Consider the following 288,358-nt stretch of genomic DNA (forward strand, 5'->3'; position numbering starts at 1 on the left):
AAATCACTCTCAGAGTTATTGGCATTAAGCCAAGTTTCACCTAATCTAGATGGTTTTTCTTGTTGGTTTTTCTTGTCTATGTGTAGTTGGTTTTTCTTGTCTATGTGTAAAACCTTACTTTTATCTACATTGAATTTCATTGGGATAGATAGAACCCAGTATTCAAATTTGTCAAGGTCTTTTTGGAACTTGAGCTTGACTTCTAGGGTGCTGGCTATTCCTGCCAGAAGGTGTTGTCTACAATTTGTTGAGCTCCCCTTCGATTCCATTGTCTAGATTATTTATGAAAATATTTTACTGGCCCTAAATTGAAATCTTGAGGTATCCCACTGCTTAGTAGTGGGATACCTTGATTGAGGTAGTTTGATTGAGGACTACATGTCTATCTTACTTTTACTAGCTTACCAAGAAGTAGGTTGTGGTCTACTTTATCAAATGCTTTGATAAAGTAGATAAATCTAAGTATGTCTTACTGAATTCTAAGTATACTATGTCCACAGGTTTTCTTTGATCTACTCATTTGGTCAGTTTGTTAAAGAATGAAATAAGATTTTTTTGGCACATCCTCATCTGTTTTTGATGAGGCCATGGCTTCTGGTTAGTACCTTGTTTGCTTCTAAGTCATAGATTTGTTGCTTGATTATCTTTTCTAACATCTTCCCATGTATTGATGTCAAGCTGATTGGTCTGTAATTTTCTTGATCTGTTATTTTTTATTTTTTGAAGTTGGGGACCACATCAGCTCTTTTCCAGTCCTTGGTAGTTTTATAGTGATCCACGAACTTTGAAAGATATGTTTCAATTGTTCTACAATCACATCTCCCAATTCCTTCAGAACTCTGGGATGTAGTCCGTCAGGACCTGGTGATTTGAATCCATCTAGAGCTGACAGCTTTTCTTTTACCTTAATTTTATGTATTTTATTTTACATTCCTAGCCTGTCATTTATATTTCCATTTTTGATAAGTCAAGTAGTGTTTCCTTTTTGTGTGAAGACAGATGCAAAGTATAAATTAAGCAGTTCTGCTTTCTCTCTACTGCCCATTACTTCTTTGCCATCTTCTAAGACAAATTCCATTATCTCATTGAATTTAATGTGCATGTGTTATTAGGTTTATAATGACCATTTACTATTGGTAGTACTTAATTTGAACTTTAAAATAGTCTAGAGAAATTGTAAGAATTAGTATATAAATATTTTGATGTTTTATTATGCTGGTCTATAGCTGAAATAGGGACGCGGTGGCTCAGTGGGTTAGGATGCTGAGCTTGTCGATCAGAAGGTCGGCAGTTTGGCAGGTTGAATCCCGAGTGCCGCATAACAGAGTGAGCACCTGTTACTCATCCCAGCTTCTGCCAACCTAGCAGTTCGAAAGCACATAAAAATGCAAGTAGAAAAATAGGGACCACTACGGTGGGAAGGTAACAGCGTTCCGTGCGCCTTGGGCATCTAGTCATGCCGGCCACATGACCACAGACACGTCCTTGGACAAGCACTGGCTCTTCGGCTTTGAAATGGAGATGAGCACTGGCCCCTAGAGTTGGAAACGATTAGCACGCATGTGCGGGGGAACCTTTACCTTTACCTTTATAGCTGAAATATATATGTAGATATGCATGTGCATAAGCTTATATGCAACAGGGCTCAAATTAAGAATGGAAGAGAACTTTCCTTCCTTTCCAACTCTCCACTGATTTCTGCCAAATCCCACCTTCAAAAATATCATCCAAAATTAAGAGGTTTGGACATAGCAAGAGCAGATTCAAATCCACTCATGATCCCAGTCCATCATTCTCATAATGTGTATCACATCTCTTTTTCCAAGTTTCAGTTTTCAAGAAGGTAGCAGTAAATTTGCAGGGGTTATGCCTCCAATTCAGTTGTGAAAAACAAGGGAATTTATGTTTCAATTTAATTTAAACAAAGTTCCAGTCTCTGGGGATGTCTTTCCATTGAGATAAAAAAGAGGCTTGCTAGCTCAGGCTGCCCAAAGACACATGACCTCACAATGTCTTAGAATTGCTCTGCCTTGGAAATGTGCTTGTAGTGTCACTATCAATCAGCTGGCTCACAAGACACAGATGCAGACTCATTTAGAAAGGCAAAACAAGATGGTTGTATCATCATCTGTCACTAGAATGGCTCTGATGCTTGTCATGCTGCAGCAGGTCATCCTTTGAAGAGAGGGATTGTTCTGTTCTTGGAGCCCCTCCCTCTTTTCTTTTCTTTCTGGTTTCTCGGGGCATTTATAGTGTGTCTTATAAATTATTGCAGTTGTGGCTTCTCTTCTGCACTCCTAATGTTCACTTCTATTACCTGAATTGACATAAATCCCCAGACTCTGGACTCAGGACTTAGGAATATAGAGGTATCCACCTCATAAGGTAATCAATACACCCCAGAGATAAGCTACACATCTAAAAGTGGCAACCGTGTATCAGTTTACTCTCACTTCAAGAACTCCACAGGGATGGCTGCAGTAGGTGTCTTTCTTCCAATTTCTTCAATCTAGGAAGAGAAGCAATGAATCCCATTTCTGGACCAGAGTTCAAAAGGTTACAAATTACACTGATAAATTACTATCCATCTTACTGTTTCACATGCATGTTTCTGGGTATGTTGTGTGCCTACAACTCTAAATTTTGATGGGAAAAATCTCTTACTATAACAAATCAGATAAAAACATCTCTTTATCCTTCCCCAGAAAAAGAACATGTAAAGGTTGACATGTACAACAAAGCAGCCTGTTTATTAGCCACATCATCTAGTATTTATTTTGCAGGACAGCAATGACAGTTTATAAAACGTACCATTAAAATCAGTGGAAAGAGATTAGACATTATAAGCTGTGTAGTGCCTGGGTGCAAAAAAGAATTGAGAATACACACGAACGCACACATAGTACCTGTTGGCACTTCCTTAGAATATCAGCATTTTTTCATCTGCAGGCTCACATGGTTGCCTTCTGCAGTTGCACCATGGTCTGGAGGTAGGGGATGCATTTGGTTTAAGTTAGAGTTGGGCTGTCAGGCTCTTTAATGGGAAATAACTTTATGTATGATTGACTTGTGAGGCTGGTGTGTGGTGCAATTAGCTCACATGGTGTAACAAGATGGTGGGTTTGTTGTCACTGTGAGTTATGGGGGGGCACGAAGGGAGGCTCAGCCAATCTCAATGTATAAATGTTGTACTTTGACAATAAAGGTTCATTCATTCATTCATTCATTCATTTAGAGTTGCTATGTACATAGCTACTCACGTTTCCAAATCTTTCCTCCAGAGCAAGGTGTTGAGGAACCCTAAAATGTTTGTTTCTAGTTGTGAAAGTGGTGTGGTCTTCCTGATTCACTTCCAAAAGGTGTTTCAAGGGTGCAGTGTGGAAATTATCTGTTTGCAACTCTTTAAGCAATTCCATCTTTTTCCAGAGCCACCTTTTCCCATGTGTGGGAGGCTATGCAATTCTGGGAAAAGGTGCAGCTGCTTTAAAGCACTGCTGGCAGGATAAGCTAAGCTTCAGCCTTTCACCCAGAAATGTTGCTGGTTCAATGGTCATTCAAAAATTATCTTCTTTCCTAGTGGCATTGTCTATTTTAAGTTTTTATCAACTTTACTGCAGCCCATACTTTGCTTTAAGCTTTGTCAAAATAATTGGGGAGAGACATTTGAGAGTAATTGCCATCACTGACAGCAAAAGAAAGTATTACTCCATTAGCCAATGTTAGTACAGATTTTTTTAAAAAATATATCTTATCATTTGCAAGAGTGGGTAATTGATATCAGTCTGTTAAAGAATGTTGGATACAAGTGACCAAAGCATTCTACAAAGAATTCAGTTGTGTTAATTATAGCCTTAGCCAACAGATTCTGTATGGTTAATTGCAATCCAGGTGAAATCTTGGAGGTGCAGAAGAAAAAGTAGCTTTCCTTTCTACTCAGTGTTCCCCTCCAGGTATCCAGCTCAACATCTGAGCAGAGCAGCTGTTGATATCAAACATGGTTTTCTCTAAGTCATTTTGTATGTGGATTGCAGGATTATACTCACACATAATTCCTCTGTATTTTGAACTCTGTGCAATGCTGTATAATGAGCTGTACAATAAGCTGTACTGGAACCGATCAAAGTACCATTTAATAACAACATTCTATTTTCATACTCAGTACCCACTCATGAGAAATTAACCAATTAATGGGTGTAATATTATCTCTTCACTCCTGTTCTTAATACCAGTTGCTGGGCATATGAGTATCTGCATCCTTGTTGTGCTTGTGGACTTCTCACAGGAACAAGAAATGTCTGCCTCTGATCAAAGCATGCTGGTCTTTCATCTGAAATTATGGGAAGATAGCGAGGAAGGATGAGACAATTTCTACTTTGGTGCAAATGTTACTCCTCAACTGCAGTTAACAATAAATCTATTCTCTACTGCTCATATCTATGGTTGGGTATTTGTTATGTAATGTGTGTGTGTGTGTGTGTGTGAGAGAGAGAGAGAGAGAGAGAGAGAGAGAGAGAGAGAGAGAGAGAGAGAGAGAGAGAGAGAGAGAGAGAGAGAGAGAGAGAGAGAGAGAGAGATTGGAAATTTATAGATTTTTTCCTCTTTCACAGTTTATTAAACAAATCACAGTATCTATAGTGTTAATTAATTGATAAATACCATTTGGGAAATAACACTGTGAATACTGATGAAACTGGATTAAAACTGTCAGGAGACAAACCTCCCACTTGAGGACTCTGACTAAAATTAGAAGAAGTTGTTTCTATAGTGTGTGTAGATAAAATAATGCTGTTTAAAAAAAAGAAACCCAACTCTCTGATGTAACTCATAAGGGAACCATAAGTCATGATAGTTAAATTAATTTATCTTTACAATGGTTTTGTGTTCTCAAAGAGAAAATAAATTTTGAAAATCCAGATAACCTGAAGGCAATTGCATTTCATGTTTTTCTTCTTGGGTGGTTGAGGTGGGCAGTAGTGCATGGCAACCCAAAGGGCTAATTAAAGTATTCTAGGCAACTCTTCATTGTCAACCTTTTTAAACATACTAAGTTAACCATTTAATTTTTAGGACTAATAAGCATGAAGTGCAGTGACATTTCTAATTGTTACTCTGATATTCAAGACTTGCTGAGCTGTTCTGGTATAGTAATGATTTACTGAAAAGCTTACAGCTAAGCAAATGGTGTTGCTGAAATAAGGATTTCTTCACCCAATCAAAAAATATTAACAAGATAACCCATCCAGAAGTTACCTTATGCAAATTTAGCACTGGGTAAGATCTCAACAGGGAGAATTATTTATTAAAATTGCCATAAATAAAGCGACTGCCACATCAGAGGAGAAGGTGACAGCCTATGCTTTTTGACTGTAGATGATTGACAGAGTGCCCTTTAAAAAAAATCATTCTGAATGCTTTTGCAGAAAGGGAGAGGCTGGTCACAGTGCTTACGTACAAACATAATTAATACCTCCCAAACACATCATATATACACACACACATACACACACCAGCATGTGAGACATAATGAGTATGGGCAGAACAAAATCAAGGGTGATTGTGAGAATGATTTCCACTTCCTTGTTTTAATTGATGGTGTTTGTGCGTGTGTTTTTAATATGTGTGTGATTGTTTTAAACTGTAGCCTACCCCATTCATTTCAAAGGAACATAAAATTTCTAAGTAAATGAAAAAGAAGCATGATGAATTATTTTCTGTGAGATGGGCAGCCATATAAATTTGATTAATAAATAAGTAAATAAATATAACAAGACAGACTTTTGCCTCTTACAGGCCAGGGAAACTAGATACGGCAAGAACTTGACAAGCTGATGAACCTCAATGGTTCTAGAGGAATATGTGAAGGACACTTAAAATTCAGTATCACTTTATGTTCATGCATTTCTGGCAAAATAGCAAGTTATTACAATGAAAGAAGGTATCTGTCATCAGAAATCATGAGTTCAAATTCTCTTTCAGCTATTTGTTTATGACTTGGCTGTAGTCTAACAGTACATAGTTATTGTGGATTTCCTTGGTATTTTGTTCTATTAAATAATAAATCTTTGAAATACAGTATATAGCCTAATTTTACCTTGATTTACCAAGTTCTAAAACAGCACTTCATTTTCAAATGGACTTCAGACTGTATTCTTAATCAAAAGTTTGGGAATAAAAAGCTTTAGAGATTAGAAGCTACTTTTCTAGTTTAGGTATTTCTGTGTAAAAATCAAACATAATCTTCAAATCTCATTGTAGTAGCCAGGTTTAGCTTAACATTTAGTATTTTTTTCCTATTTTTCCTCCCATTATCTGTTCATGCTGTTACTCAAATCCATATATACATACATAGACATACTTACATTTTAAACACTTGTAATTAGCCACATTTCACTCCCCCACCCCTTTTCTTAGCAAAAAACAAAACAAAACAAAAGAAAACACCTTCCTACATACTTCCTGTTTTCCTACTTCTCTAAATGGCTTTTGTGCAAATGAAGGTAAAAAGACAAATTATTCTGAAGGCAGAGTTTCTCTGTCAGCAATTTGTGCAGTGAATCCTGCTTACCACTGCTTGTGATTAATGTTAAATGCAGACATGGCATCATAAAAATAAAATAAAAGAGGAAGTAATTACCAGAAGCCGTCTTTGGGGATTTAAATAGTATATTTGTATCTTCGTACATTTAACTGGCAGGGCTGGACGTTTTATCATATTTACTTCGTACCCTTAGAACAATGTCATAGTAAATCTTCCCTGTGTAGGAAGGAGTGAGTATGGTAGCATGAACTAATGCAAGCAATTTATCATCACAAATAAGGAATAATTTCTTCTTAGTAAGTGCATAAATCAAATGATTTTCAAAACGCACCAAAAACTTGGTAGAACTTATGATCTGGATCACCTGACATCAGCCCTAAACGACCTTGTGTTAACAAAATCTGGGGTAAATTATAGTTGGAGGGAAGCATGAAACACCTGTTTTGTTTCTATGATTGCCTGTCAGTATTTAACTTTACTTTTAAATAACAGAACCTAAAATCTAAAAAATATAAAAGAAGCTTTATGTGGAAGCTGAAATCTAAAAAAACATAAAAAGAATTTTATGCCATATCTTTCCTTCACTGCTGATTTAAGACTGAAGATACAAATGGCTTCAGTTCTAACATCTCTTCTCTCTGTTTTCTTCTGTCTATTAATCACTCTGCTTCTTAATGAGACAAAACCAGTGCTGTAACAGACAAGGCATCACAGTAACAGACAAGGCATCACAGATTCCAAGAGTCTAATTGTGATACTTATCATTCCAGGCAGTGGCCAAAAAAGAATGGATACAATACTGCATATGCACAGGATATCAAATCTAGAAATTTAGGCTAAGCATAAGACCAGAATAACAATATTATTTTCATTAGTTGAAAATTATAAGTTATAAATGATCATTAGCAAGATTATTTGTTGTATTCTTCAAAGTAGCTTCATGTGTCATGTATATTTACAATTTCATTTCAAAACCTGTTTTCTAGACAGCCAGCTAGCTAGTGGTTAAGGCAGCAGACTGGAAACTAGGAGTCTGTGAGTTCTAGTCCTGATTTCTAGTCTACTTCTGACTATTGGGCAGCTGTTTTCTCTCTCAACATAATTTGTTGAGAGATGGATTGAACATCCTTCTCTCAAGGAGAGGGATATGATACTACCTATGTCCTATGTATCAATTGTCTCAGCAGTTCTATAAAAGTTCCGCACACATTTGCACCAATGGCAGGATTCAAATACGTGAACAATCAGTTCTTTTGTGGATGCTGCTTCCAGAAGTCCATTCTGGGCCTGGGCAACAAACAATTAGCTACCGGTTCTGCTGAAGTGGTGCGAACTGACTGAATCCCGCCACTGATTTGCACTCTGATTCAGGTAACTCTGAGAATACAGATAAATCTCCAAGTGGGCTCATTGACTGTCAGAGTGCTAATGATATGCTAATTGCAAAGAATATAAATCCTTCCATTCCCCACCATTCAGTCAGAACTGAAGAAGCTTCTTGGATGAGCAATGTTTTCAAAAAAGAAAAAGAAAGAAAATGCATTTTTATTTTGGAAAAGTGCCTTTGAGACAGAGTGTGGGGAAGTTTCTTCCCCATCCCTTCTGGAAAAACAAGAGAAGGTATTGGGATAGTTCCATAATTCAGTTTGATTGTTGTGAAGTAATCATGGCTCCCAAACAAAGAAGTCCAAGTGCAATCTTTTCAAGTAATAATTTCTCTTTAGAGAAGCCTTTTGCTGTTAACAATTAGAATAATTAGAACAGGAGGATATTTGGATAAACAGTTTTGAGTACGAATGAGTGTATAGGAATAGTGATGGCTTGGGTGAACATATGCAATTATCTCTCTTCAATTATTAGTCTAGCTTAATGTTATCATATATCTCTCATTAAAAGTAAATGGCTCCTCTGAATGTTTGTTTTCCCCCTAGTCTGGAAAGTGAGGAAAGGACCTATTAATGAGCATGAATGGAAAAGAGTCTGAAGTCATCAGCATATATGATTTCCTTTTTAAGCCACTCATGTTTCGCCATAAAATAAGCAATGTTAGCTAGAGTTAAACATGGATTCTGAATTTAAATATTATGATGAAACCCAGTAGAAGCCAAAGTTCAAAAGCTGTCTTTGAACCATGATTTCAATCTGTGATAGCTTGTCCTCATAAAACAGTTGGTAATCTCAGTTAAGTTTCAACATAAAAGACCTAGAACTAGATTACTATTTAGCAAGTAATGTTGTGGTTTTATTATATTTGCTTTTTATTTATGTTCTCTAAAAGGTTTTATCTGTATTTTGGAGATTCTTTTCCAATTGTTCCCTATTTTAGGAATAATTGTATTAGAGGAAGGTGACATAACTCTTCAACATTTACGTCTGTACTGAATATCAAACTTTGGTAATATTACTATGAAGACTAAAGCATTTTTCTACATCAATAATGCTTATTTTGAAATTAGTACATATTTGTTAATCAAAGTAGAAAAAGATCTTTTAGCTTGCCAGCTATTTAATTTTTTAAATGGATGCCAGAATAATTTAAGATTATTAAGCTCAGAACATGTTAAACATTTTGTGTTATAAAACAGTTAATGTCTGAAAAACATTCTGGAAGGAAATTCCATACCATCTGCTAGAAAATGACTCATTTATTTCTATATATTTTCTTGTCCTCTTTTCTATATAAGTAGAATGGGTTTCCTATAAATATATTGATGGATGTATGATCAAATTACCGTATCCCTTTATGAAACCAGTACTTCATTCCATACTAGAATGAAAAATTCATGGAAGAAAAAAATCAAATCCCAATTACTCTATTCCAAACTTATTGCAAATGATATTTAAAAATGCAACTATAACTTTGCCAGTACAATTTAAATTACTGTATAGGTATTAATATGAAATAAGGAAACATAGAGGTTTATATCCTTTATATATATTTAGCAAGACAATTGGATTTCATTTATATTGTCTCATTAAAAAACATTAATCTCATTTTGTTATATTAAATTAGAAACAAATTAATATAAGTAAAATCAGAAGTTTATAATGGAAGTCATTTAATCTAAATTTAGTATATGCTATAGATGTAATTGGAATTATTTAATTGGTGCTGTTAGCATTTTTCAAACAATCTAAATAGTATGAGAACAGTTGTTCCCAAGGTCCAGTGCCACCAGATTAGATGCAGTATCATAATAAATCTGGAATTAGTGCAGAAGGAACATATGCTATTCCCTAAACTTGGTGCTGAAAATATATATGCAGCTAAGTAGGAATCAACTTTCTCTTTCATTGAAAGTCCTATTTGCAATATCTAAGTTGAGAGGTGATTTGATGGAAGTCCCTATGCCCTTTCAACAATCCAGATACCTGACTGGATGTGGAAAAGACAGAAATTAAAATATCACAAAAGTATGCATCACCAAACAATGAACTGATCTTGTTAAAAGTGTTTCATTCATTAATGACATGTTTAGTGCAGTATTTTTGTGAAAAGACATATGAAAGAAGATAAAAAATAGACAATCCATTAAACCATTTTGGGCTTTAGTACCCTAGCCTTATTATAAAATATTCCACACTTTTTTAAAAAAAATATTAGCATTCTGGAAGTGTAAATAGGAGTTTTAAATTAAGTATCAAGCATGAACCTTTTCTGACATTATGTGAAGATAGCTATGTTATTATGAGCATAATGAAATCTACTGCATACAAGAATACATAGTATCATGCTGAGAAACCAATGATCTGGTTCTCATTTTGCAGGCAAACAGAATCTCATCAGAACTATAAATTTCATGAGTCTGTTTCCAAATTTAAAACCCTTAAGAAAATGGCTTTTATGGTTCAATGGTTTTAAAAGCTTGCTCATACTTGGCTTTATAACAAGGAATTTAATTGTTCTGAAACAACAGAATCATGTTTGTATTCATTTTGCTTCTTTTTGCCACATATTTCATCATAGAGTCCACTATGAACTCACCATGGAGAACAGGCAATTTTCATCTAAGACAACATAACAGAGTAATTTAGATGGATAGAACTTTACCATAATTGTTTTCTTTAAGTCAGTGTTTCTCAACCTTTGCAGCTTTATGATGTGTAAACGTCAAGTCCCAGAATTCCCCAGCCAGCATGTTGGTCGGGGGGAAAGGTGGAAGTTGAAGGCTTAAAGTTGCCAAAGTTGATAAAGCACTGCTTTAAGTCACACAATCTTTCTAGGTTGCTTTCTAATCAACCTTCACTTTTTCATAGTGTGAAACCTATTTAGTTTTGTGTCAGTGATTGTTAACTTTCTGAGTCTGATGCAGAAGCAAGCTAAAGCAGTAAGAATACAGGATTTTGGGAAGGACCCAGAATAAAGACATAAATCAGAAGAAATGATTCAGGATTAACCTTTTATGTTGGGTAAACTATTTTCCAAGTCAATTAATGAAAAATCACAAATTTGTCAATAAAATATATTGAGGCTACTCTTCTATTTCATTGATTAAAAAAAACCTAAACCAACATCAAACCATGAAATCTATGTTGATTTTAATATCCAGAATCAAAAGACAGATCAAACACTTTGCCTCGTAAAACATACTGAATTAATACTCATCAATGTTAAATTAATAAAAAATACAGTAGAATGATCAATTGACAGTTGAGGAAGACATCTACTGTCACATAAAAAAAATCAGCAGAGATCAGTGCAAGAAAAGACAAATTAAAGTATAAACTGAGCCAATTCCAAAGCAGAATGTAAGGTATGTCATGGAATTTCAGAAAGCATAACAAGATTATTCCTTTGTGGAGAGATTTATATAGATGGTTTCAGGCTTTCACCTTCTGGTGTGAGTATAACTTACTCTGGATGAAGGCTTTCCTTGCAATCTTGCATTTTAGGATTTCAGTCCTTTGTCTACTTGGTAATGCCATTGTTTGGAGATCATTTCAAGAAATCTGAGTTGGTATTGAGCTTGTAGCTTTCCTGTTTGCCATGCTGGGTCCAAATCCATGCCAATCACTGCCTTTCAAGGCCTGTTCTGAATAGAATAGAGCTGGAAGGCACCTTGGAGGTCTTCTAGTCCAGCCCCCCATTCAAGCAGGAGAATTTATACCATCTCAAACAAGTGACTGTCTAGCTTCTTCTTTAAAATCTCCAGTGATGGAGCACCCACAATTTCTGGAGGCAAGCTGTTCCATTGGTTAAAATTGTCCTCATTGTCAGGAAGTTTCTCCTTAATTCTAGGTTGCTTCTTTCTTTGATCAGTTTCCAACCATTGCTTCTTGTCCTGCCCTCTGGTGCTTTGGTGAATAACGTGACCCCCTATTCTTTTTGGCAGCCCCTCAAATATTGGAATACTGTTATATCTCCCCTATTTCTTCTTTTCTTTAGACTAGCCAGATCAAAGTTCTGCAGCCGATCTTCGTATGTTTTAGTCTTCAGGCCTTTGATCATCTTAAGTTGGTCTTCTCTGAATTTTTTTTCAAACTCTTAACATCTTTTTTGTGATATGGTAACAAAAATTGGCTGCAGTATTCCAGCTGTGGTCTTACTAGGGTTTTATAAAGTGGTACTAATACTTTGTGTGATCTTGATTCTATTCCTCTGTTTATACAACCCAAGATTGTATTAACTTTTTGGCTGTTGCTGCACACTGCTGGCTCATAGTCAAGTGATTGTTTACTAGGACTCCAAGGTCCTTCTCACAGTTACTGTTTTTAAACCAGGTCTTGCGCAATCTGTACTTGTACCTTTGATTTTTCCTGCCTAAATGTAAAACTTTGCTTTTCTCCACATTGAAACTCATTTTGTTGAATAGGGCCCATTGTTCAAGTTGTCAAGGTCTTTTTGGATCCTCAGTTTGTCTTCTGGGGTGTTGGCTACTCCTGCCAGTTTGGTGTCATTTGCAAATTTGATGAGTTCACCTTCAATTCCCTCATCTAAGTCATTGATGAAGATATTGAGGAGTAGTGGGCCTAGGGTGGAGCCTTGTGGTACCCCACTGCTTACCTCTCTCCATGTAGATGTAGTGTCATTGAGGACTACTTATTGAATACGATTTGCCAGCCAGTTACAGATCCATCTGGTGATGATATTGTCTATTCCACCTTTTTCTGGCTTACCAAGGAGTAGGCTGTGGTCTACTTTATCAACTTGTTTCCTAACTTTTCTAACTTCTTGCTATTTTCTGAGAATAAAGGATACCACAATCAGCTGCCTTTGAAATTTGTTCAGAATGCCACTGACTGCTAATTCCAGATAGAATTCCAAGAGATTGATTTTGACATTTAAAGGTGTAAAGTCAGAGCAACAGTTTCTTCCATATAACTTTGCCTGATTATTAAAATCAAACTTAACAGTAATATCCCTATATTAAAAGGCAAGCAAGCAGGCAATGATCAGAAAATAACCTTTCAATGGGAAGTTATTTCTTTGGTGTGCCCTCCTATGATTAATAAGATTTGCATTTGATTGTTTCACCCATAATTCAAATTAAAGACATCATTTTGTCAAGTTTTTTATGCTTTCCTTCTACTGAGTAGCAGCTCTAACATTATCAGTTTGGGGTGTATTATTTGTACTGTTTATTTGTTATATATTCCTAAACAAAGAGTAATATATTGATTCTAAAAATTAAAAAAGTTCATCCTTGCCAAAACTTTTAACTGAATTGTTATTGTTTTAATAGCATTACCCAGTGTTGTAACCAATTCAACTGCTGTTAACTATGGTATTTTTTTAGTAATATTATTTCTTCAATACGTCTCTATAATTTGACATTTTTAAAATGAAAGGCAGACAGTTATAAACATATTTTAGGAGGAAAAGAAGTTTTAATAGTTCTGAGAAGTGATTGGTAATAAACTTCAAGGAGATTCATGTTCTGTATATTTTGGGAAGCATATTCATATATGTAGTTCATCTAATGATTATCTCTATGTGTAATGTAAAGATACTAGAAGGATGAAAGCTGTATAAAACTGAGAATTACTAAAGCAACTCCCTTTGCAAAAAGGATATTAAGTGGTCAGTGGAATGGTGTGAGTCACATGAAGAAAGTTCCAGTTTACTTTCTGGCATGTTCAGTTGATGGGAAGAAAGAAAAAAAATAATTTGATCTTTATAGGAATTGGATTTTTATTATCAAACCTATACCTAAAATGCAATTGCATGCCAAAAATGCACTTCATAACACAAAACAGAAGCAAAACAGAATACACACACACAAAGAAGCATATTACAGGAAAATAGACACTAAATGTAATTACTGGGAGGAACATGCAAGAAAAATATATGAAAATTAATGCAAATTTATAAATATATCAGTAAACAGGCCAAAACATATGGCAAAACTGAAAGATAAATATTTGCCCATTCTTTTCTATTTCAGATTAAGATGCAACTATTCATTTATTTTAAACGTCTTTACATATTAAGAAACTCAAGTTAGGATATATAGTGCTATTCCTATTTTATCCTTACAACAACCACCCTAAGAAGCAGACTGGGCTGAGAATGAATAACTGGCTCAAAGTCACCTGGTGAACTTCCTTGCTTGAAGGTGGATTAGATATCAGATCTCTCTATACATAAGGTGAGAAAGAACATGTAAGGTATTTCTGGATTTCTTTGCAACCCATTCATAACAGCACCAATTTGGGTCATGCCAGAAAAAAAGATGATATAGAACGGAGAGTGACCAGCATTTTAAGCCACTAGCCCAATGTTTGTTCCGCGAGAAATTTTTTCCCCCCTTGCAGGCCGAAATCACGACTAGTATTTTTTGACCTTGACAGTTATTTTGCCTGTATATCTCCCATGATCCGACATTTGGATTTGTTTCATTCCATTTTGGCTTCAGTGAGTTATCCTGCTGAGGGACATTGGTATTCCAAACCCTCTTATGTAACATTTCTTTTCTTGAGCTGGAGAGAATAAAAACATGTTTGATAAGAGGGGTAATCAAAAGATAGGAGGGTGTACATTTTGCACACATCTCATCTTTCCATCCCCTAACTCAATTTTCAATAGTAGTTATGTATATATGGATGGCAGCTTGTAAAGTAAGAGGCTAGTTTAGGGGTCAAAAGGATCATCAATATGGTGTTGAATGACAGGACAAAGGGAATGTGTGTCTTCAGGGCTAATTCTGGTCTCTCAATTTAATGCTAACAGCTTGGAGCCTGAAATCTTTCTTAACTATTTCCCTTAAGATTAGAGTTAAGTTACAACCTTTCATAGGGTCTTGTGGCAACAGTTATAAAAGTACCACTTTCCTAAAAAAGATAGGGATGATACAGTGTTCTCCTGTACTGGTGTTCTACGTACAATATGTACATGCCTTGTAATTGCTAAAGGAAAGAACGATTGTCACTCCACAGCTCTATTTGTATTAGTTCCAAATAATGGAAAAGTGGAGATAATAATAGATTTATCTCACAGCAAAAGTACAAATATGACATTGAATAAATATTCAGTGGAAAGGTTAGGACACACATATCTGTGAAATCACTCTAGGCACAAAGATTTTTTTTTTTTTAATGTGCAACCATGACTGAGAAAAATCAAACTTCTGGATTTCTCACAAATCCTAACTGACTCTTGCTGTGCTCCAAGTGCAGCCGGGTGCAAAGAGAATTATTGGCAAAGGCAAATGGAATAGCCACAGAACCTCCATGAATAAAGGCAATAAACTATAAAGGTCACCTCACAATGAGAAGATGCTTAATCATTATTACATATTTTTTTAAAGAAAATATTATAGCTTAACCAATTTAAACATAAAATTAGCTTTCATTAGATCTCACTGTACTGGACAATTTTTGTCCAGTTTCCCACCTTCCCTTTCGAGGGTCCTGAATGTTATGGATTATCAAGACTCTTTCAGGTTTCAGACCTGGTTATGGGATGCAAATGGCACTGATTGTACTTGTTGATGATCTCTGGTGAGAACAGGATGGAAGTAATGTATCCATCCTTGCTCTCTTTGACCTCTTGGCAGCTTTTGACCATGGCATCCTTTTGGGCTGGCTGTGGAATTTGGGACTGGGCAGTGCAGTGTTGTACTGGTTCAGTTCCTTTCTCTGCGGCTGGTTCCAATCAGTTTTGGTAGGGAGCAAGAAGTCCAGCCCACAGTCGCTACTTTGTGGAGTGTCAAAGGGCTTAGTGTTCTCTCCTTTATAACATCTACATGAAACTGCTGGGTGACATCACCCAACTCTATGGACTGAGATACCATCAATATGCTGATGATACTCAGCTTTACATCTCCACCCGTTGACCCAAGTAATGCTGTGGCTGCCCTTCGGAGGCTGTGGGGTTCTGGATGGGGGACAAGAGGCTTCAGGTAAACCTTGGTAAGTGGGAGTGCTGTGGGTATGGAGGATCTGGAAGCTTATCATCTTTAGTTCTGGATGGAGTGGTATTACCCCAGACAGACTTGGTGTGGAACTTGGGAGGTTCTTCTAGACTCACGTCTGCTTGAACATCAGGTGGAAGTCATGGCTAGAAGAGCTTTCACACCACTTCATGTGGTGCATCAATTGCGCCCTTATCTGCACTCAGTCACTCACACTCTGGTCATCTCCCACTTGTATTATTGTAATACACCTGAAGAGTATTCAGAAGCTACAATTAGCCCAGAATGCAGCAGCATAGACACCAGCAGCCCCTAGGATGGCACATGAAACATCATTGTTATCTGGTTGCTGATTTGCTTCCAGGTACAATTCAAGGTGCTGGTAATTACCTTTAAAACCATTTATGGCATGGGTTTGTGACACCTGCAGAACCATCTTTCCTCAATGCGATTATCTTGCTTCACTTGTACAGGCAGGAGCATATTGTGGATCCCAGCAGCGAAGGAATTTTGGTGGTGGGATAGAAGACAAAAGCCTTTTAAGCCTTTTATGACTCCTGCCCTTTGGATATCTTATCTCAGGAAGTAAGATCTGCCTTTCTCTTTTTGGCCTTCAGGAAAAGCTTTGAAACATAGCTATGCTGCCTGGCATGGGGTTTTGAAGGAAAAGCAGTTGGCTGGAGATAGTTGGTACACTAACAGAGAAGGCACTCCACTTCTCCACTCCTAATCCTTATTTTTGGCTTGTTTTAATTTTTGCAATTTTAATTCCTTTTTATATTTATAATAGTTGAATGTTTGTTTTATCTTAACTATGAGATGGGTAGCAAATAAATTTGATAAACAAAAATTTTAAAAAATTGATCCAACAATTTAAAATTTCTTTTCATCGAATTGAAAAATTAACATCTAAAAGTCAAACGAAGCCTCCAAGTGTTTTGCAAATTTTTTAGTTCAGTAATAATAATTCTGGATTAAAAGATACATTTTCTATCCAGAAGTGAAAACAGATGCTAGGTAAAATATGACCTGAAAGGAACAGAGGGGAAATGTAACATGAACATCCACAATGAAAATTCAATTCAAGCTGAGAAAATAATTTAGATTTACACATTACCTTTACCTTTCAGTAGTTTGAGTTATGCTTTATTAAGCAAATATAAAGCTATAAACTATCATTTAACAAACAACAGCTGAATTTTTATTTTGAGCTAACCCAACATGGTTTGTTAAATACATGAATTACTCAGATGGGATGCAACTTTACAAAGAATTCTATTTTATTTTTAAAATAATGTGAAATGTTTACAATTCTTTAATTCAGAAAAAGTCATATATAGTTACCTAATTATTAAAATTTGTAACTACCAAAATTAATCACTAACTACATAGAAATGCTGTGGGATAATGGGTACATTCTGAATGCTACTGAGTCTTTCACCATTTACCTTAAATAACACAATGAAGAATTTCAATAAATTTGTATCTCAAAAAATGACAAAGATTATACTGCACATAATTCTAATGCTTTTATATTGTGTGTGTGTGTATGAGAGAGAGAAATAAAAAAATCATGATTTCTTAATCATAAATATTATTAAGAGTCATTTAAACAATTCTTCAGAGTAAGATACATTTTAATTTCCAATGTCTTTTATTGGGAATGTTCTATAATTTTTACAACGAGACACATTAATCACTTTTATACTACTTAACACATTTAAAAGAGGAATTACATTTAATTTTTTGAAAACATGTTTCAAAGAGGAATGATATTTCTATTTTTTGGAATTTTTCTGTTCCATGTTTATCTCTTGAGAGGGATGTTTTCCTTCAGGTTCATTTTCATCCTCCTGTAAAACAAAATATTGAAATATTTTATGTGATTTTAAGACAAGTGAGCATGTCTCCTAGTCCTTGTGCATGCAGTATACTATCACTGAATAACTATATATTTTTCATCTTTATAATCCCAAAGCTACCTGCAATAATAAAATTTCCTTAAAATAATACATCAATAAAAAAGATAAAACCAAGATAAAAAAACATACATTAATTATGAAAAAAACACACAAAAATCCTGCTAAAATATCTTAAAGGAGTGAAGATAACATAGTTTAGTACACCTAAACTATTTTTCCCTTCATGAAAAATGTAACTGTCATTGCCAAGAAACTTACAAGATGTTACTATCCAGGGTAAATTCTAATGCTCTGAATGAGTTAACAATTTATCAGGGCCTGCAAAAGAACACCATTCAATTCTAAGAAGTTCACTACTCGAACAGCATGAAAAATATTCTAAGTTGCAAGCACTAAGTGTTTTTAAGAAAATCAGATATATGCTGGAGAGGAGTCACGTGAATTCCTGGTTAATTTGTTTATGGATTATTTCAGTTCCTTATTACAGAGAGTAGTTTGATAAGTTTTCGCCACCTTGTTCCAAACAATGTGATGCCTACTGTTTGCGTACATCAAAAGAAGTGAATTCATCACCTGAAATCTACAGGAGCAGGAGGAGATTGTAATGGCATCATCAACTTGAGTGTCTATTGATCATAATACATGTACTAATTCTTATTCAATTTCTGTTCAATAGTAGCTCTAAATTCAGGAACACCAAGTTGCATTCTTTTTAGAATTAACATTTTATGCAAGAACAATGAATATTTAAAGTATAATTTCTGTAAGTTTCTTTTAACTCTATCCACCCATGCTTAAGATGTGTGCCACACTTGAAAGCCACTAAACTTCTCTTTTCTGTCATTCTGATTCAAGAAATATATGAAGACTATAACATCGGTCTAAATTATAGTGTACAAATCAAACACACAGACATACAAGAAGAGCAAATCTAACAGAAAAGCTTCAGGCCTCCTCAGATAGGGTAGAAACAGGAGTATAGAAAACTTTGAAGTGAGAGTATAAATGGGAGAAATAGCTAATAGCTTCTACATGTGGATTCCTGTAATGTTATATTTTGTTTTTCAAAGATGAAGAAACCTAACAAGGAAATTCTTTAGTAATCAATTCAGCCCTACTATTTTTCCAAGTATCAGGCAGTGTCTAGGTGTCAAACAACTGGTTCTTTGAAGATCCAGGACAATGATCACATCAGTACATAAGGTGATCTCAAACTTTATTAATAACTTCAGCAAGAGATGTAAACAGAAACATATAGGCCTAATATTCCAAGCAAAATGCTCTCACTTGAGCTGTTGGGAGCCCCTGTGGCAACAGCAAAGAAATGTCAAAGGTCAGGACTTGGACAGGACTGAGTGCTCAATCCTATCCTGAAGCTCAAAGGCTTCTAGGGTTTTCAGTAAAATATAATGGCAAACTTTCTGCCCCTGCTGCCATTGTAATTAAACTAAAGGACTTGACCTTGACTAGATGATGCATAATTATGGGATAGGAATGATGGTTCTGAGAATTTTACTAATAAACTGAAGAAACCTGATGATTTTTAGCAGGGCTTTTCAACCGGTGGTATGGGTACCACCTGTGGTACATTGGCCCCTGGCAGGTGGTACGCGACTATCCTATAAAAGTGGTAGCGGGGGAATTAGTTGAATCGGTGGCAGCACTGAAGAAGCCTGAGCGAGAGACGGCTGGAGCTGCAGGGCTGTCAGGGCTCAGTGGAAGCACCAGGTCATTGCTTCTTCATGGCTGTCAGGGCTCAGTGGAAGTGCCAGGATCATTGCTTCTTCGTGGCTGTCAAGGCTCAGTGGAAGTGCCAGGATCAGCTCCAGCTGGAGCTCGGCGCTGATCCTGGTGCTTCTGCTGAGCCAGAAGAAGCGATGATCAGCTGGAATGTTGCAGCACTGATTCATATTTACGATGATCACAGTGTCCCAGGGTCATGTGAAGTGACCAAAACCTGCCGCAACCAACCACCCAGCAGACGGGGGGAATAAAAACCAAACACCCCCCCGCTGCCAATCCTCAACATAAATGCTCACAACAATGAAAACGTCGGACAGGAGGAAGAGCGCCGCCAGGCAGGCAGGTAGGTGTCTTGCTCGGCTGTGGCTTGGGGGCCACTTTTTTCAGTACCTCTTTAACTTTGAACAGTCACTAAGCGAACTGTTGTAAGTTGAGGACTACCTGTACTTTATCACTTTTTTCCTTTTTTTTTTGTCATCAAGTTTTCGACACCTTGCTAGGCGACTGGTGGTACTCGGATGTTGCCATATCCTAAAAGTGGCACAATGGGTGAAAAGGTTGAAAAGATTTTTAGAACCGTGTGAAGATTTATACCTCTCCTTTTCAAGCAAGAGTGAGAAAGCTGGTTACACATAACTCAGAATGAACCCTAAAGTGAAACCAAAAATATCACTAAATATTATTGTGGTTAAATTTAGCTGATCATTTGGCTGCTAATTAAAAAAGATGTCATATTTCTGGATAGTTTGAATCATAATGAAAAATAAAGTATTATGTAGATACAGTACATAATTACATCTGACATTGTTCCATTATATATCTTGATTCACCAAGAAATGTTGAAAAGAGGATGAGGCACCTTCCAAGGATCCTAAAATCAGTCACACTATTCAATGTATCAGTAAAGGCTTTGTCTGCTGTTGATCTGAAGGTTGCTTGATTCATTTGGATGTAACTCAGCTTTTCATATTTAATCTTAGCAGCCATATTAACCACATATTTTTGGAATAGATGTCCTCCTCTTAGAAGATTATTAAGCTCATTCTCATGGTTCCTTATTCAATATGCATAACACATAGCCATTATTTTCTTGTTGTCATACTAGCCATCATCTCCAAGATGAAAGCTGTCATAGCAGCAATGGGATTTTATTTGCAAACTATCTCCTCATCTATCAACAATGTGCTGTGATCCCAATTTAATTTCAATGTTGTTTAGTTTAAGAATGATTGCCAATTTGTGCATTAAATCTCTCATGTTCAAATGCTAATTTCTGGTCAGGATCAATGATGGTGGAAGCCTCTGGCATGTCTCAAATTTGTTCTTTTGCAAGTCAAAGGGACACAATGTACAGCGTCTTCAATAATTCAACAATCTCATTCCATCATTATGGAATATACCAATTTTCAATTCTACTCTGTTTTGAGTATCATTGAATACATTGAAATAAATCTGTCTTGCTGGCTGGAGCTTGGCATTAAATGACCAATGTTATGATGGATTTGCCCTTGAGTAATCTCAGAAGGATTCCATCCGTTCTTCATTGGAAGAAGTTCTTTGGCACCAAAAGAGGCAGTTGTATAGTCTGATGTTCTTCCTGAACTTGTTTGCAATAGGTTCATCATTGTTGTATAAATTAAGAAGTTCATAAGGTAGAGGTTTAAAATGGCCTATCATGATCTTTCCCTTCATACAGCAGAAATTGGTGGTTTCTTCAGGAAATAAGAATGCATGACAGTGAAGGCAGACTTTGGCCCTGGCACCAACATCATGCAAGCCATGCATTTTACTTTGTTCTTTCTCTATTGAGGTTTTGTTGTTGAAGGTGGGTATTGTTGTTGAAAGTGGGTATTGTTGTGTTCAGGAACTCTTTCAGTAGTTATTGGTGATATATATTCATTCTTTCTTTTCCTCCATTTTTTTTCTTGTCTCTTCATTCCTTATTTTTCTTGTGATTTTGGAGGTGTGCAGTCATTTCATCCTGTTCTTCATCTCTCCTCCCTGCTACATCTCGAGGACATTTGATGCCATCTCTTGACTGTAGTGTCCTGTCTTTTTCCATACAGCATAATTATGCTGAGAATTTGATTTGATTTTAATTTCTATTTACCACAATGTTGTATATTGTTGCTCTTACCTCAGAACAATTTAGAATTCCTCCCAATTTCTCTATTGAGTTGTAGGAAGCGGTTAGAGGTCATTTAGAAATAGATCTCAACATCCTTAGGATGAGGGTAAGACCAGTGTACCTGATGTCTGGCAGCTGAACTTTCAGAGGAGGAAGCAGTTGAAAAGTGAAATAGGATGGGCAAGGACAAATATATAGTGGTTAATGTAGCTCACTTGATAACTTTCAGTCCTACCTACTTCATGGGGTTGTTATGAAGAAATATAAGGGGATGAAGTAGTGTATGTATGAGTTCTTAAAAAGATGGGATTTAGATACATGTGCATGTTTGTGTGCCAGAGACAGGTTACATAAAACAATAAAAATATCCAAGTCTTTATTTATGTATCTTAAAGTTGTTGCTTCTTAAAAGTCACATGATGATCCAATTCCTTGCTACTGGGTGGGGGAGGGAATGAGGGATTTTGAGACTGGCTGGGAAATTGTTATGGAATGTTGAAAATGAAGGCGATATGATCACAGCAGCACTGAAGCAGTCACAAGTTCCCCACATTTTACTGTCTTGGCAGTCACGAATCCTGGATTTTGGCCATATTCTGTAACTTAACCCATCTGAGGTACCTTGGTTCAAAAACTATTGCCCCATGATGCAATATTTTGCCCAGTGAAAGATCATAACAATGAGAGTTTTAGTAATATACATATTATAGGTAATAATCAACTCGTGTATTGGACTGAAATTCCTACTGGCAACCAAGCCAGCCCTTTGTAGACTGAACGGCAATAATTCAAACAAACATTTATATTGCCAGTACTTACTGAGCTAAGAAAAATGGCATAATAGCAAAACTGGACAAATCCTTCTTGGATATGATCTCCAACTGCTGATCTAGCAGGAACTATAAATCCAATAGGACCCCAAAATTATGCACCAGCTTTTTCAGGGGTAAAAGCACACCATTTACCACTAAAAGCAGAGCTAGTTGGGATTCAGAAGATTTTGGTCCTGTTGGGATTCATCTTACAATTGTTCCATCCCTTCTTGTCAGTCAGACAAAATAGAACAAATTTGGAAACTGACTCTACAGGAGGACTAGAACTATACCATATTTGAGATTAATTACAGAAAATAATTCTTGCAAGTCTGCTTGTTTTACCTTCCCTCTCTGTTATCAGGGATGCCCCAGGCTCACTAGCTTTTTAATGTTACCTCCTTTCTCTGGTTAATGGATGCTTCTCTCCTTGTTATCTATGACAGCTCCTGAATATTCCCTTCAACTCATTGCCATGGCTTTCTGACACTTCCTTCACAATTTCCAGGCACTTCCACAGCAATTCCTTTAAGCTCCACAGATTTTAAAGCTGAGTATCTTCGGTCATCGATATTTTATTCTGAACTGGGTCTCTGCCAGTTGTTGCATACAGATATTAAACAAGACAGGGGAAAGATTCAAGTCTTGGGACACTCCATTTGTCCTCTTCTTTCTTACCAATGTGAATGGGGATTGAATATTCAGAACAATGCAAAACTACTGCAGCACCAGGACTTTAATCTGCAACAAATGATCTAAAAATGGTTGATGGTACTGAATATTGCTAACACATCAAACAGTACAAGGAAAGGTGTCTTCCCCATCTAAAAACTGCTGGAAGCCCATCACAAGAACCTTTTTCCCCCCTGGTCTCAGGACCAGACATGAACCCAGACAGGAAGGGATAATTTGCTTCATCTAAAGTTATTTGTAATTGTTGTCACATTACCTTCTTAACAAATTTCCTCAGAAAGGTGAATTGTTTACAGTAACTGGATCAAGTAATGAGCTCTTTGAGAAGGTGAACTGTTGCTTTTTTCAGAGCTGAAAACATCACTCCCTATCTCAAAGACGCATTTACTAGTACTTTTAATAGCCTCATTCCCTCCCGTCCCTGGCAGCTCAAATCACTCAGGAGAGGTAGGAAATATGCTACAAGTGGCAGAGCAAATCTCATAGATAACCCTACGCTATCTTCAGAATAAACAGGTTCTAAAAATCTCAAGTAACATCACAAAATCCCAAGATGCCCACCATCACAAAAGCTTCTGCCTAGCCAAACACCAAGGAAATATAAATGGTTTTCTCTTCAAACTTTCAAGTTTTAAAGGTCACAGTGACCCAAGGGAAGCTCTTCTGACCTACCATACCTACAAGACAAAGGATAATCATTAAGAAGACTGTTGGATAGCTTTCCAGAAAGAGATGACACTTTACCACTCTAACTAACCAAGGGCCAAAAAGAGCTAATTCATATTTGTTCTTTATTTTTCATAACTGAAAAATTTAGAATTTCAGTTTATTCATTTTCATCCAGAATGAAATCATTATGGGAAAAGTATTGAAAAACTATATCAAATAAAAAAGAAGTATTGCTAACATGTACTCCATGACACCTAAGGTTTCATGTGGATTTTAGGAAGAACAAGCAACAAGCTAAATCTTCTGCAACTCACAGATAAAATTGTCGTAGTGTTAAAACAGTAATGTTTAATTGTCGTAGTGTTAAACAGTAACATCTGCCCTTGGAATCTTCATGAATTATCAGAGCAATATTGTGTCACCTAATATCCATAAAGTTGATCCAAAAGAAAATCATAAGTATACAGCAAAAAATAATTTTAACTATCCCTTTGTTCTGGTGAAGATTATTCATCAAGTAGTCAAGATGCTCACATTCAAATAAGCTGGATAACCAGAATAAAATGGATTTTTAAAAATCCAGTAGATTTTTTGGTAATCTAAGATTATTTATTATTACTAATATTATTACCAAGGGAGAATCAGGATGAAGATAAAAATAGAACAATAGGCACTTTAAATGTAGATGTACTTTTTTTAACAAAGAAGTATTAAAATATAAAATCTAATTACCACTCATTCATTCAAGCTGCTACTAGTTGAGGTAGGCAGAACAACCAATATCTACAATATATTTATAATTTTCCATTTAATGAAAATGAAAATGCTAACATTTAAAATAAGCATGCCGCCCTACCAGATAAATAATAAAATGCAATAATGAAATTATAATCAAGTCATTTCATTTGGCTTTGAAAAAATTGAGATGAACCTGGTAAAATATTAAATGAAGATATAATATTAGATATATTTCCAGATACTGGCCAAATACCATTATGTATAAAATTTACTTTTCAATAGCATCTGCCAATGATAAAGAACTGTGTCATTTTTTTTGAAAATCAGTTATGTTTTCTTCGCCAATGATAAAAGACAATAAATTTAACTTCAAAGACACTTATGTGCTACAGCATCGTATTTTCGTCCCATCTAGTAAGGTTTCATGACAGGTCTGCCAATTTTCCAATTACTTCTACCTCCATATGTTATCTGAAGATCAGTCAGGTCTAAAATAGGAAACATGAGCATGTCAGGCAATGGCATACTTACAATATTCTAGGAGTTAAGATCATAATTCATACCAAGCTTCTCTGGAACATTCAAATAAATGAAATGACATCACAATGCCAACATTCATAGCACCTTGTATTCAATGCTAAATGTTGACCTCCAAAGAATTAATTGTGGAATTAATCCATATAATTCTCTCAGGCCAACTGCAGGGTAAAGAGAACTTGACTGGATAATTGTGAACTTTGTTCCATAGTTTTTAAATACCATTTCAGGCAATGAAAATGTAACTAAATCTGAAATGTTTATGATAGAACATTATGGATTACGTAGTAAATCTAAGTAATAATCTAACCACACAATTAAAACTGATGCTAGAAAAAGCATTGCAAAATAATGTACTTGAAAATAATAATAAAAAAATAAAGGATTCAATATTTTTCAAACAAATGCCAGAAACTAACAAAGTTCCATACCCAGTAAATTTTAATTCATTGCTTGTTAATTTGAATAAAATAATATATACATCTCTCCTGTATCTCTCCTGTATATGTGTGATATGCATACAAATAACTACATAACATACAGCTTAAGAGTTTTATGAAGTTCTAGATAACTTTTCAATGGCACTTTTAGAAACATTTGTTCTTTTGTATATATATTTAATAATATTTAATGCTCATCTAAAGCATTAACAATGTTTGAACTTTCAGCTAAGTGGGCTATTTAAGCTAATTATAAAAGAATGACAATGAACAGACTGAAGTTCAGACATATTTAATATATTTGCATTAATTTATTTTAATATGTCTAATCTATTTGCTTTATATTACATTCAGTAAAACTCCCTAAACTAAAGGAATCTACATGAACAAGATTTAATGTGTAGGATCTGTTCACTTATAGTATTACATTTACTGACAAACTAATCATGCAATGTAAGTCGTATTTATGAATGTTTAGTTAAAACTGTAAGTGGGAAATCTTTCAGGAGAAGCATTAATTCAGATGACCCTGATTTTAAGTGAATGTCATTTTCTTGTAAAGATTTGAAATGAGAGATAGTTGTTCTCTGATATCCATAATCCTAATTTTAAGGCTATTGGACATTACTACTATGGAAAGTATTTTTTCTATTATTATCTGCTAATTTTGTATTTCTATATTTGAAAGCATGGTTAGGTTAAGTCAAGTATATTTTCTGGAAAAAAAGTGCTAAGTGATCCTAGTCATGTTTTTCTGGATGCATACTAACAGAGATTCAATTTAAAAGGCATCAGAGTCTTGAGGACTTTTTTTTAAAGTAAAGATTTAAAAACAATATATGTTTTTATTTTCAAAAAGCAGACTGCTTTAACAAGAAGACAGAGATTCTAGATGCTTGTTCTATATGATATGTAAGGAACTGCTATAGTTGCTCCAATGTATTCTTCTATCAAAAGAGTTTTATATGATTTGACTAAATGGTAAATTAAAATATCTTTACTTAAAGAAATGTTTGAGGAACTTCCAATGTGATTTAAAAACAGCATGTTTTGTTAAAATGGGTCATATATATAATGTGCTTTGCCAGGAAAGTCATAGAATATGTGAGATCAACAAATAATATATTAAATATTGTTGAGTACAGTAAATCATCCATTTATTAGACCTCAGTTTAATAAATTCCACATAAAAAAGTTATCTGAATTTTGTAGTCTGTTGTGTCTGAAACAATGTGAATCAAAATTGATTTCTGACAGTTTCTACTATAATACTATGACTAGAATGTTATTTGTATCAATTTATACTTTATTTGTATTATGATGTGATAGTATAAACCGTACAATTTATATCACTTTAATAATTATATTATTAAGGAAAAGACAAACACATGCTAATAATGTATTTGGCAGTAATGGTCACATTTTCAACAGAATGTTAAATCAAGTTTTTACTATAAAACTACAGGCTTTAATATAATACTACAGGTAATATTTGAAACATTTAAAATAAGCACCTTCTCTGAAAAGACTAGTAACTTTATCACCAACTTTGGAAAAGAAATTTTTCTTTTTCCTACAAAATAATAGGGGGGAAAAATCCAAAGTCCATCATGAATGTAAAGCACATTATATTTATGGATTGCATCTCTATTCTATCTAAAGTTGAATCAAGAATAGCCTGTACCATAGAACTGGTATAAAACATATAGTATTTATTGGAATTTCAAACAATTTTGCCCAGATTTACTTTCTCAGCAGTTCTAATTTACTTTCTCTAAGTTATGGAATAACACTAATTTATTTACTGTTCACTACATTGGATTTCTATTTCTATATTTGGAAATAGAATGCATATAGAGATAACTTGTTATTGTTTAATTTTTTCTTTGTCTATGCATAAGAGTGCTGTTCTCACTTTTTTACATTACAATGTGCTTTCCTATTGTTTGAGCAAACATGCTTTTCTAATGTGATTAGCTGGATTAATAGGCAAAGAGATCCTGGTAGACTGGATGGGAAAAATCATTTTTATGGTTTCCAGATTTTATCTGTAAACTTTCTGAATAAAATGCAGACACTACCTGGCTGCATTAATTTAAAAGTATACAAAGTATACAAGTCTTTTGAGAACATGAGCAAATTTCAGGCAAACTGTGAGTTTAAAGAACATAAATATTATTATAGAAATGATGGTTTGTAAGTCCTTTTGAAAGAGAAAATAAATTATCCTACATAATATTCTTAAAATTTTTAAAGAGGAAGAGGCACCTTTCAACCATGTTTTCTGGAGAAAGGAAATATATAAATACATACAGGAAATCCTCAACAACTACAACTGAGCCCAAAATTTTCACTGCTAAGCAAGACAATTGTTTAGTGAGTTTCACCTCTTTTCATGACCTTTCTTGACACAATTGTTAAAGTAATCACTGCACTTGTTAAGTTAGTAACATGGTTGTTAAGTGACTCTGGCTTCCCCATTGGTTTGGCTTGTCAGAAGATCACAAAAGAGGATCAAATAATCCCTGCAACTGTCATAAATATGAACCAGTTGCCAAGCATCCAAATTTTGATCCTGTGACCATGGGGGATGCTGCAACAGCCATAAGTGTGAAAATAATCATGTCACTTTTTTCAGTGCCGTTGTAACTCCAAAAAATCACTATGGGAGCAGTAAGTCAAGGACTACCTAGAGCAACCCCTATAAGAGAGACCGTACTTTGGCACAAAATACATGGGGAGGGGGCTACATCTTGGTTGTACTTCTGTATGGAAAAAAATATCATTTGGCTGCATGCAGAAATGAGCTTTCTTCAAGGTGATGTCTTGGGAAAAGGATGTGAGATGAAGTGGGGGGACAGGAATAGAAAGAAAGGAATATTTATTGATACCTTTATTCATGACATGGACGGGCCCAGCCTGACTAGGAACATTCCGCTCTCCACCTAACAAGTCAAAGTGGAGCAGGGAATAGGAGTTATTTCTTTTATTATGGCATACACATCCACTAATTGTTATTGAGGAACACTTGCAAAACCATCAGGGTTTAAAGTTGCCACATGTGGAGGGTCCACTCTTTTTCTGTGCACATCAAATATTGTGCGACTGCGCTTGTTACGTCTGACCCAAAGACCCGGCCTCTTGATCAAAATCCAGATACTTGGCAATTGATTCATATTTATGACGGTTGAAATATCCAGGGGATTATGTGATCCTTCTGACAAACAAAGTCATGGGGAAGCCAGATTTACTTAAAAACCATGTCACTAATTTCATAACTGCAGTGATTCATTTATCAACTGTGGCAAGAAAGGTCTATAAGGTGGGGCAAAATTCACTGAACAAATCTCTCGCTTAGCCAACAGGAATCTTGGGCTTCAGGGTCACTCCCAACCTCACTAGGTTTCTCTGAATGCTAACTAGTAACTATTGGACAATGATTTGTCTGATATGGTATAAGGTCTCCTGCTTGAGCAGGATGGTTGGACTAGAAGACCTCCCAGATCCCTTCCAACTTTGTTATTCTGTTAAAACTACACTTATTTCTGTAGTACATAAAACTTAATCAAGATTTCTTTCTTTTAAACTTGGATTTATTTATTTATTTAGAATAAACACACATATACACACAAATACAAAACAGATGAACATACATAATTACTTTTTAATGAAATAGGGAAATGTGGGTTATCCGAAAATTAAGTTTTCTTTTATATATTATAGGCTATTCTAGAATATTCTATCGCAATTAGGTAAAACTTAAAAACAGGACATGGATATGAATAAATGAAAATATATTGAAAATTCTTCTAATTGATTCTGTCACAATTAGAAATGTATTAATTTGATTAATTTGATTATGTTATAACTAAGGGAATCAGAGAGGAAATTTTTATGAGCTATTTACAAATAATTTGTTATTTGCTATTGTTTACTTTTGATTACCCAACCACTGTATTGCTTCATAAATACCTGACTGTAAAAATTAAAAAATAATAAAACTTGTACAAAAAAATACATAAAGGCTTGGATAGGTTTGTAAAATACACACAGATAACACACACACACAAACACACACATGGTTTCTATATTACTATACTTGCAAAGGATTCAGACCTAAAATCCATAAAAACAACCATTAATATGTCATTAAAACAAAAATACCAAATACCAAATGCTGAACTTCAAACATTTAAAAATACTTTGTCAACACAGTACTAATGGAAATACATATTTTAATATAAAAGAAAACATATTAAAAAAAGGAATAGAGCCTGTAGGAGAAAGAACATGCTATTTCTGAAGTAATTAAACATATTCTCTGTAATCATCTAAGTACTCAAAGCAGAACCAATATGAAACTAATTCTTTGAAGATATATAGAATTAAAAAAATAACTATGGCCAACCATGTTCATGAATTTAAAAATGTTCCACAAATGTGATGAAAACCCCTTGATTATAGAATTAAAATATATCACATTACATCTTCTTCAGACAGAAAAATCTGTAGAATTTTGCACACACATTTTTTAAAATAAACCTATAAAAATAATGCAAAATGAAATGGAATGCTTCTAAAGTAAAATTGCTTGAATCCCTGTGCTGACAAAACCTGAAAAGAGCAATAAGAAGAACAAAAAAGTAAAAGTAAAAAGGAAGATCAACCTGAATCAAACAGATATAAACATTCTCTTTCAACTTTGCATTTTATAGAAGACAAATTCCATTCTTTATAAGAGGTGACAAGATGTAGTTTTGAAGAACGAAATGTCAGGTAATTATCTCTCCAGGAACTAAAAGAGAATTCTATATATAGATCATACATCATCAATCAATTCATAATGCTAGTAAGAACCCAATTGTAAAAAATATGTGTAATAAAGCATACCTATAATTTGCCTTTTTTGTGTAAATCAGCATAAGACATATGTCACAGACTGTCCTAGCTCAAGAATAATAAATGTTGTTACTATCTAGGTAAGCAGTAAAAGTAAAACCAAGTAATTTTAGTTACATAGATATGGGTAGAGATATACAGTATGTATCAAGCATTGACAGGAAAATAAGGTTGGATAACTGGAAGGAAACAACCAAATGCTTTCAGAACCTTTGCATCAAACTCAGTAACAAGAAATCACATGGCATGTAGTTATGTAAGCCAGTAAGTCAATTGTTCCCAAATGTCTGAAAAGACCACCTCTTCATCTATACACTGGCCCTTATATTTCTGATAAATTGAATTGCAGTTCATAAAAGGTTATGTCTTTTAATAAAATTGGTTGGTCAGAAAAGGTGATACCAGATTCCTGATTTTTTTTGACATTGGCCTTTTTAATGAGATATGTAATTTTTCCTACTTTTTTCTTTTATCAAGTGCATCAATATATTCTGATAGAACTCAATAATTGATTTTATAAGCATGTAAAGTTGAAATGAAAGGCAATTAAATATAGTGGACATATATCGTGTCAGACTCGCAATGTCATGTGACATGTTGCGACACATGGCGACTTTTTCCCCATTGCCAGCAATGGTGGTCGGTGCAGTTTTGCGTGATGCATCCAGCCTGCGGGCTGGCAGTTTGACACCCCTGTTTAATTCCACTAGTTAAAAGTAAAGCTTCTTCCACAAGAAGTTTTCTGTACTACATAAGAGGTATGAATTCATAGCCTTACAGGCTATTATATATTTTTTAAAAATTTAAAAAACTCAAGAATAGGTCTCCAGGATTTAAAAAAGCAAAAACAAAATTCTAATAATTAAAATAAAGTCATTATATAAAATAAGCAATATTGTGGAGGATAATAGCATGGCTGCTGCCTTTAAAAGTACATGGCAATATGGTTCCTGTCATGCTGCAACTAGACATCAGGGAACAATCAGGCTCCAAGGATCATTTAATAAAGAAGTCCCAAATGTAATTTAAGAGAGCCACAGCATAGCAGAAAATCTGGGAGGGATATTTCTATTGTTTGTCATCAGTCATGTCAGAAGCAATACCCAGTTGGTACCTGTCATAGTTCTTTCTTCAGCAAGCATTTCTCACATTGAAATAAAACAAAATAATAAAATAAAATAATGCATGAATTCAAATGCTGGTTGCTGGCCGAGTTACAATGGGATTACATTCTTCAAATGGTCACACAGAAAACATTCTTTATAGATTTAGAAAATGTGCTGTCCTTGCAATAACAATAACAACACAATAACAAAGAAACACCTTGAGGAAGAGCTGCAGGCAATGTAAAGGGAGATATGAAATATTAAATTAAAAAAAACCAGGTATCAATGTTTGGGTGCATAGGAGGAATAAAAACCAAAAATGTTGAAATATTTTAAAATATGTTTCTAATTTTAAATGAAAAATGTAAAAATGCAAGATTAAATACAAAAATTGTGTGGCGGTGGTGGGCGGGGGAATTGGACTTCTTCCAGAAACTGTTTTATTAAAAACATCAGACATATAGGATTTAAAAAATCAGATTGCCTTCACTTTAATAACTCTAAAACAAAAGAAATGGATGCTGAAAAGCATCCCATCATCAACTGCTATTGTTTATTGTTGCACAAATTACATTTAACACCAATACTGCTGAATTTTGCAAATGTATTTCTATATGAAACCACAGATATGATGGCCAACTCTTACTGAAGAACAAAGGAATTTATTTTCCAGAAAAGGAAGATTTTCTAACTCTTGCTTTTTTGTCCTTCCGTTTTCCTGATGGAGGATTTTCTACCTGCTTAACATAAGATGCCAAGCTTGAAGGAAAAATGCATTTAAAGGGCAACAGCCTCTGAGTTAAATTAGTCCCACCAGTTAAATCAGCATGGAATGTACACTGAGCTTTCTAGTGCATAAGGGTTTTTTCCCTGTCTCCCTTGTTTGGAATGCATTATGGACTAACCCTATAATGAAGCCCAGAATGAGGATGCAGAAAGGACTAAAACGCTTCTTTAGTATTGGATATTACAAGCAAATATCAATTTCCTATGATACATGGCAGGCTCCTGTCACTGCATCTATTTAGTGATAAAGCAGCTGTTTGTTTCCCAAGGAAAGGAGACCCTTGCAACATGGATCATTTTCATAGTGACAGACTTGACAAGTTTGACATTTGCTTCATGAAATATTCTGAACCAGCCATCAAGAGAATGCACCCTCTGGGGCCACGGAAAAACTGACAATTTTACCTTTTAACATGCATCTGTTATTTCTCACTGTCAAAAAAACCCAACCAATTTCTTAATGACAATTCTCTTTTCATGTCTGACAATTTTTAAAGTCGAAACTAGGAGTGAAATAACCTTTTAATGTCACTAACTACTGACCTTAATTAATGGATTACGGCCACAGAGCCCCATTTTGTTCAAGAAGAAAAGTGCCAGCCTGAAATTGCAAAAGGAAGCATTGCAATTATGCAATGCAGCCATGTTGCTCTAGATGGCAATGCAGGACTTCATTAGGATTTCAGCAATGTTAAAAACATCAAAAAATCTTTTAGGGTTTATAAACACCTGCATGTTTATCTCAAAACAAACTCCTTTAATTTGTATTGATACGATAACTTCAAGGATTAAAAAAAAACAGGTATGCGAGTTACTGCATATTTCATTTACTCGTTCTAATTCTGATCAAACAGATATGTGTACCACTGCAGATTCTTCACAGCCAGTTTTCATTTATGTTCACTACAGTGTTAGGAGTTTATGCCAGATTCCCAAGTCTCCCATCTGCTTCTCTCTTCTGATTAGGAAACAGACTTTCCACAGAGTAGCCCTTCTGGCTGACCGCCACAAGAGTTGTGACTTTCAGCTGGTCAGCAGGTCTGCCTTAGGACCACAGCCATTTTTTTTTACTAAGGAAATGCAACTGACTTTTTTGGGTAGGGATTTGAGGGGAAATGCTCACTTCTGCAGGTATTAGATAGGAAAACTTGGAAAGATGTAATGGCAGTAGCTGAATAGTTTCTAAAAGTCCTTTCTAGCTGAATCCTTATTCAGTGTATTGAAGAGGAAGAAGCTGCATCCAGTTACAATTTATCAGTTTTGATGAAGACAAAATCCATGTAATCTGAGTTATATCCATATAGAACAATGAATTGTCAATGTCTAGAGTGGCTTAGAAGTCCATTAAAGTGTACTAATAGAAAACACATTGTCCTCTTTGTATATGCAAATATTTTAGAGACACAAAATGTTGCTGTAAAATACATTCTCAACCCTATGCATTTTAATGTATTTTTCTTGGAATATATAAAAATGTTAAAAATACTGTGTGTGATGCTGTCCCACAATAGCTATGATAGAAATATTCCTAATCACTTCTTTGCCAAGTGGGCCCATCAGGTGAAATATTTTTTGTGTTCCATTATTGTCATTGTCATTTAAATTTATTTATTTTTTTGCTATTTGAAAGTGATTGAGGCTGAATAACAAGAGGAAATCTTGTAATAATAAAATAAAAATGTATAAAATGTCCTGAATGGTTGCTAAGACATCTTAGGATAATTATTTCATTTTTCATGAAAGTAATTCACTGGATATGCAAATATTAGAGGGAAATCTATATAATCTGCAATAAGTGATCTGTATATTCTCTCTTTTATTATAGGCATAATCATTTCCATTTAGGATATGACTGTTGGTTTTCTGGCCAGTATTCTGGCAAGAAATCTTGTCCATTCAGTATAATAAAATGGAGTAGATAGTGACAAACAGGTAATCCTCAACTTACAATAGTTCATTTAGTGACTGTTCAAAGTTACAACAGCACTAAAAAAAGTGACATGACCGTTTTCAGAGTTATGACCTTTGTAGCATCCCTATGATCAAGTGATCAAAATTCAGATGTTTGGCAAGTGATTCGTATTTATGACCATTGCTGTGTCCCAAGGTCATGTGGTCGCCTTTTGTGACCTTCTGACAAGCAAAGTCAATGGGGAAACCAGACTCACTTAACAATCAGGTTACTAACTTATCAATTACAGTGATTCACTTAAGAACTGAGGTTAGGTAGTTCATAAAATGGGGCAAAACTCACTTAACAAATGTCTCACTCAAAAGAAATTTTGGGACCAACTGTGGTCATACTGTAAGTCAAAGACTATTTGTTTTTCAAAAGTATGCAGAAACATTGAGGTACAATTTTACTAGAGAACTACATTTGCTGTTTGTTACTCCTAGGTTAACCTGGAGTAACTTTGAATTAACCTTCAAACTTTGAAGATAAAATGATCACAAATCTTCACGTAATGTAGGAGCATGAAATTGGAGAGGGGGACGCAAGTGGCATGGTAGATGAATATCTTGTTCTCCATATTAATTACAGTGAATTAATATTTTTGATACTTTGTTATTGCTCCTAGTTATGATTTCCCACTTTGGAGCATGCATCACCATTCATTCATTCATTCATTCATTCATTCATTCATTCATTCAGCCATCCATCCATCCATCCATCATCTATGGCATAAGTGGGGGACACAAAAATAACCCAACAATTACTGTTTGTTTGTTTTTGCATTCCCTCCCTTGTGGAGCTGGAAGCTAAATCAGACTATGATTATCACCTCAATTTTTTTCTCAGAAAGATTTCCATCAGCCTAGCTTAGAAAGCTCCAATTTTTAGTTTTACACATACCCCATTTAATTGCTTTGAATGATAGATTTATATAACTATCTACATCTCTTTCTCTCTATCTTTATATGCCTGATGTATCACATTTTGATACTTGATGTGACCATTTACTAAGGTGTTGTCAGATTTGTACACTTTCAGCATCTATTAAAAACAACATTCAACAGCACTGTAATGAATCAGCAATTGCAAATGACAAAAAAATGCAAAGAGAATTCATCTCAGCTATTAAAAATCTTGTCTATATTGAAAAAAGGGTAAAATATGCAAAATGAATGCTTCTACCCTAAATTAATTAAAATGTTAATGTTTTACCTTTCCACCATAATCTTCAAATGGTGAATTTATTTTATAGCAATAAATGTTCAGATCATTAAGTAAAATTCAAAATCTGACTTACTTACTACATTTAGTAAGCTCCACCCATTTTATTCTGTCTTTTTAAATTCTGTTTTTCCAATGCACTGAATAAGTAATAGAGGAACACAATTCAATTTCCTGGAATTGCATATTTGGAATTTTTATTTCATTTACTATAAAAAGAAATTAATATACAGTTCTATGCTGAATTCCCACTTTGGAGGGCAATGATTGCTACTGAAATGAACTTACCATAAATGCTTCATTAAATTCACAGTAAAAAGAAATGAAAGGGGGGGCTGGTGATGCCAGCAAGAAACCTCATATATAATGAGATAAAGGTTAAAGCTGTACAATAAATTTATAACAACTAGGGGATTCTTAGCAGGTCCATGAATCTGGAAGCATACAAAGGAATTCAAAGACTGAATACTAATACTGAGACTCAGAATCAAGTATACACGTGGATTCAAATATGTTTTTTTATTAAAAAAAGATACCCACACATATACACAACTAAAATTATTTAAAAATCTACCAATTCAAAGGGCAGTCTAAGAAGAATATCTCAACTGTTAAAGAAACACTAATACTGAAATATCCTGAAGATACCCAAGCCTCCACTCAACCATAACCTTGCATTAAGAAATACTCATTAAAGGCTGAAGGAACCTGACATCTTGCTCATGCTTGGTTATCACAATTGGCTATCTGCCTATTGCTCACTGCCCCTATGCAACACTACAAACCAGTATGATTTTAAGGATGTTTACACTGAAATAAGTAAGCACTCCTTTGTTCAAGGAGTAAGGATTACCCTTTAAATTGAGATTAAATTTGGAGATCTCAGTAAAAAGTACATTTAACAAAGTAATCCTAATCAATCTGACAGCAAACTGAGAAGGCTAATCTTAATGCATCAAAATAATGATTCTCTTGAATTTATTTATATGTATTTATTTATCAAATCTATGTTACCAAACCTTTAGGCTAGCTCTCAAAAATGTATAGTTGCAAGAGTTGTTTGATAGTGAGAGGGACAGCATATAAGTTAACTAAATAGATAGATAAAAAATAAACATTAATAAGATAATGAAATTCCAATATACACAAATAAAATTACCAACATACAATAACTAATGCATTTAAATGTTAGTTATTGGGTCCACACAGCAATATGGAGGTGGTTTTTGAATTGCATTAACATGAAATGATTTTTTGTTGCTTTATTCTACTTCTTAAACTATCTAAGTATCCTGGGATGTCCCATTCATTCACTCAAGTTAATCAAAATCAGTCAAAATAAACTGGATTACTGCAATGCTCTCTACATGGGGCTGCCCTTGAAGTGTGCCCGGAGGCTTCAACGGGTGCAAAATGCGGCCGCGCGGGTGCTTATGGGAGTATCTCGATACTCCCATGTTACACCACTCCTGCACGAGCTGCATTGGCTTCCGGTTGCCCTCCAGGTGTGATTCAAGGTGCTGATAATCACCTTTAAAGCCCTACATGGCTTAGGCCCAGGGTACTTGTGAGACCACCTGCTGCCAATGTCAACCTCCCATTGCCCGGTTCGCTCCCACAGAGTCGGCCTCCTCAGGGTGCCATTGGCCAGGCAATGCCAGCTGGCGACTCCCAGCGGGTGAGCCTTCTCTGTGGGCGCACCAACCCTCTGGAATGAACTGCCCCCGGAGCTGCGGATGGCCCCTGACCTTCGGTCCTTCTGCCGTGACCTAAAGACCTGGTTATTCCAACAAGCGGGCCTGGACTCATCATAGTTTTTAAATTTGGTTTTTTATTGGTTTAAATTGTTCTTATTTCTTATATTGTTTAATCCTCTTTTAATTTTTGTATTTATATCTTTTAACTTTTTATTGTTGTGAGCCACCCTGAGTCCTCAGGGAGAAGGGCGGCATATAAATTTAATAAACCTTAAACCTTAAATGTCCAGCTCCTGCTGATGGACCAGGTGCAACCTTCCTTGGGCAAAGAGATCTGATTATAATAGTCATGCCCTTGTCACCATCTGTTTAAACTACTGCAATGTGCCTTTCATGGGGGTTGCCTTTAAGGACCACCTGGAAGCTTCAGGTGACTATGAGGCAAAAATGACATCTTCTTTATGAATATTGGCTTCCTATTAGGTTCTGAGTACACTTTAAGGATTTAAGGTTTAGGAATTAAGCTATATGAGTTAGTGTAATGTAGTGGTTAAGGCATGATGCTAGAAACCAGGAGAGGGTGAGTTCTAGTTTGCCTTAGGCACAAAGCCAATTGGGTGACATTGGTCTAATCATTCTCTTAGCTCTAGGAAGCAAGTAATAATAAACCACTTTTGAAATCTTACCAAGAAAACTTCAGTAAATTGTCTAGACTGTTGTCAAAAGCTAATACTGACTTGAACACTAAAAAAAAACACACTATTCTATAGAGCTGTTTACACCACCAGGTTATCACAGACCACATCCACCTATTGAATTGATACAACTACTTGGTTCATCCTGGGAGTAGCACTAATTGTCTCCCTTTTTTGGAAACACAGTATCAAAAATGCAGAGATACTTTTTCTATACCCTCCCCCTCCAATGAGGTCAGACTCCTAGAATCAATGGAGATTCCTTTATCTCTGACATTGTCTGCCTTCTAGAAAAAGCTAAAGATAGAGATTTTTCACATATATCTTGTTTTGATTTTGTCTCATCATTTTTAATTTTATTTTTTTACCTGCTAGCTGCCAAAGTTTCTGATTAAGGTAGGATAAAAATTTGATAAATAAAGGAATAGAACAGGACAGGAGATAATTTTCAATAATCCTTTTCCCCCTGTGGCTCAATTGCCTTCATTTTAAATCTGTTTAAGATTACTGATAATTAGTGTGTGAAAATATAAGTTTTCCCCATTTTTTATGCTTTTAATGAATCATGTGGATTTGCAGCTATATTGAAGTTAGAAACTTTAATTGCAATGATTTTTTTTATAAATTGTACATTTCTCAATTAAAAAAAATATCTTATGATATGTATTATATATTTTAAACAATATCAACCAAAAACCTCCCTTGGTATTTTCCCTCTTTTTACTGACCTCTGAATGGGGATCTTGTCTGAGACTTCTTTTCTGCAGGATTCACTGAATTTCAGGCTGATCTTTATACTTATTTTTATTTTTTATTTTAATTCCATTTATATCCTGCCCTTCTCCGAAGACTCAGGGCGGCTTACAAGCTTAGCAGTAGCCTTCATTCTATGTATATGCCTGCTTATTAGGGCTTTCACACACACCCCACGCGGCATTATTACAAAGTCAGCTTAATTGCCCCCAACAATCTGGGTCCTCATTTTACCTACCTTGGAAGGATGGAAGGCTGAGTCAACCTTGAGCCTGGTGGGATGTGAACCTGCACTAATTGCAGGCAGCTGGTGTTACTTAAGGAGGCATTAGCCCACTGCTCCATATGTAAGAAAAAGAAGCAATCACTATGCGTTGAGATTTTTCTTTAAATGTTATATTATCAAAGTCAGAGTTTTACTTTGTCTTATCTTCACAAAAGGAAACCCCTTTTGTGTAAAATGTGAGTTTTCCAATCATGCTGAACGCATGCCTTTTTAAAAAGGTGATTTCAAATTATATGATTAATAAACTTAAGATTTATGCTTGACACAATGATCCTGTAATATAAAAAGTAATCTATACTTTAATTTAATCAGGTAGTTTTATTTTATCTTCTGCCCTGCCTCAGCATCAAAGCCTTTCAGAAAACCTTACAATAGAAATATCAAGAACAATATCTACTTCCCAAGGGTCTCTATAGAAGTAAGACTTGCAAATAGTTTAACACTGGTATTGGTTTCTTATACAAAAAGCAAGCATACACAACACTCTGTAAACTAAGCACAAATGTGCCTACTTCTCAAATGAATGAAAGGCACTAAAAGTAAGAGACAAACAGCATGTAACCTTAAGAACTGCTTGAGGTCATGCCCCTGAAAACTGACAATAGCTGAGTTTATAAACAAGGCACTGAATTTATGGAATTCCCTTGCAAGACTGCTTATCAGAAGAAAAACAGCTGGTTGTGGAAATTCTGCACTATTTTGAGGCAGTATAATTCTCAACACCAGAGAATTTACAGTATTCTGTGTATGCTATTGTATATTTTCCGAAAAGCCAATCTCTGCCCTATGTTTGATTGAGTTGGAAGACAAAGCTTTTGTTGAAATGTTCCAACCCAAAAGGATATACAGGTTTAGTCCAGACCTGCCGGCAACCCAGTCAATGAGTACTACCAAGTACAGCTACTTTAATTGATTGATGCTTTGAATAGTTTAGGGTACATATAGGTAGCTAAAGAAAAGAAACTTAACCAGGTTATTTATTATAAGAGAGAGATTTCATTAACTAAAGTCTAAATAATATTTCAGAAGAGAATGCTATTTTCCTATAATTAAATTTGGATGTAGTATAAGAGTATTAAAGCCTAGCATTAATATTTATATTATTCCCAAGTTCCAGTAATGAAATATATCTCAATATTGCAAGTATTTTAAATGTGTGTCTAATAGAAAAGCATAACTGCGAAGGGCAGCTGTGCAAAGCATTCAAAAAGGGCTTTTTTGCCAAATATGTAAGTGCAATTTAAATATCTCTCTTCAAAACATGTAAAATGCATAAAGATACTGTAACATCACCATCAGATCAATTGAGGTGTCCCAGAAGAATACAGGATCTTAAGGACTCCTTTCTCAAAAGTGGTGATTAGAGGTAAAACACAATTCCTGAGGGATCAAATTCTTTAGTTCAAGTCAGGACAAAGCCTTTTTCCACATTAATTCTTCTACTTAATTTAGAGAGCAGATAGGATTAAAGTAGAAAAAGCACTTCTGTCAGAAAGTCAGGCACGAATCCTTTTACACTTATAAAGATTAAAACCAACTCCTTGACATTTATTTGTTTACTGAAATGCATATGCTACTCAACTCAAATTGATGGTTTACAATTATTTTTTAAAAAATCAAACTTCAGCACAATAATTATGTAGCCCCAAAGCTGCTGCTTAATCAGCATATAATCTTTTTTTAAAAAAAATCAATCAGACAACAAATGCCCAATTAAGTAATCTGAAATTTGCCACTTTTTGAAAAATCAACAAGTAGTATCCTAGATATACAAAGATTCACTACTCAGATCCAAGTCTTCTGATCCTCAGATGTGGTTTATTATTGATCAGCAGCATCTCTACTTTATTTGTTTACAATTTCATGTTGTTTACTATCATCTTTCACATTACTGAATTTATGTAGTGCTCTAAATATCAATTATTTCCCTAGAACCATGATTGCTGTTTTCCATATCCACTTAAGAATCTTGCCACTCCATTTGGTTCTTTTGTACTATATACCTTGTTATTAGAAATATTACTTCATAATTTATCTTATCCATATAGTAGACTTTTATGTCTAAATGTACATTTATTTTTACTCATACTTTTATAGATAAATCTTTTGTATCTCACTTGCATGTAAACATGCCAAAAAGAATTTTAAGAAATCAGAAGAGAGCACTTTATTGCAAATGACTAAAATTGAATAGAAAGAAAAAGGAAATGGAAACAGATGCAATCAATATATATATATATATATATATATATATATATATATATATATATATATATATATGAAACACATTGCTCATTTGCTAATGTTATTTTACTGTAGAAGTGTTTACTGGTTTGCTTGGATGCAGCCAGCTTTTCTCACATACCTATATAATCTATCCAATATTACAAGCAAGCAAAATAGTCTTGCTTCATCTACTGTGAACTGCTGTGAAATATCGAAGTAACAAAAAGGTGTCAATTTGACACTAACAAAAAAACGACTCATATATTTTGTTTGAAGTTCATAATTTCTCTATGTAGATTTTGATGGATTTTAGTGTTCTTTATATAAATATATGTAGTGCAACTAAAATAAGAGACAGTTCATGCTTGAAAGCCTAAAGCGTGTGTAATTTTTAAGCACTTCAAGTCATGGTGATAGCAAATATGGATAGGTCAGGATTGTTATGTAACAATTAATGGAAGGGTCATAAGGACAGATGTTATTTTGCAGCTTGAACTACAAATAGTCAAAGTTTTAGAATAAGCTGGATTGAAAAGTATATGAGCCCTGGTGGTACAGTGGTTAGAATACAGTATTGCAGGATAATTCTGATGACTGCCGACTGCCAGCAGTTTGGCAGTTTGAGTCTCACTAGCTCAAGGTTGACTCAGCTTTCCATCTTTCTGAGGTCAGTAAAATGAGGAACCAGATTGTTGGGGGCAATATGCTGACTCTATAAGCTGCTTAGAGAGGAATGTAAAGCATTGTGAAGCAGTATATAAATCTAAATGTTAATGCTATGCTATAAAATCGCATAAGGGCCTACAAAAATATATAACCAAAGATGCACCATCAGTTCAATACCTAACTTTTTTCTCCAGCAATCAACTAAACACCTTTACAAACTGGACCTATCTGCATATCAACCCAATAATCTCAAACCAGCAACACGCAACAATGACAAGAAAATGAGATAGAGGAAGTAACCAACACAGAGATAAGACAGCATCCACATTCACAAGCAAAAAATTAACTACCAATCAACGGGAGAACAAAGGAAATAAACCTCTGCTAACCAATAAACTTCACTTCTCTAATATTGCACTGATTGTAGTACCTAGTGGGGTAATGAAATATCTGCACGCGGAATACCAAAAGAATGCCATCAATGCAAATATATATTGTTTATGTGAGAACATTTTTCCCTATGGTGTGCTTTTTCCTCACATAAAAGCCAGACTATTAAAGTAATTATTTGTAAATGAGCATGATAGTTGTTATTAAACATGCTGAGTTTCTTAGCTGGAAAGCTGACAGCCCAGGTTCAAGACCTGAGCACTGCACAAGTCCCATTCCTGTCCCAGCTCCTGCCCACCTAGCAGTTCGAAAGCATGCAAATACAAGTAGATTAATAGCTACCCCTTTGATGGGAAGGTAATAGTGTTCCATAAGCCTTTGGCATATAGCCATGTTGATCATACAGCCATGAAAAATGTCTTTGGACAATGCTGGCTCCCTTAACCAAGAAACAGAAATGAGCATTGCACCCTAGAATTGGACACGACTGGAGAGAAATCTTTACTTTTTACCTTTACATGGACTGAACCTCTTCAATATTCCTCAAATGTGTACTTGCTTACTCTGCTGTAAGCCCTTCTTTGCAATGAATGTAAGTACGAACATTCATTCTCTTCTGGCTTATTGTGCCAGTGTCAGGGTGAGCATTCTAAAGCAGAGTGGGGTAGGAAAAGGAGCTGTAAAGATTTGCTCTTTTACCTTGTTCCCTCATGAATTGAGTTCCAGAACCCTTCCCCAATGTTTAGGCTCACCTGCCTGTTTTGGATCGTATTCTTATGACGGTGTAAAGCAAAGTAAAATTATAAGTACCGTTGCAATCATGTGATTCTTCACTTAGCAAATGTACCACTTATCAACCAAGTTCTGATGGTCCCAATTACGATCATTAAACCATGAAAGCCAGCTTGGTGCCTTTGGGCCAGTCGTGCTCTCTTGGCCAACTCATTTCACAGGATTGTTGTTGTGTGGAAAAATAGGAGGAGGAAAACCTGGAAAAAATGCACTTATAAGTGGTACCTGGCTCAATAGTAGTCATTGTGAGAGGAATCTTGGAGTCCTAGTGGACAATCACATAAATATATAAGCCAGCAGTGTGCTGCAGCTGCCAAAAAAGCCAATGCAATCCTAGGCTGCATTAATAGAAGGATAAAATCAAGATCACGTGAAGTGTTAATAATAATATTGCCTTGGTAAGATCACACTTGAAATACTGCATCCAGTTTTGGTCCCCACAATATTAAAAATATGTTTAGCTAAAACATATAAAGAATAGTTGTAGGAATTGGCAATGTCTAGTTTAATGAAAAGGACTGAAGAGACATGACAGCAATGTTCCAATATCTAATGGGTATCATAAAAAGAGAGAGTCAGCATATTCTCCAAAGCACCGGAAGACAGGATAAGAAGCAATGAATGGAAATTAATCAAGGAGAGGAGCAACCTAAAACTAAGGAGAAAATTCCTGACAGAACAATTAATCAGTCAAACAATTTGCCTCCAGAAGGTGTGGGTGTTCCAGCAATGGAGGTTTTTAAGAGATTGGACAACCGTTTGTCTAAAATAGTATAGAGCAGACATGTCAAACTTGCGACGTCATGTGACATCGCGTAACTTATCGGAGCTTTTTCTCCATTGCCGGCAATGGAGTGGGCATGGCTTCCATGTGACGCATGCAGCCCGTGGGCCGGCAGTTTGACACCCCTGGTATAGTCTCCTGCTTGAGCAGGGGGTTGGACTAGAAGACCTCCAAGGTTTCTTCCAAATCTGTTATTATGTTATCTCTTATGCTAGAGTCAGTATTTATAATATTGGATTAGAAGACAGAGCTACTATGACCAATAGCACAGTTGGGGCTAGACTGTAATACTGATACATTTCATTTAAAAAACCAACAATGTATAAAAGATAAACCAAGGTCTAACAAAGCTCACGTGCAGTAAGAAAGAAGTTATCATATGTACACAGCATGGTTAAGAAAAGGAATCTGTACGTCATCTGTTGTAGTTACTTATTTAAATTCAGATTCTAGCTGTATTTGCTACATTATTGTATCCATGCACATGGAAATCCCAAGACAAATCTATTTTAACTTTCATTTATCCTTTCCTTTAAAACTATACAGAAATACTTTGCTGCTAAAAAAAAGTCATACAGCAATGATTGGGTTAAACTTGTCAGAGACATTTTAATACTGAAGATTTCATTTAATTTATGGCAGATATATTTTCCAAGGAGGAAAATGCTGATGGTATCTTGGTTATAAGCTTGCCACCAAAATGATTTAGATAGTTTTTTCTCCTTTTCCATGCAGTATCAGAATAAAGCAGTTCTTCGCAAGCAATGAATTATAACTGACACTTTAAATCTATTTTGTCTGTATCTTCTACTTCAGAAAAATGGGAAAACATAAATTATGTGTGTGTGTGTAATACACACACACACACATATATACATACAGACAGACAGACATATACACACTTTAATAAAGACTTCGATAAAAATGATTTATTGCAGGATAATGAATAACTCTTATCTAAGCCATTTTCTGAATAATAAAGGGAATGGAATATTTGCCAGTTTTTAATTGAGAATATAAAGGTTATTAAACAACAAAATGACAATAATTTTATAATATAAAGTAATATTCCAGTAAAATAAAAGAAATCAAGATCTTGAAAATGCACATAAAATACTGCCTGAGTTCACTGTAAGTTAAAATGGATGTCTTCCTACTGATACTTTCTCTATTTATACCTGAATGGAAAAAGTGGCAAACTATGAAATGAAAATAGGAATCGTGATTATTCTGCTCCATGTTACTTATTTGTGTGCCCAATTACTGGCATATTCTTTTTATAATAAGCTAAAGCAGAAACCTTATTTTATTGGTTTTGAATCTGTTTAATTGAAGATGAACATTCCAGAATTTTTGATTGCATCTTATTAAGTCAATGGCACTGCTGAATTCAGGTAACAGAAGTAGTCCCAGGAGTACATCAAACAATCTAACCCAATTAAACAATTGGGGTGGTATCCTTATGATGGTGTAAAGAATTCTGCTACAACTTTTACCTTATCATTCTTTACCAAAAATAGCTAAATACATTTCAACAAAACCCATGAGCAGGACACACTCTTCCTACCACTATTCTCCAAGAGGGACACACTTATCTTTCATGAAAGTTACACTTATCTAGCTTTCATTTTTCTTCTGAGGGTATGTCTAGTTTAATGAAGAGGAGGACAAGGGAGGACATGATAGCAGTGTTGCAATATCTCAGGGGATGCCACAAAGAAGAGGAAGTCAAGCTATTCTCCAAAGCGCCTGAAGGCAGAACAAGAAGCAACAGATGGAAACTAGTCAAGGAGAGAAGCAACCTAGAACTAAGGAGAAACTACCTGACAGTTAGAACAACCTGCCTCCAGCAGCGGTGAATGCTTCAACATTTGAAGTTTTTAAGAAGAGACTGGACAGCCAGGGGGTTGAACTAGATGACCTCCAAGGTCCCTTCCAACTTTATTATTGTTGTTATTGTTTCATACATTGATTGCAGAATGAGTAGAGTTTTGCCTTTTTTCTTCCTACAATTTTATTGGATAGCCTTGAATTCCAATGTTTCCAGAAAGAGCACGGGGAGAAGGGGACAACTCACAACTCTTCACTTTTTCATATTTAATTTTATCAAAATTTATTCCAGGTGTATTTTGGGGTTGAGTGTATATGGAATTTGAGAGCATATGAATAGTGGGCATGGTCAGTAACAAAGCATCCATCTCTCTGAAAGTGAACTAGCTTCCCAGAATGCTTTCTCTCATCCTAAATTGGCTGTATCTTAATATGAAATTCCTATTACAAAAGATTACAAGGTTGTCAATTATCTAGACATTTTTTTTTCTAATTTTGTAATATCATCAGAATAAATCATTCATTTTTAGTTTTTATTATTCTTAACTATTTTTAGTTGCCTTACAATAGATCAGACATGTCAAACACAAGGCCCGGGGCCCAGATCCGGCCCGCAAAGTGATTTCATGTGGCCTGCAAAGCCATCCTGGAAACAGTGAGGGAATGGCCCCCGCTGCCTTGGCCCTGGCCCAGGCCGACCGGGGGCCAATGTACAATTTTGTGGTGTCCATCTATGCTGAAATACATTCAGTCTTAGGTCCACAAGGCCATCTGGAAACAGTGAGGGACCAGCCCCTGCCGCATTGGCACTGCCCCCTGGGAGCACGCTGGGGAGGTATCACCCTTTGTGAGGAATGAAGAAATGCACCATCGCCTGGAAGTGGCCAGCACATGGCCCTGCCTACTTCAGGCAGGTTAGGGCCTGGTCAGTGTTGCACTTCTCTTCAGATTCATGCCACCTGGCTCAGCCTCTCGGCACTGTGTGGACAGCGCCCCACTGCCTGCCAAAATCAGGCAGGCTGGGGACTGGGCAGCATTGCGCAGGTAACATCGACTCTCATGCTGTTCATGGCATCCCCTCCCCAAGAGCCCACCAAGCCGGATATGTGAAGTAGGCGAGGGCCATGTGCTGGCCACTTTCAGGCGATGGTGCATTTCTTCATTCCTCATGAAGGATGACACTTCCCCAGCTCCGTTTCTTGCCTGTTTTTCTCCCTCCCTCATCTCAAAATATTTTCCCACCACTCTTGGAAGGAACTAAGGAAGGAAGGAAGGAAGGAAGGAAGGAAGGAAGGAAGGAGGGAGGGAGAGGGAAGGTCTGAGGGAAGTCCTGCCTTAGTCCTTCCCTGATGCCCTTTCACCATCACCTTGCCCCCTCCTCCTGGGCTATCATGGAGGGTCTCCCATCCTATTGCTAAGGAAGCTTTGGATACAAAGCCAGGTCTTTTCATATGGAGAGGGAGTGGGCTTCCCTCTTGACTTTGCCCTCATACCCATCATGAGCAACCTGGCTAAGGAGAGCAAGCACAGCAGCAGCAGCCTTGAGGAGGAGGTAAATGCAGCTGGGCACCCCCCTTGGGAAAGTGGGGCTGGGCTTAGTGCCGTGGGTCCTTGAGGGCTGGGCTGGGCATTTGACCTCCGTGCCACCATCCAGCCCCCCCCACCACCATGGCCTGAGAGGAACAGTGAGGCTCCTCCAGTGGACCATGCCTTGGCACTTGCCCCGGTCCTATCTCCTTCTGCAAGAGACCCTCAGATCTGTCCCACTCCTGCCCAGGCCCCCACAGGCACCCTTGACATGAATGATATAGAGCTGGCAATGCCCACCCAGTAGGCCACACCTACTCCAGCCACACCCACCCAATAGGCCATACCCACCCTGGCCACACCCACCCAGCCCCCCAAGGGCAACCACAATGCTGATGTGGCCCTCAATGAAATTGAGTTTGACACCCCTGCAATAGATGCTTACATAATTTAAATATAGCACACTATAAGATTCCATATTATTTCTGACCAATAAATGCTGATTTCTTTGCCTTTAATTTCATTGTAATAATAAATACATCAAATTCTGACAATTAATTGACTTAATTAAAAGCTAATAATTATGTTCTTTCATAGGTCAATATGTAGAGCTACTCAGATTAACAGCACAGCTTGTAAAGTTAATCTTCTGATATAATACAAATGACACTAAGTTGTGTATTAAATACCTTCCTTCTCAAAAAACAAAATAGAGGTCTAAGTGTACTTTAATGAAAAGTAAGGATTATGAAAAGGTTAAATAAAGGAAAATGTTTTGGACTGTGAAAATCCCAGGTCAAAGCAATTTATATTGAAACACACATCCATTTTAACATATATAATCATCAATTAACTTGCAGGACAATATTGTGCTCTTATAAACTGCTGTTAAATGGTTGTTAGAAAACAAACATGACTTGCTTTTAATAGTTTTTTTTTTTTAAAATAACAGCATTATGAATGGAACAGACGGAAAATTTACTTTGTGGAAGAAGAGATATCTGATTAATCTTCCTGAAAAAAGAATTGATAGCCAAACAACTTGTTCATCTAATCAGGGGTAGGCAACCTTGGCTCTTTTACCACTCATGGACTTCAACACCCAGCTGGCTCAGGAATTCTGGGAGTTGAAGTCCAAGAGTCATAAAAGAGCCAAGGTTGCCTACCCCTGCTCTAGGTAGTATAATAACATCTAGACAAGATTGTCTATTTAAATGAACACTGTGTTAACAACTGTATTCTTACTGCATATATTACTTTATGATCAATGCTTTTATGTTTTGTTAATTTGCTTTTAATGACATTAAAACATTTATGACACCGAATCAAACTCTTTGCTCAGTTACAGAAATCTGGTACTGTTTTTTCACCTGCCCTAGCTGCTGGGAAAATTTCTAATCTCACTCAGAGTGTACATTTTGTAATCTACAAAATTCGGGGTTCTATAGTCAGTGATATTAAAAAACTTTGATCTTCTCTATGATCAGTTTTTAGGAATTTAAAAACTGCTATCATATCTCCCTCTCCAACCTCTTTTCATAAAGTTGAAAAATATTTCCAGTTTCTTCAATCTCTCTTCATAAGAGTTAGTTTTTAATCACTTGCTCATGATTGCTGCTTTTTTTTGAACTGTTTTAATTTATCTGAACCTTTCTAAAAGTCTGATGCTAGAACTGGTTATAGTTACTTTCGGTGGAGAAGGGGGATCTGACCTATACAGAATAAATAAAAACTTACAAGCTTTTTTTTACTTTTATTTCTGTCTTAGAAGGTATTCTGTCTTACAAGGTATTTAAAAGCATTTTCTCTATCTTTTCATCCAAGTTATTAATACAATTTTGGCAAAGTACAAAACTGAACTTTCTGGCTTTTCAGTTAATACTTCATTCCAGTTTAATGAAGAGCAATTATCACTCTTTGGATGTGATGATAATATGTTCATTTAATTATTATCCTATCAAGTCTATATCTAATGACTGCTACTTATTTATCAGAAAATCATAGAGCAATCTGGAAAGTTATTTATTGATTGATCGTCAACTTAGAAGACCGGAGCCCAGAAAGAGACTGAGCAGTTTACACCAGAATAAATACCGTATTTTCCGGCGTATAAGACTACTTTTTAACCCATGAAAATCTTCTCAAAAGTCAGAGGTCATCTTATACGCCGGGTGCTGAAAATTTAGGGACAGGGCTGGCTGGAAAACCTGGAGCAGATCTCCCATTTAGTCTGTGCAGGGAAAGCGGGACCAATTGGAGAAGAAGCTGCAGTCTGTGATTTTTTACAGGCTGGGGTCTGGGCGTCTTTCCTTGAAGAAAGAGCAGCTGTAGTATATCCCAACTTGAAAGGCAGGTGGGGAAGGCAGCAGCCAGAGCAGTGGCTTAGCTCTAAGGACACATTTGACTCAGGAACTGGGCGGGCTGGCGGGAAAACCTGGAGCGAATCTCCCATTTGGTCTTTTTTTTTTAAATCCCATTTATATCCTGCCCTCCTCCGAAGACTCAGGGTGGCTTACAATTTAAAGCACAAATCAATGTGCTTAGCAATAGCCTTCATTCTGTGTATATGCCTGTTTATTAGGGCTTTCACACACACCCCAAGCGGCATTATTACAAAGTCAGCTTATTGCCCCCAACAATCTGGGTCCTCATTTTACCTACCTTGGAGGGATGGAAAGCTGAGTCAACCTTGAGCCTGGTGGGATGCAAACCTGCACTAATTGCAGGCAGCTGGTGTTACTTAAGGCTCTGCGCAGGGAAAGCTTTAGAGTGAATTAGGAAAAGTGAAAAAGTGAATTAGGAAAATAGGGAACGGTTGCTGGAATTGGGTATGTGTAGTTTAACGAAGAGAAGGGTGAGGGGTGACATGATAGCAGTGATCCAACATCTCAGGGGCTGCCACAAAGCAGAGGGAGCCAAGCTATTCTCCAAAGCACCTGAAAGCAGGACAAGAAGCAATGGATGGAAACTAGTCAAGGAGAGAAGCAACCTAGAACTAAGGAGAAACTTCCTGACAGTTAGAACAATTAACCAGTGGAACAACCTGCCTCCAGAAGTGGTGAATGCTCCAACACTGGGAGTTTTTAAGAAGAGACTGGACAGCCATTTGTCTGAAATGGTATAGGGTTTCCTGCCTTAGCAGGGGGTTGGACTAGATGACCTCCAAGGTCCCCTCCAACTTCTTCTTCTTCTTCTTCTTCTTCTTCTTCTTCTTCTTCTTATTATTATTATTATTATTATTATTATTATTATTATTATTATTATTATTATCCACTTGCACTGTTTTATGTTTTCATGTTTGATGACAAACAGCCTTATGTTTATAAGTGACAGTTTTCCTACTAAGCACCTGCATGTCATAAGCATTTGAATTAAAATTACCATATTAAAATCAAATCTGATGTTTTTTAATTTTTATTTGGTGTGCGTTGGAAGAGGGGTAGTCTTATACGGCGAGTATAGCCCAAACCCTATAATTTAACAGGAAATGTGGGGGCTTGCCTTATACGTCCAGTCGTCTTATATGCCGGAAAATACGGTAAATAACTCACTCATATTCCCTAACATGGCCAATTTAAGTTATACAAGAAGCCTGGGAGAATGGTCATGTTTTTCAGGGTAGGTGATAGCTGCATGATTCTTTGGAGGAATAATATCCCAGACTATAGTTATTACACCAGAGAAGGCACATTTCCTGTATTGCATTGTTTAACCAACTCTGCCAGTTCTTATTAGATGGGAAGCATTTGCTGAAGAAAAACTATTCCAATAACTTCCTAAGGATAACACAATGATAAAAGATATTATCAAGACTTGTTCTTGATAAATTCATGCTGATACTGTTTTTAAGGTACGTACAAAGTAATCTGTTTAGGATCTATTCTAGTGCCTTTTCTCCTTTTTGAAGATAGGGACATTTGACACTGTGAAGGGCTTCACCATTTTCCAAAATTATTAATGAATAATATATCAACCAGGCTACCAGCAAGTTTTTCAGTATATTGCATTGAAAATTAAAATTTATTCCAAATAAATAATTTCCAATCCCTTAGTATGTTCCTAAGAATTTCATATTGAAATTCTCTACCTTCAGCCTGATGTTCAGAGTTGCCTAGTGGAATCATCCCACCTTTTCAGAGATGATGGGGTAAGAAGTTGATAGCTTTTTTTTAACCACTTGGTGTTTCACTATTTAGCACTTATATTGATTCCTTTCTCTTCTTTTTACTGTGAAATGTATACTATTCTTCTCATCCTTCTCCAATTTCAACTCATTCTGAGCTTTAACATTTAACTTTAACATGCTTGAAAGCCTAAAGCATATGTAGTTTTTAAGCACATCAAGTCATGGTGATAGCAAATATGGGTAGGTCAGGATTGTTATGTTACAATTAATGGGATAGTCATAAGGACAGATGTTATTTTGCAGCTTGAACTACACATAGTCAAAGTTTTAGAATAAACTGGATTGAAAAGTATATGAGCCCTGGTGGTACAGTGGTTAGAATGAAGTATTGCAGGCTAATTCTGCTGACTGCCAACAGTTTGGCAGTTTGAATGTCACCAGCTCAAGGTTGACTCAGCTTTCCATCTTTCTGAGGTCAGTAAAATGGAGACCCAGATTATTGGGAGCAACATGCTGACTCTGTAAACTGCTTAGAAAAGACTGTAAAGTACTGTGAAGCGGTATATAAATCTAAATGCTAATGCTACGCTATATACTCGAACCTTTATGGTCCTATAAAAAAAGATATAACCAAAGATGCAACATTAGTTCAATACCTAACATTATATATGAATGAATTTAAAGAAATGTATGCTATTCTTATCCTTCTCCAATCTGACCTCATTCTGAGCTTTAACTTTTTGATACAGTGCTACCTATCAGTACTATTCTTTGGTGACACACACTTTTCCTCCACTCCATTCTTGTTCTTCCCAGTTAGCAATGAAGCTAAGTATTGCTAATTTTCCCCCTCTTTTGATATGCAATTTCGCTACTTAATGGACTTGCTTTTTTATATGATAGAATTCATACTAATAACCTACAACACACATTGGTTTGTGCTTAAATTGTAAGCCGCCCTGAGTCTTCGGAGAAGGGCGGGATATAAATGGAATTAAAATAAAATAAATAAATAAACACCTTCCCAAATTAATCAAAAATCATTATTTTGATAAAACAGTAAAGAGAATAGTAACAGGTGGGAGTTACAAGAAACAGCTGTACATACTAGTAGGCAATTGGATCTAATTCACTTTAGTAGCCTTTTATAAGCTAATCCTAGGTTTTATAGAAAATTATTTTTACTGTCTATCCTATTCTTCAGAAGGTGGATATTCAGTTATGTAAGGTAATATTATCAGTCAAATTGGATTGTCAAGCAGACTTCTCATCACAACTCTATCATCTATCTAGAAAAATATATTTAGATTTTCAAACCATCGGACTATATCCATAGCATAAGATAGGCATTAATATGAGTTTTCTATGGTTAAATAAGACAAAGTGACCTGTTTTGCTGTCAGGAATGGCACCATCTTATTTGAGAAATTTAAAAAAGATAACAAACAATAGCTTTCCTAAAAATCAATCAATTTTTATTCAGTCATTGACTAGCATATAAAACAAGGAAGTCACAATTATTTCAGATGAACAATAAAAAGTTCTAAAATATATAAAAAGTATTAGAAGAAATACTATGTCATACTGTGCATACTATAAAAACTATTTAGCTGTGGTCCAAAGAAGTAAAATTATATTGATCTGGTAATAGTTACCTAAAAGTTGAGATGATCAGGATATTTAGCAATGAATGGAGGTAATTCCTTTTGAGCATCAGCATAGAGGGGACAATATAAAATAATATACATTGCTTCAGTTATTTCTCCACTGTGAACATAGTCTGTTCAAATGGAATCCTTCAGGATCTCCCTTATGTAATTGTTGTTGAGAGTACATTGAATCTGGTGAAAAATATTGCCCCTCTAAATTTTAGAATTGTTATGTGACTATAATATCTGACTGGTTGGAGAAGAGATGCAGAATAACTTAAGAAGGTCTTTATATATTGAACTGGTAAATCTGCTTGGAGTTCTAAATCAATGGCCCACTGTTTGAGATCAGATCAGTGCATGTTCCCAGCTCATCATGGTAATGGCTAACCACAAAAAGCCATCAAGTTATAATTTGGCAAGTATTGTCCAACACCAGGAAGACTGAAACTGCATTTTTCCTCATCCAAATCCCTAGAGCACGAATGTCAAACTGCAAGCCAGCAGGCTGGATGAATCATGGCAAAACCGCACCCATTCCATTGCTTGTAATGGGAAAAAAAGTTGTGGCACGTAGTGACATGTCATCTCATGTTGGGAGTTTGACACCCCTGCCTAGAGCCTTGAGGCATCAAGAAAAAGACATCAACAGTATTGCTTACTTTAACAGGGGTAGAGTTATATAGCTGGGTATCATTAGCATATTTATCCCATGGTTACACATAACCTTGGTAACCTGCTTCATGTAGATATTAAACAGGAGCAGAGAAATTAACAAATCCTATGGCATTGCAGTGTAGGAACTTTTGCTCCCAACAATACTATCACTTCTATTAATCATGAAGAAAAGAGAAACTTCAGCAAAATACATTCATTCAGGATTCTCTGAAGCTTCTCTATAACCATCTTTTTAAAAACCTTCTCTAAAAATGGAAGGTTGGAAACTGGGCAAAAATTATCCAGGATAGTTGGGTGTAGCAATAGCTCCTTTGCATTTCAATAATTGATATACCATAATGAAGATGGAAGGTGCTGGGAAGTTTGCTCTTCTAGTGACTCAGGATATGAAGAAGAAAATAATTGTTTTGTGTCAATTTTTCTGTAAGTCGATGGAGAGGTAGCAGGTAACTTGGACTGCTACTCCATCTACTTATGCAATGTTGAAGCAAAAAATAAGGGAGAAAAGGGCTTGTGTCTAATTTCCAAATATTTCCTATGACTGTAACACTTGAAGAAAAGTTTTGTGATTCACAACTCACTTTTATTTCTTTGGATTACAATCTTCCAGGATCATTCCAAAAGAACCTTCTGATAAGGAACATTGCTCCAAGATAAAAACAGGTTTTTCCATTTTATGCATACCTTAACTTCAGGTATCTGACTTCATCTATTTTTTGGAAGGAGTCGGATAAATATTGGTTTAAACATAAATTTTCTTTCATATGGTAATGTATATCTAAAACTATTCAAGTTATGTTTTAGGAAAAGAAAATTAGAAGTAGGTATACAGAGTATCAAAATAATAAGGAATAGCTCAGCATATTTTGTATTTCATTTTGTAACTAATTAACCTCTGTGTTTAAACTTCCATTGTAGTTATGATAAGAATTCAAAACAACTGTTTCCTCTATAAGCTTTAGAACGGAACTTATTAATCTATAATTAAAATTTGAACTAATATATTAATCTTTGCCTAAGCTACTTTGCCTGTTGGAATGATCATTATCAAGTTATATTAGATACCCCTGCTAAGAATGTAAAGTAGTATGTGCTTTTAAGGTTTCACATTTCTTCTATATATGTATATATAATTACAATATTTCCTTTAAAAAATCCTTAAATGGGAGTAAGTTTTAAGATAATAGTTGGTCTACCAGTTATTTTGCAAACATAATGAATAACACACAATATACCTTCTACATTTCTATACATAATCTTTTTTGTTGCTTGGGGATCTCCAGGAACTGATGTTCATATCCTATCAGCATACATTTAAGGACATGCAAATCACTGAAAAATGAAATATTTTCCCATTCCTCATGGTATATCTGCTCCAATCACACATTGGGTTAATAATTCTGTTCTGAGCTGATGAAACAAAATCTCATCTGTGAAATAAACCTACACGACATTCAGCTTAAAGTCTTTATGAATACGTTTTTTTCTCTCTACAGGATATATCCTTCCAGCTTTTTTGGGGACAAAGCAATAATTCCTAGAAATAATTAGTCCTATTTTGTTGAGTCAATTGGCAACTGATCATATCTTGCAGCACTGCTCTGGCAATTAAAAAAAAGCTAAAAAATACAAATCAGCACAACGCCTATATGTTGGTTGGTTGAAATCAGTTCCTTGGAATGGATAGAAATGTGCAGTTAGTTCATCTTCTGGATTGTAGGCTCTGATCAGGCTTTCTGCATATATGCTTAACTATTTTAAACAATGTGAACTAAGCAATTCAATCTTTAATTTCTAAGTACCTTCAATCATTAAAAGTGCAAAATTGGGCATGGCTCAGCTCTATTGTTACAAGAAAGAAAAGGAAAAGGAAAAAGAAAAGGGAAAGGCAAGGGGAAATTTCAAGTCCCGAGGGTCATATTCAAGATTTACAAAAGCTTTTTAATAATATTCCAGTGGAAGAAAAAACAGCATTTTTATAAAAATGGGGTCAAAAGCAATGCAAATTTGGGATATGAACTACACAGATATAGATTGAACAGGAAAGGACTGGGACAATTTTGCCCTTCCCCTTTTCTTCCTCTCCCTTACTTCAAATGTTTATGCATGAAGATTCAACAAATCTATTTCTACTCTTCTGTAGCTTTAATAATTCTTTATATTTACTATAATTCTTTTAAAGATGGGTGGCTCTAGTATTCCATACAGATGCAAATGTTTAATTTAAACATTAAACACACACTGAAAAACTTGCTACTTGAGAAAATAAAGAAAATATCTTTCTGTAACAATACATTTGAATATATTATGTTAACTATCAGTTTTCATACATCATTCTCTACTCAGGATTCAGCTGAAAATTACACAAGCCATAAATTAGCTTTAAACAAGCTTTGAATCAGACAAGCTAGTTTTCAAATTAAAAAGCCGTCAGTATATTACAAGGTGCTGTCATTTTATTACTGCAATCAATTTTATGTGGCCTGAGGTATACGGAAAATGGATTCTCTCTTCATTTGCAAAGGTTTTATCTCCTGCACCAGGCTCTGAACTACTTGACTGCAGTAATGAATTTGAAACCCAAGTTACAAACAAAGACTTTTATAAACAGAAAAACCAAAGAAAGTGGTTAGTTTGTAGAACCACAAAATAGAAAAGCAGTTTCTTGGAAGAAAAGCTATGAGATTTTTTTTTTAAAAAAGTAGATGGAAAAAAAGCTTACTAATGTTTTAATTTTTTGTTGAATTTAATTTAAAATACTTCTTTAAATGCAGTACAATTTTATAATCTACTCTACTGCTTGTTGTTCTATACATCTGATGTGCCTCAAAAATTTCTTGTGCTATACATTATCACAAAGTCATCCTGATTGAATAGGGGGTTTGTCTCCTTTGATTTCTTTCTACATGGATTTTAAATGGTAAATGATAATTTAATCAAAATGGTTTCTAGGTTTGTAAAACTGATTAGGACATATGTAAATTACAATAACACATATGTTACATATTTATCAGAAAAATGACCAAGACATATTTTATGTTGTAGCATTAGAAGGTTAAGTGATCAAACATTCACTAACCATGCTAATACTGTCCTGTGTGTGTGAATCTTAACATGGTCAATCATTTTTTCATTCTGGTCACACATGCTACAAGAAAGTGCAAAAAGTGTCAGGTTCAATTTCCAGTATTTCCAATAGACTATTGAAGGAAAATATTAAACAGATGCTGCAAGATAATGTCCACTATACACTATATTGTTTATGGAAGCTTCCTATGGAGAATAAGTAAATATGAGTTGGCATGCAGCCATCCTAAATCATATTTAGTTTTGAAAATGCTCATTAGTCTTATGAAAGATTACAGAGTAATTTCTCATTCTCATTTTTTTTTAAAACCCAGAAAATATTTTCTTATTGACCTAAATTTACATATTTGAATAGTAAAAGTTCAATTGATTGTAAGCAATATTTCTAAAGACTGTCATATATTAGGTGAGATTCTGAAGCAAGATAAAACTAGGTGCCTTTGGGCCTTTCACTCTGTCACTCAGTCTACATAACTAGTTGTTTTTTGTGAGGAAAAAAGGAGAAGGAAGGAGTATTAGGTATGATTGCTGTCTTGAATTGCTTACAAAAACAATAAAGGTATTATAGATTTAAATAAATAATTAAGCACATCAAGTATTATGTTTTATAACATATTGAAATTGAATTATTCATACTTTGCTACCAACCATTTAGAATTTGAAGTACTTGTTTACTAAGAATTATTTCTTCATCCAGTCTCAGCTAAGAATTGCTTCATTATCCCATATGATTTCTAAAGTAGCTGTACAGAATGGTGGAATAATGTAAAATAATATTTTGTAAACTTTTATAACTGGCTACAAAAATTCATCTGGGGAGAAAACAGTACAAATTCTAAATCTCTTCATTCAGCAATATTCTTTAGTTGTCACACTTATTTGTATTTGTAATATTAAAAATAAAGATGTGTTGCAAATAAATGCTGTCCTTGTAAAAAGATCCTACAAAACATGTTGCATATACACGTGCTGAGACTTGTAAATAAGAAGTTTGCCCTATGGGATTGAAAAGTGTCAGGAATAAGACAAAACAGATGATGCTGTCTATTTGATTGAATGCAAATTAGCTGAGTGTTCCAAAATCATTTCTTGCAAGCTGCTAATACAGATGCAATTATTAATATAGTGGAAGCTAGATGCAAAGAATATTTTATTATGTCTAAGTCAGCAGCAGTATTAAAATGGATCTCTTTATTAAAAAAAGGAATGAACACTCCAGCTACCATTTTAGTAGCAAAATTAATCAGCAATCTTTTGCTGAGCTCACAGTAACTGAAAGGTCAAAACTATTGCTGGTATGAAAGCTGGAAAATTCTTCAGTCTTCATAAATTAAAGACCCTGAAAATTATGTAGAATATTACTTTACTAAATTCACTGGAAATTTTTTAAGATGGATTTCTCATGGGTGTGTGTTTGTGTTTGTGTGATTAGACAATTATTTCACATACTTTCACTTGTCATGGGTACTTTTATATTCCAAACACAAAACAGAAACTATGCTCTGATAATAGCCAGTTCTGTAAATCTTAGTACTATCAGTACTATGAATGTTTAAATGGTCCTAGCTAGTATACAATCTCCATTTCTGTTATATAATACTTTTGATAGAAATTGAATTAAAATTATTACAGAGAAGCAGCTAAACCTTTAAACTCTAATATACCTTCTTGTGGATCCTCTATCAAAATGTGTTGACAGCTTTTCTTCAGCATTATTATAGCAAGGCAAATATTCCTTCCAAAACATTTAGTTCTTCTTGCCTCTTTTTTTCTATTTTTTCCCCAAACATCCTATAATTTCTCAGGATACACACATTTGGTATTTTGGGATGGAATGGGGAGGAGACTATTTTAAGACTGATTTCCCCCCCCTCAAAAAAACCCTTTTAAAATAATTCTGCTATTCTGAGATTGTCACATAATTCATATCTTCCTCTATACAATGGAAATAATATCTGGATGAAAAATGGATATACTTGTATGTTATTTCTAAAAGATTTTGTCACAACTGCTTATTTTTAGATATCTTCTGCCGTTGGTTATCTGTTTAATGTATAAATAATGAATGTTCAACATTTACAGTCCAAAGTTAATTTAAATTATTGAAATTTGAACTTTTAGCCTAAACTACTTATTTAAAAACATACAGTTGAAGTTTAGCAAAATAATTATTCTATTATTTCATCTACAGTAGTGGCCAAAATTGTGGAAAACTTTTGGGAAAGTTTCCACCAATGTTTCTTCTAATTTCTTTATAACTGTAGCCTTGTTCACTTAATAATATTATTTTACATCGCTTTCTGGGCAACCAATCAACTCTTTGCACCATTACTTTAATTTTATTACATTTTACAAGCTTACTAAATGAAAGAGAAAAAAACCCCAACCAACTTGATAGCGATCACATAACACCCTGACAAATGTCCTCCTCTCAGCTTCAATACATGACATTAATAACTGAATCTTACTGTGATCTGATTGGCTCATTGCCAAAACAAGATGACACCTGATTGGCTCTCTAAACACTCATGCTCATTGGCTACAATAAGATGAAGGAAAACTACCTGATATCAACCTAAGCAAGTTGTGCTTCCTTTTTCTGGTTATTTGGCTATAGCTTTTCATAGAATACAGATAATTGAATAAACTTTGTTACATTACATTCTTGATTAAATTATCTTTCCATTGATATATAATTTTATAGTCATCAAAAATACGCTTTTCCCGAAAGGTTTCCACAATTTTGCCCACTACTGTATATATGTTTGTAAACTTTTCTTTGTTAAAGCACTTGTTAAGTTAATCTGAATCTTTATTTTAAAAATAGCTTTAAATTAGTAACATTTAAGAGATGTTACTATTACTAAATTAGTAGCATCATAATAGAGGAATACATCCATTCATTCAGCAAACATTCAAAGCTATAATGCTGCTGATTGAAGCGAGCCTGAAATTCTAGCTATTGTAGCACGTGCAGTCATGTAAACAAAATAAGGCACTTGTTGCAGTGTTCCATGGTGACATGTTTGCTATTTCCAAACTTCCATGAGAGTTTCTAACAAAGTCAATGGGGAGGTGGCAGGGAAAATCTTGAGTCACTTGGGTAAGTCTTCTCCTAGCCATTCTGTGCTTGCGTGCATGACATCTGCCCTTTTCTGTTTGCTCACACCCATGCTCGTATTGTGTTCTCTTCCCCCCCTTTGATTTCATTCACACAAACACACACACAAACACTGCATCCAATGTCATTCCCTTGTTCTTCTTGCTCATGCCTCATTCCACAGTGCCCTTTCTCCAATTTATGCATGCTCTGTGCTGGGCCTTCCAGAATCTCCCTCCCTGTGGCAAACTCCTTACCTGCTTCGTTTTAACTACAGATAGTTCTTGACTTACAACCACAGTTGAGCCCAACGTTTCTGTTAATCAAGATAGTTGTTAAGTGAATTTTGCCCCATTTATGACCTTTTGTTTTTGTGCCACCCTATGTGAATCCTTGTTATGCTCACAAGGACAAACCCCTCTTCCAAGAAACAGGCAGGAACCGCAAGAAAAAAACCAACTCCTTTTATTCTCACAATCCTGAGAATGTCTGTGGGCAAACAATGTCCAAAGCAAACAAACAGTCCACAGAAACTTGATCCTCAACATGAACAGTTGCCTTCGGCAACCCTCACCTCCCACACCTTCCCTTTTATAATTCAGCCAAGGCATGGCTTCCTAATGCCTTCTCCTTTGCCTTTGGAGCCACCCCAAGGATTCCGATTACTTTCTCAGTCCCGCCATCAGTTTACGGATGATGCGCTGATGATAGGCAGATTTTTACGTCTAGGGCTTTCATCAATCTGGAAAACCTACTGAACATGCGAATGGTGGTGCGGGCTGACGGCAAGCCACGAAATGCCATGGTTTGGTCAGCATGTCCACCACCACAAATACCATTGTGAAGCTAGAAGACGGGGGCAAGTCCATCAAGAAGTCCATGGACACTGCCCCCCAGGGTCTTTCGGGCGTCAGCAAGGGCTGAAGTAGACCTTGTAGGGCCCCCATTGTTGACATGGCCTGCCTACACTTTATACAAGACATGACGTAGACCTGGATGTTGTGTCATACTCGGGCCCACCAGAATGTATGGGAGACCAAACTCAGAGTCTTGAACAGGCCAAAATGCCCCACTGCCAGATTATCGTGACATTGGCTGAGAATGAGCCCTCTGAGTGGCCCTCCTGGAACGTAGAGCCGATCACAGTATGTCAGAAGTCCATCCATGATGGTCCAGGGGGAGTCTGGTACCAACTCCCCCTTCATTGAGCCACCCATGCATCATGCTGCTGTGCCTCCCAAATCTGAGCCCGTACATCTACTGGCTCCCAAACTGCAGAGCAAGACTCTATGGGGAGAACTGTTCTGGGCAGAAGCTTGTCTTCTGTACAGGAATATTATGGCTTCCTTGACAGAACATCTGCTCTTTGGTTGCGACTGCATGGTATGTAGGAGATGCGGAAATTAAACCTAGCGAAGAAGAGAGACCACCGAATCTGTTGTTGGTTCAATTTCTGGATGATCTGCAAGCTTTCCAGATTCTTGTGATCCGTCCGGACTTCAATTTGATGCCGAACCCCTTCCAAATGATGCCTCCAGGCCTCAAATGCTACTTTGATGGCCAGTAGCTCCTTCTCCCAGATGGTGTAGTTGTGCTCGGCTGGATTCAGTTTCCGTGAGTACTATGCACAAGGAAAGAGGGTCCTGCCAGGCGCATTAGCCTGGAGTAACACCGCTCCAATGGCAATGTCGGAGGTATATTGCTTCCATGACAAACGGCCGTTGTGGGTCAGGATGTTTCAAGATGGGTTCCTTCATGAAGGCTTCCTTTAAAACCTGGAAAGCCTGTTGCTCTGGGGTATCCCAATGAAACAGGGTCATTTTCTGCAGGAGCCGAGTGAGGGGCTCAGTCATGGAAGCAAAACCGGGAATGAAGATTCTATAGTAGTTGGCGAAACCAAGGAGTCACTGGACATCTTTAACACGTGGGGGTTGCCAACTACGCAGAGACTCAACCTTATTCAGTTCCATGGCGATGCCCTAAGGAGAAACGTGATGTCCTAGGAAATCAAAATGGTAATTTGATAGAATTGGCATTTCTCCAGTTTGGCATACAAACGATGAACTCGGAGTCATTGCAGGACCTGAGAGAGATGCTGATGGTGAAGCCCCTGAGCTTCGGATAGCCCAAAACCTCCAATCCTTTCGCCGCGGCCTCAAAACACTCCTGTTCCACCAGGCCGACCTAGACTGACAGGCATTTTATTTAATTTATATTTAGTATTTTTAATTTATCTCTTAAATTCTCTAATTTAATTTATTGCACAGATGTTCTCAATTTTATTTCTATCTTGATCTCTGTACTTATTATATGTTTTGCTGTTAGCCGCCCTGAGTCCTTCGGGAGATAGGGCGGGATATAAATCCCATCAATAAATAAATAAATAAATCTCCCATGAAGGGGAATAGATCAGAATGTCACTAAATAGATCCCAACAAACTGATCTAACATATCCTGGAATATGTTGTTCATGAAGTGTTGAAAAACGGCAGGTGCGTTGGTCAGCCCAAGCGGCATCACTGTATACTCAAACTGCCTGTAGTGGGTGCCAAGCGCTGTCTTCCATTCATCACCCGACCGAATCCTAATGAGATTGTAGGCTCCTTTCAAGTCCAATTTTGCCTCTCGGAGCTGTTCCAGAAGTTTGGGGATGAGGGGCAGTGGGTATCAATTACATACCGTTGTTGTTGTTAGATGCAAAGTCGTGTCTGACCCATTGCGACCTGATGGACAACATTTCTCCAGGCCTTCCTGTCCTCTACCATCTTCTGGAGTCCATTTAAGCTCATGCCTACTGCTTCAGTAACTCCAATCAGCCACCTCATTCTCTGTCGTCCCCTTCTTCTCTTGCCCTCAATCGTTCCCAGCATTAGGCTCTTCTCCAGTGAGTCCTTCCTTCTCATTAGGTGGCCAAAGTATTTGAGCTTTAGCTTCAGGATCTGGCCTTCTAAAGAGCAGTCAGGGTTGATCTCCTCTAGGACTGACCGGTTTGATTGCTTTGCAGTTAAAGGACTCGCAAGAGTCTTCTCCAGCACCATAGCTCAAAGGCCTTAATTCTTTGGCGCTCGGCCTTTCTTATGGTCCAACTTTCACTGCCATACATTGCAACTGGGAAGACCATAGCCTTGACTATACGCACTTTTGTTGACAGGGTGATGTCTCTGCTTTTTAGTGTGCTGTCTAGATTTGTCATGGCTTTCCTCCCGAGGAGCAAGTGTCTTTTAATTTCTTGGCTACAGTCCCCATCTGCAGTGATCTTGGAGCCCAGGCAAGTAAAATCTGTCACTACCTCCATTTCTTCCCCATCTATTTGTCAGGAATTGAGAGGGCCAGATGCCACAATCATGGTTTTCTTAATGTTAAGTTTTTGCACTCTCCTTCTTCACCCGCAACAAGAGGCTCTTTAGTTCTTCTTCACTTTCTGCCATTAGAGTGGTATCATCTGCATATCTTAGGTTGTTGATATTTCTTCCGGCAATCTTAATTTCAACTTTTGATTCATCTAGTCCTGCCTTTCTCATGATGTGCTCTGCATATAAGTTAAATAGGCAGGGCAACAGTATACAACCTTGCCAGAATCCTTTCCCAATTTTGAACCAGTCAGTGGTTCCATGTCCAGTTCTTACTGTTGCTTCTTGGCCCACATATAGGTTTCTCAAGAGACAAATAAGATCGTCTGGTACGCCCATCTCTTTAAGAACTTGCCACATTTTTTTAAAAAAAATTCCATTTATATCCTGCCCTTTTCCGAAGACTCAGGGCGGCTTACAAGCTTAGCAGTAGCCTTCATTCTATGTATATGCCTGATTATTAGGGCTTTCACACACACCCCCCCAAGCGGCATTATTACAAAGTCAGCTTAATTGCCCCCAACAATCTGGGTCCTCATTTGTTATGATCCACACAATCAAAGGCTTTAGCATAGTCAATGAAGCAGAAGTAGATGTTTTTCTGGAACTCTCTAGCTTTCTCCAGGGACGCGGTGGCTCAGTGGGTTAGGACGCTGAACTTGTTGATCGGAAGGTCGGCAGTTTGGCGGGTCGAATCCCGAGTGCCGCGTAGCAGAGTGAGCGCCTGTTACTTGTCCCAGCTTCTGCCAACCTAGCAGTTCGAAAGCACATAAAAATGCAAGTAGAAAAATAGGGACCACTATGGTGGGAAGGTAAAAGCGTTCCGTGTGCCTTTGGCATCTAGTCATGCCGGCCACATGACCACGGAGACGTCCTCGGACAAGCGCTGGCTCTTTGGCTTTGAAACGGAGATGAGCACCGCCCCCTAGAGTCGGAAACGACTAGCACGCATGTGCGGGGGAACCTTTACCTTTACCTTTACCTAGCTTTCTCCATGATCCAGCGTATGTTGGCAATTTGATCTCTAGTTCCTCTGCCTCTTCGAACTCCTGCCTGTACTTCTGGTAGTTCTCGATCCACATACTGCTGGAGTCTAGCTTGTAAGATTTTAAACATAACTTTACTAGCATGAGAAAAGAGTGCAATGGTGCGATAGTTTGAACATTCTTTGTTGCTCAGCTTTTCTAAGGCCCACTTCACTTCACATTCTAGGATGTCTGGCTCAAGGTCAGTGACCAACTCACTGTGATTATCAGGGACATTAAGCTCATTCTTGTATAGTTCTTCTGTGTAATTTTGCCACCTCTTCTTAATCTCTTTTGCCTCTGTTAGGTCCCTGCCATTTTGGTCCTTTATCATGCCCATTTTTGCATGAAACGTTCCCTTCATCTCTCCAATTTTCTTGAAAAGATCTCTTGTCCTCCCTATTATATTGTTTTCTTCTATTTCTTTGCACTGTTCATTTAAGAAGGCATTCTTATCTCTTCTAGCTATTCTCTGGAATTCTGCATTCAATTGGCCATATCTTTCTTTTTCTCCCTTGCCTTTCGCTTCCCTCCTTTCCTCAGCTATTTGAAAGCTTCATCAGACAGCCATTTTGCTTTCTTGCATTTCTTTTTCTTTGGAATGGTTTTAGTTGCTATTTCTTGTACAATGTTGCGAACCTCTGTCCGTAGTTCTTCAGGCACTCTATCAGATCTAATTCCTTAAATCTATTTGTCACCTCTACTGTATATTCAACAGGGATATGATTTAATTCATACCTGAGTGGCCTAGTGCTTTTCCCTACTTTCTTCAGTTTAAGCCTAAACTTTGCAATGAGAAGCTCATGGTCTGAGCCACAGTCAGCTCCTGGTCTTGTTTTTACTGACTGTATAGAGCTTCTCCATCTTTGGCTGCAGAGCACATAGTCAATCTGATTTCTGTGTTGACCGTCTGGTGATGTCCATGTGTAGAGCCGTCCGAATGGATCCCTCCACATCACAAAACAACATACCGTAATGGCATTCAATTTTTGATAGTCACAGCAAAGCCTCAATTTTTCAGACTTCTTTGTTACAAAAAGCATTGGTGCGGACACTGGGGAAGACAAGGGCTGAATAAAACCCCGAGCCAAATTTTTGTCTAGAAAGTGCCACAACACGGCCAACTCAGGATCCAACATGGAATACAAATGCCCCACTGGAAGAGACAGATCAGGAACAAAGTGGATGGGGCAGTCATATGGCCTATGCGGGGTCAATTGATTCGCCTCAGTCTCACTGAACACATCAGCATGTCGCCAGTTCGGAGGGCAGGGAGACCCCTGGGAGACTCACAGCTTGGCCAGCACAGACTTGGCGGGTGTGGTCCACATACTGTAAGCTTGGAAAGGTGACCAAGTTGTGAAACCAATAAATCTGCGGGTCATGCGTCCAGAGCCACGCCAAACCCAAGACCATGGGGAAATGCAGATCAGAGGTTATGTAAAACTGAATAGCCTCCTCATGCGAGCTGATGGTCATACCCAATGGTTGCATGGCATCCTTAATTGGCCCAGACAGGAGCACTCAGCCATCAATAGTCTCTACTAACAGAAGCAGTTCCATCAGGCATTGGGGAACAGCCCATTTGGCCATTAATACTGCATCCATAAAGTCTATATGTAGTGGCCCCAAAGCATGTACTGGAATCCCCTGTGGCTTCCCGGGGAGGATCAATTGTGTTGCCAGTATTAAATGCTGTGGAGGTCCACATGCAGCATCTGAAAGACGTTGCTCAGTGTTTGGGGAAGCCCAACCCAAAACGTCTTTTAGGTTGGGCTCTGGGCATTTTTGACAGATGAGGTTGCTTTTGCAGGGCAGGCTGATGCCCCTTGTTGCTTCTTGGGACAGAAGATAGCCAAATGCCCAGGGTCCCCACAACCCCCCCCGAATGTCTTTTCATTTCTGCTACCAATAGGTGAGGTCTGGCAGCACCTAACTCCACAGGCTCTTCCCATAGAACTGGAGTTTCACACATAACTGGGGCCACCCAGGGCTCTGGGGTGGCATGACTCCTATGCTGCTGCAGCCAAGCGTCGATCCGCAAACAGAAATGGATCAACCCATTGAGGTCTGGGGGAACATCGATAAGGGCCAGCTTGTCCAACAGCTCCTCCAAGCCATCCTGGAAAGCATCCTTGAGTGCAGCTTTGTTCCTGGCTGAATCCTGGCTAAGCAGCTGAATCTCACTGATATATCCGTGTAAAAGGCGTTGGCCTTGCCTCAGAGCTTTCAGGTGTCGGGTGGCGGTCTGCGTCTTAATGGGGTCTTCATTCATAAGATGCATATAGTCACAATCCCTCTCCCCCAAATTATCCAACAATGGACTAGGCTGGGCTAGCAGGAGTGTGCCGCAATGAGCTGCAGCACCAGAGAGGAGGCTGTTCATAAACCCCACTTTATCATGGTCAGTGGGGACGTCAGCTCCTCTCAGGCTGATAAAGAGCTGGCATTGGCCCCCAAAAGCTGGAAACATCTCTGGAGCGCCATCAAATTTGTCAGGCACTGCAACTGGACACTTTCTTCGGGGTTGTGGAGCGGCAGAAGCAGAGGCTTGAAGCTGAGCAACTTGAGCTGCCAACAAAGCCAGCTGCTGGAAGAGCTAAGCATTCTCTGCACGTAAGTGCTCCATGGTAATAGGGGGTAGAAGGCCGAAGGCAAACTGTTCTGTCCCAGCCTACGTGAGTCCTTGTTGTGGTCACAAGGAAAAACCCCTCTTCCAAGAAAAAACCAACCCCTTTTATTCTCAGACTTGAGTCAATGTCCAAGGTTAACAAACACAGTCCACAGAAATTCGATCCTCAACACGAATGGTTGCCTTCGGCAACTAGCACCTCCCACACCTTCCCTTTTATAATTCAGCCAAGGCGTGGCTTCCTAATGCCTTCTCCTTTGCCTTTGAAGCCGCCCCATTGCATTCCTCTGTCCTACTTTCTTCTCTTGCCTGCATTTTCGTGCATCCTGGATTTGTCCCAACTGTTCTTCATCATTGTCCAACTCAGGCTCCCAGCACAGTTGTGTCTCAGCCTGAGTGCGAGTAGAGGGCCAGGCTCCTCATTGACTGTAAGTCTTGAAGCTCCTCAGAGCCTTCCTCTGACTCTGATGTCACTCCAGGCCCCCCCTCCTCATCTGATTCCTCAGACTCAGCTGCTGGATCCACTGGCTGGTGAGGAATCACAACACCTTTCTTGACACATTTGTTAAGTAAATCACTGCAGTTGTTAAATTAGTAATACAATTGTTAAGTGAATCTGGTTTCCCATTGACTCTGCTCATCAGAAGGTTGCAAAATGTGATCACACGACCCCAGGACACTGCAAATGTCATAAAAACATGTCAGTTGCCAAACGTCTGAAGTTTGATAATGTGATCTTGGGGATGATGCAGCAACAGTCATAAATGTGAAAAACAATCAATGCAATGCCATTGTAACAATCACAAAATGAATGGCTGTAAGTCAAGGACTACCTGCATATCTGCTTTCTGTTTTACAACCTGTAGTTCTCGAAATTATGACCTAGACTGTTTGGAGTGCAGTCGCTATATGATGTGGTGATGTGCTTTATAACTACATTGGTTAGCAATAGCAATTCTTGTCTCAATTCCCATGATAATTTGAGGACTACCTTTTGTTTTATAGTTTTATAGTTCTTGTTGCATATAAAGTTTTCAAGGCAAAAGATTCAAAATACACAAAACTCCACATACACTCAGTGGAATTTGTAAACCTTTGAACCACAAAATCAATTTCATCTTTTATAAAAGATACATTTAGGAACAAGCTAAGATATATATAAATTGTTCCCAGATTTTAACAAAGCTCCCAGATTTTTCTACATTTAGAAAATATATTTTTAAACCAGCTACAAAGTCAAAAAATATTTCTATAACCTGGGAGAGTTAATTATAACAAGCTTAAAACTATACTTAATTGTAAACTATATGGAAAGAAATCATTTTTAGCAGCAAGAAAAGTAAAAATCAAGTAATTGGTTCTTTCTCTTTCTGCATATAAATACCTGATTGTTCAAATCAGACATCTACTTTTATTTTCTGTGGTTTTTATTCAGAAATGCAATGTCAAAATTACATTAATATTTGATTTTCCTCTTAAAAATAAAAAAAATGAACTTGTAAAAAAATTCTAAATAAATAAGAATTTCACTGCTATGCTCCAATAAACATTCTAATATACACTTTCAGGCTATTAGTCTTTTGCAACAATGTAAATATAATAAATTGACAAGTACAAGCTCTTCAGAGTATTGTTCTGACTGAATAAAAAAGGGTAATTTGATTTAAATAATTCAATGAGGCATTCAAATAAGAATAAAAATTATGATCTTCTTAGAAGTCATTCACATTCAGAAAATGAACTCTACAAATTTTCTTAGGCAGAAACTGCAAAAGCCATTGCACTGTTAGAAAAAATAACTAGAGTACTGAGTGAAGTAAGCAAGTGAATATGGCAGAGTTACATTTCAGAATATGATAAAAAAAACAAGGCCCAATTTCTATGTTTACCACTTAAATTCATGGAGACATGAGTATAAATGGACTATTAGACAGTCAGTTTTTTTCCACTGAGCAAAGGATACAAGTAATCTGTTTGGATTTTATATATATTTATTACACAGGAATTATGTTTTCATTAAATCCTTATTCAATCACAAAGTATTTTTTCTGCCATTATCATTCCACTTTTATCTTGTGTAAAATGATAATTTAAATATATATTTAAGTTTTCCAAAATTGGTAGCCAATTTTCTTTTACAATTATATGGTACAATTTTGTAATTATGCTGCATGGGCTCTTGGCACATGTAGCAGAACAGGATACAAATAAATAATTAGTACCATACCTAGTGTAACAGTAGAGGATTTTGTTGTTGTTGTTGATTTTGAAACATCTCCAGTTTTTGAAAAATTTGAACAAAAGTAGTAGTAGATCTGCATTAACTATAATACATTAACTGCATGATTAGGAAATATATATGGAATATTACTTTCCCATTCTGTAGCTTTGAAAATAAATTACGCTGTAATTTATGTCATAATTTTTTCTTCCTGCATAGCCTGCTATACAGTTAACTAAAACAGCAGGAAAATACAATAAAAACAAAATATTAATAAGGAAATGATATAGGCACAGGAATTAATTGTTAGGCATGCAGTAGCACACAGATAAGATTAAAAAGGTATTTTAAAAATTATATTAATACATACTATATTTTAGGCCATAAGTGATTATTGTTTGTTGCATACTTTCAAGGGCTACTGTCCATTTTCTCTCATATTTGACTACCAAAACCCCTAGATTTTAAATAATCATTAATGGTATATATATATATATATATATATATATATATATATATATATATATATATATATATATATATATATATATATATATATATATATACAGTATTGAAAAACAATAATCAAAACAAAACAAACTGGGACCCCAATTAGAGCTATCAGAGCTATCAGGCCAGGCCGGACTGCTGGAATAGGTAAGTCTTTAAGTCGCGCCGGAAGGTGCGGAGGTCGGGGGCCATCCGGATTTCAGTTGGTAAGCAGTTCCAGAGGGCTGGCGCACCCACTGAGAATGCCCTCCCCCTGGGGGCCACCAGCCGACATTCCTTGAGCGGTGGCACCCTGAGGAGGCCCTCTCTGTGGGAGCGCACAGGGCGGTGGGGTGTTGACATTGGCAGAAGGTGCTCCCGTAGGTAGTCCGGACCCATGCCATGTAGGGCTTTGTATGTCATTGTTAGCACCTTGAACTTCACTCGGAAGGCAACTGGAAGCCAGTGCAGCGCACGGAGGAGAGGTGTGATATGGGAGTATCGGGAGGCTCCCAAAAGTGTCCGTGCCGCTGCACTTTGCACCAGTTGAAGCATATATGTATATGTATATATATATATATATGTATATGTGTATATATATATATATATATATATATATATATATATATATATATATACACTGTATTTGTAAGCATTATATTTTGTAGCAATTATCAGTTCATGAGAAAGTTTCTGAACAGAAATAGCCATATCTATTTTTTTCAATAATGTTATTCTTAAAATTAATTTGTGTTAATAACCAAACTTTGCAATTACAGAATGTTAATAGAAAGAAATTGCACTACAATTTGTATGTAAACTTATTTATAATTCTATTTCTAGCATAAGGAATCTTGAACAAATCAGTTAGTCTAAAAAGGTGAATCCAAATGTACTTTTTAGCTATCAAACATAACATATAAAGGTGCTGTGACTAAGAGAACATTGGTTCGGCTTCCCTAACTATAGAAGATTATTGGCCATAATAATAGGATTATATGCAGATAAATCTTATGAACTAATCCAGGATAAGAATGTTTATGCCCTATTGAAATACTAACAATGAATATGTGGAACAGAAATATAGAAATAACTGGTACATTGGAAATTGTACAACCTAATATTGTATAATTGAGCGCTCCAATTGATAATTTGTGTACAAGACAAAAACTTTGGAAAAAGCAACTCATATGGGAGATGGTTTGAACTATGGTCTATCTTTTATTGCTAAATGAGAAAATAAGGTCATGTTAATTAGAAATGTACATAAAGTGCATTTTTAAAATATATTTTGAATATATACATGATATGACCATATTAGCAACCCTAGGACCGAAATTGTCATGAGGACTAGTGAGCTCTCTATTCAAATTCAAAGGGTTTACAGTAGGGTAAAGTGATAGTAGGCAACAGTGTGGATTCAGCAGCATTTAAGAAGATGCCATTTATTTGACATAATTGTCCTACTCTTCTACTGCAATTGTTAAAGTAGATAGAGAATTCAAATCCAAATCTCCACTCAGCCATAAACACTCTGAGCGATGTTGGTCTTAACACTATCTCTTTTCAGCTACTTAGTTCATAGAACTATGGTTATAATAATATTGGTGAGGAGGATTATATAACATTCCTGAAATTTCTCGGGGAAAAAGTAGGACATAATATTTGAAAATTAAGAGGCTTCCGGTGGCGTCACGGCGCCGAAGACAGCCTTCCCGGGCTGCCCGCGGCTCAGCTGTTTGTTTTTTCGCCCGTAACAGCGCCGAACAGCTGTTCGGGCGAAATTGAAGCCCCCTCCTCGGGAGAAGAGGAGGGGGTGAGGCCCCAGGTAGGGGTTGAGTTCTCCGAGGCCGCCTGAGCTCGGAGCTTGGGCGGCTGAAGGATTGAACTCCCCCGAAGCCTGGGTTGCTCCCAGCTGGTCGGCGTGTCTGCTCTGAACTTCTTGGAGCAGAGCCAGGCGTCTGTGAACCATCCCTGCCTGAAGAAAGGACTATGATTTAAAGGAGCAGGCAGAGCGATACAAGAGATAAAGGTGAAGAGGCTTATTTTATTATACTCTCTAACTACTTGAACTTTTTAAACTCTAAGTGAAAGTGCGTCATATTTGAGGATTAAAAGATGGCGGCGAAACCTCCCCCTAAAACTCTTCGGAGTGGTGGATCCTCGCCAGTGCAACAATCATCTTTACAGGCGTTGCACCCTTCTGAAGCGCTGACAGCGAAGGAGTTTCGAGATGCTGTGGATAAACTTTTGGACTCAATTAATCAATCAATGGCTGACAAATTTGCGCAGATGGAGGAGAAATTGGAGAAACTGGAGGAGAGAATGGAAGAGAGGATGGAACAGAAGCTTAGCGTGATGAAGGTAGACATTTTGTCTTCAGTGCATAAAGTGGCGGAATGTGTGGAAGAATTAGATGAAAAGATGGATGATTTGGCTCAAAGGAATGCTATATTAGAAGTTAAAGTAAGAGAGAATGAAAATGTAAGAGACAAACTGGAGAAGGACTTAAGTTTAGCCCAATTTTACCAGATGCAGTTTGCTGTCAGAATCAGAGGTTTAAAAGAGGATACTAAAGAAGATTTGAAGCAGCTGATCTCTGAGGCTTTTGAAGAAGTATTAAACCTGCCAGCATCTGATATAAGAGCAGCTATGGATAAAGTGTTTCGGGTGAATTCATGGATTGCCAGACAGAGGAAGTTGCCTAGAGATGTGGTGGTTTATTTTGCAAAAAGAGAGATCAGAGATCAAATTATACAAGCTGCCTATGATGTTAAAGTGGTGATTGCTGAACAAGAAGTTTTGGTTTTAAAAGAAATTCCTCCAAGGATTTTAAGGGGAAGGAAGGATTATACATTCCTCGTGCATGAGCTCAAGCAAAGAGATATAAGGTTCAGATGGGAGATTCCTCAGGGGCTGATGGTGATGCATGAAGGTAAAAGGTACCGGTTGATTACTGTGAAGCAAGCGCGTGATTTCTACAATAATGTCCTAAAAGCAACCCCATTAACGCTCCTGGAAGCTGGAAAAGGATCTGGAGAAGAAGAACAACAAGAGGAGGAAACAGAGGAAAGTGGTGTGGGAGGAGATCAAGTTACAACTTCTTTGGATGATCCTAGAGAGCAAAGAGTGACGCGTGCTGCTTTAAAACGAGCAAAGAAAATAATAGAACAAGATCAGCAAAAGACTTCAGTTTCTTCGCAACGTACATACAGTCAAGCTGTGGGAGGGGCACGGCCTAAAGAAGTTAGTCCTATCAAGGCTGTGGTCCAAGGGCTTCTGGATGATATGCATGGCAACTAAATTTTTAACTTGGAATGTTAATGGACTAAATTCACCGCAGAAGAGGAAGAAAGTTTTTCAATATTTAAAGCAATTTAAGATAGATGTTATATGCTTGCAAGAAACGCATATTAGAGTTTTGGATCAAAAGTATTTACTGAACTCGAGACTGGGTACGCATTTTGTTGCCTCTGCAGAGAATAAGAAAAATGGAGTAGTTGTTTATGTTAAAAGTGCCTTAACAGCAGACTTAATTGAAGCAGATAAGCATGGAAGATATGTTATGATTGAGCTGCTGTTAGAAGGTAAAAAGATGCTTCTAGTTGGACTATATGCACCTAACCAACAACAAGTTGATTTTTTTAGCTTACTTCATACAAAGCTTACCCAGTTGGATTATAAATCTTTTATTATTATGGGAGATTGGAATGGTGTTCTGGATGTACACTTGGATAAAGCTGGAGCTTTTAAGCGTATTCCAAGCCATGCCAGACTGCCTAAAACTTTTTTTGAATTGAAGGATGATCTCGAATTGCGAGATATATGGCGGGAGAGGCACCTGCAGGAGAAGGATTATACTTTTTATTCTGACAGACACCAATCTTTCTCAAGGATTGATTTTATTTTGTTGACTAATGATTTCTTTTTGAGAACTAAAAAAGTGAAGATATGTGCAAGAACTATTTCAGACCACAGTCCAGTTTGGTTGGAGATTGATAAGGAGAAAAGCGACAGGCGCTCGTGGCGCGTAAATGAGAACTTGTTTAGAGATCAGAGAAATGTGGAAGAATGTAAACAGCGGATGAAGGATTTTTTTGAGATTAATATGAATAAGGGTACCTCTATGGATATGGTTTGGGATGCTAGTAAGGCCTATATGAGAGGTGTGTTGATATATATGAATAATAGACGTAGACGTGTAGTGGAAACTAGAAGGAAAGAACTGGAGAATGAAATAAAGGAAAAAGAAAGGGCTTTGATTTTGAATCCAGGGGACGTGAAGATTAAAGAGGCTATTAGGTTGTTAAGAGGACAATTTGATAAATTAATGGCAGACCAAGTGGCAACCAATCTGCGGTTTGCTAGGCATAATACTTTTTGCAACGCTAATAAACCAGGCAGATGGTTAGCCTATAGACTGAGGAAGAAACAAAGGGCCTCTAATATAGACAAGATTGAATATAAAGGAAGGGTCGTGTTTCAACAGAATCTTATTAAGGATGCTTTTGTGGATTTTTACTCGAAATTATATACCAAAGAGGAAATTGAGGTAAAAGACATTGATAAATATTTGGAGAATGCTAATATTCCGGTCCTTACGCAAGCACAAAGAGAGGGGATTAATCAACTGATCACAGAAGAAGAAATCCTTACAGCAATTAAGGATTTGAAGGTTGATAAGGCGCCCGGTACAGATGGCTTGTCTGCGGCTTTTTATAAAAATTTACAATTTGAGATGATAAAACCGTTAAAGGAACTGTTCCAGACAATCCAGAGGGGGGGAAAGGTGCCACCGTCTTGGAGAACAGCTTTTATCTCATTGATTCCGAAGGAAGATCAGGATGCTACTCAAGTTAAAAATTATAGACCGATTTCGCTTTTAAATACAGATTATAAGATATTTGCTAAGGTTTTGGCTAATAGACTGATGAGGGTTCTGCAACAGGTGATTCATGGGGATCAAACGGGGTTTATTAGTGGTAGGCAAATGAAAAATAATGTTAGACATATAGTTGATGTGTTAGAGTATTTGGAAAGGCACAACCAGATCTCTGCAGCGCTAATCTTTTTAGATGCTGAAAAGGCTTTTGATCAATTGAATTGGCAATTTCTGTTGAGAATGTTAGATAAAATGGATTTTGGGGAAAATTTCTTACAGCCGATTAGGGCATTATATCAAAAGCAAACTGCCCGAATCATAGTTAACAATAGTCTGACGGCAGTATGTAATATTGAGAAGGGCACAAGGCAAGGATGTCCGTTATCGCCCTTGTTATTTGTATTAACTTTAGAGATATTATTGAACAAGATTCGGAATTCGGAAAAAATTAAGGGGATACAAGTTGGAGACCAGGACTATAGATTGAGAGCATTTGCAGATGATCTGGTTGTTACAGTGACCCAGCCAGAGAACTCTGTTGTGGACCTGATAGAGATAATAACACAATATGGGAAGGTTTCTGGATTTAAAGTAAACATACAGAAAACTAAAATTTTGGCTAGAAACATGACAGTTTCACAGAAGGCCTTCTTGGAAGGATTAACTGGATTTGAGATTGTTAAAAGGGTTAAATATTTGGGGGTAATTTTGTCGCCCTCGAATACAAAGCTATACAAAAATAATTATGAAAAATTGTGGGGGAAAATTCAAAAAGAATTGGAGAGTTGGCAAAAATTGCAATTGACTTTGTTGGGACGGATTGCAGCAGTGAAAATGAATGTCCTGCCCAAATTTTTATTTTTATTCCAAATGATACCGATTCTTAAGAAAGACTCTAATTTGGAGGAATGGCAGCGTGGTATCAATAAATTTGTGTGGGCAGGGAAAAAGCCACGAGTTAAACTTAAGATTATGCAGGATATTCGTGAGAGAGGTGGCCTTAAATTGCCTAATTTTAAATTATATTATGAAGCTGCTGCATTAGTAGGAATAAGTGATTGGATCAATTTGACGCAATCGAGGTTGTTAAATCTTGAGGGCCATGATTTGTTGTTTGGCTGGCATGCATATTTGTTGTATGATAAGAAGGTAGGTACTGTGTTTAGGACGCATATTTTAAGACAGGCATTGCTGAGAGTTTGGAAGAAGTATAGACATAAGCTAAGTTGTAAGATACCATTGTGGGCAATTCCAAAACACGCAATAGAAAATATACATGCTGGTTTCAAACACGATGAGACTACCTATAAGGAAATTTTAAGTTTGGAAAGGAATGTTTGGTGCTTGAAATCATATAGCTTCTTGCGAGAAGAGAAGGTTGTTCAAACATGGTTTCAATATACTCAGTTACGGGCCAGGTGGAAAGAAGACCAGAAAATTGGATTTGCAACGATTGATGAAAATCTGATAAAGCAAATTAGAAATCAGGGACCTGCACACATTAAACGGATATATCTTGCATTGATAGAGATTGATTCAGAAACAGAGCTTGTTAAGGACTGTATGATAAAATGGGCCCAAAATATCCAGGAAGTTATTACAATGGACATGTGGGAGAAGATTTGGGTGAGGAATGTGAAATTTACTCAAGCTCAAAATTTAAGAGAGAATTTTTATAAGATGTTTTATAGATGGCATCTAGATCCTAAAAAGCTTGCAAGTATGTACCCGAATTATCAGCCTAAGTGTTGGAGGTGCGGGGCTGAAGATGCAACATATTTTCACATATGGTGGACATGTAAAAAGGTTAAGGCCTTTTGGATTAAAATTTGGTGGAATATACAGAAGATCTTTAAAAGGAGGATAAAGTTTTGTCCGCAATTTTTTTTGTTGGGAATAATTGTTGATGCTACAGTGGTGGACTCCAAGTTGATGCTGAATTTAGTCACGGCAGCAAGACTTTTGATAGGACAATATTGGAAAAAAGAGGAGCTGCCGACTATAGAAGAATGGACTTTAAAGGTTTCCGACCTGGCAGAGATGGCGAAGATATCGGCTTATTTGAAAGATTACTCGCAAGAACGTTATATTTTGGAATGGAGAAAGTGGATTGAGTTTATCCAGAATAAGTATAGGGTTAAGAAGTTTTATTTAGCATTCGAATAAGTCTTCTTTCGAGTTTTTTCTTTTCTTTTCCTATTTTTTTTATATATATTTAATAATGTTAAGTTTTGTTTGTTCTTATATAAGTTAGAGAGTGATGGATTTTAGAATTTATGGTTGTTAGTATATGGTTGCTTATGATTGCTTTTATATATATATACCTTGTATTTAGCTCTGGGAAGTCCGGGGGGGGGGAGGGGGGTGGGGGGGAGGGAGGGGAGGGAAGAGGGAGGGGGGAAGGGGGGAGGGAAGGGGGGAGGGAAGAGGTAGGGGGGAGGTAGGGAGGGGAGGGTGGAGGGGGATGGGGGTTTTTAATGGAAAATTGTATTGTAAAACTTTTCAATAAAAAAAAAAAAAAAAAAAAAAAATATTTGAAAATTAATATGATACCTAATATAGTTCTAAGATGCTCAGTGCTTGGATTTGAAGACTTAGCATCAAAGCCATAACACCCGACATCAAACTGCTTGAGGCACATTTTATTTTAATTCCATTGCCTTGTGTTTGAAAGCTATATCTTCAGCACAGGAAGTAGCTTTCCATTATGCCAGTGGCTTAAAGAGACACATATGGAAAATTAATTAATTGTTATACACACCGAAATGCTTCTGATCTTCCTTTTAAAAATAAGAGCTGCTTTTCATGGGCCAGGAGATAGAAGTTATTTTGTAATATTAGTTTGTACAATTCCTAAAATCTACTTTTCAGACAAATGGTAAAACTGCTGTTGCTTGGGGAGGAACAAGAAAAGAATATACTGTCGGAATTATATTTTAAAGCAAATACAGTTATTCTTTGTTTCAAACCTTACATAATATTTCTGAACCTTTTTAATGCAAAACAAAGGCAGCACCTAACAAAATTATGAAGAATTATTCTAAAATTTATTTTAGTTTGTATTCACTATCTACCATTGATTGTTAATTACATTATATGGCTCTCAATTAAAAAAATGGAATGTCTGTTCATTTATTTTCATTACTATTCTAACTGGCAAATATGACTTTGCCATCTACACAGCAAATATTCTTGCATAGATGTGGAATGTGTTTCCAACACAGTGATACAAGTTTTGTAATGAATGTGCTCTTCAGCAGTTTGCCCACTCAAGCTATTCATGTTACAATTCTTAGGACTTCACTTTAGGACAAACTTGTCTGATGCAGATTTTGCTCAGTCTGTTATATTTAATTTTCTAAATGCAGTAGCTGATTAAATGTGATCAGAGCAAAGTGCAATAACAAGTCTACAATAGAAAGAAGAAATAATAAAAGTAATATGTCCAAGGCAATAGTTATTTGATACACTCAGGTAGATGGTCTATATAGCATGCAGAGTTTATACAATTTAGCATCTTTTTGGGAAGTCAAAAACATCATGGATATCCTGCAGAACTCATTATCAAAATGATTTTTCTGACTAGGAAGGGTTGGCAAATTCAGCTATAGTTCTTTGCTAAATATAGTTTATCATATAAAATCTTACATATTCTAACACGACAGCTTGACAATTCTCCAGTAAAAAGATGCACATCCAATTTGAAACTATAAAACTATGAGAATCACTGTGGTCCATTTTTCAAGACAGTGTTTAGTGCTATTGATATTAGATCCAAGACTCCAGGCTAGAAACCAGGAGTCTGTGAGTTTTAGTCTCATCTTAGGCATAAAAGCCAGTCGGGTGACCTTGGGCGAATAACTTTCTTTCAGTCAACCTACCACATAAGATTGTTGTGGGAAAATAAGAGGAGGAAAGATTATTAGTATGTTTGCCTCCTTGAGTTATGTATACAAATAATAAAGACAGGATATAAATAAATAAAATGTTATAATAGGTGTGCCTGTTTTTACTAGAATGTATGTCAACATAACTTTTTTTGAGGACAATACTTACAGTAAGTGACTAATAATGTGTCTGCATATTATGTTCCAAGCATCATCAATATAAATAACTTAGAAATTTGATAAAATCAGGCAGGAATTCACTAAGTTTGACTGGACATTTAATATTAAATATTTAAGTACCCCTTTTTCCCCAAATTGCTTCATCTCCAATCTTGCACTCTTAACCATTCCTCATAACTAAATATTCTGACTGGATAATTAGGAATTATAGTCCAAAGCATATAGAAGTATCAAGCTGCTATTTTTCAAAGGCATGGGTTTACATTTTTATTTATTTAAGAATATTTGCATGGCTGCCGACTCACTCTCAGTGATTCTGGGTAGCTTACAAAATAAGTTCTATATTAGTAGTTCAAGCTGCTATTAGTGTTTAATCTGCAAAGCAGAAATATTCTTAAATATTTTAAGAGCCATTCTGAAGAAAATGGAGTAGACTTGTTCTCTGTTGCTCCAAAGGGAAGTACAGAAATCAACTTGTAAGGAAAAAGAATTAATTTCTGAAAATTATAGAAGTAAGAACTGTGCAACTATAGGACAGATTTACTTGGAAGGAATGGACTTTCCTTACTTCTGCTAAGAAAGACTAAATATCATCTATAATAAACGTCTGAGTTATATCACAAATCATGTATTCAGTGAGTGGTAGATGCTCTCTAATGTCTTTTCAAATTCTTTAGTTATGTGGTTTATGTGTTTAAAAAGAAACCTTCCCCTCCAAATGCAAGAACTTGTACAGCAATGTTCTTTCAATATATATGGTATGGAGGAGCACAAAATTGACAAAGCATGATGAATGGTAAAACAATGCTGCCAAAACATTCACATGATCCTTGATGAAAGCAGCATCGTGAATTAGCCCAAAAGTAACATAAGCAGTTCAGATATGAAAACATGCACCCTCTGAATGAAGGGAATTATGTCCATTTGAAAAAGTTAGGGGCATTCTTCCAAGCATACTTGGGGATTTAAATCTGGTTCAATGATGGAACCTGACAAGTTAATGAGATCTAAGTGGTTTGTCAAAAGGGAGAAATTCAGCCATTGTTGGTACATACATACATTACTTTACCCATGAATCTCATTTCTTGAAAAGTTAAAGTACCTTTTTGAAGACTTACTCTATCTTAAAGCCAGAAGGGCTTTTGTCAACAAATCTAAGGATTTACTTAAATATAGCTAGCACAAACCAGTGTTCACTTTTGCCTTGAGTTAGCTCCTTTTTTCAGTTCTTTGCAAAAGAGGTTTCTTTTCTGGCAGAAATTATTGGCGAGCTTAATACAATCTAAAGTTTTGGCTTTACACTGCAATGGACATACAATTATTTTGTGGGTCTGTATTCCATAAAATATAAATGGAATTGTAATGCAAAATAATTAACAGTATTATCAATGTATATATGCCAACAATCACTGTTATTTAAATTAGAAAATAAATATCTAATTTTACATGTTTAACAATTACCTGATACTTGTTTTTCATTCCATCCACTTCACCCTATATTTAACACATAAGGTATTTTGCAGTTAGTAGAAATGAAAAGTACAGGGGAAGTTCCAGTTAAGCATTAGTTTCAAGGGACAGAGGCAAGCCCACACTTCACAGATGGCAGGCAAATCCAAGCTCTTAAAACTGAAAACTCCTTGACAAATATTAGGAACAAAATGAATGCATTGCCTTTATATTCTGTAGCAAGTACTCTTATTTACTAAAGACAGAGTATGCTGCTTTGGAAAACAATTTTGAAAGATGGAAAAGAAACCAAGGAGTATCTGCATATTAGTTTCAAACATACTCTCTTAACCTAAATTAAAATTAGATGTTACTGTAGTACTTGATTCTCCTGTATGGAAAAGGCAAATTGCTTTCAGTAAAGAATGTGAAGCATGATAAAGTCTAAAGAAATCTTTCTTCTTTCTCCTATTTTAATTAGCCTAAGTACCTTCTAAGAAACCCATTTTCATCTTTATGCAAGTAGTATATAACTTTGTTTTTGCTCGCAAAACTTTGTGCAAAGTATCACACATTTTTTTCACAAGTGATTATGAATTCATTACACTGTAACTAACATTGATTGCTCAAGTAATATTTACACAACATCCAGTGAAATCTGGAAATCTCTAGGAAAACAAATCACCTGTTCTAGATTATGCATTATGCAACACTAGATAAATAACTACTGAACACTGTTGTTTTAAGAAAAATGCTGAGCCAAATCAACTTATGTAGTTGGGTCCTGTCAATGGCTATAATATTTTTGACAGTAATTATACTGAGAGTCCTGGATTTATATGTGAAAATTTGCCCTATTGCTGTTTTAAAATGAAGATTCTATTCTAGCAGACTATATTCTTAAAAACTTTTTTCTATTTCAAAAAACATTGAAACACTGAAATTGTAATTTTATTATGCATCATCACACTAATATTAACTCTTAGTGACCAAATATACAGGACTCCTCCAAGATAATCTATCTCCAATCTGGCCCTTCAGGTCCTCAAATGGTGCACTCATCACCATGCAACTGAGTTATTCTAGATTAGTGAAATTAAAATGTGAAACAATTAAAGTTTATATTTCATTTTTTCAACCCCAGATTCTAGTGCCTTCTACAATAACCTGTTTGAATAACAGTCTTCAAAAGTACATATTCAAATAATATCTTTTTTAAAATTATTAAGAAAATCTTTCAGCAGAAGCAATGTTGGCTTTTTAATTCATATTATTGCCTTGTAACAGTGATGTTTATATATGTACTATTTCTAAAACATTTTCCATTTTTTAAAACTTTTCTTATAAAAAGGGAATATTTTAAAGAATGTGATGTTCCTTCAACAGCCACTTTTAGTGACAGAAAAGGCAAAAATCACTTGTGCCCCATATTAACAAATCTTCATTGACTTGCAAAATGGAATGGTGCTATTTTTTTAATAGCAGGCTATACATACAGCCTCAATCCTTTTCCATATTTTTCTCAAGCCATCGTATTTAAAATTAGACAAAGACATTAATAGTATGGTCCACCAGATACAAGTCAATCAATTAATCAATTTATTACACTCAAAGGCCAACACATAAATTAAGCATTCAAATAAAACAAAACTAAACAGAACCATCACAAGAGGACATAGCAATATATTACAATTAATGATGTATTCAATGGGTGACCAAGGTCTGCCTACTTTTACAGACAGTATATCAAAAACTAGCTAGCTTCAGAAAAGCTGAATCATACTGACCTGATAATAAAAACACATTGAGTATAGTCTAACACTGGATAAAACACGTAATAAAATTAATTATAAAAGATTATTTAAAAAGATCTAAAATGATTGTTTATGTTTCTGGCAAATCCCCAATGCTGCTGCACAGAATCTAGCCACCTGCGCCGTGATCATTGCCTGCTCATCCTTAAGCAGCCACTGGAAATAAATACTTTTCGAACGACCAGGACACCTATCAATTATGGGGAGGATGTTTTTTTCTGAATAGCTCTGTAGAAGGAACATCGAAGGAGCATGTGTCCAATGGTCTCCACCTCTCCTTAGCCACAGGAGCAGAGTCTTTCAGACAGTGGTGTCTTTTTATATTTGCTGTACAGGATGGCCGATGGAAACGCATGGCACCGTGCAAGCGAGAATGCTTTCCAGTGGTTTACTGACTCCACCTGACTAAGATACCTGGCAGGTATAACCACATATCTAGTAGAGTCTAGAGCCAGAAACAGCAGAAACCTTGCCTCTCAATGTCCTCTACACTTTGATGCAAGATTTGTTTTGCTTGGTCGTAGTTCAATTTGAGAATTGAGGCTGACGAGAAGCCTAGTTTGGCAAGGTTGGACTCGATTTGATCCATGAAGAGGAGCATTTATCTTGTAGAATTAATGGAGCAAGCCCTTACAGAAAGCAATTAAGCCTTAGCCAGATGTTTAAGGAAGTTATACAGATTCTTGCTTCAACTTTTATCAATCCTGTCTCCAGGCGCAGAAGTGCATTTGGGACACAGCGCGGCATCTGGAGAATTGTTCTGATAAATTTGGATTGAACTATTTCCAGTGGTGTAAAACATGAAGCTGAGGGGCCAAGCAAGGTCCCGTAGAGAAGCTGTGCTAGCGACTTGGCCAGAAAGAGCTTAATTGCAGCTGGAACATAGTGTCCTCCCTTTGTGTGGAAAAATTTATGAATGGCATTCATTGATCATTGGCCAGAGGCAGCCGTGTATCCTCCATGTGCTTTTTGTGAACCAGTGGCACGGATGACCACCCCTAGGTACTTAAATGTGGTTACCTGTTCTATTTTGTGGCTATTTAAATACCATGAGTACCATTTTGGCCTTTTTGCAAAAGCCATAACCTTTGTTTTCTCATAATTTATCTCCAGTTTATTGTATTTGCAATACTGGACAAGGACTCTCAAGGCTCTTTTAAGGCCAACTGGAGTCCCGGAGAGAATCACAGCGTCATCTGCATAGATCAGCAAAGCAATGCTTCAGTCACCTATTTTTTGGGGGTGGTAATTTGGATTATTTAACCATTTTACCATATTATTTATGCAAAGCAAGGGGGCCAAAATCCACCCGTTTAACCCCCTTTTGAGTTTCAATGGACTTCGAGAGAGACCCTTGCATATTACACCTCACCTGAGGGATGTTTTGGTATGAAAGGCACGTAAGAGATGAAGGAGTCTGTGATCAATTGAGCCAGCTTCCAGCTTCTCCCATAGCTTAGTCCTTGTAACCATGTCAAAAGCTGCCTTAAGATCTATAAAGGCAGCGTATAATGATACAGATCTATCTGATGCATATTTTTCAATCAAATGATGAAGAACTAAGCACTGATCTATGGCGCCTCTCCCGTCTCTAAACCTGGCTTGTTCTTCGGCAATCAGGTTCTCAAGATCCAGCCACTCCTTTAATTTATCTTGAAGGTGTTTGGCATAGAGTTTGATGATTATATTTAGCAGACTTATTGGTTTGTAGTTGGCAGAGTTGTCTCTCTTTCCCTTTTTATAAATTGGGACCACAATTGCCAAGCCCCAATCCTCTGGGACATGGCCGGTGGAGTCTATATAGGTGAATAGCACTGCCATGACGGGTATCCACCACTCCATATTATTCTTTAGTAATTTGGCCAAAATGAAGTCAGCTCCTGGAGCCTTCCCGATTCTGAGTTGGCCAATGAGGGATTTAATTTCAGACTCTGAAACTGGAGGCCACTCAGGTAAATCCTTCATTATAGACCTTGTACTCTTGCTGGAGGGGTCTTCATACATTCTCAGAAAATGAAGTTCCCAGGTTATAGAAGATATATAACAGTCTAACGGGGTGTAGATTCTTTCAGAGTGGCAAGCTATTAGACACCCAAAGAAGATCTCTTTTTCTTTGCTGCCACAATGAGCTGTTCCTAGGAAGACCTTGTGTCCTGTCTCTTCTTGAATGCAATCAATTGCTTGAATTATTTTTTAAGTATAAGTAACTGTTTAAGAATTGCTTTATTGCCATATCCAGTCTCGCTTTTGTACTCCTTGTATGCCAAGTTAAGCGCTTTCTTGGCTTCTACACAATCCTTATCAAACCATGGTTTGGAGGTGGTACAGGACCTCTTAACTGAGAAATTTCAGTCATGTGCTAATAATGGTTGTAGCTCATAAACTAAACTTTTATATAGTTCTAATAAATCTTGAGTTGGGTTGGCTGATATAAAGGCTGCACGGATTTTTTGAAAATTATCCTTTGTTAGGGCTCTCCTTACCTTCTGATCAAGTTGTTGCATCCATTTGACCCGACATCTTGTTAGGCCGGCTGTAGAGACTGCAGGGATAAAATGGTCCTTGGAGGGTATCTGCCTGATAAAGGGCTTCATGTATATACACAGAGAAAGATGATCACTTTGTAGGTAAGGCAGGACTTCAAAATTTTCTAGATAATGTACTAAGTCCATAGAAGTTAAGATGTAGCCAATGGTGCTAGTTTTGGACCCTGAAACCAGGATAGTCACCAGACCATGAGCCGTTAGATATGAAGAAGTTAAATTTATTTGCCAACTTTGCAAGACAGAGGCCAGCATAGTTAGGTCTACTGTCTTTAGAGAGTCGTATGAGGGGGGTGTTGATTTGCATAGGGACTTCCATGGTGGGTATTGATGTTGTTTCATGAATAATGTATAATGATCTGGTCACAATCTGGCATTAAAGTCTCCCCCTAGTAGGACCCTGGCATTTGAGTGTTCCATGAGTTGTTTATTAACGTAGTGTTCCAACTCCAGACATAAAGCAGTGGTTTCAGCTTTTCTTAGTGAAGGAGGGAGATAAACATTAATTATCAAAAGCAGGACTGAGTCCCACTTGAGGAGAAGGACCATAGCTGAATAGTTTAAAGGGGTAATAAGTGTGGACTCTGCTCTCAAGTTGGTAAAAATAAATATACTCAGCTCTCCTTTCAGTCTCCCTGGGCCCCTGCTTGGCCTTGCTTTCAGCTTATATGAATAATAGTCATTAAGCAGGAGATCATCAATAGTCCAAGTCTCTTGCACCAATATAATATCCTTACCTTTCAAAGGATCAGAGTGATTAAGGCCTCTGGAATGATACCACCCAGCTACATCCATGACATGATGTTTAAAGTATTTTTCTTGCACTGGCCTTCATATAGTCAGTTCAGGTTCTCCATAGGGGCACTTGTTGGAGGATAGTTATAATAATTGTTATTTAATGTATTAGATTGAGTAGTTATTGTCAATGCTCCTTTTAAATCATACAGTCTCTGTGTATAGTTAGCTTGCTCAGGTTCTGGCAATATAGTGTTAAAGTCTATCAACATTTCTTCTGGCACACCCTCAGCAGAATCAGTGACTGTGGGTAACTCTGGATCACTTCTCTGTGTTCTCAAGGTTGATTTAGTTGCCCGTGCTTCAAACTTATCAGTATGAGGTCTGTTGCTGCTAGGATTTAGGAGCAATAGTTCCCTCATAGAGAGACTGAACCAGGAGTGGGCGCAGATTCCCTGAGCGGAAGACACATACTGGAAATATTGAAAAACTGCTCAGGAAGTGCTAAAAAGCATTGAGGGAATTATGGACTGCTTGAAGGATAACAAAATCTGCATACATTGCCTTCTTGCTGGCAGCCACTCTACATGTAATAAATCAATCTGAGTATACTCGCAGTGGAGCAGCTGGCTCAGAGACTGCCTAACAGCTTTTCTATCACTCCAACGTCCTCTATTCCTTCTGTTGTTGTAGATTTGCAAGGTAACCTAGTTTGTCTGTAAACTGAGATTATAATGGTCACCTCTAGAACTATCTGATTGTTGTTTTCTTTGTGGATATTCTTTCCTCTCTCCTTTATAGAAGGGAGAGAGGGGCCTATCCTAGTTTCCATTTATGCATTAGCCATCCCATGTCTATCATTATGTGTTCTCCTGGGTCCTTCTGTAATGTTTGTTTGACTGCTGATAAACTGTGCAAAAGACTCTTTCAAGCAGTCAACCTTATTTGTGACAATTGATAAAAGTTCGTAGATTGAATTTACGGTTTGAGCTGTGAGCAAATATTGTCTGGAAAGGAGATCTGTTTCAATCTCCCTTGCTAAGTTTGTTACTATCCCATCCTGTGCAGGAAAAGTGGGTGCTGGATTCCAGGGAGGGGAGCTATTTTCTGTGAGAGAAACAGAAAGTTCTATATTCCATTCCATGAGTTGCATACAGATGAGTTACTTACTGCAGCAGGCTGTCTATTTGCAGCGAAATCTTCCATTTTTTGCTGCTTCAGTGGCTTGGAAGAACTCTGTGCTGCCGAGTGAACATGCTGTCTCTTTCTCCTTTTCCCCATTCTTGGTAACCCTGGCTTGTAGAGTTGTTAAAATGTAGGTAAAACAATGGTAGCCTCTCCAGTATATACCCTTTATAAAAAATCTTTGACTATTATAAAAACTCAACCAAGGGTTAAAACAGATTTAAAAATGGGTTAAAAATAGGTTAAAATGGGTAGGTTAAAATGCAGTGTTAAAAGGGGTTAAAAAGTTAAAATAAAAATAAAATAAAATAAAATAAAAGATCCATATACAAGTCAAGGCAAGCAACAAAAGAAGTCAGGAGATCCTCAGCAATGCGTACAACGGGCACAATATAGAATGATTAATCAATTTTCAAGGCTACTTAAAACTGAGAATAAGGATATTTGGGTGAAATAGCTGTTTTGTCCTCAATAGCTCAAAGGTCTCCTTATGCACTTTATTACACCTTTATGCTCAAATAGTGTTGTATGTCACCAACTTACTTTGCTGCAAGGGAAACAATTTTTTTAGCAAATTAAGTGAGTTACAATCTCTTAATGCAAAAAGAATAAAAGATTTATAATTTTTTACAGGTTACCTCATATTCCAAAACATTACATTCCATTTCTTATTCTTATAGTCAAAATGTGATTCCAAGACTGATTCCACAAAATTCTGATCACTGCTTCGAAGTAAATTTATGAAATGACACAAAGTTATTTAAAAAAAAAACTAGATTATAAAGTAACAAATAATTTTTATCAATGGATTTCTATCCAGTGGCTTATTTTTTTCTCAAAATGGTAGTCACTTTCATAGATCTCTCTATTAATAGTTAATTTTTAAGTAATACAGACTTTCTTTTTCAATATCATATCTTTTAAGAAGTGAGCAAGAAGTTGATTCAGTTAAAATGCAGCTTGTTTGTATAAGTTGTATAACATATTGTGAAAAAAAGAAAGTTGATTATTTTAACTGTATTTACTACATTTAAATACAATTTCAGTTAGTGCACCAGCCACGGCCCTTCCTGCATCAGAATTCCCTTTTGCTCAGTCACTCGGGTCCTGGAAGTGGTTGCTGGATTAAGTAGGTGATTCCACCTCCCCCTGTACTTCCTACTCTCCATTTGCTCATCTTTCATGTTATTTTACTTCCACTGTTTATTTTTGTTTTATTTGTTTATTGTTTTTTACATTTTTTTTTTTATCATTTTTTGTTTTATTGTTGTAAACTTCCCAGAGAGATGGGTGGCAAATAAGTTTAATAAATAAATAAACAATAAAACATGTTCCCTATCTGAACGAACACATTAATTTATCAAGATATAAACAATAAATGAATGTTTGCATTGTGAACACAGATTACACAAGGATTAGTACTAACACTATAGAATACAAGCACCTTTATGTTTTTATGAAAGAACTAATAGCATGAAGTTTCTGATATATATTATTACATACAGTGTATATAATGTTTATATAGCCATATTATTCTTCAAGTAATATAGTTATTATTTAATTTATTTTATAGTTTACATTAGGTTGATGGCTTTAATAGTAGGTGGAGGGTGGAGTCGGGGTGACTGAATGGAGCTCAGTTTACTGGCTGGATACCCTTCCTGATGCCTACATGGAATTTGCAGCAGGTATTTTTTCTTTGTGTCCTGATAGAGAAACATCTGCCATTGCCTATGATTGAAATCTCAACCTTCCAACTGGGAGGTGAGCATCTTCACCTCTAGGCCACCGCACTGCTCGCTAATATTCTCTTATAATTTGGAATGATCCTTTCTGACTCTAATATCACTGTTAGAAGAATACTATATGCAAAAACTAAAAACTGAAAAGAAAGCATTGCTATTTCACTGTTTGAAAATATACATGAAACTTCTGAGGGATATAGAAAATAAGATTTAATGGTGGAAAGAAAAAGTGGTGTTGACAAATTGGCTGTGCAATTCATTGTTATAAATAAAGAATATCAATCAGGACAGATTTACTTACTTTTCCATTTCCAATGGATTTCTCTCATGCATGGTCCAGCAGTATATCTGTGTTTGTATGAGCTATGTATATATAAGTTAATATTAAGGCACCAACTAAGAATTCCAATGTGCTAAAAGGTTCTGACTTTACTCTCTCATAGAGAAATGTGGAATAGAAAGGAGAAATCATGCACTAATTAAATTAGATGGGAAAACACAGCCATGAGATGGACTGCTACACATGATCCCATTCCACAGCTGTGTTTTATGCAGGTAATAAAACTGTTTGCAACTGATAAAGGTATTTTCTTGACTAAATGCAAAAACTGGCAAAACTTGGAAGCACTCATTAAATAATTAACACTTGCAGTGTACAAACATGCTAAAAGACTACATTTTATCACAAACAAGATTATCACAAACAAGAGGTAAGATTGCTATGTATCAAAGATCTGGTTTTTAAGTTAACATTGCTGGCAAGCAAACATTAATAAATTATTCCTATTCATGCTGCTTTCTCCAAGCAGTTTTAATTTGAAATATTGCCTAGAATACTGTAGCCATTTTTAGTTCACTCAGGAACCAGACTTCATTTAAATATTTTTCAATGTTCAGAATCCCTGTGTCTATCAAAGAATAGATTAAAAGAGTTATGAAGATGACTTTTGTGCAGTTGAAGCTATACCCCTTTTATGAACATAAAAAAGTGTTGAAGATTTAATTGTATAGCTACACAGGTACACCTTGATCTTTTTGATCTTCTGCAAATAGACCTGTTCCAAAACCAATGGATGGTTATAAAGATCCTATACTAAAAATATACATTTAACAAAAAAGAATTTGATTAATAACATTCACTGCATAACTTATTCTTCCATTTGAAAATAAAATTACAATCTTATTTTGCTTCATGGCTTACAATAGTCTATTTCAGAATTCATATAAATGATATGAAGACTAAATCATCTAATCTTTATAAGTAAATACATGTATCAAAAGAATTAAGTGCAGTTAGCAATAATGCACTGTATTTGCATATATTTTCAATTTCATTTTAAATGCATCTCTTAGACCAACATATACAGAATAAAGGCCTCTTATAGTAAATAATTTAGCAATATGGTATGATTCAAGAATTATTGCAGACATTCACCATTAAAATCTTCAAAAGTATAGAACATTCTTCAATTAAATAACTGAGAATACAACATAGACTTGAATAATTGTGGATATCATTCTATGCTTTGTAAAAAAACCAGCAGCATGAATTTTCTCTTTCAATGCTATTGTCATCACATCTGCATTCTTTAAGGTAAACAATGCCTTAAAGTTCTTTGAAGGACTGCATTTGTCGGAACCATGACAGCTATAGTAGGAACTGAATATGAGCTTTTCTGAAATATTTTTGCAAATCTTATCTGCATTTTTATAAGACTCATTAACTTACTTTAGATGAGGAAGAATCACATTCTTGACAAATCCACCCATAGCCAGTTTGCTTTGGAGATTTTTTCAAGGGAGGATCCAAACAACCAAAATGATAGCATAATCTGCATTCATCACATCTGCATTAGAAATGAAATGCTTATTTTATGCTCTAGAGAATCAACAGAAATAAATTATGAACTCTGAAGAAATCTTACAATATTAGTATATATATATATATATATATATATATATATATATATATATATATATATATATATATATTTGTTTGTTTTCTGAGGTTTTCGCGGGTGCCTGTATGTGGATCCTTGGTTTTTCGGGTTTTTCCCCGCGTAGAACTAAAGGTGTAGGCGCCTACACCTTTAGTTCTACACGGGGAAAAACCCGAAAAACCAAGGATCCATATATATATATATATATATATATATATATATATATATATATATATATATATATATATATATATATATATATATATATATATATATAATTTTATGGTGAAGATAAAGGTTCCCCCGCACAGGCGTGCTAGTTGTTTCCAACTCTAGGGGCCGGTGCTCATCTCCGTTTCAAAGCCGAAGAGCCAGTGCTTGTCCAAGGATGTCTCCATGGTCATGTGGCCGGCATGACTAGACACAAAAGGTGCATGGAACGCTGTTACCTTCCTACCATAGTGGTCCCTATTTTTCTACTTGCATTTTTACGTGCTTTCGAACTGCTAGATTGGCAGAAGCTGGGACGAGTAACAGGCGCTCACTCTTTTATGGTACTACTCCAAAAAAGTGGTGTTATGGAAACCTTTTGGGAAAGTGTACATTTGATGTTTGATAACACCACTTTTTTTGGAGTAGTACCATAAAATTATATATCAATGAAAAGATAATTTAATCAAGAATGTAATGCAATAATTTTTATGAAGGACTTGCTATTAGAATAGCAGTTATAAAGAAGAAAAGTGAAACATGTAGAAAAAAATGAGATATACAAAAATTATCACCATGTCAATTAATACTTAGTTGGATAACCTTTAGCGTGAATTACGGCCTTACAATGTCTTCCCATGGAGTGAACCAAGTCCTTTAGTTCTGCCGCTGTTATAATGTGAAACCAATATTGAATGATTGCTTCTATTAACTGGGTTTTATTGCTGGGTCGCTTCTGACTAACAAGTTTCTTTAGTCAGCTCCATAGATTTTCAATTGAGTTAAGGTCTTGACTATTCCCAAGCCATTCTAGCAGTCGAATATGATTATCTTGAAACCAGTTTTTGCACACAGCAGCAACATTACATGGAGCTGAATCCTGTTGAAATATACATGCTTCATTGTCTTGGAAAAGATCATGTGCGGAAGGCTTCAGTTTGAGCTCAAGTATTTCATTAATGTATTTTTGGCCATTTATATTCCCATTAATCACACAAATTCTGCCCACTCCTTTTGATGTCATACAATCCCAGATCATAACACTGACTGGATGTTTCATGGTACATGTAATGCAATCAGGATGCAAATCTTCTCCGATTCTTCTCCTTACGTATTTTATGCCATCACTACCAAACAGGGAGATCTTGGTTTCATCACTCCAAATAACACTGTCCCATTGTTCCTCTGTCTAGGTAACATGGGTTTTAGCCCAGTTTAGTCTTTTCGATCTTTGTTTGACAGATAAAAGTGGCTTTTTTCATGGAATTCTAGATTTTAGGCCAAATTCCTGCAGTCTGCACCGAACAGTCCTTGCACTCAACTTCACACTGCATTGGGTCATTTCATCTTGTATACACCCAAATGATTTTCTTCTGTCACGTAGGCACAGTCTCTTTTCTTCTATCATCACTTGCTATTGTGCACCTTTTCCTGCATTTATCAGTGTCGTTTTGTAGTGACTGAGTCTCTTTATACCTCTTCAAAAACATTGGTTAACTTTGCCACCTTTGGTTAAGTTTCCACCAATTTTTCTTCTAATTTGTTTATAACTTTAGCCTTGTTCATTTAATAATACTATTTTACATCACTTTCTGGGTGACCAGTCAACTGCACCATTACTTTAATTTTATTACGTTTTACAAGCTCACTAAATGAAAGAAAAAAAAATCCAACCAACTTGATAGCGATCACATAACACACTGACATATGTCCTCCTCTCAGCTTCAATACATGACATAAATAACTGAATCCTACTGTGATTTGATTGGCTCATTGCCAAAACAAGATGACATCTGATTGGCGCTCTAAACACTCATGTTCATTCGCTATAATAAGATGAAAGAAAGCTACCTGATATCAACCTGTGCTTCCTTTTTCTGGTTATTTGGCTATAACTTTTCATAGAATACAGATAATTGAACAAACTTTGTTACATTACATTCTTGATTAAATTACCTTTCCATTGATATATAATTTTATGGTACTACTCCAAAAAAGTGGTGTTATTAGCCATCAAACCTCAAATGTATTTTTCCCAAAAACGTTTCCACAATTTTGGCCACTACTGTAATTACATACTACTCTTCTGTATGTTAACAATATATCCAACCAATGATAGAGATTCATATGGACACTAGCACCTCTAGAACTCCTGATCTGATAGCTAACTTATCAGAGAATATTTATGTATTAGTATTACAATAACAATTTTTGCTAACATCTCAACTACATTGTAGAGTATTCTTTCTTTTGAAATTTGATGGAGAAACATAAGAATAAAAGTTATGGATTTATTTTACTATTTTTAAAATAATCTGTAGCCCTGATTGCTTTGTTGTGGGTGGCTGAAATTTTCCAATTTTCATGAACTCTGATTGGCCAGAAAAAGGAATAAATAAATAAATAACAATTTTACCACTACAAAGATGCTTAATCCTGAGCTGTCATCAAGGAAATCTTTGAAAGTTCCATACAGAAAATCATTTATACCACAAAGTGGGTAGGGACTAAAGATATAAATTATATAAAAGATATTAAGAAAGAACAAGAGACACAATTAGGTGTAGAAAATTAACAACCGATTGTGACAACTCCACAAATACTGGACAATGCAAATAACTTAACTGTAATTGGAATATAAATATGACACCAGCTTTTATTATGATGATAATTTGGATATAACTCTCTTCGCGCAGTTGAAACAAGTGTGCCAAATAAATTCACAATTTTTAAGAGGTCAGGTATGATATTTTTTCTACATGGATACCAACAAGGTTGAGAATCTTTTGAGAAAAAAAGATACGATAGACATAGCAGTGAAGATCTTATTCTACGAGGAAGTGCCCCATGATAATCTACAACTTTTAACAGAACAACTTTGGGACTCTTTTTCATGGATATCAACAATGCTGAGAATTTCTTGAAGAAAAGAAATTTGATAGACACTTCTGAGAAGAAAAAGACTTTATTCTATAAAGATAGGCTGGAGGGAGTGACTTAAATTTAATGATTTAATTAGGATGAATTTTTATTAGTTTGATATATGTATTGAAAGAAAGCTCTAAAGTAGTTTTGTATTTATAAAATGAGTTTATATATGCATGTTTCTGTCCTTTTATGTAATGTTGAATAACTCCCAAAGTTTGTAAAATATTATTGATCAAATTTGAAAATAAAAGAAGAAAATATTTTACTCCATGAAGATAAACTTGAGGGAAAGATTTAAAACAAATGGGCAAATTGGAGTTAAGTTAGGTATCATTGAATTTATTCTAATTAATTCATTTCATATATCAATATATATTATATATTGGTGTGAGATATATATATATATATATATATATATATATATATATATATATATATATATATATATATGAATGAAAGCTTTAATGTACTTTTGTGTTTGGCAATCTGGGTTTAAAATGGTTTTTTCCTTTATATATAATATTTGAGTAATTTTTTAAATTATTATTTTAAAATTATTTTAAAACTTTAAAACTAAGTGTTTTTTTCCATTTAGGGTTAAAAAATTGAAATGATATATTTCTTTTAATATAAATAATTCTTTTAAAATAAATTTTGAGAGTTTATAAAGATTAATGAGTAAATAGAAGCATATACTATTCCCCCCAACAAGGGGAAATAGACATAGTCAAATTGACTCTTTTATCCAAAGAAGAGAATATATTTAATTTTGTTTCTATTTGGAAATTGCTTCCGGATTTTGTCATTGCAATTAAAAAAATTGAAACTTTGATTTGATTTTTTTTGTTTTTTTGCTGATTAGATAGGTTTGTTGCTATAGAATGACTAGTATATACTGTTGTGTAAAAGTAAAAAGTTGAGGTTGTAATGTTATCTTCTACTGTGCTAAAGAGTCGGTGCCTTTTTCTTTCTTTACATCATATTTTCTTTTTTTCTTTTCCCCTCTTCCCTCCTAGTTTTCTATTACTTTTTAAAATTTCTCTTGGATAAACTACGTAATAAAAATACATTTTTTTTAAAAAAACATAATCAGCCTTGTTGTGCAGATAATATTATGAAGAATCAATGCACTGTTTAATTAGGTAGGTGGATTTATCTTAGAATATCAGAGGTTTTTGGCTACTTATAAAACTGTGATGCACTGTAATACTCCAGTTTTGACAGCTCTAGCCTCTGGCCCATCTGAGCCAAGATTTTCTTTTCCCAGCTAGAATTAGCACATCCAATTACTATTTTCTTTAGTAGTCCCTTTGATGAAAGAAGTTTCTGGGTTCTAAACTGAGAAGACTTATTCTTTATACTTTAGTGTGAAGTGGACTGCTTTTGAGAAGTATTTGAGGCTGAGTATGATTTCACTCCAAGCTTCACATAGACATACATGGAATGTGTAGTTTAATAAATTCTATTTCTGTTTCATAAATTTAAGTTAGGTATCATTGAATTTATTCTAATTAATTCATTTCATATATCAATATATATTATAATGTGGTGTCTGTAATTAATTTTAAACCTAGAAAAGAATGAAAGTAGGAAGGGAGAAACATACAATCTACTCTGCCCATTAGACAGCTTTATGTTCTGGGCAAGCATTTTTTAGATATTTCCTGATGACTAGTTTATAAGAACAGACAGAAGCTACTTTGCTTCACTGACCTACAAAACTTGTGCAAGACAGAAAGAAGTCTTCCACACAAAAAATAGGGAATCATGCAGATATAACTCCTTGAATTGTGTCATTCTCCAGGGATCATTCAGTATTGAAAGTTCAATTGAAAGTAATGCTCAACATTTCAAAACTCTACCAGAAAATATACTATTAAAGAAAGCACTCAATCTCAATCCTTACTACAGACTTATTTTATTATCCACTTGACAGAGTTCAAACACACCACAGGATAAAGATAATGTCTTTTGCGGGTGAGGGTTTGTTCTCCAAGCTTTGGGCTGGTTCCTGAACATTTTGTTACCAGGCTTAGGTAATATCTTCAGCATCTTCAGAAACCAACCAACAAGCTCTGAGAACAGATCTTCATCATCATCCTACACCCGAGATACAGATATTCGTCACTATTGCAAACTATGTCTTATGTCCTTAAAAAAGGGTGAACAAAGACTTACTGTACTGCAGTCAAGCACATTTGGAAGACTTACTCTACAGTATGTTAAAAAATGGCTGTGACAGAAATCATTTTGCTACCAAGTCTTTTTTTTTCCAAAAGAAAAAATATAGCTATAGTGGGGAAAGATTTTCAATCAAATGGGTTATTCAGATTGATATATCTTCAGAGGCAAAAACTGGTTTACTGCTGCTAATGGTTGTATTTATTTAACTGGTCACAAAGAGACAATAGGATTCTAAAAAATAATAATAAGTTTGCATAATTATAGATGGATGCTCATTAGAACCCCAAAGTATGACAAATCATATATAAGGTCATGAATAAAACAAGGTACAATAATACTCTTCCCAATTTCTCTCTGACATTTTTTAGAAGGTGAATATCTAATCATCAAGCACCCACAGCTTCTCAAATACAGCCCCTATTGTGTAAACTAAAATAGGAATGTGCTATTAGCTCTCAAAGAAAATCTGTATTTATAGTAGTATGAGATGATACTTACAGTTTTAAAAAGATATATTCTTCTATCATTTAATAATGCTATGTTTATGCATTTGCTTCCTTCTTATATATTTACAAGATTTTGGAAATATGCATACGTCTATATTTTACAAAACATGGGGGGGGGTTGCTCACTTTCTCATGCATAAATATTTACAGATACTTTTCTGCAGAGAGTTAATGATTAGGATAATATGTGTGTTGCTATAATTAGCCATGCTAGCATCACAAAGTGAAGTTACATCATTATTACAGAGTAATGTATATCAGAAAATGAAAGCCACTGTATACACTACAACTGGATAATACAAGTCTGGCATACAATGTGTCTGTGATATTTTTTAAAAAAGTGCTTATTTATCAAATTATGCTGTAGGCTTTAAGTATAAAAAGATGTGTGTTTAACTTAATTTAGTAAAATGACTGATTAACAGGTAAAAGATGATGCCTTTTAAAAATATGGTAAGAGGATTAAAAAAACCCTAAAGGACTGCTGGATAATAATTCAATGATTACAGAAATTATGAATTCTGTAGGCAGATTCAAAATGCCTAGCCAGTCATTCCCTCTCTAGGCCAAGTTATGTTTCTTTTTTTAAATAAGAAATAAGGAAAGCCAGCAAACAAAATGTCACCATTAAATCATTTGGCATCATTTTCTGTCAAAAATGTAATGGAAAAGGCACACATCATAGAAAAGGTTACTGCTCTTCCAGAACATCTTTTCACTTGGTTCAGGGCTCATTCCTTTCCACTACAATATAGACTCAACTTGCTCTCTGCAGGCTTAATGTGGCAGATGAAGGATGATGGCATTTCCAGCAGACCACAGTGTAGTGATTTTAGTGGTTATCTGAGTGAAACTGATGCTATGATTTAGAATAACTGCTCTGTTTATGTGCAGTGGTAAAAGTCACTTACTACACAGTCTTGCAACATCAATTCATTGCTTCTATTATATATTCCTTTAGCAGCTTTATTGCAGACAACTTTCAGTGGAAATTAAAGAAGTTGCCTACAATGCTTTCCAGCTCTGGAAGAAGAATTTTTTATAAATTTGGGACAAGAAATCAAAAATAAATGCTTCACAAGAATGATATTAATTTTGTTTTAGTTAAAATATTCATAATTGTGAACCACCATTATACCGTAGTAGAGTATTACAATTATAAAGGTAAAGTAAAGGTAAAGGTTCCCTCGCACATGCATGCTAGTCGTTTCCAACTCTAGGGGCTGGTGCTCATCTCCGTTTCAAAGCCGAAGAGCCAGCGCTTGTCTGAGGACGTCTCCATGGTCATGTGGCCAGCATGACTAGACGCCAAAGGCATACAGAATGCTGTTACCTTCCCACTGTAGTGGTCCCTATTTTTCTACTTGCATTTTTACTTTTTTTTGAACTGCTAGGTTGGCAGAAGCTGGGACTAGTAACTGGCGCTCACTCTGCTACGTGGCACTCGGGATTCGACACGCCAAACTGCCGACCTTCTGATCGACAAACTCAGCATCCTAGTATTTGGAAATTTCATTTTTAAAATTCAATTCTTATATGACTTGCACTAAGAATTCATTTTGTTTAATTTATATTTAAATTGAACATTGCATAAAACACCGTATTTCCCCTCTCTTTTAAATCATACAATCTAAGATTGACCACACCATTACTAAGGATAAAGTTAAATCTACCTCTTCATATTACCTATCCTATCAATTTTGAACTCTTACAATTTATTATTTATTTCATATTATGATATTTAAACTGTATGTGCTTTTAATGTATTGTATTTATGATGATAAGCAAAATAATTCACTCTTACATGATGACTTATTTATAATTATAATTTATAATTATAATTATAAAAGAGTACTATATAAATGGATAAAATTTCCAGATTCTATGAATACTCAAACATCTATCAATATAACCAATAGATTAAAAAATTTCCACGTTAACGTATTGACTTCATGCATATGAGATGGATGGCCTATAAATTTACTAAATAAACAAACACATAATAAATAAATGGACACCTACAATGAATAAAAATATATTCTACCTTTTGATATGCTTCAAATGTCATTCTCTCTTCCTCACATGAGGAATTAAAAAATTCTAAAATAATTTTTCAAGTTGAAGTATGCCAATATTATAATTTTGTTATTAGTTTACAGCAATTTTTATTTGCAAAAAGAAATTATATTCTGCATCATTTAATTTCTGAAATGTGGAGGTCACAAACTCAAAATAAAGTTTTTTAGATACAAATTCTACAGATGGAAATTCCTATTGTTTTTTTTTAAGTTAATATGCCTGGCAAAATAAAATTAATCAAGCAAAAAGAAGGGGAAAATAAGTGGCAGGGATGCCTCTCAGTGTTAATGTAATATTCCACATTTAATAATAATAATGAAAAAAGACTTCAAATACCAAAATGATTCATATGTATTTGCAGTAATTCTTACATGGCTATGAAAATAAATGATCTGTATTTTACAGAACAGTTATCTTAAACAAAACTATTCATTTAGAATATCTCTAACATTCTGATATTGTTCTGTACATTTTCACGTTTTTAATAAATAAATAAAAATTTCATAAAATTCTATGATGAGAATCTAAGAATCAGTTAACTATTTAAGTTGATGCAGTGGCTCTCTAGATATGTTTCTCAAACAATAACCTGTCTATTCTTGCTTTTCTACTTGGCAACAATTCATTTTTGAAAATGAGAAATCTTAGAAAAAAGTAGTTTCCATACTTGGCAGATTCCAGTATGATATGTACATATTTCTATATTTCTATAAAGGCAGAGCAATTCCTGATGAATGAGGAAGACATATTCCACTTCTCACACTTCCTTATACATTAGGCATATATTGCTGGGTATCTTCCCATATAAACAATATTTCTAGTAAATATATTGACCAACTATATAGTTGGTCAAAGGTCGGTTTTCAAAGTTATAAAAAACTGAAATAACATTATGGAAATAAACAAATGGAAATTTATCCATCATCAATTAAGGGAATCAGCCCCCTTCTGGTACATCCTAAAATGTTTAGGAAAAGAAATAGAAATATAAAGTCTCAATATGAAAATTAGTTCTCTTGCTAGAATTGTTTGTACTATTACTCTTTCTTCTTAATAAATCTTGCTAAATAGAATTTTGTGAATTCATGCATAAAAAGGTTACTTTCTTTTCAGGCAGCTGCCAAGGGACTACCAATCCTAATTGAAAAATAAATAAATTACAGAGCAGAAAGCATAATATAAGAGTTTGCACTGAATTTACAGCTGTTATCACACAATACTTTTTTTTTAAAAAAAAGGTATCAGCATTCAGATTATAAAAGTCATATCCAAATTTTTGGAAATAAACACTACCAGCAATTTTAATAGCACTGTTAATTTTTCAAATCAACTAGGGTAGTGAAAAGCCCTGCAACTGATCATATACACTATCTTAACTAAAGCCTTTCCCTGAAGCAGAAGATTACTTCATTCTATATTTCTAGTCACTTTTCAAAGATGGAGCTGAAGATGTTCTATGATCCTTTAAAAAAAACCAGCAGTATTTCTTTAACAGAAACAGTATCCTATTGATAAAAGAATTGAAAACAGTCTTGACTACTGGACAAAAGAAATAATACTTGGAATCATCTGCCAAAAATATTCCTATAATGCCATACAATAGATAAATGTGTTTACTTTAACTAGCAATTATGTTTAAAGGCCACTGTAAATTAAAATCTGTGAATGAAGTTGTTCACAGATAAAATAAAATCATGTATACATTTTAAATAACCTGGAATAAAGGTCTTATCTCAAATAAAAAGCCAAAAAGATAAGATAGATTTATATGTTGTACCAAAACTATCAATATAAAACAAGATGCAACATAAAACACTGGAAGGCAGTTTACACTGGCATGAACATTGAAGCTTTAACATCTAAAAAGTGTATACAAAAGCAGTAACACACTAAACACAATTTGCAGTTATTACCACCTTAAAGGTTTGTAAAAATGCTATTTTCTTGTAAACCATGCTAAGACTCTTGGAGACAGTGCACAAAACAAAAATGGAGTTTTCTAGAACCACACTGCTATTATCAAGGCAATTACAGTAAATTATCCCACAATAGAGCAGATAGATATACACAGAAAATCATACTTTCAAAGAAGGAAGGGGCAAAAGGACAGTCATATAGTAGCAGCTCCTACTATTAACATGTTATGTGATGTGCAAGGCATTAAAAAATAAAAAAAATAGCTGGACCTTGTGTTACTTTCTAAAGGCCTTAAGAAAATGAAATTAAGAATATATTTTGTTGTCCACAAATATTCAGGTATATGAGAAATTTTGCCTCTGAAATACAATGTTTCATTTTTCCTAGTTTGTCCCCTGAACCATCAATATTCAATATGAGCATGGTTCCAATTAAACATTCATTATATTGAGGCAAATGTGAGGTAAAATGTCATTCTGAATTATTTGAAATGCTGAATTATCATAAACATTATCGGAGAAGGGTGGGATATAAATGGAATTAAAAAAAAATTAAAAAAATGCCATTGGGCTTTATGTAGCTCATTGGAATTAATTTGTTCTTTATTCTCTTTTTCACACTTATTTGTTAGACACTAGTAGCTTTAGATTTTTTTATACATATTCCTTTGTTTACCAGTATCTAGAATATTCCTAAATGTTTTATTTTTTAAAAAAAAAACCTAATGGAATTAAGACTATTTATTTATATAATGATCTTACCCTAGGATTTTTAAAACGTTGCACTATCCAATGAAGTAAAAAAAAAATGGGTTTGATTTATTTCAGTTCTCAACTAAAGCCATGTCTTGAATCATTCCATTTTTGAAACTGACAATAAGTTACATAACTAAAGTTGGAATTAAGAAATATCAACTATAAATCATTAGTTGATCATCATATTTTTAATCTGAATCATGAAATCTATTTATAGATGAATGCAAATGGCTTTTACAATTCTGTAAAACTGGGGAAAAGGTAATTAGAGGAACAAGTTTTATTTTTTATTTACTTAATTTACTATATATCCTGTTTTTATTATTTTTTTTGTAAATTACTCATTGAACATACAGTATCTAACTCCTTCCTCTTCCGATTTTCCACACAACAATGAACCTATGAGATCAATTGGGCTGAGAACAGTCTCTGACTCAAAAGCACCCAGACACTTTTTCATGGCAGAAATAAGACTAGAACTCACAGACTCCTGTTTTCTAGTCTTGGAATAAAAATATTTCTGTTTGTGGACATCAGTATAACTTTTAGACAAGTGAAACTAACTTCATACATAAGTTTGTGACAGAAAATTAAAAAAAACAGATCCTATATCACACAGATGACTGGCTTTTTATCTTTTATGTTCTGTTAAAAGACATAGTAATTCACCCTGACAGAGAATTAATTCTACATCTGAAACTGACAGATAAACATAGAGATCCATTACATTTAAATCCACAGAGAAAACATGTGGCAAGTCAATTAGTGGATATAAGTGGATCAAATAATTGTTTCTGAGGTATGCATTCCCCTTAAGTCAGCTGGCCTTATTCAGTACTTTAAGAGTTCATTCATTACAAACTTGATGAGAAAGTGATGAAAGTGGAACTTTAATTTCCTTTGGAAAAGATTATAACATTAGTCCTACCTTACTAGATTTTCATTGTCTCCAGTTCCTTTACATGTAGCACATTCCGTTCTTAAGTCCTCAGATTTTGGCTTCTTTTGTACAATAGATTGTCTTTGTCTTCTTTCTCTTGGAATCCGTTCCTATTGGAAAGAGAAGCATCAAATCAAAACCAAGGAAAGGTTTTAGCATTAGCAACATTACTTCTTACTCTTGACATTTTCATCTAGTCAATAAAAATGAATAAAATTACAAGATTCCAACCTCAGGTTTTTCTTCTTCTGGAAGATAGCTTCGTTTTCGTCCTCTAGTTCTCTAAAAGTAAATAAAATTTAAAATTAATGCATTTGCAGCTGAAAAAATCCAAACCAAAGTTTTTATTTGAATGTATAACTTATTTTTGTAGGTTCTGTATTCAAATAAAGTCTTTGAAAAACAGTAACAGTAACAAAAGTGTTTAATGAAAACAAAAACATCCAATAGTACTGAAACTCTTGAGGATTCAGGTTACATCTAGAAAAGTAAACCAGAAAAAAAGCGAGGAAAGTTAAGATGCAGATAGCTATACAAAGTCTATGAAAAGGATTATTTGGCTCTAAAAGTTGACCGTATAGCAAGAGGACTTAGCTGAAAACTAGAAATGGGGAACAAAGAAAAGGAAAGATCACAGATGCCTAAAGCAAACTGATGCCAGAACACTGACATGTATAATGTCATATAAAACTAATTTTATATACTTGTGTCCTGGCCTCTGATACATGTATGTCATATATATAATGAGAAACTGACAAAGGAGAATGCTCGTAGTTCAGGGTTGAAATGAAGGGTCCTTGGTGGAGTTGGAAGCTTGGCACTCTTGACAAATCAGCCATCAATAGACACATAGATGTAAACAACATCTACATATTGTGCAAAAAAGACAATCAATAAATCAAAACGGGGGAGGGGGGGAAACCAAAACATCTCCTGACTAGCAATCAACACCCAGATGAGCAGATTAATACCAAGATTAACATCAGACCAACAATCAAGAAGTGATACCCCAATACCCCAATAAAAAAACTGCCAATAGTAAATAGTCCAACCAAAAAACACCAAGACCACTCCCACCAACATCGAACATAAACTGAGAACAAACCCTACGCCCCACTAGCACTGCTGATATTATTTAGTTTGAGTAATGAAACATCTTCAAGAGAAACATTTCTCAGTAAACACACCAAGGACCCTTCATAATGAGAAATGTTTATTTTTACCCCCCAATGTCTTCTGAAATGAAGCCCATGGGAAGAATACCACTGCCAGCTGAATTGGTTCTTCTGAAATATATAGAAGAAGCAACTTGTATCAAAGCAAAGACATTTCTGTGGAGATATCATTTTTTGTATCTCATTCTAATAATTTATGTTTAGATTATTTTGGTAAATAAGTAGATATTTTTTCTTTTATATAAGAAAATGAACTTAAAATTTTAATGAGGGTGATATTAATCAATTCTTCACACAAAGTTGAAACTAAAAGTCCTTGTTACTTTCCACTCTATTTAGTCCTTTCTTAAAAGCACTATAAATGTAAATAATAAGACAAATGCAGCTTACATGTTGAAAAAAGTACAAATAGGAAACACTGACTTATAACAGGCTTACTACAGGCTCACTGAATGTTGTCAATCAGGATAATAATTTACAAATCATGTAGGCCAAAGAATCTCTAACTTCTTTATCTCTGTATTTTAAACTGAGTTAATCAAACAGCGCACAACCCTTCTGGAGTATGGTTATTTGATTGTAATAGTCCAAGTGTGTTTGGGACATATGCTATGTCAAAATATTTGGATTTCTAATAGTAAACCTATTTAGACAATAATAAACCTACTTAGACATCATCAATTCTAGGATACCAACTTGCATATAGTGGCTGTATGGTGAATCCTCAAGAAACACATTTTATGTTTCAAAAACAAAGTAGTACAGATATTCTTCCTACTGATGTCAAACATTTTCCAGAATATTCCTTCTCTTCCGAACAATGGGCACAAAAACCATGTATTCAAAAATAAACACTATACTGCTGCAGTTTGCTGTAGAATGCACAGCATTTACTAGAATGCACAGCAGCCAACCAACAAGAGATATTACATCCCAGAAATTTCAACAGCCTGTGATCCCATAATTCTGCCTAAGTATGCTTTATACAAAAAAGTGCAACTACTGAAAAAGGCCAGTTGATGGCAATCTATATACATACATTCCAATCAAGCTCCAACTTCCATCAAAATGTAATATTTTTTAAAAAAGTACAGCTGATGAATTTAGCTTAATATACAGAGCTTTCAAACTAATATTACAACAATGATCCTCCTTCAAAACAATAATCACAAAATGATAATCACAACTTACTAAAGTGGTTCTATAGAGCTACTATCAGTTAACTGAACTGCATGTATATTTTCTCTACTGCACTACAATGTATTAGCAAGTGGATTTACCTTCTGTACTTATAAGAAGAAAAGAACATTAATTTAAAAAACATTACAGATGAATAACAATGTATGTATACACACAGACTATTTTTAAAGAAAGTACTTATTTCTTTGGATCTATATCAAAATAGTGTGTTGTTTTACATATAATTCACTTATGAAATTTTAAAATATTTGAAAAAAGAAATTATGAATTGCTCTTAGTTGAATATAATCCATAACTAACTAACTTTGAAGTACAAAGGGGAAAGTGGTTATTGACTTTACTCTTGAAAATTTGATTAGAGTTAAGTACAAAAAGAGACTATGAACTTGGGGAATTTCAATTGTTCAGTACAATAGGGCAATTAAATCAACCCATTTTGTCAAATTATAAACTGCTAAATTAATATGAGATGAAATGCCTGAACATGCTGGTGCCAATAGCTACTGGCGGACAGTCCTAAAGCTAAAGTACTAATGATATAACATCATTTACACACATATGGAAATATTGCAAATTTTTTGTTTGTTTCTATAAAACGAGCAGGCATGGAAAACAAATTGTAGATTTAAGCATTCCATTCTGAAAATTTGCAACACATTTCTGCAAAGGGCAATACCATCTGCTTCCATTGGCTAATATCATAGAGCAGATGGAATTATTTTCACACCAGAAGTGGCAACTCTTTCTGTACTGCCAGCTGATGGTACCATCTAATTAGGTACTTTACATTTACAACTCCAGGAAAAGAAACCAACTAAAACATAACAAAATGGCTTAGTGAACCACTAAGTTTGTAGATTAAGTAATGTCACATTCAGATCTTTTCTTTTTCAGATAAATGAGCAATCATGTTATATGATATTAATTGTAAAAAAATACTAAGTAAATATTTGTATTATAAAAAGCATGAATAAATATTATAATCCATTGCAATAAATCTATTGTTTATTCTATTTTAAAGGCAATACAACAACATTGGATATTTATCATGATAATTTAGGAATATTATCCTGTACAAAGGTTTTGTCATTTCAGTTACAAGTGTTTTTGATCAGACTGGCTTAGCTAACCTTTCTGGAACCTATTGCACATCATTATCCATTAGGGGTTTCTAGTGTTAATATGATCCAAATCATTAACCGTTGTTCAGTACATATTCCAAATCAGTTAAAACATATGAGCTATAAATGTGCTCTCAAGCAATAAAGTGCTTTCTATATAAAATTAATACAATCAAAGCAATCTATTTCCAAGCGCACTAGCTCTGAAAATGTAAGAGGGTAATATGAGAAAACTCAACAACATGCAGTCACCAACATGGCTACCTGAAACAATATAATTCCTTTAGTTTGAAGTTATATTTTTATTGATATTTTTAAAGAAATGCAAAAACAATGAATAATATATTTTGGTATAGCTTCAGGTTTTTTTTTAAATCCTGCAATCTTTTTATGTATGCTGATATGGTTAAGATATTGAATCTGGGCTGGGAAGACCTAGGACTCAAGGCATGTAAGCTTATTACATGACAGTGAACAATTACTCTAACTCGGTCCTATTAATTTCATAGGGATGGTGTCATAGGGAAAAAAATGAAGATAGGAATCTCTGAATACTACCTTCTGGGGAAAGGTGAGATACAAATCTAGCAAATTTATAAATAAAACATAAATACAGTATCAGTTTCTATAGTTATTTGTTTTACCTTTTATTCTTTTTTCATTTATATTTCTCTTTTATAATATATAAAAATAAGAAAGGCAGGAACAGATATTTCCATAGGAGGTACCTGTTGATTGTTCTATAATTCTCATTTTGGGGCTATTGCTGCATTTCAGGTAATGGTCTAGATTAATGGAAGAAGCAACAACATATTGGGATTTGCAAATTAAAGTTGAAATACTTTGGAAGAAAAAATAACTACAATGAGTATAGTATGATTCTTAGTGTTATACTAAAAGGGTTTGTCCCAAAATAATTTGAAGCTTTAATTTTATTGGATTGATTGGATTGACTCTGCAAAAAAACTATCTTGCTTAGAATTTCCTATGCACCACAATACTTCCTCTTTTTGAAATCCAAATCACTGAAAAATACCAAGACTACAGGCTGTGATTTCAATGGATGAAAGTGAAAGATAACTAAGCTAATAGTTCAGTAGTAAAACACATGCTTGTACAGCCAGTCCTCGATTTACTGCCACAACTCAGCCAAAATTTCTGTTGCAAAATTTGTTAAGTGAATTTTGCCCATTTTATGATCTTTCTTGCCACAGTTAAGTGAACACTGCACTTATTAAGTTTTAACGTGGTTGTTAAAGTGAATTTGGCTTCCCCATTGATTTTACTTGTCACATAACCTGTGGATGCTGCACCCTCATAAATATGAACCAAGCATCTCAATTTTGATCACATGATCATGGGATGCTGCAATGGTTGTGTGAAAAATGATAATAAGTCACTTTTTTAGTGCTGTTGTAATTTTGAATGGTCACTAAATAAACTGTTGTGAGGACTACCTGTATGCAGGTGATATTGGTTTCTATCGTCTTATTTGAAATAAAAGGTTCAGGTAGCAAGGAATAGAAAACTTTTGACAGTTATGTACTTTCTGACAGTTAAATCTGCTAGACAGATAAATTCTTTAAAATTGTTTATAGCTTCTTCTGCAGCATTGTTTTATCTCATTTTTTACCTTCTTGCACTTGAATTTCCTCCCCTCCCGCACTTCAAATTAGTATTGATTGATGAAAACTCCCCTAACCCTAACCCTATAAAATAAAATATATTTTATTCAGAGTTTATATTGTTACTTTTTAAGAATTATGATTTGATGCTTGATATATTATAAAATACCTAATGTGTATTATTTGAAATATAATATTAGGCTGACATTATACTTTCAACTTTGAATAATCTCTCTTCTTAATTTCATGAAGAAATAAAAAAAACGACTGAAAAAATGAATATTGTGGAATAACAGTCCCCAATAATCACTTCATAAAATCATTCTTTGAGTAGAAAAAAGAAAATTGCAAAGTCATGCCTACAACTTATCTGGAAAAGTACTGTATAATTTACTAAGAAATCTAGTAGAGTCAACCAATCCTTTCTTCTTTCCAGGTAAAGGTTTTACTCTCCTAACTAAATTATTTCAATAGACATGTTCAATTCCTTTGAGAGAGATGCTTTGTAAGAGATGTGACTCACAAAAAGTGCTTCAAAGTGCACAGAGAAACATGTATAGTCTCAGATTGCAAACTCTTTAAAAACTGTGCTTTATAAAGCAACTTTTTTTAAAAAAAACCCCTGAAAATATCTATAATCCAATTAAATATTAGGTCTGTGCATATTTTTAAAAATGATTTGAATAAATATTTTGGAATGCACAGGAATATGACCACACCAACTCATTTTATTAAAGCAGACATGTCTTTATTGTGACTTCTTTCTTTCTGTATTCATGCAGAAATCTGAAAAAAAGATAACTGCTTTAAAGAATATATTCCAAAGTACATGTAATACAAAGTACAGTACAAATTATTTTTGACACATACACATCAATAGCCAGTTAGGTATTTGTCTGTATAACACACATATATAATAGTTGTACCTATTTACTTTTAATTTATATCAGTGATTCAAATCTAAATGACTTATCTTGCTAAAAGACATTTGCCTGAATTTTTCACATTTACATTTTAGCCATAGAGCCATAGTTTCAGTACCTGGTACTTCTATATTTATTTTTAATTAAAGCCAAATGTAATTAATTCACACATCATAAAAACTTTAACCATCTGTAGATGGTATTTCATCTGCTACCACCCTTGGGAAGATATCCCAAGGATGTTTATACCCATTACGTCTTGTGGAACTGCATATTTATGCTATTCCCATTATAATTAAAATTAAGCTCCCAAAATAGCCATTTGATCACAAGTCATGAGAGAAATGAGTGACAGAATAAGAATTTGAACCTGTGGGTCCCTAATGTAGCATTTAAACTGTTACTCTATATTGCACAATAAACATGAGCTAAAGAGATCCATGGGTACACAAATATATATCTGAAACTCCCCATTTTAATTCAGCATGGATAGCTGCTACAATGTCATCTCAATATTTGAACTGGAGGTGGGGAAAACATTTCAAGATTAAAGCACTCTGACCCAGAAACATCACATTCTAACTTGGAATGGCTATTCAGAAGGTTCTTTCCATTTTATTGTCAGTTTAGAAACAGACCACTTCAGTTATCAAACAGGCACTAAAACTGCTGTTTTGTGGCAGGATTGAAAGAGGTAAGAACAGGATACTTCAAGATAGAAAAATTTCAGATTTGTACACATTCTTAAGAGAACTGACAAATGGCTCAGATTCTTTGAGGGAAATTTAATAATACTTTAGTTTTAAAAAACATATGGACAAGAGGAAGTAAGAATGCTGAGAAAAATTCAGAAAAAAGTTCCTATTGCTCTTTCCATTAGGAGAGATAATGGGAGGAAAAATACTTCGTAGAACTTCCTAATATAATATAATAAATATAAATATTTATTTATTTATTTATTTAATAATATTTCTATACCGCCCTTCTCCCGAAGGACTCAGGGCGGTGAACAGGGCAAGAATAAAAATAGAAATTACAAAAGTTAAAACTAGATTAAATAAATGCCCACATACTAACATACATCTTAAAACCAATAAAATAACAATAGCAACCCCCCCCCCCAATCCCCTCATCAGGCCAGGCCAGCTTGTTCAAAAAAGTATGTTTTAAGATTTTTTCTAAAAAAAATGACACATTTTAAATTTTGAAAATAAATTCAAATATATTGTCTCCTACATTACATTTCTAACACAACTTCATCAGCATGTAAATTAGTGTACACCCATTTTTGTAAAAAGTGTTTTAACTTTTTTTTTCTGAATCTGTGATTTTATCTGTCTTTGATGTATACTATAACTACAGATAAAATTTAATGGTTATACTTTTTCCTATTTTAAATAAACTTTAAATGAAATATAATATCTAATAAAACATACAAAACTAATATAGGCAGATTCTCCAGACATAAGCAATTATTGTTAAAAGATGTAAATAATTCAAAAACATTATTTAGTAATGAGCTAAATAAGTGATTCATTGCAGAGCAACTCTGTATGTCTAAATTATATATCATTTTGTTTAATATATTTTATGTTGTTAGCATGGGTCTCAAAAGAAAGGATTGGAAACGATAACTTGGACCTCAATATTTTGAGTAGGATCACTGAGTGTTTCAGTTTAGGTACTCATCCACAGTTTTCTCAAATATATGTAAGACATTATAAATGCAAAACCAAGAAGCAACCAGAAAATCTGTAGAATTTATCTTGGATTAGTTCTCCTACACTATATGTCCTGTCATGCTATTAATACAAAAGCATACATACAGACAACCCAGAAATCACACCTATGCTTTTAAATCTCTGCAGCAATATGCTGCATACCCTTTCTCTGCTTTCTCTGTGTTCTATCTGTAGTGACCTCTATATGGGAGTAAAAAAAGAATGCTCTATTTGAAATCACAGTAGAGAAAACAAATAATTTGTTTCTTATCTTTGAATTTTTATTTCCCTTTCCAATACTAGGTGGGAGAAAAGTTTCCTTTGCTACAGAAGTAAACATGAAGTGAAATATGTCTGTGAATGAGAGATGGATATATACATATGAGAAAGCCATAAAAGAGTTGTTTATTTGCCATTTTATGTGATCTGCAAATAATAAACCAGTCTGAAACCATGATTTCTTATTGATACCCTGATTGTAATTGTGCCTTAGTATATGCACAAATGTAAATCAGAGTTGTTTGATGATTTTAAGAGAGTTCTTGTGATTTTATATGTTATTTCAGACCTCTGATGAATCCACAAGAAACTAGATGGAATTACAAATTAAAGGAAAATAAACTATATAACTGGTTTTCGTTTGGTTTTGCCTTATTAACCCATGGTTAAAAGAAGCCAAGCATAAATAATATGTGAACGTAGCTAATTTTAATGTGTCTGTACATCTCATCCACAAGCATCATCACCTATTACATATTTTATACAATAGATGTATATCAAATAATGGAACACAATAATAAAGCTACACATAGACCATACAATCCATAGAATAAGTCTTTGTTTGCAAATTCTCCATACCTTTAGAACATATAGGTCTAGAAGATAAAAGGGATGCCAATGAAAGTTATATTTGGCTCGAATTGAAGCTAATATATTTGGTAGCACATGGCAGAATCAGTATTGTAATTCAGTAACCAGGAGTAATACACATAATATGATCTGTGTTATAATAATGTATGGACCCAAACAAGGTTTTTATATTTCACATTCTGGCAAGACACTTATTAACCAGATTGCAATAATTCTAGGCAAACTGCATTTGAATCAGATCTCTGTCCAATAACAGTTCTTGGGATAAAATGCATTATGAAACCTGGGCAACAGGAGCTAGGAAAAATAGAATACAAAGTGCTTATTTCTTGAACAATATTCCCTATTTTAAAACTGTAATACAGAATGTTACTATACATTAATGAAGGCAATATAAGATAGTATTATACAGAGAACATTTTCTATAAAAAAGCACTTAATCACCCACAGCAGGCCACAGACTATACAAAGAAAGTTAATCTTGTCAAGGCAGCAAACCTCAGAAATATCCCAGAATGAGGGATTTAAGTGACTTGAGTTTATTGTCTCACTCTGACAAGCAAATAATGCAAGACCTCATTAAAAATAGGTTACAGCATATAAAATGTGTTGCTATGATGCAAATTTACTGGATAAATATAAAATTCCTTCTATATTGGTTTTATATATTTATTAAATATATTTCATTTAAAGTTTATTTAAATTAAGAAAAAGTACAATCATTAAATGTTATTTATCTGCAGTTATAGTGTAGTATCAAGCAATTCAGCATCACAGAAAGACAACTATTTGCTCCCCAAATCACAAAGATCAAGAAAAATAAGTTCATATTAGTAAATAGGTGAGGAAGAATCATCTCATAAACACATCCACTATTCTGAAATGATTTCATTCACTAGCCAAGGTATATAACTGCTAACGATTCAACTATGTCAACTTAAAAAACATATATTCTGTCAGCAAGAGACTTAAAAACTTGTCACTATATTTGAATTACAGATATTCACGTGGTATAATTTGAATAAATGACATTTCAGAATGCACAATGAGAAAATTCATGTTCTATAGCAGACATGTCAAACACAAGGCCCGGGGGCCAGATCCGGCCCGCAAAGTGGTTTCATGCGGCCCGCGAAGCCATTCTGGAAACAGTGAGGGAACGGCCCCTACTGCCTTGGCCCTGGCCCAGAGACCCTCCTTCTGCCAGAGACCCTCAGATCTGTCCCACCCCTGCCCGGGCCCCCATAGGCACCCTTGATGCGAACAATGTAGAGCTGGCCACGCCCACCCAGCAGGCCATACGCACTCTGGCCACGCCCACCCAGTAGGCCATGCCCACCCTGGCCATACCTACCCAGCCCCCTGAGGGCAACCGCAATGCTGATGCGGCCCTCAATGAAATTGAGTTTGACACCCCTGTTCTATAGCACTGTCACAACAGAATCTATCTACTTAAAAGGGTAAAAAGTTACTCATTCAAACATAAAAAGATCATTTATTACTTACTGCATGAATTCATAGGGATTATTTTTGTTTAATGTTTTAAATTCCAATATGCTTATATGTTCAAAAAGGAAAAGTCTACACAAAACATAATAATATGAAATAAATGTAAGAAAAAAATAAAAATTTATTTTACTTTTCATGGTTAAACCAGCTTCTGATCCCAAAATGTTTCATATTTTACACTAAAACCTAGAAATAAGTTATTATTTTTAAGCATTTAAAATTTTTCATAGTGAGATACTTGGCACATAAGTTTTGCATTAAGACAGAAAGGCTTATATATGTGTATTCTGCCTCAGCTGTCATTTACCGTGTTTCTGATAGGAATCTTCTTTGGTTCCGGAGGTACATCCTGTGGAACAAATTTTACTGGCTCCTTAATCTGCCTCCTTGATCGCTTAGTTCCATCTGGTAAAGTTTCCATGGCAATGTCTGCTTCCATGTCACTGCTACCTGCTTGGTCGCATTCTGAACACTGCCTGGAAAGACAACATATATAGAAATTCAAACTGAATTCAGCAGCTTCCAAAGCAAAAACATACAGATTGGGGAAAAAAGTTTTTTTTTAAAAAAAGATTATGTTTAGAAAGCAAAAGAACACCACATACAGATGGAAAGGAAACTGGTATGTTTTTCACATGTACAGATTGTAGTGCATGTGGAAAAAAAACATGGGCCAAATGTTTTATCCTCGTCAGACTTTATTTGTTTAGAAGATATAGTATATGATCTCTTTTTTATTACTACAACTTCTTTACAAATAATATCTCCCACAATGAATTTGATCTCTTGGAGAAAGATGAGCCAAATCATCTTGGGGGTCTTTGGGATGTCAATTAATCACTTCAAATTAAAGATGGCAAGAATCCCAAATGTAAAACACACATTTTACAATAGGAGGAGAGGAAGTTTACTATAAATCTAGTCTCCTAAAAGAAAGCTGAGAAGTATCAATTAATAGAAAGTTAACGTAAACATTTCTTGTGTATTTACATAAAATTAATTATCTAGATGTCATTAGTTGGAAGATATTTCTTTATATTACAACCCTAGCTATAAAGCTAACAGTTTCTGACATTAAGATGGCTGTCCATACAAAAGTCTTTGTTTAGATGGAATCTCTATTTTAATGTACTATTTATTTTTTTAAAAAAATACAGAATCATAGGAGAAACTCTCCTAACTCCAATAGAATGCCTATATTTTTTTCCATATCAAGTGTTTTAAAAGCCCAAAGGAAAAACCTAAAGCAGAGACACAAATGCAACTAATATTCATCATTTTTGTAATAAGTAACTTCACATCAATTGTCTTATAAGACATAAGATAAAGTATTTTCAGGATTAAGTTCAATTTTTGGTGGCTTCATGAACATATTCATGCAGTTTTCTTGGCAGCAACACTAAAGTACTTTCCTATTTTCTTCTTTCAAGATGTTTTTCAATCTTCCAGTCTACCCTATCTCATTAGTGTTCCCAGCAGTATCCCACCCAAACACTAGACAAATTTAACTAAGTTTAGTTTCCGAACAGGTAAAGTAAGCCAGATTCTCAACATGGATTGATGGACTTCAATATCAAGACATGACTGGCAATGAATGCAGGCTGAAAAATTCTGTCATTTGAAATCCACATTTACAGGAGTTGCTGGCTATATCATTGCTATGCATAATCTCGATAGTTCTTTGAGCTGGAAAATTATTCTAGAAAAAATCCATTAGAAAACCAAAGTAAATGTTTTACAACAGATAATAGGCCTTCCACTATAAGTACTATTATTGTACACTTTAATACAATTCCAGCAATAAAAAATAAAATAAATCAGAATTTATGTATTTTTTTCTTGTTTCTCACAGCAATATGAACTTCTAGGAGTAAATGAAAGACATATGAAATAGAAACATTGTAAGCATCGTAAGTAGCAGAGATATTGTTTTATGGAACTTCACATTTCTAATGCAAACTTCAACAGAACTTTCTATACTATTTCTTATGATTTTGAAAAGAATTGACAAAGACACATTTAAAGATGAAACATGCAATCAATAAGTCTCAATTTCTCTGTTATAATCCCATCACACTGAATATACCTTAGTTAAATTAAAAGTGAAAGCCAAGCTTGTGATCACAAATGTAGCTGAAGCATGAAATTGTGGCAACTACGTAAGACTTTTGGAAATAAAAGCTTTCTATCCCTTTGACTTTTTACCACTGGGATGTTAGTTTATTTCTTCTTGATAGTATGGCTTTTAAAATAATCTTTCAGTATGACTAAAAGGCAGAATAAAATCAGTGAATTACTTTTCAATTTAATCTGGTCACTGAAAGTTAACTTCTCTATTCATTATGCCTGAAGCAAAACATTAAAAAAATTCTAAATGACATACAGTAATTCCCTATGTATTCATTCAATCCTACAATATTTTAGGAATAATTCAATATGGTATTGATCAGGTATATATTTATTTATTTATTAATAATTTTTATATCACTATCCATCTATCCCAATAATATAATATAGGTTGGAGTCTTAAAAATTCAATCACAGGGAAAAAAAAACAACCAGTGAAATTAATGGACTTAGTTTAAATGAGTATGATGTTCAAGTCTGTGGTTCTTATTTATAACCTCTGCATTGAAAGATGAATAACTTTAAAATAGAAGACATTTCTGGAACTTTATACAACCCTCTACCACATCATGTCATTCCAACCTATTTTCCAGGGTTTGTCTCCTAAGTATTTTTTGTTGCTATCTCCATCCACAAAATCCCCAAAGAAAGAAAATAAAGACAGAAATATATAATCATCTCTGGGACGTCTGATAACAATACCACATCAATGAGTGGCCTGCTGGAGTTTTCCATAATATCAGGAGACTGCAAAGCAGACTCACCCTTCAAACACTACCCTCTGCTAAAATACAGCAAGAAGGCTGATGCTGTTTTAAGCCAAAATTTCTTCAGGAAACAGACTAGCCTGAACATAAGAATAAAAGCCAGGTCAATAGGAATCAGTATCAAAATACCATTAAACGTATGTGGATTTAACACTGCTCTTTTTAAAAATTACAACTAAGGCCTCAAAATACCAGTTGGCTGGTTGAATACTAAGACTAAACACAGAGTTATCTTGTTTGCTTTGTTACTTTGAACTTTCTTATAGTTTTTCAGTGATAGGTAACAACACCACTAATGAAAGCAGTTGCTGAAAAATATGCATTATTAAATACTTAAAATAGAAGTTGTCATTGTCACCATTATAAAATAACTCTGTTCTCTGCTCAGCTCTCTGGTTTGAGAGCTGCATTTGGTATGCTAGTCTTCTTATTCTGAAATGTAAATAGATCTATTACCAAATAATTTATTATGACTATCTTTATACATTTAATATTTTCCCTCTATAGTAAAAGTCAGAAATAGAAACTTTTGATAGGGCAGTAGGGGCCAATCCTCATGTAACACATCTTTATCAATACTGAGATCATACATAATGTAGTATGTTTATAAAAAAGAGATGAGATATGAGATGATTTTTGTCTTCCTATACTTACATGAAAGTAAAGCAAAAAAAGTTATTTAAATTGTTTGTACTTGCTTCAATGAAGGAAAAAATCATTTCTTTATATATCTTTATTACTTTTATTTAGTCCACACTTTTTTATATTCTTCTAAGTTTGTAATGATTTTATCAATATTCTTAGTTTGTATCACTTTTTATTTTTGTATCTGTAAACTTCAATAAACCTTGCTATTTAAATAGTTATAAAAATTAACTTCTAGGAAAAGAAATCAGTGATTTGTTAGTTAGTTCGGCATAATTTTTTTTTTAAAAAAAAAAACCTTCCTAGACCACAATAAAGTTATAAAAGAAGGGACCTCTGTTTTGTAAAATTTCAAGCATCAGCACCGCTACGGGAATAAAAAGCATGTAAGAACATTTGAAAAACTCTTCAGTAAAATCTAAATTAAAAACTTTGCATGAAAAAACTTCAGACTCCTATATAGTAGGTTCATGATCTAATTTCTTAATCCCAAAGGAAATAGGAGGATATATTTATAATATTCTTACCAGTAACTGTTTTTAGTCTTCCTTGGCATCCTTGAAAGTGGAGGGTCCAGACATCCAAGGTGATAATGGAGTTTACAAGTATCACACAGCAAAAGGAGGTGCTGATCATGGTTCTTCTTGCAAATCCCACAACTTGGAAATGCAGGAAAAGGTTTCGTTTGAGAAAATGCAAATAGTTGGCTAAGCTGTCTCAAAGTTAATATGGGGTAGAATCCAGAGATCCTTATGCATAAGCAGAAGATCTTAAGCAAATAATTAAATATTCTTATTTACCAGGGCATTTTAAAGGTTACTTACTATTTTGAAATTCTTGAAATTTTAAAAATATAAGACTAATTTCAAATCCAAGCTAACTTTTTTGTTTTTAATTTTAGTCATATTGCCAGGAAATAAGTGAATCAATATAGATTCACTGAGATACATTTCTAATAAAATAAGTCAATGAGTGAGTACATGAATAAATACATAATTTAGGAGGACAACTATATTAATAGCTATTAGCCATAAAAATTAGCTATTTAGATATTTAGGAGTTAAATCGTTTTATTATAAAATGTGGAAAACAAGCCAGGAGCAGATGGTGACTACTTTCTGAAAATATCAAACTACTGATAGACCCCAGTTTGTGGAGAGGAAAATATAAAACAACACATGTATTATATTTCTAATACTTGTAAGTGTTAAACCTTTTCTTATACTGATAAGTATATATGTAAAATAAACTCTTGATGTAAAGCTTAACTCATAGTGGCTTTTACATCATTTTCTTAGTAACAATACAGAAATATTGCTTTCTTCCATTTCTCATCTTCACTTGGGCTTCCCTAAGGAGTGTCATTTAAATATTAATTAGGGAACCAGATAATAAAATAAATTATATATGTGTAACAATAAATATCTAATTTAATAATTTTTAATATATCTATGTAAAAGGGAGATTACATTTAAAGTGCACAGCTATTCTGTACAGTCTTTTCTATGGTAGTTTGTTCTGAAAATTTTAATAAAAATAGATTTGAATAATTCAGGTATGAAATACATTTTCTTTCAAAATGAAGTCTATCAGTAGTTTATAGCCAAGCTTTAACTATAAATAAAAAAACAAAAACAAACAGTCAAGTTATATAGCAAACTGTAGCATCTAGAAATGGAAAGCAATGGAAGAAAAAAATATATTCAGTTGACTGAAATTGAAATTTGTTAAAAGCAATATTGGCCATATTGGCCTGAGATGAATTATTAACCCAAGGCACTAATACTTGTAATTCTTTTATTTTATAAGTCCCTTAATCAACCAGGTTGTTAGCAAAGAAGTAAATGGGGAGAGAACAGAAAAGATTTTCTTTTTTCAACCTCTAATTTACGATTTTGCAATTATGCAGTTTGCTCTTCTAATGAGCACAAGAGAGTATTGCTGCTACTTGCCTATAAAGTACTGCTGGAAGGGTTGTAGTCTTATGAGTTCCACCTTCCTTTTTACTGGGCTTTCTCTCCTTGGGTGCTCGCAAAATTGCTGGTATATTTAGTTTCTGTGGGGTTTGAGGAAATATAGGAATATTGGTAAGACAAATACATAATGAACATATCCGTGTATTTCCCAGTCAGCAGTTGACCGGAAGAGATGTGTGGAAAACTGTCAAGTCACAAATGTGACTATGTCATATTTTCTGTCTCCAAATTTCTTCTTAGAATTGAAACTGTATTCACATATTTCTCAATGCAATAGAAAAAAGAAGCCAGAGACATTAAAGCTTTGCCTTTTAAACTTTTCCCCCCTTTAACGGAGAAAGCTTTAAAAGAAATAGGCAAGGACAAGCTGATTTAGAAGGTTAAAAGGAAAAAGAAAAAAGAAAAATCTACTACACTTCACAAAAGAATACTGAAACAGTTTATTTTCTTCAGCATCTCTGCTACAGTGGTGCTCCATAGGTTAATTAGAAAAATTATCTTATTGGACCAAACTCTCCACAAAGCAGCAGAGATTCTCTTCGGGTTTCTACTAATCTGCAGTATGCTAGCTTCACAGACAGCAACCATCTATCAAAGTCATTTCTAAGGGGCCCTAAGGGGCTGCATCTGTTCAACCAACTGGAAAAAGGTGTTATGCAAGCTATGCAAATGAAACTACTACTTTTTATTATAATTATTAAATAATTGCACTAGGAAACACATTTGCAAATTTTAATTTTTTTAAAGTGGCAAAATTTCTTATTAAGAAACTTACGCTTATGATAAAAGATTTCCAGTAAACCATATTAGAGTAAATATACCAGCCAGCTTAGCAAATCTATATAGGTGTACCCTGTTAAATCCTTAAGCTATTTATAATACTATTCCTGGCCAGTGGTATAATTTTTTTAAGACATCACTTTATTTTATAAAAAATAACATTAATAATGACCTATAGAATTAAAAAAACAAGACCTTTTCATGTTGAAAACATCACTATTCTATTTGTATCTACTTTCTTGAGAACTCTATATTAACTCATTCAATATTTTGTAATTTTATGAATGCTAAGATGAGAAGTACCAAACAGTAAACCACAGAAATTAGCGTTTGTAAATGGAGCCAATTAAATGTAGAAGTATAAATTCTACCATTTAGAAATTAAAAAGTGGAAATGAGAATAGATAGATAACTGGGGAAAAAGGTTCCTTGCATCTTTAAATGTAGCTAAATATATAATAAAATTAAATATTGAAACCATCTAGTTAAAAAATGTCTTATAACACAGTGAATTTAAAAATGATGGGGTGAGATAATAAGCTATTGCTACTATAAAAGCCACTTGTGCTTTAGAATACTGTTTCCTTAAAAAGAAAAGGAATCTTTATATATAATTTAAAAATATTATTTGTGTAGTATATTCACAAAAAGAAGCTCTAGAAAACAATCTACTCCAACAAAAACTGCTTGTCTGGAAGCTTCAATTGCTATGAGTCAAAAACAAAAACAAAAGACAGCGAGAGCGGTTAGATTAACTCATGCTTCAGGTTTAGCTTCATCACAAATGACAGGTCAATCAGTTATAGCAAATGAAAGAATTTTGCAAACAAGATAGCTAAAACAAAAACAAAATTAAAGTATAGGTTCCTAGTAAGTACCTTGTGGAGCCCGATATATATTTCAATCAGAAATCATTACCTCCAGGAGAAAGGCCAGGACTATATCAAATGTATCTTTCCACCCACCAAAAGTGGCAGTAAAAAAGAGAAAAGCATATTCTTATGTATCATGTGATCTAAAAAGCATAAAAAAGGGGGAAAAGAGTGGAGAGACCAACCTGTCCAATAATTCTTCCTAGGAGAGCCCACATTCCCTGCCCTTCATTTCGCAGCTTTGAATTCATATTTTGAAGGTCTTCTAAAGATTCACACAACTAAAAAATAAAGTTACATAAAAATGCAGAAAATATTTAGCATCTCTTCTCCAGGAGGAGGCATTCTTTACTTAAAATACCTTTTCTAACATAAATATTGAAATAATAAAATTGGTCTTTCATGTCAATGCTAGTGAAAGCAGTAAAGTTAATCAACCATTCATAACTCCAGAAAGAAAACACGGGCATCCATCTGCTTAGTAAAAAAAGAACATAAATAATTTTATCTGATAATAAAATTATAATGGCAGTAAAAAACATCACAACAGTTGCACTCTGTTATTTCCATTTGTAACAAAATGCCAAGTATTTCTATACTGGAAATGAAAACTTCAGTACAACGAATCTGTACACTTAATGTAAGAAAATATAAAATCATATTAAGTCTTCTAGGTTTAACTTAAAATAACATTTTGCTCTCCTGACTATTCCTTATTTTTAAACAATTCTAACAAAAGGGATGTATTCACACAGGCATGGGCAGGTTAAAAGCCAGAGTAAATAGTAATCTTATCTATAATGGCTAAATTTTATATTTGAACATCATCATCGTAATAATAACAATAACAATAATGTTGGAAGAGACCTTAGAGGTCATCTAGTCCAGTGTTTTTCAACCTTTTTTGGGCAAAGGCACACTTGTTTCATGAAAAAAAATCACGAGGCACTCCACCATTAGAAAATGTTAAAAAAATTAACTCTGTGCCTATATTGACTATAGGCCTAAGGTACAAAGATGCACCAGTTTCTTCCACATTCTGGAAACACAGACACAGAAAAATAATAATACAGTAAGTTTAAAAATCACAGACAGCAGCCCTTGGAATATAGCTAGCTGATCATTTTGTTAGATTTTACAAATTCCTTTGGGATTCCAACCCTGCATGAGGTAAATGGTATGTTTTGTAATTATTGCAGTAGAGCAGATAACAGTCTGCTCTACTAAATTTTGATTCAAAGATTTGAGAAAACCTTAATTATGAATGAAATGAATTGTTATTCCAAAGCCCAGTCCCAGATCCCTCAGATCAGTATTTCCCAATATCAAATGATACTTCCAAATCTTGCAAGCAAGAGCAGGATCCCCAATTCTGCACTTCCTTCTGCATGAAAAATGTTAGAGAAGACCCCTTTTGGTTTTGGGTTTGTTTTTTTTAAAAAACAGCCGCCTTTTTCAACTGTGAAAGCAAATGCAGCCAGCATCTTAAACCAAAATCTAAACATGGAGGACCTTTATCTCTCATCCAGAGAGGAGGTCTCTTTCAAGAAGCAGAAACTCCAAAACCAATCTCGATTTTACATAGTCAGAACATTATTTTCCTTCCTTTCTTTTCCACTATCTCCCCTTCCACGACCTTCGAATATGGAGAAAAAAATCAAATCCCTAACTCTTAATGATAGACGAGGCAAGGAATCCCCAGCCCAAATTTCCCCACCCCAGAGCGGAGACGGTCTTGCTCCTTAAACTCATCATTTCCCCCTCCAGCATCTTAGATATCGGAAAAATCGGACGGCCATTCTCCCAAATAGACCGGGGGAGGGGGGGAAAGCAGGTCTCCGAGGCTGCTTCTTCCGAAATGTGTCCTTGAATGATGGCCGTGAAGCCCCTCGTGGGCATCAGGCGTGGAGAAAGTGGACCCCGGGCCCACCAGAACGGGAATGGAGGCAGTTGGATCCAGGCGACTACGGCGCCAGCCGTTTCTAAAGGGGCCTGAGGGTGCCTTACCTAACGAGGAGGCAAACCGAGCGGCCAGCTCCAAAGGGGCCTCTGCCGTCTCCCGCCGCGGTTCGCTTTGCCGACGTCTCCTCTGCCCCTTCCCTCGCTCGGCCCCAACTTGGGGGGAGGGAAAGCGGGGAGGAGCTTTTGACATTTTTTAAAAAATCTTTCCCACGGCACACCAGGCAACATCTCGCAGCACACTAGTGTGCCGCGGAACAGTGGTTGAAAAACACTGATCTAGTCCAACCCCTTGCTCAGACAGGAAACTCTATACCATTTCAGACAAATGATTGTCCAGTCTCTTCTTAAAAACTTCCAGTGTTGAGCATTCACAGCTTCTGGAGGCAGGCTGTTCCACTGATTAATTGTTTTAACTGTCAGAAAATTTCCCCTTAGTTCTAGGTTGCTTCTCTCTTTGGTTAGTTTCCATCCATTGCTTCTGGTCTTGCCTTCAGGTGCTTTGGAGAATAGCTTGACCCCCTCTTCTTTGTGGCAACAGATATTGGAACACTGCTATCATGTCACCCCTTGTCCTTCTCTTCATTAAACTAGACATACCCAATTCCAGCAGCCGTTCCTTATATGTTTTAGCCTCCAGTCCCCTAATCATCTTTGTTGCTCTTCTCTGTACTTCTTCTAGAGTCTCAACATCTTTTGTACATCATGGTATATTTAAAAAATCTTAAATAATTACTTATTTAAATTTTATATTACATACCTTCAAGAATGCAGCAGAGACTTTGAGATTATAATGCAAATGTATGTCTTCTAAACTGCTGAGTCCCTACTGTTCCCTAGAAGCATGGGTAGCTGCCTGCTGCCAACAAAGAGTTTGACAGACAGCACTGTCTTGGTGGGTCCTGGACTCTACTGTAGTCTTGTAGTTACAAATAAGAAATAAAAATGCTGCATAAATTACCTTGTGTTCTTTGATAGTACCTTGTCCCAATGACTGATTTCAGTTTCAGTCATTGAAAATAATCAAAGTACAGGAATCCGAAAATGTTTTTCAATAAGTTACTGAGTTGTGAATGAAGACAACTGAAACATTTAGCTTAACTTCAGGTAGGTGTGTGTGTGTGCATGTGTGTGTGTCTGTGTGTGTGTATTCAATGATGAGTCAGAGTGTTGAGTTTAATTTCTTTTATGTTTTAAGAATTAATTAACTACTCATATAAATTTTACATGGCTTTAAGACTATTTCTTACCTTGTTGTATTCTATATGAAGTTTTTCTTGTTCATTCTCCAGCTTATCCTTAATTGTCTTCTGTTCTGCCATATTCTCCTGAATCTGGATCATGCGCATGTTCCTCTCTAAAATAAAAGTCAACACCTTACTTATGTATGAAATAAGAGATTGTAGTTAGACTCAAATAACTGAATCTCTCATTGTATCCTTAAATCAAAACAAAAGAATATAGCTATGCTAATATGCAGTTTTTATTTAGTATAAAGCATAAGACAATTCAATGACAACATAATTCTTTTATGAATATACCGAAGTATTTGAAACAAAATTCCAGTGAACTTGATCTGGCAGCAAAGCAGCGATAATATATATATTATATATTTCCCACGAGTAGAAATCTCTAAGTTATAAAAATACATGTAGCAATAAGCATACAGTTAAGAGAACAATTCAGAATAAGTAGCATAGTTGGAGAGTAAATAAACAAATGAAAAGAACCCAAAGAATTTCTAAATTGTAAAAATATTTTAAAGTATTTTTAAAATGCTTGTTCTATTTTCATGGAACTCCATCATTAAGCAATGCAGTCATACTGAAAAACCAATTACCGTATTTTTCGGACCATAAGATGCACTTTTCCCCTCCCAAAAGTGGGTGGAAAAACGAGGTGCGTCTTATGGTCCGAAGGTAAGCGAACACTTGTCTCCCGTTCAGTCAACGCAGTCCATCAGCTCCAGACATGATTGAATGAAGACGTGGAATTCTCCGCCCCGCCCCTGTGATTGGTCGTCAGGGGAGGAAATACGGACGTGCCTGCCATGCCTTCTGACTGCCTCCCCCTCCCTGCGCGCACACATTTTCTTTCTTTTACCTCGCTGCTAAAGAAAGTTTTTGCTAAACTAAACCTCATAGGCGACTTGCCCCAGCAAAGCCGTGAGGAGTTGTCCCTGCAGGTTTCTCTGCGAAGTTTATTGGAAGTGATTTCCCATTTGCAAGATAATACTGCTAATTATTTGAAATTGCTCTTAGAAAACCTATTCAGGGAAAAGAAACTACCGGTACCTTCCTTTCTTTCTTTCTTTCTCTCTCTCTCTTTCTTTCTTTCTTTCTTTTTCTTTCTTTCTTTCTTCTTCTTCCCTCCCTCCCTCCTTTCTTCCTTCCTTCTCCCTTCCTTCCTTCCTTCTCTCTCTCTTTCTTGCTCCCTCCATCCTCCCTTTCTTCCTTCCTTCCTTCTTCCTTTCTTCCTTTCTTATTTCTCTCTCTCCTTCCTCTTTCTTTCTTTCTTCTTTCTTTCTTTCTTTCTTTCTCTTTCTTTCTTTCTTTCTTTTTCTTTCTTTCTTTTTTTCTTTCTTTCTTTCTATCTCTCTCTTTCTTCCTTCCTCCCACCCTCCCTCCCTTCCTTCTCTCTCTCTCTCCCCTCCTTCCTTCCTAGTATACCGGTACTATTTGGTTCAGAATATTTTTTCTCATTTTCCTGCTCTAAAAACTGGGTGCGTCTTATGGTCAGGTGCGTCTTATGGTCCGCAAAATACGGTAATTGTGCCATTGGTGACACTAGTGGGTTAGTATGCTGAGCTTGTCTATCAGAAGGTCGGCAGTTTGGCGGGTCGAATCCCGAGTGCCGTGTAACAGAGTGAGCGCCTGTTACTCGTCCCAGATTCTGCCAACCTAGCAGTTCGAAAGCACATAAAAATGCAAGTAGAAAAATAGGGACCACTACAGTGGGAAGGTAGCAGCATTCTGTGCGCCTTTGGCATTTAGTCATGCCGGCCACATGACCACGGAGATGTCCTCGGACAAGCGCTGGCTCTTCGGCTTTGAAATGGAGATGAGCACCAGCCCCTAGAGTTGGAAACGACTAGCACGCATGTGCGGGGGAACCTTTACCTTTACTGCTAAGTGAAGATCATTTAGGTCATTAAGTAATGACTTCATATTATCATGACTTTTGACATCTTGTTGGATTCCCCATTGATTTTGCTTGCTGGAATCTGACAGGGAAGGTCACAAATTATGATCATGTGACCATGGGAAGCTGCAATGACTCTAAGTACAAGGACTAGTCACAACTACCATTCATTCAGTTCCATTTTAAGTTTCAATGATCAGTAAATGTGTAGTCCTTAAACAAAGGTCATCTGTATTTTGCAATCAATAAATCATCAATCAAATCTGATGATTGTAACTGTATTCTTTCTGACAAAAACTAATTTCTTCCCTTACAAAGAAAGGTCCTATTTCACCATTTTTCTAGTAGATACAAGAATCACATTATTTTTCCACCCTCAATTAACAAATTGAAATAGCACAAGGTCCTCTGTGTTTGTGTGTGTGTGTGTGTGTGTGTGTGTGTGTGTAAATTAGGGCTTTCACAAAGCTGTGTGGGCTGGTATGTCTGAATCAGCAGAAGCTTCCAGATACCTTTTAAGGATATCTCTATGTAAAGCACATTACAACAGTGAAGCAGGAGATTACCACAGAATGGATAAATGTGAAAAGTATATTACAATCCAGGAATGGGCACAACTTCATCTTACAGGGCTCAGTTTTAACCTGTTGCTCGTCAGCCAAACCTCAACAGTAACCAGGCATCAAGAAAGAGAACTCATAGCATTACTTAACTCACTATGGGCAAAGATGTACAACTGAGTATCATCAGCATACTCAGCAAACCAACGATCTTTCTCAGCGGTTTCATGTAGATGTCAAATAAAGAGTGGACAAGAAGCCAGGGGATGGATCTCTCACTTCCAATCAACACTGACTCAAAATGGCCTCAGAGGAAAGAAGTAAACCAGGACAATACAGTGACCTTCACTCTCAATCTCTGGAGTAGTTTTAGAAAGGTACTCAATGGTAGTCAATAGTCAATGGTATCAAAACCTTGTAGGGATAAACTATTCTATTCTTTATTGAAAAATAAACCTGAACATAGTATTTTCACTTCATTTTTAGTGGATACCATATGTTTAGAAATGTAAAATCATGGATCTGAACTGAAGCCCACTTTGAACCATGGCAGATTCATATTATGCAACTGTCTATCTAACAATGGAGGTAATAGTCTAGAGCAGGGTTTTTCAACAGGTGGTACGCATACCACTAGTGCAGGGGTCGGCAACCTGAAACAGCCACTCGGAATCGGTTCCATCACAAAAAAAACCCTGGGAGCTGCAAAAAATGTGTGTGCAGGCGTGCACGCATGCACAGAACAAGGGGTTTCACTGAAGAGTGAAGCCTAAGGCAAGACATGCACCTGCCCTGCCCCCTCTGCTCTCATTTACTCACGTTTTGTTTGCAAAAGCTTCTCTCCCGCTCTCTTATTCATTCACATTTTGCTCTAAAAAGCCTCTTTCACACTCTCATTCACTCACATGGAAGCGTGAAACCTTCACCAGTGGAAGCGGCGGCAAGAGAGATGCTAGATGTCCGCCGCATCTCCGTCAGCCTCTGCCTCCCCCGCAGAAACAAATTCCCATGCTGGCCCCTATGGCAGCAGCAGGCCCCAAGGGCTGGGCAATCACTCCGGCAGTGGTGGCGGCTGCTGTTGGGGCGGCCTAATGAGCTCGCCAAGAGACGCTGGAGGTGCTCCAGGCCCAGCGTGGTAGTCGCTGTGCTCACCATCTTTGGCAGCTGTGGCGGCAGGAGCAGCAGTTTGTCTGGGCAGCACCGCCTATTACTTGGAGGGATGGGAGCTGCCAGCGCATCGCCCACGCCCGCTTGCCGAGTACTGCCCCAACAGCCACTACCGCTGCCTTCCTATTGCTTCTGCCCGGCAGGCAGGCGGTGCTGGTCCTGCCGCCACAGCCACAAAGATGGCAAGCACCATCTTTTGGGTTTTCTAAGTTTTCTGGGTTTTCTGAGGCAAAGAAGGAGGAAATAAAGTGCGGACTGCTCACCACTGTGTTTTGGGCGCGGACACAGCGGGGCTTAAGTGGCGGAGAGAAAGGGTGAGTTGAGGCATACTGTTTCCATTGTTTAAGTTTGCTGCTCGGCTTCTCTCCAGCCCTCCAATTGTGCAGCTCTTCCCTCCTGCAAGCCTCGAGCTTGCCGGCCCTCTCTTTTTCCTGCAATTCCCTCATCATTATAAAAAATCATAAAAGGCATGCATGATTTTCCACCTGCTGCACCTTCCTGGGGCTGCCCTCCACCACTGTTTCTCCCAGTGTGGTGGGGAGGGAGTTGGGCGAGGCGGCAGCAGCGTGGTCAGAGAAGGGGAGCCCAAGGAAGGCGCAGCAGGTGGAAAAAGGGCCGGATGGCCCTGCTGTGAAAGAATGGAGTGGGGAGGGAGTCAGGCGAGACAGCAGCAGTGTTTTCGGAGGAGGGGAGCCTGAGGAAGGCGCAGCAGGTAGATAAAGGGCCCACTTGTCCTGTTTTCAGCGAAGCAGTCAGAAGATTCAGAATGCCAAACCCTTCGCCTGAAATTCCTTTCTGTTGGGGACCCTAAAGGGGCCAGAACCCACCCCAAAGAGGTGGAATGAAGGAAGAAAATCCCAGGAAAGTAAAAGAGATGGCGGTCTCCCTGAACGGTCCAGGAGAAGCCTTCCAGAAACCAACAGAAGAAAAAGCTAGCTAACTCCATTGTCTAGCCATAGCTGAAAACAATGGAAGTCACAAGCTCTATATTGATGATAACTTTATTGTCACTTTGAATGTACACCAATCGGCATACATCAAAATGAAATTTCGTTGCATACAGCTCTCAAAGGGTCACCACCTCCAATATATAATCCTTGTTCGGGGCCTGCTCAAATTTCACATTGTCCATTTTAGTCTCTAGGGAGTGAATGATGGCAAACAGGACAGATGGAAATGGGGCTCCATGTGGATTAGCCCTCAAATTCGCTTTTATTCTGACAACCTCGCCTTCTTTCCTTTTTCTGATCCTGACTCTTCCACCCTTTCCTTAAAGAGGCCTTGCTTCTTTTCACCCCTGGAGCACGCTGCTGCTGCCACCACCAATTCCTCCAAAAGCCTCTCTCTCTTCCTCTGGGCCTGCCAACAGCCTCATCCAGTTCCTTCGCTCCATAAGCTTCAGGTCCTCTCCTCCTCTGCCTCCTCTGGAAACAGCCCTGATTTGCAGTAGAATCCATCACTGGCCCAGCAGTCAGATCTTGGTGCTGGTAGAACAAACTCAAACAGTGCCAACGACTTTTAACGGTCTCACCAACAGTTCTAAAACAACTAGAAACTCACCATGCCAGCAAAGATTGTCGGTCGTATGTCGTATGTTACCTTAGTTCCACCATATTAAGCTGATTTTAAACAGTACGTTTGAAGCTGGGTAAGAATATTGATTTTCTCTATCCTACCTATTTTCCTGAAGAACAAAGTCCCAAAAGTAAGAGATCTCTGGGGGGGGGAAAGAGAAGGGGGTTTCTACTCCTTTTGGCTATTGGAAGCGGTGAAACTTACCCTTTAGAGAAAGAAAAAAAGACTAGAAACATCTGAAAAGTGAGCAAACGCTGACACCTACTGGTGGGTGAGGATTTTTGTCTCTGACCTTCAAAGTTCTTAATAAGTACAGCTGTGTAAATAAAGTGAGACTAACAAACCTGAAGCAATGAATACTTCACAACCATTTCAAAGGATAGTAATTTTAAAATACAACAACTTTGAGAGTATGAATCAACTTATCTCCAATTTAATTTAACTCCAAGAAATTTCTCAGGAAAATACAGCAGAGATGACTGAACATAATTCTGAGGATAGAGACTTAAAGATGGAACCGTATAAAATAAAAAATCATAATTTAATTTAAGTGGCAGATATTTTAATGCATCCAAGCAATTTTGAAGATAAGAAAAAGAATGAGAAAAAAATACTTTACAGAGAAACGAATGATGTAGCAAAATGCACTGATTAAGAAAGGCAATGGCCAGATCAAAAACATTAAATTGGAAACCAAGAAAATAGATGGGAATTATCAGAGAATACTTAAAAAGAAACATTTGTTTGAATATGGCTAAAAAAAATGGAAAATTTTTGGAATATACTACTTTTAGAGGGATGAATTTTTTAACTAATACAATGTTTTTTTCCCTTTCTGTAAAAGAAAAAAAACTGAAATGATTTAAACAAAGCAAACATTTTAGTTATTTAAATGTGATGATAAGAAAAACATAAAAATGTGTTTTGAAGTAGAGAAAGGATTAGATGATTAGATCTATTGAATGGAATGGTCAAAGTTTAAATAGATTAAATATATTTTCAGCTATGGTTAAAAAGAATAAGAAATTGAGGAAATAAATATATATTAAGTTAGGAGGGATACATATTTTAAGTAGTATGTTATTTTTTGTATTTCATTGCTTTTATCTTTTTTCCCCTCTTTCTTCTTTTTCTCCTCTTTTTCATCTCTCTCTCCTTTTCTCTTTCTACTTTTTAATCTATTGCTTAAGAAATATAAAAGTATGAGAGGGCTTATATGGAAAAAATAGAATTAAATGCACCAATGTAATTGTTTAATTGTTGAGAAAACTGTCACTAATAAGAATATTTAGAATTTGGGGGGAGAAATAAACTGAATTAAGCACAGTAACAGGATTTATGATAAGGCAACTAAAATGATTAACAGGAATATTGGAAAAACTATATACTTAATTGTTTATCAAAATAATGAGAATTGTTTTAATCTAATGTTTGCAAAAAGGATACTTTGGGGAAAGGGGAAATCAACTGAAATTAACATATGGAATATAGATTATAGAAATCAATTGTTAAAGTTTTATAAATGTTACCCAGACAACATACTGTTTACTAATTACTGAATGATTTATGTTCTGTTAAAAAAAACAATAAAATATATACAATAATAATAATAATAAACGCAGTGGCCAAGTTCAAATGTGAAAAAAAGGAAAAAGGACCCACTCACCTTTCCAGCAGTCCTCCAGTCTCTTCCTCTGCTGCCAAGCGCAGTCCGAAGAAGAAAGGAGGTTTGTGGGCAGTCCCACAAACCAAAGAATTTCAACCAGTCAATTCAAACTTCGCCACTTTTTTTTGTGAGAAGTTTGAATTGATTGGTTGAATTTTTTTAGTCCCACTTTTTTTTCCGGGACTGCACATGGTGGAAGAGGACTGGAAGCCGCAGGAGATGGCTGAAAGAGCCGCATGCGGCTCTGGAGCCACGGGTTGCTAAACCGTGCACTAGTGGTACATGAGCATCTGGTTGGTGGTACACGTAGGACTGGTTGAACAGCACTGTAAAAAGAAAAGTAAAAAAAAAGTAAAAAGCGTTTTTTACTAACCTGCTTTCAGCTGCATTTTGTTTCTCCATTCACTTCTCAGCCGCATGTTTGGTGAACAAAAAAAGTTCCATGAGACTTTCTAACTTCTCGCGAGATCTTGCGAGAAGTTAGAAAGTCTCATGGAGCTTTTTTTCTTTTTTACCAATAGTTCCAAAAACATGTGGCGAAGGCAGAGAAGTGGAGAAATGGAATGCAGCTGAAAGCAGGTTAGTAAAAAAACACTTCGGGGTGGTGAGGGCATCTGGGTGGGGGCTGGCATAAACTGGCTAGGCTTGTTCCATCCAGATGTCTTTTGCACTTGCCGAAAGAAGGGAGCCCCGCCTTTCCTCTTGAACGCTTGAGCAGGGTTTCTGCATGGTTTCCACTGCAGGGAGGTCCATGCCTGCAGCCATGAGGACGCCACTGGGATTCCCCTCCCCACAGCATGATGCTGGATCGTCCCGCGCCCTCTGCAGAGAGCACCTGGAAGTCTGCTGGCTCCCTGGCGGTTACCCCAGCCAGTGAGGAGAACGGGGGAAAGGTGGCAAGCCTGGAACCAGCTCTGACCACTCCGGAGGGCTCCCAGCATTCCGCTCGCCAGCGCCCTCCTGCTCTCTTCACCAGCTGGAGCTGCCACCAGGAGGCCAGTGGAATGCGGGAACCCTCCAGTGTGGTCAGGGCTGGTTCCAGGCTTGCCGCCTTTCCCTTGTTCTCCTCATCGGCAACCCCCTGTAGAACTCCTGTCAGTGACATGGCTGGACCGGCAGAGCTCACAGCCGAAAGGGCGCAAAGCGGAGGAGGTAAGTCCATGGGCAACCCCAGAACCAGACCAAAGGACAGGAGAGGGGGACACAGGCGCCACAGTTCCAATGACCGGCATGCCCCTTGGAGAAGCGCCTGCGACCTTTGCCTGATCTCGGCCTGACTTTTCTAACCGGCGGCCAGTGAAGGGCGGTGGGGCTTGGAGTGATCGGCTGGTCCAAAACCAGGCTTGGAAGAACGCTGCTCCTAGAGGCCAGGGGTGGCTGCACCAGGAAGCCACAGCCAAGTGGCAGAAAGCCACAAGGAGGTTGGGGAGGGGGCGGCACTCAGACGCAAAGGGAGAAGCAACAACAGCCAACAGCTCTGCTACTTCCTCCCTTCCTTCCTCAGTCCCCAACCCGCAAGGGATCGAAGGAGGAGCTGAATGCTCCGGGATTTCCACAGGAAATACTGAAGCTGGCCTCCTTTGGCTGCTGCTGTTACAGCAGCAGATGCCTGAAGGAGGAAGCCAAACAGAGCATTTCACTGCCGAGCAAGTCGTGGAGGTGCGCGAGTTTGGCGACACATGTGCCCGCCTCTAGAACTTCTCTCCTCCACTCGCCGCCCCTCGTCGTAGCTGCCTTGAGGTTGGGCCTCTGAAAAACCTTGGAGAGCCCGAAGAGAGGAGGGGAGGGAGGACAGGAAGGAGGCGGTGTTGCAACACCCAGCAGACCCTCAACTTGCTGGCTTCTCCCCATTACCTTGAATGTCATTGACTTCTATCTAGGGAAAGTCCTGCTGGTCCCATGCAGAGGGGACAAAGCGCGCCAAGTGAGACGCTTGGTCCCTCAAGCCGTAGAGTTTTTTGGGGGGGCTTCTGCTGGGTGGAGATGCTGGGAACTAAAATGTGAAGGGTGGCGGGTGGGCAGGGAGGGCAGGCACCACTCTCTCGTGGCCATGTAGCGGAGGCGCCGGGCCCTGTGGGCACCGCTCACCAACCAGGCAAGTGCAGGAAAGCGGAGCCGGGCAGCCTGCAGGCACCGCTCACCCTCAGCTAGCCGAGCCCGGAAGCCAGAGCACACCACCCCTGATGGGGCCTCGCAGTGGCGCAGTCTGGCCAGATGCCCTCAGGGGAGCCCTCCGGCTCTTTGCCCCAGAGTGCTCCTAGGAGCTGGGGAAAGCAGGGCTCTCCAGAGTGGGGAGATGCATCCTGTGCCCGAGTCCCATCATTTTTCCTCTGTCTCTCACACACACACACACGCCCCTTTTCCCAGCCAGGATAAAAAAGAGGAGCAGCCCTGAGTCTCTACCTGTCAGGTAGTAAAGGATCTGTCAGACAATTTTACCAGCTGTCCAAATGGGGAGGGAGGGAAAGGGAAAGTATGTGGATGCGGAAGGGAAGGAAAAGAAATAAACAGATGAAAAAGGGAAGGAAAGAAAAGGAAAGAGAAATGTGAGAGAAAGCAAGGAAGAAGAGTGAGAAGGGAAAAGAGAGAGAAAGGTGAAGAAAGAAGGAAAGGGTGAAAGGTGAGAGAAAGGAAGGAAGGAAGAAAAGGAAGGAAAGAAATAAGAAAGGAACAATGGGAGAGAGGGATGGAAGACACCCACCCCAGTCCCACCCCCCTCTACCAGAGACCCACAGATTTTCCCCCCACAGGCACCTTACAACCTGAGCCATTGACTTCGCTTGTCAAAAAGTTGCAAAAGGTGATCACATGACCCTGGGACACTGAACGTCATAAGTATGAATCAGTTGCCAAGCATCTGAATGTAAATCATATGACCCTGGGGATGCTGCAACAGTCATAAGTGTGAAAAATGGTCATGTCACTGTTTTCAATGCCGTTGTAACTTCAAACAGTCATTAAGCACATTGTTGTAAGTCGAGGACTACCTGTACTTTATCATTTTTTTCCTCTTTGTTTGGTCAAGTTCTTTACATCTTGCTAGGCAACTGGTGGTACTCGGATAGTGCCTTATCATAAAAGTGGTACAATGGGTGAAAAGGTTGAAAGGCTCTGGTCTAGAGTGATAAAAGCTGCTCTTGAGTGCTAAAATGACCATGCTGGGGAAGGTGGGGAGATATACATTGAAAGGTCTCAGTCCCTCTAATCACAAGAAATAAAATTCAATTCTTGCCCTCTATTTGAAGCATATTAGAAAGGGGAAAGGGAGGGAAAAGATAGTTCTTCCTTTAAAAATTTTTCTTGGTTGCTTCAGAGACATAGGAGTCATAGAGAAATCTAGTATTTTCTAGAGAAAAAACAAGACTAAGTGAACCGCAACAGAAGACATTGCTTATTAGTCCTCCCATTGCAATCTGCTTCACCCCTCTACCAAGAACTATTCAAAAATTGAATTTGAGTATTTCAGACTTACCAAGATAATAATTCACAAAATCAGCAGTCAATGCTGGCTGTTTATGCTTTCGTCTTCCATCCACACTGGAACTGGTATCTGAAGTGTCAACAGGAAAGATGTCTGTACTAATGCCCATTAATTCAGCTTTACGCATGAGCTTACGTATTGCTGAAGCACTGCTAGTGAGTGGCCGTGGCAGTTTTTCTCTTGGAACCCATGCCTGTGGTCTTGTGGTGCGTGCTAATTCTGCTTTAGCCCGATACTGCTGAAGTCTGGCATTAATTCGAGCCTATGTCACAAAATTAAACAGTGTAGCATACAAAATCAAGGGAAAGAAAGAAACTTCATCTCATTTTAAAAGCTTTACATTTATATTGTAGCAAAAACAAACTGCACTTAAGCTAAATGAACTATCAAGAGTCTATTATGGACTCCACTGTGTATACAGTGACCCTGAATTATTCAAGAGCATGCTATCCCATCATGCAATCCAGAAACTTAAGTCTGATAATAGCATCTATTTTCTTCATAATCTGTTTTTCTTCAAAAGCAATTTGGAATTTTCCAACTCATGGCACATAAGAAGAGTTCTGCTAGTCAATTTGATCCATAAAGGAAATTCACCAGCAGAATATGAAAGTATTGATTTTTTTCTATATGTTTTTTTTTATCCAGCAACCACTTTTCAGAGTAATATTGCTTCTGATTTTGAAAATAAAATATAATCATCAGGATCAGTTGCCATGGACAAATCTTCTAATCTCAAAGTTATTTTTCTTGCATCCAAATTGACAGTATCAATTAGGCCATGCATTAGCCTAATGAAGCTAACCATTACATATAGTCCTTGATTTAAGCCATAATTTTTATCAAACTATTTGTTGTTAAGTAGTTTATTCATTAGGCAAGATATCACATTACTGCAACTTGTGACCTTCTCTGCTATCTTTCCCACTGACTTTGTGAGAAGCCAACTGGAAAGGTTGCAAATGGTGATCAAATGATCTTGGGATGCTTCAACTGTCATAAATGTAAGCCAGTTGCCAAGGATTCTAATTTTGATCACATGACAATGGAGAAACTGTGGAAGGCAAAAATGCAAGAACCAATCGTGAGTCACATTTTCCAGTGTTGTAACTTCAAAAGGCCACTTAACAAACAGTCACAAGTCAACGGCTACTGTATAACCACAAGATGGATCTCTCATCAATCATAACCAGGTTAGATATTATCTGCATATATGCAAAATCAGAGTACATGTGCCAATGTAAATCACTTATTTATCTCATTTTAATCCATTTCTTCGGAGTTCTTTCTATTTCATCTTTTAAATATAATCTTAAATTCTATGATTTCATTAGTTAATTTTGTCATACCATGGTCTCTATTATCTCAACTTAAATAGGATAAAGATGTGGATTCATGGAAGCTGAAGTAGCTGAAACAGGATGTTAATTTAAGTCAAGAGAAAAATGTTACAGTTTGCAAACAGGTAAACAAAATATTTGAGAATCAGTGTTTCCAGAAATGCTTGCTTCGTGTAATTTTTCTGTACCATTATTATTCAGAAACTTGTACCAAACAAACTATAATAATACCTGAGCTTCGGGTGAAAGTTGTTTTTCTCTTTCTTGCAAAGACATTTTACAGTAGGACTGTAAAGCCAAATAGTTCTTACGCTTCCATTTTCTATCCATTCTGTCTGCATGTTGTTTACAGTAAGCAAAAAAAGGATCTGCAATATCCTAAAGCAATGAAACAAAAATGAAGAACATTTTTATAAAATTTATTTGCCAGTCATTTCAGAGTTTAAAGTGACTCTGAGTGGCTTTCAATAAGATAATATGACAACAGATTAAAATTATATTAAAACTAACTAATAAACATGTGTTCAGAGGGACAGGTAGAGGTGCCTTCTCTGTTAGTGCATCAACCACCTTGTCAACAGCTTTTCCTCCAGGACCACATACCAGTTGGCATACCCAGGTTTTAAGGCTCTTCCTAAAGCTTAAAACAGAGGAGGCAGATTTTACCTTTTCTGGCAAGATGTTCCAAAGGAGATGAGTCATGACAGAAATGCCTGGCATTCTGTCAAGGAACTCTGGAATTCCTTGGCTGAGAGCATTCACAAGAAGCTCTTTCTGCCAGCACAAGTGGGGCAGGCTAATTCCCTGGTGGAAAAATGGTTCTACATATATCCTGTACCCTTGCTATAGGGGCTTTAAAGGTAATAGCCATCATCTTGAATTGGAAACAGATTGCAGACAGTGCAGCTCATGTAACAGTGGTGTTACATATGCTACTCGAGAAAGTGTCCAAAACGGTCCGTCCTGCTGTATACTGGACTAATTGTAGCTTCTGAACACTCTTCAAGAGTAGCCCCGTGTAGAGAGAGTTGTAATAATCCAAGACGGAAATTACCAGGGCATGAGTGACTGAGTGCAGGATCTCATAATCCAGAAAAGAACATTAAAGCTTCTAAAACAATTTTATTCAATCATAGTATGAACAACTCATGTTGCAGGATCCAATCTGAGTAAATCACCGGAACCAGAGGTTTATTCTTCCAAATTTTGAACTCAAGCTGGAACCCATTCTCAAGAAACATCTCACTCTCCAAAATGTGTGCACTGGGCTTTTTATGCTAGTTTTTATGTGGTGCCTGATTGTGTGTGGCTTTTTATTATTAATTATTTTAATTATTAAATGGGGTCTCCGGTTAGTAAGTTATTGACTATTGTTTCTGTCAACGCTGCTAACATCGAATGTTATTGCTTGGCAAGAGATGAAGAAGTAGCCATTTCATATGTTAAACTTGTGTATTGCTTTAAGAGATTGAGTTTAAGGTTGGGAGAGGGGAAGAGGAGGATTGTACCTTCAAGGCCATCTCTAACTAAAGAAGATCAGACCTTGGCGTCTATGGAGAATATGATTAATGACAAAATTAGAAAGGTAGAGAATTGTGTTTTAATATATTGTGCAAGGGGCGGAGATTTCAGATTCCAGCTTCCTTCCAGCAAGCATTTGCCGGCGTATTAGGCTGAATAAATAAATAAATAAAAAATAAAAATAAAAATAAAAATAAATAAAGGACTTTTAAGGTAAACAATGCCTCAGAGTCACTTGAAAAGCCCATAGGTTGGAAACCTGACAGTTTGCTTGTGCTGCCATGCCCTCAGCTTCTAAGTACCTGATAAGTTGGTGGTAAATCAGCATTCCTGTTGACTGAGAAGGGGCTTCAATCATTTCTATTTTTGTCTTTTGGCTATTTTTGTCCCTGCTTGACCAACAATCTTACTGACTGCAAAACTAAATGAACAGTGCAGATCAGAACAGTCTAGTGCACACATTCTGGAGAGTGAGAGGTTCCCTGAAGTTGGGCTCCAGCATGAATCCGAAGGCTACGAAGAATAAATCTCTATTTCTACATGTATATTTCTCTTCATTCACAACTCATGTTGTTCATTTTTTTAATGAAGGCAAGTCAAATTTAAAAACCTTATCAACTTCTGAAAAACTATAGTCTTATAGAATTATATATTTTTTCCGGTCAGTACATGAATAACACAATTGATCAGGGCTTTTTTTGTCATAGAACGCACAGAACGGAGTTCCAGCACCTTTTTGGATGGAACCTTGTAGGATAGGCAAGGCGGGTTATATGACATGTGTGAGTTCCGGCACCTTTTTCTTTTACAAAAAAAGGACTGCAATTGATAATAAGTATTTTGCAACCAAAAGCAGCTTTTTAGTTTTAAACAGATATAATACAACAATGTGATTATGATATATTATTATCTGACAAAATATCAGACAAAAATAATGGATGGCATGGGGCATCTGAACACTGTGTTATTTGATTATAGAGAAGTACTCAACTGTAATAGAGCTGAAGGTCATAATCAACCTATTTACACATTTTTAGCATAAAACAATTGCAGGAGAAAATCGTTCGATCAAAAACAACCATCTCTCCAAAGAAAACAGAAGGAAAAGAGGAAGGCAGACAATGCCTGTTAATTATGAGGTAAGGAAAAAAACCCAATCAACTTTAAAATAAACTATGCTATGCTAAATAAATATGCTAAATATTTTTTCATCAAGACTACTTGCACTTAAATCTAAGGATGGCTTCAGTATAACAAAATATAAATGCTGTTATGTATGATATTTTAATATGTTTATCTGGATTTTTAATGGTAAAAGATCCCACCCCAGATTGAATCATTAGAATACTCAAGTTGACTTACTTCCTCTGCGGCAGCTTCTGACAATAGGCCTTCTTTCTGAGCACAGGTCACATGGAAATAAGCTCTACACATTCCAGCATCACAGCTAATGCAAACACCAGTTCTGGCAAAACGAGGATCTTCACAGAAGCTACATTCCTGCCGCAGATCAGTGAGAGAAAGCAATGGAATAAATACTAGAAAAACAGACATTAAGTTTCAACTATAGGTAGATGTTTAACCATGGTAATTAGGACCGGAATTTCTTTTGCTAAGTAATACAGTTGTAAAGTGCAATGTCACATGACTTCATGTGACACAATCATGGCAATCCCAACTTGCACTGTTAATAAAATCCCACCAGTCATTAGGCAAAGACTCATCTTGATCCAATGTATTCCCAGCTAGGTCCCTCCCAGCCCTGAGCCTTGGTAAGGTGAAGGACTGTCTTCTCTTTAACTCTCTCACCCAACTATCTGTCTGTCCATATCTGCTACTTTAGTCATCTTGTCAGCCTTCCCAGATAGACTAGACAGGAAATATGACTAGATGAGCTAATTCTAATTTATTATAATAGAATCTTGCAAGTACAATAGTATGCATTTATTCTGTCTCTTTTACAGACTGAGAAGTTTATTTTATTTTTATTTAATTTATTTTAATTCCATTTATATCCCGCCCTTCTCCGAAGACTCAGGGCGGCTTACAAGCTTAGCAGTAGCCTTCATTCTATGTATATGCCTGCTTATTAGGGCTTTCACACACACCCCCAAGCGGCATTATTACAAAGTCAGCTTAATTGCCCCCAACAATCTGGGTCCTCATTTTACCTACCTCGGAAGGATGGAAGGCTGAGTCAACCTTGAGCCAGGTGGGATGCGAACCTGCACTAATTGCAGGCAGCTGGTGTTACTTAAGGAGGCATTAGCCCACTGCTCCACCAAGGCTCTTTATAGTTAGGAAGGATTCTTTCTGGGTCTCTTTATTTTTCTATTATGTAGTTGCAGGGTATGTCTTCGCTTATCTGATTGTTCCCTAGGTAGCATCTCTCCTTCTGCCTACCCGTCTCTGAGTTATTTCCACATAGCCTTACATCCTGCACAACGACACTCCTTGGAGTAGAGGCAACACTGGGGCCAAAAAACAGGTCTAAGATCTTCAGCAGTCTCAGACAGATGCCACTGCCCCTGGGCTTCTACTTCAGCCCAAGCTCTGCTGCTGCCAAGGAGTGAACCTCAGACCTGCTGCAAGCCACTCTAGTGCACAGAGCAAAGCCCCAACCACCCTGCTGCCTTTGTCTTCATCCTGCTCCTGACAAGGTGCACCCAGTCTGACTTTATGCAAAAGCCTCTAAAGCCTTCCAAAACACGAGAGCAGCGCATGTGAATTGGAGAAAGGCATGAACAACCTGAGGAAGAATGTCTGGCCAGAAGCTGTCCTACAGAGGGCCAAGCCAGGCATTCTTTATGAGCAATGGGAGGAAGACAGCAAAGGTCATCTAGAGGGAAAAACACCTATAGAGCACATGGGTAGCTGGGGTTTTGCACTGTGGTGGCTGACCATGGTGCCAAGCCTCTCATGATATTCCTTGTAGTGATGGTAACAATGGGGTCAGTGTAGATGCCCAGAAGTGGTGGTGGCCTGATGGGACTGTTCAAGGCCCTGGGTCTCTACTTCAGCACCAACATCACCAATGATGAGGAATTCTGCTGTTCAGGGCAGCCAAATGGACAGAAGTTGGTGTAGCTAAAGCATCCCTATAGTTATAGTACAGGCAAGCTGTACAGGTAAATGGTTGTCAAGCAAGGACCACCTATATATAGAGTGTGCTTTACAGTATCTTGACTGCTTTCAAAATCTATTTTTAAAGAATCCAATCTTAAAGAAATACAATAAAAATAAAATGGAGAAATAAGCAGACAGAACAAATGATGGAACATTCAAATTGAAATAGATTTTTCCTCTACTTTTAACAGAAAAAATCACATAAATTATTCTAAATTTCTGCAATAAAATTTAATTAGAATTGTATATTTGCTTTTCTGTCTCACTTTTCATTACAATTTCAACAAATATAATCCATATGAAATAATATATACAAGATCACCAATAACAATGAACAATGATTGCATTGTTTCTTATCTCCATAAAGCTAGTTCGTAATAAAAAGGGGAAAAAAATCATTATATTAATCTACAATACATTTTGAATACTTAGCTGCAATGAATAGAAGCAAACAAAAGAAATACATAACAGCAATCTACATGTTAGTAAAATACAACTCTTTTGATGTTACCTTTGCACCATACTTGGAATAGTTCATTTCTGTAAGTGTTACTGGTCGCAATTTGTCAATATCTCCAAATGCCACTCCGGGAACATAAAGTGCACAAACAATATGGACCCATCTATAAAGAAAAGGATATTGTGCATTTTCAACTGAAAAAAGTAACAGGATAGACAATTGCCCCCATATATAAAAATATTGAAATATCTTTACATCTGAACAATAAATGATAGAAAATAAAATGTTGCAATGATCCAATTGATAATTGTATCTTCTACAAATCTGAAGAATAGCACAAGAATGTTTTAAATTACAATTAATGAAGTTGAAGCTAACATTTTACATACCCTTCTTGAATTTCTGGGATTAAAATAAAAAGTTATATTTTCCGCATGCCTTTGAACACTCTATATTGCAAGCTTCTAGAGATAATTGGAATATGTGCAAAAAAGAATTAATTGATTAATTTGTATTTATTAAGTAAAATATTTCTCCCATCCTACAAGAATAGATCTTAGCACAAAAGAAAATAACTTGCAATTCATCCATGCATTAGAAATACAGAAACACACTAATAATCTAATAAACAAAATATAATTAACATATAATCAATACAAATAATGGCTTAAGCAAATAATCATGGGCATTGCTGTTGTATCTCTAAAAGAAAATCATCCCAGCCAAGAAAGCTCTATCTTCCATTTCTTTACTATGTTCAGATTACACTGTTGAGATGCAAAGGACAATCTTCTTAACGAACCATAATCTTAGGGCAAGTGTATACCAGAAAAGTCATTCCCTCAAATACTGAACATCTCTAATACCTCCCTAAGTTGCAATTTCTGAATTGTTTTTTCAGTACATCTCTATGAAGATTCCATTGTGATAATCTGCACTGGCCATTGTCAAAATATAACCATTCTGACTGGATTCTCACTGCTTAGAAGCCACCATTAAACATAAGACCTTATAACTTCAGATGAACATTAAAACCACAAGGACACAATTAAGTTATTGAAATTTATACCACAATTTTCTATCTTTTTTTGATTGGGCTCTTCAAGCTAGAAAATAAATATTTCTGATGCAATCTTAAAACTAAATTCACTGCAACTTGGCTATTTGCAAGTTAAAATGTATTCTTTTCTCAACTGTCGACACTACACGATCAGCAGAATTTTAGGCTTGTTCTGATGTCTGTATAATCCCAGAGGCTTCATCTGCATTATTTTGTTTTTTGTTGTATACAGGGCTTTTTTTCTCATAGAACGCTCAGAACAGCGTTCCGGCACCATTTTTTCGCAAAAAAAAAAAGCTCCGTCTGAAAGCCTATTGCAGGGCTAGGCAATCTTGGCCCTTTTTTATGACTCGTGTACTTCAACTCCCAGAAATCCTGAGTCAGCCATGCTGAGGGAAAAGGGAAAGGTTTCCAAGCTGAGCCATGCTGGCTCAGGAATTCTGGGAGTTGAAGTCCTTGAGTCATAAAAGAGCCTGCCCTACAGGAGGACATTAAAGTTATTTACAGGGTTACTTCTTTGGGAACCAAACTTTTAGAATCTAAAACAGCTAATTAAGAACAGGAAAGAACCTCACATTTTTCATCTGCTTCTGTCTTTTGGAAGGTAAAATTAGATAACAAAATAATCTATTTCCTATGCTAACATCTCTGTAATGAAATCAAACATTTTTCTCAATGTAATATGTCTAATTTAGCTGATGCTAGAAAAAAATAGTAGCTTTTGTACAGACTCTTGAAAACTATTTTGAATCTAACCTTCTATTACAACTAAACCACTTTAAATTAAACAATTCTTAAGAATAAAATGTTCTTAATTTGGACTTTACTTTTACTGTTTGGACTGTTGTGTGTTTTGAAAAATAGATTATTTAGAATCTAGTTATGTTGCACTTCAGTGTTTAAATAATTAATCTAGTATATACATAACAATATATGATGTTTTCCATGGTGAGGTTAACATCAATAACAACATTTATTAAAAAGGCTAAAATAATTTCTGGTGGTATTATCTGTACATTAAAATTTTGTTTAGTCACAATCTTTCACTTTTCACATTCTGGAAAAGCAGTGGTCATGTATCCTAGCAAAAGATGTTACATATGTGCATAAGTGTAGTCAGTAGCATATGCCATTTTAAAAATATCAGATATGCAAAGTAAGAAAAATAAGTCCAAAATATCTGTATTACATCCAGAAATGCCAACTTTGCAACCAATATTTCTCATCCATAACTATGGCACCCTAAGGATACCTGCATACATGCAAATGCTTCTCTGGGATCAGTAACACAGCAGGGATTGCTTTTTCCTCCCAGTAACAGATTGCTGGGAAATACAAAACATGGCCTTAAGAATTCCTGTTTGTTACAAAATTTTCTGGATGTGGTTGGAAAGAGGCCTAGAAATGCCAGCACAAATACATCACACTTGCTGAACGTGCACACGCAACTAATTATAATCTTCAATTATATGTGATATGCTATCAAGGAAAATGTATAGATATAACCAGCAGACGTTTAGGGAACCTTTATTTTTCATACACTGTTCAAATTTTGTTTTAATGCCTTGGTGATACACAATCAAATGTAGTCAGTCTTTTTTTTTAATCCCAAAGCATCTGTTCGTTAAATACAGTATAACAAAGTTTTGGATGATGGAATTTTTTTTATCTAAGGATAACTAATGATAACAGCTCTTAAATCTGTTATTTTGTTTTATTTTTGCACAAAAAATTGTATAATTTGCATTTGCATTCATTTACAAATGGAATATGTTGTTAAAATGTTGTTGTTGTTAGCTGCGAAATCGTGTCCGACCCATCGCGACCCTATGGACAACATTCCTCCAGGCCTTCCTGTCTTCTACCATCTTCTGGAGTCCATTTAAGCTCACGCCTACTGCTTCAGTGACTCCATCCAGCCACCTCATTCTCTGTCGTCCCCTTCTTCTATTGCCCTCGATCTTTCCCAGCATTAGGCTCTTCTCCAGTGAGTCCTTCCTTCTCATTAGGTGGCCAAAGTATTTGAGTTTTAGCTTCAGGATCTGGCCTTCTAAAGAGCAGTCAGGATTGATATCCTCTAGGACTGACCGGTTTGATCGCCTTGCAGTCCAAGGGACTCGCAGGAGTCTTCTCCAGCACCATAGTTCAAAGGCCTCAATTCTTTGGCGCTCAGCCTTTCTTATGGTCCAAATTTCACTGCCATACATTGCAACTGGGAAGACCATAGCCTTGACTATACGCACTTTTGTTGACAGGGTGATGTCTCTGCTTTTTAGTGTGCTGTCTAGATTTGCCATGGCTTTCCTTCCCAGGAGCAAGCGTCTTTTAATTTCTTGGCTACAGTCCCCATCTGCAGTGATCTTGGAGCCCAGGAAAACAAAATTTGTCACTACCTCCATTTCTTCCCCATCTATTTGCCAGGAATTGAGAGGGCCAGATGCCATGATCTTGGTTTTCTTAATGTTAAGTTTCAACCCAAGTTTTGCACTCTCCTTCTTCACCCGCAACAAGAGGCTCTTTAGTTCTTCTTTACTTTCTGCCATTAGAGTGGTATCATCTGCGTATCTTAGGTTGTTGATATTTCTTCCAGCAATCTTAATTCCAACTTTTGATTCATCTAGCCCTGCCTTTCTCATGATGTGCTCTGCATATAAGTTAAATAGGCAGGGCGCAGTATACAGCCTTGCCGGACTCCTTTCTCAATTTTGAACCAATCAGTGGTTCCGTGTCCAGTTCTCACTGTTGCTTCTTGACCCGCATATAGGTTTCTCAAGAGACAAATAAGATGGTCTGGTACTCCCATATGTTAAAATGTATTGGTGTTGAAATAATTAGTGCACACATATACCTAAAACCAGTTTATTGCATTTGGCAATTGTACTAAAAAAATCTCGTTGTCAACCAATATAATTCATTTAATTTGAAATCAAGTGAATCAAGTGAAAACAAATTAATGGCAATTCTTTTATAAGAAGTTGCCTCAAAAAAAATGAGTTTGACATGCCTGCTCTAGATAGTTGAATGCTCCAAAATAAATTCTAGACCAGGCCTGTACATGCAGCCTACCAAATACCTTTAGACAGAGCACAGACTTTTTTTTTTAAAAAAAGTAATAAAATCACCACCACTGCCCTGAAAGTCATGTTGCCTAGTGCCTGCATGGTTTACCATGACCACGAGCTCCAACACTGTAGATGTTCCTCTAGTCACCAAATCACTGATTAGCCCACCAGCATTCCTTTGCAGACCACAAAGATTTTTAATTTATCAGTGTGGGCCTTTCCATTCTACAAGTTGCACAGACCTCTTCTAGATTTTCCTCTTGCCTTTCTGAGTTAACTCCTTGGTCTGTCATTGAGCAAGAATTGACTTTGTAGGGAAGCATATTATCATTTGATGTATATTTAACATATGTTCTACCTTTATTTACCAATTATATAATACTTGTATGCAATTTGTATGCACCTGGCGAAGTTTGGGGCAACTTACAATATTTTTAAAATCGTAAGATTAAAACATAAAAGCAGGGCTTTTTTTCTCATAGAACGCTCAGAATGGCGTTCCGGCACCCTTTTTTGCACAAAAAGAAGAAAGCTTTTGCATAAGCTATGCTACTCCCTCTATTGGCTTTCAAAAGTCTATTGGCTTTTGAAAGCCAATAGGAATTGCTGCTGAATGTGCCAAAAGACCTGGCCGGCAAATGTTGCACCGGCAAGTTGTCTGAAGTGAAGGCGATTTGGCAGGAACTCTGCATCCGTCCCTGCTGCCCAATGACACTATCTCAACTAGGTAAGTAAGAGACGACAAGGAATGGGAGGTGGATTCTGCGGAGTCCATGTGCACTCCCCTGTGTCAGCCAGGCTGGTGGCCTACCTGGTGCTGGACCTGTGCCACCGTCGCCTCACCCTTCATGCCTAAGTGGCTGCCCTGCATCACCTGGCCCACACCGCCTCCGCCGCCCGCCCCGCACAGCCCCGCCATATAGAGCGGGCCCCGCTGCTCCCACAGCACCAGCCGCGCCAGCTGCAGCCCTGGGGGGCAGCCTGCCACCAACACCCCTCGCACCTGTGACCGCAGCAATGCTCCTCCCGCCCCCCCCGCCTCCTGCGGCCGCCAAGATGAGAGTTCTGGCACCTTTTTTTTTTTAGAAAAAAAGCACTGCTTGTATACATTTGCCCAAGGACTACAACCCATCAAGAAGATTATCCTTTGTGTCTAAGAAGTGTGATCTGTTAGCAACATCTAATAAAATAGATATTGTAAAATCATAAAACAATTTTATACACGGACACTTGTGCAAGTTTGTGAATATTTTTAATCAGATTTTAATATGCTCCAAGGAGAATTGAAAAGAATTTCAATCTACACAAAATTGCTTACAACCCCAACTATTTTTGCCATGTGGCAACTAGCCATGTTTTTTTTTTGGAAAATAAAGGGAAATAATAGGCCACCTTCACATTATCTTCAATTATTTTAGTTTGAAAGGCAAGGGTTTGGCTGGAAATTTTTGATAGAATGTATTAATGCAACCTCACTATTGCACCCTGAGGAGTTCAATATAAAGATACACATCTTCAACCACAGCTGCTTCTCAATTTAATTTGCACAGTTTTTTCATGCTCCACTGGTGTATTAAATGTTGCTGCACTTTGTAGGAGTTTATCTATGATAAACCCAACAGCTGGCTGCTTGCTTCATAGTGACCTTCTCAAAATGTTTTAGTACATGTCACACAAGTACTGTAGTATTACAGATTTAAACTGCCATTTCAGAATGATTGGCACACAAGTGTCTCATTTCCTCAACCACCTATGTGTGAACTCCATCCTGAATCTTTATTAAAATACACAGAAGTCAGTCAAGTTCACAGCTGAGGCAGCTTCAGCTGCTTTTAATACTATTGCCTAAATGTTTTCCTGCTCATTTATTTAGCTGCACATGTTTAAGAACCTTGTAATTAAGACAAATTGGGTAATCAAAGAAGAATAATCTTTCATGTTACTTCCCCATCCATTTTGCTTAGAGCAAAGATGACAGATGTTGATGATTGGAAAGAAAAAAAGAAAGAAAGAAAATAAAGACAATACTCTTATTTTGATTATAGCAAAGCAGAAGATTTCATCCTATCTAAGCCATTCATAATATTAAAGAATACATTTTAAAAGATATGTCTTCAAAATTAACTATTTAATGGAATATCACTTAATATTAAAAAAAGAATTTTAAAACAAAGTTTAATAATCTGACAAATTTAAGCCAGAAAAAATTGTATAATTTGTACAACCACCCTTTGATATCGTAGGTTCAAGTAAATTATAAGTAGGCAACCTTGTGGCTCCCCATTATTTAATAATATGTGTACTCTGAGTACCCTTTTCAACTTTGAATAGGATGCTTTTACAACCTATTCAATGTTCAATAGTGCAGGAAAAAAGGAGATTTCTTTCCTTTTCCTTTCCACCTTCCTGAGATATTTTCCACTGCTTCTGATAAGAACCTGTACTTCATCACTACTTAATGGCTGTTGACAGATTGTTTTTTAAAAAGCAAAATGTTATTTTTTATTTTCCCTATATTGAAACCTTCATTTATATATCCAAAAGAAAGCCTTTCGCTTTCACATCCCATTCATATCAAATAAAATTTAGCTAACTCTTTATTATGGGTCATCAATCCAACATAACCACTCCATTTATTCACTCAAGTGAAATTCCTTCTATAGTCAGATTAAGTCCAATGAAGAGATATTGTCTTTATTATATTTTAATTTATAAATTAATATATTTTACATCATGGGAATTTGATTTCCTTCTCTATTAGCATACAAAAAAGGTACTTTACTTTCTGTCTGGATTCCAAATAGATAAGCAACAAAATCTTAACTTGTATCTGCCCTTCTAACTGAAAATAATATTTTATTCCACAATTCAGCAGGATGCTACCCCACCAACTTTCGACATGGATGCTGCTTATGGCAGATTTTGCATCATTTATTCCTTATTTAAAATGTGAGGGGTTTTTTTATATATAGTTCTGCAAACATAGGTTTTCTCTATAAAGCTACAATATCTGGGCTGCAAAAATCCAGGCAACCAGGGCTAGGTCTTAGCACCCCCAAAATGCTAGCTCTGTGCTACTGACACTTTTCTCCAAAGTCTCATTTCAACTTCAGACTTCCAAACACATATATATCACTGAGCTTCTTCCAGATAAAGCAATGGTGATATCAAAAATCAACTAGGTAAGTTCCTGAATATTTCAGTGCTTTCAGTTCATTTTAAAAAGATTGTTCACACCAAAAGAGCTTTAAATGGTTGTAAAGTAGTTTATAAAGTAGATTGGTTTTTTCATACTTATCTTCAAACATACTTCCATACTTTTTCAAAAGAAAAAATTGACAATTAATTAAGCTGCATAAGTCAAAATTGTAAAATTATTCTTTCAATCCCATCACTGAAATTGCAGCCTACTAACTGGTTTCTGGTGGCAACACCATTTTCAATGCAGTTCACCAAATTAAATATTCAAATTCAAAAAAGTCACTTTAAAACAACATCATGTAAATTCATGAATGACTTCGTATTTGAAACTCCTGATTCAATATATGTACGTGTCTTTGAATACAAACAGAGAAATGGAACTAAGTGTTATTTCATTGTTAGAAAATGTGGCTGAGTTTCAGACTGTTTCTTTATAGCAGCAGCAATAAAACTGATTAAGAATGAAAGCACCAGAATGGTATTTGGCAAGTTAATGCCCAGCCCAGCCAAATGTTCTTGCACCTTGAATAGATGGATGGCAATCTATAGCTCCTTCAACAGCTTTTAACACCAACATAGTGTTTTTATTTATTTTAAGGCTAAAAACAGTGAAAGACTGATCTGACGCTGAGCATCTTTCATTTCTGAGGCTTTTTTGTGATTTTTTTAAACAATGCTTTTATTAAACATTGTAGTTGAACAGATAAAAAACAAACTACAAAAAATAAAAGAAAAAAGTAGTAAGTTAAGGGAAAAAATAGTATAGAAAGAAAAATTAAAAAAAACAATATAGCAAAGAAAAAGAAAATAAATATTTAAAGAAGTGACTACTTTGTCACAAGTACAACAATTTGAACAATTTACCACCTTCTATTAAAATATAACAAACTATCTCTTTATTCCTTATTTCATCTCTTATCTAAAACTGATTTTTAAAATCTCATAATTCAGTCTTGGTCAGCAAAAGTCCCATTAAGAGGTACCAGAAATAACACCATAACTATTTTAACCTTGATGAAATAAACCCGCTTTATATTCTTTCCTTTTAATTTTAATAATTTTAATCTGCCTTCAAATAATGTCCTAAAATTTGTTTTCCCTTCATTTTTTCCTTTCTTCTCACAAAATCCTTCAGATTTCTTCTTAAATCCAATATAAAAAAGTTACCTAAGTCACTCTTTAGATTAGTCATTTTTATATTCCTTTTAATTATTAAGTATCAGCTGGTTCCATGTGTATGACTGGTATAACTTATTAAGTTACTATTTTACATTAACAAATACTTACAGCCCTGGACTGTAAGGCATTTACTCTGTCCTAATGAAATGGCAGAATATTAATGCAATGAAAAGACTAATCAATATTATTCTACATAATCAAATTTTAATATATGTTTCAAAATTGAGTTTTTAAAATATGCTTTTGTTTTTGTCTTTGTTCTGTTATTGTTTGTCTTATTTGTGTATTTTTTGCTTCTTTATATATACCAAATAAATTTATTTTAAAAAGCATAAAAAGCAAAGGATAATTTTCAGAGACCTACTTATATTTTATTGCAACTAACCTGCCAGCATCTGTCTCCTTAAAGATTCCATCTTGATTGGGACAAAGTTCACAGCTTGGGGAGACGCCGCATTTGCAAGCATCACAGAACCATGGTTCAGTGGAATTTTCTGAAGCAGAACTCATAATAGAATCACTTTCACCATCAACACCATAACAACCTGCAAATGAGGGAAATATACAGATATTAAAAGAAGATATTATCAAATGGTCAAGTACTAAATTTAAGAATCAGAAAAACAAGGAACAGGAGGACATGTTCATCAAAAGGGAAAAAAAGAATCTTAGACTGTATCTTTCAAGAGACCTGGTAATGTACCCAAAGTACAAATGTTTATTTAATTTGTCTATTTTACAATGGATTATGATTATATTGATTTTATACATAATAAAGGAAGCAATGTATATGTCAATACATATGTAATACATAAACAATATATATCAGAATGACAGGCTATCTCAAATAATTCAGATTTCTAGTGGGAAAAGCAATAGCAATAGTATTTAGACATATACTGCTTTCACAATGCTTTACAGTCCCCTCTAAGCAGTTTATAGTCAGCCTATTGTCCCCCAACAATCTGGGTCCTCATTTTACCGGTAAGATTTGAATTCCTGGAATGAGCAATGAGAGCCTGCAGTACTGCATTTTAACCACTGCGCCACCATGGCTCTACGGTTTTCACAAGAAAATAAAAAAGGACATTTTAAAAATATCTGCAGAAGCCCCTATACACTTTTAAGTTTTCTATAATTATGCTGATTCCAAGAAAAGTAAAAAACTTTTTTTAACTTGTATATTTGATTGTACTGTATAATTACCTATCAACAGAAAAAAAATCAGGATAAACAGTATTTTAAAGCAAGGACTGTTTCAAGCCATTATAAGAATGGTTAAATAACATATTAAGCACCACTAATGACAATGTAACAGTGAATAGAGAATCTTGAAGAAAAAGCAAAAAAAGTTTTATAAGAATAGGAATGAAGATGACTTTCAAATAATGCTTGCAACATAAATTAGTATTCAGGATATTTTCCAGTATGTAAATAACAATATTACAGTAAACAAGGAAGTATGTACAAATGCATAGTAACAATTCAATTGTAGACAAATGAATCATCTGCATCTCTAAGTCAAAATGTAATAAGTACCAAGTATTTTTCTTTAGACCTTTTGTGAAAAGGAAAATGATGCTGGTGGAAATGTTATGTTCCAATATCATAATTTAGCTTAGTGGATTTTTGTTTAAAGATAACCATAAAAATAATAGCCTTGGAATTTCACTTTTAAGAATGGAAATTAACAAAATAATATTTATAAAAAAGCACTTTAAAAACATTACATTTTTTTCTCTGAGCAATAATACCTTCTATTAATTAATTGCTAGTCAAACAATTTTTTTTCACATTCAGATCTAATAATAAAAAGCTTTATTATGAGCAAAACAAGAATCTATACATTGCAGAAACCATGCCTAGTCTATTGTATGAAGATACTTTTAATATAAGGCATGCTTTCCATCTTTCATACTTATTTTTCTATTATTACCTATCCATTTACTCCAACAATCATAAATTGTATACTGGAAAATAAACCAGCATCAGGAATCAGTATTATCAGGTATTGCCACATGCCTATTATGTAGCTGGGGCTATGAAAGGATGGAATGTGGGTTAATTATATTTCACATAAAGGAGAAACCAGGACTCTTAGACTATAACTTGGTTACCACTTTATCATCCCTATTTCTGCTCCTAATGAAATCTATCCTAATCTATTTAAATGAATAATATTTCAAGCATAGTTTATGATTTGAGATAAAATAATATTGAGATTGGATTGAATAGTTAAATCTTAATTTCAATTATATTCAGTGCAATTAAATAGGTATAAAATGTTTCTTCTCAACCAATCATTCTGATGGACTTTCAGGGCATTTTACGGTATCTTACCATTAGTTTCTGTAAGAATACATAATTGCAAATCAGAGCTCAACTGAAAAATTATACACTAGCCTACCTACTACCAACATTTAATACATATTTAATAACATTTAACTTCAACAAAACTGGTTGTTTTTCTGAAACAAAGGATTCTACTCATTTTTTTAAATTTCTATTCAAAACTCAAAACGTTGGGGTGGAAAGAAGCATACAGAATACAAGTATACTTGTTTAACAACAGTAATTGGACTGGCAATGCTATCACTAAGCAACATGGTTGTAACGTACAATGTTACATGACTACACCAACTTACGTTGGCATTAGCAGCAGTTCCAGTTACTGTTAAGTGTCATAGTCTTTAAGCACAGCATCACATGATCAGCATTTGTGCCTTCTCCATTGACTGTGTTTGTTGGAAGGCAGAATTGGAGGTTAGAAATGGTGATCACATGACCACAATTAAGAACAGGTTGCCAAGCACCAAAACTGTAATCATATGACTGCAGGGATGCTGTGAAGCACAAGGACCAGTCATGAAACATTTTATTCAGTCCAATTGCAAGTTGAATGGTTGCTGAATAAGTTCCTTTATTACACCAATATTACATCTGTATTACACACCAATCAATACAACCAATAAAAATTTGGAAATGCACGAATTTCTGATTAGTGCTTCATTTCTGTGTGTAAGCACAAAGAAGCAGGAAACAGTCAGTTAAAGAAATACCTGTAATCTGGATTTTTTAAAAAACAGCTCTTTTCAAACCTCAAGCTAATAGCCTTGTAATATTATAAACCTTTAGCAATATCATTTTAATAATACACTATTCATCAGGATATACATATCCATGAGTTCTGTTAATTACATTATCAGACAATTATTAAATCCATTCATTTAACCTACTCATAAACAAATTCACTCAATATTATTAAAAAAGTAATACTTTATTACTCAGAGTTAAGTTGAAAACATAATAGAATTACCTTCATGTACTGTTATTCCACAATTGTCACACTGAATTATTTCATCAGCATCTTCACTATTATCTCCAAGGCAAACACAACAAATCATAATATGGTCCATTTTCTGGGAGCTCCAATTCTGAGATTTTTCAAGAATCAGCGAGTCCTATCAATAAAAAATGTAAATACATTATTACATTAGAAAAGGTATTATGGGCACTCATACTTGATTTGTGTTTGCATTTAAATTATCTTTATATTCACACTGTAGTTGACCAATTTTATTATTCAATCCTTTTATATGGGAATGTAGAAAATAAGTGAATGATATGCAAATTACTGTTACATTGGTCCTAAACAACCCTTAGTCTTGTAATTCTAGTGCTCACCTTTCTCCATTAGACTAAGATAGAAGAATTAATATGCTTGACAATACATCCTATGCTGATAGGAGATTGTCTATTCTAAGTGATAGAGTGATTGGGCAAGGAGAGACTTTTTCAGATGCCCTAAAATTAATAAAGACAGCCAGTTTTCAGGAATGAATAAACAGGGAGAGCTAATAACGTGGTAACAGAATTTAAGGCATACTTCCTAATAAATGTACTTGTTAAACTTAACACTATGTACTCAACTAATTTAACAGTTTGAGGATAGAATAAAAATCTCTTTTTATGATGGCTTAAGAAACAGAAATGAAGATAAATATGCATGGCTCAGTAATTGTGGACTACAAAGTTTGCTAGATTTGTGTTCTGAACTGAAATTACCTGGTATTTTTCTGCAACAATGGCAAGTTTGTGGAGGTGTTCGCGAAAAATAAAAATAAAAAATAGAGCAGCAACTATCCACACTTCATCTCATAAGAAAGGATGAAAAGTATTAGATCAAATAAATGGGATGCTGCAAAAATTGCTGAGAAATGAAATTATTTTCCATAAGAAAGAATATTAAAATGAAACAAGCCCAACAAACAAGAGTAACAATTACTAATAAGACATAGAGATCATATTCTGTGCCACTGGAATTCAGCAATAGCTTTGAAACCCTCAGAGAGAAAAAAAAAGAGTTTTAGCCTTCATGGAAAGAAAAGAGGCACTGCTGAACAGAAGCCACAAAGTGGTTTCCTAAAGGTAGATATGCCCCTGCAAGAAAACTTAGAAAATAATCATGTTACTAGTCGACTCGTTATTATGAACAGAAATAAAGATGTGATAACCAAAGTGATTGATTCATTAAATGTATTGTTTGTCAGGAATATAGATTATAAATGTGAAAAGAAAAATTCCAAGATGTATCATGTCCACTGACAATTAACCCTTTTTGTTGGTCCACACAATTTAGTGACTCACATGATACTTTCTTCCATTGTTATTATTATGTTAGAAGAACAGGAAAAGAAAAACAAGTACTACAAAGATTCTGGCTTGCAAGTGATGCAGACAAGTGAGATGTGGGTTTCTGTGATTTGGAGTGAGTTATGTATCATTAAATGGCACAAGATGGGTTGCAATTCCCAAGACTGGCAAACTGTGTTCACTGGAGGGTTTGATCAGAAGAGCTTTAAACTGAATCTGTGGTGTGTGTGTGTTATTTATCTAGGAAATCCCAGGAGACTGGACATCATCCATATCTCTGAAGGATGCTACTCCAGAGGACAGGGGCTATGACAAAAAAAGGCACGCTTTCTCCATTCCACAAGATGACAAAAATTCATTTTATATAGATACCTTCATTCAATCTTGGGCACTACAGGATAAGGTGGGAATACTTAACTAGATCTAAGTAACTTGACTTGATCAATAAATAATACTGACTCATAAATTTTATGTTCTTCATTACCTATACTCTAATGCCAGCAAAGAGAAACTTCAGTTCTTAGTATAGAAGGACAAATATGTTTGCTAGATCTAATAGGAATTTGGTTGGATGATAAAGAAATTGAAAACAGGAGAAAAAGAGAGAATGTCAGTGCACGTTAAAAATGATCATAACAAAGCTAAACAAATTTGGCAATGCATTAAGTGGTATCTCAGTTAAAATAAGTAGGTAAAAAATAAAAACAATGTAATTATTGGTTTTATTACTATTTCTTCTACCATATGGGGCTGTTTTTACAAAAATAAAGAACAGAACTTAAACATAGCCATGACAGTAAGTATAATTAACTCGACATAACCCCTTCATATTTCCAAGAAACCTTCTTGCTGACAACACTCTCTTAAAGGTGGTAGAAGGCACAATAAATTAAGCAAACTCTGACTTTATATTAACCAATAGAAAATATTTAGTTAGAACATTGGGGGAAAGTGACAATAAAGTCCTGGAATATTTTATTTTAATAAAATTAATGCTGAATGTAGTTTAAAAGCATTAGGAAATCTGCAGAGCAGTGATAGAATTGTGTGGCAAGAAAAAAACTAACAGGAAAGAAATTCAATATGAGTACAAGTTCTTTAAAAAAAAATACAATTGCAAGCAATTTCAATGAAGACAAAGACAAAAGAATCCAAAGTTATTGCACTAAAAACTTAGTGAAGATCTGACAATAAAATAAAGGCTGTATAAAGGACCTGGAAAATAAGAGAGATGATAAATAAAAATATATGTACAGATATCCCAGAACAGAAGAAATGTCAGAAAGACTAAGGTCAAAAAGGAGAGGAGATTACAATAAATGCTCACAACATTTAAGGTTTTTTCCCCCCAAACGATTCAAAATAAAAAAGAATGTAGATAGCAAGATGCTAACAGGAAACACTGAAAAAACACAGCACCTAATTCTTCTTTTGGCGCAGTTTGAAAAGACCATATGTGTTCCACCATATGTGTTCTGTGAAAAACAGACTTAAGGACCTGGGTTGAAGGTTGAGATTGACAGAAATAAGTTCAAAGAACAGTTATTTACTCTGAATGATTTTCAATTTCTTAAGCCAGATGAGCAGTATCGAGAGAACTGATTAAGAACTAAAATACTGAAAACTGTTTTAAGTCAGGAAATGTAACCCTCGGCTTTAAAAGGAAAATAGAGAGATTTAGGAAGATTACTTGCAAGGGATCTTAGAGCATGTCATTTCAAGTATATGTTAGAAAGCAGTTCCTGAAAATAAAACAATATGACAATGGCGTTAATTAAATAAAATGGTGATGGTTGTCTTTGGGTATAAGTTGTTGGGGGTTCCTTGAGTTTAGATTCCTGCATTGAGCACTATATTGAACTGAATGCCTCTTTCAACCCCATGACTCTATTAAATTCATTCTGGCACCTACAAAACCTTTCCTTTTACTATTTGTCATATATTCAACATAGAATCACTAACAGATCTACAGCAAATAATTCAACTTTCTCTTTAGTTGGGTATCAGAGTTGGATATAAAGTTATTTATGTACTTTTCTTTGCTTTTTTGTCAGGGTTTTTTTTAATTTTTCTGAAGTTTCATGTAAACAGAGCTAGGCATATAGCTATCTCTCAGCTCATATTACCCCAATGCACTTTACTACCATGGGCGAAGCAAAGAATGTGGAAAGAATTACTCTTAATTCTTAATTAAATGTATTGCAGTATGGCATTATGGAAAGTATTGTGATATTAAAGCAGTTATTAAAATTTAGAAGCATATAGAGTTGCACAGGGCTAAACGTTAAGTGTTTTATAGCAATAAAATGATTTCAAGAAATGTAGGCAGGATTCCAAGAACCACAGACAAAGATCTAACCTACAGGAACCTTTAGATTTTATTTTTTGTATTTTCCCCCCAAATAGAAGTCATATGGTAAACTACTTTTAAAACTTAGGGCATTATGAAATTTGCAATAACATAGAAAAACCAATTGTCCAAAGAAAAAAAGACATAAAATCCTCTACTTATGCACAAGTTTTAAGAATACTTAACTACTATTTAAATTCCAATTAATAAATCATAGAGAGACATGAACTTACCTAAGAGTAGATTCTCATTAATCACATTAAAGACATCAATTATAACTGTGATTAACTCAGGTTCTACCACAATATTATTTGTATCTTTAAGGTAGTTTTTAATATTTTCACAACAATTCTACAATTTGTACTAGTAATATTCTTCTCTAATATTCATTAATATCATCCTAGGTTGATCGACTTTCTCACTAATATCAGTAAAAGGTCATTGTTATAACTGTGTCATATTCAGCTGGAAAATATCATTGTTATTAGCACAATGAGCAAAATTACAGGCACTGGGCAAATATAATTAATTTTAAAATTGTAGTAAATCCAGCTTTGAAACACATGGTTTCTTGAAAATTTTAACCAAATAAGTCACTGTACATACATTTACAGTGGTGGAGGAGTGGGCTAATGCCCACTAATGCAAACGCTGCCTGCAATTAGTGCAGGTTCGAGTCCCACCAGGCTTAAGGTTGACTCAGCTTTCCATCCTTCCGAGGTAGGTAAAATGAGGACGCAGATTGTTGGGGGCAATAAGCTGACTTTGTAATAATGCCGCTTGGGAGGGGGCGAAAGCCCTAATAAGCAGGCATATACATAGAATGAAGGCTACTGCTAAGCACATTGGTTTGTGCTTTAGATTGTAAGCCGCCCTGAGTCTTCGGAGAAGGGTGGGATATAAATGGGATTAAAAAAAACAAACTTTGCATTACTGAGTGATGAACCACAGAAGTTTTAATTAAACTCTCCTTTTAGGCATCTCGCCTGTTCACTTTTATTTCATGGTTGAAATTAGGAGTTATGGAAAAAAATGCTATCAAAGTATTTCTTGCTATGGTTCTTTTTTCTTCATGAAGGATGCACTCTAAACGTCATGTAAGTCACAACAATAGAAAAACATAGTCTGCTTAAAATACTACTACACAAACATTAGCTGTTGTCATGTTTTAATTGAACAAAAGATGGAAACATTCATAGTGCAGGGTGGAAAAAGTATGTGAACCTTTGGACTTAATAACTTGTTGACCCTCCTTTGGCAGCAATAACCTCAACCAAACGTTTCCTGTAGTTGCAGATCAGACCTGCACAACGATCTGGAGTAATTTTGGACCACTCCTCTTCACAAAACTGTTTCAGTGTACCAATATTCTTGGGATGTCTGGTGTGAATCGCTCTCTTAAGGTCATGCCACAGCATTTCAATCGGGTTGAGGTCAGGACTCTGACTGGGCCACTCCAGAAGGCGTATTCTGTTCTGTTGAAGCCATTGTTTTGTTGAATTACTTGTATGCTTTGGGTCATTGTCCTGTTGCATCACCCATCCTCTGCGGAGCTTCAGTTGGCGGACAGATGGTCGTACGTTTTCCTGCAAAATGTCCTGATAAACTCTGGAATTCATTTTCCCATCAATGACAACAATCCGTCCAGGCCCTGAGGCAGCAAAGCAGCCCCAAACCATGATGCTCCCTCTGCCATGTTTTACAGTGGGGATGAGGTTTTGATGTTGGTGTGCTGTGCCTTTTTTTCTCCACACATAGTGTTGTTTGTTTTCCCCAAACAACTCAATTTTGGTTTCATCTGTCCACAGTATATTTTGCCAGTAGTGCTGTGGAACATCCAGGTGCTCTTTTGCAAACTTCAAACGTGCTGCAATATTTTTTTTGGACAACAATGGCTTCCTCCGTGGGGTCCTCCCATGTACTCCATTCTTGTTTAATGTTTTCCTTATTGTAGATGTGTCAACAAAAATGTTAGCATGTGCCAGAGATTTCTGTAGGTCTTTAGCTGACACTCTAGGATTCTTCTTTACCGCATTACGCATTATGCGCTGTGCTCTTGCAGTCATTTTTACAGGACGACCACGCCTAGGGAGAGTAGCAACAGTGCTAAACAGTCTGTCTTACCGTGGACACATGAACATCAAGGCTTTTGGAGATACTTTTATAACCCTTTCCAGCTTCATGCAAGTCAACAATTCTTGATCATAGGTCTTCTGAGAGCTTTTTTCTGCGAGGCATGGTTCACATCAGACAGTGCTTCTTGAGACCAGTAAACCCAAAACAGGTGTGTGATTTTAAAGGGCAGTATGGCTGTCAGCAACACATCCAATATCATCACACTGATTGGAGTCAAGGTTGGCTCACTCCTGGCTCCAATTAGCTCTTGGGGAAGTCATTAGGCTAGGGGTTCACATACTTTTTCCATCCTGCACTGTGAATGTTTCCATCTTATCTTCAATTAAAACATGACAACAGCTAATGTTTGTGTAGTATTATTTTAAGCAGACTGTGTTTTTCTATTGTTGTGATTTACATGATGTTTAGAGCGCATTTTATGGCCAATTCATGCAAAACTCCACATAATCCCAAAGGGTTCACATACTTTTTCTTGCAACTGTAAACAAGAAGACCACAGCAAAATAAAACACAATAGGGAGCAAACAGTTTCTTAAAAATGATCCTATATATGAATATAAAGAAGAAAACCGACACAGCCAAATTGAACACAATAGAGAATAAAAAGCTTCCATAAACAATGATCCCATATATATTCATCTAAAGACTGATGGAAACATGTCACTTTTTCAAAAAAAAAGAACAACCAAGAGTTAAGCCCCTATCTACCCTAACTCATTCCAATGAAGCCCCTCTAGAACTGAACAATAGCTTTCATAGCCTCCCCCTGGAAGAAAATACACAGACACCGACAAAAGAGCATTCATCAATAGTTTCTAAAAAAAAGAGGCACAACCCAGCATTCCTGCAACAGGAAGAAAAGTATTCCAGACTTCCCTAAGAAAAAAGAGGAGAATGTTGTTAACAAAAGATCCAATTCTTACGGAAACTATAATCTGCAGACCAGGCAGTCAATGTATAATTGTCTCCCTGGAGCAAAAATGAAAAATGTTGAGTACTAAAATAATCAATCCCAAGGATTACTACACCTTTCTTCTCCTACATGTGGGGACCAATGACAGAACAATGAATCTGAAAACAATGACAAGAGATTACCAATAGCTAGAGAAGAAAGTTAAAGAATTAGCACAAATGGTGTTTTCATCTGAACTTACAACTAAAGGCCAGTGTCTAACGAAGGAGAAAAGGATTTTAGAAATGAACCACTGGCTTAAAACTGGTATCATCAACAGAGCAGCTTCCTAGACCATGGCCTGCATTATCTATATGAAGGGCTATTAGAAGACATGGACTGGACCTCACAAAAACTGGAAAGAATCTATTTGGAAAACAACTGGCTCATCTTATCAAAAGAACTTTAAACTAAATTTGAGGGGGGAGGGGACCAACCTTCACACTCTTTAGAACGTAATTTCAAGAAAAAAAATGCACTCAATAACCAATCATATGAGAAGGTAGGGAGTAAACAGAAAGAAGAAAGAAAAAAAACATAATGAAGTAGAAAGGGATGGGAAGGATGGAAATTCCAGTTACAAAGTAAGAGATATAAGAAACATACCCAAGACTCATAAATGACTCAAATGCCTATACACTAATGCTCAAAGTTTAGGGAACAAACAGGGTGAACCTAAAATATTAATACCTGAAGATAGACATGATATAATTGCCATTACTTAAATTTGGTGGAATGAAACTCATGACTGGAATGTACCGATGGAAGGATACAAACTATTCAAAATAAACAGACCTAACAAAACAGGTGGTAGAGTTGCATTATATATAAAAAATTATTACATCTCTACAAAAATGCACAACCAAGGATGAAAACCTCCTGGAATCCATATGGGTCAATATAAAAAGAAAAAAGAATGACATTGCTATAGGAGTACAGTATAGGCCACTCAACCAAGCAGTAGAAATAGATGAACTGTTTGCTAATCAATCAACAAATATATGTAAGAAACATACCACAGTAGTAATGGGGGACTTTTAACTATTCTGATATCAACTGAGAGACAACTTTTCAGCAAGTGGCAGATTAAACAGATTCCTAACCTAAGTTTAGCTGACAAAAGGTAGAGGAGACAACTAGAGGAAAAACTAAACTGGACTTAATGATAAAGAAAAAGTGATAGAGGGGGTTGAAGTCTCCAAAACCTTGGGCAAGAGTGAACACACCATATTGGAATTCAATATAATGCAAACAGAAGCAACAGAATATAATCCAACCAGTATCTGAAACTTTAAAAGTGCTGATTTTAACAAACACAGGAGAGCTTAAAAAAATTCTATGGATGAAAATCCTAAAAGGGAAAACAGCTCAAGAAGCATGGGAAACTATGAAAAATATGATTATTAAAGCCCAGTCCAGCAAAATACCACTGAAAAAGAAAACAAAAAATCCAAGAAGAAACCAGCATGGTTGCCCAAAGATCACTCTGATAAACTAAAAGACAAAAAGCTAAATACAAAAAATGGAAAGAGAAAAACATAATTAAGGCAGAATATCAGCAGATAGCCTAAAATTGCAAAGATGAAGTCAGGAAAGCAAAGGCTCAGGATGAACAAAGACTTGCAACAAAATTCAAAGATAATTTTTAAAAAAGTTTCAACATATAAATAACAAGAAATAAATCAAGGAAAGAGACCACTCAAAAGAGAAGATGGCATGGAAGTAACAGGCAGTAGGGAGAAAGCAGAGCTACTTAACTCATTTTTTGCATCAGTCTTCATGCAAAAAGCAAGTATAGCCGAACCTACCAAAAAAAAAACTATAAAAGACAGACTAGAAATAAAAGTTAAAATAAGCAAGAAAGTAGTAAGAGAACACCTGTTTGATCTTGATGAATACAAATCACTGAGACTTGACGGATTGCATCTTAAAGTTCTGAAAAAGCTGACAGATGTTATCTCAGAATCATTGTACCAAATCTTTCAAAATTCCTGGAGCACTGGGGAACTATCAAAGGATTGGAAAAAAGCTGATGTGGTTCCCATTTAAAAAAAAGGGGGGGGGAACAGACCCAAGAAACTACAGATCAATCAGGCTAACATCAACACCTGAGAAGATACTGGAAAAGATAATTAAAAAACTGAGGCACTGAGACAGGAAAAACCAAAGATACAAGTACAGGTTAGGTGAAACCGGGTTCAAAAACAGTAACTGAGAGGGACCTTGGAGTCCTAGTGGACGATCAGTTAAATATGAGCCAGCAATGTGTGTCACAGAAGCCAAAAAAGCTTATACAATCATTGGTTGTATAAACAGAGGCATAGAATCAAAATCACGTGAAGTAGTACTACTATTTTATAAATTCTTAGTAAAACCACACCTGTAATAATGCATCCAGTTTTGGTCAACACATTACAAAAAAGATGTTGAGATTTTAGAAAAAGTCCAAAGAAAAAGTCCAAAGAAGAGCAACTAAGATGATTAAAGGCCTGGAGACTAAAACATATGAATCATGTGCCACAGGAATTGGCTGTGACTATTCCGGCATGGGTCCGGAATACCTTGGGGAGCACCTGCGGCCGGCGTCAACTTCCCTCCGCCCAGTACGCTCCCACAGAGAGGGCCTCCTCAGGGTGCCACTGATCAAAGAATGTCGACTGGTGGCCCCCAGGGGGAGGGCGTTCTCTGTGGGCGCGCCAGACTTATGGAACCATCTTCCAGTCGAGCTCCGGATGGCGCCTGACCTTCGCTCCTTCCGGCGCGACCTTAAAACCTACCTTTTTGAATGAGCTGGCCTGGCCTGATGGGATGGGGTTGGGTTTTATTAATTTGTTTTTAACATATTTTAATGTGTAATGTGTTTTAACTTATTCATGGGCACTTTGTTTAAGCGTTTTTAATTTTTGTATCTTGTTTTTTAATATGTATTGTCCTGTTCCCCACCCTGAGTCCTTCGGGAGAAGGGCGGTATACAAATAAAATTAATAAATAAATAATAAATAATAAATAATAAATAGAAAAAAGGAGTAGGGGGTGACAGGATAGCAGTATTCCAGTATTTGAGGGGCTACCACAAAGAAGAAGGTATAAACTTATTTTCCAAAGCACCAGAATGTAAGACAAGAAACAATGGATAGAAATTAATAAAGGAGAGAAGCAACCTAGAATTAAGGAGAAACTTCCTAACATTGTGGACAATTAATCAGTGGAACAGCTTGTCTTCAGAAGTTGTAGGGATACAGTCTCCTGCTTGAGCAGGGGGGTTGGACTAGAAAACCTCCAAGGTCCCTTCCAGCTCTATTCTGACTGATACCTTAAAACATGGCAAAAACTGATCTATCATATAGATAGAACTCCCATGTATTTACAAAGTCCATGTAGAACTCCCACTTATTTACAAAACTCTAATGTAAATTATTTCAGAATACATGAACTAATTTTATTTTTATTGTCTAACCAAAATGTTACGGTAATATCATCCAGAAAAATGTTAATTTCTAAGATGATGTGTTATATGGACATATATTTACAAAATGTGAAATCTTGTTTTTTTCCTTTAAAGCAATTGTTTTGACTTTTGTCATATACACTATGCAAATTAAAATTATAATTTCTACATTTCAAGTAAACCTTACAGAATTCAAAGTGACTTTTATGGTAATATAAAATTTTGTTGCAATAAATAAAGTCATTTCTAATGTGTCTATTTTAAACATATATACATTGTAGGCCTCAAAAGATTTGAGAAAGCAAGATCTCATTGATGTTCCAGGATTCCTATTTAATTCTATACAAATTATAGAACTGCACCTGAATCCCAGTGAATTTCTTAGAATGTGACAGTCAAGCTATGATAAAATACTCATCAGAAAACATAACAAATTAATATGGATATGTTATTAGGAGGACATTTATATAAAAATAGTGTAATAAGTAATGCTTAATTACTTTAAGTGACAGTTTAAAGTAGTTACTTTAAGTGACAACCCTGTCACAAAGTATAAAAGTTGCTAAAGATAGGTATGTTAGTATAAAGCATGGGCTTGCCATGTAGTAGATGCTTATTCATATCCTAACCAGACATAGACTACTGTACTAAACTTTGGTAAGCAAAGTCTAGATTACATAAATACAAGATTAATACATTCCTTGACCGAGATATCAAAATTATTAAATTTTTCAATATTTTTCATTTTCTTCATGTTTTAAGGGGCAAAGGAAGTAGATACATAATAAATGATCAAGGCTGAGAATTCAGAAAACCAGATTGAAATATTAACTATAATACAAGTTTCACTAAGAAATTTCAAACTACAGCAGTGATTACCATCAGCAAACAGAACATGGCATTTAGCAAAGTGATTCAGAGCAATTAATCTCTCTGGCCCTCAGTTTTTTTCATTCCTTAAAATAGAACACAGATGCAGCTTTTAGTCTGAAAAACTAATCTCCGTGTTTTTTTGTATGTGTCTGTGAGTTAGAGGGGGGGGAAAAGAGAGACAGAGAGAGAGAAGGAAAGAGAGAGGGGGTGGGGGGGAAGAGAAACTTGTGTACTCAGCCATCAAATCTTTGAAGATTTCATTGCAATAGCTTCTAGTAATGTAAAACTGTGAAAATGGCTCTTTGGTTCTTCAAAACAGCTTCCAAGATGATGGCAAGAAATGCTTTAATAAAAACTTCAAAGTCAGTTTTGCTGAGCATGGTTTTGCCTCATTTTACTTTTTGATATTGTAGGCATAATATTAATAAAAACTTTATAATATTCAGCATATTAATACTTGTAAAATGTATTAAGCAACTCTGAGAAGCTGTCCTAAAGGCAAAAAAATATATATAATCCTCCTATGAAAACTATAATGATAAAAGATCAAATAATTCAACAATGATAGAGTATCCATTATGTCACCTAGTCAGGTTATAAAGCACAAAAGCAATGTACTGGTATATGCAAACATAACTAAATGAAAGTGGTTGGTACAGATGTGACACATCTGAAAATAAATCCCACTTGCCCTAAGCAAGATCCTTTTAGCTGCAGGTAATTTCTAAGAGTTGCTTAAACAGGACTCATTTTCTACTTATTTATTTAGTAAATTTATATGGCCATTCATGTCATGTACATGATTGGGTGGATAACACTCTGCTCTCTTTTTTATTATCAGCAGATTATAATAATCTATAGAAAATCTGATGCTACACTGTTACACTAAAATAACAATTCTAAATAAGACTAGGGGATGTCCCATTATTTGCAAGCCAAGTTACGCAGGGCTGCCCTGTTAATTTATTTATGAACACAGCAGATATTGACAACTGTGCTATGACTTTAATATAGTATACATGTTTCCACGAGGTTTTAACAATATCTTATATTTAAAACTTTAAAAAGATTTATATGTTATCTAAAAGTTTAAAATCTTTCAAATGAGAATTTGGTACTTAATAATGTGCATTTATGGGATTAATACATGCACTTATGGGATTCAGTTATGGTTATATAAATTTAAAATTTCAGAAACAATGAAGAGTTTCTTTGGTAAAAAAAAATAAAACCAAGCCCAATCTCAAGAAATACAACTGAATCGTAACATTTCAAAAACCTGATGCACCTTACTAAAAAAATGTATCTAAGGTCATTAAAGATCAGAAAATATAAGAATATAAATGAAAGCTTGATATCAAGCCTCTTTTTTCTTGTGAAAGTTCCATGATTTTTTTTAAAATTACACAATACACTCTTCATGTTTCAAATACACAAGACAGACTTATGTTTCTATTGAAAGTAAGTCCCTAGGTCCTGGTATAATAAGGAATGTACTGATTTTTAGCACCAGTCATGCCTACAAAACTGTGCATGCTTACTTTTCATGGGCCTTTCATGCATTTGCTGTAAAAGGGTCAACAGGTTAACTTCTTACTAGAAATTAAATCTGAAATACACTTAAATCTGAATCGAGAATTCATACTGTAAAATCCAAAAATCTAAATCCAAAATTCTAATGGTATTTCAATAGAGCTGAAGCAAAAGTATCTTAAGGAGCACTCATCACAATTAAGAGCCTCTTAATACAATCGTTATTCAGTAACTATGCATAGCTTTAAAGCAGGGGTGTCAAACTGTCGGCCCGCAGGCCGGATGCGTCATCCGGAAGCCACGCCCACCCCATTGCCGGCAATGGCAAAATAATCGATACGCGTCGCGACATCACGTGATGTTGCAAGTTTGACATGTCTGCTTTAAAGAATAATTTCAAAGGAATCACACTGCAGAGTAGGTTCCATTTTTCATCAGAAGATAATATAAAGTTGGCTATTCTACCTCATTGCTCTTGCTTTGTGAAAGAGCCAGGCTATCATTTGTCAGCTCCTCCTCCTCAACACTATTTCTGCTAAGAGCTTTGGTTTTTTTCTTCTTGGATTCTCCATCGCTAGCAGCACTGCTATCTTCATCATCATTGCCTTCCTCTTCATTGTCATCCTCATCACTTCCACTCCCATCATCTTCATCATCCTCATTGTCAACATCACTTCCTTCTCTGCGTAAAGTGTTTTTCCCTTTCTTTTTCCCTGCAGTTGGGCGCCAATCATTGTCATCTTCACTATCATAATCATCTATATCATTTAGTTCTTCCATAGATACAAAATCTAAGAGAGGGCGATTTCTTCTCAGGTTCCACTTTTTTGGTTCATTTGTGTGTTCATCAACACCAGCATCTCCTTCATTGGGTTTCTCTCCCTCTTTTTCTTTCTCCTTTTTCTTTTTTGCCTTCTCATCTGCTTCTTTATCTTCCTCCTCCTCCTCCTCCTCTTCTTTTTTCTCAGTTTTAATAGTCTTTTTCTCTGTTAGTGGCAGTTCTTCTCCACCTGAATTTTTAAGTTTTTCCTCTGGTTTTTTTGCTTCTTCCTCTTCTTCTGCCAGCTCTTCCTCCAATATGTTTTCTTCTGATTCACTACAGGAACCTTCTCCGCTATCCTTTGATCCATCTTCACTGCCATGTCCACTGCCTTCAGAATCTGTTGAGCATATGAGAATTTAAAAAAGGAATTCCAAAATAAAATGTACCAAAAAAATGTTAAAGAAAGCTTGAGGCAATCTGCTTAGTCAAATAAATATTATTTTCTTAGTAGCCAGCTATTTTTATCTGGGTAATTTTTCCCCCTTGAAATATCATTTTATAATAAAAACATAAGAAGATTGTTTTTTTTTGGTAGAATATAAGTAGCTGTCTTTCTGTCCCATTTCATGACAAGCTGGAAACCACAAGTTTAGATATACAGCTCAGCACCCAACTTGTTTCACTTATGTCTGCTAGACTAACTAAATAAGTGATTTAAACAGATCAATAAACCATTTCACACAATAATTCTTTCTAAAATAATTACAATTCTTGAAACAATCATATCAAACTTTTTGTACATTGTCATTTAATTAAATAAAAATTGTAGTGTGTTTGCATTTAATTGTAAAAGAAATCTAATTTATTCAATATATACATTGAAGTTTATTTCCTATTTTCTGTAAAAGTGCTATCAGGACCTTTTTGGATGAAGAGAAAAAATAACATATAAAGCAAAACATTAGGATTTATTGGGGTATATTTAAGCCACTACTCTAGTCTTTGAAACTTTAGCTGGTTGTTTTAGAACAAACAACTATTTATCATGGTGTAACGTTTATATACAGAAAATAACTTATGAACAGGTGTCTTAGCTATGGCTACTTGGGAATTTTTTGTTGAAAAAAATAATACTTGTTACATTAATAAATAACTACATGTATATCTTTTTACGCAGATACACAGAATAGATAAAATTATAATGTTCTCAAAAGGTCTTATAAATGCAACAAAAATGCAACAGAGTCATATGAATGACTTCATTTTTCTAAAAACCAGAGCATAACAGTACTGAGTTAAACAGTTTTAGAAACATCACTTGAAAGACAGCATGGCACTACAAGAAGGCGGTCCCCATTTATGCTCCATATTTTTTATGAATACATTTGATTTTTTCTATACATCTGATTAAAAAAACCCTCTAGAATTTTTCCTCATTCTAGTATGCATATGCCATTATTCTTCGGAATAAAGCATTTTAGCTAATCAGTAAACAAAGCAGAATATGACTGTTGGATTCAATGAAATACTTGGATAATTATTAGTGTTGCATATTTAATTGGAATATCCCTAAATTAGAATTATATGAAACTTCATATACTCTACTGTTGATAACTATTGAAAAGTCTAGCAATATCTGGGAGAAAAATGAAGCTACATATCATTCTCAGCCAAGCAGAACTTCTAAAAGCTCCAAAAGTTCAAGGCAATATAGAGGACTCTTCTCCCTGATTTTCTAGCATGAAGCTAGGAAAGAGAAAGCCATCACAAGCACCAATTAACAAAAAAGGCAAACTGAGACAGGACAATTAGATAGGCAACCTGAATTCTGTTAGAAATAGTAAATGTCTTGTTTTCGTCTAATCTGAGTGTAAACTAAGGAGCTGAAACAATAACTTTAAATGTATAAATATATTTGCTAACATAATATTCTTGTCAAATATAGATGGAAAGTACATACATACACAAAAACATGTATGGGAGTATATGTCTATATGCATGCTCACAGATGTCTGCATTGCATACAGACACCTTAATGTATCACAATAGCTGAAAAAATCTTAGCAGGTAGCACCCTTGGTTAGTGTTTTGATGACAGTCCTCTAGGCAATATATCAGGGCTGTATTCCTGACTCCTGAAAGTTTTTTTTTTAAATTATTGTAGAAAATAGTGACAAAACTCTTTCATACAGTATGACTACCAAGGAAATAATACAATGTGTCCATATAATCAGAGCAAATGAATTCAGTTAAAAGGATATTTTATTATTAATAACACTGATAAAAAAATCAACTTATGGTAAGCTTTTTTTGCTAAAGTGAGTCCCTATTACTTATTTTATCATTGCAAAATGTTCTTGCTTTTGCAAATTTTAAAAAAAAAACTTGAAAATAATTTGGCAAGGAAAGGAATCTTACAAACCTAGTCTATGCGTTATAACATATATAATGTTAGTATGTTAAATGAAAAATTCAGTACTATTATTTATGAAATATAGTTATATATTAGTTCTCGAAAGATTTCAGTAATAAGTATAATTAAAATATGCAACTTTTTTGCATATTTACTGACTCAGTGATAAGTAATGTCTATAATATTCATATATTCTCTAGGATAAGTTAATTACTAATTATCATTAAAAATGTTTAATTATATGTATACAGATATGCTATATATGGAGTGGTACATGTTGTGGTTCTTGTGACCCATCCTCTCCTACTACATACAAAAAGTGAATTTGCAAGAGGTTCCCTCTCTTAACATATGCACAAAACTGAGTGAATTGATCTTTCAGTTTTCACTGTAGCAGTAAAAAAGGGGTTTCAATACTTTAAAGAAAATTTATTTCCATCTCTTTCAAAAGGAAAATGCCAATAGTTCAACTCATTTTAAAAACTTTGGAAGGAATCTTTAACTCATTTAACTTCTAATTGGTTTATACATTCTTATTTATTATGATATTTATTTGCTGTATCAGAAATTGTCTTTCTTCTTGAATTATCAATTACTGTAAATCCACTGTAATAAATACAATGAATTTATTATGGGTGAGAAAAAGCATGGCAATATCCTGGACTTCTTGGTTGAAGACCTTGTTGGTCTCCCAAGCCTGAGGATAGAATGATTGTGGTGTCTTCTTTATTTTATATTATTTTGGTATTTTGCTTTCCTGGTTAGTTGTATGTCGATTTCTGGTTGTAAGCTACCTGCAGATGTTTGGGACATGGGCAGCCTATTAAATAAATAAACAGCATCAAAATTATATTATTAATGTTAAAAAGATAATAGTGAACAGTGTTTCCTATATAAAAATGATAAGAAACAATTTTAATTCAGGGCAAATCTTTAATTTAGATTGCCTAATCCAGTCAAAATTGCATAAATTAGTCTGAAATACTGATATTTATTGTAATTAGTCTCATCTCAAGTAAAATATAACTCAAGGCTTCACATCATGAACTGCAAGGAAGACTGTTGCAATATTATACATTTCAGAATTTTAAAGAACTGAAAATGATGGATGAGTTTTAATATTCTTATGTATCAAAACTAGCAATCTTCAATAACCATTATCATTTCATATTAAAATGACAAGGCAAACTACCTTTGAGAAAAAATGCATTTCAATCATTTTATAAAAAATACATACTCAAATAAAAGCATTTAATCAACTAACGTAGGGGACTAGTAAAGTTTTTTAAAAACAAAACAAAACAAAAACAGAAGTGTAGGTTTTTTACCCTCTTTAACCTATTATTCCCATATATCTCTAACAACCATTTCTATAATTTCTAACCAGGACTTCCAAAATTATGAATTCTGAGAGTTGTAATCCAATGCATTTTGAGGTCACAAGGTTAGAAAAATCCTCATCTGGTTTCAAGAAATAAAATTAAAATATTGCATTATTTAGCCATTTATCTCACAAAAATGTTACAAACTAATTTAACAATGACTTGTACAAAGTCATGCAGCAAGTTTCAAGAATAAGAATTTGGGACTTCATAACTGTAGCAGATATATGAAAATATAACTGCCTTTTCAAACTTTGTGCTCTCCAGCTGAACCTTATCAGAGTAGCATGGACATTTTGGATTAAGAAAACTTCTGAACAGGAAACTTGCCATATGGTATTACTATAGTATAGGTATTTTTTACTGATGCACTGAAAAAGTAGATTTAAACAGGGCTTTTTTTCTCATAGAACGCTCAGAATGGAGTTCCGGCACCTTTTTGGGATGGAACCTTGTAGGGTAGGCAAGGCGGGTTGTATGACATGTGTGAGTTCCGGCACCTTTTTCTTTTACAAAAAAAGCACTGGATTTAAATATAAAGTTGTTACAGTGGTACAGTGTTTACTGCTGAAAATATAAAGGATGATTATGTATATCTTGTATGAAATCTAATATGGTTATATAATAAACTTCAAATGTATATTCAGATGGGTTTGTAGTGGCAATGCAACAAAAATAGATTTCTCCCAAGGCACTTTCTTTAAAAATAACTTATTATGTACAGATATCCAAATGTACAAAGAACTATTTAAGTAGTACCTAATCCATCTGCTTATTTAGTAAGACTTTCATGAAATTAATAATGCACTAAACAATTTGAATGTCACAGGCAGTGTTCCAATTCCTTTGTGTTTTTTCAAGTAATATTTATACTTTAGGCAACAACTTTTTGGGGGGAGGGTATCCCCACAATATCTGGGAGATTTGTTAGATAGTAAAATTGATTCAACAGTATATCTATAAAGCCTGATATTCCCTAATGTACTGCCATTATAACTCTCAGAATGCCCACTCAGATTATATTTGATAGAGACTTCCAAGGTCCAGTACCATGTTGACTGGAGTTGCTAACACTGGTCATAAATTCTGAGAGTCACAGTCACAATATATATAGAGAATGTCAACTTGGGGAAATCTGATGTAAAGTATAAACTAGATTCCATAACTCAAATATATGACAAATTTATATAAAGTAGACAGCCATTATTTAGCTTTGTTACAGCCCAGATGAACAAAAAGTGTGCTACCAAATGAATATTTTATAAATTTTCATTTATAAATGAAAATTTAATTATACTAGAGATAATTAATTTCAATTAATAATTTGAATATTAATTTCTAATGGTACTGATTGATCACTTTGAATGCATTCACCAAATTGTTTCAAATTAAAAAATAGAATTTATGTTAACATGAAAAAACATTATTTATCAAGGTATTTATCAGATTTAAAGTAGCCTAACGTTATATAGCATACTCTGATAAATTTTACAGTTATTATTATGTTACATATCAGAGATGAGGAAACTTTACCCCTATAAATGCCAAAGAACTAGAATACCCAGCATCCAAACTAACGTGCCCAATAAATGGGTATGTTGAAAATGTAATTCAACACTGCAAATCCCAGTCTCTTTGACCCTACTTACCTTGGTTATATTCCAACAACTGTTTACTAGTAATAATGACATGTAGCTTGCCATGTTAGCAGAAATAATAAATAGAACCTGTTAATGTGACATAATCATAGTGCCTTCTACCTATCTTACAACTTAAAAACATATAAGCTCATAGCATTAAACATAAACAAAATATCTACCTTAAATAGAATTAATCCAAATTTATATTCATTAATAGCTATATTTTATAAAATGACAAAGATTCTTAAGCTACCTGCATTTGTCACACTATAATGATTTTATAATTGCCCAATAATCAATAAAAGGCTTATTGTATTCAACATTATTTTGAACAAACTATTGTTCCATTGCCAGCTATAAAAATGATTAGAAACATTTCCTCGTATACATTTATATATAAAGTGCAGTGAATAATCCATAACTGATTCATAATGTATATCCAAATCTGTACTTACAAGATACATTAACCTGTGCAAAGCAAAACAATTATTATATAGGGATTCCAAATTTCATTTATCATGCTTAATTCAAATTTATTTTGATTAACATGGTTCTGCAGATGGAGCTCTATATATACTATTTGTTTTATATCACATTTTGAAACACGTAATACACAACTCTATGTGCCATTACTTCAAGGTGCACCCATGTGCCATACTTCATTTCTACATTCCCACCAGCACTTTGTCTTGCATTCTTGGTTTTTTTAAAGATTTAAACTAAAGTTTTTTTTAAAGTTCTGAAGTCTCTAGATAAAAATAGTCTAACATCAAATTATGTAAATCTTTTACTGAACTGCTAGAAGATATAATAGCAACTGACTAACATCAATTTAATCAATAAAAAAGACGGCTGAGAAAATAATGTTTTTTTTCATTATTACAGTATTATGCAGTAGGGAGCATGCTGGATAACAGCTTTCTTCCTGCACTATACAGGTAGTCTTCAACTTACAACAGTTCATTTAATGACCATTCAAAGTTACAACATCATTGAAAAAAGTGACTGATGACCATTTTTCACATTTACAACCATTGCAGCATCGTCATGGTCATGTGATCAAAATCCAGATGCCTAGCAACTGACTTATATTTATGACTACTGAAGTGTCCTGGGATCATGTGATCACCTTTTGTAACCTTCTGACAAGTAAAGTCAATGGGGGAAACGAGATTCACTTAGCAACTGTGTTAGTAACTTAACAACTGCAGTGATTCACTTAACAACTGTGGCAAGAAAGGTTGTAAAATGGAACAAAATTCACTTATCAAATGTTTCACTTAGCAACATAAATTTTGGACTCAATTATGGTTGTAAGTCGAGGACTACCTGTATACAAGATGAAGGAGGGAACCAATATTATGAAAGCTGTGTCGCTGAGAGGAGAAAATTACCCAGACTGCTCATGTCTTGAACATTTTAGGTATATTCTCTGACAGATTGAGAGTATGCAATAGTGGCTAATAGAGTGAGAGTAATCATGGAAACTGATTACTCACAAACACCAGACAGGCCCAAAAGGAAAAAAAAATGGGGAGGGGGGGGCAAAAGTCTAGAAAAGCACGTAAAAAGACTAGTGGCAAGAAAAATAGGGTTCCTACCCCTCATCTTTTAATAGACAAAGACAATGCCTCTCTCTTATGTCTCATTAACTGACTTGTCTCAATTCTTAAACTTTCATAAGTGTCAGAATGCTGCTTTCCTGTTTCAATGGTCATTCTCCTAGTACTCCATGATGGTTATTCTGTATTCATTCACTGTGGCCTATTTGGTTTGGTTCAGTATATTGTATAAACTCAATCGCTTTGGCTTGTAAATTGTACATATATGAACCAATAGTGCCATATCATTATTGAATGTACTGACTCAGTGCAATGTGTAAATTCAGCCAGTACTCAGCTATGATTTACTGAATAAACTGTAATTGGCTTGGTTGCCATTGTCCACAAAACCCAAACTAAGCAAGGCATATTATAGTTCAGTGCCATGTGTAAAACCACATTTCTAAAAGTAGTTGTTTTATGTGTTATCTAGACACTATTTTTTTTTCTCTAGGAATAGTTAAGGCATGTTAAAAATGACATTTTATTTTAGAAGAAAGAAAAATAAAGCAAATTGATGGGGTGAGAATCAATTTAAAACTATTTTAAAACATGAGAAGGAGAAGCATTGATTTACCTGAAGCATCTCCAACCTTAAAGTCACTGTCATCTGAACTGTCATAATCTAAAGCTTCCAGCAGGGAAGCTGCCAAAGGCTTCACCTGCCTCCTCTTCGAGCTACGATCCACTGCGAAAAAGAAGAAAGAGAAAGGGAGAGACGCACGGTTTTGTTGTTGTTTTGTGATCATTAGGGGTTATTTAAAAGGGAGGGGAGGGACAATAATCATAAAAAAAAAAACTTTCAGACGCATTAAAGCAATGCAATTTATGCTCTGGAAAGAGTGGGTGGTAGGAAAGAAAAGGCTGCGTCCCTTTGGGGACAGCGTGTCAGGGCGGAGGGTGCGGGGGAATCCCAATGAAAGTGCCCCCCATATGACGAGTTCACGGAAAAGGGATTCCCGCAAACCACAACCGGAGTTAATGGGGTGGAGGAGGAAAATGCCAAGCAGATGCGGGCATCAACGGCCGGAAAAAGGCTTTGCTGCCGGCTATGGAAAGGCTGCGCTTCGAGAGCACCGATGAGACGACGGCTCTCTCGGGCGAAGGGGAGCGAATAAGGAGTCGCTGCAGGGATGCTGCTGGACTTACTCACTGAATCCGAGCAGCTGCTCCCGGGGATACAGAAAACCGCCTGTACCCGGCAGGGAGCTTCGCTCCCTTCAGACCGCAACCGCGCTAGGGCTGAATGCGAGGCTGCGCGATCCCCTAGGCCAATTCCATAACTCAAGACAATAGGCGAAATCGTGCCCCGGATGCAGTACTCATCTCTCTAAACCCTGCTCAGGCGCTCGATACCAGCCGCTTCCGCTGGGTGCTTTCGTTGCGCGTGTGCCGAAGCTCTGCGCAGGCGCCCTGTGCAAACGAGAAGTTTTGCCCGTCTTTGGCTCAGACGAGCATGCGCTCTTGGAGTGGAAATGCGCTTTCCTATTCAGCACCCACGGACCTGAAGAAGCCGCATGTGGGTGTGGCTTCCTGTTTCTAATCTCTCCCTTTCTCCGCTCGCGCAGTCTTGTTTCTCTATCAGCCTATTTGACAGTATTTTCACCCTTATAACCGAGGAAAGAGATGTAGTATAGGAACCCATGATTTGAGAACAAACATTAGCCGTCAGAAGTTGTAGGTTCTTCATCAGTGGAGGTTTTTAAGAAGAAACTGGACAGCCACTTGTCTGAATTGGTATAGGACAAAGGTAGGCAACCTCGGCTCTTTTATGACTCATGGACTTCAACTCTGGAGTTGAAGTCCATGAGTCATAAAAGAGCCGAGGTTGCCTACCCCTGGTATAGGATCTCCTGCTTGAACAGGGGGTAGGGCTAGAAGACCTCCAAGGTCCCTTCCAGTTCTATTCTGACGTGATTGATTGATTGTATTGTATATCTTGCCATGTTCAACTATGTGCATCTATTCCTCCAACCAGCCTTTCAGATTCAGTCTTTTTAAAGATCCTTTTTAGATTTTTGCATTTATAGTATTAAGCTCTTTTTATATAAATTATTTTGTTGTGTGTGTTATGCTTGTTAGTTTCTTGTATTCCACCTTCTTATGCTGGTCTTTGACCACAAAAGCTTAATTTGATTTTTATAAAAGTGTCTGTCTCCTTATGGTAAGACCAACCATGATGTTTGATAAGAACAACATCTTTTCAAATCTATCCATCTAGTCTCTTGTACGATAACAAATGGAAGCAACTGTCATAACGCTGGCTCATATCAAGCAAAGAGTTAGAATAGTTAGTACTCAGATGTCAACTCATCAAGAAATCTCAGAGCTGTAAACTAGACTGAGTATTTAAAACAATAGTGTGAATGCAATGGAAAGCCTTATAATAAGCAGGAGCCAAATTCACACAGATGTATTTTATGGGGTGTTTTTTGTCCATTGTGACCACTAATTAACCACTGGAAGCCTACAAACAACATATATGCAAAACTATATCTCCTAGTTACGTTTTTCAAATGCTTTTGAGACTAGACGTGTGATACAGCCATTATCACTATTAGCTTACTATATTGGCAACTTATCCTGTTTAATTTTTCTATCCTCTTTTTATTCAACACACATTATTTTATGCTCCCACCTATCATTCTCTCCTTATTAAATTTTATGCAAGATTAAGGTTTCAAATGTATTACATATTCACAAAGGGACTGTTCTACCTTCTTGAATGTTTTGATTTCATTTTTGTGTACTCTACCATATTTTACAATTGTCCTTCTATGGTGGAGTCCCAGAACTTACATCACAAGGTGATCAGTTGATTACATGAGATTTTGTTTAAATAATTATATTTTTAAATGTGAAGCATCCATGAGAGTTCAATAGCTAACAAATTCAAATGAAGAAACTATAGTATAGGGCATCCTTTGGCTTTTCCTTTTAAAAACTAAGAAAAATGAAAAACAAGCTCCAATTTAACTGAAGCCAGTATGATGATCACCTACCAAACAATGTATTATTCATTATTCATGAAACCCCAGGCTTCTTTAAATTCAACTTCCATAGTCTGATCAAAATTAAAAATAATTATCTTACCTATACGTTTCTTATAAATAAGTATGATTACAATTAAATATTTTCTTTCCTAATGGCCTTGAAAGGTACCAGAAAATAATCTTCTAGAAGGTAGGAATGAATCTTCAGAAACTCAAAATGGTCTGAAGTTGTTTATTATCTTCTTAAAGGATATGCATGTCAGCTTGGAAATGCTGGGAATTTAAGCCCCAATAAATCTGGAGGTACCAGTTTGGGTTAGACTGGTATGCATACTTTGACTTGGATTTCTTTTCTAACATTTGAATTTCTGCTTTGGATTACTATAAGAATATCAAGAATGGAATTCATTTGTTAAACAGTCTGGATGGACTGCCTTTGGACATCATCATCATCATCATCATAATAATAATAATAATAATAATAATAATAATAATAATAATAATAATAATAATAATAATAATAATAATAATAATTTTATTTGTATACCGCCCTTCTCCCGAAGGACTCAGGGCGGTGAACAGGGCAAACATATAAAAGTACAAAAATACAAAAGTTAAAAAAGAATTAAACAAAATGCCCAAGCTACAACAATAAGTAAATTTATTTAAAACAACAATAAAATCCCAACCCATCCCCCATCAGGCCAGGCCGGCTTGTTCGAACAAATAAGTCTTCAGATCGCGTCGGAAGGAGCGAAGGTCGGGCGCCATCCGGAGCTCAACCGGCAACTGATTCCATAAATCTGGGGCACCCACATACAATTAGAGCAACTGTAGCATTTTGTAATAGGCAGTTATTTGAATCATATAGGATCAAGATTACATGAACTCAAAATCAAGCTTTAAGAAAGAGTTAAAAAGTAAAAATAGGAAGTTAGGAAAAAATAAGTTCTGCTTTAATGAATATCAAAGCGATAAGGGTCACATGTAAAGTTCCAATTAAACTAATTTATTGCTATGGAAGGAATCTAGTCAAGTATTCTCTGATAAAACCCTTGGGTTTTGTGACATACAATGCTTTAAAGTGAGTCATTGCAATCAGTGTGAGGTGACTGAATATAAAATTCTGCCAAGGGCAACAATAACAACCAGTTATCTTTGCAGTAGGTGTAGAAATATCTTAAGGATTGTTAGAGCATTTGAGCATCTCTCACCATTGGGTTGTGGTGGGTTGAAGAAAAGCTTACCTGAACTTTCAAAAATTGGAAGAATGTTCTTCAAAATCTGGTAGCAAACTGACTATATCTGTCAAAAATTAGTCTAGATACCATCCTCTATAGTGAAAACCATGGTCCAAAAGAAGTTGAGCAATCCCTTGCATGGGATAAAGTGAGCTATCTTGATTAAAAGGTCCACTGCAACAAATATGGATGTGCAGTCACTGACTGAGGGTAAATCAGTAATAAATTCCAAGGAGACTGTATGCCATGAGTAAGATGGCACAGGGATGGTTTGTAACAGCCCTACTAGTTTCTGATGGTGGGTTTAGCCTTTCTCCAGTGGCAAGATACACTTGATGTCCACTGTCATTTTAGGACACCAGAAGTCTCTTAATGTTCTATGCAGCATTTTGAACATTTTCCATTCCCCAGCTATCTGTTTATTGTTGTAAGAAGCAAAACCTCTCAAAGGTTCTTTCAAAGGCCCTACCTCCAGTGGAAATAGGGATACAGTACGTAGTGAGGCTTCTTGGAGGGCATTCATCTAGGTTGGTGAGAATTGATCTAGAGGTTGCTGTGCCTTGAATCTGGTGATTAAGTCCTGGTGTGGTTGAGTTGCTCCTAATACCCCAGATGTCACTTGAGCAGGTATTTATTTGAAATGAGAAAGTTGTAAAATGCTTGCCATTATCAGTGAATGGTGTACTTGAGAGAATTTTGGTTTACAGGACAGATTCAAGCCAGGGACATTCTGTATATAAAAATCAAATCGGGGGAAACATTTGCTTCACCTCACTTGCCTGGGTGAGAGTGGCTTAGTTTGTTGCTGCAACATTTTTAGGTTTTTATAATGTGGGTCAACCTCTATGAACCAAAGAATGCCTTCTAAAAAATGGGAGGTTTAGAATGTGAAAAACAAACAAACAAATAAAAGAAAATCTTTTCCTCCTCCTGGTGCCTCTCACAAGAGAATGTCTCCAACTGGCACATTGGAGGCATCTCTCTGGGCAATAAATGTCTTGGACAGATTGGATTGTTGAAAAAACTGTTGGCATGGAGAAAGATATTTTAACTCTTCATGTACTGCTTGCTGGGTTTCTATCTAAACAAATTTGATTCCTTTCTTTAACAACTGTGTAAGGGATTTAACTTTATGGATGACGCATAGGATAAACTTTCCGTGAAAGTTTGCAAATCTTAAGAAGCTCTGAACATCTTTAGCAGGGAGTGTGCCACTCAAGCACCACTTGAAGCTTCCTGGGGACTATTTGAACCTCTTTTGTGGAAATGCAGTAACACAAGCAACCCAGCTGTTTCAAATCAAAAGCATATTTTTCTGATTTATAAAAAAATAGTGCCAAAATAGTGATCATATCTTGGTTGTCCTGGTGGCACAAAAGAGCATCCAATGTGTCTTGGGTCAGCAGCTGCTCCAGCCTGTGGGTCAGATGCCATTCTCATATTTTTATTGCACTTTTTTGAAACGTTTTAAGAAGTGAGTTTAACTTATATGCAGAGCACATCATGAGAAAGGCAGGGCTAGATGAATCAAAAGTTGGAATTAAGATTGCCGGAAGAAACATCAACAACCTAAGATATGCAGATGATACCATTCTAATGGCAGAAAGTGAAGAAGAACTAAAAAGCCTCTTGTTGCGGGTGAAGAAGGAGAGTGCAAAACTTGGGTTGAAACTAAACATTAAGAAAACCAAGATCATGGCATCCGGCCCTCTCAATTCCTGGCAAATAGATGGGGAAGAAATGGAGGTAGTGACAAATTTTATTTTCCTGGGCTCCAAGATCACTGCAGATGGAGACTGTAGCCAAGAAATTAAAAGACACTTGCTCCTTGGGAGGAAAGCCATGGCAAATCTAGACAGCACACTAAAAAGCAGAGACATCACCCTGTCAACAAAAGTGCGTATAGTCAAGGCTATGGTCTTCCCAGTTGCAATGTAGGGCAGTGAAAGTTGGACCATAAAAAAGGCTGAGTGCCAAAGAATTGAGGCCTTTGAACTGTGGTGCTGGAGAAGACTCATGCGAGTCCCTTGGACGGCAAGGCGATCAAACCGGTCAGTCCTAGAGGAGATCAACCCTGACTGCTCTTTAGAAGGCCAGATCCTGAAGTTGAAACTCAAATACTTTGGCCACCTAATGAGAAGGAAGGACTCACTGGAGAAGAGCCTAATGCTGGGAAAGGTTGAGGGCAAGAGAAGAAAGGGACGACAGAGAATGAGGTGGCTGGATGGAGTCACTGAAGCAGTAGGCGTGAGCCTAGATGGACTCCAGAAGATGGTAGAGGACAGGAAGGCCTGGAGGAACATTGTCCATAGGGTCGCGATGGGTCGGACACGACTTCGCAACTAACAACAACAAGAAGAAGTGAGTTGACTAGATTAGTGTCAGGGGCAAAGATCAAGTACCATTCATTAAGTTCCAATTAAACTGATTTATTGCTGATACTTATGGACAAGAATTTAGTCAACTAGTATTTAACAATATTTTGATGCTAGGTAAGAGTAAACTGAATTCTAGAGGGGCTGGGCTTAGTACGCTTGAGGTAATGAAGATTCTAGGCTTATTCCTCTTTTAACTCTGTCCTCTGGCTCTGCCAGTCCTTTCCCTACATTTACATGAACACTAATTCACTTTGTCCAAATTATATTTTTGAAGTGTGCACAGCTTTAACAAATTGCACTAGGTACAAATCAGAATTCAGGTGTACCTAGTGCAGAATAAAAAGGTAAAGGTTCCCCCACACATGCGTGCTAGTCGTTTCCAACTCTAGGGGCCGGTGCTCATCTCTGTTTCAAAGCCGAAGAGCCAGCGCTTGTTCGAGGACGTCTCCGTGGTCATGTGGCCGGGATGACTAGACGCCAAAGGCGCACAGAATGCTGTTACCTTCCCACCATAGTGGTCCCTATTTTTCTACTTGCACTTTTATGTGCTTTTGAACTGCTAGGTTGGCAGAAGCTGGGACGAGTAACAGGCGCTCACTCTGTTATGCGGCACTTGGGATTCAACCCACCAAACTGCCGACCATCTGATCGACAAGCTCAGCGTCCTAACCCACTGAGACACTGCGTCCCTTACCTAGTGCAGAATACTGCTTTTTAAATCATTCAGAATGTTTATTTGACCTGGAGAAAGATTATTTTGCTGTATAAGCCCTTTGAAATTTTCAGACAGATGTATAAACCTATAATATGAAAACATGTTGTGGCTAAATTAAGGTGAACTATCTTTGTTATTGTATTTTACTGCATTGCATTTTCAGTGTGTTTTTGTTATTCTTATATATAGAACAACAAAAAATAGAGTATGTGTCCTTTATAGGTCTTAATTTGAATCCGCAGACTTGGGAGTTACTCATGGAATAAGAATCCATTGTGTAAGATAATCTATAAAATATTAACATTCAACGGGATTCCAATGTTTATTGTACTTTTCATACAGAAAAATGGTAAAAAAAATATTTAGAAATATAATTGATGTTTATTAAAGAAGATGTTCAGTGAATGGAACAAGGTCATATTTAGCACATCTCAGTGAATAGAGACTGGCAGCCCCTAGGACATGTTTCTTAACAGACAAGTCCCAGAGAAGCAAAGCAGGTGGGGAAAACAGCTTCAGTGGAGCATCATACAGAACAGTGAGTAGTTTAGACAAGTAAATTTTGTTAAAGACAGGAGTTCCCTTGCATCCGCTTCAACAAAGCCCTTTGAAACAAGTAAACAACTTTTTTTTCTTTTGATTCTTGCTTTGTTGTAAAACATAAACCTACTATTTCACACCATAACACTTAGGTCATTTATGAACCTTATTTTTCACTTAATATGCTGGCATGTGATGATCCATGTTCAAAGGAAATTTTTGATGTCTCCTCTTCCATGTAGAAAGATGAAGAATCAAATTATGCTGTCTTTCCCTTATCACATAATTTACACCTTAATCTAAATTCTTCTGATCAAATTAAGGATGATCAAAATTTCTATCTCTGAAGTCTTATCACAGCTATATATTACATGCAATCATACAATGTGATTCTTTCGGGCATAATCTATATATGCTTCAAAGAAGAAGGACCTCAGTGCTCACATCAAAACATCTCATTATCCACCCCTCTGAAATATTTTAATACATGCTTCCACACTTAAATGGAAATGACTCTAAGAACAACAATGTTTTGCTAACTAAAAGGAAATATTTTCCCACAGAAACTGGCAGAAGACAGAGAATGGAGCATTCCTAAAGCTGCAATCCATCATGAAGGTGGCAACTAGTGATTCTTTTCAGCTTCTCCAACTTCCAGGCCTGCCATAAGTTCTTTATCAGCTTAACCATAAAGGTATCAGATTATGCCAACCTGCCACCTGTTTTTAAAAACACTATTAAATACAGCTGCCTTGCTGAATGGATTTGGCACACCAATGAATGATTTGAAAAGGTACTTCCATTCATATGTAAATTTCTTTAGCTGTACTAGAACTTTTTTTGTTAACTGCTAAAGGCAGTTATTCATAAATGTCTGGGTCTGCAAATATGTGGCAGATTATCTTGTGTTTAGTTTTAAATAAGACCCTTATGACAGATGTTATTCATGAGTTAAAGGATTGTGACAGATTTTAATCATAAATTAAAACACTACACAAAGGAGAATAAGGGGAAGTAATGGATCATTTGCCTTTACTGCAGAGTTGCTTCTTTATGAATCTTAGAAATAGTGTGGAGCATTATGAAAGCCATGCTGTCCAAGAGTATGACCCAATATTGGTCTTCTAACAAGGACAATTCTCTTTGCAGAGACAACTATTTTTTTTTTAAAAAAAAATGGTACTTTCCCACTCTTTGCCATGGGATGCAAATTTTGGGAAGCTTGAATGGAACATCATCTAATTTTTTTATCTGTTAAGGCTCAAGTGCCATTTTGAATGATTTTAACAAAGTAGTCAAAATTATGGTTGCATATTTCCGTTTTTCCCTATCTATAATGTTTTAGCATCTAGTAATGTATTCTGCCTCTCTGGATGAAAGAACAGAAAGTTTTTCATGACCATTAGAGGTAGGAAGAAGAGATGATGATCTGCTAGGTCAGGGGCATCAAATTGGCAGCCCACGGAGCAGATGTGTCATGTGTAGACTATGCCCACTCCGGCTCCGCAAAGACAAAAAATGTTGCAATACATCACGATATGTCACGTGACCCAATCAAGTTTGACACCCATGTGCTAGAGAGGATCCTCTCCACTTACTTACTTTTTTATGTCTGGATAATGTTGAAAAAAAGGAGCCAAAAGGCAGTTCCTGAACAAATGGCCACAATATCTTCCTATCTGTTTGTCTCATTTCACTGTGGAATATGAAGAGTATCAGCAGAATCAATCATATGAAAATCCAAGATGAGGGTGTGAAGCAGGTTATTATGGAGCCCTGATGGCATAGTGGTTAGAATGCAGAATTGCATCCTGCAGAATTGCAGGTTAATTCTACTCACTACCAGGAGTTTGATCTTGACTGGCTCAAGGTTGACTTAGCTTTCTATCCTCTTAAGGATGGTAAAATGAGGGCCCAGATTGTTGGGGGCAATATGCTGACCCTGTAAACCATTTAGAAAGGTTTACATTTTGTAAAGCACTATGAAGTGGTATATAAGTCTGAGTGCTATTGCTATAGTGCTAGTGCTATTAAATGTATATGTATACATTTCAAATGTATTTATGTAAGAAATGTATTCTATTTCCTATAATCACTTATTTTAGTTTTTTTTCCAGAATTTGGAAATATTTGTTCAACTATTTTGTGAGCATATAAATGTATGAAACAGTTTTTTTCCTCTACTGTTCTTCCTTCTTGCTATATATAGAGACATTAAAGCTATCAGCTTAGTCCAGGGAGCAAATCATGTGGTGCATCATCTTGACATCATCTATGACAGTAATCCAACATATGTTTTCTTGAAAGTGAGTCCCATTATATTTGCCTCCAAATGAGCATATATAAGCATAAGAGAACTGCCTCCTTTAACAGAATATTTTACTGCAAATTATCACATAAGTAAAGCAATCATGTAAGATCCTTTGTTGTTGTTAGTTGCGAAGTTGTGTCCGACCCATTGTGACCCTATGGACAACGTTCCTCCAGGCTTTCCTGTCCTCTACCAAGATCCTTGGCAGTGTGTAAAAAGATTCTTGATGAGGAAATTAAGTGTGTTTACATACAAACAAGAATTCTCTCTGTTTTTATTTCCATAAGCTTGATGGAGGGCATGGATGACCAGACAATTAACAGCAAACCACATTAGAGTTACTTGTAATAGATGAATGGCAGCTGGTTGAAAACCCATTTTAGGAAGGATGGAGAGGTATCACATCTTCCTTTTATTTAAAACTTTTTTAGCCAATCACAGCAATCTCTATTGTAGACGTTCGAATATATGCTTATTCCTTTAGTATCTAGAAAGGAATCTATGCATGAATCAGAACTTTCTGTAGGCTTATCCTGCTGAGTCTTTTTTCCCCACTCTGAGGATGAAGGTCAAGGCAGGATGGCTTTCTTGACAGTAAAATCAAAGGAGGCCATATTTGGGGGGGGATCATTTTTGCAAAGAAACTGTTGTTTTTTAAAAAAAATTCTAGCAGATCTTATTGAGAAAAAAAGATCATTTGGCTGTAGGTATTTGGTTTCCTTACCACAGTGTTTGCTAATAGAGGGTAAATGGAACTCTCATCATTAAAAACATAGATTTTGTGAATCCAATTTGTTTAGCTTAGTTTTACAATTGTTTTACAATTCTTGAATCATAAAATCTAATCAAACAGACCAGCTTCTCACAGCACAAAAAACATACCTCCTGAAACCTAAACCAAATTCATGTTATGTAAGTGCGTATTATATCTATCTGGTTAAATGTATTATGTGAACACAGCCAGACACTACTTCCCCTTCTCCTATTCAGCACAAATTCCAGTTAAATGAAGTACCCCAACAGGCTTTGATTGAACATGTCTATGAAAGGTAATAGGAACATGGAGGAATGCGATACTGCAGCAGTATAACCCTAACCTACCATGGAGTTTTTTTGTACTGCTTTTTATTTCTTTTGTAGGTCTTCCAGAAGGAGAAATTTGACTGAACTTTTGCTCCAATTAGGGGATTATCTGCACTACTTACACACATTGTCAGGGTTTTTCTCTTTTTCAGAATAGCCCAGACCTACATATGCAGTAGTGTATTTTGAAGATAGAACAATCAAAAATTAGCTCCTTTGGAACTTTCTCAGATCTGACCAATTACAAATTGGGTGAAGAACCAATCAGAAACTTGCTTTCCAGCTTTCTATTGACATGGTCTAATTAGAGATTAATTCTTACCAATATAAGAACTCAGTCATCTCCTGTGAGCTCATGATAAGTATGTTTCAGAGTAGATAACTTTTATCCCTGAAGTTCCCAACCATAGTTGCTGATGAAATGTTAGTATACTGGATAATTTGACCATGGCCTATTAACCTAGAAGTTTATCACTGTAGGGTCTAAGATTTATACTTCACTGAACATATTCTTCTATAAAAAAATTCCTTGAGAAATTTCCAGTTGCTAATTGCATTCAAAGCTAGTTTTAATATTTTAGTTCTGAAATGATTAACATTTCTTTGAGGCTGCTAACGGGCAGTTAGTGGTTGTATTTTCTAGAGCTGTTGGTGATTTATTGATAATGCTAATTTTTATTGCTATGTGTTAAAGTTGTAGCCAATCAGAATAGAGAATATCAGAGTAGGACATATTAAGCAACTTCATCCTGAAATATTTATATCTAGAGAGCAGAAGCATCATTGCATTTTGCAGGATGCTGTTTCCATATTAATGTTCTATTTTATTTTTATTGCTCTTTCTGAAGGCATTTCTCTAATAAGGAATTAGCATCTTTCACCTATCTTGCATTGCTGTTTTGCACACCTAATTTTGGGGTCCTGTTTTCTTCTACATCTGCAAAAATAAAGAAATTGTGTGGATGATCCATTCCATTTTAAGGAAAGATACTGTATGTCTTTATTATCTTTTGTACAAGAATGCCATTATGGTTAGTACTTTTTTCTTAATGACAAATGCTTTGTTTTTCAGATCATATAACTGTTTTGTCACATTTTTCTGTGGAGCTGGAACAAATGAACTGAAACTCTGCTTTGATGCTGGTTATCTTACGGTCCCTTTTCATGTGTGGTCTGGATTTTAAAAAATAATTGACAAAGGACACAGTGGTACTTTTTGACTTCTGGGACTTATAAAAGCTCTTCACAAGCCCAAATAGTTATCTCTTTAATCATCTACTATCAGTACCAGATCTCATTGCTAAACAGCATTGCAAAGATTGAGATTATGGCTTGTGAGCATGTAACTCACTAGTAGAAGTAGAAATTAACTGTGCCAAATGGTTCACTGCATACAGAATTGGATAAAGCAGAACTCAACAAAGAGTTATTAAAAACAGACCACTCTGCAAACAGACATATCCAATTCCTTTTGCACATTTTCTAGCAATTTTCAGAATTGTTATGATGTCCCTATGCAGGTTCCTCATTAGATGTAATTGTAACTGTAACATGGGTATAGACTAAAGAAGAATGTTAAAAATAACAAAATGGCTTATTTGATAATTTTGAAGCTCAATGGTGAAAAATCAGGACAGGTTAAAGAGCTTCTTTGCTTAGAATACAATTTAATTTTGGAGGTTGTAACTTGCACTGTTTGTATTAATATTTTGATTTTATTAGGCTTAGGAGAAGAAACAAACAGACAACTACATATAGTAGCTTGACAGTAGTATGTCTTTCATTATGTGGGGAACAAAATGAGTAATATTGGATGCTGTAACAGGTAAACATTTAATATATTAGAAATAATTGTTCTATAATGTGTTAATCTGAATGATACAAATTTCCTAACATTACTTTTTAATGTCCTGAGCAAATTAGGGAGGTCCTTCCTAATTTTCTTTCTCTGACCTTTAAGCTACTGGTTCCCCAAGGCCAGGGATAGGCAACCTTGGCTCTTTTATGACTCCTGAACTTCAACTACCAGAATTCCTGAGCCAGCTGTGCTCACTCAGGAATTTTGGGAGTTGAAGTCCACGAGTCATAAAAGAGCCAAGGTTGCCTACTCCTGCCCAAGGTCATCCACACATTTCATTACAGCCATGCTGATAAACAGCTTCCAATTCAGCAAATTTTGAAGGCTATGCTTAAATTGTCTGTCCATATTTTAAAAAGAACCTACTCTTCTAAATCATTGCTGAGAATGGTATTATTGTTGTCGTATATTTTTTTCTTGTGTCCTATGTGTACACCTGCAAATTATCTTAAGGGAGATAGCTGAAACATTCATATTTTTCTGAAGGTGAAATCAGAGTATGATTAATAATTGGTTCATTTTGCCAATTTAACAATAAAATCATCTGAAAGATCTAAAGAAAACCTCTCAATATAAATTAAAACAGTATAATTATTGTAAAAATGTTAGCAGAATCTAAATGTGATATTAGCATGCTTGTTTTATAAATCTAAAAGACTGCTGTCAGATGTGAAACCTAGGAAATATGCTCCTAACCTTTAAATTCATATCTGCTCGGCTATTGCTAACACAATAATAAAATATGTCTTTTTGTTATAACAGAGAGCTTTATTTACTTTGCTCTATGATCCAGGAAATGTCATTGTAGTGATAGCAGAGAAGGACTTTCATTCAGAAAGGACAAAGTTGTCAGCATGCATGAAGGGCTATGTTATAAATCAGAGGTGTCTAGAATGATTCAGACATAAGCCATTTTGCGTGGTTTGTTCTTGAAACAAAACACCTGTGTACCTATAGCAGATTTTGTGAGCAGAACAATACATGGTGTTTAGTTCTGTATTCAGACTAAACCGTGCACATGTTGAGTAGGGCTATTTACAGGTGTTCTCTATTGATTCCTGGTGATTTGATTATTATCTTATATCTTACCATTTAAAACTATAGCCATTGGCTGAGGCTAACTGGGATGATTTGATGTGAGCATGGAGAGCAGGAAGAATAGATCTATTCCTGGTCTGATTCAACTATTGTGAGAAATCAAGATAGAATGAAGAATCAGTCCATTGAAATTGGATGGCTAATACATTTAAACAAACTAATAAAATGTGAGAAACTTATGACTGAACTATTATTGCAGAAGCTGTTGAGTATAAACTGATCTGTATCCAAAGAAAATTTTGGGTTGGTTTGCAGAAATTTTTGGTGCATTTATACATGTTCTGGTATATTTTTCATAATTTGCTCAGAAATGAATTGAAATTCTGAATTGAAAATATGTATTGTTTTGGTTGTTAGCAGCATATAAGACAGAACATTGGTTTATGTTCTGCTAATACAAGATCCTTGTATACAGTGCTTTTTGTCTAAAAAAAAAAAGGTTCCAGAACTCTCATCTTGGTGAGCACAGGAGGCGGGAGGCAGGGGGGCGTTGCTGCTGTGGTCACGGGTGTGAGGGGTGTTGGTGGCGGGCTGGACCCTGGGGCTGGAGCCGGCGTGGCTGGTGCTGTGGGAGCAGCGGGGCCTGCTTATATGGCAGGGCTGCGCGGGGCAGGTGGCAAAGGCGGTGCGGGCCAGGTGATGCAGGGCAGCCACTTAGGCACGCAGGGCAAGGTGATGGTGGCACAGGTCCAGCACCAGGTAGGCAAACGTGGTTTGTTTGCCAGCCAGGTCTTTTGGCATGCTCAGCAGCAATTCCTATTGGCTTTTAAAAGCCAATAGGCTTTTGAAAGCCAATAGAGAGAATAGCATAGCTTGTGCAAAAGCTATTTTTGTGTGTGTGTAAAAAAGGGTGCCGGAACGCCATTCTGAGCATTCAATGAGAAAAAAAGTCCTGCTTTTATGTTTTAATCTTATGATTTTAAAAATATTGTAAGTTGCCCCAAACCTCACCATGTGGATTGCATACAAATATTATATAATCAGTAAATAAAGGTAGAACATATGTTAAATATACATCAAATGATAATATGTTTCCATACAAAGTCAATTCTTGCTCAATGACAGACCAAGGAGTTAACTCAGAAAGGCAAGAGGAAAATCTAGAAGAGGTCTGTGCAACTTGTAGAAGAGAAAGGCCCACACTGATAAATTAAAAATCTTTGTGGTCTGCAAAGGAATGCTGGTGGGCTAATCAATGATTTGGTGACTAGAGGAGCATCTATAGTGTTGGAGTTCGTGGTCATGGTAAGCCATGGAGGCACTAGACAACATGACTTTCAGGGCAGTGTTGGTGATTTTATTATTATTATTATTTTAAAAAGTCTGTGCTCTGTCCAAGAGTGCTAGGTAAGCTGCATGTACAGGCGTGGTCTAGAATTTATTTTGGAGCATTCAACTATCTAGAGCAGGCATGTCATTTTGTTTGAGGCAACTTCTTATAAAAGAATTGCCATTAATTTATTTTAATAAAATAATTTAAATCAATTTTTCATTTGATTTCAAATTAAATGAATTATACTGGTTGACAATGAGATTTATTTTTTTTAGTACAATTGCCAAATGCAATAAAATGGTTTTAGGTATATGTGTGCACTAATTATTTCAACACCAATACATTTTAACAACATATTCTATTTGTAAATGAATGCAAATTTATTTATTTATTTATTTATTTAGATTTGTATACCGCCCTTTCCTGAAGGACTCAGGGCAGTTTACAGGGTAATTAAAACAAGAAATACAAAAGTTAAAAAGGATTAAAAAAATTAAGTAAAAGTAAAAGCCCCCAATTAAAATTAAAATTAAAATTCTCAGCCTGGGTCAGAGAGCTCGAAGAGCCAGGTCTTCAGGTCCCGGCAGAATGAACGGAGGTCGGGGCAGTCCTCAGCTCCACGGGCAGCTGGTTCCAGAGGGCAGGCGCACCCACTGAGAAGGCCCTCCCCCTGGGTGTTACCCACCGGCAATCTTTTACCGCCAGCACCCTGAGAAGACCCTCCCTGTGGGAGCGCACTGGATGAAGGGAGCTTGATGCTGGCAGCAGGTGTTCCCTCAGATATCCCGGACCCAAGCCATTTAGGGCTTTATAGGTCATTACCAGCACCTTGAATCTCACCCGGAGGGCAAACGGAAGCCAATGCAGCTTGCAGAGTAGAGGTGTTACATGGGAGTATCGGGAAACCCCCATCACAACTCGTGCGGCTGCATTCTGCACCAGCTGAAGCCTCCGAGTGGTCCTCAAGGGCAGCCCCATGTAGAGAGCATTGCAGTAGTCTAAATGGGAGGTCACGAGCACATGAGTGACTGTGCGTAAGGCATCTCGGTCCAGGTAGGGTCGCAACTGGTGCACCAGGCAAACCTGGGCAAAAGCCCCCCTGGTCATGGCTCCTATATGGTCTTCAAAATTGAGCCAGGAGTCAAGGAGGACGCCCAAGTTGCGAGCCCTATCAACGGGGGGGTAACACCTCACCCCATCGTTAAAGATGGAATGGTCTGGTTAACCCGAGATGCTGATATGCACAGCCACTCAGTCTTGGCAGGGTTGGGACGAAGCCTGTTTCTCCCCATCCAGACCTGGACCGCGTCCAGGCAATGGGACATCAAATGAAACAATTTTTTGTGCAAAAATAAAACAAAATAACAGATTTAAGAGCTGTTATCATTAGTTATACTTAGATAAAAAATAATTCCGTCATCTAAAACTTTGTTATACTGTATTTAACGAACAGATGCTTTGGGATTAAAAAAAAAAAGACTGCCGTACCGGGGCCCGACGCTCCATTAAGCCCAAGTATAGACTTCAGGTGGAGCTGCAAGGGTTCCCCTGTAAGATGGAGCTGGACACAGGCTCTGCCATTTCCATTATTTCTCTGGACACATTTAATTTTGTGTGTAGTCGCAGTAAGAAATGGGCCAAGCTGAGGCCCTCTGACATAATTCTAGCAGATTTTCAGAATGCCAAAGTTGCAGTCAAGGGTGAAGCCACCTTGGCCGTTAAATTTAAGGGGTTTTCAGGGCACCTGGATGTTGTCATAGTAGGGGGCCAGAGAATGAGCCTAACTGGACTCAATTGGTTTGATGCACTAGGCATCCAAGTAACCGGAATCAACCAGACACAAGTCACGAGTCTAGCGACAGTTTGTGAGGAATTCGCAGACGTATTTGATTCAGCTCTAGGAACTTACACAGACCTGCCAATAGCATTCAAACTAGACCCAAATGTAGTACCAGTCAGGATTAAGCCTCACAGGGTCCCATTTGCCCTCAAGCACAAAATAGACAGGAAACTAGATAAGCTTGTTGAACAGGGCAACCAGTAGATGGTGGGGAGTGGGAAACTCCTATTGTAACACCACTTAAAGCCAATGGGGAAGTCAGCATATTCACAGACTATAAATGTACAATTAACCAGGCCCTTAAACAGCACACATACCCAGTCCCAGTAGTGAGCCACATCCTGGCATCTTTCCAGGGTGGCACCACTTTTGCGAAATTAGATTTGGTGCAGGCCTATCAGCAACTACCTGTTGATGAGGCCACAGCTGCAGCACAGACAATAGTAACCCACAGGGGGACATTCAAAGTTGAGCACCTGCAATTTGGGGTCAGTGTAGCCCCGGGCATTTTTCAGGGAATCATGGAACGCACACTCAAGGGCATCCTGGGAAGCAGGCCTCAAACTAAAAAAGAGCAAGTGCAGTATTGGGGTCCCTTCAACCAAATTTTTGGGGTTTCGCATTGATGCTGATGGCATCCACCCCGCTGAGTCCAAGGTGAAAGCCATTCAGATGTCACCTAGTCCTAAAACAAAAGGAGAGCTGCAAGCATTCTTGGGCCTCCTCAACTTCTACCACACATTCCTTCCTAACAAGGCTGCAGTGGCAAAGCTGCATCACAGGGTCTTAGATAAAAAAGCTTCTTGGAAATGGACTAGCATTCATGAAAAAAATTCTCAGGACCTGAAGGTACTTCTGTCGGTCAGTTCCACTATCACCCATTTCAAGGAGTCTAAACCAGTTTGCTTAGCGTGTGACCCATCCCCATATGGGGTGGGTGCATTCTTGAGTCACTTAGAGAAAGGTGGAACTCAGGTTCCCATTGCTTTTTATTCGAGGACACTGTCCTCTGCTGAGCGTAATTACGCTCAAATTGACAAAGAGGCATTGGCCATTGTAGCCCCACATATTATTCCCTAGAATGCTGAGACGGTCTATTTTTTTATCGGCTTATACGTTTAAGCTGATTCACAAACCCAGAAAAGAAATGGGCCATGCAGATGGCCTGAGCAGGCTTCCATTGCCACAAATCAAACCAGATTCAGCCCCAGCGGCCTGCGTTTTGTCCATTTAGGACTTGCCAGTTTCCCCTCCACACTGGGGACATAGCTGCAGAAACGACGGCTGACAAGACAGTAAGTAGAGTGCTTTCTTGGGTACACACAAGGTGACTGGATAAAAGCTCAGGCCCTGAATTTCAAAGTTATTTCACAAGAAGACATGAGCTATCAGCTCACAAGGGTTATATCCTCTGGGAGAACAGGGTCATAGTTCCTACCTCACTAAGAGACAGAGTTTTACAGTCACTACATGAAGGCCATCTGGGTATTGTTTGTATGAAAGCTTTAGCTAGAAGCTACTTATGGTGGCCAGGATTAGATAAGGCCATTGAGGCCCAGCTGCATGACTGTTACACATGCCAGCAATCAAGGCCTGAAATGCTGCACGCTCCAGTTCACAGGTGGGAGGAGACTTCATGGTCTAGAATTCACATAGACTTTGCTGGGTCCTTTCAGGGACAGCTCTTCCTCATAGTGGTCGACAGCCACTCTAAATGGCTAGAAGTAATACCAGTTGCAAATATGACTACTGCTAGGACCATCCAGGTGCTTAGGAAACTCTGCCACGCATGGGCTGCCAGACATCATAGTGTCCGACAACGGAGCCCAATTTACTGTGGCAGAATTTCAGACATTCCTGAGAGTGAACCTCATCAGGCATGCGACGTGGGCCCCATTTCATCCTTCTACTAATGGTCAAGCTGAACACATGGTTTGCACCACTAAAGAGTCACTGAAGCGTATAGTGACTGGGGACTAGCACCACAGACTGGCAGATTTTTTGCTGTGCCAACATTCCACACCATGCACGGCTAGAGGAGAAAGCTCAGCAGAGCTGCACTGGGGGAGGTGACTGATCATGAAACTGAACAGGTTGCACCCAGACCGGGTGGCAGCAGAAGCCTCTCACCCAAAAACCCCGAGGGGGCTGCAAGTGGGCGATGGGGTGTGGGCCAGGAACTATGGGCATAGGAACTTGTGGGTGCCAGGAAAAATCACTAAAATGTCAGGCCCTCTCTCCTACAAAGTGGGCCTAGAGGGTGGGCAAATTGTCTGGCACCACATCGATCAGCTTAGGAAGCGGTTTCCAGAATGGCCACAAAGTGAGGACTTTGTCATAAGTCCTTACCAAGGGTCGCAAACCGGCAGCCAGGCCAATCCAGACATAGACTCTGAAGGCTTAAACAGCCAAAGCAATGGGGAATTGGCCATAGAGGAAGGGAGCCTGGAAGTGCAATATGGGTCCCCTGATGGAGAAAGCCAACCTGAGTCATACAGCCACTGTGCTAACTCTGCTGAACAAACTGATTTTAGGGTGGGCCAACCTGGAAGGGCCAGCCATAGAGCACCAAGCCATCCTGAATTGTTTGAACTCAGAGACACTGGTCTACCCAGCCCGGCGTGCAAGCTGGTAGGCCAGGAAGTGCCTGGGCGCCCCAGGCATTCCACAAGGGCTCGCAAACCTCCTGCTTATCTACAAGATTATGTCCTGAAATAATAAATCTATAAAGTTGTATGTACCTTTTTGTACTGCCTGCTGACCGTGGTATTGCTGGGAGGCTGTTTAAGCAGGGAAGCTAGCTAACAGCTCCCAGCTCCTCAGACAACTTGTCTTCAGTGCTGCTATTGGTTGCCCCTAGGATGGCAATAGGTTGCTTCAAACCTATTGGCCACTGCCTAGGGGCCAGGAAATAAATTGCTGCATCTGCAACCCTGTTCTCTAATTCAGATCCTGCAAGCAATAAACCATGATCTTTGCTGAACTCACTCACCTCATCTTCATTCCTGTGCAACAAACCCAGTACACAATAATTTCATTCTTAAGAATTGTTTAATTTAAAGTGGTTTAGTTGTAATAGGTGGTTAGATTCAAAATAGTTTTCAAGAGTATGTACAAAAGATACTATTTTTTTCTAGCATCAAGTAAATTAGACATATTACATTGAGAAAAATGTTTCTCATTTCTTTCCTGTTACCTTTATTGATTTCATTACAGAGTTGTTAGCATAGGAAATAGATTATTTTGTTATCTAATTTTACCTTCCAAAAGACAGAAGCAGATGAAAAATGTGAGGTTCTTTCCTGTTGGCTTTTTTGAATTAGTTGTTTTAGTTTCTAAAAGTTTAGTTCCTAAAGAAGTAACCCTGTAAATAATTTTAATGTCCTCCTCTAGTGCAGGCTCTTTTATGACTCAAGGACTTCAACTCCCAGAATTCCTGAGCCAGCATGGCTCAGCTTGGAAACCTCTCCCTTTTCCCTCAGCATGGCTGGCTCAGGATTTCTGGGAGTTGAAATCCATGAGTCATAAAAAAGGGCCAAGATTGCCTAGTCCTGCAATAGGCTTTCAGAGGAAGCTTTTTTGTTTGCAAAAAAAGGTGCCAGAATGCTGTTCTGAGCATTCTATGAGAAAAAAAGCCCTGCTTGTATATATATGGCAGAGTCTGATAAAATGGAAGAATTTAGGAATGAGTGGTTTTTGTATTGTGGTAATATAATGATTTCCACTTTTGCAGCTGAACAGAACCTGCTGTTTTTGGGTGCAGACTATCTACCCTAAGAGATTTTGTTTTCTTGATCTTTCCCAGTGGTATATGTAGTTTGACATCTGGAACAATACTGAAAGGAATAAAAATATTATTCAGAAATTTCTAATGAGTCTAAAGGTTGAAACAGAAGCCAACTGAAGATACGAAATAATATTTTATCTAAGTATTGACAGGTACAAATGTGAAAAGCAGAAGTTACAAATTGTTAGAGGAAATATCAAAACAACATAGGAGACAGACTGTGGTAACAGAAAATTAGATGGTGAAAGATAGGATATGGACAAAGGGGCTTCCTGGAACATGGGAAGGACAGTGGTTTCAGGCGGTCCAGAAAGTTTATCAGATGATTAGGGAAGGGGCGTTGAGTGTGATAGGGGAGTGGAAATCTGCTTCGTGGATAGGATATAAAAATGTGTCAAACAGCTCTGTAAGGTGTGGCTGAACTGCTGTGTGTGTTTCAGTCCACCAAGCCTTTGCAAACGCTTCTTTTGAAATAAAACTTTGTTGCTAGAATTCCAAGTGAGTTTGTTTTGTTTTGGATCTTAAGCCACATTCCAAACAATACAATACTTCAAGTGTAATCCCTGCTGAATATGGAGCATTCAAACTGACAAAATTCCACTAACTTTGAATATTGTGAAAGAATGTTCTGAAATTTGAAATTCAAAGCAATAAAATTTCTATTTTGCATACATCTATATTGATTAATACTTTGGAAAATGTTCAAAGAGTTTTTCCTATAAAGACATTAGATTAAATTGACTCATATTTTAAGAATAATTAATTGCAAAGTTATTTTTTAGGATTTGCTAGCCAGCTGCTAGACAATCTAGCTGCATTATGTTTATAGCACAAATCCTCAGTAGGGAATTAATTAAAGAGAAAAATTACCTGTCCTTAAAGAAAAAAAAACACACACACACAATACAGCCTTTTCCAAATTATCACATCTAAAACTATGTTATAAATAACATACTTATAATGGTCTCCGTATTTATAGAACAGTACAAAAGAGTGAGTGGGAAATATTATTAAACATATCAAATGATAGAAAGTTAACATTAACTCTGTGTTCAGGACTGAAGGGAAATTATGCTAATTTTGTATTGATTCTTTGTCAAATAAAATTTGGAAAGATTTTTCCACTGAACTCTACAGCATTTCATCGTAAAAATATAAGCTAGAAAATGGCAATATGATAACCTAAAAACTACAGGTAGTTTTTGACTTATAAGCATTTATTTCGTGACTGTTCAAAGTTACAATGGCACTGAAAAAAGTGACTTACAACTGTTCCTCATATATATGGCCTTCACAGCGTCCCATCATCATCATCATCATCATAATCATCTTGGAAGGCACCTTGGAAGTCATCTAGTCCAACCCCTGCTCAGGCAGAAAATCCTATACCATTTCAGAGAAATCGTTGTACAATCTCTTCTTAAAAACTTCCTGTGTTGGAATATTCACAACTTCTGGAGGCAAATTGTTCCACTGATTAATTGTTCTAATTGTTAGGAAATTTCTCCTTGGTTCTAGTTTCTCTCCTTCATTAGTATCCACCCATTGCTTCTTGTCCTGCCTTCAGGTGCTTTGGAGAATATTTATTTATTTATTTATTTATTTATGTATTTATTTATTTATTTATTTAATTTATATACCGCCCTTCTCTCAAGAGACTCAGGGCGGTTAACAGGGCAATACGTAAAAGACAGATACAAAAGTTAAAATTATTAAAACATGATTAAACAATGCCCATAGTACAAATTTAAAATTAAAGTCATAATAACAAACCCACCCCATCCCATCAGGCCAGGCCCGCTTCCTTAAAGAGATGGGTTTTAAGGTCGCGCCGGAAGGAGCGGAGGTCGGGCGCCATCCGGACCTCTACCGGAAGATGGTTCCATAAGTCCGGTGCACCCACAGAGAACGCTCTCCCCCTGGGGGCCACCAGTCGGCATTCTTTGACCGGCGGCACCCTGAGGAGGCCCTCTCTGTGGGAGCGTACTGGGCGGAGGGAAGTTGACGCCGGCTGCAGGTATTCTGGACCCATGCCATGGAGGGCTTTGTAGGTCATTACCAACACCTTGAACCTCACCCGGAAGACAACTGGCAACCAATGCAGCTCACGGAGCAAAGGTGTAACACGGGAGTATCGGGAGACCCCCGACACAACTCTCGCGGCTGCATTCTGTGCCAGCTGGAGCCTCCGAGTGGTCTTCAAGGGTAGCCCCATGTAGAGAGCGTTGCAGTAATCAAGACGAGAGGTCACGAGCGCATGAGTGACCATGCGCAAGGCATCCCGGTCTAGATAGGGCCGCAACTGGCGCACCAGGCGAACCTGGGCGAACGCCCCCCTAGTTACAGCTACAATATGGTCTTCTAAAGAGAGCTGTGAATCTAGGAGGACTCCCAAGTTGCGAGCCCTATCTACAGGAGGTAATGACTCACCCCCCATAATGAGGGGTGGGATATCCTGAATATCCCGGGATGCCGGTACGCACAGCCACTCCGTCTTGTCGGGGTTGAGACGAAGCCTGTTCCTCCCCATCCAGACCCGGACCGCCTCCAGGCACCGGGACATCACGTCGAGGGCATCACTGGGGTGGTTTGGGGTCGAAATGAAAAGTTGGGTATCATCAGCATATTGATGATACCCAACTCCAAAACCACGAATGATCTCACCCAGCGGTTTCATGTAGATGTTGAACAGAAGGGGCGAGAGGACCGACCCCTGAGGGACTCCACAAGCGAGAGGCCTCGCGGTTGACCTCTGCCCCCCGTCAACACCGACTGCGAACGTCCCAGGAGATAGGAGGAGAACCACTGAAGAACCGTGCCTCCCACTCCCAATCCCCTGAGACGCCGCAGCAAGATACCATGGTCGATGGTATCGAAAGCCGCTGAGAGGTCTAATAGGACTAGAACAGAGGAGTATCCTCTGTCCCGAGCCCTCCAGAGATCATTCACCAGCGCGACCAATGCCGTCTCCGTGCTGTACCCAGGCCTGAAGCCCGATTGGTACGGGTCTAGATAATCCGCTTCATCCAGGACCAGAGGGAGCTGATGCGCCACCACACTCTCAACAACCTTTGCAAGGAAGCGAAGGTTGGAGACCGGACGAAAGTTATTCAAAACAGCCGGATCCAAGGTAGGCTTCTTGAGGAGAGGTCTCACCACCGCCTCCTTCAAGGCGGCGGGAAAACTGCCCTCACTCAAAGAAGCAGCTATAACCGCCTGGAACCAGCCTCGTTTCCCCTCCCAGGCTGCATAAACCAGCCAGGAAGGGCACGGGTCCAATAAACATGTGGTGGAGCTCAGCCTCCCCATCATCCTGTCCACTTCCTCCAGAGTCACAGGATCGAACTCCTCCCAGATGACATCGACAAGATCACTCGTGTCCTGATCGTCCGATACTGCCCAGTCGGAGTCCAAACCGGTCCGAATCCGAGCGATTTTGTCCGACAGATGTTGACTAAATTCCTCGGCACGCCCCTGCAAGGGATCCTCACTGACCTCCTGGTTGAGGAGGGAGCGGGTCACCCTAAACAGGGCGGCCGGGCGATTATCTGCGGACGCGATGAGGGCAGCGAAATAGCCTGACTGCCTCTTGTTTGTGGCAGCCCTGAGATATTGGAACATTTGTATCATGTCACCCCTTGCCCTTCTCTTCATTAAACTAGACATACCCAATTCCAGCAACTGTTCCTTATATGTTTTAGCCTCCAGTCCCCTAATTATCTTTGTTGATCTTCTCTGTACTCTTTCTAGAGTATCAGCATCTTTTTTCGATCATGGTGACCAAAACTGGATACAGTATTCCAAGTATGGCCTTATCAAGGCATTGTAAAGTGGTATTAACACTTCACGTGATCTTGAGTCTGTGGGAAGTCAGCTCCCCAGAGTAGGAAATATTAAAAGGGCAGGAAAATATATTTTTAAAAGGATCTAAAAAGGCAGAAAAGCATGCCCAGTTTTTCTTAATAGCCCCAAGTCTCCCTCCCCCAAGCAGAAACCAACTCTATAGAAATGCAGATGTAAACCATTCAGGAAGGTTGAAGCTAAGAAGACTTCTAAAATCTACATACCCCTTCCCCAGGGAGCTGGGCTGGGACAGACAACCAGCAAGAATCCTAGAGTGGCACACCTAGGCTCAGGACAGAATACGTGACAAAGGAAATACAAAGCTTGAAACAGGAAATAACTCCAGACAATAGAGTCCAGGGAGTATAAAAACCCACTACCCACATGTGCTCAGCCCTTCTTTTCCTGTTGGATCCATCTTTCTGTCTGCCTTTCCTCTGCAATAAACTACAACCTTCTTCCCAAAGCAGTTGCCACGTTTATTCCCCGCTTGGAGGAACCATGATGGAGACTTTTCTTCCTACAAGTCTATCCCTCTGTTAATGAGATCCCTCCAAGATCCCTCTCACAGTAACTACTATTGAGCAAGGGGCCACCTATACTATACTTGTGGATTTGGTTTTTCTTGCCTAAATGTAGAACCTTACTTTTTTTCACCATTGAATTTCAGTTTGTTAGATAGCACACAATGTTCAAGTCTGTCAAGATCCTCCTGTATCTTGAGACTGTCTTCTGCAATGTTGGCTATTCCTGCCACCTTGGTGTTGTCTGCAAATTTTATGAGTTCTCCATCTATCCCCTCATCCAGATCATTGATGAAGAAGTTGAAGAGCACTGGGCCCAGAACAGAGCCCTGGGGCATCCCACTACCCATCATGTGATCAAAATTCTAGCCCTTGGTAACTGGCATGTATTTATGATGGTTGCCCTACCCTTGGGTCCTGTGATCCCCATTGGCAACCTTCCCAGCTGCCTTCTGACAAGCAAAGTCATTGGGGGAAGCCAGATTTGCTTAATGACATGATTCACTTAACTGCAGTGATTCACTTAACAACCATGGCAAAAAGTTGCAAAATTTGGTGTGACTCACTTAACAACCATCTTGCTTATCAACTGAAATTCTGGCATTAATTGTGATCGTAAGTCAAGGACTACCTGTATTTGTTCTTTTGGAACAGGATGGGTTTGTTATATTACTAGAAGTCAGTGGTGAGCAGTTCTCAAGACGAGAGCTTAAAAACTAACAAAAAAAGTGTATATGGTGTTCCCTTTAAAAGACTGTCATGGCAATCTCTGGAAACAAGCATGACTTGGCAGAGTAAAAAAAAAGCAGGGAAATTTTATTTTTTTTAAAAAAATTACAATAGGAACACTGATGTTTCTATTATTCATACTATTAAGAATATTTAGATATGGAAATAGAGAGCTGAGTTCACGAAGTTTGAGTTTTCTAAGACAGAAATTTAACAGGTTAGGATGACCCTTCCACATATACTAGTTTGTTCAATTTTTAATTGAAATAGTAACATTCTACTTCTCCCAAATCATAGATCAATGAAAACAGAACATATAATAACCATATAATATATAACTGAAATACAACTGCAGATGATACCACTCTAATGGCAGAAAGTGAAGAGGAACTAAAGAGCCTCTTGTTGCGAGTGAAGAAGGAGAGTGGAAAACTTGGGTTGAAACTAAACATTAAGAAAACCAAGATCATGGCATCAGGCCCTCTCAATTCCTGGCAAATAGATGGGGAAGAAATGGAGGTAGTGACAGATTTTATTTTCCTGGGCTCCAAGATCACCGCAGATGGGGACTGTAGCCAAGAAATTAAAAGACGCTTGCTCCTCGGGAGGAAAGCCATGGCAAATCTAGACAACACACTAAAAAGCAGAGACATCACCCTGTCAACAAAAGTGCGTATAGTCAAGGCTATGGTCTTCCCAGTTGCAATGTATGGCAGTGAAAGCTGGACCATAAGAAAGGCTGAGCGCCAAAGAATTGAAGCCTTTGAACTATGGTGCTGGAGAAGACTCCTTCTAGTCCCTTGGACTGCAAGGCGATCAAACCCGTCAGTCCTAGAGAAGATCAACCCTGACTGCTCTTTAGAAGGCCAGATCCTGAAGCTAAAACTCAAATACTTTGGCCACCTGATGAGAAGGAAGGACTCACTGGAGAAGAGCCTAATGCTGGGAAAGATTGAGGGCAATAGAAGAAGGGGACGACAGAGAATGAGGTGGCTGGATGGAGTCACTGAAGCAGTAGGCGTGAGCTTAGATGGACTCCAGAAGATGGTAGAGGACAGGAAGGCCTGGAGGAACATTGTCCATAGGGTCGCGATGGGTCGGACACGACTTCGCAACTAACAACAACGAAATACAACTAGTCATTGTCCTTGCATTTTGCTGAAATATTTTAATTAGTATCTTTTTGAGCAATTATCATATATTGTTATTTCACCATAAGAATTTCAATATAAAAAATAGGAGAAATAATAAAACCTTGTGACAAATCAATTCCCCTTTACTAAAAACTTCCTTTTCCTAAGTGTGCATGGATATGGTTGTTCTTAGAAAATCGCTTCAATGTAACCTTTTATGTTTTCTAAAATATTTATTTAAAGATAGAAATTTGTTAAAGTTTGGTACTTACAGTATATAAAACCTGTACAACAATTCAAATAAAAAGATTAGAACTATATATTTTTTATTTTATTTTATTATTTTATTTTTATGCCACTGATACAATGACTCTGGGTGGCTTATAAACAGATTTTCCCCAGACTGTTCAAATTTTACTAGCTTTGAGATCTGTATGGTGGTTATTAAAGGTTGGAGGAGAAAAAAAAATCCTGTATTGATTGGCTAAATTAGTACTTTACTGATGCATTTTTGAAAGGACTTTGCAATAGAGATAGAGAATTTTTTTTTACAAAACAAATCTGTACAGTTCTTACATTTATAAAGCAAGCCCATTCAAGGAGTGACAATGTGGGGCCCTCCAGTGATGTGAAGCCTAACATCCCTAGTAGAGCCTAGATGATGGAAAGAAGCAATGAGTCTTAACAGCAGTCCAAATCTCTAGAGGACTAGAAAGTGTTCATCCCATTTTAGTTAATAAGGACAATGCATGGATTATGTCATTTGGGATTATTAATTAATTAATTAATTATAATAGGTCTTAGAGCAATCCAAATCTTCAGAGGACCGGAAAGTGTTCGTCCCATTTTAGTTTACAAGGATATTGCATGAATTATGAAAATATTAATAATTTTTGCATCAGAGTTTGGAACTTCCATAATTCCAAATATAGTGCTCACAAAAGGTGATAATTGGAAATTGTCATGGAAAAGGTACTTTACAAAATTCTTATACAACAATTCCAGTAGAATTATGAGTTGGGTATCATTCAGAAGCACACATTCTCTTGATGGTTTTTATTTTTTTATGTTATAAAAAACTATTTTTATTTATTTCTGAACCATATTTGATTATGAAATAGTGATGATCTAATTAAAATAATACACAGCAAAAGGACAAGTATAGAAAACATCATACAATTCTTCTAGATGAAATCCATTTATTTTTTCAAATTGGTTTTTTATGCTTCTTCTCACCCCATTATATTGAAATTAAACATTCTACCATAAGTGATCTTTAATGAAAAACAAAGGGAAATTTGATTTCAAAATATCTTTGATTTTAAGATAACTATGAAAGTTGAACCTTATTTTTCCATGCTTTGATATTATTTGATGCTTGTAAATTGAAATGACAATATTATTAGTTTTCATTAATAAAATACTCATTTAGAAAATTATTTTTATTTCTAATCTTTATATTTGAAAGGTTAGTTGTGTCAATTATTAGCATCATTAAAAATCTCAGAAGCTTTGCTTATTCACTTTGAACTAGGAGGATGTATATACAACTATTTAAGTATAAGTATTCATGAACCTGGTTTCTACTAGAGGCCTTTAAAGTCAATGATCTGTTCAGCTTCTAGTGAAACTCTAGATCACAAAGTGGGGACAAATGTGAATGAAATGCTTGGAGTTCTTGCAGCAATAAAATATATTGGACAATGCTACAAATCTTCTGTAGCACTTTAAAATAAAGCAGAAAATTGGAAGCTCCCTCAACATGGAGGGGGAAAAAAATGGAAGACGGATTCTCTAGGAAAATGTTTCCATAATCCTTTTTGAAATCCCCTAGTTTAGCAGAACAAAGATATGTAACTAGAACCAATTCTCTATAGAAAACAGTAGACTAATGTTTACGATTCAGAAGGACAAGTAATATTTATTGTTATGAAATCGTGTATGACCCCTCGCAACCCCATGTACAACATTCCTCCAGGCCTTCCTGTCCTCTACCATCTTCTGAAGTTCCTTTAAGCTCACTCCTACTGCTTCACTGACTCCATCCAGCCACCTCATTGGCAGGGTGACGTCTCTGCTTTTTAGTATGCTGTCTAGATTTGCCATGGCTTTCCTCCCCAGGAGCAAGCGTCTTTTAATTTCTTGGCTGCAGTCCTCATCTGTGGTGACCTTGGAGCCCAGGAAAATAAAATCTATCACTACCTCCATTTGTTCCCCATCTATTTGCCAGGAATTGAGAGGGCTGGATGACATGATCTTGGTTTTCTTAATGTTAAGTTTCAAGCCCACTTTTGCACTCTCCTTCTTCACCTGCATCAAGAGGCTCTTTAGTTCCTCTTCACTTTCTACCACTAGAGTGTTATCATCTGCATATCTTAGGTTGTTGATATTTCTCCCAGCAATTTTAATTCCAACTTTTGATTCATCTAGCCCTGCCTTTCTCATGATGTGCTCTGCATATAAGTTGAATAGGCAGGTGACAGTATGCAGCCTTGCTGGACTCCTTTCCCAATTTTGAACCAATCAGTAGTTCCATGTCCAGTTCTCACTGTTGCTTCTCAACTCGCATATAGGTTTCTCAAGAGACAAATAAGATGGTCTGATATTCCCATCTCTTTAAGAACTTGCCACAATTTGTTGTGATCCACATAATCAAAGGCTTTAGCATAGTCAATGAAGCAAAAGTAGATGTTTTTCTGGAACTCCCTAGCTTTCTCCATGATCCAGCGTATGTTGGCAATTTGATCTCTAGTTCCTCGACCTCTTCGAAATCCTGCCTGTACTTCTGGTAGTTCTCGATCCACATACTGCTGGAGTCTAGCTTGTAGGATTTTAAGCATAACTTTACTAGCATGTGAAATGAGTGTAATGATGCGATAGTTTGAACATTCTTTGGCACTGCCTTTCTTTGGAATTGGAATGTAAACTGATCTTTTCCAGTCCTGTGGCCACTGTTGAGTTTTCCAGATTTGCTGGCAAATTGAATGTAGCACTTTTACTGCATCGTCTTTTAGGGTTTTGAATAGCTCAGCTGGAATACTTTCACCTTCCCTAGCCTTGTTGTTCCTCAGCTTTCCTAAGGCCCACTTCACTTCACATTCTAGGATGTCTGGCTTGAGGCCTGTGACCACCACATCATGGTTATCAGGGATGTTACGCTCGTTCTTGTATAGTTCTTCTGTGTAATTTTGCCACCTCTTCTTAATCTCTTCTGCCTCTGTTAGGTCCCTGCCATTTTGGTCCTTTATCATGCTCATGTTTACATGAAACGTTCCCTTCATATCTCCAATTTTCTTGAAAAGATCTCTGGTCCTCCCTGTTCTATTGTTTTCTTCTATTTCTTTGCACTGTTCATTTAAGAAGGCATTCTCATCTCTTCCAGCTATTCTCTGGAATTCTGCATTCAATTGGATGTATCTTTCTTTTTCTCCCTTGCCTTTTGCTTTCTTTTTTTTCCTCAGCTATGTGCAAAGCTTTCTCAGACAGCCATTTTGCTTTCTTGCATTTCTTTTTCTTTGGGATGGTTTTAGTTGCTACCTCTTGTACAATGTTGCGAACCTCCATACATAGTTCTTCAGGCACTCTGTCTATCAGATCTAATTCCTTAAATCTATTTGTCACCTCTACTGTATATTCATCATGGATGTGATTTAGTTCATACCTGAGTGGCCTAGTGCTTTCCCCTACTTTCTTCAATTTAAGCCTAGATTTTGCAAGGAGAAGCTCATGATCTGAGCCACAGTTGGATCCTGGCCTTGTTTTTAATGACTGTATAGAGCTTCTTCAACTTTGGCTGTAGATCATATAGTCAATCCAATTTCTGTGTTGACCATCTGGTGATATCCGTGGGTAGAGCCGTCTTTTGGATTGTTGGAAAAGACTGTTTGCTATGACCATCGTATTCTCTTAACAAAATTCTATCAGCCTGTGCCCTGTTTCATTTTGTACTCCAAGGCCTAACTTGCCTGTTATTCCAGTTATCTTTTGGCTTCCTATTTTAGCATTCCAATCCCCCATGATGATAAGGACATCATTTTTTCGTGTTAACTCTATGAGGTGCTGTAGAGTTTCATAGAACAGGTAAATTTCATTCTCTTCAGCACCAGTGGTTGGGGCATAGACTTTGACTACTATGATATTGAATGGTTTGCCTTGGATTCGAACTGAGATCATTCTGTCATTTGGGGGATGGTATCCCAGTATTGCTTTTCCTACTCTTTTATTGACTATGAAGGCTACTCCATTTCTTCTGAGGGATTCTTGCCCGCAGTAGTATACCTGATGGTCATCTGAATTAAATTCACCCATTCCTGTCCATTTTAGTTCACTGATTCCTAAGATGTCGATGTTCAGTCTTTTCATCTCTTGTTTGAGCACATCCAGCTTTCCTTGATTCATGGATCTTACATTCCAGGTTCCTATGGAGAAAAAATCTTTACAGCATCGGACTTTCCTTTCACCATCAGATGCATCCACAGCTGAGCATCCTTTCGGCTTTGGCCCAGTCGCTTTACTCTTTCTGGCACTACTAGTACTAGCCTTCTGGTCTTCCCCAGTAGCATATTGGACACTTTCCAACCTGAGGGGCTCATCTTACAGGGTCATACCTTTTTGCCTTTTGGTACCGTCCATGGGTTTTTCATGGCAAATATACCCTAGTGGGTTACCATTTCCTTCTCCAGTCTATCACATTTTGTCAGAACTCTCTGCTATGATCTGTCCATCTTGGGTGGCCCTGCATGGCATAGCTCATAACTTCATTGAGTTACACAAGCCCCTTTGCCACGACAAGGCAGTAATCCATGAAGGGGTAATATTTATTAAGTAAATGTTTTAACAGGAGCTCTGAGCTTCTGAAGTTTCTATTTTTACAAAAAGTGAAAAAGCATGGGATCATTTTAATCTGCCTGTAGAAATTAAATTGAAGTGAAGCAGCTGAGTGTTTTTAATCTTTTTATTGAGAATGCAGGAGAAGCAAAAGAACAAGGAACAAATTTCTCTAGTTTTCTTTCTCTATCTAACATTCTAAGAAAAAGGTGTAATGAGTCAGTGCTGCATTATCTTTAAGGGATTTTGGATTCTGAATCACCTGCTCTGAAGTTAAATACAATAGTGCAAGAACCCAACATAGTCTTCATACTTTGATTGCAAATGGCTTCTTATGGCTGTACAGCACCATCAGAAGGATGGTTGGGGCTACATAAATAAAGAAATCTTAGTAATAGAAATCATTTATGAATATTGTGCCTAGCCTCATGATTTTCTGATGTGACAGTACTTTGAATTTGTCGCAAAGAACATATTAAGAGAATAGCAAATATGTAAATAAAATAAAATCCTTCCTGTTTGATTTTTTTTCATTTTCTATTTTGGGAAAGAGAGGGACATTTTCCCACATTGAGCAAAGAGATGAAGTGTTTTCTGAGGCATGTCTTTGTGCATTTCTAGATGGGAAATGCAAATGATGGCTCAGTGCACATAAAATAATTAGATAGAAATGTGATTCATTTATTTTTGTACTATTAGGATGCAGTGTGAATTAGGTCACGAAGAAAGGAAGAATGAATCTGCCAACAGTTTTAAATTACTTTTGGAACAAACAGTAAAATTGAGATGAAGTTTGCATAGTCTGAATGGACCAATTTCAGGCCAAGGTAAATTTTACAATAGCAGACTTAAAGTCAGGTTGTTATCAAATTCATGTCAAACTAGTGATAGACTCAGGAGTGGGGGAAGGGCAGGCACAATTTAAGTAGTGAAAAATTCTACACAAGCAGAATTTGAATGTTTCCTATCCATTGTTTGTACTATAATTTAAGATAAAGGGAAATAGCTTCAACTTTTTTTTCCAGATGGAGGCTTCTGTGGTGCTTGTGAGTATGGTTTTCAATGGGTAAAGTAGAATTAGGTGACCTGTAAGTACTCCAAATGGTCCTACATCTCAGCTGTCATCATCCTGTTTGTTCCTGGCTGGAGCAGGTGAAAAATTGTAGATAGACCCTTTGCCATTCCCAAAATTAATGAATTACAGAATTCACTAAAGAAGGTTGCTGGTTTTTCCTTCATATTTCTTCTCTAAGCTGAATGGAGGCTGGTAGCCTCCTTAGAATTCTGTCAACATGTACCAATTCCCCAAAGTAAATGTTGTGGAATGTGAAAAGAATTTGTTTTTCATATGCTGGAAAATATCCATTCCTTAATAGGTAAACTGGCATTATCATTGCCACAGGTAAGAACAATTTGTTTTCTCTTCAAGTCCAGACTCTCAAGAGATAGTGGCATCTCATCCTGTTTTGGGAAATTGTTTGGGGTATCTAGTTTTCCTAAATGCATATCACTGGAGTTGATGAATTGCTGGAAATTGTGCCCCCTCCAAGTTTATGAGATCAGAGGCAAAACTAAAATTGTTACAGTTAAGACAGAATGTGCACCTATCATTAAGAACTGGCAAGATTAAAACTTTTCCTGCATTAATGAATTTTGTGGAATAACATTTCTGCAATAATGAGAGGAACATACATAGTACATAATGTTCATTTGTGATTGTTTTTTATGTTTGCTTTTGCCATATAAGTTTTACATTTTTTGTGCACAGCATTTTGTTTTCAATACAGTATTTTATTTTATTTTTATTTTTTAGAATGTGGCCTAGTCATTTCCCCATCCTGTACTATCATGACATAATTATTTTGGCTTCCTTGCATGTGACCTCTCCATTTGAAGATAATGGCAAAGGCTTTTTTATCTCTTCCTACATTATGCACTACCTCCCAGAGATATCCTGCTTTGCAGATTTATGTTTGTCCTTCTACTTCTCTCAGAATTCATTGAAACTAAGAGAGTACTCTGCCTATCTCATGAATTTCTTTCATGTATCTCCAACAGCATGGACCACCTCTTCTTGATTATTATTTGGACTAGACTGCTAGCACAGTACTCTGAAAATGAATCAGTTTCAAAACATGGACTAAGCTGTCAGAAAGTGGCTATTCATCTTGGACTTCTCTTGGCTTTCTCTCAGCAATAGTCTTGCTATGCCAAACTGTTAAAGTGAATCACAGTTGAAATAGTCAGAAAAGAAAATGGATGAGTATTCCCTTCTGCTTTCTCTAATCACCCAGAATGACTTTTGTATTTTTTTTTTGTTTTTTTTTTCAGACAGGAGAGCACATTTTCAATCAAGCTGCTAGATTTATTATATAAGAACAGTTATGAGATCTGTGTGTGGCACAGGGGCATTTTGTGCAAAACAAGCAGACAAAAATACCAGAATCTGGTGTGTTACTTTATGGAATGCCAACCTCACTCCTCACTCAAAAAAAAACCCAAAACACACCAAATGATCAATACAAAATATAATGAATTTATGCAGAAAGTCTATTAAAAACCAAATAATGAGTTGAGGACCATCATCCATTGGAGTAAAGGGGGGAAAAAGAAAAATAATTGAGAGAAAAACATTTGAAGAAATAAACTAAATGGCAAAGTTAACATTCTCCTCCATTTTATTAATATTTGATTCCTCACTTTTTATATTTATTATCATGTTTATAATTTATTTCTGTTTCCATTTCAGCTTTATGGTGCTTTAAGGCAATATCTCCTCCACAGATACAAAATAATGTAAAATAGCTAAGAATGAAATTAAAAAGACTTAAACTGTTATCAAATCCAAGGTAGCTGAAAAATGTAAGAAGCAAGATTTCAGAAGGACATATTTAATATTAGTTATGATTAAAAAATAATCTTGAAAGTAAGTTCACAGGCAAATTTACAGCAAGCCAACTCAGATGCGGATGTTTCCTATCATAGCTCCTTCTCAGGGTTGCATTGTGTCTTTGCAGCCCCTTAACTCTTCTTTCCAGAAAAACAATGGCTTTTGTCCTTGAACTTGACCACAGAAACACTGAAATGCTGTTTTTGAGATGACATTGTAAAAAGCTAGCAAAATACCTCTTCAAAGCACACTTTGATTTATTTATAATTTTGATTTCTATGGCTGCCTACTCGAAAACATATTGGGAAGGCTCATGAGGGTTAAAAATAAAAAAAAATATAAGCAATTCAGGGTAAGAATAGAAATGGTTCTTACCAAATGCCTGTGGTAAGATTCAGATCTTCAAGGTTCTCTTGAAGACAAGAAAGATTACAACTGTGAAGACCACGGTGCAGTGATAAGGAACACATACCTTTGGATCTCACCAAATAACATTATTAAATTGACAAAACTTGTAGTTTGCCAACGCTTTTGAATCTTACTGGATTGAAAGAGGCAATAAGAGAGTGGTAAGTTTGCAGGCTCGATACCATGTATGTCTTCATAAGTCAGGACCATGAACTTAAATTATGTATTACTACTGGATTATCGGCAGGAAGGACAAGGGAGACGCGTCTTCATTAACAGGTTGTTTATTTTGGTTAGCCCGGACAAGAGAACAGGGAACAAACATGCCTTATATAGGCAGCTGTCAAACGGGACAGCAAATCAGCGGGGCGCGTTCTCCCGCCAAGAACAGGGGGCCAATCGGTCAGCTGTTAGGGCAGAATCTCCCCAGAGACAGTGCTAGCGCGTTAGTTAGGCAGGGGAATCCTGTCAGCTGGTTTTGGCGCGCGGCCGGCGTTTTTGACAGCTCGCCGCCGCTACTGCGCATGCGCTAACTTGACAGCTTGCGGCAGCCGCCGGGGGCCTGCCGCGGTTTTGACAGTTCAGTCGGAAATGCGCATGCGCGCCGTTTGACAGCTGTCAAACGGCCGCGTGTGCTTGTAGGCCGCGTGGGCGGCTGCGCACATGTAGTCTTTTGACAGCTGTCAGTGCGGCCGCGTAAAAGCGGCCTATGACAGCTGTCATTGTGTTTTAATATAATGCAACTACTGGTAACTGGAACAACTTATTCAAGATATCCTGTCTGGGACAATGCATTTCTTGAACAGATTGAGTTGAGAGGTACCTATGCTTTGGACAAATAGCTAATGAACTGCTCCTCTGGGTGATTTAAGAAGAAAACACATCAAGAAAATATATTTTTGGAATTTTCAAGTATTCTAATCTGATAGCAGGGATAGGTAAGCAAGTACATATGTGACATTTTTTGCTATTAATCATAATGAAAACATTTCCATAAACAAGATTGTTAACCTGTGGCTTGAAAAATGATTGAGAGGGTATTTCCCTCCCCTCTCTCAATTATTCTGTGTAGATTGTGCATTGTGATAACTGGCACCATTGCCCAAACTGTCTTCTTTTGGGAAGAGCAGGGGACATTATTACATTATTACATTGTCCATCATTATTTTATTGGTCTTTGGCTGAATTTTTTCTGTTTATACCTTAGGGTCTTAGGGCTTTATGTCAAACTCTTTTGTGATTTCACGGCAAGTAAGAATCCTATAGCTTCTTTGTATAAAGAAAGTATTACCATTATTGTTTTTGTTATTGTTTATTGATTTCTTGCTAAACAAAATAAGGCAGTATACTTCAGGCACTATCATATTCCTCCTAGGTCAGGGGTCAGCAACCTGAAACAGTGAAAGAGCCACTCGGAACTGGTTCCCTCACAAAGGAAAAACTGGGATCCGCAAAAAATGTGTGTGCATGTGCATACATGCGCGCATGTGCAGAACAGGGTTTGACTGAAGAGTGGAGCCAAGGCGAGATATGCACCTACCCTGCATATTTGAATTGATTGAACTTTTTTAGTCCCACTTTTTTTTTTTTTTACTGCACGTGGCAGAGGACTGGGAGCCGCAGGAGACGGCTGAAAGAGCCGCATGTGGCTCCGGAGCCGCAGGTTGCAGACATACTTCAAGTAAAGGCTCATGCAAATAATATCTACTTTTTTGGAGAAAAGAATCTTTTATGCAATAGTGATATTATTTTTCTAGTGCTGTATTATAATGAGACAATTGTTTCTAAATGTATTATAACCAGACAAAAAGTTCATATTAGATTTTTGGATGATGTTTTTGATGTTATGATCAAAGCACAAACCATACTTTGCAACAAAGTATAATTTTTGGGATTTTCTTTATATGTGAACCATAATTGTTGCAGTTTTGTATTTTCTTGATTTATTCATCCCTGGAGCCTTGGAAACTTCAACATTATTATTAAATAATAGTATTGTTGGGATTACAATATTTTAATCACAGTATTGGGATGTTAATTCCATATCATTCCAGTTGCTTTTAAGTATTCCAATATGGCATATAATGTGCTTATTATGTACTTTATTTGAATATTATATAATATTATATAACTCATACTATATCATATAATTTACAAATGTGCACTCATTTTAATACAATCTTACAACATATAGCTATAATTCATCTTGGAAATCTAGTACCTCCAGTGATTATTTGTTTTTATCATTTACACACAATTCCCTATTTTAAATCTTCCATCAATAATATAATTTATAAATGTCAAAGTATCTCTTAAATTGATAATGTTGAGAATATGAATATGATATTTCCACATTATCTTCAAGAGTTACAGTATACCCATTGTTATGGTAGCTTTGATACCATTTTAATGTACTTATATTCCCTTAATTCTGAAAATTTCTAAATATGCTATTTAGCAACCTGGACATCAAGTTCAATTGGGTAGATATATAACAACTGTTTTTATGGTATGAAATACAATTAGCCCTTGGTTTACAGCTATTTGTTTAACAACCATTCAAAGTTACAATGGCATTGAAAAAAGTGATGCCTAATCAGTCTTTGCACTAATGTTTGTTACAGCATCCCTATGGTTACATGATCAAAATTCATGAGCTTGACAATCTATAGTTGTAGCATCCCAGGGTCACATGATTGCCATTTACAACCTTGCCAGGGTGCTTCTGACAAGCAGAGTCAATGAGGAAATTTGCTTAACAATTGTGTGATTCCTTTAATAACTGCAGCAAAAAGGGTTGTAAAATCACATATCTATGGAGATGCTCAGTCATCCAGATGATGGTTGTCCTGAAGGTGATTTTCTTTGTTTTTCCTGAAAACATTTTGCTTCTCATCCAAGAAGCTTCTTCAGTTCAGAATGAATGGTGGAGAATGGAAGGATTTATATTTCTTGCAGTCATCTGGTTGTTAGGAGTCTCTCTGAGAGTTGTTCAGGCCACTTGGAGGTTTATTTTCTCTCAGGGTCACCTAAATAGTGCAAATGGGTGTGGAATCTTTTAAATTGTACATGATTCACTTAACAGACATATTGCTTAATGACAGAAGTTCAGTCCCACTTGTGGTCATAAGTCAAAGAGTACTTGTAAGCAGGATTTCCATCTAATGCATTTCTGGAATTTCTGGAATGTACGTTCGCATTCTTACTAATTATTGCATATCTGATCAAACTATACAAAATACATGAAAATCTTTTTAAAAATGGTAACTTTGGTAACAGTTTCATTTATGTGACCAACTGAATCACAAAAATCCATCACAATTAGCCATTTGTATTGTCTGAGTACAGTCCTTGAGAATGGTTTTGTTGTTGTTGTGATTTATATTTTGAACTACTGTAGATCTTCTGCTTTATACCCACATTCATCATTTATAGTAACTATAATGCTTTTTGTCCTTGAACTTTAACCTCCTTGCATGCCATAACATATTTTTCCCCACCAGGGTCTTGTTTCCTTCAACATCTTTACAATACTTTCAGTCTTCCCCCATCCCCAATTTCTCCACTGGAATGATAAAAGAGTTAGAGCACTTGGTCGAAACAGGGCCATGGGTTCCTTACCCTTGTTTTACAACAGTTATTGATCTTAACAATAAAATAGTATGTCTGTATAGATATAAATAATCTTTAGGATATTTGGAATTCTTTGTCTCTTGTGTTCTACTTTTTTGAAAAATATACAGGTGGTTTTCAACTTGCAACATTTTGTTTAGTGATTATTTGAAGTTTACAAGATCATAGAAAAAATGAATGACCATTTTTCATACTTACAACCATTGCAGTATCCTTGTGATCATCGGATCAAAATTCGGGCACTAGGCAACTGACATGTATTTATGATAGTTACAGTGTCCTGCAATCATCTGATCACCTTTGGTGTTCTTCTGACAAGCTGAGTCAATGGGGAAACAGATTTATTTAACAACCGTGTTAATAACTTAATAGCTGCAGTGATTCATTTAACAATTGTGGCAATAAATATTGTAAAATGGAGCAAAATTCAATTAACTTCTTGCCTAGCAACAGAAATTTCGGCTTAATTTTGGTCGTAAATCGAAATCTACCTATAACTGTGTGAAAAGTAACTGTGTAAAAAAGAAGCTGATACAAAGAAGAGTCTCACGGTAAAATTAGGACACTTTTGGATAGTGTCCAAAGCTTCCTTAAAAAGAAAGGAGGTGACAGCTTTATCAAGAAAGATTATGTGCTGCTCTGCATTCTCTCCCTTCAGAACAACTTCTAGTGAAAAGGCAAAGATTCTAGTAGTCTACTCCCATTTTACCCTACGGGAAGTTTATGGCTGAGAAACTATAAATCTGTTGAAAATATGCAACTCTTATTTTAGACATAGCTACAGTTCTTCAAAGCAAGGAACAGCTTTGTGCATATTTTAGATATATATAGAAGTTAGGAGTTTGCTCATAATTGCCAGTTTGATATGAATTCTACTCCCACATTGGTTTTACAATGGCACTGAAAAAAGTGTCTTAAAAGTGACCATTTTTCACACTTACAACTTTTGCAGCATCCTCATGGTTAACAACCATGTATTTATCACAGTTGCAATGTCCTGGGTTGCCCTTTGTGACCTTCTGACAAGCAAAGTCAATGGGGAAGCCAGATTCACTTAACAACCATGTTACCAACTTAACAATTGCAATGATTCACTTAACTACTGTGCAAGAAAGGTTGTAAATTGGGGCAAAATGCATTAACAACTGTCTTGCTTAGCAATGGAAATATTGGCTCAATTGTGGTCATAAATTGAGGACTACTGTATTTACTAGGTGACTATTTGGAATAATTAGAATGGATGCAGAGAATGAATGTCATCCCTATGAAATAACCCTTGTCTACTGCTTAAATGCTAAGTTGGTTGACACAGAGCCCTCTCTGCTCTTGAATGAGCTACTGTGGAAGAGTTAACAATGGCCATTTGAATAATTTTCTGAAGATTTATACAGGTTTTCAACTCTCTTCCTATTACAGCAAACAAAAGTCCATCTGACATCATAAAGCATTACTGAAGTTCTTCATATTTTGAAGGACAATCCATTGTATTAATGTGTGAAGTGGTATAATTCATCATGCTGGAGGAACAATACTAATCACCCTTTTTGCTTGCAAAAGCCATTGTTTTTCAACTTTTAATGTATCAGAATCAATCTAAGCTCATTTATATTAATCATGACTTGTTTATATAGCAAACTGACAACCAAGAATAATATGCATAGATGCCATGCCACAGTGCAGTGCTTTATAAGCAGAGAACTAGTTATTGTATTCTGAACTTTAGTAGTAGTAGATTTTTATTTTAGAAATAAATAGGTAGCCACATCCAAAAGACACACATAGTAAGCAATAATGTGAACTGCCATTTCTTTTGTAGTAATATGTAGTATTCTATATGAGCTAAGCAGATGATGTAGCGCATCCTATGAGAAGTATAAGCTTTACACTTGTCTACAGATATTTCTCTAACTGGTTGTCAAAAGCCTCTCTGCACCACAAGAGGTGCAGTTTAAGTACTAAAAGGCATTCTATTTTAATATCAAAAATAAATAAAAAGACTGGATTTTTACTGTTTGTTTACTTGTGGTTTGTTGACTGAAACACAATTGAACAGATTTATACTGCATACTAAACTGAAGTCAAACAAATTACATCATGGCTTGATGCGATATATGTGCCTAATCTAACTCTCCCTGGCTTTAACTTTCTAACATTAAAAATCTTGGTACTTTCTCACTTGTTGCGCTACTGTATATGATTTCTTCTTCATCATCAATGGCATAGGAATCCTTTCAGATGTTGCACAGCTATTTCCTACAGAACTATGCTATCAGTAGCATAGCAATTGCCTCTATATCTCACGTAAAAGCTGCTGTACCTTGCAGTGTTCCAACCTTCATGTTTCCTTCAGTTTCACTTTCTCATTTGATGGTAACTACAGACAAACCTATGCATACATTCACAGTTCATATAAGGTCACATGATATATGACTATAATTTTGGGGTTTCATAATTAGAAATAGAGACTCGACATGACAAGAATCCTGTTTGTCAAGGCCATATTTCAATAGGAATTTTTTTAAAAAAATCACTGTATTGTGTAAATCCAGTTGTTCTAGGCTGTAATAATTTAGGGATTAATATGTTTGTAACACCCAGTTACTTATAGCTTAATCAGTAAACCATGTTTCACCAAACTAGCCATGGTGAAACACCATCAGAGATTTCAGTCCTGATACAGGTTTTCCTCTAACCTTCATATAACACACAAAGTGCTCTAAGACTTAGTTCTAAGCATTTTTTCCTTCTGTTCAATCATATTGTGTTTTTGGAGATGGCCTGTATATGTCACTGCAGTTTTTCTGGCAAGGTTTTTCAGAAGCGATTTGCCATTGTCTCTTCCCTAGAGATGACAGAAAGTGACTAATCAGACTCATCATTCATGCTCAAGACAGGACTGGAATTCACAGTCTCTTAGTTTCTAGTCTGATGCCTTAACCACTACACCAGACTAACTTTCCGATGTGAATTTAATCATCCTTTATTCATTATGTCCCAGTCATAAGAAATATTATGAGAAAGTACACTTACCGTAGTTTCCGGCGTATAAGACTACTTTTTAACCCATGAAAATCTTCTCAAAAGTCAGGGGTCATCTTATACGCCAGGTGCTGAAAATTTAGGGACAGGGCTGGCTGGAAAACCTGGAGCGGATCTCCCATTTAGTCTGTGCAGGGAAAGTGGGACCAATTGGAGAAGAAGCTGCAGTCTGTGATTTTTTACAGGCTGGGGTCTGGGCGTCTTTCCTTCTAAAGTTGAAGAGCAGCTGTAGTATATCCCAACTTGAAAGGCATGTGGGGAAGGCAGCAGCCAGAGCAGCGGCTTAGCTCTAAGGACACATTTGACTCAGGAACTGGGCGGGCTGGCTGGAAAACCTGGAGCGGATCTCCCATTTGGTCTTTTTTTTAAAATCCCATTTATATCCTGCCCTTCTCCAAAGACTCAGGGTGGCTTACAATTTAAAGCACAAATCAATGTGCTTAGCAATAGCCTTCATTCTGTGTATATGCCTATTTATTAGGGCTTTCACCACCCCCCAAGCAGCATTATTACAAAGTCAGCTTATTGCCCCCAACAATCTGGGTCCTCATTTTACCTACCTTGGAAGGATGGAAAGCTGAGTCAACCTTGAGCCTGGTGGGATGCGAACCTGCACTAAATGCAGGCAGCTGGTGTTACTTAAGGCTCTGTGCAGGGAAAGCTTTAGAGTGAATTAGGAAAAGTGAAAAAGTGAATTAGGAAAATAGGGAATGGTTGCTGGAATTGGGTATGTGTAGTTTAACGAAGAGAAGGGTGAGGGGTGACATGATAGCAGGGATCCAATATCTCAGGGGCTGCCACAAAGAAGAGGGAGCCAAGCTATTCTCCAAAGCACCTGAAAGCAGGACAAGAAGCAATGGATGGAAACTAGTCAAGGAGAGAAGCAACCTAGAACTAAGGAGAAACTTCCTGACAGTTACAACAATTAACCAGTGGAACAACCTGCCTCCAGAAGTGGTGAATGCTCCAACACTGGAAGTTTTTAAGAAGAGACTGGACAGCCATTTGTCTGAAATGGTATAGGGTTTCCTGCCTTAGCAGGGGGTTGGACTAGATGACCTCCAAGGTCCCCTCCAACTTCTTCTTCTTCTTCTTCTTCTTCTTCTTCTTCTTCTTCTTCTTCTTCTTCTTCTTCTTCTTCTTCTTCTTCTTCTTCTTCTTCTTCTTCTTATTATTATTATTATTATTATTATTATTATTATTATTATAGTTTAATCCACTTGCACTGTTTGATGTTTACATGTTTGATGACAAACAGCCTTATGTTTATAAGTGACAGTTTTCCTACTAAGCACCTGCATGTCATAAGCATTTGAATTAAAATTACCATATTAAAATCAAATCTGATGTTTTTTAATTTTTATTTGGTGTGCGTTGGAAGAGGGGTAGTCTTATACGGCGAGTATAGCCCAAACCCTATAATTTAACAGGAAATGTAGGGGGTCGTCTTATACGCCCAGTCGTCTTATACGCCGGAAAATACGGTATTTAATAATATTTAAAAACAGTAGATCCTATTCAGTTGTAAAGCTTCCTTTGTGTTTAAACTGTTTCTCAACATTGGACAGTCCTTATTAGCTTTTAGATGGCAATCAAAACTTTTCAATTCCAAAGAGCTTATAGAATCATAGTGCTTGGAAGGGACCTTGGAGCTCTTCTAGACCAAGCCCCCTACCCATGGTAAGAGACCTTATATCATCCTGGACGAATTGTTGTCCAATTTTATCTTGAAAACCTCCAGTGATGGTACCCACACAACTCCAACTTATAACTGTATAATTACAACTTATACTTGTATTAGGTGTTATAATAGGATACTTTTCAATCACTGTCTTCTTATTTGATGTTCATAGGTTTAACTTTTAAAAATCTTTGTCCTATGTCAGGGGTGTCAAACTCAATTTCATTGAGGGCCGCATAAGCACTGCGGTTGCCCTCAGGGGGCCGGGTGGGTATGACCAGGGTGGGTGTGGCCTACTGGGTGGGTGTGGCTAGAGTGGCTATGGCCTACTGGGTGGGTGTGGCCAGCTCTACATCGTTTGCATCAAGGGTGCCTATGGGGGCCTGGGCAGGAGTGGGACAGATCTGAGGGTCTCTGGCAGGAGGAGGGTCTCTGGGCCAGGGCCAAGGCAGTGGGGGCCGTTCCCTCACTGTTTCCAGGATGGCTTCACGGGCCACATGAAACTACTTTGTGGGCCGGATCTGGTCCCTGGGCCTTGTGTTTGACATGTCTGTCCTATGTCATTTGATGTTTCATTTTCTCTCCCAACTGCTTTCCATTAAAAACTGCTCCAAGAGCTTGACTATAAAGCTGTGTATGAATAAAATGATTTCCAAAGGGTGTTTTTTTATTATTAAAATCAAATACAAATCAATTCAAAAGGTAAGGCTGAGGTGGTTAAATAGGCCGAGGAATAATTTTGCATTGCACAACAGATGAGTGAATGCTCTTTGTTTATTGCTAATGTCTGAAAAACCAAAGCTTTCAAAGTAAAATATCACACAGGTTTGTGTCAGAGGACAAATTACCTCAGAAATTGGAATACATTTGTACAATGAAAATTGATTCATGAACAATTCAATACAACAAGAAAACAACATGCAAAACATTTAGAGCTAATGTTATCAAAACCCATGAAATAAACAATTAATTTTTTCTGGCTTTCCAAAGAGTTTATGAAAACAGAATTTCTGGCTCAATAAAAAATTACAGAAATGACAATTGTAGCTCTATTGCAGATTGGGCAAGCTGCATAGTGAATTCAACACTTTTTTCCTATTCCGTTTCAAGATTATGAAAATGGACTGGAATTATTATTCTGGACATCATTCTCACCATTCTCACTGAATTCTAGCAATATCTGAAGAGCCTACTCAGTACTTTGTTTAGTGAAATATTCCATAATAAAAGCTCAAGGAATGTAACTAATGTAAAGTTAAGCAACTACTGAAATTATTATTCTGAATTAAATGGAAGCAACAGTACCTAAAGTTGAAATTTATAAGAGGGACCAGAAATAAAACATATTTTTTCCTTGGGTGGTAATATTAACATGTCTAAATATTTTATATATGATCAGACTGGGATAAATGCATTAGAAACTTCAGTCAGCTATGAAAATAATCTGCTGAGAAAAACGCATTGAAGCTTTACAACTGAAGTAATTTCTCTGTAGATAAATGTGGCTTGTCCACTGTAAAATTGTCCATGATAATCCCAAATCAGAAACAATCTGATAGTACCTTTTTAAAACTAGCAAATTTGATTATAAGACACACATTTTTATGAACTCTGGTTCACTTCAGCTCCCTTATATTTATCTATGTGATTGCTAAGAGTCACATTGACTTGATGGCACTTAATAAATTAAGCTCATAAGGAGTTAAATACATTGGGCTGAAATGGAAAAAGGGAAGATCTGGTGGTTACCCAGATGACAGTTCTAGTGTGTATAGATTAGACATACCTTATCAATTAATAATTGCAATGCTTTAAAAAATTGTTTCTCCTTCTTCTGAATTCTTTATAAAGTTGGAATTATGAAAAATAATTCATGGATGTAAATTTGATATTAGGACAAAACAAACACAATGGAATAGCAGAGCATTTTAACACCCTGTCACCCCAACCCCCCAGACATCCCATTACTGATATCAGAATAATAGTTTTGAAACAAAGCAACTAAAGTAGCACAACTGAACATGAGATAGCTGAGCTTAGGTACATCAATAGTTTTCAAGCTATCTCAGATGTTCTGAAAAAATTCAATGGGTTTTTAAACAGATTAGTAAAGGTAAAGGTAAAGGTTTCCCCGCACATGCGTGCTAGTCGTTTCCAACTCTACGGGCCGGTGCTCATCTCCGTTTCAAAGCCGAAGAGCCAGCGCTTGTCCGAGGACGTCTCCGTGGTCATGTGGCCGGCATGACTAGATGCCAAAGGCGCACGGAACACTGTTACCTTCCCACCATAGTGGTCCCTATTTTTCTACTTGCATTTTTACGTGCTTTTGAACTGCTAGGTTGGCAGAAGCTGGGGTGAGTAACAGGCTCTCACTCTGTTATGTGGCACTTGGGATTCGACCCGCCAAACTGCCGACCATCTGATTGACAAGCTCAGTGTCCTAACCCACTGAGCCACCACGTCCCTTTTTAAGATTATAATTGTTAATTGGTTTGAAATCTGACCCCAATGATACTTTTATTTGAGTGACCATTTTCTCTCCTTCCCACATTTCCCCCTCTGCTTATTCCAATGCATTTCATGCTATATGTATCAAACCAATGTATATGTATCAAGCCCTCACATAGACTACCAGGACTTTTCCTTCTCAGCGGAGATGGGACCAGAGGGAGAACTGGGGAGCTCGGGAGTGCAACATGGACCCGCTGACAAAGCAAGCCAACCCAACTTCAGCAACTGCTGTGCCTACTCTGCTAAACAGACTGACTCTGGGGTAGGCTAACCTGGTGAGGCCAGCTAGAGTGTTTCGAATCCCCTTGATTCTGGAGCACAAAGGGACACAAATCTACCCAGCCCACTGGGTAAGCTGGTAGACCACAAAGTGATGGGAACTCCAAGATGTTCATCTAGGGCACACAAGCCTCTTTCGTACCTTAAAGATTACATTGTAAAATAAAGAGCTATATATTGTTGTAAAACCTATTGCCACTAACTACAGAAACTAGTGCTTGTGTAACTGCCTATTACTGCAAATGGAATCCAGATCATTTAGATGTTGTTTAATCTCATTGTAGTCCACAGTGATTTTATTATTTTATTATTATCACTTTATTGTGTGTGTGTTGATTAATAAGTCTTGACAACTGTCAAGACTAAATGTTATTGTCATAGTTTGATCTGAGTGGAGGGGTATTATGTACTGGGCCCTTGTGTTACACCACATGGGTTGCTGGAGCAGCTAACGGCTCTCCAGCAACCCAGACTAACTGTTTCCTGTCCTGCAATTGGCTAGCCCCAGGCGGAAATGGGTGGTTCAAACCTATTGGCTGCCGCCTAGGGGCTAGACTATATATTGCGGCTGGTTGCAGCCCTTGCTCCAGTACAGTTTCCAGCAAGTAATAAAAGTATGAGTTTTCCTGTACTAAGCCTCGCGTCCTCATTCCTTCACCCAAGAACCCACTATTTAACAAGTACCTTTCAAGTAGAGTTTTGGTTTTTTTCTAAACCTTTTCCTTCTTTCATTTTCTTACCCTTATTTATTGAATGATTGATTTCTGCAGTTGATATGCCACTCAATTTCAAAAAGGCTCTGAGCAGAAAATATATAGAACAGAAACAGTAATAACTGTTTGGCCTGTGGGCTCTGGAACATTTAGTTTTCAAGTATTTGTTAGGAAGTGATTTTTGTACTTATGGCATGAAGGTATGTTGTCTACACAGTAAAGCATTTTTGAAGGCCTGCTGTTTTTGTCTATTAATAATATCCATTTAATAAATAAACATTTTTTCACTATTCTATAGATAATTTGTGAGGTTATTCATTTAGCAAAATTTATATTAATACAAACATAAGAACCATGCTTGATCAGATAAAGTACCTGTTTTGTCAAATATTTTGTTTTTGTTATGGCCAAATAGAAGACTACGTAAAAGCAGAAATGGAATATAAGCTCAATGGCACATTAAAAATTAATAATAGAGTTAATATTTAACCATCGTGATAAGTAGTCACTAATATCTTATCTTTCCTGAATTTGTTTCATCTTTTTTTTCCTGAACTGTCCAGATTAGTTGTATCTGCATCATTAAAAAACCCACTGAAAATAAAATTTCCTTTTCATTTTGTTAAATGTCCCTGTAGTCAACTCTACCAGATAATCCTGCATTCTAGCACTGTAGCATTCCCTTCCCCCCCTGTATATAACATCATTCAAAATAATTTTCAAAGATATGATTATGTAGCTTAATCTGCTATAGAGTGTATGTATGTATGTATGTATGTATGTATGTATGTATGTATGTATGTATGTGATTTTGCTACAATGCATTATAGTGCATTCCTTTTGTTCACTATCATAATTTAAACAGGATCGGTTTCTAAATCATTAGGGAGACAGATCTTATATGCAAATTATGCTATATATCCTACTCTATGTCTATGTTTTGGGGGATACATTAGTTTTGTCATAGCTGACAGCAGTGACCTACTGTTATCAGAAGGCAAAATAAAAGAGTCTGTGTGCTTATTGCATTGCAGCCATAGCCTTATGTTTGAACCCTAAATACACCAAACCAAACCAATGCTGATTATTTCTTTAAGTCCTCTTTGTAATATTGTGTAATTATTGCATGATTACAAAATAATTTGGGAAAGCATGGCTTCTTGGGGAAAAAAAATAAACTTGTTGCCTTTTATAACTTGCCTTCCTGTCAGAGGCAAAGGTAATGTCTTTAGTATTATTATTTAATGTTATTTTCAGAAGAGGTAGGTAGATTGAAGTAGGTTAAATTAGGAAATAATAATGATAAAAGTTAGCCATTGAGCTTCATAACTGAACATAGCTGAATCAAGGACTTCCTAGTTCTAATTCAACACTTCAGTGCACAATGTATTTATCATGCACACTAAATAAATTAAATTATTTGAATGCTTTGGAATGATTTTCAGAATATTTAGCTTAGAAACGTCCTCTCTACTTTTTAAATGTCTTTAAGAGATGTTGGGGATCATTTACTCAACAGAAGACAATGTATACTAGAATACCACAGATATGCCCACAATGACCATTCATTCTTTATTGTAAAGGACAATGCTTTATTTCAGAAAACAGTCTCATAGATGTATTTATTTTTCAAAAACTGATGTTTGTTGTTTATACTGATCATTTAATTTCTATTATATAAATGGCACCACTTAATGCACAGTCTTTCACATTCATGTGAAAAATATCTGAATTGTCTTTATAAAATTAATTTATATACTGCCTGATTTTAGTTATTTTAATTAGAACATGTTATAAACAAAGCAAAGTTATAAACAACTTTTAAATTTATGTATTTCAGATTTGCTCCTTTTTCAGGTTTATCCTTTATTTTCACTCACACACACATGAACAATGTTATTAAAATTAAATGATGAAGACAGTTAGATATTATTCTATCAATCACGACCGTAGATCATAAGTTTGGTTTTTTTCCTGCTTTACACAAAAAAAGTCCATAAGGAATTTTCAGGCGGCAATAGTTATAGATATTCTCTTTTCTCTAATCAAACAAGTCAACTTGGCCACCTCAGAAAATTCTACCATTTTCACAAACCATTCCTCTGTTACAGATATTTTCATCTTTGTATTGTCTTTATTTTTTACAAGAAAATACTGTATGGTCACAGTAGATATACTATATTATCTATTCTTATATATTATTACTTCATATACCAGGAATTGAATTCTTAGGCCATAACTGTTTATTGAGCATTTTAAAGTGTATTTTGTTTATGAATTATGGTGGCCTTGTAGTCTATAGGAAGGGAGATATGTGGTGCACATCTTTCTTATTTTAAGTTCAGCTATGCTGGCCACATGACCATGGAGACGTCCTCAGACAAGCGCTGCCTCTTCGGCTTTGAAACGGAGATGAGCACCGGCCCCTAGAGTTGGAAACGACTAGCACGCATGTGCGGTGGAACCTTTACCTTTCCTATGTTTTTCAAATCTGAGAACTTAAAATAAGATACACACTCATATATTAAATTTCAAAGTATGGGTATTAATGATAAGGACCTGAATGGCTCAATGCTCAAGTATTTTTAGGAATATTTGTTCCAAATAGGATTATTCATATCAGTGAAATGGAGGTGGGGAAAAGAAGAAAATGCTATTAACTTATGTCCTATCCTTTGGCCTAATCCTAAAAATAATGATGATGTTTTCTTTGGTGGTATTTAGAAAGGCAATTATGACAGATGATTCACAAAAATTGACATCTAACATTATAATTATGTAATTCCTGCCTGTTCATGGACATAATGATGAATACCTTGTAAATTTTATGTTACACATTGGGTTTTTTTCTATTTTATATTCTAAGCTCCTATTTATTCTGTAAGTTCCTTTGAGAATCTGGCAATATACAGGTTAAAAATAATAAACAATAAAAGGCTGAGAGGACATCTGGACAGTTAGTTGCCTACAGTTGTATTTGGTTAATCAAAAGACTCAAATATATGAACATTTTTGAAATAATTAAAGCGACTTTTAGCTTTCAGAATTGTGAACACAATTGTCTTTTCGAATTATGAGACAGAAATTGGTAGTTTTCAAGGGTGGCATTCAACTAATAATTCTTGGATTGTTGAGTAAACATGTTAAAGTAAAGACTCCTTTGAATTATTTAGCTGTATCCATGTATTTTACTTGGGAATAGTCTGAAGGAGATTAATCGTTGCTTAGGTCTTCTGGATTTTTTTTCTTTTTAACTCCCAATAGCCTTGATAGTCCTTGAGACATGGGGCAGCATTAACCAAACCTGTCCATTTTTTTCCTTCCAAGCCCAGAGAAGATTAAGCAGGTGCTGTCATCCAGTGTAGGGCACCTACTAAAATAGAATATTAATCTGGGATATTAAAATTAATAGTGGAAGCAGCCTGGAACTCATGCTATAGTCCACCTCAATTGTTTTAGAATACATGGCATTCCTAGTGCTATGAAGCAATATAACTAAGTCAGTAGAATAAAGTTACAAACTCTCAGCAGACTTTTCCCACTAACATGCTGTGGGTGCAGATGGAAGGGTTAGGAAGGCATATCTCCATTCTCTCTCATTTGCCCAGTCTGAAGTTTGAAGAGAACAATGGCTACAAAATAAATAGGAAGAATGCTCTTTTCTTCCTTTTCCTGCTCAACGATTTAAAGAAATTATATTGTTTTAATAAAAAGCATGAGAACAAACCAGTTTTAGCTCAAACAAAATTTTGTGGTACATATTACATATTTTTTAATCACAGCACTTAATTTCTATTCTTTAGCTTGATTGTTTTAATGTGTCTCTTTCACTCTCTAATAATTTGACCCCTTTATTTAACTCTGTCATGTAAGAAAATAAACTAGTAGCCAGAAATCTGGTCACTCTGAATGATTTCACATTTGCTAAACCATAATAGCGGATTGTGTGAACCAAACCATTGAATTTGTACCTCTTGAGGTGCTTTATGAAAACATTTCATTTATGAAAAAGTATTTTTTGCTTGTAACATTCTGCAATATTTTGCAATGCAACCTTGTGCTTTTTTGCTCTTAATTTTGAATGAAGTTGTTATTTGGTTCATGAAAGGTGCTTATAGAATTACTGGTGTTTGAAGTAAGGTTCTTAAATAGAATATGTTGATACAGTTTCCTATATGAAGACAGACAATCTTACATATAGTACACAGAAGTAGTTACAGTAAAATTGACAGCAGATGCAAGAGAGATCTTCTGATCTGGACACACCTTTTGTTAAAGTCCAGTCATATAAGATTGAATTTACTCTTTTTCTAAAGGGGATGTTTTGGTTCAAACCCTGACTGGGGACTCAAGAGTTCCCTCTGTTCAAAGGCATTTGCTCTTTATCTTTGTTGCCTGTGACAGCTGTTTCATTTTACTGATAGATGTTATGTCATCCTGCTGCTATCTAGCACTTTTTTCACTTTATGAGTATTTTCTTCTGCAACTTTCCATTTCACCTCTTGTCTTTTCTATATAAATGATGGACTACTTAAAAATCTAGTATACTTATCTACAAGCACAGATTGAGGGTTTCCTCCCTTCCCCCATATTGCCAGTGATATGGCAGATGGTAGTAACAGAGGAATGAAAGCCTCAAAAGAAATTGTATTGGTCAGTTTTTTTTTAAAAGCATGAACCTTCAAAGCAAATGAAAGTAGGACATGTAATTTCTATACTACTTTAAAAAAAGTCCTGGAGCTTCAATCAAGATATGTCTAGATGTCCTTCAGACACAAAAAACTAATACAAACACAAGTCACAAATTAAAATGTAACTTTAGAAAAGGTAGTAGTAATGGTAAAGGTAGTAACTATGTAATTTTAAAAAGTATGTGTGTGATTACTGAAAATTAAGAGGAGGAAATTTTCTAAGAAATCAGACATTTTTCAATTTGGTAGGTGATAGAATTGAAACATATCTCTAGCTATCATCTCTTGTTTTCATTATTTTTATAAATAACTCAAGGGGACGAACATATCTAACTCTCTGTCTTCCTCCTATTTTCTCCACAACAACAACCTTGTGAGGTGGGTTCAGCTGAGAGAGAGTAATTGGCCAAAAGTCAACCAGTTGGCTTCCATGCCTAAGGCGTGACTAAACTCACAGTCTACCAATCTCTAGCTTGGCGCCTTAACCAGTAGGCTAGTCTTATGTCCACGCAGTTCAAACAAATCAAACAGGATGTAATGAAGACACACACTGAGCACGTATCCTTTCTGTCCCACATTCTACAGCCTCATCAGGCAGATCAGATTTCTCTTTCCTGCTAAATGCTATAACTGAAACTGAGATTTTTTTGGTGGATTGAAGAATCAAGGCTGTTAAGAGAAAACACACCTGTTGTGCATCAAGACTCCTTTCTTCCTCACAGACCATAGAATTGATAGCTGTAATGAAATGGTTCAACTTTTTTCTGTCCTCATGTCTCGTCCATCTTTCTGAAACAGACAATAATTATGCTATTTAGTTGATTGCTTGAAATAGAATAAGCTTGGATTTCTCAACTATTTTGCATATAGCAATGAATTTGTTAAACCCAGAAGAAGTATTTGCTTAAGATAGGCGATGGAATTATATATTTTCAACTGTTGTACAAAAATGAAAATAAGATGACACTCATTATTATATTCAAAAGTACTTAATTAGTGATGCAAATGATTGGAAAGATTATGCTTTTGTAAATAAAACTATCTTCTTATTATAGACAATTTTGATAATAGGAATGTAAAGAACCTCAGAGGAAAAATTAGTAGAGATGAGTAGGATGACTAATATTTCATGCACAATACTTGGTTTTTGAAAAGTCATTTTGCATGGCAGATACCCTAACATCTATGTTTCATCAAGTCTGTCTGTCTGTCTGTCTGTCTGTCTGTCTGTCTGTCTGTCTATCTATCTATCTATCTATCTATCTATCTATCTGCATACATACCTATCTACAACTATGTTTGTATATGTGTGTGTGCATGCATATATATATATATATATATATATATATATATATATATATATATATATATATATATATATATATATATATATATATATATATATATATATATATATACACACACACTTACGTGTGTGTGTGTTTTGGATGTGTGTGCATGTGTTAGTGTGTTATTTCTATATTATGACTATAGAATACTAGATGCAATTATGAGGTCAGTGATTAAGCTGCTTAATATTCCACATCCTGAACAATCAAAAAAGTATTGTGATACAAAACTAATTTCGCACCTTCAAAACAAAAATTTAGAAAGTTTTTTTCATTATTTTACAAACTATTGTCAAATTCATTATGCAGCTTGAAATTTGAGGAAATATATAACAGATATAAATTTTCAGGGGAAAAACAACACAAAAGGCTCATTTCATATTTACACTTGCTATTTGATAGTGATAGTTGAAACAGTAGTGATCATATTGAGGAAATAGTAATTTTCTCATCAGAAAGCATTTTCTAATATATGCTAGATTTCTTTTATCCATTTTTGTTTTCATTGTTTACTTTGATTATACTTCCCCATTGCATAAATATTTCATTGATAGATACATCATAATGATAAATATGTATATCTATATGAAAAATGCATTCTGATAGATTCTTGGATATGACTAGAGTTCATGGCTGGGTACTAATAGGAAGCCAAGAAATGCATTCATATCCATCCTAATACCTATATAAAATTTATTCATTTTTTCAGAAAACTCATTATTCCGTCTCAAGTAGAAATGTGATTGCTGATCCCACTTGAAACAGCTAGAACAGACATGTCAAACACAAGGCCCGGGGGCCAGATCCGGCCCGCGAAGTGGTTTCATGCGGCCCACGAAGCCATCCTGGAAACAGTGAGGGAACGGCCCCCACTGCCTTGGCCCTGGCCCAGAGACCCTCCTTCTGCCAGAGACCCTCAGATCTGTCCCACTCCTGCCCAGGCCCCCATAGGCACCCTTGATGCGAACGATGTAGAGCTGGCCATGCCGACCCAGTAGGCCATACGCACTCTAGCCACGCCTACCTAGTAGGCCACACCCACCCAGGCCACACCCACCCGGCCCCTTGAGGGCAACTGCAATGCTGATGCGGCCCTCAATGAAATTGAGTTTGACACCCCTGAGCTAGAATAAACTCAAATGAAATGGGAATAAACAAATTACTTTATTCACATGCGTCCAATGTCAATAACTCACAGGAAAGGTTACAGCAAAGGTCCATCCGGAATGCAAGGTTGTAGTCTGAACCCATCTCCTTAGGTAAAAGAATTATGAATTTTCTATCCTGTGAAAAATTACATGTTGAAAATGGAGCTTGATATCTCCAGCCACATGCCAGGTTCATGCAGAGAGATAATACAAAGACAAAGGCAGGAAGTCCTGCAATAAACTATGAAAGCTCCACCCACTTAACTAGAAAGCATAGTATTCCCTAAACAGTTAGACTACAATTCCCATAAGGCATCCCTTGAGGAAATAATGTTTAACTCTGTAAATGCTGCATACACTAACACAGTTATTAATTCCTAAACTAGATATAAAATGGAGAAGCTGAATGTATACTGGTCCAGCACACTCATCATTGAACTAAAATAGAAATATATTAAAGTTCTTCAATGTAGTCATTTGCCTGTTAAGCATCAATCGATGTCTTAATCATCACTATGCACATAGTAATGCCATCATTACTGTGCCCATACAGATGTTTGAGCAACTTTCAGGCATTCTCATGTTAACAGCCATTTTTCTGGAAGACAAGTAAAAGGAACAAAAATTTGAATGGCATATTTTATTATTGTTTCTTACTTGTTACTATATATAAACTACATAAAATGTGTGTCCGATCTGGGAAATCGGACACACATAAAAAATAAACTTTTTTTCTTTTTCTTTTGGATCAAGAAGCATATTCATTTGAAAATAATAAGCTGCTGGCCCTATGTTAGCCAAAGGCAAGTTGAAATCCAATTTTACCTCCTTTATTTCTTGCATCTATGGTCTACTTTTCACCACTTTTCACCTGTCAAGTATAAGAAATCAGGAGTGAGAGCAGTTCCAATGAATGCAATGAAAATAAGAAGCTTCTTGGAATACTGTTGTGCATTTAAATAAACAATAAAACTATAAATATATTTTCATTTATTGGGCGTATTTAAGAGCCCAATATAGGCATTCACAAGTTGCAGAATATGATTCTTTAGCATTAAGATCTCCAAGAATATCTCTGTTCTCCAGATCAGCCTTACAACTATCCTATAGCAATGGAAAAAAAGCCAACACAGTGCTAGGCTGCATTAACAGGAATAGAATCAAGATCACATGGTTAATACCACTTTACAATGCCTTGGCAAGACCACACTTGGAATACTGCATCCAGTTTTGGTCACCGCAATATAAAAAAGATGTTGAGACTCTAGAAAGTATATAGAGAAGAGCAACAAAGATGATTAGGGGACTGGAAGCTAAAACATATAAGGAATGGTTGCTGGAATTGGGTGTGTCTAGTTTAATAAAGAGAAGGGCAAGGGGTGACATGACAGCAGTGTTTCAATATCTCAGGGGCTGCCACAAAGAAGAGGGAGTCAAGCTATTCTCCAAAGCACCTGAAGGCAGGACAAGAAGCAACGGATGGAAACTAAACAAAGAGAGAAGCAACTTAGGAGAAATTTCCTGACAGTTAGAACAATTAATCAGTGGAACAACGTGTCTCCAGAAGTTGTGAATGCTCCAACCCTGGAAGTTTTTAACAAGAGACTGGACAGCCATTTGTCTGAAATGGTATAGGGTTTCCTGCCTGAGCAGGGGGTTGGACGTCTTCTTCTTCTTCTTCTTCTTCTTCTTCTTCTTCTTCTTCTTCTTCTTCTTCTTCTTCTTCTTCTTCTTCTTCTTCTTCTTATTATTATTATTATTATTATTATTATTATTATTATTATTATTATTATTATTATTATTATTATCTTCAGTGGGGCCTCTGCCTCCTATTGAATGAAAACTCTTCTGGCAGAAAGAAAACACAGGCAGGCTCTGCTGGTAAAAGGAGTAAAGAATAATAGGAAAACACTTCATCACTCTTTTGGTAACTGGGTATTTTGTCTTCTTCCCTGCTTCCAATACTACAGTCATGGCAGATTAAACAGTACTGGAAGTAATTTGGTGCCCACTGAAGACATGAGTGTGAGATGATTCAAATCCCTGCAATTTCATATCTTGTTTTAAACTAAAGCAAGAGATGAAGAAAGCTCAGCTTGAAACAAGAATAGAAATCAATATACATTGATTGCATTCTGTCCTGGGGCCTTATGTTACTTAAAGTAGAGAAGCTGCCTGCAGGTGATGAACAGGCAACCTCAGCAAAGTAAAAGTGACAGACAGAAAAAGGAAAAAGGGCATGTCCATAGGGTTCTTTTGATAGAACACCAAAATTCCTTGGTTAAGCAAAGGAGTAGGATATTAATTTTTGGTAACTTTTATGGTAACACTCATCTAGCTGCTTATTTGTTAGTGGATCTTACAGTTTATCTCATTCTATGGCATTTTTGTACTAGGAAACTCATTTCAAATCCCATCAATTCATTTGAAAGTGATAGTATGCAGTTATTTGCCTACCCCTTGATATTGGGCTTGGGCCAGATTTATTTGTACTTCACAAAACAAAATTAAAAATTCATAGCCATTACAATAATAGATGTATTGCTTAAATACTCATTTAATAGATTGACTAATCAAGAATTATTATTATTTTTTGCATTTATAAAGGATTACGTTTGAGCAAAAATACTATGATTCTTGAACGAATTAGTTCAGCCTAGTCTTCAAGGGCAATCCTCTTAGGTGAAGCATTAGCAGACACTGGAAAAAGTGGAGAAGATTCTGTTCTGATTCTGAAAATCAAAGTTTAATGAACTATGTTGGCCCTAACTTGGAATAAAAATTTATAATCCTTTCCTTGGCTATTATTATAACACATTTTCTGAATCTTTATGTTTAAGACAGAAAATTGTTGATTATTTAATGCATTACTATTTTACTTATTTTTTGCTCTATGGTTGGGACATGTAATTGTAATGGCAAGAGTAAGTAAATATGTCAGCAAAATATGTGACATAGGAATAAGCTATAGCCTAACTTTCATTTCTTTCAATTGCTGGAAAGTTGATTTGACACACTCACTTAGGGGGTTGAGAAAAAGTTTCTGTGGTATGTAAAAGAGCAATAAAATATGATCTGAATCATATTTATCTGCCCTGGGTGACAAGGTCTCTGTATACTCTTCTCAATATGCCATATTGAGAAAATGGGCAAAACAGAAAACAGAAAACAGTCTCCATTGTTATCACAGTCCTCTGCTATATGCAACTTTTATGAAAACAGTGGGCCATTGATTGTTGAAGCATGTATAGAAACAATAAAAGTGTTTGAAGATTAGAGGTTCATTATGACGTTTGAGGGCATCTCAAATTCAGTGATGGACATATCTAAGAAGGTTTTTTTCCTTTTTCTTTTTAAAAGCTCATCTAGGATAACATCAGTGTGTATTAGCATTTTTGAGCTGGGTGGATTTTACCCTTTTTGTGTACTTAATGTTAGAGCATTACAGTTTTTTGAAAGCCTTTTTATTGCTTGTATGAGATAAAGTGCCCCCCCCAATTGGAGTGCTCCAATTCTTATTAATGGAATTTTTAAAATTCATGACAAGTAATGTACTTAGGTCCTGTATGGCTTAGTGGAGATGTGGCCAACTCAGAAATAAATTTCTCCTTCTCCTTCTCCTTCTCCTTCTCCTTCTCCTTCTCCTTCTCCTTCTCCTTCTCCTTCTCCTTCTCCTTCTCCTTCTCCTTCTCCTCCTCCTCCTCCTCCTCCTCCTCCTCCTCCTCCTCCTCCTTCTCCTTCTCCTCCTCCTCCTCCTCTTCCTCCTTCTCCTTCTCCTTCTCCTTCTCCTTCTCCTTCTCCTTCTCCTTCTCCTTCTCCTTCTCCTTCTCCTTCTCCTTCTCCTTCTTCTCCTCCTCCTCCTTCTCCTTCTCCTCCTCCTCCTCCTCCTCCTCCTCCTCTTCCTCCTCCTCCTCCCCCTCCTCCTTCTCCTCCTCCTCCTCCTCCTCCTCCTCCTCCTCCTTCTCCTTCTCCTTCTCCTTCTCCTTCTCCTCCTTCTCCTTCTCCTTCTCCTTCTCCTCCTCCTCCTCCCTTTTATATGAAAATGCTCCATGCATTCTCCTATTTTCTTTGGTATAGTTCATGCAGCATTAAAAGATTAAGTATCATTGTTTCCCATTTGTTGTGAAGAATGGAATTGGCAATATTCAGCCATGCTGTTAGTCCTTTTGCAAGGAAACACACTTTCCCCAAAGAGCTGTAATAGTAATAGCATTTTCGCAAACAGCTATAAAACAAAGCCCAAGACCCACTTTTCCAACTTAATGCATTGGGAAGCTTTCAGGGATTCTTCTTGTCTAAAATATTCATAGACAGCAAAATGTCCTGAATGCCCTACAGAATTTATGTAGAGCTAGGTGGGTGATTGATATAGAGGTTCTGTTCTGAGTCACTCACAGTAGGCGAGTCTATTTGTCTTGACAAACACCAGAGAGCAAGCAATGCATAAAACGTAAAGGTAACAGGCCTCTTATTTTCTAACATCCTTCTAAAAATTGTCTAGTACTTCCATTGCCTTGAAAAATAACAAATATATTAAATGATTAAGAAGGAGGTATAACATTACTGGTGTGCGTCGCTGTAAGCCAGTGATTGGGTAGCTAAAATAGCTGACTGACTACTTCTTGAGATGAACTTGGAGAAACTTCTTTTCTTAATTTTCTCAAAAGAGGAGGATATTTTCCACTTCTTTCCATTTATACCTCAGTCAAAATTCCTTTGGTGAGAAAGGGAGTGAGTTTGAAACATCATTTTCTGAACTTGAATTAATTAAACAGGAACACGCAAGCAACACACGTTCTAAATCCAGTGCAGTAGACATTTTCAAGGCAGATGAATGCTTCCTTAGGGTAGGATACCTATGCATCTGTGCACATATATAGCATGATCAGTAGACACCTATCAGTTCTATCATCTGGAAGTGTACTCATGGAAGACACATAAGCTCCTTCAATCATGATAAATATAATGAGCTGATTGGAAGTATATACATTAATAAATGTACAAATGGAATTAAGGATAATTTACCCATTCTTTTTATAATATAATGTTATGCAATTTATTAGAGTATAAAATGCAAATGCAAATAAAAATAGTGAGAAAATGGGAAAGGGAGAAGTGAAAAAGAGAGAAATGTGGGATAAGTGGGGGGGAAGCATCAAATTCTGACTCTTTTCAGTGCAATAGAATGAACATAATATTATTACAGCCTCGTTTTTTTTACTTTACTAGTTATTTACATAATAACAACAACAAACATTGTTGAATCAATAAATCCCAAAGTCAAAGTTTCATTTTTTTTCTATCTCAATCACAAAATCCAGCAGTTAATTTGCCCATTACCACTAATTCCATCAGTTTCTCCAACCATTCTTCCATTGTAAGAATTAACATATCCTTTCATTTTTGTGCATAAAACATTCTCATTGTTGTAAATATGTATTGCAACAAAATTTCAATTTTTCTCGTCCTTTGTCCATTAAATCTAGAAGAAAAGTTTCTGCTTTAATTTGTATATTCATTTTAAGAATCTTCTATATTAAAATATGAATCTTGCCCTAATATTTTCACAAGGCCCAGAACAGACCACTGGGAGTGCATGGATGCCACCTCCAGAAGTCTGTTCTGAGCAAGGCAGGCCTCCTACGCCCAGAACAGACTTTCAGAAGTGGCATCTACACACTTCTGATGGGCTATTATGGGCCTGGGAGACCTCCCCAGCTTAGAACAGACTTCTGGAAGTGGTATCCATGCAAAGAACTGGTTGTTCATGTATTTGAATCCCACCACTGCATACCATGCATATCTTAATTCATGGCCATCTAATTCAAGTAATCTCTTGATTTGGAGAGTCTTTCTTTCTTTAATCCACACCCCTACATATACATAACAATAAAATATTAAATACTGTCCAACTTGAATATATAACAGAAGGGGGAAGCCTGAGAGTTCACAAGGTTAATGCTGTATGGAATGAAGCTATGGTTGAATCTGGATGTTCTGCTATGGATACCACGAAGCCTCTTCCCAGAAGGTAACAAGGAAAACAGATTGTGAAGAGGATGAGTAGTGTCCCAGATAATCTTACGGACTCTTTCCAAACAACACTTCTGTGCCATGTCCTGGATGGGAGGGAGGTAACTGCCAATGATCTTTTCAGCCATCCTCACCACTCTCTGCACCGCCTTCCTGTCTGAAGCAGTGATGCTTCCAAACCAGACTGTGATGCTGTATGACAGGATGCTCTCAATTGTCCCCTGTAGAAAGTGGTCAGAACAGGGGAAAGAAGATGAGCTTTTCTCATGTGACAAAGGCGCTGCTGTGCCCGCTTCACCAGTTTCTCACTGTTGAGCAACCAAGCCAGCCTACTTGTTAGCTGCACACCCAGGAATTTGATGCTGGAAACCATCTTTACAGGTGAATCATTAATGCACAGAGAAGTGTGCCTGTGCCTGCTTTTTCTGAAATTGACAATGATTTCTTTGGTTTTACTGGTATTTAAAACCAGGCTATTTTCTTTATACCAGTTCACCAACCCCTCAACCTTCTTGCAGTAAACTTCCACATTGTCATCATGAATAAGGCCCATTACTGTTGTATCATCTGCAAACTTCACAATATGGTTGGTGGCAAACCTAGCACCACAGTCATGAACAGGGTGAACAGCAGTGGACTTAGGATGCAGCCCTGAGGAGAACCTGTGCTCAAGAAAATGGTATTAGAGGTATTTGTTCCAGCTCGCACATATTGGGCCCGGTTGGTAAGAAAATTCAGAATCCAGCAGCACAAAGGGGTGTTTAAGCCTAAAAGGCCCAGTTTGTCTACTAGATGCTGGGGAATGATTGTGTTAAATGCCGAACTGAAGTCGACAAGCAACAAACACACATGAGCATTTCTTTCCTCTAAGTGCTTCAAGCTCAGATGGAGAACAGAAGAGACAGCATCCACCGTAGAGAAATTTGATTGGTAGGCAAACTGAAGTGGGTCAAATGCTGGCGGGAGGCTAGATACAATAAAGTCCTTTATCAACTTCTCAAAGCATTTCATAATGGTGGATGTCAGTACAACCAGACAGTAATCATTGATGCCTGTAATTGTGGACTTTTTTGGCACTGGCAAGATGATGGACATCTTAAAACACGATGGGACCACTGCCTGCTGCAATGAGAGATTGAAAATATCTGCGAGAACACAAGCCAGCTCATCTGCACAATCTCTAAGGACACGTCCAGTGATGTTATCTGGGCCTGCTGCTTTCCGAATGTTAATTTTCTTCAGTGTTTTCCAGACAGAGGTGACATCAAAGCTTATCACTTGCTCATCAGGATGGGGCACAGCTGTCCTAGCAGGAGTGCTATTTGATGTCTCAAATCTACCAAAAAATGCATTCAGTTTGTTTAGGAAGTCCGTGTCGTCCTTGCATCTCGGTGGATTCACCTTGTAATCTGTAATGGTCTGGATTTGTAGGGTCTTGAAAAAAATTCTGAATTTTCTGGCAATGGGCTTGCTTTGCACCTTTTATGGCACTTTTCAGATTTGCTCTGGCTGTTCTAAGTGCCAGCAGGTCACCAGATTTAAAAGCCACATTCCGTGCTTTTAGCAACTTGCAGACCTCATAAGTCATCCACAGTTTATCATTTGCCCTCACAACAATGCTTTTCAGGACCTCTGGAGAATCTGGTGAATGTAAACTTCCTATTTCTTTGGCATCTTGCAGTAATTTGTATCTAACTATTGGTTTCTTCCTTTGCCTTATAAATTTAGAAATAGCCGTTACTGTTATTTAAATGGGTGTCAATTGTCAATACTGCTAAAGTCTGAAATAAAAATATCATCTTTGGTAAGGAATTATCAAGGAGCTTACCCATTCTTATTTTTACATGCATATATATCCTCAGTTTCTTCATCCCCAATTCCTAATGATTCTGGGAAGTTTTTATTTTTTCAAAATAAAAACATTTTTGAAATAAACTAAACAAAAAAGTAAAAGATAATAAAATATATGAGAAACAAGTGTCTCTCTATTCCATTTTCAGAAAATTCTGGTGTAAAAGAGCTCTCATCCTCCCTCTCTCGTCCTCTCTCTTTTCAATTCTTCTACACTGTCTCTTTCTAAAGCAATGTGGAACTCACAACCAAAGCCCAAAATATTACACCTTTTCTCTTAATTGTTTTACTAAACTTTCTGAACATTTCCCCCCTAATGCTAAGAAGAAAGAAGAGTCAGAAATATAAAATGTTGGACTACCTTCCAGAACAGTATCAGTACTTTTTCAGTTTTCACTATCAGTATTTCAGAGATCAGAAATTTGGTATGATTTAATGTTTTTCATTTCATTGCAAAAGAAGAAACAATACTATAAAGAAAAAGACAGAGACTTAAAAGCTAAGAATAGGAAAGGGTTCCTAGAATCTATGACCATTCCAGCCGACATTGCTATTTCTTTTTACAAAAGAATTGTAACTTCTGCTCCATATCCACTGAAAGATGATAAATGAGAACTAAAAAAGGAAGAAGGAAACAATTACTCAGAAGAATGGAACTTTTCAGAATGTCAGGAAGGCAATCCACAAAAGTGCTGTAATTCCAGTTTGTAATTCTACCTTTTAAATATAATAGGAGTTAGTCTCTTCTGAAGATGTGTTATCAAAGATGATTTATGTACAAGTTGCTTAATCTGAATGAGTATGGGGAAGGGGCTCATGTAGATCTTTCATCTAGAGCAAAGTTCATATTCATTTAATAATGCTGATGTAATAATTTAAATCATGACACGCAATCCTTGTTGTTTTGAAAATGCTCAAGAAATAGGTTGAAGAGATATCTCCTTTCTCTATTCCCAGGCCCCTGAAGCTGTTTAAAATAGGACTGAACAACTTTGTTCAGATGTTCTGGCAATACAATGAATTCAAATTAGGAAACTGACTTGAATACTCTAAATCAGGGGTGTCAAACTCAATTTCATTGAGGGCCGCATCAGCATTGCAGTTGCCCTCAGGGGGCCGGGTGGGTATGGCCTGGGTGGGCGTGGCCTACTGGGTGGGTGTGGCTAGAGTGCATATAGCCTACTGGGTGGGCGTGGCCAGCTCTACCATCATTTGCATCAAGGGTGCCTATGGGGCCTGGGCAGGAGTGGGACAGATCTGAGGGTCTCTGGCAGAAGGATGGTCTCTGGGCCACGGCCAAGGCAGTGGGGGCCGTTCCCTCACTGTTTCCAGGATGGCTTTGCGGGCTGCATGAAACCACTTTGCGGGCTGGATCTGGCCCTCGGGCCTTGTGTTTGACATGTCTGCTCTAAATGTTCTGTCATAAAATTCACTGATTTCTGCCCAAACCAGGAGGCAAAATTCCTATTGTAAAGTGCTTCTCACATGTGGTTGTCAGTGCTTAGTAGCTCACAGCTGATAGGAGATTTGTGGCAATATAGTTTTCTGTTCAAGAATGAGTAGTGAGCACGTTAAGGTGAGAAGAAAATGTTTCAGGTGGTCAGGAAGTTCAGGAAGCAAAAACATAACATCCTGAAAGCTCCAGTCAGATAAACTGTTTTGAATTAAACCTTTTAAATGTGCAAGATATTCACAACGTATTGTAAAAAAAAATCAAGATGGTAGCTCCAATGATGCAATCAAAGTACAATTGAGATTCATAAAAATAGGTGGAGTATTCATCACACTATTATGGGCACCATTTCTTTGACCATAACCTGAAGATAAATTTGTATATGTAGTACCACCTTAAGAGGGGATATATTAGGGAAAGAATATACTTGCTAATCTTAGCTGTGTGGTTGAGTCGTTCAATATAATCAAACCTTATGCTCTAATGTTGAAAATCTGTGTTCGATCTATACAGTATAAAACTTGGCTTCAAAAATTGCAGAAATAACATTTAATATAGGACACTTTTGTCAAAAGGTCTATAAAGGACTTTGTCCCAAATGTTTAAAATGATTATTTTTATTCAGTGATGGATTTATGCCAGGTAACGAAGGAAAAATCTTATTGCATAAAAGCCCATTCTGGACCTTTGGAGAACCAATTCAGTGGTAATGGTTAAGGTTAATGTGAACCCATGATTTCCAGGCATCAAAGCAAGCTCACTCTCTCTCAGCCTAACCCCACCTCACAAAGTTATAGAAAAAAATAGGAGGTAAGATTATGTTTGCTGCCTAAAATTGTAAAAAATAAATGCACAAACATGTAGTCCTGTATGGTATGTGATTGAGAGAATGGATCATATTTCTGTTTTGTTCAAATTAAACTATTTTCTGCCATCACACCATTAATGGATCCAGCCAGTGGTGGGATTCAGCTAGTTTGCACCAGTTTGGAAGAATTGGTAGCTAATTTTTTGTTGTCCAGGCCCAGAATGGATTTCCAGAAGTGGCATCCATACAGAGAACCATTTATTCACATATCTGAATCCCACCACTGGATCCAGATGAATTATTTTTCTCTCCAAAAATAATTATTTTGATTCAAAAAATCTCACACGTGGCAGAGACTTCCATATTTGAGCACTGTATATGGAAAATTTACCTGAGGCACCTCTTTTATCAGTAGTTTCTACCTGTTCAAACTGATCCAGCATGATGGGCATTCTCCATAGAGCCTTTTCTGCTATAGCATCTATCCTATGAAATATTTTCTCTCCAGAGATCAGGTTGGCCTTAACCCTGCTGACAATTTTTAAGATCATAAAAACCTATCTAGGTCTGGACTCCTGAGTGTATCAAGGGTTTTGTCTCTTGGCTGTGCTAACAACCATAAATTGGTGACATCATCCTCAGCTGTTGGGTATTTTAATTTTTTATCATGGAAATTTGTTTTTAATTTACTTTTAAGAATTGCTTGCAGAGATGGGTGACCATACAAATTGAATGAATGAACAAACAAATAAATGAATGAATGAAGAATGAATGAATGAAGAATGAATGTGTACCCAGTAAAACAGAATCAGGAATCACTACAAGATAGATACCTTGTCCTTACCATGATATATACTATTAGTAAGAATATAATTCTTATCTGTACACATATGCATTGGTACCAATTGCACAGGTATAGAATAGGTCAGGGGTGTCAAACTCAATTTCACTGAGGGCCGTATCAGCACTGCGGTTGCCCTCAAGGGGCTGGGTGGGTATGGCCATGGGTGGGCGTGGCTAGAATGTGTATGGCCTACTGGGTGGGCATGGCCAGCTCTACATCGTTCGCATCAAGGGTGCCTATGGGGGCCTGGGCAGGAGTGGGACAGATCTGAGGGTCTCTGGCAGAAGAAGGGTCTCTGGGCCAGGGCCAAGGCAGTGGAGGCCGTTCCCTCACTGTTTCCAGGATGGCTTCATGGGCCACATGAAACCACTTTGTGGGCCGGATCTGGCCCCCGGACTTTGTGTTTGACATGTCTGGAATAGGTGGCACCTGGCTCAATAGTAGTAACTGCGAGAGGAATCTTGGAGTCCTAGTGGACAATCACTTAAATATGAGCCAGCAGTGTGCTGCAACCACCAAAAAAGCCAATGCAGTCCTTGGTTGCAATAACAGATGGATAAAATCAAGATCACATGAAGTGTTAGTATCACTTTATAATGCCCTGGTAAGACCACACTTGGAATACTCCATCCAGTTTTGGTTGCCATGATATAAAAAAGATGTTGAGACACTAGAAAGAGTGCAGAAAAGAGCAACAAAGATGATTAGGAGACTGGAGGCTAAAACATGTGAAGAACAGTTGCAGGAATTGGTTTGTGGTTTAATAAAAAGAAAGATTAGGGAGTGATATGACAGCATTGTTCCAATATCTAAGGGGTGCCACAAAAAGAGAGGGCCAACCCCATCTCCAAAGCATCTGAAGACAGCATAAGAATCAATGGATGAAAACTAATCAAGACAACCATCCTAGAACTAAGGAAAAAAATTCCTTGACAATCAGTGGAACTATTGGTTATGGGTGCTCCAATACTGGAGGTTTTTAAGAAGATATTAGGCAACCATTTGTCTGAAGTGGTATAAGTTTTCTTGCTTGACCAGGGATTGGACTAGAAGACCTTCAAGGTCCCCACCCAATTCTGTGATTCTGTTAGATATAGCATGCTTTCAGCTACTGTATTTATCTCAACTTCATCATCAACAATAAAGATAACAAACAAAATGGAACCAGGAACAAACAAGTGTATACAAAAAACAGTTCTAACCCTATTAAGGTTGCTGAAGCTCTTTTGCAGCCATTCTTTACAGATATTGTGTTGATAGCATTGATCTATTGTATGGCTTGTTGAAGCCAATCAAATAGTGTCTCCTTTAACAAACCTGACTGGCGAGCAGAGTTGCTTCTAGAGGATGGCTTATCAGCTTCAGCCAGAACCTGCCGTACTTGCATTTGCCTTCATAGACTGAGAGGAAAATAAATTATACACAAACAGTTATAAGAAAGAATTATTGTGAGTGAGATGCATGACATTATGAGAGAGCGTGGAGATTTTACTGACTAAATATTGCTCTATTTAAAAATATACACACATATCAGATTTTGTATAAATTGAACCTTGAGACTCTATAGAAAGTTGCTGTTCATCTGTTTTAGGAAAGAGAGCTATGCTTTCTCCTTGGATTGAAGGCAGCATTAATTGTCATTTAAAATGTTTTTTCTACCTTCCCAGTCTCACATCATGATTCAGGCCACATAGGTCATCAAACAAACTTATAAGCATGGAAATGGCAGGTAATTGGTTATTCTTAAAGGTGAAAAGTTGCATTTGCTAAAAGTTGTTAAAATGCTTGGGTAAATAACTGTTACTTTTAGCAACTCTTCAATCCTGCTCCCAATAATTTGAAAAGAAATAGTCCACATTAAAATGAATTGAGACTTCTCAAGTCCTTTTATATAATCAATGCAGTCAATCAATCCAGATCTGGATTTTGCATAACTGTGAAAGGAATCAGTTTCCTGAGCTGGTATTTTCTAGACAAAAATGTATTGACATTTTTATATGTCAGTTTAAATATACATTTATTTAATTAGGATTTCTCCATTTGTTTTCTAGTAGCTGAAGTCAAAAATAAAATTTGGCCACTTAAAAAAAATGGCCTGGAGGCAGCCTCTCTGCAAAGAGAATATTACAATATTTTCTTTTTATTAACGTTGAAGGCAGATTATTCAAAGATGCTAAGGTAAATGCCCTACGGATTATACAGTGTTGATGTTAAGTAGGTATTTAGCCAAGACAAATGTCAATTTAAAGTCATCTTACTTATTCTATTTCAGACTGCTGAAATAGATTTTGCCTCCAAATAGAGGCCAAAGTTGGGAACCCATGACATTTAAAACTTGGATTAAATTATCTTCAAGAGGGAAAAGTCCCTGTGTTCTTCACCACCTTGGCAACTGCATAAAGAATAATTGCAATATTCAAATCTATGACAAATAAAACAAAAACCTATAGGTATCATGGTAAACATGTCTCTGGGCAGATTCCATAGTATAAGCAATCTGAGACCTCTAGAAATTCATGGCCTATAAATAAGTACCAAGGTATCTGTGGAGTTTAACCTGTTCTATCTTACATCCATTAATCTGCCAGCTATACTTCATTAAACAATTAGAGAAGATCATGACTTTGGTATTAAGAGTAATTAATGGCAAGTCTATCTTCCGAACAGCAAGAGCCAGAAGCCAGAAGTGCTCTTCTCACATCTACAGCTGTAAATGAAAGAATGGCCACATCATCCATTTATAACAAAGTGAGAACATTTCTGTTAGCCACTGTGGTAAGATGAAAGCTGGATTCAAAGACTGCTTGAACCAATAAATTAGGATTAAAAGTTAAAAGGGAAGTGGTTAAAATACAATTCACATTTCACATATAAGAATAAATCTACTAATGAATTTTTTTGGAATACAGATAGCTCAGGTTTGTTGAATACTAGATAACTCTGTGACCCATTGGGTCATCCTTTCAGAGAAAGGTATACAGTCTGGTGGAACCAGAATTAACATTAAACTTTAGGCTGACTATATATTTTTTTTTTACTTCAATGCTGGATGATCCCAAGATCATTTAAAAATAGTAAATATCTGTTATGTATTTACAAGTTATTATTGTTGTTAAACATAAGCATAGCAAACACAGGGCTGAGGTAAAAGCCGCGGCAGCTTTTGACAGCTGTCAAAAGCTGCCAGACAGAACTACGCAGGCGCTGCCGTCTGACAGCTCTCGGCTGTCAGAATCACCTGGCTACCGCACGTGCTACCGATGACAGCTCAGAGCTGTCAAAACCCAGCCGGCTCGGATTGGCGGAGCAGACGGCGCGGGAAACCGGCTCAGCCCTGATTGGTCGAGATGTGACAGCTGCAAGTATAAATACGAGCGCTGTTCTCCTGTTCCTTGCCTGGTTCTTAATAAAAGTTAAGTTGTTTAACTTCGCTGTCTCGCCTGCTCTCTAAAGCACTGGCGACGAAGGTGGGATGCCTGCTTGCATAGCTGAAGTCACCGCCTAAGGGGAGAAGAGATTTTTTCCCTTAGCCTGAGCTAGTCACTCGCTGAAGTCACTTGGAAGCCTAGCTTCCACACAACACAAGCAGCAGCACCCACGACTCGACAGACAGCATGACGAACCACGGCCACATTCGCGAGTTCAACACTCGCCACCCAGAATGCTGGGAATCTCATCTAGGCCAGGTAGAAGGGTACCTGGTGGTGAAGAAGATTACGGATGACCGGGCGAAGGCAGCTGCTCTCCTCTGGCTCAGCGGGCCCGCCGCCTACGATGCCGCTATGGGACTCTTCAGTCCAGAACCAATCGCAACGATCTCCTACGCTGAACTAACTGAGGGGCTAAGCAAACACTTTATGCCCACGAAGTCAGAGCTCTTCTGGAGGGTAAATTTCACCCGACGAGTACAGCTTCCCGACGAGCCCGCCAATGACTTTATAACCCGGGTCAGACACGCCGCACGGCGATGTCGGTTCCCTGATTTAGAGGACCGGATCCGGGACCAAATTGTCATTGGGCTCAAAGACGAGCGGCTGAGGAGGAAGCTGATTGCCAAGCCCTCACTGACACTGGCTGAAGTGGCAATGGAAGTCATCGCCTACGAGGACAGCCACGGTGACAACAAACGTTCCCCTGACAGCGGGCCCAATGGGTCCGTGCACCAGGAGGATGGCGGTTTCAGCGGTCCAGAGGACGAAGACGCCTCCATGGACATCGACAAGGTGCAGCAGCGATTCGAAAGGCTCAGACTGCAACACAACAACCGAGGGGGCCCTGCCAACAACCAAAAGAGCGCCAGCTACCAGCCGAACAGGGCTAAATGTGCCAGCTGCGGCGGAAACCACCCGAGAGCTGCATGCCGGTTCCGCAGTGCCAAGTGCCATGGATGCGGGAAAACGGGTCACCTCAAAGCCGTGTGCCGCAGCCGGAGCCGAGAAAATCTGCATGAATTGGAGGTGACACCTGCAGGTATGAACCAGCCCACACCTAGGGTCAGACACAAATCTAAACCCCTAGTGCAACATGTGAGGGGAAAAGTGTGGGAGCACACAGTCCACAGCACCCTTAAGCCCAAAGTCAAGGTGGACGTCCTAATTCACGGAATCCCCTGTGAGATGGAAGTGGACTCTGGGTCCTCCGTCTCACTCATTTCTTGGCAAACTTACAGGGACATTTGTAACTGCAGCAGAAAACGCCCTGCCCTATGCCCCACTAAACTCCACCTAGCAGATTTTCAAAAAACGCCCATTAAACTCCGGGGAAAGGCTTCCGTCCCAGCAGAGTTTAAGCAATTTAAAGGACCCCTTACCATACTAGTAACCCAAGAAAACATGACCAGCCTGCTAGGGCTGGACTGGTTTGAGGCGCTAAGGATAGTGTTGACAGGCGTCAACGTCACTCAGCTGTCAAACTTAGAATCTGTCTGCCTTCAATTCGCGGACGTTTTTGACAGCTCACTAGGGAAATACACAGGACCGCCAGTATCATTAAAACTGAACCTGAATGTAATGCTTGTCAGAATCAAGGCGAGAAGAGTTCCCTTCGCCTTGAGAGAAAAAATAGAAAATGAACTAGATCGGTTAATTAACTTAGGGGTCCTAGAACCAGTAGAAGGGGCCAAATGGGAGACACCCATAGTGACCCCAATTAAGCCCAATGGCCAAATCAGATTATGTGCTGACTATAAAGCGACCCTAAACCGCGCATTGAACGCCCATGCCTACCCGGTCCCGGCTGTCAAAGACATCCTGGCGGCCATTAAGTCAGGTGCCATTTTCGCTAAGTTAGACTTGGCGCAGGCGTATTTACAGCTGCCTGTCACCCCTGACACCGCCTTAGCACAGACAATTGTCACGCATAAGGGAGCGTTTAAAATTAACCGCCTTCAGTTCGGCATCTCTGCAGCCCCAGGGATCTTCCAAGAAATCATGGAAAAAACACTCAAAGGGATCCCTGGGGTCTGCCCATATTTCGATGACATCCTAATTGCCGGGGAATCAGAAAACGACTTAGCGGACAAATTAACAAAAGTGCTCCTTAGATTCAAGGAGGCTGGCCTTAAATTAAGACGAGACAAATGCTCCATAGGAGTGCCCTCAACTGAGTTTTTAGGTTTTAAAATTGACGCAAGGGGAATTCACCCCACTGAATCAAAAATAAAAGCCATTAAGACAGCACCAACCCCCAAAAATAAGCAGGAACTGCAAGCCTTCCTAGGGTTAGTTAATTTTTATCATACCTTCCTGCCTCACAAAGCTTCCATCGCTGAACCCCTCCACAGGCTATTAGATAAGGGCACACCCTGGATTTGGTCTCCTCAGCACGACAAAAGTTTTAAACTTCTAAAAAACTTACTGACCAGCAACGCTACGGTGGCACTGTTCAATGAACAGCTACCTTTATGTCTGGCTTGCGATGCCTCTCCCTATGGCATTGGAGCAGTCCTAAGCCACTTAACTAAGCAGGGAACCCAAACCCCTGTAGTGTTCTATTCCAGAACGCTGTCAAAACCTGAGCGCAAATACGTCATTGACACGGGAAACAATTCCCACATCCGCAGACACATAGACCAACTACGGCGTCGCAGCCCACAAAATATGGGGGAAAGGGGGAACCCGGAAATGCAATCTGATCCACCGCTGCCGGCAACCGCACATCAAGACAACCCGGAACAATCAACACCACTCCATAACCCAGCACAACGGGACTTCTTCCATCAAGGAAACCCCGAAGCCAGAGAGCCAAGCCCCCCACCCCCCGAGCCAGATTCCAACGCATACCACGAAAAAGAACATACGGGAGAACCCATTCCCCGACGGTCCGAAAGAATAAAAAGACCCCCCACTTATTTAGAAGACTTCGAATGGGGCAAAACCAAAAAGAAACAATCGGGAAACAACAACTCAATCAGAGGGAGGGGTAAGGGGTGTTATGTATTTACAAGTTATTATTGTTGTTAAACATAAGTATAGCAAACACAGGGCTGAGGTAAAAGCCGCGGCAGCTTTTGACAGCTGTCAAAAGCTGCCGGACAGAACTACGCAGGCGCCACCGTCTGACAGCTCTCGGCTGTCAGAATCACCTGGCTACCGCACGTGCTACCGATGACAGCTCAGAGCTGTCAAAACCCAGCCGGCTCGGATTGGCGGAGCAGACGGCGCGGGAAACCGGCTCAGCCCTGATTGGTCGAGATGTGACAGCTGCAAGTATAAATAAGAGCGCTGTTCTCCTGTTCCTTGCCTGGTTCTTAATAAAAGTTAAGTTGTTTAACTTCGCTGTCTCGCCTGCTCTCTAAAGCAATATCATAAATAGAAACACAGTTACAGTGGCAAAGGAACTTCCATAATGAATCAATATTTATTTACCTAAATAGGTAAACAGAAAGGGCAGGCAAAAAAAAAAAAACACTGGCAGCAGGAGCAATTTCTTACTTCCAGCTGGCTTCCATTGACTTTGCTAGTGGGAAGCTGGTGGAAAGAGTCAGAAATCATGATCATGTAACTGTTCAGATGCTGCAGCATCTGCAACTTTGCAAATAAAATTGACCTTAACACCCAAGTAACTTCAATTCTACAACAGTAATGGGTACTGTTTTTTTTTAAAGCAATTTTTATGTTAGTGGATTTCATTAAAAAAATTACAACATAATGCACAGACAAACAGACATTTAATAGTATATATAGATACTTGTGATCAGATTCTCCAGGTCTTCACAGATTAATATCAAAGTACTTATCAGATTTATGCAAATGTTTCACCCCCTGCATCTGTGGTACTTCCTCAGGGCAATGGGAAAAATAGAAGAAAGTCCAAATCTATTGATCTTAATGGAAATCTCCAGTAATATCACTACCATGATACTGTATATTGCTCAGTTGATTATTTGGAACCATTGTGGTTCTTTTCCTATCCTCATGATAGCTATACTAAAGAGTCCCCAAATGTCCATTACTGTTAAGCAATAATAATCAGGTCTATTCAGGCATAGGGAACCAAGAATGATGTGATGAATTGCTCAGAGTAGTTTATTTATTGCTGTTTGCCTATAGATAGAAATCTTGCCAGAATCACTGCATTGAGGAAGCTTCTCAAAGACATGGAGAAATATCAACAACCTAAGATATGCAGATGATACCATTCTAATGGCAGAAAGTGAAAAGGAACTAAAGAGCCTCTTGATGCGGTTGAAGAAGGAAAGTGCAAAAGTGGGCTTGAAACTCAACATTAAGAAAACCAAGATCATGGCATCCAGCAGTCTCAATTCCTGGCAAATAGATGGAGAAGAAATGGAAGCAGTGACAGATTTTATTTTCCTGGGCTCCAAGATCACCACAGACGGGGACTGCAGCCAAGAAATTAAAAGACGCTTGCTCCTGGGGAGGAAAGCTATGGCAAATCTAGACAGCATACTAAAAAGCAGAGACATACCCTGCCAACAAAAATGCATATAGTCAAGGCCATGGTTTTCCCATGGCTGTCAGTTGGACCATAAGAAAGGATGAGCACCAAAGAATTGAGGCCTTTGAACTATGGTGCAGGAGAAGACTCCTGCGAGTCCTTGCACTGCAAGGCGATCAAACCGGTCAGTCCTAGAGGAGATCAACCCTGACTGCTCTTTAGAAGGCCAGTTCCTGAAGTTGAAACTCAAATACTTTGGCCACCTAATGAGAAGGAAGGACTCACTGGAGAAGAGCTTAATGCTGGGAAAGATCGAGGGCAATAGAAGAAGGGGGCGACATAGAATGTGGTGGCTGGATGGAGTCACTGAAGCAGTAGGCGTGAGCTTAAATGGACTCCAGAAGATGGTAGATTCTCTGTGATCAAAAAATTTTTTTTGGAAGTGAGGTCAACTGTTGCTTCCTATCTGTGCCAGAATAGATTATCTCATTGTTAATCCATTCTTTGGAAAGTTTCATACCCATTTTTGACTCAACACCAAGAGTTCCAACTTTTTTTACAAGGCATAGAGCCAAGTTTCATGTTACAAACACAGAGCCATTCATTCTTCAAGCAAAAATCTTTTTTTTTTTGCTCATAGGTCTAGCAGTCTGGTCAGTCATTTGCAGTTTGGCTCTGCTCCTCAAGATCAGATACAGAAGTATTAACAGGCATTGTTATTTCTGTGTGTTCTGTCATTGTGCCTGTTAATATTCTGGCCTTTTTGTTAGCAGGACAGGTGCTTGAGAAGTAATTAGTGATTTTTTTCATCTTTAAATTTGGTGTCACACTTTTATACTTAAAGTAAAAAAAAAGTAAAAAAAATTAGTTAGTCCTGCAATTATGGTTTCTTTTTAAATTTCCTAGTTTTTTTAGTAGTGTAAATTGAAACTGAAGGAATGCATGGAAGCTGACATTCATTTTTTTACACATAACTTAAGGTATATTTCCTGTGCCTCTGCCAAGGGTTCCATTGTTTCTTTGAAAATATAATCTTAAAGGGCTTGCCATTGTGATAGAAGATTGCTACTACTGCTCCAGGGTTTGGCTAACATAAATATGCATAGTATAATTAGATTTATTATTGCTGCTAAAGCTATGGATTACTGATTCACATTTCCCATGGATTGTCTTCAGTCCATGGGAGGGAAGCTTGGTAGATTCTAAATTTCATATTTCTTTAGTAGGGTATATATGAGAACAAGCTGCAAAGGTCTTTAAAAACATGTTTCTCACACATTTATATTTTTGAATCATAAATATTAAATCTTTGTTCTTTTCAATGATCCATACTAATGCTTTAGAAATATAATTTCCAGTTTTAGCTACAATAAGCAAGCAAATTACACTAAAGCTAAATTTAACGTTACTTGTTAAAAATATTTACTATATTTCAGAATTAGTATTCTTTCAGTCACAATCTCATTCCTATTCAATTTGGCTGATTTTAAAATGTGATGTAAAATCATAAACACATAAAAAGAAATCAGCAGAAACAGCTGCAAATTAACTCAACAGTTCTATACTCAGCAACATTTCCACTTAATCAAAGTCCTTGCTCTTTCCAAATCTATTTCAGGGTTTACTTTCTATATATACACAAACAATGGGAAATGAGTTTCTGGGCTGGTTCAAATTTTTTACACATTTCAAAAATTATGTCACGAGTGATGTATTTATTATAGGTATATAATTGACAGTACAATTGGCAGCGCAGACATGCCAAATGCTTCTAAAGTCAGAACCAAAATACATATATACACATTTTTTTCAGGTAATGTATCTGTTCCGTAGAAATATAAATGCATGATAGGCTCTGTATTTGTACAAATGGCCAATTATCTCAGTGTGCAGAAACATGGATAACTACAACCAGAAGTTGCAAGCCCTCTCCTTTTAACTGCATGGGAGTTCAGACCCGAGATGAACTGGGCTGACAGATCTAGAATCTCATATAATTATTTATTGACTAGCAGTCTATTTTATAACTGTGTAATAGTATCAGACACAGGTATGTGATATGCTGTCCAGTTCAAAGATTGCTTGTGGATTCAAAGAAATAAGAAATACTAAGTGTCAGACTATCTATCTGGATTCTTTATTGACCCAGATCTGTGTATTTGCATAGTGTGTTATCAGTAACTCTGATCACAAGGAAGGAGATGCATGATTCTGCCTCCTGGCCAAGGATTTAGTTCAGGGGTGTCAAACTCAATTTCATTGAGGGCCGCATCAGCATTGCGGTTGCCCTCAGGGGGCCGGGTAGGTATGGCCAGTGTGGGCATGGCCTACTGGGTGGGTGTGGCTAGAGTGCATATGGCCTACTGGGTGAGCGTGGCCAGCTCTACATTGTTTGCATCAAGGGCACCTATGGGGGCCTGGGCAGGAGTGGGACAGATCTGAGGGTCTCTGGCAGAAGGAGGGTCTCTGGGCCAGGGCCAAGGCAGTGGGGGCCGTTCCCTCATTGTTTCCAAGATGGCTTCGCGGGCCACAGGAAACTACTTCGCGGGCCGCATCCGGCCCCCGGGCCTTGTGTTTGACATGTCTGATTTAGTTTATGAAAAGTGAGCATCTGTAAACTCTAGTCTGGCTCTTAAAGTTCCACTCCATGTGGTTTGGATTTCTGTGCTAGATGGCTGCATTTCACAGATATGTGGATTCAATAATCTGATTGATACAGGCCATAAAATTAGAAACTGAATACTCCAGAATGTAGAGGTCAGCGAGTGATTCATTGTGATCTAATGTGCCGGGCAGCAGCTCTTTGTAGTTGAGTAACAGGCTGTGTGAGGAATGGAAGGGTGGGAGGATGGAAAGGGATCAACCTGCAATGCTGAGCAAGGCAAGAACTAGTTTGGTTTTCACTGTCTTGATCTTGGAAAGTAGAAATTTTGACCCACATTCTGCGGCTTGCTTGCTGCTGGCTGCTCCAGCTGAGGTACCTCTTGAGGCTCTCTAGTCGGGCCCTCCCCAATGGGTGGGAAGATGTTCACGGGATTCTACATCCTGGAGGCACCCACCAGGGACTGGCCGGTGGGCCCATTCCAGCCAGCCCCAGCCCCACTGCCACCACCCTCGACAGCCTGGCCAGAGAAGTTGAAGCGGCCCATGAACACTCTCATGGTCTGGTCATGCACGCAGCAGCAGCAGATTGCATAGGAGCAGCCCCAGCTGCACAACTCGGAGATCTCCAAGTGGCTGTGTGTTACCTGGCAGTGTCTCAATGCCACCCAGAAGCAGCCCTTCATCACCCTTCATGTGGCTCTGGGTGCGCCACATGCTCAACTACCTGTACCTCAAGTAGCGGCCAAGGCGGAGGAGCCCAACGCAGTCTGTGGGACTGCCGGCTGGCCGGGGCTGGCCCTAGGCCGTGGCTGCATGATGGGGGTTGTGGCAGCACCCTGCAACAGCCTGGTCTACACCACGCCAAGCCCCCTGCCTTCACTGCCATACCAAGGAAGCTGGACACTGGCCTTCAGCACCTGCTGGGGGATTTCCTGGACATTGTGGCTATTAATGGGCTGCAGAGCTGCGAAGTGTCTGACGCAGCCACCCCGGACTGCCTCCCCAAGCCCCCTCTCCAACCCCTGGGCTTCAGCTGTGCTCCCCACTTGGCCCCCCTGTAGCAACAATGCCAGATGCAGCTCTGTGTCTGGGTTTCATCACTCAAGGAAGGCACAGCCAGGAACGACCAATGTGGACATAGTTCGAAGATGCACGCTAACCACCTTCCAGGTCCAGCACCAGTAGGCCATCAGCCTGGCTGACATGGGTGAGCACAAGGAAGGAGTGCACATGCACTCCACAGAACCCATCTGACACTCCTTGCCCTCTCTTACCTACTTGAGATGGTGTAGTTGGGCAGCAGGGAGAGGTGCAAAGTTCCTGACAACTCGCCTTTGCTGCAGACAACTTGCCTGTGCAACGTTTGCTGGCTGGGTCTTTTGGTGGGCTCAGCAGCAATTCCTATTGGCTTTCAAAAGCCAATAGGCTTTCAAAATCCAATAGAGGGAGTAGCACAGCTTGTACAAAAGCTTTTTTTTGTGTGCAAAAAAAGATTGCCGGAACGCTGTTCTGAGCATTCTATGAGAAAAAAAAGCCCTGTGTTTAGAACATAAGGACTGGAACAGTAAGAAATGGGGAACTGAAAGTAGCTGATGGATGTGGGTTCCAATGTACATGAGTATGTAGAAAGTTATGTTCAGCAGAGGGTCAGTAGAAAGTCAGCAAAAGTCAGCAAAAAAAATCAGAAGAGGGTATAAGATTGCTGACCATCTGTCTATAGTCTTAGGACGAGAAAGGCTGTAAAGTGTTTAATTTAATTTAATTTAATAATATTTATATACCGCCCTTCTCCCTGAGGACTCTCCCTTCTACCCTGTTGGGACTGGACCTGATTGATTTGCCATTTGCCTATAGCTGTCCTTATTGGAATTCCTATGCCATTGGACCTCATTGCAATGGGTTTTTAATGTAAGTGATGTTGTGTTATTATGTTTGCTATGTTCCAAATTATTAGCAAAATAAGAGACAAATCAGCATTGAGTTATCAGTATGCAGAAAGAGAACCAGAAGGATTCTCCCTAAATCTTCATAGTATTTATCTAATTGTTATGTTGATTGTGCTTTGTTCTGGCAAGATTTCTGTCTATAGGCGAACAGCAATAAGCAAACTACTCTGAGCAATTCATCATATCATTCTTGGTTCCCCATGCCTGAGAGATATAGACCTGATTATTATTGCTTAACAACAATGGATATTTTGGGACTCCATAGTGTAGCAATCATGAGGGTAGGAAGAGAATCACAATGGTTCCAAATAATCAACTAAGCAATACATCATGGTAGTAATATTACTGGAGATTTCCATTAAGACTTTATCTTTCTTATTTTTCTCCAGAGCAGAGCATCTTTTAGAGCAACCAAGTGGTAAAGACAGGTTTAGAATCTGACTAGAATAGCTCCAGATGATCCATATCCCTGAAGAATGCATAGAGTTGATTGGGCACCATTCTCTCAAGTATCTTATCCCTGAGTTACTTATGACAGGTAGGTTGTTCTCAAGAATTTAAAGGTTGAAATGTTGCACTAATCACTTTGATATGCTCAATCTCGATTATACAAAGCAAAACAAAACAGACCTGTTCCAAGATCCAACTTGTTTTAGATTAATGATGATGGAAAGAAACCATAATTGTGATGGTGAAAATGAAGTCCTAGGTTGACACTATCAGGACGGTGTTATTGCAGTGTAAAGGTTTCCCATAGGTAACCTAGGTATGTCAAACTGATTTATGTGAAAATTCAGCTACCCCTGCTAGGGAAATTGTTAGGCTAACATTGCGAATCATTCATATTCTATATTTCTGGTTTCAATTTTTTTCTCAAGCATACTGCTAGGGCAGAATGTGAGGACAATTCAATCTCATGAGATAGCAACCTCTCTCTTGGCATCCAGTTAGGTTAGTATAGACCAGTTATCCAAATAGGCAAGATTAACTGAACCAATTCTTGGTACTACAGTCAGCTGGGGCTCTCTATCTGATCTTTCATTTAAAAAAGATGATGAGAAAGCAAATTGGCCTGATTAGTTCAATCTGAAAATATGGAAAAAGGATCCAATTCCAGGCTACCTTCCAAATATCCAACCTGAAATTTCCTTATTGCACTCCAATGGTATCAGTGCCTTCTCTTGCTTCCTCTTGGAAAAAAACATGGACAATGTCTATATGGCATATGGCACTTTCAGTAAATAAGAAGCACAAAATCAAAACAAATTACTACCCTTTGGCCTCCTGGTCTCTTTAAGGAATAAACCTTTAATGTCACTCCTTCAAAGGCAATTTTACTCGCAGCATCCTCATCACCTCATGACAATCAATCTTCCATTCGTTTTGCTCCTACTTAGGATCTGATGGAAGAAAGGAAGAAACATGATCTTAAAATCTATTTAGAAGCACCTGCAACATTTCTGTAATGCAACTATCACCTCAGTACTATTATTCATGAGTAGCAACTTTAAAGACAATTTAACTGGGCAGGCGTTCATATTCTTCTTTGCAAGGGTATTATTCTGTATTACAGAAAGCTAAAGGTTTCTGCATGTGGATCTAACTATTACAATATGATTAAATATGCTTCTGGAACATATTCATCGACTGCATCTTTGGAATAAAATCTATATCTGCAGAATCAACCTATAAAGCTCAACGGCAATTCAAGTGTACACAAAACCAAAATAAGCCTCTATGTGATTGTGGATCTTATATGTAGGAATACCCTATTTCCAGTAGAGGAAAGTAAACATTTGCTAATTTATTTTTTTTCCTTATAGTCCTCTTTATTCCCTGATGAATTATTCCTAAAAGTTGGGGACAGTTGAACATTAATGGTAGCTGAGAGTGTTCCAGTAACAAAGGAAATACAAAAACAAAAACCAAAACCTGTTTCCTTTAAACACAAGCTAATTCTGTATTAAAGATCCTTCTATGCTCAAAAGAAATCCTACCATTCATGTAGCATTCCCCACTTAATTTAATTTATTAAATTTATATGCCACTTGACTTTGGGTGGTCTGAACATTGTCAAAACTTCTAAAAACAAGTAATATTACAAAAAACACAGAAACAGCACAAATCAAACAGAAAAAAGATAAAGGTAAAGGTTCCCCCGCACATGCGTGCTAGTCGTTTCCAACTCTAGGGGCCGGTGCTCATCTCCGTTTCAAAGCCGAAGAGCCAGCGCTTGTCCGAGGACGTCTCTGTGGTCATGTGGCTGGCATGACTAGACGCCAAAGGCACACAGAACGCTGTTACCTTCCCGCCGTAGTGGTCCCTATTTTTCTACTTGCATTTTTACGTGCTTTCGAACTTCTAGGTTGGCAGAAGCTGGGACGAGTAACAGGCACTCACTCTGTTATGCGGCACTCGGGATTCGACCCGCCAAACTGCCGACCTTCTGATCGACAAGCTCAGCATCCTAACCCACTGAGCCACCACGTCCCTTAATCAAACAGTAGTGGCAGAGAAAACACTTGAATGGAACAAGGAATGGGAAGAAAGGGAGCACCAATCATTCTAGCCATGTCTTCAGGATTCTCTGAATCATAATAGACTGGAGGCCCTTTAAATCTCAGGGAAATACTGATTCCAGGGGAACGCCTGCTACAGTAAAGGCACACTTCTCTGATAAATGACATTAACTGAAGGAACTCAGAGCACACTAACCTTGCCAGATCAGATTAATCAGGCATATATTATGGGAGAAAGGCAGTCCTTCAAATAACCAGGCCTTAAGCCATGCAGGGTTTTATACGTAATAACCAGCATCTTAAATCACACTGAGAAGCAGCCTGACAACCAGTGCCCATTACTGCCCATTCCATTGCATTCCGGACCAACAGAAGCTACTGGACACTCTATAAGGGCAACAATGTGAAGAAAGTATTGCAGAAGTCTAGCTGTGAGGTGCCATGAACACGACTGACTATCTTAATCCCCACTTCCCCCAAGGGGAAGGATGCAACTGGTATACCAGATGAAACTGTGCACAACCTTCCTGGCCACACTTCCACCTATTCATTAAGTAAGAACTCTGAGTCCCACATTTAATTAAAAATCCTTTTTTTAAAAAAAATCCTTACCACAGCAGTAATAAACTCAGGCCACATTTCTCTTTTGCCATGTCCCCACTATGTATCCTTCATCTTATCCATTTTTGATGGGTAAGGAAGATTTAAGTTGTCCTGACTTATATCAGGGTTAATTTTTCTGGTTCCCAGTTACTTCAATACTATCCAAGGCAGCCTCAAAGTGCGTAACATTTTGTGAGGCTTTGACACCCATCTTCTTGGAAGGAAATCACTTAGCTGCAGTGACTTGAAACAGAGGCAATAGAGGCAAGATAGGAATTGGCAATGGGAAAAACAAATTTCATGCTGCTATAGTTTTCTGCCAATTCAGCAATGGTCGGATAGCACTCAACTCAGCAGTGGGAAAAGGTCCACAGTACAGCAAGGCTGGGCCCCAAGCATTGTGTGTTATATTGGCTTACTGCAGAGTTTAACAAAAAGTTAATGTAAGTCTAAGGCTTCACGAAAGGAACCAAAGTAATGAGTAATTTAAAACAAAATTGAAGTACACACACATACTAGAACATAAGGTGAACTCAAAATGAAAATGGCAAATATAGAATCGAAAGACAAAAGTAATGTTCCTTGCTGGACCTTCTGCAAAAATCAAGAGCATTTAAAGGCAATAAAATTTTATTGGTTAAGAGAAATGTATTTAGTGCATTCTTCTAGGATCCTAGGAATGTAATTTGATTATCTGACAGGCTTATAATTTTGTTAAGTGATTTTCCCCCTTTATTTTGTTCTTTATTATTACTCACTTTCGTTGCCTGATCTCATTTCTTTGCATAATTTACATTTCATTGAGCCAAGTGTCTCCATTTTGAAGAGGCCATATGGAGAACTCCATGAGTATCCTGGGAACTAGAAATATGCAGTGATTAACTGCAGTTTCAGTTATTTGTTGAAAAAATGAAAGGAACAATGAAATAAAAAGCTTCACAGGGCAATTTCTGTGTCCTTGTGGCTGTCCTTTAGTGAAGCTGTGAAAAGGATGGCTTTTGAATTGGTAAAGGAAATCAAAGAGCCAGCCATTGCATAAAAAGCAGAAACAAAGGGAAAATGGAATCGCTCAATGCAGACACCCAGAAAGGGAGGAAATTAAAAAAGATTACATGAAAATAACTTTCAAGGTACTCAACACATCTATAATTGAGTTAATGGACACATTTACTGTTTTCTATTTTTGTAAAGTCTGATTATTAAAAGTAGGCTTGCAGGGGGGGAGGAGGAAAGAAGGCTTCCTAATGTTTCACTGACTAACAAAATTATGTTCTCCAAACTTGACAAAAGCCACCTTTCCAAAACACAATTGCCAACGATATTTATTCCTAGTAATTATATTTACTTTTCCCATTAGCCTCTTTGCAAAATGTAGACATTGACAAGATTATATTTATTGTGGTGTTCAATTGCAAGGATGTTGTAAAGTAATCTCTTTCAGTTTTTTTAAAAGTTTCTCAGTGATAATTTCTTATAATTATACTGTGTGCAACTCTGAGGTCTTTCAATACAAAAATTGTTCATAAACATAGTTATCATTCTTATATCTCTATTTCTTTTTCTCTACTGCCAACAAAAAAACTTAACAGACAGTGGTGGGATTCAGCCAGTTCGCACCACTTTAGCAGAATCAGTAGCTAATTTTTTGTTGCCCAGGCCCAGAATGGACTTCTAGAAGTGGCATCCACATAGAGAACCAGTTATTCACATATTTGAATCCCACCACTGGTTTATATGTATTCTCAGGATGGATTCTTTTCTTCAAATTCTATTAGATACCAATATACTGTATCTTTGAATTGAAGGAGTGCCTTTTACTTAAGTATCTAAAAACTTACTTTAACACTGTGTTATTCAGAGTTTTCAGCATTATGGTTTGTGAGAATCCAGCTTGTATCTGAACATGGTAATGCTGACAAAAGCCATCTCATGATGATCAGGGTAAACCTGGAAGTCTCTTTTTAACTAGAAGAGTGAGTGATATTCTTATTGCTTATATTGGGAATACAACTTTTCAGCATAAATTTGTTTGATACTTGGAAAGAATCCTGGTAGTGTAAATATGCTATGTGTGAATATGTCTCTTTGCTTTACTGCGGAACCCATAGGCTGAGTTGTGCAGCAAGCAGCATATGTTTTGCTGTATCAAAGACACATCACTCTTGATGTGACTTTTTATAGCATATATGTACATATTGGTAACTGAAAAAAGATGTTGGTAAAACAAGGTTACTGTTCTTTTCTTTGGCTTCTTAATTTAAACACCATTCTACCTAGTAACAGTTGCTAGGAAAAAATAAAATTTCTACACAGATGTTCAACTAGATGTGTAGCTCTTTGATAAAGACTCTTGTGCTGCTATGGCTTATTTATAGATGAACAAATCGGGCTGATGTCCAGGCACTCAGGAATGATTTAATTTAAAATGTAGATTTAAGATGATCATGTAAGCAATGTAGTTAAGACCTTACGTATTTGGCTTCTTGCTTCTGGGAAGCCTTATTCTTAGAAAATTCTTAGAACTCATTGTTTCTGTCAAGTAGGACAATGTATCTCAAAATCACCATTGACTGAAAACATGTAACTTCATCAGCAAAGGCATAATGTGAAATAACAATTGTGGAACTAAACTTATTTAACAACAAACAGGGGCAATAATAAACTTCATGAAAGAAATAAATCCTGATTTATTAGGAATTTGAAGTGTTCCTGAAGAAATGAGAAGGTATGGGAAATGGTATGCAAAAAATAGAATACACAGCTATTTCCAGAGACATTATATCAGGAATTCTTTATTGATGGTTTGGGAGAAAATAAAGAGGAAGCATTACTTGAAGATTCCAGATTGGCTCTCAATGTTGGAAGCGTCAATACACCCCAATATGTTTAACATGGGAAACATTATAAGATATAAAGACCTATTAACAGATATGGGGAAGCTGAAAACCAAACAACAATTAGAGGAACAAGGAATAAAGATGGATTGGTACATGAGAACGCAAATACAATCTAGATATAAAAAAGATGCTAAAATAGATGGTTTTAATTTGGGGAGAACAGAGTTAGATGAAATACTTACGGGAACTGAAGAAAAATGGATTGAAAAAAATGTATAGCTACTTATTCTATAGGGAATTAGAGGAGGAGCAAGTTAATGAGTCAATGATAAAATGGTCAAGAAATTTTGGATATACGATTGAATTAGATAGATGGCAGCAATTGTGGCAAAGAAACTATAAACTGACAATGGCGACAGCATATAAAGAAAATATGTACAAGATGTTCTACAAATGGCATATGTCTCCAGAAAAACTAGCTAAAATGTTTAAGGACAGATCTATGAAATGTTGGAAATGCCATCAAATACCAGGCTCTTTCTATCATATGTGGTGGACGTGTGCAGAAGCTAAAACCTATTGGAACATAATCAAATCATGGATAGAAAAGATGATACAACAACGTATGGAATTAAGACCAGAAATATTCCTGTTGAGTATTTTACCAGAGAAATATAGCAAAGAGAACATATATTTGATTATTCATATAACCACTGCAGCTAGGATTGTGTTTGCACAAAACTGGAAGGCACTGAAAGCTCCTCCAGAAGAAGAGGTGATCAGGAAAATAATGGAATGTGTGGAAATGAATAGATTAACAATGATAATTAAAGATAAGACAGAGTCAGAGTATTATGAAATTTGGGGAAAATTTTATGAGTGGGTGAAAAAGAGAATATGCTTAAAAGACAGTAACACTAATTTAGATGGAAGAAAAATGAGGAGATAAGGATATTATCAGTGCTTTTTTTGTAAAAGAAAAAGGTGCCGGAACTCACACATGTCATACAACCCGCCTTGCCTACCCTACAAGGTTCCATCCAAAAAAGGTCCTGGAACTCCGTTCTGAGCGTTCTATGAGAAAAAAAAGCCCTGGATATTATCATACCTAATATAGACATTGAAAATCCAAGGAGAGGAGCTGCTCGGACATCACCCCTGAATTGTATTGGAAGAGGAATGGGAGGGAAGAAAGGAGGAGAGAGGGAAGAGAGTAGAGGAGGGGGAAGGAAGTAGGAAGGTTGGAGGGAAAGAGGAGGAGAAGTGGGGAGAAATGGGAGGGGAATGGTGACGGAAAGAGGAGAGCAGAGGAAGAAGAGGCAAGTAGGAAAGAAAGGAGAAAAGGAGAAAGAAAGTAGAGAAGAGGGAAGAGAGAGAAGGATGGTAGATACAGTGAAAGGGGAAATGGACGAGCAGCACCCAAACTTATGTGTATGTATTTATGTATGGCGATATATTTGTTGACTTGTTTGTGGAAGAAATGGGAAAATAAAATAAAGAATTCCTGAAATATTCTCTGGAAATAGCTGTGTATTCTATTTTTCGCATACCATTTCCCATACCTTCTCATTTCTTCAGGAACACTTCAAGTGTGTGTGTGTGTGTGTGTGTGTGTGTGTATGTATGTGTATATATATATATATATATATATATATATATATATATATATATATATATATATATATATATGTGTGTGTGTGTGTGTGTGTGTGTGTGTGTGTGTGTGTATCCTTGGTTTTTCGGGTTTTTCCCCGCGTAGAACTAAAGGTGTAGGCGCAACGTTTCGACGGAATCCCATCCGTCATCATCAGGCTTTAGCTTCCTTCTTCTGGGAGAAGCATGTGGCTGTTTGTTCCTCTTTTTTAAACTGCCAGAGGGGGTGTGTTCTGTGGAGGTGTGCTCTGATTGGGTAGGGGACCAAGTGTGTTCTGATTGGGTGGGAGTGTGTTTTGAATGGTGGGTGTGTTCTGATTGGGTGGGGGGGTGTTCTGAGTGGATGGGCTGGTCTCTGCCAGCTCCAGACCTGAGCTGGTGAGTTGTTCTGCTTTTGTTCGGCTTCGTGTTTGTGGTGGTGCCATGTTTTTATAGTGGGTGTCAGTTTGCTTATTGTGTGGTTTGGAGGGGTTTAAAGTGGCTGATGTTGCAGCTGTAGTTAGGTTTCTGTTTTGTGGTTTTGTGTCTTTATCGTTGTGGGTTCGGATTTGCTTTTTGAATGGTTGTGTGGTGGTGATGTCATGTGATGTTATCATGAGTTTGGGTCTGGTATCATTCTTGGTGGTTGGGCCTCGTCTGTCAATCAAGGCGGGTTTCCAAATGGCTGGTAGACGAGAGGTATCATCTCGTTTATTCATGCTGTGGGGGCGTTTTTCTATCTCAATGGCTTCTCTGATTATTCTGTTGTTAAAATGTTCAATTTTGGCGATAGTTTTGGTTTTTTTTAAATCAATTTCATGTCCCGTGGCTTCAAAGTGTTGGACCAGGGATGAAGTTTGTTCTCCCTTTCTGAGTGAGTTTTTGTGCTCTTCAATGCGTGCACTTATTCTTCTGTTGGTCTGTCCGATGTATGTGATGGGGCAGGTGGTGCATGGGATTTCGTATACTCCTTGGTTTTCTAACCCAATTATGTCCTTGGGGTTTCTTAGGATGGTGGATATTTTTCTGTCTGTGTAGAATGCTGTTTTGATGTTGTGTTTTTGGAGGACCTTGCTGATTCTGTCTGTGGTCCCTTTTAAGTATGGGAGGAGGGCTTTGCCATTTTCTTGTTCTCTGTCTTGGGTTTTTGTGGGTGTCTCTCTTCGGATTAAGTTGGTAATCGTGTTTCTTTGGAATCCATTGGCTGTTAGTACATTAGTGAGAGTGTGTAGTTCGGTTTTTAGGTGTTGTTCGTCAGCTAGGTGTTTTGTTCTGGAGATGAGTGTCTTGGCTACGGAGTTGATCTGTGCTGGGTGATGGGGTGAGAGTGCGTTCAGATAGCGGTTTGTGTGTGTTTTTTTATGGTAGATAGTGTGTCCTAGGGAGCCGTTGGATTTCTTGTAGACTAAGACATCAAGGAAGGGAAGTTGATTGTTAGCTTCCGTTTCCATGGTGAATTGTATTTTGGGGTGTAGGCTATTGAGGTGTATGAGGAAATCATCCAGTTTTTCTTTGCCGTGTGGCCAGATTACGAAGGTGTCATCTACGTATCTGAGCCAGAGTTTGGGTTTGTGGTTGGATTTTTCTAGAGCGAGGGTTTCAAAGTGTTCCATGTAGAGGTTTGCGATGACAGGTGAGAGGGGTGATCCCATGGGTGCTCCTTCCATTTGTTTGTATCTTTGTCCATTGTAGATGAAGTATGTGTTAGATAGGCAGTGGTTGGTCAGATCTAGGATGTGTTTTGGGGGGTTGTATTTATTTAGGATAAATCAAATCAAATAAATCAAATAAAATCAAATAAATCAAATAAATCAAATCAAATCAAAGAAGCCTTGACAGCTATCCTAAATAAATACAACAATACACACACACACACACACACACACACATATACATATACACATATATACATCAGCAAGAATGACATGGATTTATTTTGTAAAAGGAAAGATGGGCACCAGAAACAAACACCCAATGTAGTTCTTAATTGGTCAAAATGATTATGAGGCATTGGAGACCAAATAGTAGTTTTGAAAATAGTAAATGCAGCATCAATAATCAAAGAAAGTAAGCTTGGAGGCAGACAAGGGTCAACATGCTTATTCTAAGAACTGTGTAGTTAAGTCTTGATTCTAAAATGGTTCAAATTTGCTTTAAAATGCTTTAAAAATCCATTTTAAGTTTGAGTTGTAGGGAATTTAAAGCTGTTAAGACATTTAAATTTGCATGATAAAGTTGACCATAAAAAAAATACTCAAAACCGCAAGTGATCTCTGAGAGGATACAACAAGACTTGATTTATTATCTTAAAAAAAGGTCGGACATAGATCTAATACAGAGACATTTGCATGATAGCATGATAGAAGTTTCGAGACCAGAAGATTATACAAAAGGTAAGTTAAGCTCTGTTTTAAGCTCTTGAATTGTGCTGTGTCAGTATAAGTATTTTGTTGGAGTGTGCCATAAATCTACCAAATTTCTTCGAGCAGTTATTCTACCAACCATATAAAGACTTTTCATCTTTCTACTCTCAGTGCTGAAGGCTAAGACACATGTTTTATCTCTTTCCATGGTTTGTCCTTTCTGTAGACCTGGGCATTTGAAAAAAATAATTAGGCTACTTGTTCATTTGGATTACAAAGAAGGACATGGGACAGTTATGTTTTATCATTTTCTCATAATTGCTGTTATTTCCAAGAATCTGTGGAAATAACTGCTCGATACTTGGGTCAAAGGAATGAATAGTGCTATGATTGGCTTAAAACAAAAAACAGAATATTAAAAATACTATATTTTATTTTATTTTCTAAGTGGAAGTGTGATAGCTTATGGTTGTCAAGTTAATAATAGGCTGGCTTCAAATGATTTCTCTCTTTTGTCAGATTTCTATGGGTACATTTTTATCTTGATGAAAACTGCTTTGTTTTGTTGATTGATTTTTCTTGTTAATCACTGAGAGTATGGAAGGATTTAACAATCAAAATGGTAATATAAACATAAATAAGGATTTTTCTAATGTATTCAGGAAAATACCGTATTTTCCGGCGTATAAGATGACTTTTTAACCCATGAAAATCTTCTCAAAAGTTGGGGGGTTGTCTTATATGCCCAGTCGTCTTATACGCTGCAAAATAGTACATAAATCAATCGAGCGCCCCCGTTCTTGCAAAGCAACTTCAAGACTCCTTAGTCCAGTCCCCCCTCCAACGTGACTCTCCCTTCCAACCCCCAAGAGCCTCTAAGCCCCTTCCCCTCCCCCTTGCAAACGCCAGACCCCAGGAGCTCTTGCGTTTATTCCAAAGGGTGGGTGGAAGGAAAAGCCCCTTTCAGCTCTGGCATGGCTGCAAGTCAATGAGCCCAGGAAGGCACGCCCTCCCCTCTCACTGTGGAGGAAGCAGGGCAGGCTGGCATCAGGCGAGAGCCGGCAGGGCAGTCCTGCACACGCGCGTGCTCCCTGGCTGCTAAGGAGTCCTCGGGGAGCTGTGGCAGGCGCCTCACACCCTTCCCTCTCGAGGCGGCACCAGTGGAGCCATCCGGCATCGGGCGGGAGTCGGCAGGGCAGTCCTACACACGCGCATGCTTCCCGGCTGCTAAGGATTGCTCGGGGAGCCGTGGCAGGCGCCTCATGCCCTTCCCTCTCGAGGTGGCACCAGTGGAACTGTCCGGCGTCAGGCAGGAACCGGCAGGGCTTTGCACCATCTGCATCAGACGGGTCTGAATCGGGCTTGTGTCAGACACTTGGCAACTGGCATGTAAGTATTTTCCGGCGTATAAGACGAAAAATCTTGAAAATCCTCTCAAAAGTCGGGGGTCGTCTTATACATCCAGTCATCTTATACGCCGGAAAATACAGTATATACTTGCGTTTTCCTTTCCAATCCTAAGTTTTGAAATCATGGATTGGAAATAGAATCAGAAAATGGTCCAAACTATCACTAAAATGTCACATGTGTGAGATTGTAGCCTCTTAAATAAAAAAGAACATGCGATAATTTGTATGCAACTTTATAAGTTGAAATGCATGACTTGCTACAATCTTTGCTTTCTTTTGCCATAAAAGTTGGTCTACTTTTATTTGCAAGTCTCTGTATCCCCCCCCCCCATTCTTTCTCTTCTATTCTGCTGGTCTCATCCACCTATTACCTAGACTTCTTTGCCTTTCTTATAAAAAATATTAAGTCTGCAGTGTTATATGGTAAGGGCTTGTACTTCGAGAAAATTCAGAGAAGAGCAACTAAGATGATTAAAGACCTGGAGACTAAAACATATCAAGAATGGATTTTTATCCATTTATTCTTTAGGTTTGGTTTTGTGCAGTCAGAATTAGCCTTTCTGTCTCTTTCTAAAACTTTCTTGCTCTTAGCCATTATCAGGTTTTGTAGTTATCTACTTGGCCTGCTATTTTTTAAATGCATTGGCCATGTAATACTTTTCCTTGCCATCTCTCTTTTGTATCCTTCATTGGTCTTTCTTGGAGCTCAGTTTAGTCTCTCCAGTTTTCAGTAATCCTTCCTAATATACAAGTTTCAGCCCATCATCTTCACTGTTTTTCAAATACTCTTCCAATGCCTTTTTTTCTTCAACTGTCTAGTGTATTTGCAACATTTCAAGCTTACTTATTTTTCTTGACAAATAGAGTCTATCAATTTTGTTGCATGGATGAAGGGATGATTATTTGCTATTATTTTTATGGTTTTCCTTTCCAGCATTTCCAGTTCTGCTTGACTTCAGTGCACTATTCAACCTATGTATTTAATAATTGGGATTGACCAGGTATCCATCGTTCTGATAGTATTCCCCTCCACTGGAGTTTAATATCTTATTTTCTCTCATGTTGTATTTACTTCTAACCTTCTTTATAACTTCAGTATGTTCGTTGTTGACAGCTTGAAAGATGCCCATGTATTGTAGTGTACTTCATCCAGACTATTGTTTTCATTATTTTTCCCTTATTAATGGTAAAAGGGATGCATTTGTCCAAATTCCATTACAGTATCTTGCCTGTATATATGGGCAGTTTAGCAGCAATTCTGTTTCAGGTGATACATTTCCATACAGAGATTTAGATTGTTGATTTAAAGGTGGTGGGAGAAGTTTTTGATGTTTGATATACATGGACTGAGTTATTCAGTATTGTTGACAGATGACTCATTGCTGTGACAAAGACTAGTGGTGAAAGTGAATCTCCTTGAAAGATATCTCTTTTGATATTAACATCTCCCTATCTATCACCACTGACCACTGACTGTGTCTTGTATTGTGCCATTCATATTTGAATAGACCTCTGATGTTTCTACTGATTCTTTTAGTTGTTGTTAATTTCCAGGTACTTAAATTTGCTAGGGATGTTACTCTCATATTAGATATACCCTTACAATTTCCTGTGCATCTGTTGCCAATTATTCTTAGTCATAAATATTCTGTTTAGTTTCTGATAGCATTATGTAACATTCAAAGTCACCTAAGTAGATATTGCATTTTGCATGCAAACTTCATATAGATTACATCATGTGTTTCAAATACATGGCTATAAATTGTAAAAGCATTATTACTGAGTACTTCATTCTGTTTTCAAATACATTATCATGACTGGCTTCTACTTTGCAACAGTAAATTGTATGACCAAAAGATGGCAGCACTCCATGCTATTTTGGCTTTTCGTTGTCCTGTCAATCTATAATTTCATGCTTTTAGAATCTATGTCTATATATACATTTTAATGTTCCCTTTCAATGTTCCTCCTGAGTAGAGAGTTACTATGTAGGAAACTTAAATTTAAAATAATATCAAACTGTGGAAAGCCAGGCTACAATATTTTCAATCTGAAAATTCAGTTTGCAAAAGAATTAGCATCCAAAACGGAATCAGCATTGCAAGGGAAAAATAACATTTTTTTCTCTGCTGAAAAGTTATCTAGGCAACAGACCTGCTCTGAATTCTTTCCCATCGTGATCAAAGTATTGAGTTTTATATTGTCACTTTTTAAAAAGAGTTATGTTCACAGGATTTATTTTGCAGGTGATCCTTATTCTTTAACTGCAAAAATCAATTCAAAGGTTATATCATCTGATTTGCCATCCATACAATATTATCTTATGTAGTAAAAGTGAAAATGTGTAGTAATAATGCATACATGTGTAAGCATGAAATAGGTATGTGCCAGTATCTCTAATGATAAGCTGGATGACTGACTTTATTTGCTTGCTTTATTTATTTGTAGAGTTTACATGCCAACAAATCAATCAGATTTATGGTGGCCTAGAAAAATAGAACAATTAAAAGATCAAAGGGTATATCTCATTTTTCTGCACATTATGGAATGATATAAAGCAATAAAACATACATAGTAAACAAATAAAATAGTAAAATTTTCACACTAAGGAATATAAATATCAAAATGTTCACAGTAAACAAGGTATTATTTTATTTATATTATTTTATTTATATATTTATTTATATAATTAAAACATTATATATTTACTGATTATCTGGATTTTTGTCACTCAGCCTTAGTTGCACAATCACTGGGAAGCAGGATGTATTAAAATATGACACAAATTCCACCCCTTACATCACAACACCAGTACAAAAGGGGAAAGCTTGTATTGTGGTAGATTTATTGTATTATTACTGTATTCAGGAACTGAGTACTGTAGATTATTTTTGAAAACAGACAAATCCTTGTCTGAAATAATGCTGTTTTTTATGGATTTACACATTATGCTGAGCCATATTGTTTAACTGCAATAAATCACCATTGGCAGGATTCATACATATGGACACACAGTCTAGGTATACTATATTTATTCATATATTATATATACCATAAATTATGCATCTAATCTGGATTCGGCAAATATGCTAAAGTGGATCAATCATTTGCTGCTTAAAGTGATGTTTGAATCCAGTCATTGCAAAGCAACATTTGAAACACAGTGTATGTCCTAAATAAGCAGGCATATACATAGAATGAAGGCTAATAAAATAAATAAGTCAGTTTGGGGCACACACAGAAAACTATGGCCTAATAATATGATGTGTGAACTTATTTAGAATATCCTCCCCTTCTGCTTGCAAGGAAACCCGTTTTTGTCTTGCTTTCTGATGTCTGACAAACCTACTGATGCAGCTGGGCCCGGTATCACTGGAGGAATCCCCCGGGGCTGGAGCTGAAGCGGCTGGTGCTGTGGGAGCCATAGGACCTGCTCTACAGGGGGCTGCATGGGGCGGGTGGCATCACTGCTGGGGTGGCTGGGGGCAGGGCAGCTGCGCGCAGGGGCACAAGGGGTGGCGGCACTGGGCTGCCACCCAAGGCCGGAGTCAGCATTGGAGCAGCTGCACAGGGTGAGCAGTGAAGGCGGCATCAGGCATCCAGCACCAGGTAGACCACCATCTAGCCTGGCCTGTGGAAGCTCAGCTGCCTGCTGCACCCCATATGCCCAGCACCTGCAGCTGCCCTGGCAGCACCACCTGCCCTGCCGTGTAGAGCGGGCCCCACGGCTCCCACACTAGTTGCTCTGGTGCTGACTCCAGCCTTGGGGGGCAGCCCACCACCACCACCCCATGCCCCTGCCTGCAGCTGTCTCAGCAGCGCTGCCTGCCCCATGTAGAGCAAGCTGCGCAGCTGCCACACTACCTGCTCTGGTGCTGACTCTGGCCTCAGGGGCAGCCCACTGTTGCCACCCCCGTGCCCCTCCCTGCAGCCACCCCAGCAGCGCCGCCTGCTTAGCCGTATAGATCGGGCCCCACGCCTGCCACACTACCTGCCCCAGTGCTGATTCTGGCCTCAGGGGGCAGCCCACTGCTGCCATCCCCCACACCCCTGCCCGCAGCCACCCCACCAGTGATGCTGCCTTCCCCACACAGCCCCATGTAGAGCGGGCCCTGTGGTTCCCACAGCACCAGCTGCTCCTACCCTGGGGGGCAGCCCACCACCGATGCCTTCCACGCCCCTGCCCACAGCAGCGCCACCACCCCTGCCTCCTGATCCTCACTTACCTAGTTGAGATGGTGAAAGTTCCTGCCAACTCACCTTCACTGCAGACTACTTGCCTTTGTCTTTTGGTGCGCTCAGCAGCAATTCTAATAGCCTTTCGAAAGCGAATAGAGGGAGTAGCACAGCTTGTGCAAAAGGTTTTTTTTTGGGGGGGGGGGAAAGGTGCCAGAATGCCGTTCTGAGCATTCTATGAGAAAAAAAGCCCTGCCTCAGATAGAGATATCTCCCTTAATGCATGAAATATCCCTTTAATATAGACTTGTATAGACTTGTACCCCAAAGTTTTCTTTCCTGACAATCCAAATGAAAAATTAATTCTACATACTTTGTTTTGTTACATACTGGAATTAAAAATATATATTTTGAAACAAAATTGCAATTGATGCTACATAGCTTATGATGCATTCATGAATATAATTAGACTATATGGAACAGAGCAGAAAATAAATAGGGATTGAATTAAATTTCAAGAAATATGGCGTGAATAGATCCAGGAGTAGCCAAATCTTGTAATAAAAGTAGTCAATGAAAGACAACTATTTTCTGGCCAGGGGTAATTAATCACAATTTATGACCAAAATGATCAGGGTGAGGATTTTTTTTAAAACTCCTTTAAGCTTCTTTTACTCATAGGTTATTTGATACCAATATCCACAGAATTTTCAAAATTGCAGTTAAGTGTGTCCTCAAAACCTTAATGCTGTAAGAAAAATGAGTTCATTTATTTCCAGTGTGGTTAAAACCAATGTAAACTGACTTCATTTATGGTTTTGCAATTATATGGCTCTATCTAGCCTCTGCTTTTAACAAGCCTGACTTCAGTTGTATCCCAACATTAAATATCCAGTAGAGTAGCTAGAATGCTACTATTAAGCATTTGGACTGGAGGAATTCTAAGGAGACAAAATTGGAAAAGAGACCCAGCTTAGCTCCATAAACAAGTCAAAATAGCCTTTTGACTGGGATTTTTTTTTTTAAAAAAAATATATATGCTTGCATGACTTCTGAGCAACATTACTGCCCTAGATTTTCTTATAACAAGATGAACTGAAGTTTACATTTAGATATTATTAGGGAGTTGGACTAGAAGACCTCCAAAGTCCCTTCTGATTCTGCTATTCTTCTTTTTTTAAATTTTTTTTATTGATTTTCTAATATTACATTCACATATTTGAAAAGCAACGTCTTGGCTGGGTAGTAGTAATTCAATTACATACAGATATCATTAGTACAGATTTCAAATTGCTACTGTAAACATTTCCTCTCTTTTTCCCTTGATACATACTGTCTATTTGTAAATTTAAAAACAAGTTTTATCCTATCAATCACATGGAAAATAACTTTCTTATATATATCAATAATATTTAGTTTATATATGTTCTAGTTGTTTTAGCATACAATCTTTTAGACAATCAATGACCTAATAGATTTTTCCGGTTTTAATTTCCACTAACATTTAGATTTAATGTTTAATATTTATTATTCCCAAGATTTTTAATATACTCCCAATTCCTCTATCACAATTCCTCACAAAATCTAATATTCAAAATACACATCTTGTCTATTTAACTTCTCACCCTCTATGTCAATAAATTAAGAATACAATATGATATCCTTCCTGTTTGCTAGTTTTCGATTTTTTTTATTGAAAAGTTTTAAAATACATTTTATCTTTAACAATCCCCCCTCCCCTACCTATCCCTCCCTACCCCTCCCCCCCTTTCCCCCCTCCCCCCCGACTTCCCAGAGCTAAGTACAGGGTATAAAAACAAAGAACAATCATAAGCATCCATAACAATCATAAGCATCCATAGGTTTTCGATTTTTTTAAGTAGTAATCAATTTTTTCCCCAGTATTTAATGCTCCCTCTCTTCCACTTTGTATTTGCTATCTCTTGCTTAAACTAATAATTTTTGTTTTTGACGTACCATATAACCTGTTTATTACTTTCATCAATAAGTTTTTAGCTTATCAACATTCTATTCACCTTTACATGACCTTTATGCACAAATCAATATTCAAATTTAGCTATTAGTATTCATACTGCTAAGTTTTAATGACCAAAATTTTTCTTTATCTCAGTTCACAACAATGTCTTGTGTTCAATATGCACATCTTATCTATTTAGGTATATTCTGTTTTAGATTTCGATAAGATGGTTGAAACTCCATTCTTCAGTCTTATTCTAGCTTTTTTCCTTTGCCAAATCGTCTTCCATGTCCTTGGTCATCAAACCAATCTCCTTGTAATGTCATATATATTAATTGATGTTGGCGAAACCATTCGGTCACCATTTTTTTGAGAGAAACTGGATGGGGGAGACAGAGCAAGTCTCCCAGCCATCCATGGTGGCCACGTGGCAAACTGGAAGCTCCTAATTCTGTTATTCTGTTAACTGGTTCCCAATAATGTGCTAGGAACAGTTATTTGCACTATTATTATAGGGTTTTTTTCAATCGTCTTTACAGTACTGAGCAAGAACCCTTTGTACCCTTCTAATCTCAATACAAGACTGAGAGTAGTCAATACAGTCAATACAAGACTAGAGCAGGATAGAGATATATTTGAAAACTTCTAAGATACTTCATAGATAGAAGTACACATTTGATTTAATTTCTTGCAGGAAAAATGGAAAGTTCTTCGATTAGTTGGTGCTTGCTATTTTATATTTGTATTTTATATTTATATTTTGTATTTTCTATAAGAGTATATTCCTCAAAATTAGATGCACTTCTCAAGCCACCCAACAAGCACTGTTCCAGCTTATAAATTGCAAATTCTACTGCTCCACTATGTTGGCCAATTCTTTATATATACCATAATAGACTACTTAGAAAATTTGAACAGACAAAGATAATGTGCTATCAATGCATCTTAAGAAATAATGACCTAATTTCAATAAGTCAAACCTTCTGACCAAAAGGCATTGATAAGAGACATTGTTATTATAGATGTTAACATACACTACTGAAAGTCACCTTGAAGTACAAAATGAGCAGCATATACATTTGATTAAATTCATAAATATTCCAGTTTACTTATATCTCCTTTAATCAAATTTAGAAAAGGTCCCATATATGGTTGCATAGGACAACCCAAATGTATCCAAGAAAGAGGTAAAAAAATCAAAATTACTGCATGACTGAAGCCCTGCTTCTTCTTTTTTTTTACAGTATTATACATAACACGTGTAAAAAGGAATTGAAGGTTCTGTTGTGTTTGTGTCATCTTGACACCATCAGTATCCCACTCATCATGGACATATCGTTAATGCAGTAAATTATTGATGAATTGCTGGAATGGATTTAAATTGAATTCTATATCAATAACAAGATATCTGGATGAAACCAAAGTGGAAGATGGAGCATGAAAAATGCATTCCAATATATAATAATATAAAAATATATTTGTTAGGTTTTAGGTGCCATGAGGCTGTTTATTATACATAAGTAATTGTGGACGTAAGAAATATTTTTTTCATATTCTATCTCCAAATTCTATGTAATGGTTTATCTCCAATGTAATGTGTTTTCCAAATGAAGTGGATCACGGTTATGCCAAATTGTGGTTGTTATAAACACCCCAAAATAATTGAAGTTGGTCAGGTTTGCTAAAAGGTAGGGTTCCCCAATAGGCAAGTTGGAATCCTAGGAAAAGATATAAATGTTCCTCAGGTAGTACAAAATATAAAAATTACCATCTGAACATCAAAATCAGTCAAGAAAATGTATGCAATCAATTATCTATTTTCAGTTTTATTTTAGTAATGTTAACAATACAAAGTTCTGCAATTAGAACACACTTTGATTGGCAAGCAGGTACAAGTAGCTTCACAATTATAACTTTAGAATTGACATATGGAGGTTGTTAATAATATCAAAGGAAGTTGGGTGAGAGATTCTTTATTAGGTTGCATCATTACATTTTAAACATCTATTTGAATTGTCTTCTTTGCATAAATTAGATGGTTTTGATTACATTTCCCTTCCTCACACAAATATTTGCTACATGGAAAATATTGCATATTACTTAAATCTATGCATGATAATCTCTACTACATTCTCTACTAAGTGCAATGAAAAGTTGGCAATTGATAATCTTATTAATTTTTGCCAGAACAGGGATATCTGAGTAGCAATTAATTGAAGTTCATTTTAATTCATTATTAATAGCCACCTGCCCATGCCAGCAAATAATCCACCCTCTTAAATGACATTCCTGAAAAATCTCATCTCATTTTTCATGATTGTCCCCAAAATGTCACTATGAGCAATTATTAATATGTAGGGCATCAGGCAGTTTAATCCCCAATTGAACTCAAAACTAGATAGAACAGAAGGGTAATAAAGGCCATAATGTGTTATCTAATCAATTGTTAGTTATATATTTTACTAAATATGGTATAACTTTGGGAACTAAGAAGTTTAGTAGATTCATAATTATATATGGGAACAAACCATTTTTATTGATGTAAAATAATATTAAAAAGTAGAAACTTTTACAGAATCTATTTTTTTATAAAAAGAAATTCCTTACAGGGAAACTCTCTGTACCTAGTTCGTTCCATGCAGTCTGGAAATATGGCTGAGTAACTTGTTACACTGCCTTTTCTATTAACCTCTTCAGTGAGGCGTCAGTGATTGGTGCCCATTGACACCAATTTGTGTGCATGTATCTCCCTTGGTTTTCTTTGTCTCTCAATTTTAAAAAAGAGGTCATTTTAATTCTCAGAGCAGACAAACAAGTGAAGCTGGCATCATAAAGGATCAAGCTCCAGCATCAGCTTTATTTTTCAGAACATTTCTTGAGGTATATTTTTGTTTTTAAGTTTATACACTAACTGAAAAACAGACAAAAGTAAGTTAAAATAACAACAATAAGGGGGGAAATCTCAGGTTTTATATTACATCTTCTCATTTAGCAACCATAATTCACTCCTTAAATCAGAAATGAAATCGTCGGTTACAAATCAGCCATCTTTTCCCCATTCTTCCCCAGCCCACCCTATGTATCTCTGGTTTTAATGCCTTTTTATACTTTAACTGTATATGTAACTGTAAGCTGCCCAGAGCAATTCTATGGTAAGATGGATGGCTGATAAATTTTATAAATAAAATAAATACATTTTATTAAATAAATCAATTATGCTTGGCAAACATTTAGTCATGGTTTGCCATTTCTTATCTGCATTAATTTTAGTGAAACATATGGCATTAAAAAGTCAAAGACTTACTTGAATCATGCATAGAATTAATATATACTGTAGGATGCATGTAGCTAAATTCAAGTCTTTCTGTCTGTCTGTGTCTATCTATCTATCTATCTATCTATCTATCTATCTATCTATCTGTCTGTCTGTCTGTCTGTCTGTCTGTCTATCTATCTATCTATCTATCTATCTATCTATCTATCTATCTATCTATCTATCTATCTATCTATCTATCTATCTATCTATCTATCATCTATCTAAACAACCCATTTGGTGCAGTGGTTAAGGCATCAGACTAGCAAACAGACTATCAGACTATCTTAGCCACAAATCAGCAGTCTTAACCCAATCACTTTCTCTCAACACTGTAAGAATCAGGCAATTACAAATAAATTTCAAAATTTTGCAAAAGTTGTCTAGGCAGTCAGCCGGAGTGAACACTTACTCAAAGCATACATAGACTCACACAAACAACCTCCCTATTTCTCTCTCTTAAAAAGAATATGATCAAGATCATTCTATTCCTTAACAGCATGCTATTTCTTTGAGAGACAGAGTACCTTTGCTTTTCATTTAGCAGCTACATCATTTACCAAATGAATTTTGTGTGCCTGATAACAATGGGCACCAAAGTGAGAATAATGCTGGCATAACTGTACAAGATAATTATTTCTGAGATTAAAGTAACCAGTGATCTTCGTGGCATCTCCCTCCTGCTTCTCTCTTGCTCTCTCAGTCACATGTTTGTAACCAACCATTTCATTTCTGGTTTTAGGAGTGAATTAGGGTTGCTAAATGAGAAGATATAATATAAAACCCTTTTTTACTGTGCTAAAACCACTTTAAAGGAATTAAAACAACAACAACAACAGTAAAAACAGTAAAAACCTACATAGAGGAATTCCCACTAAGGTCCTCTAGAAATGAGTGGGTTGACAACCTGTTTTTTTTCCCCACTACAAAAGGGATGAGATTTTTCAAATCTCATCAAGTGTAGTATACCCTCTTGAACAGTAGTCTCATTCTTTTTGCCAGATTTAGAACCTAAAAAATAATACTGACTTTGAGGTCAGCATAGTTGTCTAGTTTATCATCATTAATGATAGGACATATATAGGTTAAGAACATTTCTTTACTACAACTATCATTATTTTTGTTATTTCTTCTGCCATATTATTTTAGCCAATTACTTCAATGATTCTCCTAAATTTTGTTCTTTGCACTTTCTTGGCAGCTCTTTTAATGGACTAGTTTCAAAATTGAATCTTAATATTATCATTCTAGTTTAAAAATACATCTGCAATAGAATTACAGATAGGACTATTTGATGTATTAAGTCAAAGCTGTGTTATATTAAGGCCCAGCTTACAAAAAGGATTCAACAGCAAATTGTGCCATGAAATTGGTAGCACTATGAAGAGAAGACTTTGGAAAAGGCTGCACATGGTTCATAAATTACAGTTCGTATGGGTCTCTTGATTGGAACATTTTCACAGAGAATGTATTACTATTTATTTCAAACAACATAAAATGAAATCAATCCCCATAGCAGTTTAAACTCTTGTGCAAATTATCTCTAAAGCGTTGCACTTTTCTGGATTTAGGTGCATATGCAACATTTAAGGCTCATTGTTCCTACTATTACCAACCTGATGTAGCTAAACTTACTTTTGTTAATGGCTTTGTAATTTTTTAATATATTTTTATGAAAAAGGAGGAGGCAAGGAAAGACTTCTTGAGCCATCACTTCTTGAGCCATATTATTTTGGTGCTCTGTTTTTCACAGTGAGATTAAAAGTTCTCTCTCTCTCTCTTTCTCTCTCTCTCTCTCTCTCACACACACACACATATAAAGAAGAAGAATGGAGGCAAGACTAATAACGTTAGATGAAAAATGTAATTGTAGTTGGGGAGAAAGCAATCAGAACTGTCAACAGTGAGCATGGCTACTGTTGCATCATTAGAAGAGAAGGACATATCTAGTTCTCAGGAATGTAGCAAACATGGTGAGCACTGCTTGGTTTGTTGAGGTGAAGCATAAGAGTTGCTAGGCACAATAATACCCACAATGGTTCTCCCAGTGGATCCATTCCTTTGCACTGTCAGAAAATGATAGTTTCCCCACCAGCATAATGCCAGAAACCAGCCATTGTGAAATAGAGAGATAAGAGAAAGGCTGAGGCTCAGAAGCAGAGGTAAGAAATAAATGATGAAAATGGGAAAGGGAGTAACCATTGGGAGAAATATACCTCACGTTGTCCTCAGCCAACTATAGAAGTCATTATATCTCTAAATGCATATCACTGAAGGTGTTGCCCAGTTCCCATATTTGCAATTGTCTTTTGGAGCAATAAAATATTTAGCATAAAGACTACTAACCTTTCACTGCAAGAAAAAAAAGAGTGATAATGAATATGCATATTGCCACTTTCATATTGCTTCTTTCATGAATCAAAAGTAGGAGCATAATTATTTCAATATAGTTTATACAGCAGAACACACAATAGGCATATAATCTGTCATACCTTAAAGGCATAAGCAAACAAAATATTCTGATCATGATTTATTTATGTTTGCTTCATTATAGTCATACCAGGTTTTGTCAAGTCACACATGGCTGGCAAATAGGAAACAGGAGCTACTTGGATTTCTGGAAAGATCTTTATTGTTAATAGAGTAATATAGCAGATATAGCAGATATTTACCTGCTAAAGTAGTTCTCCAGAGCAATTTATATTCAATGGAGAGAAATTCAGTGGTGAGAAATTCAATGATGAGAAAAGTGAAGTTATACATTTAGACAAGAAAAACCAATTGCACAAGTATAGAATAGGTGGTACCTGGCTCATTAGCAGTAGCTGTAAGAGAAGTCTTGAAGTCCTAGTGGATAATTGCTTAAATATGAGCCAGCAGTGTGATGCAGCTGCCCAAAAAGCCAATGCAGTCCTAGGCAGCATTAATGGAGGGACAGAATCAAGATTACATGAAGTGTTAGTACTGCTTTATAATGCCTGTGTAAGACTATACTTAGAATACTGCATCTAGTTTTTATAGCCACAATATAAAAAAGATGTTGAGATCTAGAAAGAATATAGAGAAGCGTTCAATAAGGCTAGTGCCCAGATGTTAATAATATTGCAGACTTCTTAAATAGAACTGAATACACAAACAGAAATAAACAACTGTAACAGGAGCTGTTACAAAAAATATTGCATTTCTGTTTCCTGCTTTCTCACAATCGGCTTACAATATAGAAAACATTTATTATTGGGAATTACTAGGAATGCTTACCATGTTTATAATTTGTATCAGAAATTTATAGTTAGACCTATTCATAAATTTTTATGCTTGGCTTCTAGCCATTAATCAAATAAATAAGCTCCTAGGGTCCAGGATGCTAAAATGCCACTTGAAATTATAGATGGAGGGCAGTTGGCAAGGTTGAAATTTAATCTAGTATTTTCTCTTAATTGGCTGCAAAAAGGCCATGTTTCCTATAATAGGAAAAAAGAAAAAAAATCCAGTAAAATGGGTCTCAAATGAGCATGACAAGAGGAGGAAGCATCATCATTATCAACTTCTGTGAAAAAGTGTATAAAGATGCTCAAAGTTAGTTTAAAGATTTTAGCTCTTGGGAATCACAGCTTTTTCGGCATTTGGTTTGCTGCAGGATTGCATTTTGTGGCAATTTGTAAGAAATTGATAACCTTTGGTCTTTGTTTTTCTAGAACTGTGTTTCTTAAAGTAACCTGAAGACTTCTGGGTCTCTCCAGATCTTTTCAGGGTCCATCAAATCAGAGTTGTTTGCCAGCATATATCGAACAGAAACACAAAATTAAAAGCCAATCAAAAAGTTGTGAAAAGTGGTAGTGACAGCAAATGCATCAAATAATAATAATAATAATAATAATAATAATAATAATAACAACAACAACAATAACAATAACAACAACAACAACAACAACAGCAACAAGAACATTGGAAGGGACCTTGGAGGTCATTTAGTCCAACCCCCAGCTCAGGCAGGAAACCCTATACCATTTCAGACAAATGGCTGTCCAGTCTCTTCTTAGAAAATTCCAGTGTTGGAGCATTCACCACTTCTGGAGGCAGGTTGTTCCACTGGTTAGTTGTTCTAACTGTCAGGAAGTTTCTCCTTAGTTCTAGGTTGCTTCTCTCCTTGATTAATTTCCATCTGCTGCTTCTTGTCCTGCCTTCGGGCACTTTGGAGAATAGCCTGACTCCCTCTTCTTTGTGGCAGCCCCTGAAATATTGGAACACTGCTATCATGTCCCCCCTCATTCTTCTCTTCCTTAAACTAGACATACCCAATTCCAGCAGCCATTACTTATATGTTTTAGCTTCCAATCCCCTAATTATCTTTGTTGCTCTTCTATGTACTCTTTCTAGTCCCAACATCTTTTTTACATTGTGGTGACCAAAACTGGATGCAGTATTCCAAGAGTGGCCTTACCAAAGCATTGTAAAGTGGTATTAATACTTCATATGATCTTGATTCTATCCCTCTGTAAACGCAGCCTAGCACTGTGTTGGTTTTTTTGGCAGCTGCAGCACACTGCTGGCTCATATTTAAGTGATTGTCCACTAGGACTCCAAGATCCCTCTCACAGTAACTACTATTGAGCAAGGTACCACCTATACTATACCTGTGCATTTGGTTTTTCCTGCCTAAATGTAGAACCTTACTTTTTTCACCATTGAATTTCATTTTGTTAGATAGTGCCCAGTGTTTAAGTCTGTCCAGATCCTCCTGTATCTTAAGCCTATCTTCTGGAGTATTAGTTATTCCTGCCAGCTTGGTGTTGTCTGCAAATTGGATGAGTTCCCCATCTATCCCCTCATCCAAATTGTTGATGAAGATGTTGAAGAGCACTGGGCCCAGAACAGAGCCCTGGGGCACCCCACTATGCACTTCCTTCCATGTAGATGCAGTTCCATTGAGGACCACATGCTGAGTACGGCCTGTCAGCCAGCTACGAATCCATCTGGTGGTGATGCTGTCTAACCCACATTTTTCTATCTTATCAAGTAGTAGGTTGTGATCTACTTTATCAAATGCCTTACTGAAGTCCAAGTAAATTATATCTACAGCATTCCTCTGGTCCACAATTTTGTCACTTGGTCAAAGAATGCAATAAGATTTGTCTGGCATGATCTGTTTTTGACAAACCCATGTTCGCTTTTAATAATGACTTTGTTTGTATCTATGTGTTCGCTGATTCATTGTTTGATTATGTTTTCCATTATCTTCCCAGGTATTTAGGTCAGGCTGATAGATCTGTAGTTTCCTGGATCTATTTTTTCCCCTTTTTTTGAAGATGGGAACTACATCAGCTCTTTTTCAGTTCCCCAGTGCTGCAGGATCTTTGAAAAATATAGTTCAGTGGTTCTGAGATCACATTTGCCAGTTCCTTGAGAACCTTGGGGTGTAATCCATCTGGTCCTGGTGATTTGAACTTGTCTAGGCTGGACACGTGCTCACATACCATTTTCTTGCCTATCTTAACTTGTGTTTCTATTCTGTTTTTTATTGCACTGTTTTTGATAGGCTGGACTGTTTTTTTCCCTTTTTGTAAAGACAGATACAAAAACAAGTTAAATAGTTCTGCTTTCTCCATGTTGCTTGTCACCTTCTTGCCACTTTCCCCCACTAATGGACCAATCATTTCCTTAACTTTATTCTTGTTTCTTGTATGTTGAAGGAAGCTTTTTTGTTATTTTTTACTTTGGTCACAAACCTTAGTTCATTTTGAGCCTTAGTTTCCCTCACTTCATCTTTACAGGCACGGGCTATTTGCTGATATTCTGACTTAGTTATGTGCCCCTCTTTCCACTTTTTATACTTGTCCTTTTTATATTTCAATTTATCAGAGAGTTCTTTATGCAGCCATGATGGTTTTCTTTTGAGAGCTGTTATTTTTCTTCTTTGTTGGTATTGTGCTAGACTGGGCTTTTATTATCTCACTTTTCAAAATTTTCCAAGCTTCTTGAGTTTTTTTCCCCTTTAGGATTCTCACCCATGGAATCCTTTCCAAGCTCTCTCTAAATTTATTGAAATTAGCTCTTTTAAAGTCCAAGTCTCTAGTTTGACTGTGTTCTATTGCTTGTGCCTTCAGAATGTTGAATTCCAATATTGCATGATCACTTCCCCTCAAGGTTCCTGTGGCTTTAACACCTTCTATCATTTCATCTCTGTTAGTGAGAATTAGATCCAATATGGCTAATCCCTTAGTTCCCTTCTTTACTTTTTGGGAGACAAAGTTTTCTGTTAGGTTTGTCAGGAATCTGTTTGATCTTCCAGTTGGTGCAGAGTTTGTCTCTCAGTTGATGTCAGGGTAATTAAAGTCCCCCATTACTATTGTGAGGTGCTTCCTACATACCTTACTTAGCTGACTAGCAAAAGGTTCATCTATTTCCTCTGTTTGGTTGGGTGGCCTATAGTATACACCTATGGCAATGTCATTTTCCCCCCTTTTATATTGACCCAAATGCATTCAAGACAGTTTTCGTCACTGTTGTGCTCTATTTCTGTAGAGATTTAGTTATTTCTTATATAGAGAGCAACTCCACCACCTCTTTTGTTTAGTCTGTTTCTTTTAAATAATTTAAATCCCTCTAGCTGTGTTTTTCATTTGTGGGTTTTGTCCCATCGTGTTTCCATAATGGCAACAATATCATATCTGCCCTCATTTACCTGAATTTCTAGTTCACCCTGCTTACTGTTCATACTCTATGCATTAGTGTATAGACATTTGAGTCCTTTATGACTGACCCTGTGTTTACTTTCTACATAACTTGTGTGGTGCCTGAGTTCCCCTATTTTCTTAGATTGCCAGGGACAGTGATGTTCTATATCAATTAACTCACTGTCCCCGTTGTTTAGTTTAAATATTCCTCCAGAAAATCTGTAATTTGTTGCCAAGTAACTCAGTCCCTTTCTTGGATAGATGCAAACCATCTCTTTTGAACATTTTTTTCATTGGACCAGCTACAGACATTGTGACTAATATAACCAAGCCTTCTCCTTTACATCACTCCTTTAGCCACATATTCAATTCTGCTATACAGTGGCCTTTTCTGTTTTGCTCCTCTGAAAAAGTGAGCCTACAGCCTATTGTGCTGAGTTCCTGCCCCAAGCTCCGGAAATCATTCTGCACAGAGAGTACATCCTTTTGGGACAGATCGTTAGTGCCAAGATGTACAATGCCTCCACATCACAGTCCTTGCTGGCATTCTTGATTATTTTAGAAATACACTTCTTGTCCCTACCGGCAGTAGCACCTGGAAGACACCTGACTTCTTTTGAAACCTCTGTATCCTTTCCTAAATTTACATCCCTTATAACTGAATTACCAAGCAGAAGGTGGCTTCTCTTTTTGGGTACCTTACTCTTCTTGTATGACTGATGTGTAATGCCTGTTCGCACTTCTCCCTGTCAAAAACAAGTTCTTCATCTTGGACCATGGTCCCCTGCTTATTTGAGTTATCATCACAACTACCTTGACCTGCTTCCTTAATATCCCTATTAAGGTCAGCAAGGGCACTGTATCTGTTATGCAGGGACACAGCGAAAGCTTTGTGTTTATGGTTCACAGTTTTCACCCTGCCAGATCCCACGGCTGTTCACACTGCCCTTCTCCTGCAGGATCTTTGTGGTAGAGGGGGCTGATAGCACGGAGGCTCAATAGAGTAGAAGGGCTGAACTAGATACCTAATTTCTGCCTGAAGAGCACAGATTACAGACCCTAGATAAATAATCTGTCCTTGTAGACTAGTGATTTGTGTACAGATAGGACAGTTTCCCAGTTTGAAAAGAATGCTGCAAAAGTCAGTTGCAAAACAAGTATTCCACTGAACTAAGCCATAAATGCTGAGATGAAAGGAATATCAGATGGACTTGCCCTGAATGTACCACCGCTGTTTTTGATTTTTAGTTATATGGCTACTTTGCTCCTCCACTCACCTCCTTCTTAACTCACAATGTTGTAGCTTTTCCCAGCAACCTCTGGCAGTTAAAATGGAATTTAAATATTAATAAATAAAACTCATAGAGACAAAAATTATTTTGGAATCTTCCGTGATTTTTAAAAGTGATACTAAGTAATACTAACTGAAAAATATTTAAGTAAGAGTGAACCAGACACTGCAGTTTTAGTGATGATAGAAATCAGGAGCACGTCACAACAAAATGGCAATCAACACCAGGCTCCATGTTCCCTTTGATTTAAAACTTTATTTATTTATTGAAAGCTAACATGTTTCAAAGCAAAGGTCTCACCTGTACCATAAAATTTTATTTAAGTTTGTGTGTCGTAAATCCAGGCTCCAAAAAACATTCACAAGTTATGAAGTTATTTATGGTTGAGTGAATGTCCCTTCTTTCCTTTTTCTGAGTCCCTGTCCTGAACCAGGCATGGAAGGTTATGCTTATTTTAATATTTTTAAAAAGAAAAATATGCTCTAGTAGCCAAAGGGCAGAAAGAAGGGGAGTTGCTATGGTAACTAAGGGTCTGTGTGTACTAAGTCCAAAGAGAGACGAAAGCCTTTTCATTGAAGATTATGGACTATAATCTACCCCACTGGTTCAATGCAGATTCTCAGCTATCCATTCGGGTGCTAAAAGAAAATGAGTGGCCCAAAGCCACCCAGAAAAGCTTCTGTGCCTAAAGAGGACTAAGATTTGGATCTCTCCCCTTCTAATCTTTCACCTTGATCATTACAATATACAATATACAATATCAAAGCAGGCACAAACAATACACATACTTTATTCATTATTTCATTCTAAACTTAGTTATCATCTCCAGTTTTTTCTCATCTCCATGAAACTAAATGCAATCTTTGTGGTTGTATGTGCCTTGAAGTCAGTTTTAATTCTTGGTAACTACCTGGAAAAGCCAAGCAGTTTTCTTTGGAAATGGTTTTCTCCTGTCTTTTTTCAGCAGAGGATCACTAACCCAAAGCTGCCAAGCTTGCTATATGCTAAAATGTGATTGGAACTCATAGTTTGTTGCTTTCTACCCAGTGCCTGCAACAACTCTATCAAACTAACTCTCAAATATAGTCTTACTGATATACTATTTCGGTCCCCCCCCCCCATTTTGTGCAAAACAAGCAACAGTCCATCTCCCCCTGCCTTTCCCTCCTTCCTTTCATCTAGAAGTATAAGTTGTTGTTCTTTGCATTTTTCTTGTGGAACTCTTTACCAGTCAGAAATTAGTAAAATATTCCAACAGAGAAGTAATACACTATGATTATTATAGAACAGCATATTTTTAGAGTATTTTGCTAATAGATTACATTGCTTAATAGATTACATTGCTTAAGATCAGAAGTATTTAGATACTAACTGAAAACTGTCTACAAGTGGATCTGTTATAACCCTCGGAAAATACAATATAGAGCTTTTATTTCTCCATGGTAAAACTAGGTTACCAATCTATTTCCATTAATGTCTTTCAGAATGAAGCAGAATGCAAGAAAATGTGCAAAACATTTTCTGCATAATAATAATAATAATAATAATAATAATAATAATAATAATAATAATAATAATAATAATAATAATAATAATAATAATTTGGAAGGGACCTTGGAGGTCATCTAGTCCAACGCCCTGCTCAGGCAGGAACTGCAAAATGTCTTCAATTTAATTCTATTCCACATTATTTGCAATAACACAACTTTCATTTGTCCATAAATCCTTACCTGGTACATTCATTTTCTAAATTGCTTTATTAATCCCTTGAGTATTATTAATTGAAAATGGAACATCCTGCACAATCAGTTCCTTAACTCTGGTCAACAGACTGACCTAATAGATTACAAAGCACAAGGCTTCTTAGTGGACTACAAAGCATCAGGCTTGTTAGTGGAATTTATTTTCTTCTTGTTTTAATTGTGTTGTGTTCTCATAAACAGCTATGAGAAAGGAGAAAATATTTTCATGTGTCATTTTAACTGTAGAAACCATATTTTACTGTAACTCTAATGAATTGGAACCTATAGCTGGTGCCTAACTAACACAGTCAGTTAAAACAGCATGGTCTAAGCAATTACTCAAGTTCTCCTCTCCACACTGTGTTCTGTAGCTACTGTATTACTTTTCTCATCTTCTACAGACCAAATTGGGACCTTTCCTCTGATCTGTGTTTTGTCATCTACTGTCTAGGTTACCTGTGACAAAAATCAAACCATGTTTCTATAGCAGATATTGATTGGGCAATGTGTTAGCAATTAACACTGCACAATCTCAGGTAATTGCTTAGTTCAGGAAGAATCCTGTCTTTCTCAGGATTGGTGCAATATCTGTGGCACAGTTAATAAAAAAGTTCTATTGACTTATTGTATTTGCCAACCTGCAGAACTTGATTAACTATTATGCTAAGCATGTTATAGAACAACGGTAGACAATTGCCAAATTGTCTATTTCTTCCTCTGGACTAGCTTAACATTTCCTGAAATTCTACATTACTTCTGTAGTTTGGCTTATGATAACAGTGGCCAGATCTGCAAATTAAAAAATAAAATAAAATGGTTGCAATATACTGTATTCATTAAAATTTTATTGCTATGCTCTTATACTGACAAAAGTACCACAGTTAGTTAATATAGTACAATGTAGAACACCTTTTTGAAGTTAAAATAAAAACCCTTTTATTATTATATTTCAACTGCATTTTGGTGTGCATAGGAATAAATAAGGGAAGTCATATAGGTAGCAACATCTGCTTCTGTCTACATGCATTAATTCAGTACCAAACCTGTCTTGATAGCTACGTAGATTTTCTATCCATCTGACTTTTAGAAAAAACATTACTCTGGGGTATAATCAAGTTATCTGTACATATTTGAATTTCCCAACAACTCAAGATTATATTACTGATTTTTTATTTTTTTATTTTTTGGTAAAATGGCCAAGTTCCATAAATTAACTAGGCAACTTGATGATTATAAAGTACACAAAGTTCTACTTGTTGATATAGCTGTCTAACAAGGCAGGCATTGTATTGTAATTTTGTAGGTATACATTTTCTGCAGTAAGGAAGCTTTTTTTTTGCATCTCCAATCCGAAAGAAGTCTTTCAAACTCTACATATAGAATATTTCCTTTTACCAATATCCACATTAGTTGGGCTGTTGGTAGTTTCTAAAGGGATCAGAGATTAAAGAAGAGGTTAGTCCTCATGATTCAGCTTCCCATTTATATATTCAATCACTGCTGTTGTTGTTGTTAGTTGCGAAGTTGTGTCTGACCCATTGCGACCCTATGGACAACGTTTCTTCAGGACTTCCTGTCCTCTACCATCTTCTGGAGTCCATTTAAGCTCATGCCTACTGCTTCAGTAACTCCATCCAGCTACCTCATTCTCTGTCGTCCCCTTCTTCTATTGCCCTCAATCTTTCCCAGCATTAGGCTCTTCTCCAGTGAGTCCTTCCTTCTCATTAGGTGGACAAAGTATTTGAGTTTTAGCTTCAGGATTTGGCCTTCTAAAGAGCAGTCAGGGTTGATCTCCTCTAGGACTGACTGATTTGATCGCCTCGCAGTCCAAGGGACTCGCAGGAGTCTTCTCCAGCACCACAGTTCAAAGGCCTCAATTCTTTGGAGCTCAGCCTTTTTTATGGTCCAACTTTCACTGCCATACATTGCAACTGGGAAGACCATAGCCTTGACTATACGCACTTTTGTTGACAGGGTGATGTCTCTGCTTTTTAGTGTGCTGTCTAGATTTGCCATGGCTTTCCTCCCCAGGAGCAAGCGTCTTTTAATTTCTTGGCTACAGTCCCCATCTGCAGTGATCTTGGAGCCCAGGAAAAAAAATCTGTCACTACCTCCATTTCTTCCCCATCTATTTGCCAGGAATTGAGAGGGCCAGATGTCATGATCTTGGTTTTCTTAATGTTTAGCTTCAACCCAGGTTTTGCACTCTCCTTCTTCACTCGCAACAAGAGGCTCTTTAGTTCCTCTTCACTTTCTGCCATTAGAGTGGTGGCATCTGCATATCTTAGGTTGTTGATATTTCTCCCGGCAATCTTAATTCCAATTTTTGATTCATCTAGCCCTGCCTTTCTCATGATGTGCTCTGCATATACTGTAAGTTAAATAGGCAGGACGGCAGTATACAGCCTTGCCAGACACCTTTCCCAATTTTGAACCAATCAGTTGTTCCATGTCCAGTTCTCACTGTTGCTTCTTGGCCCGCATATAGGTTTCTCAAGAGACAAATAAGATGGTCTGGTATGCCCATCTCTTTAAGGACTTGCCACAGTTTGTTATGATCCACACAATCAAAGGCTTTAGCATAGTCAATGAAACAGAAGTAGATGTTTTTCTGGAACTCCCTAGCTTTCTCCATGATCCAGCGTATGTTGGCAATTTGATCTCTAGTTCCTCTGCCTCTTCGAAATCCTGCCTGTACTTCTGGTAGTTCTCGATCCACATACTGCTGAAGTCTAGCCTGTAGGATTTTAAGCATAACTTTACTAGCATGAGAAATGAGTGCAATGGTGCGATAGTTTGAACATTCTTTGGCACTGCCTTTCTTTGGAATTGGAATGTAAACTGATCTTTTCCAATCCTGTGGCCACTGTTGAGTTTTCCAAATTTGCTGGCAAATTGAGTGTAGCACTTTTACAGCATCGTCTTTTAAGATTTTGAATAGCTCAGCTGGAATACTGTCACCTCCACAAGCTTTGTTGTTGCTCAGGTTTTCTAAGGCCCACTTCACTTCACATTCTAGGATGTCTGGCTCGAGGTCAGTGACCACCTCATTGTGATTATCAGGGATGTTAAGCTCATTCTTGTATAGTTCTTCTGTGTAATTTTGCCACCTCTTCTTAATCTCTTCTGCCTCTGTTAGGTCCCTGCCATTTTGGTCCTTTATCATGCCTATTTTTGCATTAAACATTCCCTTCATCTCTCCAATTTTCTTGAAAAGATCTCTGGTCCTCCCTATTCTATTGTTTCTTCTGTTTCTTTGCACTGTTCATTTAAGAAGGCATTCTTATCTCTTCTAGCTATTCTCTGGAATTCTGCATTCAATTGGGCGTATCTTTCTTTTTCTTTCTTGCCTTTTGCTTCCCTCCTTTACTCAGCTATTTGCAAAGCTTCCTCAGACAGCCATTTTGCTTTCTTGCATTTCTTTTTCTTTGGGATGGTTTTGGTTACTATCTGTTGTACAATGTTGCGAACCTCTGTCCATAGTTCTTTAGGCACTCTGTCTATCAGATCTAATTCCTTAAATCTATTTGTCACCTCTACTGTATATTCAACAGGGATATGATTTAATTCATACCTGACTGGCCTAGCGCTTTTCCCTCCTTTCTTCAGTTTAAGCCTAAACTTTGCAATGAGAAGCTCATGGTCTGAGCCACGGTCAGCTCCTGGTCTTGTTTTTACTGACTGTATAGAGCTTCTCCATCTTTGGCTGCAGAGCATATAGTCAATCTGATTTCTGTGTTGACCATTTGGTGATGTCCATGTGTAGAGCCGTCTCTTGGGTTGTTGGAAAAGAATGTTTGCTATGACCATCGTATTCTCTTGACAAAATTCTATCAGCCTGTGCCCTGCTTCATTTTGTACTCCAAGGCCAAACTTGCCTGTTATTCCAGTTAACTTTTGGCTTCCTACTTTAGCATTCCAATCCCCCATGATGATAAGGACATCATTTTTTGGTGTTAGTTCTATAAGGTGCTGTAGGGCTTCATAGAACCAGTCAATTTCATCCTCTTCAGCATCGGTGGTTGGGGCATAGACTTGGACTACTATGATATTGAATGGTTTGCCTTGGATTCGAACTGAGATCATTCTGTCATTTTGAGGATTGTATCCCAGTATTGCTTTTCCTATTTTTTTTATTGACTATGAAGGCTACTCCATTTCTTCTGAAGGATTTATGCCTGCAGTAGTATACCTGATGGTCATCTGAATTAAATTCACCCATTCCTGTCCATTTTAGTTCGCTGATACCTAAGATGTCAATGTTCAGACCACATCCAGCTTTCCTTGATTCATGGATCTTACATTCCAGGTTCCTATGGAGAAAAAATCTTTATAGCATCGGACTTTCCTTTCACCACCAGACACATCCACAGCTGAGTGTCCTTTCGGCTTTGGCCCAGTCGCTTCATTCTTTATGGCGCTACTAGTACTAGCCCTCTGCTCTTCCCCAGTAGCATATTGGACACCTTCCGACCTGAGGGACTCATCTTCCAGCGTCATATCGTTTTGCCTTTTGGTACTGTCCATAGGGTTTTCATGGCAAAGATACTGGAGTGGGTTGCCATTTCCTTCTCCAGTGGATCACGTTTTGTCAGAACTCTCTGCTATGACTTTTCCATCTTGGGTGGCCCTGCACGGCATAGCTCATAGCTTCATTGAATTATGCAAGCCCCTTCACCACGACAAGGCAGTAATCCATGAAGGGGTCAATCACTGTACAAACTTTAATTCTGAAATTAACATTTACACTATAATTAATTTAAAACTGACAATTTGTAATCTGACTATGGCAGGTCTGATCCTTACTATGCTATACTGTTAATTAGTTCTGCATTTCTTTCTCTGAAATTGCCTAAAATGGTGGTCTAAAGATTACTAAAGAGATTAAAGAGATAATGATAAACATGACAGTATAAACAATATACTGTCTATTGCAAATGACAGAAGCACTTAAAGCCACTTTTTCCAAATGTAAAATGTAGTGTTGGTAAAAGAAAGGCCTAAGTAAAAATGCCACATCTTGGGCTATCAAAATAAAGGGGGAAAAACCATTTTTTAAAATGATAAGTGGGGATTCTATGAAATACCCAAATACTTTTCTGAATGTTTTGTTTTTACCTTTTTTTTCAAGCCTCAAGCAACCAAAAGGATTAATTCTGGGTAGTTATTTAAACAGAGTTACTTGCTAAGAATCCTCTGCCAAGATCAGAGAAAAGGGATTAAGATTTAGCTACTGTAATCAGAATTTTCCCCTTTCTTATGCACTGACTTTTTCACTTCAAGGGAATAACTCTGTAGGATCTTCTGAAATGTTTTATTTCAGTAGCTTATTCATGAAAACAAAGCCTGGTTCATAGTATTAGTATTAACATCAGATGTGATTTATATTGAAAATCTCTCTGCTTGGAAGAACTCACTAGGTGGCTTTAGGTAAACTAAAATATAATGTGATTTGTTTTGTTTTGGCTTATGATGTAGTCTAAACATATGTTGTTTTTAAGTCATGGCATATTGCTTTCAGTAAATTTCCCATGGACACCTGCTAAAGACTGTCCTTGAGAAGTGAACTTCAGTCCCAGATTCCTCAGCAATATTCATGTTGGCTAGGAGGGGGAGGGGTTAGGAGGTCATTAACTGAAGTCAAATAACTCTCTAGGATACCTAGTTTGGCAAATGTGCCTAAATACGTAAGGAGAATTCAGTTACTATAGTTGTGCAAGAAGCAATAACTAAAATGTGTCATTTAGCATGAAAAAGGAATTTAGGCTAATTCCCCTTTTTAACTCACATGACATGTTAATTGCCAGAAAGAGTAATTCATATGAATCAGGTTAAAAACTTCATGCAACAGCCTTTGAAATTCATAGATATTATTCACAATAGTGTTGCTATTTAATTTTTTAATAAATTATTGTAATCCTTGTTATATAGACTTTGCAGTTTCATGGTGCAGTTTTTAAGAGCTGTGATCAATACACTGCTGCCCATTGGGCTAGTGTAAAGTACTGTTCATTCCAATGGTAATTTTGGCTTAAGCTAAAAATTAAAATAGTAAAAAGTGCATCCTAATCAATGCTGGATAAATATACATATCGATAGCTGTATTTTTCATGCTGAACCAAATAAACCAAGTAAACCAGGAAAGTAGATGACCCAGTACTGAGAAACTGGGCTCTTCTTGGTGGCTTGTGATTAACTATCATTTCTGTTTCCTGAAGAATGACATCACATCATCAGATAATACCATTCTCAGTTGAAAAAATATTTCAATCAATCAGAATAGAGCTGGAAAGGATCTGGGACATCTTCTAGTCCAAACCCCTGCTCAAGCAGATAGGTCTTTTCTTAAAATCCTCCAGTGATGGTGCACAACTTCTGACGGCAAGCTGTTCCACTGGTTAATTATCCTCACTGTTAGGAAGTATCTCCCTAGTTTTGGGTTGCTTCTCTCCTTGATTAGCTTTCATCCTTTTTTTCTTGTCTTGCCCCTCTTTTTTGTGGCAGCCCCATAAATACTGGAATATTGCTATTATGTCATACCCAATTCCTGCAACCGTTCTTCATATGTTTCTGTCTGCAGAACTTTAATTACCTTAGTTGCTCTTCATGGCACTTTTTCCAGAGTCTCAACATCTTTTTTGTCATGTGGTGACCAAATCTGGATGCAGTATTCCAGGTGTGGCCTTACTAAGTATTTATAAAGAGATACTAATAATTCACATGATTTTGATTCTATGCCTCTGTTTATACAATCAAGGATTGTATTGGTTTTTTTGTCTGCTGTTGCACACTGCTGGCTCATGTTTAAGTGATTGTCCACTAGGACTCCCAACATGTTTTTTTTTGTTCCCAGCTGTCATCATAGAAAGATCAAAATAAAGTATCTGGGAAGAACAATTGCTGAATTTAAATATTGTTTTTGTAAAACATTATTTTTACTTTCCTTTTTTCAGTATTTCGAGGAGCTAATATTGAAGAAGATGCAGCTATAGGAAGTAGTGTTATCCTACTGATTACTAGCACATTAACAATAAAGATACCAAAAAAGAAATTCTCTGCTTCTCAGTTTTTCTTTTCTCTACCTTCCCTTAACTGGAGAACTAAGCTTTGTTTCTGAGCCTACTTCCCAAAGTACAGTAAGAATAAAGATATTCCTTTCCCACACTTTGATGATTGAAAACTCAGAGATGCAGCCTTTCTGTCTAACATAGTTCACTTGCCTTTTCGCGTCTTTGGATCTTAAACATTTGTATTACATTTTTATGTATGTATGTATCTCATTGGTATAGCTGTCCATTCCCTGTAGTTATCTGGGCTTCTTATATTTTAAAATGTTCAATACAAAAAAGCTATTTTAAACAAACAATTTAAATTAAAATGGTGAAAAACAATGGTAATTCTTGACTCACAAGCATTCATTTAGTGACCATTCAAACTTACAACAGCACTGAAAAAAGTGACTTATGACTGTTTTTCACACTTACGACTGTTGCAGCATCCCCATGGTCATGTGATCAAAATGTGGATATTTGTCAGCTGGTTCATATTTATGATGGTTGCAGTGTCCTGAAGTCATGTGTGGGATCACCTTTTGTGATCTTCCCACAAGCAAAGTCAATGGGGAAATCAGATTCACTTAACAACCATGTGACTAACTTAACAACTGCAGTGATTCACTTAACAACTATGGCAAGAAAGGTTGTAAAATGGAGAAAAACATATTTAACAACGGTCTCTCTTAGCAACAGAAATTTTGAACTCAGTTGTGGTTGTAAGTTAAAGACAACTTGTAAACATAATGCAATTGTGCTTTTTTGCAACAATTACTGCTTTTCTTTGTCCTTGGAATTTCTTCCTCCAGGGATTTCTTCAGACTACATTCCAAAAAACAGGGCTGCTCAGATCACCTCTGAACTCGTGACTATCGGTGATCTGTGTTATAACTATTACAGAAAGTGTCTGTCAAAAAAGAAAGGAAGGAGGAATGAAAGAAAGAAAGAGAAAGAAAGAGAAAGGAAGGAAGGAAGGGAGGGAGAAGAAAGAAAGAAAGAAAGAAAGAAAGAAAGAAAGAAAGAAGAAAGAAAGAAAGAAAGAAAGAAAGAAAGAAAAAAAGGAAGGAAGGAAAGAAGGAAGTAAGGAAGAAAACCAAGGAAGCAAGCAAGAAAGAAAGAAAAAAAAGAAAGAAAAAGGAAGGCCTGTTGATCTTGATCCTAGTATGCTGGACAGCAGAAACCTCAGCTCTCTAGATCAAAATTCTTGTTTTTAGAGTAGAAATTGTTATGTCTATCAGGACCAAAAGCTCAAGGACAAATGGAGTCCTTCATCATATCTATCTATTAAACAAGACTGAAAGTTTTAATTGATATTTTAATAGATATTTAGTAGCCTTTAACTTATAGACTAAAGGATTTTAGCATCTCTCTCTGTGTGGTCTCCCTCTCTCCCTCTCTCTCTCTCTCTCTCTCTCTCTCTCTCTCTCTCTCTCTCTCTCTCTTACAGAATCAAGTTAGAAATGACCTTAGCATTCATCTAATCCAACCCCTGCTCAATGCAGAATTCTTTAACAGATTTAAAAGGCCTTTGGTGCATGAAGTTATTGCTTTTATTAGTGCAAACCTAAACAGCAATTGTTAAGCATATAATTAGAATGTACACGTGTGTATAGTTCAGTAATTGTTGTCTGCTTCACCCCTAGTGCCTTCCAGATATGTTAATGTTCAACTACCATAATTACCAATCAGCAGGTAATACTATCTGGCAGGTGGCTTCATTTATTCAAGAGCCTGAAATCTTTTATGGAATCTCCTAGATGTTCCTGCAGGTCCTGTTTATAATAACATGTCCCAATACCTTGCCAAATCTGCCACAGCAGTGTTCACTTGTGGGTGGGTCT

At 36.9% G+C, this 288,358-nt stretch overlaps 1 protein-coding gene across 8 annotated transcripts; it reads right to left on the reverse strand.

Annotated features, from left to right (window-relative positions):
- Window positions 1-17,078: 17,078 nt before the first annotated feature.
- Window positions 17,079-172,353, reverse strand: PHF14 (PHD finger protein 14). Of its 8 annotated transcripts, none has more exons than XR_014494246.1 (24): window positions 172,124-172,353; window positions 171,552-171,662; window positions 163,641-164,335; window positions 150,547-150,691; window positions 147,616-147,775; window positions 138,780-138,891; window positions 136,505-136,642; window positions 133,853-133,999; window positions 132,273-132,543; window positions 121,942-122,048; window positions 118,918-119,013; window positions 117,057-117,160; window positions 115,632-115,763; window positions 111,873-112,041; window positions 101,653-101,703; window positions 101,410-101,531; window positions 89,692-89,809; window positions 88,264-88,325; window positions 86,856-86,939; window positions 86,203-86,383; window positions 79,953-79,985; window positions 30,241-30,368; window positions 27,088-27,146; window positions 25,053-25,084 (listed from the first exon to the last, which is right to left on the reverse strand). XR_014494246.1 is itself a non-coding variant. In XM_083377967.1 (20 exons), coding segments are annotated over exons 1-19 (2,745 nt in total). In that variant the 5' UTR covers window positions 172,125-172,353; the 3' UTR covers window positions 17,080-17,744; window positions 27,088-27,113. The 8 variants fall into 8 exon arrangements, 4 of the variants coding, with proteins under 4 accessions (XP_083234093.1, XP_083234091.1, XP_083234090.1 ...); XR_014494247.1 differs by having other exon boundaries at window positions 172,128-172,344; XR_014494244.1 differs by lacking the exons at window positions 25,053-25,084; window positions 27,088-27,146; window positions 30,241-30,368 and adding an exon at window positions 17,079-17,744.
- Between the last annotated feature and the right edge of the window lie 116,005 nt (window positions 172,354-288,358).

Source organism: Vipera ursinii (genome assembly GCF_947247035.1).
Source record: "Vipera ursinii genome assembly, chromosome: Z".
In the NCBI taxonomy this organism is placed as follows: Eukaryota; Metazoa; Chordata; class Lepidosauria; order Squamata; family Viperidae; genus Vipera; species Vipera ursinii.

What these genes read in the sequence shown, in the direction of transcription:
- PHF14 (XM_083377964.1), bottom strand. An exon ending in AAGGAGACAGATGCTGGCAG is followed by an intron (nt 138,892 to 147,615) that starts GTTAGTTGCAAT and finishes TTTTCTTTATAG; the next exon opens with ATGGGTCCATATTGTTTGTG. An exon ending in TTTTGTGAATTATTATCTTG is followed by an intron (nt 122,049 to 132,272) that starts GTAAGTCTGAAA and finishes CTTTTATTTTAG; the next exon opens with AGAGGAACATGCGCATGATC.